Here is a 286,931-nt window from a genome sequence, read left to right on the forward strand (position 1 = left end):
AGAGTGGGAGAGATAGAGAGTGGGAGAAACAGGCAGAGAGCCCGATGCAGGGCTTGATTCCAGGACCCTGGGATCATGACCCGAGCCTAAGGCACACGCTTTAACAACTGAGACACCCAGGCGCCCCAAGAGCTGGTTCTTTAAAAAAAAAAAAAAAATTAATATACCTTTAGTCAGACTCATCAAGAAAAAAGAGAGGGCCCAAATAAATAAAATCAGAAATGAAAGAGAAGTTCAACTGATACCACAGAAATATAAAGGATCATTAAGAGATTTCCACAAAAATTATATGTCAATGAATGAAGCAATCTAGAAGAAATGGATAAATTCCTAGACACACACAACTTTCCAAGACTGAATTACAAAGAAATAGAAAATCTGAACAGACTGATTACTAGCAGTAAAATTGAATCAGTAATCAAAAACTCCCAACAAACAGAAGTCTGGGACCAGACAGCTTTACAGGTGAATTTCACCAAACATTTAAAGAAGAATTAATAGCTATCCTTTTCTTTTTCTTTTTTTTTTAATATTTTATTTATTTGACAGAAAGAAATCACAACTAGGCAGAGAGGCAGGCAGAGAGGGAGGAGGAAGCAGGCTCCCCGCGGAGCAGAGAGCCCAATGCGGGGCTCGATCCCATGAACCCTGGGATCATGACCTGAGCCGAAGGCAGAGGCTTTAACCCACTGAGCCACTCAGGCTCCCCAATAACTATCCTTTTCAAACTATTTCAAAAAATAAAGAACAAGGAACACTTTCAAACTTATTCTATAGGTCCAGCATCACTCTGACACCAAAACCAAAGATCCCACAAAAAAAGAAAATTAGAGGCCAATACATCTGATGAACACCAATGCAAATATCAATAGCAAACAATCTTAAAACTTGTATGGGACTTCAAAAGGATCTGGATAACCAAAGCGATCTAAAGAAAAAAAGAACAAAGATGGCATTATCACAATCTCAGATTTCTAACTATACTACAAAGCTCTAGTAATCAAAACAGTATGTTACTCTCACAAAAACAGACATTTAGATCAATTAAACAGAACAGAGAGTCTTGGAATAAACCCATGCTTACATAGTCATTAATCTGTGACTACAGAGGGAAGAATATACAATGGGGGAAAACACAGTCTCTTCAGTATATGATGCTGGAAAACTGGACAGCAATATGCAAAAGAATGAACTCAGACTACTTTCTTATACCATGTACAAAAGTAACTCTAAATGGATTAAAGACCTAAATGTCAAGACTGGAAAACATAAAGCTCCTAGGAGGACACATATACAGCACTCTTGAACATCAGTCTTAGCCATATCTGTTTTAGATTTATTTCCTCTGGCAAGGGCAACAAAAGCAAATAAATGGGACTACATATAACCAAAAAATTTGCACAGCAAAGAAAACCATCAGCATGGTGAAAAAAAAAACTTATTGTATAAGTGAAGATATTAAAAAACGATATAATTGTTAATGGGTTAATATTCAAAATATATAAAGAACTCACACAACTCACTATAACAAAAAACCAAAATAATCAATTTAAAAAATGGTCAAAGGACCTGAACAGACATTTCTACAAAAAACACCAAATACAGATGGCCAACAGATACGTGGTGAGATATGCAACGTTACTAAATCATTAGGGAAATGCAAATCAAAACCACAATAAGATATCAGTTTATACCTGTCAGAATGGCTAGTATAAACAAAAAAAGGCAAGAAATAACAAGTGTTGAGGAGGAAATGGAGAAAAAAGAAACCTTGGACACTTGGTGGAATGCAAAATGGTATAGCCACCATGGAAAACTGTATGGAGGTTCCTGAAAAAATTCATCATTATGTGATCACCATGTGATCCAGCATATCCACTTCTGGGTATTTATCTGAAGAAAGCAAAAACACTAATTTGAAAAGATATTTTGCCTCTATGTACATTGTAGCAGTATTTATAATAGTCAAGATACAAATATAACCTGTGTCTATCATAAATGAAAGGATAAAGAATATGTATATATAATATATATACACATATATACATATATACATATATATAGACATATATACACATATATACATAAAGATGTGGCATACAAATCTTCTTTATATATATATGTATTTTTATGTGAGTGTATATATATGTATATACACGTTTATATATATGTATATATATGTGTATATACACACAGGTATACAACCTGTGTCTATCATAAGTGAATGGATAAAGAATATGTGGGGTGTATATATATACACACAAATATAAAAATATATATAAATAACATGTGGTATACACACACACACACACACACACTGGAATATTATTCAGCCATAAAAAGAATAAAATTTTACCATTTGTGACAACATGAATGGACCTGAAGGGTATTATGCTAAGTGAAATAAGCCAGATAGAGAAAGACAAATATTGTATGATTTTACTTGTATGTAGAATCCAAAAAACAAACAAAACAAAACAGATTAACAGATACAGAGAAGAATCTGGTAGTTGTCAGAGGGAAGAGGGTGGGAGGGTAGGAAAAGTACAGGCAGGGGAATAAAATGTACAAGCTTCCAGTTATGAAATAAATGAGACATGGGGATGCATTTTACAACATAGAGAATATAGTTAATAATTTTGTAACAATTTTGTATGGTGAATCAGAGTAGTTTATCTTGGTGTTGACTTTGATAAAGGACAGGCGAGGCTAGGTAGGGAGAGATAGGTAGGGGGCTAATGACCAGGCTCACAAAAATTCCAGATGAGGATAAATGTTATAGATGAGATATTTTCGTGAAAGTTACAAACAAAACCAGAGCTAAGGGAACAGAAAGAGACCACCTTGTTTGTTTTAAATGTTATAAACAAGAAACTTTCATGAAAGTTACAAACTGGCCACTGAAATTTATCAAACTTGAAGGGGAAGTAAACTTTGTGCTACCAGTGGTGAGGTCAAGTTCTCTGGTCAGTTTTCTATAGAAGACCCACCATAAAAGCCCTCAGTGGCAACCCTTAGGGACCCCCTCTCATCCTAGAGAGTTTTTTACTTTCCTTTCTGTTCTCACCTTCACTTAATAAACTTTCACTTCACTTCACCCTTTTGTGCCCAAGAGATTCATTCTTCGACTCTTGTGAGACAAGTATCCTGCAACCCTGCAACAACTTAATAATGTATATATGTTGAATCACCATATTGTACGCCTCAAATTCCTACAATATTTCGCACTGTACTAAAAAATATTGGTTGACTGAAAAAGGGCACATGTGCTGTAGTTCTAATACAATACCACCAACATGTACACCTTATTTACATATGTATGTTAAAATGTTTTTCTTTTGTCCTTTTCAGCTCGGATTATGATCGACAATTGTTGTTATAAAGGTACTGTATGCAACCTTTTTGTAAGAAAAAATATTAAAAGATGGCAAAAGCAGTTCTGTAACAAATAGTGGGAATAAATATTTATAAGATTGCGACTATGTGACAGACAGTATGATTTACAGTAAAGATTTCTTTGAACAGATTCAAGAAACTGAAGTTCAGCCAGGTTTAGTTAATCTACCCAAGATCGAACAAAAAAGCAAATGGTTGTGCAGTTTCAGAAACCCAGTTCTGCTTGAACCCAAACAGTAAGACAGGTTTAGTTTTTAGATTCATAATTCTTCCAATTCATAGTTTTGAGAATTAAATGACATAATTTCTTTAAAAAGCATTAGGCACAGTAGTTGGCAGTCAACAAATGTTGCTCTTACACATCTGTCTGGAATTGGGTCTATTTAAACAGCAGGGGGAAGAAGCTGGCTGAATTATACTTGTTTCCAACTTTTCTAAGAAATGCTCGTTTGATTACAGTAATCCCATGTCCTTCCTCATATTGAGGCTCGAAAAAATGCCTGGCAGTATTTCAAATCATGATTATTTCTCCCCCCTGCTCAAGTAAAGGGATTTAGATGTTGTAGTCAGCTGACAGAGGCTAAATGAACCAAGTTTATTTCTGTAAAGTATAATTTTTGTGTGCGTGTGCCTAGGGTTTTGCTTTGTTTTTCCCACGAACAAATGCTTGTGATTTGTTAAGAACTCTGCAAGGTAAACTACGGGGTCCCAGGAAAGCTGGGCCTCTGAGGGTTGAAAGCAAGAGGTCTCTGTCTCTCTGTTTTTCGCCATCTGTTTTGTTAGATTCCCCAGAAACTGCCGTTCTGCACAGAGCAACACTGCATAGGCCCCGCGGAAAGTGGAGCAACACAGCTCACTTTGCTTATGAGCAAAAACTTTGTATCCATCTGGGGCGACTGACTAACCAAACAAAACGGCCGTCCCAGCTGCGCCAAACTTCATGGCGAAGGAGTCGCCACAGTTCTTCCGGATTCCTTCCTCTTCAGCTTGCTGCACCTGGACGCGGGTGGCGTGCGACTCCTCGGCCCTGACGTCACCGCACCTGGCACCAGCTGGGGCGCGGGGTAGTGAGCCGGGACGCGTAGGGGGCGGGGCAGGGAGAACGAGGGGTTCTCGCGAGACTTCCCTCCTCCCGTGTCCAGCTCCCGGCACCTTCCCGGCCTCTGTGGGGTCTCCACCTCAGTTTTCCGTGTCGCGTTCTAGAACGGCGGTTGTCGAAGGGAGCGCAGGGAGGCGGGCTCCGGAGCTCGGCCGACGCTCCTTGCGGGAGCCTGCGGTCGGGACGCAGCGGCAGGTTCCCCCCACTGCTTGCTGCGGTAGCGACCGGGGTTTGGGAAAACCGCCAGGAGAGGGCTCTCCCGCCGCCGCGGCTTCGGCGGAGGCCAGGCGCGAGGAGCCGCGGCTGTCGTTTCTTGCTCGCGGGCCGCGCTGACGGGACTGTCCGGGGAACGCCGCGGGCGGATGGAGGCGCCTCTTCGCCCCGCCTGAGCTCAGAAGGCGCAGGAGCGGAGCGCGGGGCCCGCCTCCCGCTGCAAGTGCGGCCGCGCGATCAACCGGAGGAGGAGCAGGGGGCGCTGGGCTTCTCCCCGCGGGAGCCCCCAGCATGGGTAAGAGACTCGCGGGCGTTTCCCGCCGCCCCGCTGGACCTTCCCGATTCGGGCAGGCGGTTCCCCTTCTAGGTCTCCGCAGGGAGGGACCGGGATCAGCCCCTTCGCGGCAACACCGCACCCTCCCATCGCCCCTCCTCGCCCTGCCTTCCACCTTGCTCTTCTCGCGGAGAAATTGGTCGGAGGGCTTGCGGGTGCTTTCTCCTGCCCTCCTCTCCCCACCTCTTCCTGCTGTCGGGAAAGGTGAGGGAATGGGGGAGGGGGCACCTGGTCTCCTTTCCTCGCCTACTGCCCAGCTAACCTTAGCCCGAACTTCCCTCCCTTCCCCAGCCTCCACCTTCCCTCCCCGCGTTCTGGTCGGTTGGGGGAGGTGACGGAAAAACTTGACAAAGTAGCACTTTTAACTTCTTTATCTTCTGTTAGGCATTGTATAGATTGGCCATTTAATAAGTTTTCGTTTGTTCGGAAAGGTGATTTTTTTTTTCCTCCGGGGAAACTTCCAAGGGAAGGATGTCCCAAGGATAGGGAAGCTTGAGTATTTACTTTGTTTTTACCTAGGCAAGTGTGTTGGCACTTAAATATTAAATCTCTTCCTGAGGACTTTGTTAGGGTTTGATAGGATTTCAGTGTTGAACCCTTTGAGAAGCTGTTTCCTGTTTGGAGTTAGACTTCCTTGCGAGAGGAGAGAAAAGTACAAGGCCTTATATGTTATTTACTATGTGCTTTAAAGGTTTGTTTGGAGCTAGAAAAAGCAGAATGTGTTGCAGCCTGGTTTGAAAGGGAGTTTTGTTGAGTAGTGTAACAGTTCTTTTGATAACACATTTCAGTGTGGGCTAGGCTAGGCACTCTCTTAATCCTTTAAAAATTAAAAACAATCTAAAAGAAGTGTGTGTGCCATTAAAAAACATAAATTGGTGCCACCGATGAGCATAAGCATATTCCGTAAGAATAATCCCAACTCTGATTTTGTAGAGTAAATCAGGAGGACTCTATCCTTTCTTGTAGTTGGGAGTTGGTGCTCTTCATATCAACACACTGTTAACCGAAATTAATAATTCATGCAACTAACAAATGATTTAGAAGTAGGACAAATACAGACTACTGCTGATGTGGCACCTTCTGCCCACACAATGTTTTGTGGGAAATGCTTTAAGCACAGTGTTTACAGATCCTCGCATAGGTGTTCTGTATTTTGCTAGACTTTCTACTTTTCTTTGCTAGACTTTTCTACTTTCAGGTAACTTCTGTACACAAAGTGCTCTTAAACCTCCAGATAGTAAAACCTTTGCTGTTTGGAACTTTCATATGAATTCCTTTCTAATTAATGAGTTTACTGAGTATTTGAGGGTTTATTCCTTTAAGTCTTAAATTATAAAACCACTTTAACCGATTTGGCTGAAAATCATACTAAAATATGTAATTCTTCTTTGTCTTGAATAGGATGCAGGATGTAATTAAGCATCTTGATGGCCTAGGGTCATCATTTGTGACCATCAGTTACTGTGATGCCTTGAGGGATATGTTGGATTGTATATAAGACTATTGATTAGATTCCTTTGCATTTTGAAGTTACTTAAATATTTTTCTCCTTTCGAATTTGATGTTTGTCACTGTGATTAGTGTCCCCTTCACCCTCCCTTCTGTAATTTTTCTGCAAGTGTGGGAATCATATTCAAATTTGTAATTCTGTATAAGGGGAAAATAAGTGTACCCTTACTTAGTGTGTAAATGTTAGCATCATTATTTGGATATCGGAGTATCTGTTTTAATTGTTAAGAGGCCTTTTTTTAGTGACTTCTCTGCTGTGTACTGGTTACGCAAGTTGCCACATTAGGTAAAGTGTGATGTTTGTATGCTCTCAACTTGACTATGTAGTATGTGTTTTGAAGGTTGATTACTTGGGGGCATTTGTAGTTAATTTTTGAAAGGTATTTGTCAGACATTTCCATATGAATGTATACTTAAATTTATTGGTCATGTAATATTTTATGTTAAAGTTATCAAAATCATTTAAAAGGAGTTTCCTCTTTAGTATAAATCTCGTTTGCTTGGTTTTGTTACTAAGAGTCTTTATTTCTTATGATTTAAGATGGCAGCTTAAAATATTTATATGTTATTTTATCTGGTGTGTCACAGAATGAAAAAAAAAACTTTAATTTCTTTGTTTTGAAATAACTTGGTTACCTATTAAGTGATGGTTCCTACCATGTGTACTATTTAGATAATATAGTGAGAGAGTGAAGAGCAGGGTTCTGGACTGGGAGAGCTCAAGGTCAGATCCTGGCTCTTCCACCTGTTAGCTATTGTGACTGAGGAAGTTACTTAAATCTGTCTCTGCTTCAGTTTCTTATTCTGTTAATGGGGTAAAAATAACCTCATAGATTGTTGTGGGGATTGGATGAGCATTTAATACTTGTAAAGTGTTTGGAAAATGGCCAGTGTTGATTGCTTTTATTTTCCTTTTCAAATGATTTCTCTAATTCTTGCACCAGCTTATAAAAACAATTCTCAATTTTTGACCTTTGTTAATAGCTCATATTGCATTTATAGGATTGGTGGGATAGGTGTTTTGTAGTAATGCAGAAATTCATTTTTCCCCAGAAATTTTAATTTTGTGTATCCTTATAAAAATTATGTAGGAAGATTTTTTCCCCCCAGTATTGGTTATATTTTGAAAGTCCATTATTGATAGTAAATTTAGTAGTTTTGGGAAAAGTAAATAAGATGAGTACTAGGAGAGTCTAGTTTCTTTGAATTTTATGTTAAATTAAAGCACTGCTTTTAGTTTCTTTGTTAAATATAGAAGAATGCTTAACATAGAAATTTGAGATATTCTGTGTGAAGGAATTTGAGGAGAATTTAGAGATACAGAAGGGCAAAAATTAACTTTTCTTATTTCAGAAATACAGATCTGCATTTTGGAGGGGAAAAAGACATCAAATGACAAAGTGTTACAATGGGTGAATTTTTATTTTTGATAAAGTAAGTGGATTTTAAGGACTTAATTTCTGTTAATTTTAGGTAAGGTTATAAACGTCTTAGTTTAAGTTTTTTTTTTTTAAGCTCATATATGACCAGTCAATATGTTTAAATTATGAGGCAGTTTTAATGGACAGAAAAGTGCAGTTGGTTAAGAGATGATCTATGCACTATTATAATAGCGTGATTTATTTCCTTATTTTATTTTATTGCACTATCTGGAAAAAATCTTGATTCATGCAGGTAAGTAGTGGCAAATGGAAATTGCCCGCTAAGGGCTCACCTTTCAGTCTCAGGATTTATTTCAGTTAAACTAATCCAGAGCATGAAGTAGTAGTACTAGCAAATTTTTGTTTCAAATTTGGATCACTAACAAAACTAATAATAAGCTGTGTTCCTTAATTAGTAAGTACTCGTGATCAGGTTTTCTGTGTTTCAAACTTCGAATAGTTATAGTTCCATAAAATCCCATTAAGGGTGGAAATTTCAGTGATAATATTTTATATTTTCCTATGGAAACTAGCCTGACGTATGCCATATACTTCTCTAAATGATGAGTGCAGAGTAAAATGATGTCACATTAACTTAATAAGATCTAGTAGTTTCAAGGCATTTGAGATAAAATCAAAGTTATAAAATATGAAGTGCTTTTGGTTCATTCCATTTGCTAATCAAAAATACCTCCAAATTTTTATTTGTACCTAATCCAGATCTGTGGTTTTTTTTTTTTTTTTTTTTTGTTTGTTTGTTTTTTTTTTGGCTTCTCTTCTGTGATGGAATATCCTTCTCTATGAAATGTATTTTAATTGCAAATTAATCAGTGTGCTATATCGCAGCAATAAAAGAAAGGATAAGAACTGTATCATACCATTTCAGTAGATGGAGAAAAAGCATTTGACAAAATACAACATCTATTCATGATAAAAACCTTCCACAAAGTAGGTTTAACAGGAACATACCTGAATGTAATAAAACCCATCTATGAAAAAACCACAGCTAACATCATCCTGAATAGGGGAAAACTGAGAGCTCCTACCTTAAGATGAGGAACAAGCAAAGGAAGGGTGTTTACTCTCACCACTTTTATTTAACATGGTACTGGAAGTCATAGCCACAGCAGTCCCACAACCAAAAGAAATAAAAGGCATCCAAATTTGTAATGAATAAGTAAAACGTTCCCTATTTGCAGGTGACATGATACTATATATAGAAAACCTGGCTCTTCCAAAAAACTGCTGGAACTGATAAGTGAATTCAGTAAAGTCGCAGGATACAAAATCAATGTACAGAAATCTGTTGCATTTTTATACACCAATAAGGAAGTAGCAGAAAGTGAAATTTAGAAAATAATGCTATTTACAGTTGCACCAGAAATAATAAAATACCTAGGAATGAACCTACCCAAAGAGGTGAAAGACCTATACTTTGAAAACTATAAAACACTGATGAGAGAAATTGAAGACAACACAAAGAAATGGAAAGGCGTTCTATGATCGTGGACTAGAAGAATAAACATTCAAAAATGTCTGTATTACCTAAAGCAGTCTACACATGTAATGGCAATCCCTATCCAAACAAGCCGTTCAAAAATTTGTGTGGAACACAAAAGACCCTGAATAGCCAAAACAGTCTTGAAAAAGAAAAGCGAAGCTGGAGCCATCACAATTCTGGACTTCAGATTACATTAAAAAGCTTTAGTAATCAAAACAGTATGGTACCGGTACAAAAATGACACAAAAGTCAGTGAAACAATAGAAAATCCAGAAATAAACCTACGATTACAAACCTACAATCATACGGTCAGTTAATCTTTGACAGAGCCGAAAAGAATATCCAGTGTAAGAAAGCCAGTCTCTTCAAGAAATGGTGTTGGGAAAAGTGGGATAATTTGCAAAAGAATGAAACTGGACCACTTTTTTTACACCACACACAAAAATAAATTCAAAACGGATTAAAGACCTAAATGTGAGACCTGAAACCATAAAAATCCTAGGAGAAATCACAGGTAGTAACTTCTTTGACATCAGCCATAGCATCTTCTTTCTAGATATATCTCCTGAGGCAGGGGAAAACAAAAGCCAAAATGAACTGTTGGGACTACATCGAAATAAAAAGTTTCTGCATAAAAAAAAAAGTTTCTGCATAGCAGAAGAATCAATAAAATTTGTATGCAACCTGCAGAATGGAGAAGATATTTGCAAATGATATGTCTGATAAAGGGTTAGTATCCAAAATATATAAAGAACTTCTAAAACTCACCACCCAAAGCCCAAATAATCCAATTAACCAATGGGCAGAATACATGAGTAGGCACTTTTCCACGGAAGACACACAGATAGCCAACAGTGACATGAAAACATGCTTAACATCACTATCAGGCAAAGGCAAATCAGAACTATAATGAACTATCACCTCACATCTGTCAGAATGGCTAAAATCATTAACACAAGAAACAACAGGTGTTAGTGAGGATGTGGAAAAAAAGGAACATTCATGCATTGTTGGCGGGAATACAGACTTGGTGCAAGTGCCCTGGAAAACAGTATGGAGGTTTCTCAAAAGGTTGAAAATAGAACCACCTTATGGTCTAGCATTTGCACTACTAGGTATTTACCCAAAGAATACAAAAATACTAATTCAGAGGGCCGCATGTACTTCTATACTTACTGATTGATTGATTGATTGATTGAGAGAGTGGAGTGGGGGGACAGAGGGAGAGAGAAATCCCAAGCAGGCTCCTTACCCAGTGCAGAGCTCTAAGTGAGATAGGCATTTTCCTTTTGGGGTCCTTATGAAAAACCCACCGCAAATATCATTCTCAATGGAGAAAAACTGAAAGCTTTTCCGTTAAGGTCAGGAACACGGCAGGGATGTCCATTATCACCACTGCTATTCAACATAGTATTAGAAGTCCTAGCCTCAGCAATCAGACAACAAAAAGAAATTAAAGGCATCCAAATTGGTAAAGAAGAAGTCAAACTATCACTCTTCGCAGATGATATGATACTATATGTGGAAAACCCAAAAGACTCCACTCCAAAACTGCTAGAACTTGTACAGGAATTCAGTAAATTGTCCTTTTGGGGTCCTAAAAGTTTCCTCATTTGGACTAAATTTGACTTTTGTTTGTTTTATTTTGGTTTTTGTTTGTTTCTGGTACCTGGACATTACACTCTCTCAGTGACCTTTTTCATTCAACTGAAAATGTATTTACTAATTGTTCGCATTTAAAGGAGCTTTTACTCTAAGAAGAAACTCTGCTTTTAAAAAATTCATGTTCCGATTTGATATGTAGCCTAAGATGCTGATTTGTTGCCAGATACGGCAGTGTTATAGACTCTTTCTTTCCTAGAACCTATTTATACCCTGTCAGTCCTTTCCAGTGCCTCTAGGAGACTTGCATTTTGTAATCTTTTAAATTCTGTATCTGTTATTAAACTTCCCATCATGATCTCATTTTCTTTCCCAACTAATTTACAAAACAGGGATGACTAATATGGGATCCTAAAATTCAGGATCTGTTTTAGTGTCTTGTAGCTCAGGTGGTTTTTGATGATTTGGTGTTCAGGTAGTTCCAAGAGAGTGACTGTGTGGCACCTAATCCCTGGGAGTTTATAGTAGAAGAATACTTTAAGTATGAGTACTTAAAGAATACTTTAAGTCCTTAGGTACCACCTAAGAGAAAGATTCTATTGCAAGGTCTTACAGTCCTGGAAAGGAGCTTTATGTGAAAGTTTAATCAGGACGTATTTGCCTTAATGTGAGGAATTAATTAAGAGGTATTTGCCTTAATGTGAGGAATGTGATTAATGCCATGCTAGGCACTAGGGGGATTAGGACAAATATGTTTTGGTACCTTAAGTAGTTTATAGCAGAGTTATGGGTTGGGCCCATGAGAATTATTTGAGTCACCTGGATTAAAAAGAAAAAATTCCTCAATCCCTAGAGATTCTAACATAAATTTTCCTCTCTCTTCCTGCCTCCAGGGATTGATGAGTGTCATGAATGTTTTGGCATGGCTTGTAGTGCTACGATGTGAATATGATATGAACATGATAGGAATAAAGCTTAACATTTGAATCATCAGAAATCCAAATGAGAGGGAATGTAGCACATTTAGAGGACGTATTCCATTTTCAGAAATGTTAAAATGTTACAGGAGAAGCACAAGGAAGGTCAGGATATAGATTCCTGCATTGGAAGGCAAATGGGATTTGTTCATCTCTCGTTAGTTTGACCAGTGACATTGCAGTAGTCAAGGTGGTAAGGACATGGCAGTAGTAAAGATATAGATAGATAAATAGATAGATAGACTCCCCCCCTTTTTCCTGGCACTGAGTCTTTGGAGTAAGGTATTCCTTCATTTGCGTTGATATTTTTAAGATCCTCATACCTGAAATATTAAAACTGTCTTAACAGGGGCGCCTGGGTAGCTCAGTGGGTTAAAGCCTCTGCCTTCGGCTCAGGTCCTGGAGCCCCGCATGGGGCTCTCTGCTCAGCAGGCAGCCTGCTTCCTCCTCTCTCTCTGCCTGCCTCTCTGCCTACTTGAGATCTCTGTCTGTCAAATAAATAAAAAAAATCTTAAAAAAAAAAACTGTCTTAACATTGTTAGTATTTATTAGTGCCCTTGTACTGAGGCCAGAAATTTATCTAACCTCTAGACTGATTTTGATAACTAGAAGAGTGAAATTTCTAGAGCATTTATTTGTTGTGATTATTATAATTGCCAAGTTGTTTTGGGTTTTTAGTATAGAAGTTAATATATTTGTTTGTTTTTTAAGATTGTATTACTTAATTTTATTTTACACCAGGTGGTGGGCACAAAGCAAGCCTTCTAATAAAGCTGACAGCTTCGCTCAGAACACTTTTTTTTTTTTTTTAAAGATTTTATTTATTTATTTGACAGAGAGAGATCACAAGTAGACAGAGAGGCAGGCAGAGAGAGAGAGAGGGAAGCAGGCTCCCTGCTGAGCAGAGAGCCCGATGCAGGACTCGATCCCAGGACCCTGAGATCATGACCTGAGCCGAAGGCAGCGGCTTAACCCACTGAGCCACCCAGGCGCCCAGAACACTTTTTTTTTTAAAAAAAGATTTTATTTATTTATTTGACAGAGATCACAAGTAGGCAGAGAGACAGGCAGAGAAAGGGGGGGAAGCAGGCTCCCTGTGAGCAGAGAGTCCTATGCTGGGCTTGATCCCAGGACCTTGGGATCATGACCTGAGCCTAAGGCAGAGGCTTTAACCCACTGAGCCACCCAGGTGCCCCTCAGAACACTTAATAAGGCTATAAAAACTGTTCATCTTACAAAATGTTCTGAAGTCCAAATACACTACAGCTTGGAAAACAATGTTTAGAAAACAAAAGCCAATGTAAAAAGGCAAATTAAAACAACTAGAACCGTTAGAGGTTTTATATGGCTCTGATTTTATAGTTCTCTTGCTTCATCGTTAATGTCAGAAATCTGTTCTTCAGCTGGCTCCATTGCTCGGAAATTAAAGGAATACCTTTTCTTTCAGATTTCAATTCACCTTCTGATCATCCAGTGTTCTTTAATATCAATTAGAACTTTCCCTTTAAAGTTCTTAAAACGGATTTACCTCACTTTCTGGATCTGAAACCTGTTATATTGTTTCTGTTGCTGCTCTGCTCAGGGGATGACAGGGTTCTTGAAATTTCACCAGTCTTGCTTCTTCACAGGTTTTTCTGGAGCAACTTGCTTTTTACTCTAACTTTTCGTCAACCTCACTGTCAGAATTGCTGCCAGAAGAGTTTGAAGAAACAGGTTCCTTTGATTTAGACATTGCTCTGCTCTTGCAGCCCAACTGCCTTCTGCTCGCTCACTTGCAACATAGAAGTTGATATATTTGCAAAAAATAAATAAATTTAAATACTGAAAAAAATACACACTGCACAAAAAATAAATAAATTTAAATACTGAAAAAAATACACACTGCACAAAAAATAAATAAATTTAAATACTGAAAAAAATACACACTGCACAAAAAATAAATAAATTTAAATACTGAAAAAAATACACACTGCACAAAAAATAAATAAATTTAAATACTGAAAAAAATACACACTGCACAAAAAATAAATAAATTTAAATACTGAAAAAAATACACACTGCACAGAAGTTGATATATTTGTAAAATTGAGACCATCAGTCCTGGCTAAAGCGGAGTATAATGTTTTTAGGAAATACTAAAGTTGATCTTAAAAATGTATACTCTCCTACATGATTTTTATTTATTCTTTAGAGTAAGAAACAACTAACTTTAAGTTATTTAGAAATGTGTTCTCCTAATATCAAAGTTTTGTGTTAGACTTTAAATTCCTACTCTGTTGCAATTCTTAACTCTTCCTCTGAGAGGTGTCATTGGGGTTACAGATAATAGCATTCTTGATCCTCCTTATCCTGTCCTACTTTTTTTTTAATCCATTCTTTCCACATTGTAACTTAATTTGTATTTTCCTTATTTACATTTTTATTTCTTATTTGTCTTACCCTTGTATAATATAACTGTAGACGGGCGCCTGGGTGGCTCAGTTGGTTAAGTGACTGCTTTTGGCTCAGGTCATGATCCTGGAGTTACAGGATCAAGTCCCACATCAGGCTCCCTGCTTGATAGGGAGTCTGCTTCTCCCGCTGACCTCTCTCCTCTCATACTCTCTCTCACTCTCATTCTTTCTCTCTCTCTCTCAAATAATAGATAAATTAAAAAAAACTTAAAAAAAATAAAACTGTAGAGTATAACCTTCAGGAGTGCAGAGGTTTTTTTTTTTTTTCTTCTCTTTTTTCTTTAGAGATACCTGGAACAAGTGGCTACCTTCCAGTAGCCACCACTCAAAAATTTGGTGACTGAGTATTAAGTATGTGTTTCATTTCAGTGCTACATACAGCTGTTGAGTACATTTGGCATGTTAGGCACTGTGATGGGGGTTGGGAATACAAAGAGAAATAAAACAAGAGTCCCCTGCTCTCAGCCCTGGCCAGATAATGTTTTTTGGTAATTTGAATTAACATCTCTTTGAGTGTAAGGATTTAGGTTTATATTTTATTTTAATTAAATTTTTATTTTATTTTTTTTAATTTGACAGAGATCACAAGTAGGCAGAGAGGCAGGCAGAGAGAGAGGAGGAATCAGGCTCACTGCTGGGCAGAGAGCTCTATGCAGGGCTTGATCCCAGGACGCTGGGATCATGACCTGAGCCGAAGGCAGAGGCTTAACCCACTGAGCCACCCAGGTGCTCCTAGGTTTATTTTTTAATGCACATATTTACTTTTGGTGTTTGCTCAGAAACATGGAGGAAATAAAATGATTTCATGATTCTGATTTTCTTATAGGTTCTTGCAGTTATATAACTTCATTACACTTTTTAAAAACACATTTAAGGTCAACTTAGAGTGAAATTGTCTTTTTGAAGCAACTTTCCATTTTTTGATAACTTTAAAATTTTTAATTGATATTTTGCTAATTATTAGTATTTAGGGAATGCACAATGCTAGGTATTTTGTTCAGAATTTAATTTCACTGGAGCATTCTGGGGTAAAACATCATTGTTTCCATTTTCAAAATTAGAAATTGAAGTTACAGACATTGTTGCTCACCCAAGGTCAGAGAAAGGATGTGGGGAAGGCTGGATTAAATTTATATTGCTCTGATCTTAAAGCATGTTCTCTTAATTATTTGTGTTTTTAAGATTTATTTGAGAGAGAGTGCATGCACGCTTGGCGGGGAGTGTAGAGGGAGAGAAGCAGAGTGCAGAGCCTGATGTGGGCCTTAATCCTATGACCCTGAGATCTTGTCTTGAGCTGAAATCTAGAGTTGACATTTAATTGACTGAGTCACCCAGGTGTCCCCTCTTAATTATTTCCTAAGACATTGGGGGGAAAAAGGTGAGCTAAACAGAGCAAGGAATACAGATTGAAATGACCATCCTAATGTGGTTTAAGAATAAAGAAATTTAAATCCTTATCACCCTAAAGTTGTGGATTGGTATTACACATTATATCTGTATTTGGGTAATTATTTTCTCTTAAAAGATTTTTAACTAATTTTAACTGTGTGTTACACTTTGGTCTTTTACTTATGTGCCCAGTGGACTATCATAAGACTTTTTGCTGAATTCTATAAAATTTTATGACAAATACATGGTATTTTATATGGTTTGAAATGTGCTTAAAACTGTTATCTATAGTGTTTTCTCAAGGTTAATAGTGGGAATAAAAATCCGAATGAGGAATTTTTAGTTCAGTTTTCCAACTTGTTTGCTCTTCAGGTGGATTTTGTATATTTGTTTTTAGGATTTGTTATTTTGGAAGGAGCCATTAGTCACCTGCGCATGGTAGTTTATTTGTTTTCAACTAATTATTAAGTAATTGGTCTTTCTGAGATTAGAATACTTTTTTTTAAAAAAAGGTTTTATTTATTTATTTGATAGAGATCACAAGTAGGCAGAGAGGCAGGCAGAGAGAGAGAGGTGGGGGAAGCAGGCTCCCTGTTGAGCAGAGTGCCCAATGTGGGGCTCCATCCCAGGACCCTGGGATTATGACCCAAACTAAAGGCAGAGGCTTTAACTTAGTGAGCCACCCAGGCACTGAGTACTTTTGTTTTTTAAATTTAGACTATTTTTGTAGACATCTGTCACTTAACAGATCTGATTTAATAATATTAAAAGGAATGTAATACTGTATAAAAATTTTCTTGCACCACAAATTCTCTTCTCTTTGAATACCCTTTGAATAAGTACCTGGTATGCAAACTTTTGTGCACTATTTGAAATACAAAAAGGAGGGGTGGGTTTTGTGTATGATATCTTTAGAGTGCTTTACTTACCTCTCTTGAAAAAAATGTAAGAAATGCTGTTTATCAGTTCTGTTTTTAACGGATTTGAGGAAATTTTTTTTATTAGTATTTTGACATTCTGGATGACTTTCGGGAACCTAATAATTAAGTGTCACTGGTTAATGACATTAAGCAATGCTCATCAATTTTGCATTTCTGCGTTTATGTAAAGATAGTCCTGGAAAGAAGTTTCTGGTAAAGACTTTTGGTTCTGGTGAAAAATAAGTATTTAATCCTGGGAATAAAAACTAAAAATATTTTTCATCTTTTATTTTTTTAATAGGAAATAACAGGTGGAACCATTAAAGTGTTTGTATTATATTACTGCTTCTTTGGAATAAAGCTTATACTTGTTTTTGAATTTACAGTGGATTATATTTTTATAGAGAGAGAGAGTAGAGAACAGGGGTAGGGGGAGAAAAAGTCCTAAGCAGACTTTGTGCTGGGCACAGAGTCCTGAGTGGGGCTGGATCCTGTGACCCAGATCTTGACCCGAGTCAAAAGCAGTAACTGACTATACCACCCACATGCCCCAATGGAGTATAGTTTTGTTAATTTTTTTAATTAACTTCTTGGGGGCGCCTGGGTGGCTCAGTGGGTTAAAGCCTCTGCCTTCAGCTCGGGTCATGATCTCAGGGTCCTGGGATCGAGCCCCGCGTCGGGCTCCCTGCTCAGCAGGGAGCCTGTTTCCTCCTCTCTCTCTGCCTGCCTCTCTGCCTACTTGTGATCTCTGTCTGTCAAATAAATAAATAAAATCTTTAAAAAAAAAAAAAAATTAACTTCTTGTATTTTGCCCTTTGCTATAATAAAGGTTAATGCTTAGTAATATAACCAGTGGTGTAATATAGAATACATTTAATTTGACAGACCTAATTAGATAATGTGATATTTATCTATATTGTATTGATTAGGACCAAAGTAAATACTCTCTAGTGAATGTCCATACAACTCAAACTTGTTCGAAATTTGTGTAAATTGCTCATATTATTCTTTTTATGAAGTGACTTTTCATTACCAGAATGATACATGTTTATTAGGGCAGAAGAGTTGGTGAACATAACATTGATATTTTGTGCATAATTTAAAAAACATTCTGGATTTTAAGAATTTTAACCTTGGTTTTCAGGCTTTCCTTTGTTTTTTAAAAATCAATTTTTTATTAATTCTTTTTTAAATCACTAAAAAATAAAATGTAGACTCCTTAAAAAATACTACCAGCAATTCCCCTGCATGCTGCTCCCCCCTGCCATGCAGCAAGGTTGTTAAGAAAGTATGTTTCTTTCTTTCTTTCTTTTTTTTTTTAAAGCAAGGATTAAATTCTTAGGCTATTGAGGTACTTCATCTTAAGTACTATATTTTCTTTTGCTTGTTTTTCACACTTGGTTGTATTTTCTTTCTCCTTTTTTATTTTTCTTTTTGGTTCTTAGAAATGCTTTTAATTCTTTGGTTTGCTGCAAGTATTTATTCCTAGTTTCCAATTTGTTTGCTTTTAAATTTTGATTGTTTTGTTTGCTTTAAGTTTAGAAGCTTCTCACCACAATTTTGGTATTTACTTCCATTTCCTCCTCTTCCTTCTTTGCGTTTCCCCTACCCTCTTCTTTTCCTGTGTGTGTGTGTGTGTGTGTGTGTGTGTGAGAGAGAGAGAGAGAGAGAGTGAAGAGGGTTTTTTAAAAAATTTTTTTCATCTGAATTTTATAGTAATCTCTATACCCAGTGAGGGGCTCGAACCTACAACCCTGATATCAAGAGTTGCACTCTCTTCTGATTGAGCTAGCCAGGTGCCCTGAGAAAAGTTCTTTACACTCAACTAGATTTATGGGATATGGTTTGAGATGAAAATTGGTATGTGGCATATTTCCCCTTACATAAAACTTTTCAACCTTAGCAGTTTTGGGCCAGAAATTAATTTGTTGTGCAGGACTGTCCTGTGCATTGATGGATGCTTAGCAGCATCCTGGTTCCTTCCCACTAGATGCCAATAGCATTCCCTGAGCTATAGCAACCAAAAATTTCTCCAGACGTTGCCAAGTGTCCCCTGTGGGGACAAAATTATCCTGGTTGAGAACTGCTGCCTTAATGTAAATTAGGTATGAATGTACATGTTATAAATCTGGTTATCCTGAGAAGAACTGAATTGCTGATTTGACCCCAAAGCTTATGTTTTCTGGGGCAAAGCTTGAGGTTAAGACCGCATGTTAGGAGCTTTTTACTGGGACAAGAGGGATTGAGTTCACACAAAATACACTAATGCTCACGTTTATTGAATGCTACTTAGAATCTTTGGATCATGTGGTTTTCTTATTTTATCAGTTTATATGATAAATTAGATTTTCCAAGATTTATTTATTATTTTTTCAAAGTAAGCTTTACATCCAGTGTGGAGCTTGAACTCATGACCCCAAGATCAAGACTTGCATGCTTTGGGGCGCCTGGGTGGCTCAGTAGGTTAAAGCCTCTGCCTTCTGCTCAGGTCATGATCCCAGGGTCCTGGGATCGAGCACCGCATTGGGCTCTCTGCTCCGAAGGGAGCCTGCTTCCTCCTCTCTCTCTGCCTGGTTGTGATTTCTCTCTGTCAAATAAATAAAATATTAAAAAAAAAAAAAAAAAGAATTGCATGCTCTACTGACTGAGCCAGCCAGTTTCCCCAGATTTTCCAATGTTAAACCCCTATCCCCTGCTTATTCTGTGGGTTATTTTCTATGCATTTGCATTCCCTTTATTGGCATTTTATTTAGAACCTTATGTGTTTTATACAGTATATTTGTGGGAGCAGTTTTGGTCTTAATATCTCTTAAATTGTTTTTAAATAATGATTTTAAGATCATGAAGCTTTGTATGCTTATTTTATGTTTGATGGTAGTTTTGAAAGAATTAACCTTTAAAACAAATCATCTGTTTTTTGGGAACTGTTTTTGAGGCTATTTTTAGGCCATTTTCTGATTTTATTCCTGGTTATGGCTGTTGATTTTATTTTTAGTCTCTTGAGTAATTTGTGTGTGTGTGTGGGGGGGGGGATTTAAATAGAAATGTATCCATTTAATTGAGATTTTTAGGGTTGGAAATTTATAGCCTAACCAAGAACCAGCCCAGTTTCATAGGTTGTCACATGCCTCTGAGCCTGTGAATCTGACCCCAACTCTGCAGTATCCCATTCTAGAGTGTTGAATTGACAAATCTCTTTGTGTATTCTGTAATCTCTTGTAGCTCTAGTTTATTTTTCATTGCTCATCCTGATAGGCTTCTTTGAAGTATTTAATCTTTTGAGATGTTTTAGATGTGGATTGTAGGGTGAGCTAACTATATGAGTGCTACAGTTGTTTATTGGTTAGTTAAATAATCCCAACTTAAGTCTTTGGTGTTAGAATGGCTATTTTTATATTGTCAAAAATATCCCCCAAAATCTAGGATGAATTTATTTTGAAGTTTACTGACTTTAGGAAGATCTGGTTCATTTAACTCTACTAAATGAGAAGTTAGTGGTTTTGGTTGTAGTTTATCTGAAAAAAATTAAAAACAGAATGCTACTTGAGCTATGTATAAAATAGCTTTTACAACAAACTAATTTTTAAGGAATAAGTAAATTTTACTGAGACATGAACTGTTGAAATGAAAGTTGAACTTTTGAGTAGAGATTTTGTTAAAGTGGATAAAATATTTGAAAGTCAATTCAGTATAATTCTCCTGCAGGATGGCACAAATAATTTAGAGTAATTCAGCATAATTTACAGAGCAGTTCATTGTTTTGCTGACATTTTTTTGCCACACTTCATGACTCACTATTATAATATTTTGGAAAAACCTTGTGTATGTGTGTGTATATATATATATATATAGTGTATATGTATATACATTTTGTATGTAAGAATATCATTAAAGAAATTTAACAATTCTCATATCCAAATATAGGCGTTATAATTAAGTAGATGGCTAAGATCAGATTGCACTATCAAATTGAGTAAATAGACAAGAACTTGAAAAACAGTGCATTTGTAAATCAGGAACATTTCTTGTTCTATATAACGTTTACTGTAGAACTTGTGGTTTCTAAGACAGTGATGTTAGAATATTGGGATTAACCTTTTTGTATTGAGTTTAGTCTTGGTAACTAAATTGTAGGAGAATTATATCAGAGTAGGGTGGTTGGGATTTACGGCTTTTTAATGCTTCCTTCAGGTTTGAAACATATCCCAGTTTGGCTCTAACTAGCTCTACTTCTGGGTGAAAGGTTTTGATGTATACTGTGGGGCATAATATCAGATACCCTCTTGTATCGCCTTGGAATGACCCCTAGCTGGAAAAGAGTGACATTACCATAAGGAGCACTTGCATAATTGGGGTTCTGCCACACTAACTTTCTGTAAATACAGGATATTATGAATTGCCAACATTAGTATCATCTTTGATTGTTAAACTGATCATTTTAGGCAGTTTAGAAAACACAGAATAAAGGAGGAGGAAAAGACCTGTAAATTTCTACAGAGTAAAGTTATTTTGGTATATTTCAGGTCCTAAAAAATAGATGTATTTTACAGATTTGGTTTGTACTTTACATTTAGTTTGGTCTCTGACTATAAATACATACACACACACACACACACACACACAACGTTATATATAATATAAACTCATTAATCATTTGAAATTTCATTGTGTTTTTCTAAACTATATCATTTTTTGATGGTTTCCTTTGCTGTGCAAAAGCTTTTTATTTTAGTATAGTCCGCATAGTTTATTTTTGTTTTTATTTCCCTTACCTGAGTAGACATATCCATAAATATGTTGTTAAGGCCTGTGTCAAAGACTACAGCCTTTTTTAAAAAAAGGAATATTATGGTTTCAGGTCTCACATTTAGGTGTTTAATCCATTTTGAGTTATTTTTCTATTTGGTGTAATAAAGTGGTCCAACAGTTTTATTCTTTTGCATGTAGCAATCCAGTTTTCCCAACACTATTTATTGAAGAAACTTGTCTTTTCCACATTGTACATTCTTCCTTTGTTTTAGATTAATTCATCATATAAGTGTGGTTTATTTCTAGGTTCTCAATCCTGTTTCATTGATTGAATGTCTGTTTTTGCGTGAATAGCACTGTTTTGATTATTATGATTTTGTCGTATATCTTGAAATCTGGGATTGTCATACCTCCAGCTTTGCTTTTCTTTGTCAAGATTGTTTTGGCTATTCAGTGTCTTTTGTGGTTTCATACAGGTGCTGGGATTATTCTAGTTATGTGAAAAATACTTTTGGTATTTTGATAGGGATTGCATTGAATTTATAGGTTGCTTTGAGTAATATGGACATTTTAACAATATTAATTATTTTATTCTGTGAGCGTGGTATAACTTTCCATTTGTGTCTTCATTTTCTTCGGTGTCTTATAATTGTCACAGTATAGGTTTTTTACATCCTTGTTTAAGTTTATTCCTAGCTATTTTATTCTGTTATTTTGTAATTAGTATACAGAAATACAACCAATTTGTGGGTGTTCATTTTGTATTTTGTATCTGTATTCATTTTGTATTCTGCAACTTTACTGACTTCATTTATTCTCACATCTTCTGGTGGAGTCTTTAGACTTTTCTAAATACAGGGCCATGTCATTTGGAAGTGTGACATTTCTACTTCTTTCTTACCAATTTAGATACATTTTATTACTTTTTCTTGTCTCTTTGCTGTGGCTAGGATTTCTAGTACTGTTTTGAATGAAAATGGCAAGAGTAGCCATCCTTGTCTTGTTCCTGATCCTTTTTTTGGAGGGGGGGGGGTTTCCTAATATTAAAGGAAAATCTTCAGTTTTTCACCAGTGAGTATGACATTAGCTATAGGTTCATTTATATGACCCTGATTATGTTGAGGTGTGTTCCCTCTAAGTCCACTTTGATGAGAGTTTTTATCATGTATGGATGTTGAATTTTATCAGATGCTTTTTCTGCATCTATTAAGTTGATCATATGGGTGTTATCCTTTATTTTGTTAATGTGATATATCATGTTGATTGATTTGTGTATATGAATCATGCTTGCGTCTCTGGAATAAGGTTCTATTTGATAACAGTGAATGATTCTTTTAATGTATTTTTGAATGCAGTTTGCTAATATTTTGTTGAAGATATCTGCATCTCTGTCCATCAGAGATAATTGGTCTGTAGTTTTCTTTTTTTGTATGTTACTGTTCCAAGTATTAGGGTAATGGTGGCCTTGTAGAATAAAATTTGGACTCTGTCCTTCCTCTATTTTTTGGAGTAGTTTGCGAAGAAAAGGTACTAACTCTTTTTTAAGTGTTTGGTAGAATTCAACTGGGAAGGCATCTGGTCCTGGCCTTTTGTTTGTTTAATTTCATTACTGGTCATCGGTCCATTCAGATTTTCTATTTCCTCCTGATTCAGTTTTGGAAGATTGTATGTTTCTAGGAATTTATCCATATCTTTTAGTTTGGCCAATTTGTTGGCATATAATTTTCCGTAGTAGTATTGTAATAATTCTTTGTTTTTCTGTGGTCTTAGTTGTTACTTCTTTTATTTCTGATTTTATTTACTTAAGTTCTATCTTTTTTCCTTGATGAACCTGACTAAAGGTTTATCAATTTAATTTATCTTTTCAAAAAGCAGCTCTTGGTTTTATTCATCATTTCTATTTTTAAAAAATCTCTATACTATTTATTTCTGCTGTGATTTTTGTTATCTTCTTTCTCCTTTTAACTTTGAGCTTTGTATGTGTTTTTTCTAGTTCCTTTAGATATAAGGTTAGATTATTTATTTGAGATTTTCTTATTTCTTAAGGTTGACCTGTTATCTTTGTAAACTTCCCTCTCTTAGAATTCTAAGTTGGTAGTTTTTTTTCTTTCAGTACTTTGAATAGTTTACTCTCCTCTCTTAAGTGTTCTGAAGAGAGGTCTGCTGTAATTTTTATGCTTGTTCTATATGTAAGGTGGTTTTTTTCCCTTATGGCTTCTTTCAAGAATTTCTGTGTTTGGTTTTCTGCAGTGTGAGTAGGGTATGCTTAGGTGTAGACTTTTCTCACATTTCCCTGCTTTGTATTATCTGAGCTTCCCAGGTGTGGTGTTTGATGTATGATATTAATTTTAGAAATTCTTTGTTATCTTCCTTTTTTTATAAACTGCCAAATGTAATTGTTTTTATTGATTTTATTAATATTCTCCTCAAATAAGGATATATTCATTATTCCCGAAGTGTACAGTACTCTTTCTCCAAGCTAAAATTGAGAACTGGATACACACCTGGATTTCTCCTTAAAAAGTTCTTTGGAATTGTGTGGTTCAGTAACATCTAAATCAAACAGTATATGCAACATATGCAACTTCTGATAGAAAAGCTCTTGTTTATTTGAATGTCATCTTTGAGCAGGTGTAAGGATTGCTCCTTTGCTTATTGCCCCTGCTGTGGAACTCTCAGGAGCCCTGGGAGCATTTCTGCCAGTGTACTGTGCATATTGATTCCCGGGTAAAGCTGGGCTCTAAGGCCCAGATGGTGGTGCTAGCTACTTCCACTAGTAATTACCAGGACACCTTCAAGGCCCTGGTTCTTAGGAGAGCTGCTTCCACAGAATAGGCCATGGCAGAGAGAGGAGGTGGGGATAGGTGCAGAGAGCTCACACCCCTTTGCCCAATCCCTTCCCCCTTTTCCTGCCACAGTTCCTTCCTCCTGGTCACCAGGGACCTTGTTGTTCAACCCCTGAGGGCCATATCATTGCTGAAAGTTTCTGTTCATTGCCCCACATGGAGCTCCAGGGTATGGGGGAGGAGAGGGTTGAAAAAGTTGTTGATTCTGGGCATAAGAGTCTGGTGAAAGGGAGCCCGAAGTTTAGAAAACTGAGGCAGGGCCTTAGGGCTGCGCATGCCGAGCATGCCACTTGTCCTTCAGTTTAGGTCACCAGCCAACTGGCCAACATCTCAGTGGCTGCTGCCAATGCATCCTACCATGCCTGGAACTTCCTTCTGAGGTGCTGCCATTGAGGATCCCCTCTGAGATACCACCTTTGCTATGGTGCCCACTTTCAGCATCGACCCATCATTTCCTGGGGCAGTGACCTGCCACCCAGGCATCCTTTATTTCATTATATATAACTTTATTTAGTTAGTATTTCTTATTTCTTTCACTTCCTTTTGATTTTAGAGCTTCCGTCTGTCTGCTTACCTTACCCATCTGCTCTTGTTGTTGTCTTTTTTCCCCATTACCGCCCTTAACATATTAATCATAATTATTTTAAATTCCCTGTCTGATTCCAAATATGTATTATATTTGAGTCTGGGTCTGATGCTTGCTTTGTCTTTGTGTTTTTCCTTGCCTTTTAAAAGCATGAGGTATAACTTTTTGTTGAAAGTTGGGCATTATGTATTAGGGAATAGGAGCTCAGATAACAGATACTGAGTGTGAGATTTTATATTCGTCTGTCCAAGAGTTGTATTGTGTTTAATATTTGCTGTAAGTATAGGTGCCAGAGGCTTCACATTTCTTGAGTCCTTTTTTGTCTTCCTGGCTGCCTTTGGGTTTTCCTAAGAACTCTTCCTCAGATGGAATCTATACCATGCAAAACTTTTTCAGCAGTGATTAGCTTTTATTATACTCTAACCTCACTTGTGTGGTGGAAAGGTGTAGGAGAGCGGAAGCCTCCTATAATCTTATAATTAAATCTCAAACTTTTAGTGGGTTTGTGTTGTGGGACTGTAACCTTGACTAGTCTGAGAGAAGGGGAAGTGGGGACTGGAATCAGAGAATCCCATACCTTACCACATATGGGTTATGGCCTGGTAAAGTCTTTTCTGTGGAGATTAAGTCTTTGTTATGGTGAATGCTCTGGTTTCTTGTTATTTTAGGGTGACCTTTTTTACCTTCTCCTTGTGAGAAGCACAAGGAGATTTTTATGGGTTCTTAACTCTGAGAATCTGATAGGGTTCCTGGAAATAAAACCATAACAGTGGGTGACTCTCCTGAGACTGTGGTTCCCAGAAGTTTCCTACTGTGATGCTATTCCACGTTCAGCCTCTAGTAGTTCATCAAAAGTACCATTTAGGTGTTAGCAGTGGATTAACTTTCTGCCACTGAAGTGATATGTTCAAGTTCTAAGCCTTCGTATAGATGAATTTGGTGCTATTTGGAAATGAAGTCTTTGCATATGTAACCAAGCATCTTAAGAGATAATACCGTCCTGGATTTAGGACTGACCACAAATCCAGTGAGTGGTGTTCTTACTGAGAGTAAGGGGAGGGAGGGATTCCTGGGTGGCTCCTCTGCCTTCTGCTCAGGTCATAATCTGGGAGCCCTGGGATCCAGTCCCACACTGGGCTCCTTGCTCAGCAGGGAGCCTGCTTCTCCCTCTGCCTGTTCTGCCTCCGCTCTCTCTGACAAATAAATAAAATCTTAAAAAAAAAAAAAAAAGTAAGAGGGGGGAGATTTGAGACACACAGAAGGGCAAGGTCATGTGCAGATGGAGGCAGAGGTTGGAATTATGCAAACTAAGGAATGCCAGAGATTTCTGGCAGCCTCCAGAAGCCAAGGCAGAATGTGAAGCAATTCTTCTCTGAGCCTTCAGGAGGACCCAATCCTGCTGATACTTTGATTTTTTACTCTGGCATTCAGAATTATAGAGTGAAAGAATAAAGTCACCTAGTTTGTGATTGTTACGACAGCCCTGGGAATGGTTCCACTTGTTTGTATTTGAGGTGATTTAGTAGTTCTTGGCTTTGACATGCTGGATATGTCTATCTCTGTATCTTGAGCTGGCAGTTTGCCTTGTATCTTCATTTTTCTGATGGGTCCAGGGAAAGTCAGTGATTTTCAGTTTAGCTTTTTTCTTGTTGTAGGGATGGGAGTGACAGCTTCTAATTTTTTCCCATATTGGAGCTGAAACTGCAAGTCCAGTATTTTTTGTTTGGCATTTTATACTCTTATTATGTTAGTGATTACCACATGCATTATTAGCTTTTAAAAATCCAAAGTTAGTTAAAGAACAGTCTATTCCTCATTCCTCCTTGCCCCCAAATACCTTCTAGAACTTTTTGTCTCCTGCTTACTCTAGAGTGTTCCTTAGATTTGTTGCACAGTTGCCATTTTAGCACTTTACTTACTCTCTTGAGATTGGCTCCACTATTTCTTGCATTTCATGTCTCCTCTTTTGCTTCAGATTTTTTATTTTACTGGGTAACATGTAAGGTCATATGTAGGAGTTAATTTCCTTTTCTTGCCTGTGTGAAAATGTTACACCCTATACTAGCCTGCTGATTTGGCTGAGTGTGGAATCATTTTCCTTTAATACTTAAGTGGCCCTGCCTTTTTATTTCTCCAGTAGAATCTGGTGTCCTAGATGAGAAGTCTTCTGATGATTCTCTCTATTGTAGATGAACTCTGTTTCTTTTCAGAGAGCTTTTAGGGAAGTATTTATCTTTGTTAAATTTCATCTAGATGTGAGTACTTACTTTTTTTGTTATTATACTGGATTTTCATAGACCTCTTTGCATTTGAAGATTGTTTCATTTAGCTTTGGAGTATTTTCTTGTGTTATTTAATTGTCAATTCTCTATTTTCTTTATCTCTTTTTTCTAGAACTTTTAATTGGATGTTGAGTTGTCTGGATTGATCATCTCTCTTTTATATTTCCTTTATGTCTTTTTGCTTTACTTTTTCTGGGAAAATTTCTTGGATTTGTTTCCACCTCTCCAAAAGAAAAAAAAAAAGTTAATGAGACATGTCGGAAGAGACAGATTTTTAAAAAAGATTTTATTTATTTATTTACTTGATGGGGTGGGGAGAGAGAGAGAGTATAAGCAGGGGGAGCAGCAGAGGGAGGGGAGAAGGCGGCCCCTGCTGAGCAGGGAGAGCCTGATGCAGGGCTGCATCCCAGGACCCTGGGATCGTAAGGGGAAGGCAGATGCTCAACTTACTGAGCCACCTAGGCACCCTGGAAAATACAGGTTTCTCAACCCTTTTTATTTTCTCTCTCTCTTTTTTTTTTTCCCATAGCATTCTGTTCTGATTTTATGAACTTTATTGTATCTCTTGAGAATATAAATTTGTACATATTTACAATTTTTATTTTGAAGTAGTAAATTGTAGAAATAAGTACAGAAGTACAATATAAAGACATTTTTCCTGACTGATAATCTTTGTCTTGAATATTTTATTTATTTATTTATGCATTCATTCATTTATTTTTAAAGATTTTAAAAATTTATTTGACAGAGAGAGAGAGAGAAATCACAAGTAGGCAGAGAGGCAGGCGGAGAGAGAGGGGGAAGCAGGCTCTCTGCTGAGCAGAGAGCCCAATGCGGTGCTCGATCCAGGACCTTGAGATCACGACCTGAGCCAAAGGCAGAGGCTTAACCTACTGAGCCACCCAGGTGGCACTTCACTCCTGAATATTTAAGTGTGTATTTTCTACAAGCCAGGATCTTCTGCTTAATCACAATCCAACCATAGAATTAAAAAATTAACATTTATTTATATATGCATGGAATCATGATTTCTTACATTATTCAGTGAGATATATATTCTGTTACTCTCATTGTTCATTTTTTTGATGCTCAAATTGTCCTGATTTGGACAGTAGGAGCCTTTTTGTATCACTGCTTTCTGTCCTTTGGCATCACCTTATCTTTTTTTAACTTCCTTGCTTTGTGGCACAGTATTGTGTCCCAGGCTTATCTTGTACCTTTCCTGCCTTAGTGGTGGAATTGCCTGTCTTCCAAGGGAATCCTAGTTCTTTTTAGTAGAAAGTGGTGTTTTTAAGATCTCAGCATTAGGTTTGCTCATTGCCATTAGACTGTTGCTAGTTTCAGACCCTTTCAGTGGACAGAGCTGGTGCGTGTGTGTATATCTGTGTATTGAAAACTGTTAGTTCATGGTGATACTTCTCATTTAGTATCACATATTGAATCTAGCCTTTTCTCCTTTATGTGTGCAACTCCCTTCTCTGACACAGTGAAATTTGGCTTCTATTATCCTTAGTATTTTTACTTATTTGATCAATCCCCTGGATGTAGCTAGTCTTCCATCTCTGCTGTTATTCTTCACCCTCTCCTGGAGCTATTTGTCCTCATTTTAGGTTGCCTTTACCCTTCCATAACTTCATGGAAATCTGCCACCCACCCCCAATACATTTGGCCTTTGATATTCCTTAGCAAGCTACCCTTCAGCTTGGATGCCCTCTCCACTGTGCTTGGGGTCTGATACACCATGTCAGGTTGCCCCTACGTGGATGTCCTTCTCACCTTGCGTTAGAGTGCTGGTACGATGTACTAGGGAAACCCCCATATGTGGATGTGCTCTGACTCTGATAGCTGGACTCCTGCCTTTACCCCCATCCCAATTTTGAATACTCTTTTACTCTTCTTGGTCTTTAACTTCTCACATCAGACTCTTCCTTACCACCCCCCCCCCTCCAACTTCTTCCCCCTTTCTCCCACTGTGCTCTTCTATACCTAAAATGGCTTTAGGACTCATTTGTTTTGGAGGGTAAAAGGGGGGGGAGGTGGATGTATGTTTCATCCAGGAGTAATTTTTCATTTTATTACGGTTTTTTCATGATAGTCTATTCATATTTATGAATGAATAATAAGCTGGGGACAATATGTAGGTAGGACTTTGTGTTTTATTTTACACTTATCAGGCGGGGAGCTGCACATTGGTGTGGAAACCTCTAAATTCTGGAAATCAGTAGTCATTCTCTGAGAAACCAACACTCATCCATAGGAGCTGTACTAGTTTCCAAAAACTGTGTGTGTGTGGGGAGGGGGTTTGAGGGTGGGGTAGAGATTAAGCCTTTAGTTTTTGGCGGTCAGAGAAAACTGCCTGTCTATTTAGCTTTATTGTTTTGGAACTATTGTGGTTGATAGTGTTAGCTCTTCCATGTAGAGATATTTCCCCTCTTTTCAGTTTTGCATTTCCTGTAAGCCCTCCTTTTTTGAATTTCTAGCTTCTGTGGAATTCTGCAGAGCAATTTGGTATCTGTTACAGTTTCCTGAAATTCTCTGGGCTTTCTATTCCTGGCTTTATTAGTTATGGATCCATTTTCATAAACTGGAAAATTTTGTTTTGGCTTTCTTCTTAGGTTGGGATTTTCAGCCATAAGTAGAAATTCTGTCTAAAATTTACTTAAAAGTTAAGAAAAAACTGGGGCCCTTGGGTGGTGTAGTCAGTTAGGTGTCTGACTCTTGGTTTCAGTTCAGGTCCTGATGTTAGGGTTGTGAGATCGAGATCCAAATTGGGCTCTGTGCTCAGTGTGGAGTCTGCTTCACATTCTCTCTCCCTCTCTCTCTGATCCTCCTACTCATGTGTGTGCTTTCTCTCTCTCTCTAAAATAAATAAATCTTAAAAAAAAAAAGTAAGAAAAAACTACTTCTGTAACAAGAAAACTAATAGTATTGTAACTCAGGGATTGTTTACTATAGCAGTTGATGAATCTAGCAAAGATCTAGGTCATTTTCATCTTTCTTCTCTTCCATTGTAATCTTTTTCTTGTCTTAAGGGATTGAGACAGTCTCTTCATCTTTTTCTTGTCTTAAATAGTTATGGCAGTTTGGGGCATTACATTCTCACAGAGGAATATCTAAGGTCTACAGGAAGACTTTTTTTCCTTCTGTTTGGTTTTTGAGATTGGATAAAACTTTCCCTGAAACCTTGCTCGTATCTTCTTGGTAGAATCCATCCATCACATGTGTATTTGAAAACCAGTCTGTGCATGCATGTATGTGTGCATGTGTGTTTGTGTGTGTGAAATTATTATAAATAAATTGTGTTTAGTAAATAAACTAACTGTCTTTGGATCATTTCCTCTTTGACCAGCAGCATTAGATATCCAGGGCCTTTTCAGAGTACACTTTTTTTTTTTTTTTTTACATTATCCAGTTAGTTTATTGAATATTATCTACAGAATATGTATGTACCTATATTTTATGTAAGAAAAAAAAGGTTTCTCGGTCTTCACCATAACAACTGCTCCATGTAGAAATAACAGTTGTAAACATTAAATACAACTCTATTTTCCTAACAGCCATGCATCTTTATATCAGACCATTCACAGGACATTGCTTCCTAATCAACCTAAATTTGTAGTTAAATAGGTTTTCAGAAATAGGTATGACACTGACAAGCTAAAATAAGTTCGTAAGGCAAATAGCTATAAAACCTGGACAGAAGCTTCCTGTTTCTCATCTTATAGAAGCAGCTTCTCAAATCATTTGGAAAATCAGCGTAGAGGTAAGCACAATAAACCGCAGTTCCCATCCCTTCTTGAAGCTGATCTTTCTCGAGAATTGATCAAATAGCACCTGTTGATAGAAGATAGTAATAAGGCCTGAACCTGATACTTAAGCTTTAATTCTGGATCAGTTTTCTGACTTGGGCTGGGCTGGAGTTACTTCCTTCAGAATCTTCATCAGTGAATATAAGTGAGTATGTGCTAACATTATCTTCTCTTTCAGCTCTGCAACTTTTTCTGGTAGAGACAAGTTGTGAATGTCCATCTCAGATGCATTTACTATGGCTTTTGTTTTTAACTGATAGCATACCATTTTGTCACTGGAAAGGCGAAAGTGACCTCCCAAGGCAGCCAGAGCAGCATGGGTAGAATACAAATGGAAACCAATGGGAATTCCACAGGAAGTACAGAATAAAAGGTTTTAAGTGCTGCCTTTGAGCGAACCATCAATTCCAACTAGGAAGGGAGCTTCCAAAACCACGTTGTTTGTGACTCTGGAGAAGACCACGGTTCCTAGGGACCGCGACAGGTCCCAGGCGAGGTGCACAGAGTCAGTGAGCACGGCGTAGCACTGCGCGCACTGGAACACCGCGCACCTCTCGGGTGTGTAGCTACTACGGCAGCCGCAGGCCAGATGGCAGCTCCTCTGCCCCCAGGCTTGCGGGGCCAAGCGGCGAGGACCCGTTCACTACCTGCGTGTCCCACTCCACTTAATAGAAGTCGTACAAGAGTGTTTGTCAGTTGTTTTCTTTGTGGCATCACAAAAATCACCCCCCGGAAGCTGTGAACATCGCGAACGATGCCGCCGCGGCCGAGCCGCCATCTTCCCGCAGCCCGCGCCCCCTTCAGAGTACACTTTTAAGCAAGATTGAATAAGATGACTTCTGCAAGTCAGCAAGATGACGTGATATACATCATTATTTGAAAAGCCCAGGTCTGGACTAGAAAAGATTCAGCCGTCTCTCAGAATGAGGGAAGTCACATTTGTAAAAGTACACGATCTCAAAATACCTGAACAAAATCAGGGTTTAATAAGAAAGGAAGAAGGAGGTGGGGAGTCTGTGTAGGAATGGCTGTTGGTTTGGCAATCAACAATGTCTGCCCATAATCCTTTTCCCTTTATTTTGGTTGTAGCTCTGTGTATGTGTGTGTGTGTGCGTGTTCTTCTTTAAAAATCATAGGAGAGGGGCGCCTGGGTGGCTCAGTGGTTTAAGCCGCTGCCTTCGGCTCAGGTCATGATCTCAGGGTCCTGGGATCGAGTCCCGCATCGGGCTCTCTGCTCGACAGGGAGCCTGCTTCCCTCTCACTCTCTCTGCCTGCCTCTCTGCCTACTTGTGATCTCTCTCTGTCAAATAAATAAATAAAAATCTAAAAAAAAAAAAAAAAATCATAGGAGAAAGAGAAGATGAATTGGAGGTATGGCTAGTCTGCCATCTTGAATAGGATCTGTTACTGCTTTTCTTGTATTGAGCCCTGTAAAATATTAATAGCATGCATATATGATGTCCTATAATCTAAAATTCTGTACTTAAAGGTGATAAAATAGATCCTTACTAATCTTTACTTCAGAGTGTATTCATTTTCTCTTGTGTAGTAATAATATTGCCATAAACTTAGCAGCTTAAAACAACACACATTTTATTATTTTTCAGTTATTTTGATATATTAAGTCTGCATGTGACTAACTAGGTACTGTGCAAGGCTGCAGTGAAGGTGTTGGCTAGATCTGCGCTATCAGCTAGGGAAGGATCGTCTTCCAAGGTTATATGGTGGTTGGCATCATTTAGTTCTCTGTGGGCTCTCAGTTTTTTGCTGGCTGTCTTTCATAGACCTTCATCAGTTTCTTGATAGGCCAGCTTACAGCAAAGCCGCTTGCATCTTCAAAGACAGCAAGTGTGAGAGTTTCCGAGCAAGATGGACATTATAATGTTATATAGTCATATACAGTGTATCTTCTTTGTCATAGTCTGTTGAAAGTCAGTCATAAGTCATGTCCCCTGTGAAGGAGAGAGAATTGGACGAAGTCGTGAATATCAAGAGATGGGGATCATAGGGACCAATATAGAGATTATCTGTCACTAACAATACATACATTCGACCTTAAGAACAACTGATGACATGAATTATATATTGTATTGAGGCTTCTACTGAAAATTTGTACTGTGTTTTATACTAAGGCAGTCAAGAAATTTGTAAATGTAGCCAAATATTTAAAATTATTGAAGTAAACCTTGATAATGTCTTTGTAATATTGTTGTTAAACAGGCTGCTTAATTTTAAGTTTATTAATATGGTTCATTTTATTTCATGAATTAAGTTTTAGACATTTATTTTTCTTTTTTTAGTTGACTATATTGTGGAGTATGACTATGATGCTGTGCATGATGATGAATTAACCATTCGAGTTGGTGAAATCATCAGGAATGTGAAAAAACTGCAGGAGGAAGGATGGCTAGAAGGAGAATTAAATGGGAGAAGAGGAATGTTTCCTGATAATTTTGTTAAGGTAAGTACTCTCACTTAGATTTCTAGGTTTTACTTCATAGGATTTAATCATTAAGAAATACATATATTTTACACACGTATTTGTATACCTAAAAAAGGTAAATTCTTTACTCCACATCTGTGTGGTATCTTGGATAATAACAGTACACTGTATGTATGTGTGTTTATATGTGTATGTATATATCTACCTGTCTATCTTTAAAAAAATAAATTGTACTTTGCATTTGGGTAGGACTCTTTTATTTACAAAGTAGTTTTGCTGTGTACATTCTCATTTGAACCTACAAGTCTTATAAGTAGGGCAGATGATAACTCCATTTTAAATATGGCAACATATAGATGAAAAGTTACATGGTTTACCCGACGTTGACAGCTAAGAAGATCTAGAATTTGAACTGAAATCCAGGGTAGTTGACTCAAGTCTAATTGTATATTGTTACTTTTGCAGACTCTTTACAAATATCTTAGATTCCTCTGTTAAGTTTCAGCATTGCAGTATGTATTTATCAAAGTAACAGTTTACTACCACCAAACATTCCTTTTTCAGTAAATATTCTGGCCCCATCTCTCAGAAAACAGTCAAGATTCTTAAGTCATTTGCGAACAAAGTTCTCAGTAGTTTAGAGAAGGAAGAAAATAAAGAATACCTATAAATTTCTACTTCACTTAATAATTGTCTTGTTTCCTATATTAGTTTTCTTATTCCTAGCTGTATCACTGGCCTCGTTAGGTTATAATTATGAGTTCTTCTGGGAAGGCTAGAATGTGTCTCATTTGTTTGTTCATCTTACATAGTAATATCCACCTGCATAATGTGGATATTTAGTAAATATTTGTTCTCTGAATAATTTGTGTTTATTTTAATTATGGTTTTACCTTTAAATATGAACTCATACTGTAATACTAATAGATTTCAGAAGTAAACTAACTGCACTTTACCTAATTATATTTTATCTCTTGAAACAACTAAGAAAAGCTGTAATAGGGACTTGAACTTATAGGAGAAGGTCACTTTCATTTTTTTACTTCTTGTTTTATAAACCTACTTATTTCTTATAACCTAAAATGGAGTGTAATGCAGATTCCTTGGAAATTGGAGTAGAATAAATGGATTAAAACACAGTCTAGTTCCAGCTCTGTCCTTTCCTGGTGGTATGCTATAGGTCAAGCCACATAATTTCTCTGTTTTTTTATTCTTAAAATGATATATTGATAGTATATAGGAAGCCATCGCATTGACCTCTTATTTCATTTCTCTCTCTTTTTTTAAAAGGAAGGTGCCTTTTTAGAGATAACATATTGAAATAATAGGACGTTAGTTTAAAAAAAATAAGTTAAAAGTTAAGTATTTATATAGTTCTCTTAATTGTGTTCTCATTACAGTCTCACTCAGTCCTAGTGAAGATGTCCTATCACAGGACTTCATTTTGAAATACATGTTACTTTCCTGTTTCAGTACAACTAATATTAGAACTTGACTTTAATGAATTGCCTGAGAACAGAGGATGCAGTTTGAGAATGCTAGATAATAGAGGGAAGCATAATCTGGGAATAAAAAGTAACTACCAGGTACCAAATTAGAATTGGAGACAGCAATGAACTCATGTTTAGTTCAAAATATGTACCAATACATAACGATATATTTATAAATGTGTGTATTAATACTTGCATTAATACACATACATGTATTTCTCAGCTGTCCACTGAGATAGCTTAGAAACAGTGACACACCAGTAGCAATGACTATACCTGGTGTCTGGATTTTGGTTTCTAAATATTATTCTCCAATAAAAGGAAGCAAGGCTCCTTAGACAAATAACTGATTCTAGGGTTGTGCTAAGGAAAATACATGATGGACCCTGGAACATCTCATAGTACCAGAAAGTAAGGAAGTGCTCAAAAAACCCCATAGAATGATGGCTCATGGCAAAACAGCACAGGGGCCAATCTAAAAGAGCTTCCAGTGTCCAGAGCTGGAACAGTTTTAGCAATAAAATAGCCTAGTATTTGATTATTACCCAAACTGAAGCATAAATATATATAAGTTCATGCTGATAAAGATAAATGGTTGAATTGATAAATAAATGGGGAGAAGGGAGAAATCTCACAGAATTACTTCAAATATTTGTAGATACTTCCTTTCCCTCCATCCCTTCTCCTCTCCTTCCCTCAAAAGCATCCCTCAGGAATGGGCTGGACTAAAAAATAGATGGAAGAGGAAAATAGTAACTTTACAGTGGAGAAAGCTGGCAAGTACTACCATAATCAAGTTATCAAAGCTAACATAATCAGTGATATATTAGGTTGATATCCTGTATCTCCTTCATCTCTGTGGTATTTATTCTTCCCCCCAAGCCCATAATCCCAGTCTAAGCGTGAGAAAAACAGTAAGACAAACCCAAATCTGAGACACCCTACAAAATACTTGACCAGGGCTGAAAAAAAATTTCAAGGTCATGAAAACCAAGGGAAGATTGAGATACTGACGTTGGCTAGAGGAGCCTAAGGAGACATGATGATCAAATGCATTGTGGTATCCTGGATTGGATTCTGGAACAAAAAAATAGATATTAATGAAAAAACTGATGAGATCTTTATAAAGTCAATGGTTTAGTTAGTAGTAGTGATGTATTAGTGTTAATTTCTTAGTTTTGGCAACTGTAATATGGTTATGCAAGCCTAAAATTATTCTAAAGTAAAATTTTTATTGAAAAAATTAACCACAGGCAATCAATAGTGATACATAAAAAGTTGGTTTTATTCCTTTCAGTTGTGTATATGAAGATTTAAGGGAAAGTTAGAATATATAATTCACTGTCCCCTTGAAAATAAGCCTTTTATGCTTAATTTACTGTTATATTAAGGTATTTAGGTTATTTTGTATATGGAAGACTATGGAGTGGATTATAGAACTAACTTGGTTTCCTCTAAACCACTCACAACCCTGTTGTTATTTCAGATAGCTGTACTGAAGAGCATTCCAGTTGAGCTGGAAGATGGATAGAAAAGTCAAATAATTTTTGCAGCTTATTGAAAAAAACCTTCATGGAAACTAAATTTGTTTTCTGACAGACTGTTCATTTCATTGTTCCTTTGCAGTGTTATTTCATCTTTATATGACTTAAAAAATAGTTTCAATGAATATATAGAGCAGGGATCCATGAACTTATGTATAGAATATTATCATTTTCGCATTTTTTCTTTAGAGTGTTGATTTCATAATAGAACATTACAGATAAAATTGAGTTTTATCATTATCATTTCCCTCTCCTCCCAAACTTCATATTCTGAAATTATATGTATTCCTGTAATACATAGTTTTACACATATTTACCTATGCATAAACAAATAGTATTTTGTGTGATTTAGACATTGGCATAATAGTCAGGTTGCAACTTTTTAAAAACTTAGTATGTGTTTCATTGTGATACATAACATAGTCACTTTGACTACAACATATTTTTATGACACCGTGTAGTTAACTCATAAATGATTGGTAAATGGGAGCATCTGGGTGGCTCAGTTGGTTGAGTGTTCGACTGTTGGTTTTTCTGGTTATGATCTCATGGGTTGTGGGATCCAGTCCCAGGTGAGGCTCTGCACTCAGCAAGGAGTCGGTTTGAAGAGTTTTACCTCTGCCCCTTCCCCCACTTGCACACATGCTTGTATGCATGCTCTCCCTCTCAAATAAATAAATCTTAAAAAATGGTAAATAGAGGAACGATGTTGGGACAATGGGAAAGTTGTGTTAGTTTATTTTCTAGATAAAAGGAGCTATGATAAAAAAGAGTGTAGAATCATAATTTCAGTAAGAATGGGAGAGGCTCTCATCTTGGCTGGTTGGCTAAACAGGAGTTCTTTTAGGTTTTTAAGTGAAACCTTTTTTTTTTCCTTGAGATTTTGTTTATTCCAGAGGGAGAAGGAGAGAGAGAGGCAGAGACCTTGCCTGTGCAAGCATGCTAAGGGAGAAGTAGAGAGGGACCAGCAGACTCAAGGCTGAGCATCAAGCTGATACGGGGCTTGATCTCAGGACCCTGAGATTATGACATGAGTGAAACCAAGAGTCAGATGCTTAACCAACTGAGCCACCCAGGCACCCCAAGTGAAACTTTTTTTTTTCCCCTTTGTTAAGGTGATCATCTTTACCAGGGTATTTTCCTCAAAGTTGACAGTCTTAGTGTAAGAAGTTCCATCTTTTAGCTCCTGGTGCTTACCTCCTCTTTTCTCTGTATTATCTTAATATCCATAAACCAGCCTTTCTACATTATTGTTTTTAGACATTTTTAATAGCTGTAGAGGAATCCATCTGTCATCTTCTTGCGAAGTCTTAAGTTTTACCCACTTATTATCCATTTTCTAAGGTTTCAGTTATTGTTACTTATTTTTATTTTCATTTTTAGTGCTCAGGTTCCAAAGTTGCATAGGTCTAAATTGGTTATGTTCTGAACCCTACACTTTTTTTTTTCTTTGCATAATGACTGGTATTTTTAGTATTTGATTTAGTTTTCACACAATCAGTAGTATTTTGGTGTGTATGATTTTTTAAAATAATTTTTTATTTTATTATTAACATATAATGTATTATTAGCCCCAGGGGTACAGGTCTGTGAATTGGCAAGTTTATACACTTCACATACCTTTCCCAATGTCCATAACCCCACCACCCTCTCCCTACCCCCCTCCTCCCGACAACCCTCAGTTTGTTTGTGAGATTAAGAGTCTCTTATGGTTTGTCTCCCTCCCGATCCCATTTGTTTCATTTATTCTTTTCCTACCCCCCAAACCCCTCACGCTGCCTCTCAACTTCTCATATCAGGGAGATCATATGATAATTGTCTTTCTCTGATTGACTTATGTCGCTAAGCATAATACCCTCTAGTTCCATCCATGTCCTTGCAAGTGGCAAGATTTCATTTCTTTGGATGACAGCGTATTCCATTGTATGTATATACCACATCTTCTTTATCCTTTCATCGGTTGATGGACATCAAGGTTCTTTCCATGGTTGGACTATTGTGGGCATTCTGCTATAAACATTTGGGTGCACGTGCCCCTATCGATCACTATATTTGCATCTTTAGAGTAAATACCAGTAGTGCAATTGTTGGGTCATAGGGTAGCTCTTTTTTCAACTTTTGAGGAACCTCCATGCTGTTTTCCAGAGTGGTTGCACCAGCTTGCATTCCCAACAACATTGTAGGAGGGTTTCCCTTTCTCCGCATCCTCGCCAGCATCTGTCATTTCCTGACTGGTTAATTTTAGCCATTCTGACTGGTGTGAGGTGATATCTCATTGTGGTTTTGATTTGTATTTCCCTGATGCCGAGTGATGTGGAGCACTTTTTCATGTGTTTGTTGGCCATCTGACTGTCTTCTTCGCAGAAATGTCTGTTCATGTCCTCTGCCCATTTCTTGATTGGATTATTTGTTCTTTGGGTGTTGAGTTTGATAAGTTAAGGCCTTTATCTGATATGTCCTTTGCAAATATCTTCTTCCATTTTGTCAGTTGTCTTTTGGTTTTGTTGACTGTTTCCTTTGCTGTGCAAAAGCTTTTGATCTTGATGAAATCCCAGTAGTTCATTTTGGCCCTTGCTTCCCTTGCCTTTGGCGATGTTCCTAGGAAGATGTTGCTGTGGGTGAGGTGGAAGAGGTAGCTGCCTGTGTTCTCCTCAAGGATTTTGATGGATTCCTTTCTCACATTGAGATCCTTCATCCATTTTGAGTCTATTTTTGTGTGCGGTATAAGGAAATGGTCCAGTTTCATTTTTCTGTGTGTGGCTGTCCAATTTCCCCAACACCATTTATTGAACAGGTGTCTTTTTTCCATTGGGCATTCTTTCCTGCTTTGTCAAAGATTAGTTGACCATAGAGTTGAGGGTCTATTTCTGGGCTCTCTATTCTGTTCCATTGATCTGTGTGTCTGTTTTTGTGCCCATATCATACTGTCTTGATGATGACAGCTTTGTAATAGAGCTTGAAGTCCGGAATTGTGATGCCACCAACTTTGGCTTTCTTTTTCAACATTGCTTTGGTTATTTGGGGTCTTTCCTTGTTCCATATAAATTTTAGGATTGTTTCATTTCTTTGAAAAAAAATGGATGGTATTTTGATAGGGATTGCATTAAATGTGTAGATTGCTTAAGGTAGCATAGACATTTTCACAATATTTATTCTTCCCATCCAAGAGCATGGAACATTTTTCCATTTCTTTGTGTCTTCCTCAATTTCTTTCATGAGTACTTTATAGTTTTCTGAGTATAGATTCTTTGCCCCTTTGGTTAGGTTTATTCCTAGGTATCTTATGGTTTTGGATGCAATTATAAATGGGATGGACTCCATACTTTCTCATTCTTCTGTCTTGCTGTTGGTGTAGAGAAATGCAACTGATTTCTGCACATTGATTTTATATCCTGACACTTTACTGAATTCCTGTACAAGTTCTAGCAGTTTTGGAGTGGAGTCCTTTGGGTTTTCCACATAACGTATCATATCATCTGCGAAGAGTGATGGTTTGACTTCTTCTTTGCCGATTTGGATGCCTTTAATTTCTTTTTGTTGTCTGATTGCTGACGCTAAGACTTCTAGTATTATGTTGAATAGCATTAGTGATAATGGACATCCCTGCCGTGTTCCTGACCTTAGCGGAAGAGCTCTCAGTTTTCCCCCACTGAGAATGATATTCGCGGTGGGTTTTTCATAGATGGCTTTGATGATATTGAGGTATGTGCCCTCTATCCCTACACTTTGAAGAGTTTTGATCAGGAAGGGATGCTGTACTTTGTCAAATGCTTTTTCAGCATCTACTGAGAGTATCATGTGGTTCTTGTTCTTTATTTTATTAATGTACTGCATCACATTGATTGATGTGCAGATGTTGAACCAACCTTGCAGCCCTGGAATAAATCCCACGTGGTCATGGTGAATAATCCTTTTAATGTACTATTGGATCTTATTGGCTAGTATTTTGGTGAGAATTTTTGCATCTGTGTTCATCAAGGATATTGGTCTGTAGTTCTCTTTTTTGATGGGATCCTTGTCTGGTTTTGGGATCAAGGTAATGCTGGCCTCATAGAATGAGTTTGGAAGTTTTCCTTCCATTTCTATCTTTTGGAACAGTTTCAGGAGAATGGGATTTAATTCTTCTTTAAATTTTTGGTAGAATTCCCCTGGGAAGCCGTCTGGCCCTGGGCTCTTGTTTATTGGGAGATTTTTGATGACTGCTTCAATCTCCTTACTGGTTATGGGTCTGTTCAGGTTTTCTGTTTCCTTCTGGTTCAGTTGTGGTAGTTTATATGTCTCTAGGAATGCATCCGTTTCTTCCAGATTGTCAAATTTGCTGGCGTATAGTTGCTCATAATATGTTCTTATAATGGTTTGTATTTCTTGGTGTTGGTTGTGATCTCTCCTCTTTATTCATGACTTTATTTATTTGGGTCCTTTTTCTTTTTGATCAGCCTGGCTAGGGGTTTATGAGTCTTACTAATTCTTTCAAAGAATCAGCTCCTAGTTTCTAGTTGATCCTAGTTGATTTTTTCATTTCTATTTCATTGATTTCTGCTCTGATCTTCCAATTTCTCTTCTCCTGCTGGGTTTAGGGTTTCTTTCTTGTTCTTTCTCCAGCTCCTTTATGTGTAGGGTTAGGTTGTGTACTTGAGACCTTTCCTGTTTCTTTTTTTTTTCTTTTTAATATTTTATTAATTTGCCAGAAATCACAACTAAGCAGAGAGGCAGGCAGAGAGAGAGGAGGAAGCAGGCTCCCCGTGGAGCAGAGAGCCCGATGTGGGACCATAACCTGAGCTGAAGGCATAGGCTTTAACCCACTGAGCCACCCAGGCGCCCCAAAACCTTTCCTGTTTCTTGAGAAAAGCTTGTATTGCTATATATTTTCCTCTCAGGACTGCCTTTGCTGTGTCCCACAGATTTTGAACCGTTGTATTTGCATTATCATTTTTTTTTCAATTCTTCTTTAATTTCCTGGTCAACCCATTCATTCTTTAGAAGGGTGCTCTTTAGTCTCCATGTATGTGGGTTCTTTCCAAATTTCCTCTTGTGATTGAGTTCTAGCTTCAGAGCATTGTGGTCTGAAAATATGCAGGGAATGATCCCAGTCTTTTGATACCAGTTGAGACCTGATTTGTGACCCAGGATGTGATCTATTCTGGAGAATGTTCCATGTGCAATACAAAAGAATGTCTATCTGTTGCTTTGGGATGGAATGTTCTGAATATATTTGTGATGTCCATCTGGTCCAGTGCATCCTTTATGGCCTTTATTTCCTTGTTGATCTTTTGCTTGGATGGTCTGTCCATTTCAGTGAGGGGGGTGTTAACGTCCCTTACTATTATTGTATTATTGTTGATGTGTTTCTTTGATTTTGTTATTAATTGGTGTATGTATTTGGCTGCTTCCACGTTAGGGGCATAGATATTTAAAATTGTTAGATCTTCTTGTTGGACAGGCCCTTTGAGTATGATCTAGTGTCCTTCCTCGTCTCTTGTTACAGTCTTTGGCTTACAGTCTAATTGATCTGATATAAGGATTGCCCCCCAGCTTTCTTCCGAAGTCCATTCGCATGGTAAATTGTTTTCCACCCCCTCACTTTAAATCTGGAGGTGTCTTTGGGTCTGAAATGAGTTTCTTGTAGACCACATGTAGATGGGTTTTGTTTTTTTATCCATTCTGATAATTCTTTTGATTGGGGCATTTTGCCCATTAACATTCAGGGTAACTATTGAGAGTCATGAATTTAGTGCCATTGTATTGCCTGTAAGGTGACTATTACTGTATATTGTCTCTGTTCCTTTCTGTTCTACTACTTTTAGGATCTCTCTTTGCTAGAGGACTCCTTTCAATATTTCCTGTAGAGCTGGTTTGGTGTTTACAAATTCTTTTTGTTTTTGTTTGCTTGGAAGCTTTTTATCTCTCCTTCTATTTTTAATGATAGCCTAGCTGGATATAGTATTCTTGGCTGCATGTTTTTCTCATTTAGTGCTCTGAATTTATCATGCCAGTTCTTTCTGGCCTGCCATGTCTCTGTGGATAAGTCTGCTGCCAGTCTAATATTTTTACCATTGTATGTTACAGGTTTCTTGTCCCAGGCTGCTTTTAGGATTTTCTCTTTGTCACTAAGACTTGTAAATTTTACTATTAGATGATGGGGTGTGGACTTGTTCTTACTGAGTTTGAGGGGAGTTCTCTGTGCCTCCTGGATTTTGATGTTTGTTCCCTTTGCCATATTAGGGAAATTCTCTACAGTAATTCTCTCGAATAAACCTTCTGCTCCCTTCTCTCTTCTTCTGGAATCCCAATTATTCTAATGTTGTTTTGTCTTACAGTATTGCTTATATCTCAAATTCTCCCGTCATGGTCCAGTACTTGTTTGTTCCTCTTTTGTTCAGCTTCTTTATTCTCTGTCATTTGGTCTTCCATATCACTAATTCTCTCTTCTGCCTCATTTATCCTAGCAGTAAGAGCCTCCATTTTTGATTGCACCTAATTAATAGCTTTTTTGATTTCAGCTTGGTTAGATTTTATTTCTTTTATTTCTACAGAAAGGGCTTTTATTTCTTCAGACAGGGTTTCTCCAATATCTTCCATGCCTTTTTTGCGTCCTCCTAACACCTTGAGAATCATCATTCTGAACTCTAGATCTGACATATTACCAATGTCTGTATTGATTAGGTCCTGAGCCTTTGGTACTGCCTCTTGTTCTTTTTTTTGTGGTGAGTTTTTCCACCTTGTCATTTTATCCAGATAAGAATATATGAAGGAGAGGATAAAATACTAAAAGGGTGGCAAAGACCCCAGGAAAATGCACTTTAACCAAATCAGAAGCTACCCCAAATTGTGGGGGTAAGAAAGGTCGTAAAAAGAAGTTCAGAAAAAAAAGAATAAAGAAAGAAAAAATATAAAAAAGGAAATATATATGTTAGACTGGTGAATAGAACAGAGTCACCCACTTAATTTTGGGAGTATTTTGGTCTCTTACAAGATACTACCTTCCAAAATTTTAAAGAATGAAAAACATATATATACACACAATAAGGGTAAACACGATGAATGGTTGGAATATGACTATAAAGATGCAAATTAAAAAAAATTCTACAAAAGGGTTTGATAAGTTGGTTGAGAGAATAAAGAAAAAGAAAGTGGAGAGTATTTGCTCAGGCTGGAGACTAGAACAAAGCCCTGTGCTAGATTTAGGGTATATTTTCATCTATTAGAAGAAGTTGTAACCCAGATTTCTTCAGAAGTAAAAATGCTATGTGTTACAAAAAATAATGTTAGATACAGTGAAGGATTAAAATATTATAATAATGAAAGTTCAAAAATTTTTTTATGAAAGTTATTGTTAAGATAAACTAGTTAAAAAAACTTTCAAAAGAGGAAAGAGCAAACGTTAAAAAATTTTAGCATAAGAAAAAAATAACATTAAAAATTAATTAACTTTGCAAGACTAAAGAATCATGAGGAGGAAGCTATGAATTCCATGCTTTGCTTTCTCCTCCTCTGGAATTATGCTGTTCTCCTTGGTAAGTCACCTTGGTCTTGGCTGGATTTCTTGATCTTCTGGGGGAGTGGCCTGTTGTAGTGATTCTCAAGTATCTTTGCCCAAGGCGGAATTGCACTGCTCTTACCAGGGGCCGGGCTATGTAATCCACTCGGGTTCGCTTTTGGGGGCTTTTTTTCCCTGAATGCTTTTGGTAGAGTTCTGGAGGATGGGAGTGAAAATGTCGGCCTCCCAATATCTGGCTCGGAGGAGCCAAGAGCTCGGGGCTCCACTCCTCAGTGCATCCTCGGAGAAAAGCAGTCAGTCACTCCTCTCTCCCTAGCCTCTGGGTGCACTCCGAGCTCACCCAACCTGTGACCAAGCATCTCTGTTTCTGGCACACAGCCCCGTCTGGAGTCTCCAAATCCCACAGATCCCTACATTCTTCCAGGGGGCTCTCCCCAGATCTTGTGGGGTCCCTGGTCAAAGAGCAGTGGCCTGTGTGCCATGGATCATCATTTAAGGTAACAGCATGTTGAGAGCTCACTCCTTGGCTCTGTCTCTGTAGCCAGCTTCCCCGCTCTAATACCTATGAACTCTGTGACACTCAGAAATCCCGATCCTTCTGTGACCCCACGGGACCTGACACCACTCTTTCCCCACGTAGGCTTCATCCCGGCTTAGCCTCAGGAGCAATGTCCCTCAGTGGAGCAGACTTTTAAAAGTTCTGATTTTGTGCTCCGTTGCTCCACCACTTGCTGGGAGCCGGCCCCTCCCCCTGCGGTCTATCTTCCCATCACTTGGGATTCACTTCTCCCTGGGTCCTACCTTTCAGAAAGTGGTTGATTTTCTGTTTCTAGAATTGCTGCTCTTCTTTTCTTTGGTCTCCTTTTGGATTTGTAGGTGTTTGGAATGGTTTAAACTATCTAGCTGATCTCCTGATGCCTGATATCATCTCAGCCTGTTACTCCTCCGCCATCTTGATTCTTCTGGTTTGTATGAGGTTCTTTTTCTTACAGAAGGTCAGATGTTTAGGAATGTACATGTAATTTCATAGTAGAGATTGCACAGTCCTATAGTATTCCATTCTGGGTCTTTATCACATTTTATGAGGTAAAATAGGGCCATTTTTTACTTTTTAGCTATTGAAAACAATGCTGAATATCCTTTTGTAAGTTATATACATAGTTGAGAATTTGCTGCATCCTAGGTTATGCATATATTCAGCTGTATTAGAATATTAGACATTGGCTGATTTCTCAATAATTACACCAATTTATAAATTCCTACCAGTAGTATAAAAGAACTTCTTTCTTCCATTTCTTATAAACATTTGATACTATCAGATTTTCTTTTTTTTTCTTTCCAATACAGATCTATAATAATATCCACATTTCTGTTTCATTTTTGTCATTACGAGAGAAATTAGGCATCTTTTCACATTTACTGGCCATTGAAATTTCTTTTCCTGCATCTAGCTTGTGTTCTTATATTTCTGTCCATTTTTATTGAGTTCTTGCTTATTCTTATTGTAGTACTTCTTATTGCGAATACTGTGAATTCTGTATTTTGACTGCTAGTCCTCTGTGTTCCTTCTGCTTATGTGTCTTTTCTCTTTAATAAGTGCTTTTTGTGGCTTGTCTAAGTATAACTTGGGAGCAGGGAGATAGTAAAGATAACCTGTTCATTAGTTTTAAGTTTGATTTTTCAGTGTAAGTCTTTTATCAGTCTCAATTTACTTTTGGTACAGATGTGATTTAGGCAGTAATTAAATTTTTTCCACCAAAAAAACAAAAAAACAAAACCTGAATAGTCTATTCTTTCCTCACAGGTTTGTAATGTTTGAGAATTGAGCCAAAATTGGGAAGAAACTTGCTACTTTATCGGATCTTCCCTCATTCTCAACTTCAGTATTTTGGACTAAAGTAGAGAGTGTAAAGTGTCGGATTTAATTTGTTTGTGTAAACTTTGAGATTCAGTATCAGAGTTGTGACTTGTTGATATTTGGCACTTTGGGTCTTTGTAATTGAGATGAAGGAAAGTAAACACTCTTCCATGAAACAAATGCTTAGTGGTTGAAGTATTTTGGGGTGTGGTGAGAAGAGGTCCCACAACTTAATTTATTGGGTGGGGGTTAACAGCATGAAAACAAAGATAAATTGTAGTGCCTTTTTGGCTGAATGTCAGGTATGTGGTAAAGATGATGGGTGCTAAAGGATCTTGGGAAAATTTTTCAGAAAAGATGTTGAAAGTCACATTTGACTCGGCCTTTAAAGATAGGAAGTTAGATGCATAATTGGTGTGTTCTGTGTCTGGCAAAGGTGCAAAGTGTTTTGTGGTAAAAATAATGGACTACTTTGGTTGAATGAAAGTTTTTTATGGGGGTGTGTATAATGGGATTTAAGGCCCAAAGTATGGATTAATGCCAGTGGTACGATGCATTTTGAGTATCCTGTAAAAGTATTAAGTCTATTTAAAAGATACTAGGGAAATCAGAGTTATTAGAGACAGGAGAGGGAAGATGGAATGTTTTAATGGATTAATCTTAGTGCTTAGGAAGGTTTTTATAAAAGAGGAGAGAGTTGAGGCTATAAAGTATAGTAATGGAAATCAGAGTTGTACAATGAGAATGGAAGTAAAGGGATAGTTAATAGGCACAATATCTTTTATTTGTGTTAAGATTTTGCAAGTTTCTATACATTTTCTCACTTTATTCTGATATCTTTGAAAGTTAGGATAAATATGTCTTTTATGGCCAGAGTCATGGTGGTAGTAGTTGGTGTACTAAGGACTTGGTAGTTGATAGCTCTGTGATAGGCAAATGTCAGCCTGTTTTTACATGAGAAATATATTTTATATAGTATATGCTGGTTATTGGAGAAATGTGATCATTTTTTAACATTCTGTGGTTTTAAGAATCTAAAGACAAAGTTGAATGAATCTTAGCTATTGAAATTCTCCAGTAGCATCAGCATAATTGAATGATGTTAGAATTACAATATTAAATGCCTTTTGTAACCTTTAGAATTGACTGTTGAAGAAGAAAATTCAAACTGCTTCCTCAAAATGCAATTTTATGAAAACAACCCCGCCCCCCAAGACTAAACTTGAGATTTGATGTGAGGGTGTTGCAGGGACTCGAGACGGAACAGGAACATGTAGGAGACATATAAATAGTGAGATATTTGGAAAATGAAGCAGGACTTCCAGTGCTCATGTAAAATTGTTTATAGGTAACTTTGTAAAATGGAATCAGTTTTATTCATGTTTTTTATTGCCTCTATCCCTAGAAATGATGCTGAAAACCTAGGTTTAATAAGGAACGTAGAAGGCCTAATGTATCAGTAAGAATAGGATAGCTTACACCGTAGTAACAACATTAAAATCTCAGGGGTGGCATAACACAATACTTGCTTTTGCACAAAGTTTCATGTAGTCTAGGTAGTGAGTTATGTTAAACATAAGTAAAATAAGAGCTTTCTTTATTGCAAGTAAGATTAACAACTTTAGGCCCAAGTAAGGGATACTTCTCTGTAAGCTGTCTTCGAAGCCTGTAGTTTCATCAACCACGTGTCTCTTCTTGCAGCAGTCAAAGCAGGGTTTTCAGTTCTTTTTAATAATGATACTCTTTAGTATCCCTGATGAGAAACCAGATTTTCAGGTCTCCTGGCTGGCTCAGTCGGTTAAGAGACTGACTCTTGGTTTTGGCGCAGGTCATGATCCTGAGATTGAGTCCCACTTTGGGCTCCCTGCTCTGTGGGGAGTCAGCTTGAGATTCCTCCCTCTACCTGCTCCTTCTTCCACTTTTGGGCTTGTGCCTGCTCTCATTCTCTCTCTTTCTCTGAAATAAATAAATCTTAAAAAAAAAAAAAAAAGGGAAAGAGAAACCAGATTTCCCAGGCACTCTTTATTGAGCTATGTTTTAGTAAAATCCGTAGCAATACTGTGTCAGATCCTCCCCTACCGTGCCTCTCTGTTGTTTTATTCTTTACTGTTCGCCATTTATTCATTTGTTCAAATACTTACTGAGGTTCTTTATGTGCGTTAGGACTTTCTATAGATGCTAGGGACATCTATAATGGTGGGTAAAACAGGTAAGGTCCCTTCTCTTTGATGAGTTTATTTTCTAATGGTGGGAGGAGACAAACATGAAAAACTGAATGAATAAGATAATTTTGGTAGTCATGAGTGCTTTGAAAAAAAAAAAAGTGAGTTGTAGGAGATGGAAAATGGCATTTAATACTTTAATTCGGGTGTTCTAGGATAGTATCTCTGAGGTGGTTTGGCCAGAAAACCCCAGAAGGGTGCAGAGTAGATAAGGAATGCATTCCCTTTGAGAAGGATCTTGAAATTAGAGGAAAGTAGGCTTAATGTGATAGTTGTGGTTGCCAACTGCTCTACTAGAGCTATGTTAAGAAGATAGCATAGCATTATGAAAGAAACATGGCCTTTGGAGTCAGGATGTTAAGACCTCTCTTTGACTTCTCATCCCCTATTCCCCCGTACCCACACACATGCTTACCGGGTGTTCTTCCTTGAAGATCTTTTACTCTAGCATATGAATTTCTTCAGTGTGAATGTGGGAATCACACTTGTAGGTAGATACATTATGGATTTGTTATTTTATCCTGTTACTCTTTGGCTCAGGAACTGCCCATCCATTTCATAAAAGGAAAATCAGAGAAGAAATCACCTAAATTGTTAATTTAGTCAGCAGTTTTTTGTTTTTTTTGTTTATCTGGTGCCTATTCTGTACCAGATACTGTTAAATCAAATGTTAATAAATAAAATAGGTAAGTAAGTTAGAACTTTTCTAGTTTCTCTTTTAGAAAAAAGCTTGTAGTTTTTTTTTTTTTTTAAAGATTTTATTTATTTGAGAGAGTGAGAGCACTAGAGAAAGAGAAACTTACTAGTGTGGGGGAGAGGAGGAGGAGAAGCAATCTCCTTGCTGAGCAGAGAGCCTGACATGGGGCTTAACCAACTGAGCCACCTAGGCGCCCCAAAGCTAGTAGTGTTTAAGGAAGAACAAAAATAAAGAGGAAAGTAATTAAAATGAAAAAGGGGACAAGCAGTTAGCTTGATTAGCCTATTTCTCTAAACCAAATCTATGGTATTCATGGTGGTTGTGGTGGAGCAGATCAGGTCTTTTAAAAGTGGGCCAGCTGGGGGCGCCTGGGTGGCTCAGTGGGTTAAGCCGCTGCCTTCGGCTCAGGTCATGATCTCGGGGTCCTGGGATCGAGTCCCACGTCGGGCTCTCTGCTCGGCAGGGAGCCTGCTTCCCTTCCTCTCTCTCTGCCTGCCTCTCTATCTACTTGTGATCTCTCTCTGTCAAATAAATAAATAAAATCTTAAAAAAAAAAAAGTGGGCCAGCTGTGTGTCAGAGGCTAGACAATAAAAAGGCTTTTAATGTGTTAGGATTTGTGTAAGGTCTAGCTCCTTATGGTAAAACTAATTTTGATAAGTCAAGGACATGGCCTTTGGAGTCAGGATGTGTTTAGAAAAGTGATCTGGTGGAAATTAATTTTTTTTTTTGTTAAGTCTTTTGGAATGGAAAAGGTAGTTTTAAGAAGATAAAGGGGCTCAACTAAAATGCCTATGGAAAGTTGTTTTAGTTACTGAGAAAGGAGAGAATGCCGACATTCATCAGAACAGGTTACTGAAAGCTGAGGATTTGTGTTCATGTCCTAATAGAAGTATTGGCAGTAAAAATATTTTTTAAAAATCATAACGTTGATTGAGGACCCTGGATCTACATTTAAACTGTATTTTACTAAAGAGAGAACCTGTGCTGAAAAAAGAATGAGTTACCTCCAAGTCCAGTTCCCCATTCTTCTCTGTTTCACACTCAGAGAAGGAGAAGCTCCTTATTACTGCTGAGTGGGGTAGGAGTTGAGGCTCACTAGTCCTCCATTGAATTCCCCCTTGATGAAAGCGCTAGTGTGCCTTCTTAGTGCTGCCTTGTGGCCTCTGCTGACAGAGAAGAGGAGACTCATTCCCACCTGGTTGGTGGGAGAGTTTGGCTCTCCAGTTGGCCTTCTCTGACACCACTCTGGCTGGAAAATGGGATAGTGGTAGTGAGTGGATGGTCTGGTTACAGCCTGGTGAGGGTGAAAGTCCAGGCTCCCTGCTAGTTGATTTTTTTTTTCTCTCTGTATTATTTGACTACAGCAGGTTGATTTTGGTCTTGCTAGGCAACTTTTTTCTTGGTCCTTCTGGAGAGAGCAGGCTTTTCTTGGAGGTCCCCCCCCCCCCCCCTCCAGTTGCTGGTTTGGCAGTAACAGTTGCTGGTTTCTCCAGTACATAGTCTAGAATACTTGAGGCAAAAAAAAAAAAAACCTAATAGACTCACTAACCAGTTTCTAAGGAACCTGGGCTCTCTTGGCTGGTCCATCTTCTTTTTTCTACTTTTCAGAATATTTTTATGTTTGTTTTTAGTGTGTAATGTCCATAATGCCCAGAGTTTTTAACTGTACTTAGTGGGAAGAATTAAGAAACAGTTTATCTATTCCATTTTTCCATGAGGGAGATCTAGATGGTGACACATTTTTTTATAGTTTTTATTTTAATTTCAGTTAATTAACATGCAGTGTTACATTAGTTTTGGATATACAGTATGTAATATAGTAGTTCCATACATGACCCTGTGCTCATCACCAGGCAAGTGCACTTCTTAATCTCCATCGCCTATTTCACCCATCCCCCCAAACCTTCTCACCTCTGGTAACCATCAGATAGATGGGTATGCGTTTTAATAGATTGAAATGCTTATCTTTAAAAGCTCATTACGTAGAAAGAATATCTCCTTTTAGAAATGGTGTAGTCATAGCTAGTTTTTCTTAAGAAAAGCAGAGAAGTATCAGTGAAATAAGATATTAAAAGAAATTAACAAATACTTTTATTAGTTGTACTTATAGAGTGTTAGCAGAACAGTGTGGATAAGGGATGATAATTTGTGAGCTTTGATATAGGTTTCTTGTGCGCTGTATACTGATTGTTTTATAGGTTATTACATGATGTTATGATATTTTTACTTTAAAAGTAAGTGGGTATATTCATAGAAGATATCTCAGATGTTGGTAAATAAATTGCTTTTCCCCATCTTTTTAAATTTAAAATGAAATTTTGATCCCCTTTGATGAGTTCTCAGAGCTTGATAAAGTTTCAGACTTTTGTTTCCTTGTTCCTTAATTATATCAAAAAGTTATTAACATTTAAGTATTTTTGAGAGCTGGCAAGTGAATAAAAGCCATTTGAATATTTCTTTATTTTGACTTAAATTTCTAGCATTTTTTTCTCATTTAGAAAAAGATTTAAATCACTGAATCTTTTCTTTTTTTAAAGATTTTTTGTTTTTAATTCAGAGAGAGAGAGGGAGAGAGTGTGAGCAAGCAGCAGCAGCAGAGAGAGGGAGAAGCAGATTCTCTGCTGAGCAGGGAGCCCCCTGTAAGACTTGATCCCAGACCCCTGAGATCATGACCTGAGCATAAGGCAGAGACTTAACTGACTGAGCCATCCAGGCACCCCTCATTGAATTTTTTTTTTTTTTTAATTGGGTAGTTTGACAACTTACCTTGCATTTAAGAATGTTTGTCATTTTATGTCTGTATTCCATGGGTTAAATGGTTAAGCAGAATTAAGCTTAAGTCTTTAAGTGTGTTTAAAAACTTTAAAAGAAAAATGGCAATATTGGGAATAAGATGATGATCTGATGATGTATGTGGCTAGTTTGGAAGTATCTTAGTGATTTCTTGTTTTTTAAATATCACATTATTTTTCTAGAAGAATCCTGATTTTGTGTTTTGTTATTTTTTAAGATTTTATTTATTTGTCACATGTAGAGCGAGCGAGAGAGCGCACAAGCATGGGGAGCTGCAGGCAGAGGGAGAAGCAGGCTCCCTGCTGAGCAAGAAGCCTGGGACTGCATCCCAGAACCCTGGGATCATGACCTGAGCTAAGGCAGATGCTTAGCAGACTTCTTTTTAAAGAGAAAGGCAGGGGGAACCAAGGGAGGGGGAGAGAGAATTTTTTTTTTTTTTTAATGTTTACTTACCTGCTTATTTATTTATTTATTTTAGAGGGAGCGGATGTGTGAGTGAGGGAAGAAGGGGGTGGGAGAAGGCAAGAGATTCTGAAGCAGATTCCCTGCTGAGTGAGGAGACCTGTGGGGCTAGATCCCACAGTGCTGAGATCATGATCTTAACTGAAATTAAGAATTTTATTTTTAATGAAGGAAATGGCAACATGATTTTATGTTACCTTTATATTTTTGAATCCTTTATTTTATGAAACCTGTTTTTAGGTAAACCTCAGTGATGTTTTCAAGTTTTAGGAGATGTATTGGTGACTTTAATAGAACAGTTCAGGAAGCTGGCTTTGTATCAGGGGAGAATTTTGTGTGTGATTTACTTTCATTATTTGAAACACATTCTGTGAGAAAACAAGATAAGAGATATAGATATAGATGTAGATAAGAGAATACTAACTAGAAGACAACTTGGAGTTATAGTAAAAACAGTAGATAAAATGTCAAAGTTGTATATAGCTATGCTACATTGTAGTACATATTTTGTTACATACTGTAAAATATTAAGTATACATACACACTGGTTAAGAGCAATTTTTTCTGTGACTTGGGATATTTTTGATAATATTCTGAATCCTGTGCAGACTGTATTCACTGTGTTAAAGAAATAGTTCAGTACAGGCAATGCTAGAAAAAGATGTGAATCTTTTTTGATTCTTTTGTGAATCTCTGAAATAATACATGTTGAAACAAAATTCAAGGAATGTAGAAGTGGCTATTGTGAAAAGTACATTTCTTTCATTATAACCCTCCTCCAACCTCCTTCCACATTTAGGAATGTGGTAGATTTAGACTGTTATCTATAGGCAGTCTTTTTAACTGAATTATTCGTATCCCCTTCTCATTTATATCCTATATTTAAATCATAAATTTAAATTTAAGACTTTATTGTATAAATCATGTTAATGTTTACCTGGGACTTAACTGGAAAGTTAAATTCTGATTTTTTCCTCTTAAGGAGTTAATAAATTTTGTTTCTGCTAAGGTATTTCATATTGTAGAAATAAATAAAGCCTGGAATGTTTGAGAGCCAGAACCTGGGCTTCTGGGATATTTCCTGATCTTGCTTTTTGGATTGACACTCATTGCCTGCTTGTTAATGTCATCTGTGGCCTCAACGAGTCTAGCAGGTTTGGGAGAAGGATCTCCATGTAGGTCTGATGTCTTTTGAGTCATACATATATTAGCCCTCATTACTTGCTGTTTTCTCCTAAAATCCCTTCATCAGATAACTGCAAGCAAAAATAACATTTTTAAATCCGTGTAACAAGTGTGAAAAATATGACCACTATAAATTATTGGGGGTGTTTTCAATCTGTAGTATGTCTGAGTTCTTTATTTAGTGTTTTTCCAACTCTACTTCACTTGGCTCTCAGTAACATTCTTGTGATGGAAAAAGAGAAAGGAGTAGGATTCCACTGACAATGAATGTACATAACTTTTTCTCTCTCTCTCCTTACTTTTGCCTTTTCCAGTGGGGGAGGGGCAATTGCAATAGGAAGGCCCTTTGTCCAAGTTGGAGAGACAGCAGTTCTGTGGAGAGTAGCATATTTGGGGGAGAGAATAAATTTAGAGGCTTTCAAAATAGTCCTGTTATATCTGTTATTCATGATTTTGATATGTTGGCACTGAGAAGGTATATACTGATTTCATATTAAGGAGATTTTCTTTTGTTGGCCCTTTCACTTTGGACTTTAAAGTTTTTTTGCTACTATCTGATTTAATTTAGACATAAAAATGAAAATCTGATGACTTAAGATAGATGATTCCTTATGTACTATTACTTACATTCTAAAAAACAAAGTAAACTTTAGGCATAGGGTAAACCATTTTTGTTAGGTTGAAAACCTCATTTTTCAAACATGGATCTAATGGATGTGGCCAAAGCTAGAGCAGTGGACATATTAAATAAACATTTAATTCTGCTTATATTCATACATCTTTAGTAATAGCACTTTTCCATTTTTCTGATTTATGTTTCTGTGAAGTTGGAGGTACTAGTTTTACATAACACTTTTGGAAGTCCCTAATATTATATTCAAAATATTAAGTGTATTCCTTAAATTTTAATTAGCATAAGAACTGTGACTCAGCTTAGAATGACCTCTTTCATTTGAGAAACAAAGACTCATTTGCCCTTTAATCTGGTTTTATTATTCTTTGTGATGTTTATTTAATTCTGTGATAAATAGAAATTTAATTGCTTTCTTTTTTCAGATTATGGTCATGCACTGGCTAAGATTAGATAACCAAATTATTATGAAGATATAGTAAAACATGAAGAAGTGGTTTGTGAATTTTATTGATCATCTTTTAAGTTGGTTTTTGTTAGTGCAATCAGAGTTAACTTAAGTATCTCTGGTTACCTTAATAGATGAAGAACAACTATATCCTTTCCAAACTTTAGCTTCCCCTCTCATTTGCTTATATTTCTTATCTTTCTCTAAATTGCCTCTTCTATGAAACAAATTAGTGTAGTTGCATTCTTATTTATATGGAGATTATCCACATTGTCTTTTTCTTGGCCAATTTTGCATTATTACCTATTTTGTAGGAGGTTTTTCTCATTTGTAGGACGAAATTCAAAGTTTTTCTCAGTTAGTTTGTCAGTACATGATACTTTCCAAATGAGGATTCTTTTTTTAACTGCATTTCCTGGCGGGAAGGAAGTGAAGTTGGTAGAAAGTAGATACTACTATGTTAATAGTGTATTTACTGGCTGTTTAGGTAAAAGGAAGTAAAGGGCAGAAGAAGGAAGAAACTCTGGACACCTGAGTAACACTTCATAGGAGTCAATCAGATTTGCTGTTGACGGTGATAGCCAAAGAGTAATTTTTAAAAAAAAATTTTTATTAACATATAATGTATTATTAGCCCCAGGGGTACAGGTCTGTGAATTGTCAGGCTTACACATGCCAAGGAGTAATTTGGAGGCACTATGTGGCCAGGAATTAGGGAAAAATTAGGTTCGTGAGTGAATGTGTGTATCTGGTAGCGGAAGATTGTGGGAGGAAGAGGTTCCAAGAAGAAGAGGAGGTGGAGCTCAAAGCAAACTTAATTTGTAGTTTTACTTAGAGCTTTGGTCCTAGTGGTTAAACATCTTACTTGACACTGTGTATTTGGGAGGTTTTGTAAACCCGAGTCTACTCTGTTCAGTGTAGACCGTATAATTCTAATTTGCATTCTCCCTTTCCTTTTATGTTTTGTGCCCTCAGAAGATTTATTGTATTATCTCTGAGAATACTCAAGTATTAAAGTGTTTTTAGGTCTTGAGCAATATGTTACAAGTTTTTTGTCTTGTTTTCTTTTATTTTTAGAAACAAGAAGCATTATGTCAATATATCATAGTTATTCATGTGGTAAATTTTTATTAAAAGATAACACAAATATCTTAAGTTATATAGTCAGTTAACAGGATAGAATCAAGATTTATACCCAGGTCTTCTGTCTCCTGAGCCTATACTTTTAATCATATTTGGTCAAATTGGAATTATTTTCCTAGAGGAACAAAATTTAAATGTCAGGCCAAGTCCTTGGTTCCTGTATTAGAAGACAATAGCTCTCAGAGATAGGACTTTCAGTTTTTTTAAATGTAGACAGCTCATGAGACAGAAGAATTCAAAATGAATGCTTTTTAGCATGTTGAAGTTGTAAGTACTGTTCTTTATGAAGATTTTATGCTTCTGTTAGTTTGAAAAATACTTGGTGCAATTCGAAAACTGAGATTTTCGTGTGTTGATATCCCATGTATTGATAGCAAATTGGTGTATTTTTCCTTAAGTGCATTACCAGTAAAACTGAAGCAGCCCATTTTGTGAAATAGTTTGTATTTTCCATGATTTATACTTTAATGACTTTTCACAATTCTTGGCCAATGTAATAATTTTCCCAATATGAAAAACCCTTTTTCTCATTGTAAGATGATATGCATTGTTAAAAACAAACATGAAACAATTCTGAACAGTATAGAGAAGTTAAAGTTGTCTGAAATCCTACCAGCTAGAGAGTAACAACTGGTTAACCTTGTGGTAGATGTAAACACCTAGAGTTACAAATTCTTTGTTAACTTTGTATGTGAAAAATATCTTCTGGTTAGTGATTTGCTTTTCTAATGGTTACTTTTAATGAACAGAAAATTTTAAATTGTCAAATGCGTGAGGTAGGAAACCCATTTTCTGCCAACTCCTTAAATATGGAACATTAGTTTTATGAGCATCATGTTTGTCTTTGCTTTTCGTTAAGTCACGCTTTTCTATTTATGGACTGTTTTGTTTCATTTATTGGCATGTCTGTTTTTATGCCAGTACTGCAGTAATTTATAGTATCATATAGTTTTTCTTTATATCTTATTAAAAAGAAAAGCCCCCTCACTTTGTTTTCCCTGAAGTATTCTGGCTGTTCTTGGCATTTTGTTCTATACAAATTTAAAACCAGTTTATTGCTCTCCCAAATCTGTGGTAAAGTTATTAGAATTGTATTGCATCATTATGTCAATTTTAGGGAGAATAACTTCCCATTTGTCGTCTATTAATTTCATACTTTTTTTTTTTTTTTTTTTTTTTAAAGATTTTGTTATTAGGGTGCCTGGGTGGCTCAGTGGGTTAAGCCTCTGCTTCCGGCTCAGGTCATGATCTCAGGGTCCTGGGATTGAGTCCTGAATAGGGCTCTCTGCTCAGCGGGGAGTCTGCCGCCCCCCCACCCCTCCGCCCCCGCCTCCCTCTCTGCCTACTTGTGATCTCTCTCTGTCAAATAAACAAATAAAATCTTAAAAAAAAAAAGATTTTATTAATTTAAAGAGAGAGAGCACGAGCAAGTAGGGAGAGGGGCAGAAGGGGAGGGAGGGAGAATCTCAAGCAGATTACCTGCTGAACAGGGAGCTTGGCTTGGGCTCCATGACCTTAAGATCACAACCTGAGCCAAAATCAGGAGTTGAACGCTCAACCCACTGAGCCACTCAGGCGCTCCTTCTTTTCATGAAGGTTTGCTTATCTTCTGTAATCTGAACATCATCTGTTTTTGTAACATCCATGAGCTGAGAATTCTAGTTAAGAATTTTATAAATAGTTGGAAGAAATCAGAAGAAAACATTTAATGTCATGTAAAAATTATATGAAGTTGAAATTTTAGTTTCCATAAATAAAATTTTTTGGAGCATAGCTATGTTCATTCATTTAAGTATATAACTGCTTTTGCAGTACAAATGGTAGGGTTCATTTTTCCATTAGAGTTTTGTTTTTTAAGATTTTATTTATTTATTTGGCAGAGATCACAAGTAGGCAGAGAGGTAGGCAGTGAGAGAGAGGGTGAAGCAGGCTCCCTGCTAAGCAGAGAGCCCGACATGGGGCTCAATCCCAGGACCCTGGGGTCATGATCTGAGCTGAAGGCAGAGGCTTTAACCCACTGGGCCACCCAGATGCCCCTCTGTTAGAGATTTTATGGCCAACAAATTCTAAAATATTTTGCTATTTGGCCCTTTATAGAAAAAGTTTGCCCACCCTGATTTAGAATTAGTGTTTGTTTCATTGTTTATATATCTCAGAGTTTCTTTGTATCTTGGGGTGGAGGTGGTGTTTCAGCCTGTCTTTCTTTAACTCTGTCTCCAGTTCTGGTAAGCCTAAATTCATGAGTCACTGTTACCAAAGTGTGTTGCATTCTTTAGGTATGTGTGGGCAGAGAAAAATTTGATGTCATGTTTTATATAATAATCACTATACCTGTTTTTTGGTATTTTACATTTGAAGATTTAATTTAATAAAATACAGCTTAATTTGCTTATTTGCCCATTTCCTTTTTTATAGGAAATTAAGAGAGAGACAGAATCCAAGGACGACAGTTTGCCCATTAAACGGGAAAGACATGGGAATGTGGCAAGTCTTGTACAACGAATTAGCACCTATGGACTTCCAGCTGGAGGAATTCAACCACATCCACAAACCAAAAACATGAAGAAGAGTATGTACATAATTTCTTTCCTGTTTAAATCAAAATAAAGGATGTTTTATAACTATTCATAAGTTATGTTAAGGAAAGTTAGCTTAACCTTTTGTGGCGGACTGTAGAAACTTCCTACATATTCATGTGTTACTAGTTACTGGCCCTTGTAGTCATTCTTCATACAATAATTAAGCATGATCTGCTGACAATTATTTATAGGAATTAGAAATTAAAATATGAGGCTTTGTTTTCCTATTAGCCGTATAAGTTCTGTTGAATAGTTGATTCTTTGCCTTAAATTTATTTTAAAACCATTTATATCATAAATAAAATTTATTTTATGCCAAGATGACTACTCATCTTTAAGTAGTATAGATGTGTGCATTTTGATAGTATGTTTTCTTCATTGGTTAGACCTCTGAACATAAATGATCAGTTTCCCAAGGTGATTGGTGCAGCAGAGTCCTTTCAGGTATTTAGTACTTTATAAACATGTTAGAACATTTTAGCATAGAGGGAGAGCACCACATTTGAAATAAGACATGAGTTTGAGTTCATCTTATGACCTTAGATCATTTAATCTCTTGAGTTTTATTTTACTGGTGGTGAGAAGTGCTAAAAAAGACACATGGTATTGCTGTTTTCAAAAAGCTTAAACATTAAACATGTACAAAATACAGCATTTATGGAAGCAGATAGTATTTTAACATAGTAAGACTTGAGGCCCATTGAGACATTGAATACTGATAACTGGGATTAATTTGATTTAATAAGTAGCAAATGAATATTTAACCACATTTATCTTAGATCAGTCTCTTTGATATTGTGGTCTGTAAATCCCTTGTGGTACCAAGTAGTCTGTAGTAAAGAAATTATGTTTATACACATTTTACAAATATAAGACTATGATTTTTTAGAGTCTCCTTATATCTTGCTACTTCTGTGCTACTGTCTGTCAAGTTTGGGGAAACCTTCACTTTCTGGGTTTTGTCATCCTTTATTTTCTTAAGATAAAAACAGATTTTCATAAAAATGAAAAAAAAATTCATGACAGTAAGGCAGACCAATTAAAGGATTCTGTTGTTTCCCAGTAAATGCATTGTACAGACAATATTTAGATATTACCCATACTGCTTTCAGACTGCTGCCTGAAGGTGAACAGTTTCAGTAGTTTTAATTGTTCTGGACGCTCAGACTCTGTTTTAGAGACTGGGGGACAGATTACTGAGAGTATTCCATATCCTACAGGTGAACCTGTATATGGAAATTTGTGCATAGGAGAATTTTTAGGCCCACGGGAGAGTTATCTATGACCTCTGTCTATTATAAAATCCATTTATCACTTTCTTTAGTTTTACTGAGCTATAAAGGGACAATTTTCTTAAGTAGAGACCAGACAAAGGACTTCAGTGTTATGATTATTTTATTCATTTTGTCTCCTAATAGGAAACAACACTCTTAAATTTTACCTTCATAATTCTTTTTCTTGTAAAAGGAAAAACCGTTATGTAGTGGTGCCAGGAGGCTTAGACTTTTTCCTGAGGATCCTCCATTACTTGTTTTTAAGTGCATGTGCTGCAAAGACTAAATTGGTCATTTGGAGCTTGCTAACATGTAAAACTGGATGCAGGTTGTTTTTGCTTTCAGACTGATTTTCCAGGAAAAGCAAGCTAATGTTTTTTTTTTTAATCTGACTTTTTTTGTTATTGTTTGTACCATATCCTTAATTCACAAAATAGACCAACTATTCAAAAGGTGGTGTATTGTAATATTAAATAATAGTGGATACTACTATCCAGTATTACTAATACTTAAGAAAAACTGTTTTAAAAGTTGATAATACAGTCACTGCAGTGTGAATGTTCGCTAATCTCTGTATGCCAAGACAAGTGAATCTGCATGTGTATTGAATTTTGTTTAAGCAACTTAAGAGTTTCAGCTACATACTATGGTTAAATATCTGGAAACCAGGCATGTTAGCTATTTTCTCTAGTCTCCCAGGCCAAAAAAGTGTTGGCTTTTTCATGAAATCTAGTCATAAAGCCATTGAAACTTTGCTTTTGTATGTAAGTTAACCATAATACCTATATTAAAACAAACAGGTATTTTTTAAGAGTGAGCACAGAATAATGTTTTCCAGGACTATTACTACAAGTTGCTAAAGTTATAGAAGAGAAAAATTTGCACATCTCATAGCAAAAACTGGTGCTATTACATTGCTGCTGAGACCCTTATAAAATCAGGAACAGAGATAATGTTGTAGAGTAAAATTACTTAGAGAGTAAATAATTGACATCTTCCAGCAGCCCGATTCCATTCAGTGTGGAATATTAGTTGATACTTCAACTTTGCATTTGGAAAAAATTGATGCCAGATGTGAATCTACTTTTATTATGCTGGAGGGAAGACATCAGTTCTTGTAACTTTGTATTTCTTATTAGTGGAAACTCTCACAGAAGTGGTTTTTATCTAGTTAATAATTATGTTGAATATAAAAAATATACTGAAATTGATACTGATAGATCATTAGTAGTACTTGCTACAGAATTGATGTTACTGCATGAAAAATTAGTTGACCAGAATGCCCAGTCTTCAGTGTTTCATTTCTAGAAAATAGTTGTTAGCAAATAGTATGCCTGCTGATTTTGAGTCAGTGGTAAAGAAAATAGTGAAAATTCAGAATACTGTCAAAATATGGTCACTGACTATACATTTTTACAGCATACTTTTAAAAAAAATAGGGGCCTATTCGCTCAGGCTCTGCTCTCTGATAATAAAATATTTTGACTCAAAAGGGGAAAAAGACTGAACTGACTCCTCTCCAGCTGCAGCTTCTCAAATGAATGGGGTAGGCTATTCTAACTTTCTGTTTTCTATAAATCTTACAGAAAAGTTGAAGGAATAATTGTGCAATGAATATTTTAAACGCTTTCAGTTTGTTGTTAACATTTTTTATGTTATCTTTGTATCTGTGTATATACACACACACACACACACATATACATACATTTTTTAACTGAATGTTGAAAGTATATTGTAGACATGAAACCTCATTCCTAGTCACCTAGGTTCTTTCTTATGATGGTGATGATAATATCTTCTAAGATTTTGATTGTTTTAATCAAACAGTGTATCAGCAGTATAGCTAGAATCTTTGAAAGCATGAATCTTTCAGTTAATGGTCTAAGCAGTATGAGATTTTTTATTGCTGAGTATAAGAGAAAAAATTTAAGGATGATTCAAGCTTATAGCAGTGACTCTGTTTTTAGCATTTGATTATTTTCTTTGCTTACTGGAGAAAGAAATTGACCAAAAAATCTTGACATTAGAAAAATTTAAATGCTGCAGTAAAACATGAAGATGTAATTTCTGGAACTAAATGGAACCAAAATGGATCATGAATCCTTTTGCTGCTGTTTGTGAAATTTTAGCATTCATCTTCCCAACTTCTGAATGTGGTATGCTCTTGGGGAAACTGAAAATCGTAATCTTAAATGAGAAATGGTTCTGTAATTTAAGAGTTTTTTTTTTTTTTAATCTGAATATTTAGGTCTGGTTTTCAGAACCATGAAAATATTTGCTATTCTTGATGGACCTCCATTTTAAAACTTGGGATTTTCTGTTTTAGTAGGAAAAATAGGAGGTAACTTTACTGCGTGTACAATTTTACAGAATTTGGGTTTTTTCCCCCAAAAAATACAAAATAGTTTCTAAAAGTTTTTTTAAATTTTCAACATTGATATGCTGAATGCTTTAATATCTGTGAATTTGAAGACCATGAGAACAGTGTTAATGTGGGCAATCATCTGCCAAATAAAACTGGTATGGATTATGATTAAAAACTTGTCAGTCTAAAGGGAAAACATCAAGATACTGTAAAACAGGGTTGATAGTAATACATCATAGGTTTTTAGAGGTATCAGCACATCAAGTAAATATTAGAAGAAGTGCTCAATAAATGTAATTATTATTAGTGTTTGTGCTATTACGAACCATATTAGCAATGTATAAAGTATGTAGCTATGATGAAAATAAAGGGGCGGTTCTGTAGTGGGTTGTCAAGCGAGGTATATCTTAAACCTTTCTTAGGTAAGACATCTCATTCACATGAAGATTGGGGATTATGACATTATGGGTAGAATTGCTGCCTTTGTAATAAGACCCATGGAGATTAGCAGGTACATGGTATTTACAGGTAGTAAAGGATTTGGCAGAACCTTAACCATCTGAGCCACCCAGGTGCCCCCCAAAACAGTATATTTAAATCTTAGAAAGAAAGACTTAGAAAGAATAGGGTTTGTCATTTTCAAGCAATTAGAAATCAGTGTAATTACATCATTGAGTATAAGATTGAGAATCTTCTAGGGAATCTTAAACTATAGATTATAATGCAGCCTGCTACTGTAACAAAATACTCCAGACTAGATGGGTTAAAATGTATTTTCTCATAGTTCTGGAGGTTAGAATGCTATAATCAAGGTGCTATCAGAGTTGGATTCTGGTGAGGCCTCTTTTCCAGACTTGGAGGTAGCTGCCTTTCCCCCGTATCCTCACATGGCCTTTGTATGTGTATGCCCACATGCACATGTGCACAATTAAGTGTGTGTGGGGATTAGGGCTCCACTTTTATGATGTTATTTAACCGTGAATATGTCCCCAAAGGCCCTACCTTGCCATAGTCAAGGACACAGTTCAGTCCAAAGCAGGTAGGTCCAAGGTGGAGGCTGAGATACTGCATTTCTCTGAAGCTTTGACATGATACTGTTGCTGCTGGTCTGAGGAATGTACTTTGAATAGCAAGAAGTTCTTCTTGAATCAGTTATGCCTAATCATCTACCCATAGGTACTGTAATGATTTCGTTTTAAAGGTGGGAGTGAATCTGAGTTCTCAACTCAGAGTTTGAAAGAAGTTATAACCACAAGCCTGTGTGGTTATAAATGATTGTCACTTACCTGAATAAGTGAAACTTGTTTGAAAACTTAAAATTGTTGTCTTTAACTAGGTAAGTTTGGTTTTTATCTGTCAGCAAATAGAACTCTTAAAGAATATAAGACATATTTTGGATTTGTTCATTTTGTGTCCTTTTAACACAGACACTCTTACATTAGTGCATTTTGAGTATGTCCAGACTTTGATCAGGAAGTAGTCTGAAAATTACTGGCTTGGAAGACAGATTGTCTGTGAAAAAATTTTTTGTGCCAACAGTATCTTTTATTGTTGTCATTTTTAATCTCAAAATTGGCATTTGATGTTTTACTTTGGTCTAATTGGTGGGATTAGATGTATAAATAGATTCCATGGCTGGGAACCTTGTACCTTACTTGTATTTGGTATGAACATATTTTGGCACGTATAATATGGGGCAAGGTGAAAAGCCAACCAGAACTGATTGTGGTTAGCTGCCTAGAATGCTTACATGTTCTGTTTTTATTCGTATATATGAATTCAGTGGCAATAAATATGGTGTGTAAATAAAGGTGCTATTGTTTGTTTTAATGGTCTTTGTTAATCTCATTTTTTACTGTTATTTCTTTCAGAGACCAAGAAGCGTCAGTGTAAAGTTCTCTTTGAGTACATTCCACAAAATGAGGATGAATTGGAGCTGAAAGTGGGGGATATTATTGATATTAGTGAAGAGGTAAGGAAAACATGTTCTAGAGATAAAGTAGCAATTGGAATTGATGCTCTGGGTATTAGAAAACTGCTTTGTAAGAATATTAATTTTTCATTAGACTTTTTTTTGCCAGTTTCATTGTATTTTATAAAAATTTTAAGATACAGGTTTTAAAACATCTTTAATGTCTTAATATAAGGTTGTCTTATCTGTTGGAATAAAACTTTATTCAGCTTACTACACCTGGTATTTGTGTACTATATATGTGTTGACTTTAGGAATAAAAATTTTTAAGCTAAAGATTAATGTAATCTAAGTAGCTAAGAATAAAAATAAACATTTTCAATTCTGAATTCAGTTTAGGCCCAAAACAGTAAAAGAGAAGCAATTGTACCTTCTGCATAGCAAAGGGATACAAAAACAGAATCTTTTTGAAAGCTTTGCCTTATTTGAATTGTCAGATTCAAATGTGAACCAAAATACACTTTTCCTACATTTTAATATCTTAGAATGAGATTATAAAATATGGTATATATAATTTTTCATATCTCTTCTTTTACCATTAAAAGAATATTAAAAGTTTTATTTGGCAGCCAAAGATCCCATTTTCAAAGTATATGTTTTGATATCAGATATAATTATAGGGATTGATTTTATGTCATAACATCCTGTAATATAATTTATAACTTAATGCTCATATTAAATTCCAATGTATATATATGAGACAGTTCTGTTTTATTTCCACCAAGGGGCAATAATAATAGTTAATGTTTATTGAGGCTGTGTGTCTGAAGCATTATGCTAAGTGTTTCACATTTATTATTTTCTTTAAATTTTTAACAACTTAAGGAGACAGGAATTTTTATATCCATTTTATATATGAAGAGATGGAGTCATGGAAGATAAGTGATTGGCTTTTCTAGTTACTGTTGCTGCATAACATTATGACCCAAACTTTTTAGCCAAAAACAACAATTTTACTAGGTTCATGGGTTGTGTGAGTCAAGAATTCAGATAGGGCACTGTTGGATGGCTTGTGCCTCTGTTCCATGATGTCTAGAGGTCTCAACTGGAAAGATGCAAAGTTTGGGTGCTGCTGGAATCATGGGGAAGCTCCTTTACCGACATGATTGTGTACCTAGAAGGCTCAAAGACTGCCTATGGATACCTACTAGGTAGCCTCTCCATTTGACTTCACTTTCTCACTGTGTGGAGCACCAAGATAACTGACTTACTGCATGGCATTTCAGGGCTCTTAGTGTAAACATTTCAGCAAATATGGTAATAGCCTTTTATAATCTGCCCTTGGAAGTAATAGTGTCATTTTCACCACATTCTGTTGGATACAAGCATGTTAAAAGGCAGTGATATTGAAGGCAGTGGGGGCAAAGACCACCTGTTGGTGGAATGTCAAGTTACCTTGTAGATAATCATGTGGGATAGGAGATCTTGTTTCAGCCATTTTTGCCTAAGTCCATATACAGGGGATGCAGAAGAGCTGCAATCTGAATCCACATAGTTTGAATCTTTGTTCTTTACTGCTATACTATCCTGCCTCTTAAGAGTTCCTTAATTTATAGGAATTATAACATTATTTACCCTAACTACTCTATTGCTGCCAATTTGGGATTGCAGGTAAAGATAATTAAGTTTCCTGATGTTTTTCTTAGTTGTATCTGTTACAGTTTGGTCTGTGTATCTCCATCACCGTAGTTTGAAGAACTCTGAAACCTTTGGTGTCTCCTTAAGTCTACTAAAAAATTTCTAAACTCTTCAGTCTTACTGCCTTCCGTTTCTCCCTCAAACAGCTTGTATTCTAGCCATCTTGTATTTCAGCTGTATATATTCCAGGAATAAGTCCTTTGTTTTTATGTCACTATATTTTTAAATTGGTTTGTACCTAGTAAACTCTAGTTTACTAGTAAATTCAGCCTTTAATTTCCAGCTTTTTTGTCATTTATTTAGGGGAGCCTTTTTTTTTTTTTTAATTTTAAACCCTTTTGTGCTCTTACAGCATTTTGTTCATAGTTTGGTTGTAGCACCTCTTACATTATAGTGTAATATCTGTGAAGTGTTCACCCTTGAGTGAAACAGTTTAAAGAAAATAGATTTCTCATATGCAAATCCATCTTTCACAGCAGTTAACACCGTGGCTTATATATAGTGAGTGCCTCTTGGATGAATAACTTATTAAAATTTGCCTTGTAATTCTGAGGTGAAAAACATTTAAAACATATTTTAAACTAAGTAAAGAGCTTTCTCTAGCAGCAAATTTCATGTTTTGCTGTTAACAGTGAATAGTTTACTCTTACCTATTAAGACCTTTTAGTGTCCTTAGCAAAAATTACACATTCTAAAACAGTTATTAAATAGTATTAAATAACCATGATAATTAGTAACCTTGTTATTAGTGAATGTAAATATTTTTCTAGAGAGTTTGGTTCCCAAGGATATTTCTGGTTGAGGTGGGGGAAGTGTTTAGGAGAGCCTAGCTTCTGGATTTTAAAAATAAGGGATTCTTTTTCTTACTTGTGTTAAGATTCACTGTTTAAGTAAAAGGCTTATAATTATATGGGCATTTGGGAAGTTATATTCTTACATTCATCGAACTTTTTCCAACTCTTAATTTTCATATACTTAATAATATATGAAATATATTACAAATATTGAAGTAATTACAAATTGAGGTTCAGTGGTGTTTAAAAGAATAACATTCCAGAAGAGAGCTATCTGCTTCCAGCTATTAATATCTTATTCTTGGTTATCTGATATTTTTAGAAAAATTACTTACATCCTGGATTGCCGTTGATACAAATTCTCATTGTAAATGTTAAGTGCTACTGATATGACTAATCCTATATATGATAAATCTAATCAATTTAGATTTAATCTACTTAAAATAATTTTTCACCATTATTTTCTTACAGGTTTAGAAGGATAATTTTACATCACTAACTTCATGCTCATTTATTTATGTAGCTTAATTTTCCAATAGCAGGAAGATTTTACTTAAGAGAACTTTTTATTATTTTTGAGTTGTGAACTCTTTCAGGTAGAAGAAGGCTGGTGGAGTGGAACCCTGAACAACAAGTTGGGACTGTTTCCCTCAAATTTTGTGAAAGAATTAGAGGTAACAGATGATGGTGAAACTCATGAAGCCCAGGAGGATTCAGGTAGATAATTTTAAAAATTTGAATAAACTTAAATAAAATTATGTATTATCTAGTTTTTACTTGTTTTTTTTTTTTTCAAACTTTTCTTGTTGAACTGTGAGCTTCCATTTTTCTACTTTGAAAAAGCAGCTTATGACAGGGACTTAAAATGAACTAAACATCTAGGCAAATAATTTAATATGTTTCCTTCTCTGATGTCTGTTTCAACCCTAAGTAAATGTTTAGTACGCTGATTATGAATTAATACTACTTACATTATCTGATTTCTTTCCACTTAAGATATACTAATATAATGTTTTGATTTGACTTTGCAAATGTCCCAAATACTTCAGAGATTTTAGAAATTTAAAAAAACTTGCTTTTATTTTTGTTCATATTCAGATGATAAATTACATTTTTTTGTGCAGCCAGAATTTCATTTAATATATTGTGGTTGCCCTCATTTGTAGGCTCACCCACAAATTCATCTTGAATTTGTTCACCATTTAAAAGTATGATTGAGAACAGGGGTGCCTGGGTGGCTCAGTGGGTTAAGCCTCTGCCTTCGCCTCAGGTCATGATCTCAAGGTCCTGGGATCGAGTGCCGCGTCAGGCTCTCTGCTCAGCAGGGAACCTGCTTCCTCCCAATCTCTCTGCCTGTCTACTTGTGATCTCTTTCTCTCTTTCTGTCAAAGAAATAAAATCTTTTAAAAAAAAAAAACTGCTTTAAAAAAAAAAGTATGATTGAGAACACTTTATCCCAATGTTAAATTTATTTTAATTTTTAAGAATTGCTGTGGAATTTATTTATTTATTTTTTAAAGGTCTATTTAATTATTTTAGAGCGAGAGAAAGAGAGAGCATGTATGAATGAGCAGTGGGGGAGGGAGAGAGAATTTCAAGCAGTCTCTTCACTAAATGCAGAGCCTGATGTGGGGCTCGATGTCACAACCCTGAGATCATGACCTGAGCTGAAACCAGGAGTCTAACACTGAATTTATGAGTCACCCAGGCACCCTTTTTTTTTTTTTTTTTTAAGAGAAATTAAATTCACAAGTGGTAATGCAGGTTAAAGTAGATCTTTTACTATATGGAAAAATGTGTGTAGTGAGGTTCAGTGTATTTTCAAAATGAAAACATTAAATATTGTCAGTAATTAATATTGACAATATTATTTAATTCATAGTTGACATATGGATTTAAATGTTTTAGTATATGCTTTGTATAGCTGTTTGTTTCCTCCTAGTTCTGGAAAAGACCATGCAGGGAATTTATTTCCCAAGTTTCTTTAGGATAGTTTCCCAGTCTTTGTTTTTCTTGACAGTTTTGAAGGGTTTATACTGATATTTTATATAGTGGATCCCAGTTTGGGCTTTCTTTAGGTTCTTCATGAGTAGTTTCAGGTTGTATTTTATTAACAGGGTTACACATTGCATTGTACCAGGAGGCACATGATGTCTGTGTGCTCTCTTTTTGGTGATGTTCAGTTTGATTACTTGGTTAAAGCTGTGCTGCAGTGTAAGTGTACCATTGTTTCCTTTATAGTTGTCTTGTGGGAAGATACTTTGAGACTACATAATTGACATTTTTCTCTAAAGAACTTTTCTTTCTGTTCAGTTTTTTCTTTATCAGTGTGGACTTACCAGTGGGTTCTAATTTATTCACTAGGTGTTAATCTGGTACTGTTGTTTATTTTGATACCATCAGATTTGGCCCGTGAAAGCTCCTTCAAATTAAGTTTCTGTGATTTTTTTTAAAAAACCAGCTTTATTGGACATTTATATATAATCTGCCTATTTAAAATACACAGTATGAGTTTGACAGATGAATACATCTATGAAAACCACTGCCACAATAAATGTACAAAACATTTGCATCATCCCCCAAATATTCCTCATTCCCTGAGCTGTCCATCTCTTTTTCTACCTTTGGTTTCAGGTGATCGTAGGTCTGCTTTTTTCTCGTTATGGATCAGTTTGCATTGCTGTGTCCTCTGGACAGGGGTCGTCTTCATTATTTGATCACTTTATTTCGTTGAACAAGATGTTCCAGGCTCATGTTCTACTTTCCCTACTTCCTCTTCAAATCAACTACTTATTCAGGCAAAATGGGTTTCTTTTACAGAAATATAGTAGTTAGGCAGTGAGATCTGAGTAGAAGTGTGCTCCTTGATCCTGGGGTGATATTGCTTCTAGGTACTCTTAGTAGATAAAATGGAATGCTTACACGTGTACACAGATGCCCGCATACACATGCACTCCTATATCTCTTTACCTATCATCCATTTCTCTACCTACCTGCCTATTTCTACTGGTATCTCTATTCTAGTTTAATACCACAGAGTACATTCTAGTCTGCAGTGATTTCATCTGTAAACCCATTAGCCATAGAGATGAATGAAATAAATAATAGAGTTTACTTTTATTTTTTATTTATTTTTTTTATTTTATTTAAAAAAAATTTTTTTTTTTTAAAGATTTTATTTATTTATTTGACACAGAGAGAGATCACAAGTAGGCAGAGAGGCAGGCAGAGAGAGAGGAGGAAGCAGGCTCCCTGCGGAGCAGAGAGCCCGATGCGGGGCTCGATCCCAGGACCCTGAGATCATGACCTGAGCCGAAGGCAGCGGCTTAATCCACTGAGCCACCCAGGCACCCCGAGTTTACTTTACTTTTAAGGGAATTTTCAGGAAAGGGTTTTAGAATAAATTTTAGTAATAATAGACAATAGAGTGAAGGTATAAATCAGTCTGGTGAGTAGTTTTAACTCTAATCTTATTTTTAGCATTAAAATAAATGACATTAGGAAGCAGTAGATGACAGTTTAATCAGTGAATATTTCTTAAGCCTTCTATGTGCTAAGTGCTAGGTTGGTTTTGTGAAGGCACAGAATCCCCTCTGTAGTCCAGAAGCTTAAGTTCCAGGCCTCTGAGGGGTAAAACAAGTATGAGCTCAAATTAGTACATTTCAGTATGGATTAAAATGGTCTGAGTATAAGAGGTGCTGGTGGAGAACAGTTCAAAACAGAATACGTTGTTTGTCACTTAAAAAAATTATTTGTACGTTTTCATCTTTTTCAGAAATATCCCAGGAAACAGAAATATAATCTGCAGCTCTGACTACAACTATTTTAGAAGGTGTTATTTTCTAAACCTCTGGTCTTTTTCTTCTAATTGTTCTTCCCCTTGTTTTCCTCTATACAAGCTTTTTTTTTTTTTTTTTTTAAGATTTTATTTATTTATTTGACATACAGAGATCACAAGTAGGCAGAGAGGCAGGAGGGGGAGAAACAGGCTCCCCGCTGAGCAGAGAGCCCGATGCCAGGCTCCATCCCAGGACCCGAGGATCATGACGTGAGCCGAAGGCAGAGAGGCTTTAACCCACTGAGCCACCCAGGTGACCCGATACAAGCTTTTTTTTTTGAAAAATGGTCAATTTTTATAAAAAACATTATATAGAATTTATCATTTTGACCATTTTCTTTGCATAGTTCAGTCGTGTTATGTATATTCAGATTGCCATGCAGATCTCCAGAACTTTTTCATTTCACAAAATCAGAACTCCATATCCATTAAATAACTCCTCATTCCTTGCCCCTTGAACCATCATTCCACTTTCTGTTTCTATGAATTTGACTACTTTAGATACCTCATATAAATGAAATCATACAATATTTTCTTTTTGAGAAAGGCTTATTTCGATTAACATAATGTTTTCAAAGTTTGTTTATGTTACAGCATGTGACAGATTCTCTCAGATTGAATAAAACTCTGTTATATGTATGCACTGCATTTTGTGTAGCCATTCATCCATTCATGGGTGTTTGAGTTGTTTCCCCCTCTTGGCAGTTGTGAGTAAAACACGGGCTGTTAAAACACAGGCATACATATATTTGAGACCTTGTTTTCCATTTGGATATATACTCAGAAGTGGGATTGCTAGATTATATGCTAGTTCCATTTTTAATTTTTTGAGGAAATGCCATATCATTTTCCATAGTGTTTGCCCTATTTTACACTTCCACCAACAGTGTAAAGGGTTCTAATTTCTCCATGTCTTCAGCAAACACACTTGTTTTCTTTCTTTCTTTCTTTTTTTTTTTTTAAATATTAGCTGTCCTGATGGCTATAAATATCTCATTGTGATTTGGATTTTGATTTCTCTTGATTTCACTTTGATGAGTGATCTTGAGCATCTTTTCATATGCCTTTAAAAAAAAAAAGAGATTTGGTTTATTTATTTGACACAGAGGCAGTGAGAGAGTTGAAACAGAAGCAGTAGGGGAGAGGGAGAGGAAGAAGCAGGTTACCTGCTGAGTAGGGAGCCCACTGGGTCCATCCCAGGACTCTGGGATGATGACCTGAGCTGAAGGCAGTGGCTTAAGGACTGAGCTAGCCAGGCTCCCCTTTTCATATGCTTATTGGCCATTTGTGTATCATCTTGGGAGGAGTATCTGTTCAAGTCCTTTGTCTACTTTTCAGACAGGTTGTGTGTGTGTGTGTTTTTTTTCCTTTTGTAGTTGTAGTAATTCTTTATCTTTTGTGGATATTAATCCCTTATCTGATATATGATGTGCAGGTATTTTCTCCCATTCTGTTGTTTCCTTTGATGTAAAAAAATTTTTCATCTAGGTAGCCTCTTTTGTCTTATTTTTTCTTTTGTTGCTTGTGCTTTTAGTATCATATTTAAGAAATCATTGCCAAATCCAATGCTAATGAAACTCTCCCTGTGTTTTCTTCTAAGAATTGTATAATTTCTGGTTTTTGTCTAGGTTGTTAATTCATTTTGAGTAAATTTTTGTGTATGATTTAGTACAAGGGTCCAATGCATTGTTTTGTGTGTGGATATACAATTTTCCTAGCAGAGTTTGTTAAGGATGTTATCAGAGAACTGGTTCCAAGCTCGGGTTTGGTTGCTTGCTGCTGGAAAAATCAATACTCAAAGGACAAGTGATGATGGGAAAGGAAAGGTTGCTTTATTCTGGAAGCTGGCAACCTGGGAAGATAGTGGACTCATGTCTCAAGGACCATCTTCACTGTCCAGGTGAAGCTGGAGAGTTTTAAATGGGCTCCCAGGCAGTGTAACCGATTGTTGACATGTCCCGGAATAGACTTGTATCAGTGGCAGCTGTTTTCAAATGTACGCCTTCTCTTCTGGGAAAGTCTGGTCCTTTAGTCCTCATGGTCAGTTATCTCCAGATTTCAAAGAAAGTAAGTTAGTTCTACTGTAGATCAAGGGATTTAAATCAGCAAGCAAGGAATGCATAAACTTGAAGTAAGGTTAATACTTATCTTAAGACCCCTGGTAATGCTGTTATAGAGAGTCCGTTCCCCATTGAGTGGTCGGCCATAACACCCTTGCTGAAGTTCATTTGACCAGTCTGTGCAGACTTTCATCATGGCACCTGTGGCTGTTTATGTGTTTCTGTTTTTCCTCTCCAATAGACTGTCAGCTGTTACAGAAACTTTGTTCACTTACTGCTTACTATAGGTATGATCCAAAAAATGAATAGCTTATGATCTGTTTAATTTTTATTTTAGTGTATTACATTTTCTTTCATGTCATTTATGTGCCTCGTTTTTTGGACCAACACTTTGGGGAGGGATAGTGTAAAAAAAATTTCATAATTTATATATGGAACAGGTAGTCTTCATACAGTTGATTATGTTATCTGTTTTCTGGAGCACAAGGGAGTGGTATGGGTTATTCCTAGGGAGAGTAAATGAATCAATCTCTGTTATGGTTGGTTAACCTACTTGCATGCAGCACTGTGCTTTTCAGATTAGGGGCTTGAACATTTAGCATTTGTGGGTAACTATTGTATTCCTAATCTGATGTGCCATCTTGATTATAGGGAGGGCTAGAGTATTGCTTTTTTCATGTTTCTTGGTTCATATACATCTTTGAGAAGCAGATGAAAGCTGTATACTCTGAAAAGTGCACATAATAATATGAATAAAATTTTATGTATTCATGTGGTACATAGTTCATATATATGACTAGATAATACATTGGTTCAAAAGTTGTCAGTATGTAAAAAGATATACATTATACCTGGAGGAGTCAGGATGGCGGAGAAGTAGCAGGCTGAGACGACATCAGGTAGCAGGAGATCAGCTAGGTAGCTTATCTAAACATTGCAAACACCTACAAATCCAACGGGAGATCGAAGAGAAGAAGAACAGCAATTCTAGAAACGGAAAATCAACCACTTTCTGGAAGGTAGGACTGGCGGAGAAGTGAATACAAAATGACGGGAAGATAGACCACGGGGAGAGGGACCAGCTCCTGCCAAGCGGCGGAGCAACGGAGCACAAAATCAGGACTTTTAAAAGTCTGTTCCACTGAGGGACATCGCTCCAGAAGCTAAACTGGGGTGAAGCCCACGCAGGGTCAGCATGGCCTCAGGTCCCGCAGGGTCACAGAATGATCAGGGGTGTCGAAGTGTCGCAGAGTTGCAGGTGTTAGAACGGGGAAGCCGGCTATAGAGACAGAGCCGGGGAGTGGGCTCTCAGCTCGGGGTTACCTTGAACCCGTCGCAGGCTGGGTGAGCTTGGACCGTGGCCGGAGGCCGGGGATGCGGGAGTGATTGGGTGCTGTTCTCTGGGGGTGCGCTGAGGAGTGGGGCCCCGGACCGTCAGCTCCTCTGGGCTGGAGACTAGGAGGCCGCCATTTTCATTCCCGTCCTCCGGAACTCTACGGAAAGCGTTCAGGGAACAAAAGCTACCAAAAGCGAACCCGAGCGGATTACTTGGTCTGGCCCCTGGTAAGGGCGGTGCAATTCCGCCTCGGACAAAGACACTTGAGAGTCACTACAACAGGCCCCTCCCCCAGAAGATCAACAAAAAATCCAGCCAGGACGAAGTTCACCTACCAAGAAAAGCAGGCTTAATACCAAGGACAGCAGCGGAATTCTAGAGGAGGAGAAAGCAAAGCATGGAACTCATGGCTTTCTCCCCATGATTCTTTAGTCTTGCGGTTAATTTAATTTTTTTTCTCTTCTAATTTTTTTTAACTTTTGCCCTTTTCTTTTTTAATGTTTTTAAACTAATTTATCTAATATATATTTTTTCTTTCCTTTTTATATTTTTCCTTTATTTGTTTTCTTTTTATAATTTTTTCTTTTTTTTCCTGAACCTCTTTTTATCCCCTTTCTCTCCCCCCACGATTTGGGGTCCCTTCTGATTTGGTTAAAGCACATTTTTCTGAGGTCCTTGCCATCCTTTTAGTATTTTACTTGCTCCTTCATAATCTCTTATCTGGACAAAATGACAAGGCGGAAAAAATCACCACAAAAAAAAGAACAAGAGGCAGTACTGAGGGGTAGGGACCTAATCAATGCAGAGATTGGTAATATGTCAGATCTAGAGTTCAGAATGACGATTCTGAAGGTTCTAGCCGGGCTCGAAAAAGGCATGGAAGATATTAGAGAAACCCTCTCTGGAGATATAAAAGCCCTTTCTGGAGAAATAAACTAAAATCTAACAAAGTTGAAATCAAAAAAGCTATTAATGAAATGCAATAAAAAATGGAGGCTCTAACTGCTAGGATAAATGAGGCAGAAGAAAGAATTAGTGACAAATGACAGGGAATAAAGAAGTTGAGCAAAAGAGGGACAAACAGCTACTGGACCACGAGGGGAGAATTTGAGAGATAAGTGACACCATAAGACGAAACAACATTAGAATAATTGGGATTCCAGAAGAAGAAGAAAGAGAGAGGGGAGCAGAAGGTATATTGGAGAGAATTACTGGAGAGAATTCCCCAATATGGCAAAGGGAACAAGCATCAAAATCCAGGAGGTGCAGAGAACCCCCCTCAAAATCAACAAGAATAGGTACACACCCCATCACTTAATAGTAAAATTTACAAGTCTTAGTGACAAAATCCTGAAAGCAGCCCAGGAAAAGAAGTCTGTAACATACAATGGTAAAAATATTAGATTGGCAGCAGACTTATCCACAGAGACCTGGCAGGCCAGAAAGAGCTGCCATGATATATTCAGAGCACTAAACGAGAAAAACATGCAGCCAAGAATACTCTATCCAGCTAGGCTATCATTGAAAATAGAAGGAGAGATAAAAGGCTTCCAGGACAAACAAAAACTGAAAGAATTTGCAAACACCAAACCAGCTCTACAGGAAATATTGAAAGGGGTCCTCTAAGCAAAGCAAGAGCCTAAAAGTAGTAGATTAGAAAGGTACAGAGACAATATACAGTAACAGTCACCTTACAGGCAATACAGTGGCACTAAATTCATATCTCTCAATAGTTACCCTGAATGTTAATGGGCTAAATGCCCCAATCAAAAGACACAGGGTATCAGAATGGATAAAAAAACAAACCCCATCTATATGTTGCCTACAAGAATCTCATTTTAGACGCGAAGACACCTCCAGATTTAAAGTGAGGGGGTGGAAAACAATTTCCTAATCTAATGGGCATCAGAAGAAAGCTGGAGTGGCAATCCTTATATCAGATCAATTAGATTTTAAGCCAAAGACTATAATAAGAGATGAGGAAGGACACTGTATCATACTCAAAGGGTCTGTCCACAGCAAGAAGATCTAACAATTTTAAATATCTATGCCTCTAACGTGGGAGCAGCCAACTATATAAACCAATTAATAACAAAATCAAAGAAACACATCAACAATAATACAATAATAGTAGGTGAGTTTAACACAACGCTCCCCTCACTGAAATGGACAGATCATCCAAGCAAAAGATCAACAAGGAAATAAAGGCCTTAAATGACACACTGGACTAGATGGACATCACAGATATATTCAGAACATTTCATCCCAAAGCAACAGAATACACATTATTCTATAGTGCTCATGGAACTTTCTCCAGAATAGATCACATCCTGGGTCCGAAATCAGGGCTCAACTGCTGTCAAAAGATTGGGATCATTCCCTGCATATTTTCAGTCCACGATGTTCTGAAGCTAGAACTCAATCACAAGAGGAAAGCTGGAAAGAACCCAAATACATGGAGACTAAACAGCATCCTTCTAACGAATGAATGGGTCAACCAGGAAATTAAAGAAGAATTGAAAAAATTCATGGAAAGAAATGATAATGAAAACACAGCTGTTCAAAATCTGTGGGACACAGCAAAGGCAGTCCTGAGAGGAAAATACATAGCGGTAATAGCCTTTCTCAAGAAACAAGAAAGGTCTCAAGTACACGACCTAACCCTACACCTAAAGGAGCTGGAGAAAGAACAAGAAAGAAAGCCTAAACCCAGTAGGAGAAGAGAAATCAATGAAAATGAAATAGAATCCAAAAAAAAAAAAAAAAAAAAAAAGAACAGATCAACAAAACTAGGAGCTGGTTCTTTGAAAGAATCAATAAGATTGATAACCCCCTGGCCAGACTTATCAAAAAGAAAAGAGAAAGGACCCAAATAAAATCATGAATGAAAGAGGAGAGATCACAACTAACACCAAAGAAATACAGACAGTTTAAGAACATACTATGAGGAACTCTACGCCAACTAATTTGACAATCTGGAAGAAATGGATGCATTCCTAGAGACATATAAACTACCACAACTGAACCCGGAAGAAATAGAAAACCTGAACAGACCCATAACCAGTAAGGAGATTGAAACAGTCATCAAAAATCTCCAAACAAACAAAAGCCCAGGGCCAGACAGCTTCCCAGGGGAAATTCTACCAAAAATTTAAAGAAGAATTAAATCCCATTCTCCTGGAAGTGTTCCAAAAAATAGAAATGGAAGGAAAACTTCCAAACTCATTTTATCAGGCCAGCATCACCTTGATCCCAACCAGACAAGGATCCCATCAAAAAAGAGAACTACAGACCAATATCCTTGATGAACACAGATGCGAAAATTCTCGCCAAAATACTAGCCAATAAGATTCAACAGTACATTAGAAGGATTATTCCATGACCACGTGGGATTTATTCCAGGGCTGCAAAGTTGGTTCAGCATCAGCAAATCAATCAGTGTGATGCAGTACATTAATAAAAGAAAGAACAAGAACCATATGATACTCTCAGTAGATGCTGAAAAAGCATTTGACAAAGTACAGCATCCCTTCCTGATCAAAACTCTTCAAAGTGTAGGGATAGAGGGCATATACCTCAATATTATCAATGCCATCTTTGAAAAACCCATCGCAAATATAATTCTCAATAGGGGAAAACTGAGAGCTCTTCCGCTAAGGGTCAGGAACACGGCACGGATGTCCATTATCACTAATGCTATTCAACATAGTACTAGAAGTCCTGGCCTCAGCAATCAGAGAACAAAAGGAAATTAAAACCATCCAAATTGGCAAAGAAGAAGTCAAACTATCACTTTTCGCAGATGATATGATACGTTATGTGGAAAACCCAAAAGACTGCACTCCAAAACTGCTAGAACTTGTACAGGAATTCAGTAAAGTGTCAGGATATAAAATCAATGTGCAGAAACAGTTGCATTTCTCTACACCCACAGCAAGACAGAAGAAAGAGAAATTAAGGAGTCAATCCCATTTACAATTGCACCAAAAACTATAAGATACCTAGAAATAAACCTAACCAAAGAGGCTAAGAATCTATGTGCAGAAAACTATAAAGTACTCATGAAAGAAATTGAGGAAGACACAAAGAAATGGAAAAATGTTCCATGCTCTTGGATGGGAAGAATAAATGTTATGAAAATGTCTATGCTACCTAAAGCAATCTACACATTTAATGCAATCCCTATCAAAATACCATCCATTTTTTTTCAAAGAAATGGAACAAATAATCCTAAAATTTATATGGAACCAGAAAAGACCTCGAATAGCAAAGGAATATTGAAAAAGAAAGCCATAGTTGGTGGCATCACAATTCCGGACTTCAAGCTTTATTACAAAGATGTCATCATCAAGACAGCATGGTACTGGCACAAAAACAGACACATAGATCAATGGAACAGAATAGAGAGCCCAGAAATAGACCCTCAACTTTATGGTCAACTAATCTTTGACAAAGCAGGAAAGAATGTCCAATGGAAAAAAGACACCTGTTCAATAAATGGTGTTGGGGAAATTGGACAGCCATACACAGAAAAATGAAACTGGACCATTTCCTTATACCACACAGAAAAATAGACTCAAAATGGATGAAGGATCTCAATGTGAGTAAGGAATCCATCAAAATCCTTGAGGTGAACACAGGTAGCTACCTCTTTGATCTCACCCACAGCAACATCTTCCTAGGAACATTGCCAAAGGCAAGGGAAGCAAGGGCCAAAATGAACTACTGGGATTTCATCAGATCAAAAGCTTTTGCACAGCAAAGGAAACAGTCAACAAAACGAAAAGACAACTGACAAAATGGAAGAAGATATTTGCAAAGGACATATCAGATAAAGGCCTTAACTTATCACAGTCAACACCCAAAGAACAAATAATCCAGTCAAGAAATGGGCAGAGGACATGAACAGACATTTCTGCGAAGAAGACAGTCAGATGGCCAACAAACACATGAAAAAGTGCTCCACATCACTTGGCATCAGGGAAATACAAATCAAAACCACAATGAGATATCACCTCACACCAGTCAGAATGGCTAAAATTAACAAGTCAGGAAATGACAGATGCTGGCGAGGATGCAGAGAAAGGGGAACCCTCCTACACTGTTGGTGGGACTGAAGCTGGTGCAACCACTCTGGAAAACAGTATGGAGGTTCCTCAATATGTTGAAAATAGATCTACCCAGTGTCTTACTCTATGACCCAGCAATTGCACTACTTCGTATTTACCCTAAAGATACAAACGTAGTGATCCGAAGGGGCTCGTGCTCCTGAATGTTTACAGTAGCAATGTCTACAATAGCCAAACTATGGAAAGAACCTAGATGTCCATCAACAGATGACTGGATAAAGAAGAAGTGGTATATATACACAATGGAATACTATGCAGCCATGAAAAGAAATGAAATCTTGCCATTTGCGATGACATGGATCAACTAGAGCGTATCTTGCTTAGCGAAATAAGTCAATCAGAGAAAGACAACTATCGTATGATCTCCCTGATATGAGGAAGTAGAGATGCAACATGGGGGGTGGTTAAGGGTGTAGGAGAAGAATAAATGAAACAATTTGGGATTGGGAGGGAGACAAACCATAAGTGACTCTTGATCTCACAAAACAAACTGAGGGTTGCTTGGGGGGAGGGGGGTTGGGAGAGGGGAGTGGGGTTATGGACATTGGGGAGGGTATGTGCTATGGTGAGTTCTGTGAAGTGTGTAAATGGTGATTCACAGACCTGTACCCCTGGGGATAATACATTATATGTTTGTTAAAAGAAAAAAAAAAAAGTACGCTGCGATTTTACGATGAAATTTACTCCAATTAAAATTCTTGTGGCTTAATGCAGGTATAAATGATATTCAATAAACTGCACATTTGGAAAAAAAAAAAAAAGGTATACATTATACTACTTGTCTCCATCCATGCAAATGACCAAGCATTTGTACTTTCTTGCTCTCTTCCCAGCAAGGTACCCACAAAAACATGCAGGTACCCACAAAAACATGTATTTGAATATTTCCTCCTTTCTTAAATAAAATGTAACATGTTGTTCAGGATAGGCTCCAGTGAAAACAACCTGAAAATCATGGTGGGTTAAAACAAAGATGGAGTCAAGTTAGGGACTTAGACCGATAGTTTCCTTTTTTTTTCTTGAAGATTTTATTTATTTATTTATTTGACAGAGACACAGTGAGAGAGGGAACAGAAGCAAGGGGAGTGAGAGAGGGAGAAGCAGGCTTCCCATTGAGCAGGGAGCTGGATTTGGGCTTGATCCCAGGACCCTGACCTGAGCCAAAGGCAGATACTTAACGCCAGAGCCATCCAGTAGCCCCTAGAGTCTCCTTTTTGACACATGGCTTAGACAGAGAGGCAGGGAAACAGGAACATGGCTTTTAAAGCTTCTGCTCCAAATTTGCACATATTCCTTCCACTAATACTGTATTGGACTGTCATGGCTATGCCTGAGTGAAACAGAGTGGGGATATATAACTTCCCTACAAGGTAGGGCACTAAGTGTGAATATTAATGCAGTCTACCACATAAAGTACCATGGATCCTCTTTTAAGAATCCTGTGTTTAAAGCTCATTGGCCTTTCAGAGGAGCTTAGTGTCTTCTTCGCTCTGTACATGTGCTAAAAACTAATGAAAAGTACACTAACTGCATGGATATTTAGTATGAATGATGATGGCGTTCTGGAACATGCAAATTTATGTTTTTAATTTGCCTCCCATTTCTAATGCTCTTCTGCTGTATGTGTTTTTTCTCCTTAACTTTGCAGTGAACATTTTAAGGTTCTAAATTTCTCTAAGGCTCTACCTTAAACTATGTGAATTAAAGAAACAGGTAATTGAATCCTTTAAAGCTTGTCTTTAGTCAGCTTCTGTCTAGTGTCCTTTTAAAAAATTTTTTATTTTATTTTATTTTTTATAAATTTACGTATTTGACAGAGACAGCGAGAGAAGGAATACAAGCAGGGGAAGTGGGAGAGGGAGAAGCAGACTTCCCCACTGAGCAGGGAGCCTGACTCGGGGTTCCATCCCAGGACCCTGGGATCATGACCTGAGTCCAAGGCAGATGCTTAATGACTGAGCCACCCAGGCACCCCTAGTGTCCTTTTTTTAATCAGTACCTCATAAAGCAGGCCCTCATTTTTCAGATTATATATATAGAGAAAGAACTTGGCATAGAGCCTGGCAAATTTTGAAGCATAGTTGATACTAGTTCTTTCTTACCAGCTGTTTTATTTTTACTTCTTTACCCATTCTTTCCTTTATCCTCTTTAAAAAAATGTGGAGTTAATCATTTTGAATAGTGACATGGTAAAGTGTTAATAAGCAGACCAGTTTTTCATACTGGGAGTAATAGTGGGGTGGGGTTAGGACATTGAAATCATTCTTTCAATGCAGATGCTAATTACATTGAAATATAGAAAATCATTTAGGAAGATTTATGAGTCATAAAAACATACTATTTTGTGTTATAGTTATTTGAGAATACTTGATATTCTGAATCAGAACTCTTATCTAAAGATGTGTAAAAAGCATTAAGAACAAATAAATATTGAAAATATCTGGCTTAAATTTAGTCATACAGTTATTACTTAGCAGACTGTCTCCTGAATTACTTCTGATGCATGTTGTTGTTCATAATGTTTCATAGGTATTGGATCTTCTCATATTTATTTTTAACATTTGGGGCACTTGGGTGTCTTACTTTGTTAAGCGTCCAACTTGATTTTGGCTCAGGTCATGATTTCAGGGGTGTGAGACTGTGCCCTGTGTGGGGCTCTGAAGTCAGCTTAAGATTCCCTCTCCCTTTGGATCCCCCGCCCAAATTGTTATGAATTGAAGCTTATGGTGAAATGATGTTTATGATGCCAATCATAAACTTTTTAAATATGTACTTTTAAATATGTACAAATTTTTAAATTTGTACAGCTTTAAAAAATATGTACAAAATATGTACAGCTTTTAAAATATGTACAAAATTTTTTTTAGGATTTTATTTATTTGACAGAGAGAGGGAGAACACTAGCAGGGGGAGTGGCAGGCAGAGGGAGAAGCGGGCTTCCTGGCAGTTTTCCTGCTGAGCAGGCAGCGGGATGCAGGACTCTATCCCAGGACCCGAGGGTTATCACCTGTGCCGAAGCAGACACTTAACCAACTGAACCACCCAGGTGCTCCCAAATTTTAAGGCTATATGAGACTACTAGTAAAAGATGTACAACTTAAATTTTATTATATTTTATTTTTCTACATTTTATATTTATAAATTTTTATAGTTAAAAATACTTTGGTACTTTCTTGCACTATTAAGCCTTATTTGAATTTTAGTAACTTTGTAGAAGTATATCTGTTAAAAATGTACTTCCTTGCTTGCTTAACCCCTTTAAAATAACATTACATTCTAAATGTGGAGCTTTGTGATTATGGGGTAGGAAGTCAGTGGTTGAAATATACTATAATTCCTCCCCTTTTCTAAAACTCTTTTAGGCAGAAAGTTTTTGCATATTGATTTGTTGCCAGGAAGTGAACACTTTATGAGAACTTTAGAATTCTTGTGATAAAAGAATATAGATCTTTAAGCTTTAAGAGTTCTTAATGCATCTTATGTATTATTATGCATTATTATTTACAGAATTGATGTCCACTATTCCTTGCCCTAACGAAGTGTAATATACTCAGTCTATAATTGGCATTCTTACAGTCTTTTTAATTTATTTTACTTATTTAGATAAATATCTTCTAATATTCAATTTCAGGAGAAGCTTTGCTTCTGTAAAGAAGTGTTATGTTTCCATTTTTACAATGAAATGACTCCTTTTTTGTTTTGTCAAATATATGTAACCAATTTTATTAGAGTGTCCTTTATCATCTTTTACGTTTCACTTTATTTGCTAAGTAGGACCTGCTTTCAGTTTCTCCCCATATTCTATAAAGCCAGTAACTATAGCTTCTGGTATTTTCCTCCCTTGTATAAGTCTTTTCCCTGCCATAAGCCTATAAAAATCTCTGTTTAGATGTTAACTAGGCATCTCAAACTTAAGATAGTCAAAATTGATCATCTGTCCTATTCTGTTCATCGAGATTTGCTCTGTACAGTCTTCCTTGTCTGAGTTAATGGCAACTCCATTCTTTTTTTACTGAATCCAAAAAATTGGATTCATCTTTAACTCTTCTTTTTAATCTCACATTCTATACTTGATTCATTAGCGGTTTTTCTTACCTACTAAATAAATGCATAGAACTATTTTCAGTGTGCTTGGATGGCTCAGTCGGTTAATCATTTGCCTTCTGCTCAGGTCATGATCCCAGGGTCCCTGTTGTGCAGTGAGTCTGCTTCTTCCTCTGCCCCTCACCCTGCTCGTGCTCTCTCTCTCTCACTCTCTCAAATAAATAAATAAAATCTTAAATCTACTATTTTCTTTAACTGTCTCTGTTGCTCCTACCCTGGTGTAAGTTACGTTTTGCTGTACAAATGCAGTGGGCTGTTAATTTGGCATTACCTCCCTCCTGAATGTTAATGTGCTCACACTCTAGTAGGTACATATTTTACTTAAAGTCAAAGTCAAAGTCTTTTTAAATGGACTACAAAACCCTCTGACCTGGCATCCCCAATGACTTCCCCCACCTCTCTGACTTTATCTCCTACTTAACTCTCCCCTTTGTTCATGTTGGTCTCCTTATAGTTTTCTAAAGATGTCAGGAACATTCCTGTTTACAGCCTTTGCAGAAACTTTGGTTTCTGCAGGGTGAGGGGCAGAGGAAGAGATCATCCATGGAGATTGTCTAGAGTGAAGAGAAACACTCCGGACAAAATCCTATTTAGCACCATTTATGGTATGGACTTAGAATTACTAAAAAAGAATACCAAGAGGGCACAGAGAGAGCCAGGAGAAAACCTGTGAGTGTGTGGTAGTCAAAGGAAGAGAGTTTTCAGAGAGGACACAGGCAGTAATGTCTGATGCTCCTTGTGAAGTTAAGATAAGTAATATAAGAGAGAAAATGTAATCCTGGATTTAGGAATGGAGAGATCATTAATGATCTGGAGAAGAGCAGTAAAGAAAGGTGATTGGGACAGAAGCTGAGTTGATTGTGGGGGAAGGCAGTGGAGAAAAGAAATGTAAAGCACGGCAGCAGTTAAGAACAACATATATTCAAGAATGGTTTTGTTCTTAAGAAGGAAAAGTCTTGATCATTTTTAAATGCCAATGGCAAAGAACAGATAGAGATGGAGAAGTTGAAGATGCAAACTTGGAAGAATGGGGTTTATCACCAGACCAGGATTTACCCAGAAGGTAGAGGGAATGAAATTAGTCTCAATTGATAAGCGATACATCAGAATTAGTGCCAGGAAGCTGAGAGAGAGATGTTTGACTTCTGATTTTTTTTCTATAAAAGAGGAAAGATGCTAAGAATGAGGCGTCAGAATTTTGAGGAGATTAAAATGAAAAAAAATTTTTTTGAGGAGATTAAAAGGGTCCCACTAGTTAAATGTTTAGAGCCATGCATCCCTCTGGGCTTTACTGGGCTACTAGAGGGAGGCATGGCATAAAACGTTTAAGAAATCCTGATGGATGTTTTTCAGAAGTTTTGGTTTCTTATGGGTAAAAGTGATCATTCTCTTAGGAGAAGTCATCAGTGTTTTACTTTGATTATTCAAGCTCTAAAAAGGAAGATACTGCTTATTGCTAGTGCGGCACAGGATCTTGGGAGTGGTGGTGTACACAGGTGGTGTACACAGGTGTACACCACCAGTGGTGGTGCCAAAGGTGGTAGATTGAAATTTCGTGGTCTACAGCTTGGTCTGCAGACTATAAGGTGGTGCATCCTTACTTTGGTGTCTGTAGTCCCACATTAGCATTTACCTCGAACAACCTGAAGTAAACAGCTTTGTAAGGAAAATTGTTGTGGGGCTTCGATGCTTTTACTGGTAATACATTATGAGTCTTTATAAATTAAATTATAGCCAGGTGCTGTTTCTGAAGATTCTGCTTAGGAACTAAGGAATACAGATTTTAACAACTTAAAACACATGTAACTTTTTCTTAGGAAATGTAAGATTATTTTTAAAATCTCTGAATGATGGTGGAAGATATTCTTTGGCGTAAAAAGGGGGAAGTTGTGCCAGCAACTTTAGATACTAAGTTCTTCTCCTTGGTTTACATGTTTTACTTTAACATATTCTCTCTGTCTCTCTCTCTTTTTTTTTTTAGATTTTATTTATTTGACAGAGACTACGAGAGAGGGAAAACAAACAGGGGGTGGCAGAGGGAGAAGCAGGCTTTCTGCTGAGCAGGGAGCCCAACTCAGGGCTCCATTGCAGAACTCTGGAATCATGACCTAAGCTGAAGGCAGAGGCTTAACCACTGAGCCTCTACTCAGGACCACTACTTAAATATATTCTACATTAGTTCCCCATTTAGTTTAATAATGAACTTTGATTGCTTCCATTAAATGCTTTGTATTTTCATCAAATTTCTACTTTGTATTACTATATTAAATTAATATTTTATATTTATATATAATTAATAATTAATATTAAATTAATACTTTGTATTACTTTAGCACTCAGTGTAGCTCACATAAAGATTATTGGTTTTTTGTTTTTGTTTTTGTTTTCCCTAACAGTTGTACTTTGGGACTCTTGGTTCTCTTAAGTCATTTTGTATGGAGATATAAGACATTAAGTGGCTTTTGCTATAGGGATATAATGAAAAACGGAGAAAGAATTTTAGGCCTAATAGGAAGACTTGCTTGTTATGTTTTTTGACTGACAGTGGCACACCTGAAATGTAGATATAATTTTTCTACAAACTTAGAAATTCAAGGACAATCTGACAGATAAAGTATATAGGCATAAAAATATTGGGAGTACCATATAGATTTCTGTTTTGTCTGATTATAAAACCTGTTTGGCTGCTTTCCCCATATATCTTTCTTCCTTTCTCTTCTCCCCCTTCTCTGCCCATTCTTCCTTGTAGTAGTTAAGATAAATCCCTTTTTTTGGTTCTTCTATGTGATCATGCTCTCTCTTTCTTGAATGGTGCTCAACAATACATCTTTAAACTCTTCAAAAATAATAGGCACTGAACTGTTAAGCACTTTATAGGAATCAGTTTAATCCTTGTAGCAATCCTATAAAGAATCCTGTTTTATAGGTAAGTAAATTAGGCACATACAGTGGAGGAGGTGATATGAATCAAGAAGATTCATATCTTCTTGATTAACTCTAGACAATCTTGACAAACTCTAGAGTTTGTGTGCGTTATTACCACACTCTGCTGCCTTCGAGTCATTGTAGGGGTGCCTGGGTGGCTCAGTCAGTTGAGCATCTGCCTTCAGCTTAGGTCATGATCCTGAGGTCCTGGGATGGAGCCCTGCATCCGATTCCCTGCTCCTCTTACCCTTTCCTTTTCCCTCTGCCACTCCCCCTGCTTGTGCTCTCTCATGTGCTCTCTCTTTCTCTTTGAAATAAATAAATCAAAATCTTTAAAAAAATAGTCATAGTAGTTTCGACAGTTTGCAGTGAGCTGAAAGTAATCAGCCTATCCATTAGTGTTTAGGTGTTTTTAATATTTAGGCATTTATTTTAATGATATGTCTTAGTGTCTCTGGCAAATCTAAATCTCTATGTCTCTGGTAAATCTTAGTGTCTCTGGTAAATCTAAATCTAAATCTAAAAGAATTTTCATTTTATGGGCATAATTCTAAAAACTGAAAATTGTACCTTAAAAATAATTTGATGAAATTGCCTTTATTAGTGTGAGGCTTATTAATATCCTGGATTATTTCAAAAAAGCCTTTCAGGTAGATACATCATATACTGTTCTGTGTTTGAAATTTGTTTTGTCTGAGAAGCTGGTTATCGAAGACGTATATTACAATATTTAGAATACATTTCAGCAGAGAGGAAGTAAGACAGTGGAATTACCTTCCTACCATACAAACTGGGAAATGGAACAAATTACAGAAAACAAATGTTTTCAGACAACAGGCAGCACAAGAATGAGATTCTTGAGAAAAGGGGAAACAAGGAAAATCCTATCATTGTCCTAGATTTCTACCAGGTGGTAAATTTTAGACTGCAGTACAGAAAGGGTGAACCTCAGCAGAATATTGTCAGTTTTGTCGAGGAGTTAAAGGTTTGAGTTCAAGGAAGCCTAGGTAGTTAGAGTTGTGGCACGGGTTACTTTGGCGGGGGAGAGAGAGAGAGAAAGAAAGAAAGAAAGGTAGGTAGGGGGTAAAGGGAAGCGCTTCAACAATGTGGTTAGGGGGTTTCTTTAAGTGTTTGTGTAGTATCAGTCTGTGAATACATAGAGTGAAACCCCATGAGCTAAGACACGAACAGTTGGTGAAGAAAAATAGATCACTGGGATTAACATGATTATTCCCAGTGCTTACTCAAGATCAAGAATTGTTTGAATTCTCCCCATCTGGTTTTGAGAGACTTCATTGAATACATGGGCAGTTCAGTGGAAGGGTGAAGTGAGGGTAGATTGGTGTTTGAATGGAAGCTGTTCTAGTTCTACCCTGAGAAAGCTTCACACTAATATGCAGGGATTTACCTGTTTGCCAGAAAAAGATCAGCACCCTTTTTTTTTTTTTTTAAGATTTTATTTATTTACTTGAGAGAGAGAGAAAGAGAAAGAGCAGGGGGAGGGGAGGGGCAGAAGCAGAATCCCCACTGAGTAGGGAGCCTGATGTGGGGCTCAATCCAGGGACTCCAGGATCATGACCTGAACCGAAGGCAGACGCTTAACTGACTGAGCCACCCAGGTGCCCCCCAAATCAGTACTCTTTAATGCAGGGTTTCTCATCTTTGTCCTTAGTGATTTTTGGGCAGGATAACTCTTTGCTTTGGGGGTCTGTCCAGTGCATATAGAATATTTATAAACATCTCTGATCTAAACCTGCTAGGTACCAGTTGTGCTCTTCAGTTGTAATAACCAAAATCGTTTTCAGATGTTCCCACATATCCCTTGGCGGGGGGATAAAAGCAACCCAGGTTGAGAATCACTGTTTTGTTTTTTGTTATTTAAAAAATTTAAAAAATTTTCTTGAGGTTTAGGGCCAAAGGGAGAGGGAAAGGGAGAGAGAGAATCTGAAGCAGGCTCCATGCTCAGCACGGAGCCTGACGCAGGCTCAACCCCATGATCCTGAGATCATGACCTGTGCTAAAATCAAGAGTCAGACGTTTAACTGACTGGACTACCCAGGCACCCCAAGAATCACTGGGTTTTAGAGGATTATAAGATTTAGCCCTCAACAACACTAAATAAAATGGAATTACTAGCTGTATATCAAGTAGTAGCAAAATGTGACCCAGAAAATTTGGAAGAAAAATTAATTGATAGAAAATGAACCAGAAACGATGCAGTCAGCAACAAGGTTGTTAAACATAACTGTAATAAGAATGCTCAGTAGGCTCAAAGATATAATGGAAAATATGAATGTAATGAGGAGTGAAACAGAAGATACAAAAAAAGAAGCAAGTGGAACTGACTGCTAGAGATGAAAAACACAATATCTGAAGTGAATTGCTTCTTGTGGAAGTTCAACAGTAGACTAGAGAATGAAGAAAAGATAATTGAAACTTAAATACGTAGCAGTAGACTTAATCCAAAATGAAGCACTAACAGAATAGACTGCAGAAATCTTGGGATAATTTTAAAGTCTAACATGTGTAGCTTGAGTTACAAAAAAAGAGTAGAGAAAAGGTGGTCAGGAAAAATATCTGAAGAAAGAATATTAAAATATATCCAGATTTGATGTAAACTATAAATCCACAAATTCAAAAAGCACAGCCCCCCCCCCCCCCATACTTTACTCCCTCCGACACACCACACAGGGCTTGCAACGGCACATCATAATTAAGGGCTGAAAATAAACAGTAAAGTGGAAAATCTTAGGAGATAGAGGAAAAAGGTACAGTAAAGTGGAAAATCTTAGGAGTTAGAGGGAAATGGTACTTCTGGTAGAGAAGAATGAAGGAAAAAAACGCAGGTAATCATCAGAAACTAAGTATGGTAGAAGATAATGGAATGATATCTTTGAAATGCTAAAAGAAGAGAAATAAATCCAGAATTCTATTCTCCAAAATAAAGATGAGGTTAAAAAAAAGTTTTCAGACAAACAGTAATAGAGAATTAATTGCTAGCAGACCTGCTGCACCCTAAAGAATAAAAGTTCTCTAGGAAAACAATGATACTAGGGGGAAACTTAAATTTATATAAGTGGAATGAAGAGGGACAGAAATAAAGGTAAATAGGATAAGTATAAAGCACTCTTTTCCATTTTTAAATTTCTTTAAAAAATAATTGACTTTAAAATAATGTATTATGGGAAACATAGCTCCTGTATAAGTAAAATGAATGACAACAGTAGCTGTAAACACAGAAGAGATGAAGTGAAATGTACCTATTATAAGGCTGTTATATATGAAGAGGTATAATCTTATTTGAATGTAGATTTTGGCAAGTTAAAGATGCATATTATAAGCCTAGAGCAACTCCTAAGAAAATAAAACAGAGGAATTGCTAATAATAATAAAATGAAATGCTAAAAATATACTTTAAAAAAGACATCAAACACAAAAATCAACTCAAAATGCATTAAAGTCTTAAACAAATACCTGAAATCATAAAACTCCTAGAAGAAAACCCAGTGGTAAGCTCCTTGACATTGGTCTTGGAGATGACTTTTTGGACCTGACTCCAGAAGCAAAGAACAATAAAAATTTGTGGAATGCAAGTAAAACAGCACCTATAGAGAAATTTAATTGCTTTAAGTGCTAATACTAGAAAAGAAGAAAAGTCAATAATCAGACGTTTTTATTTGAAATGAGTGAAAGAAGAAATTAAACCTGAAATAATTAGAAGTCAGGAAATGAGAGCAGAAAACTGTGAAATAAAGAACAAACAAACTTTAAAGAAAATCAACAAGTTCAACAGTTGACTTTTTAAAAAAGTATAAAGTTGTTAAAGCTCTAATGGTTGCTCAAAGAAAAAAGGAAAAAAATATTACTGATAATCAGACATGATATCTATTTTGTAGTTCTGGTATTAGGTTATACAATTTATAACTTACATAATTTTTATGAATTGACTCCATCATTATGAAATTTTTCTTTTTATCCCTATTTTTTTCCTTCATATATTAATGTGTTATTCTTAATGTAAGCATTCTAGATTGCTTATGCTTTGCACAGTGACAATGAATATTATTACAGATCAGACATTATCAGGGATAATGAAAAAATACACTTACAAATTTTATAACTTATATGCACACATTCCTTGAACTTACAACTTACCGAAATAGAACTGATAGTCTTGAGTAGACATATGAAGAAATTTGAGTTCATTGTCAAAAATCTTTACATAAAATACTGCTGAATTCTATTAAGGATTTAATTTTACACAAAGTTTTTCAGATTTCTTAGGTTTGTATGACTTTGATATAAAAATCTGATTAAACCATGAAAAAATGAATTATAAACCATATGTCATGAGCATGAGCACCAAAATCAAAACAAAGCATTAAGACATCAAGCCCAGCAAAATATGCAAAGATTATACATTATGATTAATGGGATTTATCCCCTTCATTCAAAAGTAAAATATGTAAAGGTTATGTATTATAATTAATGGTATTATCCCATACATTCAAAAGTTAATATACTATATTAAACCATTTAAAAGATGGCCATCTCAGTAGGTGTTTTATGTATTTTATGTATTCAACTCTCAATTTCAGTAAAAAAGCTCCATAATAGCAAAAGTAGGAAACTTTATAAATTGGACAAAGCTCGTCTATGAAAAACCTGCAGCTTACATTCTTAATGCTAGATAAATAGTGATATATCTGTACAGTGGAATACCAGTCAGCAATAAAAAGGAATAAAGTAGGAATGCATGGAACAACATGGATATGTTTTATACATTCTGCCTAGCAAAAGAAGCAGACACGAGATGTATGTTCTGTATGATTAAATTTACTTGAAACTCTAAAAAGATACCTGTAGTGACAGAAGGAAATTCAAGGTTTCTTGAAGCTTGAATTTAGGAAGGATTGATGAGGGAGGTGTATGAATGTCCATTTGGGGTGACAGAAGTGTTCTGGTTCTTGATGTAGTTTCCTGGTGCATACATTTGTCAAAAATTATTGGAATATCCATTTAAAATTGGTTCGTTTTATTGTATGTAAACATTCTAATAAACTGATTTAAAATATAGTACAAAAATATGTGGCTTAGGCTAATAATGAAAGTGGTTAGAATAGATCACTCGTTAGTATTACATTTAAGTTAATAAAAGTTACTTTAATTCTTAAATGTTTCAGATGTGTGAGTGGAGGCTTTTAAAAATTCGAACCATTAATAATTTAATGATTATTATCATTAGTAATCTTATGAAAATGTTTGATTCTGTGATCATCTAGGATTCAGTTCAACTGTTGGCTTTGTTACTTACTACATACATGACTTTGTAAAAGTTTTTTTTTCTTAATATCTCTTTACCCAGTTATTTTCAAAATGAGGAATGATAGTTCTTAATGTTAAGCCTATGAGTGATTATGTAAATTAGTGTAATTCATGTACAGTGCTTAGCAAGTGCCTGGCATAGATTAAGCCCTGAGTAAATGTAAATACTATTTTTATTAATTACCTTGTTATTATTACTGTTAAACTTCAACAGACTCCTTTAGTTCAGTGAACTGATAATCATGTGTTTTTCCCACCCCTCAACCCCATTCTGAAATGTTTCTGAAATTTTCTTGGATGATATACTCTAGAGCTTTTTAGATTATAAGGCCTTTTGAGAATCTAATAAGAGATATGCTTCTTATACCCAGAAAAATAAGCTGAAAAAATACCCATACAGTTTTCCATGGTAGTTCATAAACTCCTTAAAGCCTATAAATAAGATCCTTTGCTGCTGAGCAAGATTGTAGAAACAACTTTCTTACTTATTATATAATGTTAAACTTGCTTAAAATTTTTTTATTGTAATTTAAATTTTTATTGGTTCAAATTTGACTTATTCATCTGTGAGTTGAAGTGATCTTAAACTTTTAAGAATAAAAATGGACTTTTTAAAATAAAAATTTGCTAGTATTACTAGTTACTATATTTGGAAACTCCCATACTTTGATCAAATTGAATCTTCTATAACTTTTAGAAAATAATTAGTTTTTGTAATGTTTTGTTCTTATATTCTGCATGTTTGACCAAGAGCTGTGAATTTTGACATGCTTTTGTTAAGGACCTTGTATAATATGACTTCTTGGATTTCTTAATTAGCATTTTACTAATTAAATATTCCTAAAATTGTTATCATTTTAAACAATATCCAGAAAAATCAGGTTAAATGAATTTTACATTTTTGGATATTTTAGTGCTCCGTCATTTAATTTTTTATTTTTATTTTACTGTTTTTAATTAGGAGGTATAGAATGTAAGCAGTATGAAAGGGGAATGCCAAGATCTTTGTAACTCTTCATTCTTCAAAAACAAATTATTCTTTCAGAAACTGTTTTGACTGGGACTACCTCACCTTTACCGTCTCCTGGGAATGGGAATGAAACTGCTCTTGGATCAGTTACACAGCCAAAGAAAATTCGAGGAATTGGATTTGGAGATATTTTTAAAGAAGGCTCTGTGAAACTTAGGACAAGAACATCTGGTAGTGAACTAGAAGAGAAGAAAACAGAAAAGGTAGTAATGATGAACTTCACTTAGCTTAACTGCACTCATTCACTCATTAAGTATTTTTTAAAATGTAAAAGTCAGTTTGCAACTCTGTTATATTTCCTTTTTTGAGATCACTAATAATTGGTTATGAATAAGAAGACTGAGAAACTGCAGCTTTATAGTGATTGATGTTTAGGTTTTTATAAAATGAGAATGTTTACTGATAAATTTAACACAGCTTTTCTTAGTGGAAACTTCAGAGTTTTTGGTTATCATAGGTAGAAATAGAGAAGACAGGGTTTTTTTGTTCTGTTTCACCTTTTATTTATTTATTTATTTAGATTAAAAAACAAAAAATAGAGAGAGATCACAAGCAGGCAGAGAGGCAGGCAAGAGAGAGAAGGAGAAGCAGGCTCCCCGTTGAGCAGAGAGCCCCATTCGGGGCTCGATTCCAGGACCCTGAGACCATGACCTGAGCCAAAGGCAGAGACTTAACCCACTGAGCTGCCCAGGTGCCCCTTGTTTCGCCTTTGAAAAACTAAAATTACATATTGTCTTTTAATTTGAAATAAGCCTGACATGGGTCATTTTAAAATGGGTTCACAATAAGATACTAAGTTAATTAGGCTTTACTTAACTTCCTCTGGATTGTCAGTGATGGTGAAATCTGCTAATCTCCCTCTCTAAATGTATGGAGAACTTCATTTTTCATTCGCATTTCACTGGCATTGGGAAATAAATCAAAATGAAGGTACCATAAATTATAACACCTTATAACAGATTTTATTTATTTTACTTTATTTTTTGCCACTTGGTGAGATATTTATTTTTTCCTTCCAAATTAATAACAGATTTCAAAATAAACCCATAAGTCTTTATTTTGGGGGGAAAAAAGCTACAATATCTGGAAGACTAATTGCAAGGCTGTTGTTTCTTAAGTTCACACCTTAGAGATAGAGACTACTTATTTCAGATAGGAGGTTTTTCCATTGAGTTTTAGGGTGTTGTTTCATTTTAGTTCTCAGTTCTATGCCTGTATATAACTCTTAAAGAGTTTAAAGTATTTCAGTATTTGCTTGCCTAGTTCAGCTATATTTCACTTATAAAACTGTTTTGGTCGATGAAGTATATTCTCAAGTTTTCTTCTAAAATGGTTAGTTTCAACATATTTTTTCTTTCCCAGCTTGCTATATAGTTTTTCATGTAATAATGATTTGGGTTCAGGAAAGAGAACTTGTCCTTTTTCCCTATCCTCCTAGCTTTGAGACTGTCTGGCAGTAAGATTATGGGGCCTGATTCATTCTTGGTTTTAAAGGTAAAGATTGGAATTCTTGTGGTTTTTTGGAATGGTGCTGTATAGCCATATAACAGCCAGGAATGTTGGAGAAGCAATGTTTGTGTTATAAGGGACATTAGATAATTTGGGGCTCCTTTCTAACCTAAAGCTTATGATTTATATCAAATAACTTTATTTAATTAATGATTACACTAGTACTCTTTCAAATGCCACTTAAAATGTTCACTACTCAAGAGTTATTAGTGAGAGTAGTCTTAGGGTCACCCTGTATGATGGCCTTTTGAGCCTTGCTTTGATCACTGACCCAGAAATCAATAGCACATTTGCTATGTTTGTAGGTGACATCAGATTAGAAGAAATGATGATTAGAATTGGGAGAAGTTAAAGTGAATATCTTTTTTTTTTTTTTTTTTAATTTATTTGACAGAGAGATCACAAGTAGGCAGAGAGGCAGGCAGAGAGAGGTGGGGAGGGGGGGAAGCAGGCTTCCTACTGAGCAGAGAGCCCGATGCGGGCCTCCATCCCAGGACCCTGAGATCATGACCTGAGCTGAAGGCAGAGGTTTTAACCTACTGAGCCACCCAGGCGCCCTAAAGTGAGTATCTTAAAAGATAAACAGAACACACAGTGATAGGTAGTTGGTATATTTAGACTTTTAATTAATGACAGCTAAGGTCAAATGTCATGTTATTTCTGGGGAGAGAAGTCAAGGAAAGCATTAGTATGAAGGACTTACTTTAGTCAATTATAAGGTAAAATTTTCTACAAAACTATAGTTATAGATGTTGTAACATTAGCTAGGTAATTTCATTCAGATAGCAGCAATGAAGTATAAAGACTTACTTTTCTTCCCTATGTCATCATAAGGAAGTTTAGTGTTGTTGTTTAAGAGCCACTTTCTGGAGTCAGACTTTCTATGTTCAAATCGGGGCTCCACTACTAAATTACTGTTATTGTGGGCAGGTTACTTAACTGCTTCCTAATCTATAAAAGGAGCACATAATAGTGTGTACTTTATGCAGACTGTTTTGAGGATTAAGTTATAATGTATGCAGAGGATTTAGCTCAGGGATTGGTATTCAGTACATTCTCAGATACTATTTTTTTTTTTTTTAAGATTTTATTCATTTATTTGTCAGAGAGAGAGTGAGAGAGCGCACAAGCAGGGGTAGCAGCAGGCCGAGCAGGCAGAGGGAGAAGCAGGTTCCCTGCTAAGCAGGGAGCCCAACACAGGGGTCTGTCGATCCCAGGACCCTGGGATCAACTGTGGGATCGTGACCTGAGCTAAAGGCAGACGCTTAACCGACTGAACCACCCAGGCATCCCAGTGCTATTATTTTTATTGATTTAAGAGGTTTAAAAGTAAATTACAACACTGTATTCTGGGTAGCCAAGAATGTGTATTAACCTTAAGACAGGGAATTTTAAAATGTGACATTCTGCGCCATCATTTAGGTAGCTTTTATCATCTTTATCTTTTCATTGCAGAGTTTTCATTCACATTACTAACTTGGCTATAGGTATCAGTAGGGAAAGCTGGCTAATGCAAATGGAAATTTTGTTTAAGAATATTATCTTAATTCTCACCTAAAATAGTTGATACCATCCTTTTCTGTTGCAGCCCTTGGTTATACAGTCAGTAGGATCCAAAGCACAGAGTGTGGACATAACAAAAACAGACACAGAAAGTAAAACTAAAGGTAAGTTTTTGAATAAAATTTTGCATATTGGGGATGAAGCATGCTCATATACATTATTAGAGTTTTTGAAGATGTTTGTTAACACTGTACTACTTGATCAGAGTATTAAATTCTATGAGATGGAAGTACTACAGGGTCAGAGGTTTTACTATGTGTGCTTTGTCCACCCATGTATCCCCCTGCAGTTAGAACTGTGCCTAGAAACATAGTAGGCATGTAGTAACTATTTGAATGCATGGATTAATGAAATTGTTACTTAATCCAGTGTATAGTATTGGCCAAAATTATTCATCTATCTTTAATAGCTTCTAGTGTACATGTTTTTACACAAAGTAGAGGATTAATAAGTATTGTTGAATCAATTTATTCAAACTACATTATTCACATTCTTTATTTTAGCAAAGGAATATTGTAGAACATTATTTGCTTATGAAGGTACTAATGAAGATGAGCTCTCTTTTAAAGAGGGAGAGATAATCTACTTAATAAGTAAGGTAAGATAGTTCTCAGTTTTTCAATGCATTAATTTATTCATTCTTACATTCCTTCTCCTTACATTCCTCCTCCTCTAGAGGAGCTGGAACTTTGTCTTATTTTGGTGTCCTGATATGGCACATAGTATTGCCTAATAATTGATTTATTGGGGATTATTTTTACCATCATGTATGTTTTTTCCTCTAACCTCAACTCCTCTGGGTTTCTGTTCTCACTTCCTAGTTCACCTCATTAAATTTTTTTCCCCACTCTAATGTTTATTGTTTATAATGTAAAAAGAAAAAGAAGAAAAATAAGTAAACAGTTGAAATTGCATCAATATGAAAATGTTTATAAAACCATACAGTGGAAAGTGATGCAACTATTTCAAAGTATGAAGTAGTTTTATAACTTGGAATAAATTTTAGCAAAAGAAAAAAAAAAACCAGGAGTTTTGGGTCTGGGCAAAATCCCGTAACTATTTGTAATAGAAGAAAACTATAAAGATTTTGGTTTTGTTATAACCGTATAGAATAATTTCTGAAAAATATCCCCTTGTTTTAAATTGACTTTGTTAGATGCCTTGTTAGCGCAGTAGGTAGCGCGTCAGTCTCATAAATTGACTTTGTTATCAGATAGTTTAGTGAATGTAATTTTTAATATCCATACAGTTTTGGATTGATAACCACCCAGTTTCTCATGGGGGTAGGTATTTGGAAAGAATTACAGAATATCTTATTAATTTCTAAGGCAAATGAATAATGTCTTTGTTTTTGATATAGAAAGTGTTAAGTAAATTAAGTAAGACACGTTTAGAAAATCATATTCTCCCTCCACCCTCTTTTCCCACTTTCCTTTTTCCTTTCTCCTTATAAACTGAATTTTAAAATTATTTGACTTATTTAAAAAAAATGAAACCCAATTTTATAACTACTGTTGGAAGTAATATGTGGGTAGTATTTGCTTTTAGGAGGACTTTATGATCTGTTTAGCCCTTTTCTTTCGTTGTAAAAATAATGGAATTGAATATTTTCATGTTTTGTTATAAACTTTTTTCTTATTTTAAGATAGCCCCAGTTATTTTAATTATTCCTCACTTTGCATTATAGGAGACTGGAGAAGCTGGCTGGTGGAAGGGTGAACTTAATGGTAAAGAAGGAGTATTTCCAGATAATTTTGCTATTCAGATAAACGAACTGGATAAAGACTTTCCAGTAAGCTTTTTTTTTTTTTTTTTTAACAATGATGATAATAGTTTAATGAATCTTTTGCCAGTATTTCTTTAAAAACAGGTGTTTTATATTGTTACTGAATAACTTTATGAGGGGGCTTCCAGTTTATATATTGAGGTAAAATTGATTTGAACTGTAGTAAAATAAAATAATATTTTGGTTCTGTGTTTTACTTCTGGTGTTCCCCACTGACTATATTGAAAAGTAACCTTAGACTTTGTTACTTTATTATAATTAAAAGAAAAAGTCTCTCATTATAGTTAGACAAATTAACACTTGTCCTGGAAGAAGTTATACTTTAATTTTTTGGAAAATCTTATTTTTAGCTACTCTTAATTTTACAGGAATACTCTTGTTAATGCATTTTTGGGAGGGTAAGAAGCAGTCTTTGCTTTCTTACAGGATTTAAAGTGATGCTGAGTTATTCATTCGTGATCTTTTGCTTTTCTGCAACTTGATCTCTTTTTTCCCCATAGAACAATGGACCTCACTGAAGATCGATTGATTGATTGACTGAAGTATAATTGACATACAATATCCTATTGGTTTTAAGTGTTATAGATCATAGTGATTAGATATTTTTATATATGACAAAATGGTCCCTATGAGAAGTCTAATTATCACATCTCCAAAGTTATTACAATATTATTGACTATGTTCTCTATGCTGTACATTACAGCCCCATGACTGACTTACTATAAGTTTGTATCTCTTACTCCCTTCCATCTTATTTCATGGTACATGAAATATACCATCTTTATGGTAACCAACACTCTGTTTCCTATGTCTGTGAATCTGTTTCTGTTTTGTTTGTTCATTTGTTTTTTAGATGTCACAATAAATGAAATCATATGGTATTGTCTTTATCTGTTGACTTATATCACTTAGCATATTATCCTCTGGGTCCATCTATGGATTTCATTCTTTTTCTAGCTGAGTAATAATCCACTGTGTATGTATATATCACATGTATATGTATGTTGTCCTCTAGTAGTGAATGGTTTTACTTCTTCCTTTCCAATTTGGATGCCTTTTATTTCTTTTTCTTGCCTAACTGCTGTGGCCAAGACTTCAATACTGTGTTGAAGAAAAGTGGTGAGAGTGGGCATCCTTATCTTGTTCCTGACCCTAGAGGAAGAGCTTTTAGCTTTTTACCATTGAGTGTTAATTTTGGATTTGTCATTTGTGGACTTTATTATGTTGATGTTCATTCCTTCTGTACCCACTTTGTTGAGAGGTTTTATAAATGGATGTTGGATTTTTTAAATGGTCTTTCTGTGTATATTGAGATGACCATAGGATTTTTATCCTTCATTTTGTTAAAATGGTGTATATTATGTTGGTCCATTTGAAGATGTTGAATCATTCTGAAATAAATCCTAAATGATTATGATGTATGATCCTTTTGATGTATCGTTCAGTTCAGTTTGCTAATACTTTGTTAAGGATTTTTGCATTTGTGTTCATCAGGGATATTGCCTGTAATTTTTTTTCCTGTGATGTCTGACAGGTTTTGATATCAGAGTAATGCTGGCCTCATAAAATGAATTTGGAAGCATTTCTTCCTCTTTAATGTTTTTAAATAATTTGAGGATAGTTACCAACTCTTCTTTAAATGTTTGGTAGAATTCACCTATGAAGCTGTCTGACCCTGGACTTTTAAATTACTGATTGAATTTTATTATTTGTAATTGGTCTGTTAACATTTTCTGTTTCTTTGTAATCAAGTCTTAGAACCCAGAAGAAACAGATGAATTCTTAGAAAAGTGGAATTTATCCATAAATGGAATTTATCCATGTCTGGGTTTTCCAATTTGTTGGCATGTAATTGTTTATAGTAATCTCTTGTGATCCTTAATATTTCTGTAACGTCACCTGTAACTTCTCCTGTTTCATTTCTTCTATATTTATTTGGGTCCTCTCTTTTTTTCTTGATGATTTTTGACTAGAGGTTTATTGATTTTGCTTATCTTTTCAATAGTCAGCTTTTAGTTTCATTGATCTTGCCTTTTTTAATCTCTGTTTTGTTTATTTCTGCTCTGGTCTTTGTTTTTCTATAAACTTTGGTCCCCCCCCCCCCACCCCCCCAGTTCCTCTTGGTGTAAATTTAGATTGTTTCTTTGGGAATTTTGTTATTTCTTGAGGTAGGCTTCCTTGTATTGCTCTGAACTTGCCTGTTAGAATTTTGCAGTGTTCCATAGGTTTGGAAAGTTGTTTCTATTGTTTTTATTTTCATTTGTCTCAGCATATTTTTAGATGTTCTCTTTGATTTCTTCGTTGACCTATTGATTGTTTAGTAGCATTTTTTAGTCTTCCTGTGTTTGTTTGTTTTTCCAGGTATCGTCTTGTAGTTAATTTTCTAATTTTATACCATTGGGGTTAGAATAGATAATGTTATGATTTCAGTCTTCTGGAATTTTCGGAGATTTGTGGCCTAACACTGTTCCATGTGCACTTGAAAAAAATGTATTCTCTAGTTTTTTGGACAAAATGGTGCATATGTATTTATTAAGTCTAGTTGCCCTTTAAATTGCTGTTTTGTTTCTGTGCCCTAGGGCAGGTAAGTCTGCTTGGGACCCTCAGGGATATCTCTCCCTACTGCAGATTTTTGTATCTGGGATGTGGTTTATGTTGTTACCTTGTCTGCCACTGTTCTCTGTGTGGTCCCTCTGTTGTTTGCTATATAGAGGCTATTCAGTCCACCCTCATTTTTTCTGGAGGAATGGCTCTATATGTAGGTGTAGATTTATTGTGTCCATGGGAGGAGGTCAGTTCAGAGTCTTCCTATGCCACCATCTTGGACTGCCTCCTCCTTGCTACTTCTCTAATTGAGTCAGAGAGCAGAGACCCAGGACAAGACAGTCTGCTGTATTTTATTTAAGCCAATCTAGAAATTCCTACCTTTGCAGTCTTTATATAGTTAAGTAAATTATTAGAGGTTGCTCTATGGGTGAATGCTGTCTGAGGCCCTTCTTTTGTTAGATTTCATTCAGTATTAAGCCTTTCAGGGTGCTTTATTCTTTTTTTTTTTTTTTTTTTTCATTTTTAAAGATTTTATTTTTATTTATTTATTTGACAGAGAGAGATCACAGGTAGGCAGAGAGGCAGGCAGAGAGAGATGGAGAAGCAGGCTCCCTGCTGAGCAGAGAGCCCAATGCATAGCTGGATGCCAAGATCCAGAGATCATGACCTGAGCAGAAGGCAGAGGCTTTAACCCACTGAGCTACCCAGGTGCCCCTAGGGTGCTTTATTCTTATGCCTAATGAACAAATTATTTGGGGGGGGGTGGTTATTCGTTGTTTATATAGCATTGACTCTCAGTTAGTTTTAATTTGGTAAAACCAAATTCACGTACTTAGGAATATTTGAAGTTTAAGTCTTAAAAATAAATGAATGGTGGGATGCCTGAGTGGCTTAGTCAGTTAAGTGTCTGACTCTTGATTTTAGCTCAGGCGATTATCTCAGGGTTGTGGGATCCAGCCCCGTGTGTGGCTCCACATTCTGCTTAACATTCTCTCCCTCCTTCCCTGCTTTTCCCCTGACCTGAGTGGGAATCAGGAGTTGGACACTTGACTGACTGAGCCACCCAGGTGCCCCACAGACCTTTGATTTAAATCTTCTCTTTGAGAGTTCTGAAGGGTCAAGGGTATAAGCTAGATACATTTATTAGCTATTCTAATTTTTTTTTTTTTTTAACCAGTTTCTCTCTCTTCCTTTCCCTGCTACCTCTCCTTTCCTGTAGTACTCAGTTGTTAAAGAGAGGTAAAATTGTGCCTAGGAATCTTCAAGTAAAGGAGGCAGTCATGAATATTTTTGATTACCATTAAGATATTTTGGGGTTTACCAAATTCACTGGTGAGTTTTGACATACTGGAATTTTGATCAAGAAGACATTTGCTCTAACAGATTAATTTTTTATCAGTGACCTGTTGATTATTAAGATCTTTTTGCTTTATAATTTTTGGCAGGGATGGAATGAGGACAAATAATATTAATGATCAGAATTTATTTTAAGTATAAATATGTAAGATGTAAGTGTTCATGTATCTTCACTGTTGTTATTTTAATAGAAACCAAAGAAACCACCACCACCTGCTAAAGGTCCAGGTATGTAAGAAACATATTATTCAGTTTGGTATTTTTTATATTTTCAAGTTACAAAATGGTGAAATTGGGTTTTAAGTATAAACCACTTACATTAGCAAAAATCATATATCCTGATACATACAAACTAGAAATATATACAAAGTGTTCGTATGTATTAATATCAATATTTTTAAAGTATAAACTGTATAAAATAGGATCTTAAGTATAATTTAGATACTTTAGTTATAACATCATTTCTAATTAAGAAAATTGACAAAGTTTAGATAGAATACTTAATATATTGATCTGGCCAATTAGTTATTCTGCCTTTTCATATTAAATCCATTTGTTAATGTCTTATTTAAATATTAATTTGTATTTCTTCAGACAGTGTGCTAAGGGTTAAGCAAACTAGAAGAGTTTATTTTCATTTTTTTAAGCAGAAGTATATTACAGTATTCTTAGAAGACTTTTCCACAGTTGCAGTTTTATAATCTAGCTCTTTGTCTATATCTGTAAATTTTAGCCCCTAATTTCTGATTTTTTACGACTAAAGTACAATTATTTCTTGGAAGATTTGCTTTATTTTAAAATAATACAAGTCCTTCTCTACTCCCAAGTTTTCGGCTTTGAATTTGCTGACCCAATCCCAGAGCAAGTAAAGCACAACTTAAAAATAATTTTTATAGAAGTTGGTGTTAGAGGATTTTTAGTCACCAGTCATACTTGGGCTTTTTAAAATTTAAAGTTAAATAAAATTAAAAAATTGAATTCACAGTCACAGTACTAACATTTCAAGTTTCCATACTCCATATTGGATAGTACAAAAATAGAATATTTCCATCATCATAGAGAGTTCTACTAGAGAGTGGTGTTGCAGATAATATGAACATCTTCATTTGACAAAGAGGGATCTGAGACCACAAGGTAACAGCTGCAGGATTGGATATTTAGCCTAGTTTTTCTCTGATGTTATTTTTAAACTAACCTGTACTATTTAATAGTATAATTGTCTTTGTGCTTTGAAACTATTTTTTTTTTAAGTATTAACTTTGTTTTTTTCCTTAGCTCCAAAGCCTGAGTTAATAACTACAGACAAGAAGTATTTTCCTGTAAAGCCAGAAGAAAAAGGTGAGACTAATTATCCCACTTTCAGAAAAGTAATTCTTTCTTTTGTGGTCATCGTAAATAATAATCTCTCTCCACACTGAATGATTTACATTGATTTTTAACAGCCATTCACTATTTAACAATGTTTGGAGTCTGGGAGGAAGTATTTTGTCAAAATTGATAGGAAATAAAGATTTCACTCAAATTGATACCAGTTTACATTCATTAAAAAGTTAAACCATTACTTCAGTAAGAATGTAGTGTTTCATTACAGTTCGTTATATAAGAAAACTAGGTATTAAGTAGTTATATTTTAATTTTTTTTGGAGTCCCAATTAAAATAAATTAAAATTTCTTAGGTGAGTTCTAACTTTTAAAACATGGATGTGTTTTGTTATGTATTATCTAATTTTTCTAATTTTCACTGTCTGTATTTGTCATATAAACCTGGAAAGTTATCCAAGGTACACATGTATTTTGATAAAAACATTATTTTGTTTGTTAATTTGGAGAAAATAATTATTTCTTTTTGTGCAGACGGTTCTGCAATGGTTATATATAGTATATAGGTTATATATACAGTTGACCCTTGAGCAGCGCGACCCAGTTTGAACTGGAGAGGTCCACTTGTACATGAAGTTTTTCCCATTAAATATGATACAGCACTGTAAATGTATTTTTCTTATGATTTATTAACCTTTTCTTTAGCTTACTGTATTATAAGAATAAAGTATATAATACACATAACAGAAATGTGTTAATTGAATGTTTATGTTATTGGTAAGGCCTTCTGGCCAACAGTAGGCTTTCAGTTAAGTTTTCGGGGAGTCAGAAGTTATACTTAGATTTTCAGCTATGTGGGGAGGTTGGTGCACCTAACTCCCTGTGTTGTTCATGGGTCAACTGTACAAGAAACAACTTGAACACTGTTTTAGAGTGCTTCTGTTTCTACTGTCAGTATTTTTTCTGCTTATCCTTGGGTGTTGCCTGCAGTGTTCCTTTATATTCTTAACTGATTCCTCTCACTTTAGTCCCTTGTCTGACTTATATTTCATATTGTTGCCAGATTTTTTTCAGTAGACTTTTTTTAGAATAGTTTTAGATTGACTAAGAAAATTGAGCAGGAAGTATAGAGAATTCCCATATACTCCTTGCCCCACACATGTACAGCCTTCCCCACTATCATGAACCAGAATGGATCTCACAGAAACATTATATCCCAAAGTCCACAATTTATCTTGGGGTTTACTCCTGGTGTTGTACATTTTATGAGTTTGGACAAATGTATAACTTGACAAATGTGTAATATGAATTACAGAATATATCTTATTACCCTAAGAATCTTTTTTGCTCCGTCATTTCATCCTTCCCTTCCCTCTGCTCCTGGCAGCCATCGAACTTTTTATTGTCTTCATAGTTTTGCCTTTTTCAGAATGTCATTTGGTTATATTTATTTATTTATTTTTCATTTGGTTATATTTAAATCTCCATGTCTTCATGACTTAATACCCGATTTCTTTTTAGTGCTTATTAATAGTCTGTTCACTGTCTGTAGCACAGTTTATCCAAATTCACCTATTGAAGACATCTTCGTTGTTTCCATACTCTGTCAGGTATGAATAAATAACATCCTTCTCTAGGTATCTTGGTGTACATAAGTGTTTAATTCCCCTAGGTAAACAACCAAGGAGTGTGATTGCTGGGACATGTGTTAAGAGAATTTTGTGTAAGAAAATGTCAAATTATCTTCCAAATTATACCATTTTGCATTCCCATCAACAATGAAGGAGAATTCCTGTTACTCCTTATCCTGGCCAGCTTTTGGTGTTGTTGGGAACTGACCCCCAAATTACAATTTTGTATCATCTTCTCTTTCATTCACTAAATGCAGTAACCACACTCTGGTTCCTGAATATGTTACGTACTTTTATAGCTTTATCTCTTTCTCATTATCTGTGCTCAGCATGGAAGTTGTTAATATTGTTTTTTCTTTACATTTGAGAATTTTTTTTATGCTAAAACAATGTATACTTTGAAGTATTTCTTAATCTGGGTGTAATATGGCTATTGTTAGGTCTGAGTCTTGGATCAGTTTATTTTGGTACCTGGTTATAATACCAGTCCTACATGAAAGACTCATTCTATAAAGATATGTAGAACCAAATATAAGAACTATATTGGCTTCATTACCGACATTATGATACTCCTTTTATAGTTTCCTCAGTCAAGTAGATCGAGGTCTTATTAAAATTGAGTAGTGACTTCCTGTATTCTCTGAAATCAGTCAGATGATCTTACAAGCAAAACAGAAGGTGCTGCATTTTTAATATCATTTATCTGGTCAAAATCCTGGGCATAATGAGGTAACAGGGACTGAATTTGCCCTCCTGAGTTAAACGACTAGAAAATTCGACAAAGTACATGAAATAGTGGTTTCAGATATTAGACAACAGCATAGGACTGTTATCACTGAAGGAAGTTATCACTGAACCAGTAAGATAAGCCCTAAAATTACGCTAACCTATTGAAGCAGTTTACAGTCAGCCGAAAGGAAGAAGTACAGTAGAGCCCAGTTTTCCTGTGGAATTGCAGAAACAGGAGATAGGAGTTTAGGGAGGCCATGGCAGCTACAGTTTGTGGGGCAGAATTCCATAATGGAGGGAACTGCACAGAGAGCACTCTAAGATCTTTGTAGGGCTTACCATGAAGCTTTGGCTGAGTACTGTGAATTAAACACATAAGAAAGGAAACTTCCATAGCTGGAGAAATAACTGCTGGAAAGCATTTGGTGAAACAGTTTCTGGAACTCACTAATAGTTCATGTTCCTACAAGCCACAGTGGAAAGACTTGATAAGGCATAGGATAGAGTCTGTAAAAGATTATATCACCTTAGACTTAGGGCTTTGCATGTACCTTGGAAGCAGATCGAACTAATCCCAGAACAGAATTCAATACAATTTGAAAGAGTATAATAAAATCTAGCAGCCAAATGGGTAAAATACAGAATGTCCATTAGCTGATAAAAAAATTACCAGGCATGTAGAGAAAGCTGGAAAATAGCAACTTGTAACTAAAAGAAAAGTTAGTCAATTTAAAAGATCCAGAAATGATAAGAGATGATGGAAATAGCAATAAGGACATTAAAACAGCTATTAAAATTATATTCCTTGTGTTCAAGAAAGTAAAAGACAATGCAAGACTGATGGTGAAAGAAATGGAAAATATTAAAAGACCCACATTGAACTTAGGCAGATGAGTTAATACAGTATCAGAAATGAAAAACATTGCATGGAATTATTAGTTTACTGGAGACTATAGAATGAAATATTAGTGAACTGGAAGGCACAGCAATAGAAGCTATCTAAAATGAACTAGAGGGGCAGCTGGCTGGTTCAGTCAGTAGAGCACACATCTCTTGATCTCAGCATTGTGAGTTCAAGCCTCATGTTGGGTGTGGAGCCTACTTAAGGGAAAAAAAAAAAGCCCTAGAAAAAAATGAATAGGGCATCAGTAACTTGATGACAATATCAAATAGTTTTGTTTTTGTTTTTTTTTTTTTTAAGTAAGTTCCATACTCAACATGGAGCCCATCGTGGGGCTTCAGCTCATAATCCTGAGACCAAGACCTGAGCTGAGGTCAAGAGTTGGCCACTTAATCAACTGAGCCACCCGCGTGCCCTGTTAGGTAGTTGTACTTATGTGTAATTGGAGTCCCTGAACAAATGGAGAGAGAATGGGGCAGAAAAAAATACTTGAAGAAATAATAGTTGAAAAATCTCAAGACTTGCTGAAACCGTAAACCCAAAGATCCAAGAAGCTCAGTGAACTAAAAGCAGGAGAAACAAAAGAAACCACCTAAAGGAACATCATAGTCTGTTCAGTGAAAAGCTGTGATAAAAAGAAAAGCATAAAGTCTGAATGAAAATAATTCTCAACCTTGAATTTTCTGCCTAGCAAAATACCTTTCAGTAAATGCAGGCAAAATAAAAGCTTTCAGACAAAATCTGAGAGAACTCGTTGTCAGCACACCTGTATATAGTACACAGGAAATGTTAAAGGAAATACTTTTTGGCTGAAGGAAAATGATGTTATATGGGTGTTTGGATAAGTAGAAACTGATAAAGAATGTCAGAAATGGTAAATATGTAAGTAAATATAAAAGACATTTTTTTTTCTTTTTTTTTTAAATCTTGTCAACACCAAAACTCTTCATTGGGAAGATTTTAAAACTTTTTTAAAAAAACTATACTATGTGTTGGTGTTAAAGTTTGTATGCAAATATAAGAATTTCTAAATTAGTGAGATAGGACAAATGTAAAATGAGGGAAACAATTCTTAATGTTTTCAAAATGTTCTTATTAACCTGACATGCCTAAATCTGGTTCAAGGAATAGAAAAAATGTCAGTGCTTTGCCTAGTAAGCTTTTTGGAGATGTGCATTGGGAGAGAGAACTAGTATCAGTCTGAGCGTTAAAAATTGGTATGCATTAAAGTCTGTCTTTTTCAATAAAATTAACCACAAAGTTCTACCCTTTTTCCACCTCAACAGATGCATAGTGTGCTTCATAAGAAGAAAAACACCAACACTTTGGAGCCCAAGTTTTTCTCTTGCTTTTTGTTAAAAGTTTCTTGGACATAGCTTTCAGTAGCCCACTTCACTCTCAGGGACTTGTATTCTTGCTATGGAGTATGTATGAAAGGAAGGGAGCAACTGATAATTACTTTGGAGTGCCACACAGACATGTAAATGTGTAGGAGAGAATGTAAGTGAAGCTCTTAGTCTTATAAAATCATTTAAATGGTTACCTTAATGTACATGTTCTCCCTGGTGGTCCCAGTATCCATAGGAATGGCTGCTAAAGCCCAGGCTGGTTTAACACTTCTACTAGTAGAGGCAATGAAACTGTATTCATTTGCTTGAGGAACTTTTTTTTTTCAGTTTCTATATCTGCAGGTGTAAAGGACAGAATTTGTCTTAATTTTCAGTTAATTCATAAGCAGAACCACATGGTACACAACTCCAGGCAGGAACTAAGCACCAGTATGTTAATAATGGCATTATTGTTTTGTAATTAGCAGAATGGGAAGGGAGAGTTGTGCTGGTGGATGTTCCTCTTAAGGTTTTCCTGTCTCTGTGTCTGGCATTAAAGGGGGACAAGTTACTGTTGGTAGGAGAATGTATTCACATACTAGGAATTCACTGCTAATATAGGAGACTACAGATTTTGAGGGTCTAGTTGGCTGATCACTGGGACTTTCAACCCCAGCAAAATGAATTGTGAATTGTACCCTATGTCCTTGAAAAAGTTACACTTTATTGACTATGTAAGATTTTGTCTCTCTGGGGCGCCTGGGTGGCTCAGTGGGTTAAGCCTCTGCCTTCGGCTCGGGTCATGATCTCAGGGTCCTGGGATCGAGTCCCGCATGGGGCTCTCTGCTCAGCAGGGAGCCTGCTTCCCTCTCTCTCTCTCTGCCTGCCTCTCTAGCTACTTGTGATCTCTCTCTGTCAAATAAATAAATAAAATCTTTAAAAAAAATAAAAAAAAAAAAAGATTTTGTCTCTCGCAGAAGGTTGTGTGACTGCTGTTGATTACCACACAAAGGTCCAATAGCATCATTAATTCATTCATTCAGTTACTGAACTAAGAATTAATAAGGACTATCAGAGTTGGATCTTTTGTTGTCTTATTCTCGATTGCTTAGACAGCCATATATATAAAGGCTCATGGCTTAACCGCCATCTGCATGCTGCTGATTCCCTTTCAGTGTTTGGATTTGTTCATATTCATTGCTGCTTTGTTTGTACTTACTTTGTTTGCATTTCATACTTTCTACCCATGTATGTATGTGTGTGTGTATATATATATATGTACATATATATAATATATATAAAAACTATAACCATATGAACTATTGTATAAAATTATATACTTATATATATAAGCTATATATAATTTTTAAAAAAATTTCCTTTAATGGAGGATCTAGTTTTGTTTATTTGAAATATATTGTTTTCTCATTTTTTTTTTTTTAAGATCTTATTTATTTGACAGACAGAGATCACAAGTAGGCAGAGAGGCAGGCAGAGAAAGAGAAAGCGGAAGCAGGCTTCCCATTGAGCAGAGAGCCCGATGTGGGGCTAGAGCCCGATGCGGGGCTCGATCCTGGAACCCTGGGATCATGACCTGAACCGAAGGTAGAGGCTTTAACCCACTGAGCCACCCAGGCGCACCCTTTTCTCCTCTCTCTTGAGAGATAATTTTACCTTACATTGAATTCTAAGCTGGCAAAATAGGTTTTGTTATGTAATTCAACTGTTACCTGAAATGGAAGTCTTGAGGTGTTGTCTTCTTCATGTCTTTGCTTAGGAGCGTTCTCTTCTTCCTATGAGCCAATAAAAGGAATGCTGAGTAATAATTTAATGAAATTGAAATGTAATAAAAAGTTGTAGACTTTCCAATTCATATGTTGGCTATGGATAGTCAGGGCTTCATATTATAGAGTGATTTGGAAATCAGTATTCAAAATATCCTTTTAAATTATATGCTGTGGAATTTTGGTATAGTACAGTTTAGTGTGGAATTAAAATCAAGATCTTTGTGTTTAAGACTCCTTTCATGGCAGTTATTGAGGTACTGAACTCAAATGCCTTTTCATCTGTGATATAATCTGTAGTACATAAACTCTTGAGTTGAGAGCTATGGCAGGACTCTATTGTATTATATATTTAGTATGCTTACCAAAAAGGAAATAGTACTTATCTCTAATCTTCTACAAAGAATCCTTCCAGTTTGAACCCAAAAATAATCTTGACCTCTTAAGGAGTAGCAAATTTTCTTTATTATACTTAACCCACACATAAAACAGATTTTTAATCAGATGTTAAACAGGTATTAACAGTATGCAAAATCATTCAGTCTCAAAGTTTGGAGGAAAGAAAAATAAAACAGTATGCAAAATCAGTATGTATATGTTAGGCAGCTGGCTTCTGCCAGTCACTAGGAAGATTAAATTTTTTTTCTGCTTGTTTTCTTTCCTGTTTCAAGTGATATTCTGACAGTTGCTAGTTGACTAGTTAACGTGCATGGTAATGAGGAGATTGTAACTATTCAGAGACTTAGAAAATAAGCATAATGTGTTGACTAGAAAAGAGAAAGTGATTCCAGGCCACAGAAAGAGAATGTGAAAAGAATGAGAGAAAGCATAACGTATTCAGGAAATAACTATAGGTAACTAGAGGAATTGTGAGAAATCAAGCTAGAAGGGTAGCTTGGTACAGTTGTTTCCAGTCTTAGTGGCATATCAGGATTACCTGGGTTTCTTTTAAAAATATGCTGATGCCAAGGATCCACTTCCAGTGTTTTTATAGGGTAGAATTCAGGTTGTGTTTTTTAAGCTCTCCTTGGGAGTCTAATCTGGAGACAAAAACAAGAATCACTTGTGTGATTCATAAAAGGTCTTCCAGTGCTATGGCAAGGACTTGCATTTAACTATTTGTTTATATCTTGCCCTGCTCCAAAAAAAGATTTAAAATAGTGATAAGGGTTTCAGAATTCATATTATGTAAATAAAATGTGTATGTGCATGTTTCATATAAATGTCTCAGTCGTATTATGACTCATGGGACATGAACTTATTACTGGGTTTGAATACTTCCTGTTGCATTTGGGGAAAAAAAACCAAACTCCAGCTTATAGTATAGTAGAGTCTCAAAAGAAGACTTTCCTGACCACATTAACTTTAGCTTAGCCTACCAGGTTTTGAGGGATCTAGCCCTCTGTTGAGTTCTCTAATATATTCCATACTTCTCTTTACTTGTTGATTTTGTGTAGTAGGGTCACCCACTCTGTAATGTTCATAGAATGAGTTTTTTTCCCTCCCAGTTACATGGTATAATATCCTTTCCTTGGAATTCCACCTTCGTCTTACACTCCTCTCAGAATTTTTTTTACTTAAATATTTTATTTATTTATTTGACAGAGAGAGAGAGAGAGCATGCACACAAGTAGGCAGAGTGGCAGGCAGAGGGAGAGGGAGAAGCACGCTCTCCACTGAGCAAGGAGCCCAGTGCAGGGCTCGATCCTAGGACCCTGGGATCATGACCTGAGTCAAAGGCAGCCGCTTAACTGACTGAGCCACCCAGGCACCCCTCTCAGAATCTTTTTATATGAGATTCCTTCTCATTTTTCAGATTCTAGGTTAAAAAGTCCAGCTAATGTCACCTCCTTGACATTAGCCTTTTATTACTCTAAAAGTAGATAATTCTCAGTATTGTCCCAGATTAGTTTAGATATTTTGTGTATGATTACTTTCTCCTACATTTGACTAAACCTCATGGGGTGAAAGGTCTGTGTGTGTGTGTGTGTGTATGTGTGTGTGTGTGTGTGTGTGTGTGAATTTTATTCAACATTGGTGCTATAGTTTCTTGCAAAGTAAGTATATAATGCATAAGGTATACCCAATAGCATAATTATTATGTAATTGGAAAGCTTTAAAAATCTGGTGTGACATGTTCAGGTATGTTTTTCTGAAACTGTTCTCTTGCTGTTTGAATAGATGTGGTAGTGGTGGTATGGATAAAAAGGACTGGAATGTTTTCAAGAGCAAAGAACAGAAAATAGAAAATCTTTACTCAAACTGAAACAATAGGGGAACAGTGTCATATAATTGGAAATCTAGAGGTAGGAGTCATGTGACACTCCACCAAATAATTTCATTTTGGATCTGGATTATATCTCTCTCCATTAGTGTCTACCTTGTCTTCAGTTTGGTTTTTCTTCAGGTCACAAGAATGCTGACTGTGACAATCAGTAGGAAAGAGAGGAATACCTCTCCACAGCCATGGAATTTAAGTCCTTTTCAGTTTCTTGGACCAATTTTGGGTACATGTTCAGTTCAAGACCTGTAAGTCTTATAAAAAGAATGTTGAACACTTACTAACTTGTTATAATCATATGAAGGTAGCATAGATTTGAGTTATCAACTACATTAACAGCTAGAGATGTTGACATATAATTAGGCCCTACTATAAGGAAAGTGGCTTAGGTTTTATATTAGTACCTCTTGTTGACTAATTAAATCCCAAGGGTTGTGAAGATGGGGAAAAGAGGTATGAATTATAAAATAAAGACAGTTTCTGGGGGAAAATATGTATGAGTTCAGCTTTTGACATAGAATTTGATAGGAATATTGGAAATATGGGATGAATCTTGGCTGAGAGTTTGTGTTAAGCATTTATTTATAAGATGCTCTCTTGGAACTTAGCTGTAAAACGTATGGATATGTGTAATGTTGTTCAAAAAGGTTGCTTAAAATGAGAATAGGAAGAGAGGTTAGCTTGAAGTCTTAGAATCCATGCACATTTAAGAAGTTGTTAGATGAACTGGAACTCCTGACGAAGATTGATGAGTGACTATATAGGCAGGCAGAGAATGATCTGAGTGAGAACAACTGGAAAGGTTGTATGAAATATACACATATATAAACATCGAAGACCTGTGAAGGGTACGAGAAATTACAGGGTCAAGATCTAGTAGAAGAGGGGAGCCCCATAAAGTAAGCCTGTCATTTGGGCCTGTGTTTCCTTTTGAGGCATTTGCCAATTCTGAAAGTGGTAGCTTAGCCTAGGAAAAGAACTTTCAGTATAATTTTGGGTTTGAGAGACAAAATTTAGAGCCCAGAAAAAAAGGAGATACTGTAGTAAACTCCTGGACTTTGAGTTGCATTCCAAAGAGACTTCCTTTGATAGGAAGTGTGAAATGGCTGTAGAACTAGCTTTCAGAAGCACCAAAGCCCAACTGGTAATTGTCTCAGTCTGATTAAGAAGGTGATATGGGATTTTACTGCACCTTAGCCTGACTGCCTGAAGCAAAGTAAACCTTTATTCCCTGGAGAAGAGGACATAATTTAGAGTTTTAAATTATCTCTGTATGTTTTCATATAAATGTCTTATGTCTCATACTTATAGAACAATAACCAGACGTACTTGGGCATATAACACATGACTAGAAACCACCAACAACAGAAAATAGAACCTGGTCCACAGGTGTTTTAGATATTTGAAATACCATACACAAGCTATAAAGTATCTATGCTTAATATACGTTTAGACTATTAAAAGATGTGATTGATAATTTTGGCATAACTAGAAACATGTAAATGCAATGTGAATGTAAGTGTAAATGAATTTGTATAACTATAAAGTATACGGTTGACCTTCAACAATGTAGGGATTGGGATGTTGACCCACCTCACAGTCAAATATTGCCTCATAAATTTTCTTAAAGATTTTATTTATTTATTGAGTAGAGAAAGAGAACATGCAAGCAGAAAGAGGAGCAGAGGGAGATGGACAGACCAACTCTGTGCTGAGTGCCTGAGGTAGGACTTGATCCCACAACCCTGAGATCATGATCTGAGCAGAAATCAAGAGTCTGATGCTTAACCAACTGAACCATCCATGTGCCCCTCCCATGTAACTTCTGACTCACCAAAAACTTAACCAATAGACTACTGTTCACCAGAAGTCTTACTGATAACATAAACAGTTGACTACACATCTTTTGCATTATATACTGTATTTTTACAATAAAGTAAGGTACAGAGAAAATGTTATTAAGAAAGTGAGAATGTTAAGAAAGAAGAGGTACATTTCTGTATTAAATAAATATATAGGTAGGCTTGGACGGGTCAAACATGTTCGAGGTCACTTATATATGATATATATTTGTGGGTATATGTGGTGGTATTTTCAAAAGAAAATTCCTGAATTAAAGCTTAACAGTGGGAAAAAAAGATCTTAAGAGACACTGAATACAATGAAAAGGTTTAACATATATGTAATTGAAGATCCAGATGGGGAGGAGAGAATAGGGACTGGAAACCATATTTGAAGATACAATGGTTTCTAGTCTTCCAAAAATGATGCAAAGCAAAAAGCCACAGAATCAAGAAATAATATGGAGCCCAGCCTGGATATATACAAAGAAAACTACTCCATGGACTCAATATAGTCATGTTGCTATAAAAAAAATAAGATAATACTGAAAACAGCCAAAGAATAAGACACATGAACTTTAGAGTAACAAAAATAAGACTGACAGTTGCTTCTCAGTGGGAAAAATTGAAGCCAGAAGACGATGGAATAATGTCACCAAAGTGTTGAAGGAAATAACTGCTGACCTAGAAGTATAATGCCAGTGAAAATATCTTCAGAAAAAAAGGTGAAATAAAGACATTTTTAGGCCAGTCACATCTGAGAGAATTTATCACTGGCATGCTAGTACTAAAGGCAGTTTTAAAGGGTGTTACTTAGGCAAAATGGAAATGATTCCAAATGTCAACCTGGACATACAGAAAGCAAGAGCAACAGAAAGCTGAAATAGATATGTAAATCCAAATATTGACTGTATGAAATATTAATAATGTCTCCTGGGCTTTTATAGAAATAAAAGTGCAACAAGACAGCAGGGTGTAAGTGGAGTGAAAAGTGTTAGGGCGGGAGAAAAATTACATATGATTTAAAGGATATGTGCTGTGATCTCTAGGCAGTCACAAAAAGTGGAGATTGTGTAAATAAGATAATAGTAACAAGATTATGGAATAACAAGAATACAAAAGGCAAGAATGGAGAAAAAAATGAAATGAACCAAGCAAGAAAAAAAAAATACTTAGTAATTACAGAAAATGTAAATGGACTAAAGATTCCATTTAAAAGAAAAATCAGCCATTGTCTGCTAATAAGAGACATACCTGAATGAAAAGAATTCAGTAATATTTAAATTAAAAAGGTGGACAAAAATATGCCAGGCAGATGCCGGACAAAAATATGCCAGGCAGATGCCAGTCAAAAAAAAGCTGGTCTAACTGTAGTAATAGCTGACAGAGTAGACCGAATAGCAAGAAGCATTAAGAGAGACATTTAATTAAGACCATGTGACTTATGAAAAGAAGTTGCCTTTGCAGTAAAGGCAAAGTAAATGATACTGATACTCAAAAAAAGAAAAAAAAATGATACTGATATATAAGAACTAAGTCTTAATCTTTTCCTCACATAGTATATAAACTTGAATCCAGAAATAAATTGATAGATACTTGCCTTATGACCAAAGTTGCACTGTAGAGAAGGATAAAGAGCAGTCTTCAATAAATAAAACTTAAACCTTACTTACACCTTCTTTATAATACCTATTCCTGCCTACCCATCTTAACAGTATACATAGAAGTTCCGTGTGAATGGTACCTCCATAGATTTTCTGCAAATACTATAAACCAGTATTTCTATGTCCTTGAAGTAGGAAACTGTTTCTTTAACAGGATATATAAGACATTACTATAAGATGAAAGATTGACTTTTTGGACTACATTAAAATTAGGAATGTCTTTTACAGAGACACCAGGTGGGGGATAAGTATGTCACAGAGTAGGAAATGATTTTTTACAACACATATAAATGACAAAGTACTTATATTCAGAACATATAAAGAATTTCTACACAGTAAGAAAAAGCTTGATAAAATGCAGCTAAGAGTGTGGAATAGATATTTCATCAAAGTATGAAGTTACTCAATTTCATTACTCATCAAGGAAATACAATTTAAAGCAAAGTAAGATTCTCACCAAAATGGGTGAAATTTTGAAAAGGAGACTAACAATACCAAATGTTGGTGAGGATTCATATTAGGAGAACTCCTATACACTGTTGGTGGGAATGCAGATTGTTACATCTAATCTGGAGAATTTAAGTTGAATATGATTTATACTGTATTAACCCAGCGCTGGCACTCCTAGTTAAATATCCAGCAGAAATATGCTCTGTGTATGTGCCGAAGATTCAAATAAAGTTTATCATAGCATTATTTTTATTGGCTCTTACTTGGAAACAACACAAATGTCCATTCACAGTTGAATGGATAAATAAATTGAAGTATATTCACATACCAAGTAAGATAGTATGCAACAACATGAATCTTAGGATTTTACTGATGTAAACTTTAAATGTGCAAAAGTGATCTATAGTGTTAAAAGACACCTTTGGGTAGGAGCAGTTGTGTAGTAATTGGGAAGGGGTATGATGATAACTTATTGTGGCTAATGTTCAGTTCTTGGCCTGAGGGTGGTTATTCATGTGTATCCATGTGATAGTTTCTTAAGCTTTGTACTTAATGGTTCTGAAAGTGTGTTATACTTAGGTTACTTCAGTGAGATTAATATGGGTAGATTTCTTTTGTCCTTAAGTTTTCTAAAAATGTTAGGAAAATAGATTCAATTAAGAAACATTGGTGGGGCACCTGGGTAGATGGGTTGTGAAGCATCCAGCTCTTGATTTCTGCTCAGGTCATGATCTCAGGGTCATGAGGTCGAGCCCCATGTCAGACTCCATGCTGGATGTGGAGCCTGCTTGAGATTGTCTCTCTCCTACTCTTTGTCGTTCCTTATACCACACCTGCTCGAGTGTGTGCTCACTCTCTCTCTACCAAAAAAAATAAAAATAAAAAAAAAATGCTACTGTTTGGATAGTACTGTGTTTCTCTCTAACACATCTTTGAGTAACCATTAATAAAGAATGGATTTGATTTTTCAGTCTGAATTTATGCACTCAGAACCCATTCATGCTTTGGTGCCAGTATAATTGTTTTATTTTTCTATTTTTTTTAAATAATTGGAGTATAGTTGACACACTTGATGTTACATAGTGATTCAGCAAGTTTATATATTATGCTGTAATCACATGTGTAGCTATCATCTTTTTCTATACTTCACTGTAGCAATATCATTCACTATATTCCTAATGCTCTCTTTTTCATTTCTGTAAACTTATCCACTCTATAACTGTGTCTCCCAATCATCTTCTCACATTTTGCTCAACCCCCCATACCCCTCCTCTCTTTGCAGCCATCATTTTGTTCTCTATTTCTAGGTTTGATTCTGCTTTTTGTTTATTCAATTGTTATTTTAAATTCCACTTAGGAGTAAAATCATAAGGTATTTGTCTTCCTCAGTCTGACTTACTTCACTTAACATAATACTCTCTAGGTTCATGCATGTTATCTCAAATGGCTTGATCTTATCCTATTTTATAGTTGTATGATGTTGGGGTGTGTGTGTGTGTGTGTGTGTGTGTGTGTGTGTGTTTGTCTGTATACAACCCCCCTCCAATCTTCCATATTCATTTGTCTTTTGATGGACACTTAGGTTGTTATTTCTGTATCTTGGCTATTATAAATAATGCAGCGATAAATATAGGACGCATATATCTTTTAAAATTAGTGTTTTTGTTTTCTTTGGGTAAATGCCTAGTAGTGGAATTATTAGATCACACAGTATTTCCATTTTTGATTTTTTGAAAATTGTTTTTCTACTTTTATTCATGCAGTGGGGAACTGATCCTCATCTGAATTAACACATGGATGAATTTATTACGTTTAGTTTAGTGTAATATATTTTTATATTCTGTAGTAAATAAGATAGGGCATATTTCAGTTATTTTGCTGTATTTTGTCAGCTGCCATGTATTTTAGCTGCTTTGAGTAAAAAATTTTCTTCATACCCTTACCATAATTCTTTTCTCTATCTTAAATTATAACTTATGTACCTTACGTATTTCTTCCTTTGGGCATTTCAAAAACTAACAAGGAGTTTTTTCTTTAAATTTCCTCTTGGTTTTGTTGAATTTCTAGCTAAACTAAAATTCTGTGCACAGTTGGATATCCAAATAGAAAAGAATGAAGTTGAACCCTTACCTCATGCCATGTATAAAACTTGACTGAAAGTAGATCATTCACCTAAATATAAAAGGCATAAAACTCAAACTTTTAGAAGAAAACATAGGGTTAAATCTCCATGGCCTTTGGCAGTGGATTCTTAGATCTATGACACCAAAAGCTCAGATAACAAAAGAAAAAAATGGTTAAATTTAATTCATTAAAATTAAAAAATTATGTGCACCAAAGGACATTATGAAGAAAGTAAAAAGATGTACTACAGAATGGAAGGAAATATTTGCAAATCCTATATCCAGTATCAGGAATATATAATGGGTTATATATTATGATATATAAAGAGTAATTACTACTCAGCAGCAAAAGAACAGTCCAGAAATGGGCAAAGGATTGAGGTAGACATTTTTCTAAAGGAGATAGGCAAAGGGCTAATGAGCACATGACAGGATGTTCAGTATCATTCATTAATAGGGAAATACAAACCAAAGCCACACTGAGCTGCTTCATACTCTCTAGGATGGCTATAATAATAATAAAAATGAAAAATATCAAGCATTGACAAGGATGTAGAGCAAACGGACCCTTCATATTCTACTGATGAGAACGTAAAATATTACAGCTGCTACGAAAAACTGTGGTAGTTCCTCAGGAAGTTAAACATAGAATTACTATGTGATCCTAAATATATACCCCAAAGAATGGGAAACATATTCAAACAAATATTTGTATGCAAATGTTTATAACAGCATTCTTCCTAATAGCAAGAAGCTGAAAAAACCCAGATGCCCATCAATAGATGAATGAGTTGTGCTATATACATATGGTGGATGTTACTTGATCACAAAAAAGAATGAAGTAATGATACTTGCTGCATTGAGAATGAACCTTGAAAACATTATGCTATAGTGAATTGAGCCAGACACAGAATGTTACGCAGTATGAGTCCATGTATATGACATGCCCAGAATACCTAAATCTTTAGAGACAGAAGGCAGGTTGGTGGTTGCCAGGAGATGGGTAGAGGAGAACATGGGGAGTAACTGAGTAATGAGATTCAGACTCTTCTTTTGGGGTAATGAAAGAGTTTTGAAACTTGATAGAGGTGGTGGTTGCAGAACATTGTGAATTTACTAAGTGGCAGTGAATTGTTCACTTTAAATTATTAGGTAAATATCACCTCAGTAAAGGTAAATAAAACCTAGTAACCAAATACATTTTTATCATATATAATAAATCAGCATACTATTGTTGATTTAGTCATGGCCGTACCAGAAATGATGAATCTTAGTTTGATCACCTTTGATTTCCATGAATATTTAAATGTGTTGTTTTATTTTAAAATAAACTGCAGAGTTGAATTGATTTTAAGCTTTTAGTTATATCTCTGTTAAAAGAAGTATGTTCAGTTAATCAGTGAACTTCTGTTTAACCTTCAGTATTTTCCCTGATATTTTATAAAACATCTTTCTTAACACTTTTTAGAGATTTACGTTTGGTTGGCTATTATAAATGATACAGATGGCTCTCTTGGCTTATAGTTAGAATTGGATGGTATAATTACGATGTAATTATATGATGCATTGTTTACTTTGAGGCCATATGAAAGTGGATTTTTGTACAACATGATGACTATGGTTTTAGTAGACTAAGCTATATTTTCAAATGATTCAAGGAAGCTATACATAAACGATAAAACGGAAACAGTGGTAATTTGTATTTTCATTGTTGTTAGAGTAAATCTAACTATTTTGAACTAGGGGTTTACCTAGGGCTTGCAATGTTTGTTCAAGATTCACAGCCACCAGTTTCTGATAGATACGAAATCTCATGAAATTATTTGTGGTCCTGTACTAGACATTCTTTACAAAGACCGAGTAAATTTTGAAAATTACTCAGTATTGCATTTAAGAGTATTTTTGCATATATAAGTGTTAGATACATTTTTGCTGACTGCTATTATGAATATCTAGTATGTGTGCACCTGTGTCAATTAAAAAAAAACCCATTTCGCCCATTCCCCTATCCACTTCCCCTCTGGCAACCACCAGTTTGCTCGCTTGTGTTTGAGTCACATGTGTGTGTTAGTTTTAATATTTCATCTTAGTCCTTGAAAAATCAGGAGCCAAGTATGTCATTGTATATAGTACCATGCCTTTTTGGTGATAAAATTGTTTTTATTAACATGGCTTAAAATTGTACCAATGTTGTTTATTTCCAGCATATTTTCTTATCTAGTTCATAGAATTATTGATGGTGTTAATAAACTGGGAAAAATGAAATTGTGTTAATATATTCCTCATAAAATTGTGAGGATTATAAATACAGGCCTGTAGTTTTCTCATCTGTGACTAATCAGATTAGCCTCTTTTTCTTTTTTTTCTTTTTTTTTTTTTTTTTAGCCTCTTTTTCTTAATATTTGATATTTTTCTTTGTCATTATGATCATTTTTAAATAAATATGTTAAATGTCACAAGTTTACTATACTTCAGTCTCAGAAAGTGGTCTGGATTTAGGTATAGATAATATTTATACTGTCCTATGCTTAGAGTAAAATCATATGTGATTATATTTGAGTAGCATACCGCCCCTAAAAACAAAGAATGCTGGGAAGACAATAAGAACTGGGCATTATTTGTTGCTCAGAAGCTTATTGTGATCCTCCTTCCCACCAAAGTAAGCTTTATTTTAATACTTAAGCATATTAAATTATAACTTTAAAGTGAACACAAACAATAATGGGTCTCTCTGTTTTACACATTTTCAGCCTCATGTTAGCTGTAAGAAATAGAAAAACCTAAATAATTTTGATTGCTGATAACTTATTAAATATTTTTAAATAACCAGATGAAAAATCAGTACTGGAACAGAAACCATCTAAACCAGCTGCTCCACAAGTCCCACCAAAGAAGCCTACTCCACCCACCAAAGCCAATAATTTATTGAGATCTCCTGGAATAATATACCCAAAGCGGCCTGAAAAACCAGTCCCTCCACCACCTCCTATAGCCAAGTAAGTTTTACCTAATTTTAAATTAGGTCATTTTAATTTAGGTAACTTAGCTAATTTAGTTTATTGGTTACCTGCCTTTGACATAAGTGGCTATACTGCTTTTCTAAATGTCAAAATAATTTTTAAAGTATTTGTTTTTCATATTTTTTCTGTAGACTGAATGACTGTTAAATGATTTATATTCATACTAGGTATGAATATACACCTAATAAGCTATTTTTACATTTCTGATTTCATTGTGATTAGTCTTATTGTGGAGGTTTATGTTTATGGAAATAATTTTGTGGAACAGAAAGAAAACTTAACTGTGCTGTAACATCTTCAGTGTCATTAATTCACAGTGTTAAAAAATGGTTATGATTCACATACAAGTGATGTCTACATATGTTTGATTTTCTCATTTCAGGATTAATGGGGAAGTTTCTACCAGTTCATCAAAATTTGAAACTGAGCCGGTATTAAAACCAAAGCTAGATTCTGAACAGTTACCACTTAGACCGAAATCAGTAGACCTCGATTCATTTACAGTTAGGAGCTCTAAAGAAACAGGTAAGTTAACATGTAGAAAGGTGATGCATTAAAAAAAAAAGCTGCCAATCTAGTTTTCAGAAACTATTTAAGAAATTTGCGTGTGTATTTTATGTGTGGATAGATAGAGTGGAAGTTAATTAGAATTTGTTTAAAATCTATGAAGCCAAAATAGAAAAATAGAACTAAAAGATGATAAATGAGCAAAATACTTGATTCATATGAGGACTGAGAAATGGATTAAAAGATCATCCATTTATCATATATTTTGTCCCCTCATAATGGAAAGTCCATACTACTCAGGCAGATAGGAATACATTTTAGTCTTAAAAGTTTAAGGATAAAGAGAGAGATGATCATAGATTATCAGTAGATCAATAGATTATCAATACCAGCACTAAATTATATTGAAGATTATTTTTACTTTTCTACTTTACCTCAAGATACTTTTGTTTTTAATTCAGGAAAATATGCTTTTTAATCACTCTCTCTCTCTCTTTCTTTCTCTGTGTATGTATATTAGGAGGCTTTACTTCTTTAGTTAAATATTGTTAAGTTTTAGGACTGATTTTTCAACCCATCAATCATCTTTGTCTCCTGGTCTTTTATACCTCTTAGTTGTAAAATGGAAAACCTGAAACAGGGAAGTTTTGATAAAGGTTTCAATATTAAAAGCATAGCACAATCATTACAATTGTAGTAATGATTATTATATACTACCTTGCATTTGGTTTTAGTTTTTTTTTTTTTTTAATTTGCAGAGTACTTTCTCATATATATCCTTATTTTATCTTAATAGTAACTCTAAAAGGCAGATGCTGTTTTGCTTTTAAAGAAATTAAGCTATAGACACATCAAGTGTCCAGGATGACATAAAGCAGAAGAGAACTTTTTAAATCCCCCTTATATAAAGTGCTCATGATATTCTTTTAAAAGTTTTAGTGTCTTGATATGTTTAGTCTTCATGTTAACATTTCATATTTATATTCAAACTTAAAGGGCAATTATACTTGGGTTTTTTTGGTCACTGTATTGTAAGATATGCTACTTCCTACCTTTTGAAAACCGTTAGGTGATTTTATTATTTTTCCGAATTGTCATTTTGCTAATACAAAAGCTCTGATCTACACGTGGATTCTTTCAGATTTTTTTTTTAAATATTTTATTTATTTGATAGAAATCACAACTAGGCAGAGAGGCAGGCAGAGAGAGAGGAGGAAGCAGGCTCCCCGCGGAGCAGAGAGCTGGACGCGGGGCTCATCCCAGGACCCTGGGATCATGTCCTGAGCCGAAGGCAGAGGCTTTAACCCACTGAGCCATCCAGGCGCCCCTTCCTTCAGATTTTTAATTTGAATGTTTTATAGATTCTTTCATCATATGTTTGGATCCTGCCTGCTCTGGATGAAGCCATATTCATTAATAATTTCTGAAAATTATTTAATTGTATTTCAGAAATACTCAAATATATTTAGTGTGTTTTATCTGGTGAAAATTGTTATTTACTGTTAGTGAAATAAAAACAAAAAAATGTTCTTTATAGAAGGTTTTTTAAAAATATCCTTTAGGGGCATCTGGGTGGCCCAGTCAGTTAACTGGCTGCTTTTGGCTCAAGTCATGATCTCAGGGTCCTGAGATTTAGCCCCAGATGAGACTCCCTGATCTTTGGGAATCCTGTTTCTCCCTCTTCCTTTGCTATTCCCCCTGCTTGTGCTCTGTCTCTCAAATAAATTAAATAAAACAAAATAACATATGTAATAATGTCAAACTATTGGTGGTTTGTAAAATTTGATTTTTTACTTTTTGGTCCCAAGTTTTACTTTTATCTATAGCTATTATTTATTCTTCCTTAAAAAACAGAGAGGCCTTGTGAAGCAGGGTTTGCAAATTTCTTATTTGTTTGTTTTTTTCCCTTCAAATAAATACGGAAATAATTTAGAGAACCTGAGGCATATATAAGGACAGAAAACTAACAGCTAATTTCCAAACTACTGTCCTTTATTTCTTTCACTACCAGGCTGCCTTTGGTGTACTACACTTAACACCCAGTTAAGTTCAGGAAATACACAAAGCCTACCACAGAGATACCTACAATTCCATTCCAGACCATTGCAATAAAGTGAATATTGCAACAAAGTGATTCCAATGAATTTTTTGGTTTCCCGTGCATATAAAAGTTACTTTTACAACAGTTTATTTGTAGCACATGATACTGCTTGATAACATTTTACTTACAGTAGCATTTTTTTCTAATTGAAGTCAGTCCTCTCAAACCCTGCTTCTGCTTTATCAACTAAGTTTATCTACTATTCTATATGTTTTATTGTCATTTCAACATTTTTTCATAGCATCTTCACCAGGAGTAGTTTTCATCTGAAGAAACCACTTTCTTTGCTCATCTATAAAGTTTTATCATGAGATTATAACAATTCAGTGACCTCTTTATAAGGCTCTGCTTCTAATTCTCGTCCTCTTAGTACTTCTACCACATCTGCAGTCGTTTCTTCCTCTGAGGTCTCGATCACCTCAAAGTAATCCTTGAAAGTAATCATCTCCTTCCAAACTCCTGTTTGACCTCTCCCATGAACCCCCAGTGTTCTTAATAGCATCTAGAATCGTGAATGCTTTCCAGAAAGTGGTTTTTTTGGTTTGTTTTTTTTAAGATTTTATTTATTTGGGAGAGAGTGAGAGAGCATGAGAGGAGAGAGATCAGCGGGAGAAGCAGACTCCCTGCCAAGCGGGGATCCTGATATGGGACTCAGATCCCAGGACTCTAGGATGGTGACCTGAGCCAAACGCAGTTGCTTAAGCAACTGAGCCACCCAGGTGCAACACCTCCCCACCCCCTGTGAAGGTTTTTAATTTACTTTGTCAAAATCCATCAGAGGAATCGTTATCCATGGAAGTTACAGTATTATGAAATGTATTTCTTAAATAATAAGACTTGAAAGTTAGAAGAAAGTCACAATTACTCCTTAATCCTTGGACTACAGAATGGTTATTAGATTAGCTGGAAGGAAAACAACATTAATACTGTACATCTGCATCAGAGTTCTGGGGTAACAAGATACATTTTCAGTGAGCAGTAATGCTTTGAAAAGAATCTTCTGAGCAGTAGGTCTCAACAGTGGGATTAAAATATTGAGTAAACCATGTTGTAAACAGATGTGCTGCTGTCCTTTTTTGTTCCATTTATAGAGCACAGATCTAACATCATTCTTAAGGGTCCTAGGAATTTCAGAATGGTAAATGAGCATTGACTTCAGCTTTAAGTCACTAGCGGCATTAGTCTCTAATGGGAGAGTCAGCCTGTCCTTTAAAGCTTTGAGGCCAGGCATTGATTTCTCCCCTCTGGCTATGAAAGTCCCAGATAGCATCTTATTCTACTGTAAGGCTGTTTCATCTGTTGAAAATCTGTTGTTCAGTGAAGCAGCCTTCATTAATTAGATAGATCTTCTGTATAACAACTTGCTGTACCTTCTTCATCAACACTTGCTGCTTTTGCTTGCACTTTTATGTTATGGAGATGACTTCTTTCCTCAAACTCCATGAACCAACTTCAGCTAGCTTCAGAGTTTTGTTTTTGTTTTTGTTTTTATTTGTTTGTTTGTTTGTTTTTGTTTTTGTTTGGCAGCTTTCCCACCTCTCTCAGCCTTCACAGAATTGAAGAGAGTCGTGGCCTTCCTCTATCAGGCTTTGGCTTAAGGGAATGAATGTTGTGCTTGGTTTGATCTTTCATCCAGACTACTGAAACTTTCAGCAATAAGTTTGTTTGCTTTCTATAATTTGTGTGTTCATTGGAGTAACACTTAATTTTCTTCACGAACTTTTCCTTTGCATTCACAATTTGGCTAATTCGCCCAAGAGATGTAGCTTTTGGCCTATTTCGGTTTTCTGTATGCTTTCCTAACTAAACTTAATCGTTTTCTAGCTTTTGACTGAAAGTTATTTTTCATTTTATTATCATGTTATTCATGTTAGAGGGTTATGAATTGCTCCAATTTCAGTGTTACTGTGTCTGAGAGAATAGGGAGGCTCAAAGAGAGGGTGAGAAGTGGGAAGCAGCTTCATTATGGAGCAGTCAGAATATACACAATGCTTACAGATTAAATTAAACATCTTACATGGCACAGTTAATTATGGTTACAATAGTAACATCAAAGTAATCACAGATCACAGTAACAAATATAATAGTACTGAAAAAGTTGGAAATATTGCAAGAATTACCAAAATATGATACAGGGATATGCAATACTGTTGAAAAAATGGCGTCAATAGACTTGCTTATCACAGGGTTGCCAGCAACCTTCAATTTGTAAAAAATGGACTTACCTTGCAAAGTTCAGTAAAATGAGATATACCTGTAAGTTTTGGAAATTGTGTTCATATTAGATTGGAAATACTGAGAAAATGTTAGATTGCATTACTATTTTAGGCACATAAATAATATGCTAAGACAAAAGGCCTGACTACTGGTAGCATACAGCTCATGTTCTGAACTTCAATTCAGGTTATTCCTCATTTCCATTTTTTATTAGAATATTATGTTTTTAGTATTTGTAGTATAAAAGTGTTTCAGTTCTTCTTTTTGAGATATTGACACCTTTTAAAAAATTTTTTTTAAATTTTTTTAAAATTCAGATCTGTTTTTATTTCTTATTTTTTATAAACATATAATGTATTTTTATCCCCAGGGGTACAGGTCTGTGAATCGCCAGCTTTACACACTTCATAGCACTCACCATAGCCCCAATGTCCATAACCCCCCTCCCTCTCTCACAACCCCACGTCCCCCCAGCAACCCCCAGTTTGTTTTGTGCGATTAAGAGTCACTTATGGTTTATCTCCCTCCCAATCCCATCTTGTTTCATTTGTTCTTCTCCTATTCCTCTAACCCCCCATGTTGCATCTCCACATCCTCATATCAGGGAGATCATACGATAGTTGTCTTTCTCCGATTGACTTATTTCACTAAGCACGATACCCTCTAGTTCCATCCACGTTGTCGCAAATGGCAAGATTTCATTTCTTTTGATGGCTGCATAGTATTCCATTGTGTATATATATATATATATATATATATATATATATATATACCACCTCTTCTTTATCCATTCATCTGTTGATGGACATCTAGGTTCTTTCCATAGTTTGGCTATTGTAGACATTGCTGCTATAAACATTCGGGTGCACGTGCCCCTTCGGATCACTGCGTTTGTATCTTTAGGGTAAATACCCACTAGAGCAATTGCTGGGTCATAGGGTAGTTCTATTTTCAACATTTTGAGGAACCTCCATGCTGTTTTCCAGAGTGGTTGCACCAACTTGCATTCCCACCAACAGTGGAGGAGGGTTCCCCTTTCTCCACATCCTCGCCAGCATCTGTCATTTCCTGACTTGTTCATTTTAGCTATTCTGACTGGTGTGAGGTGATATCTCATTGTGGTTTTGATTTGTATTTCCCTGATGCCGAGTGACGTGGAGCACTTTTTCATGTGTCTGTGGCCATCTGGATGTCTTCTTTGCAGAAATGTCTGTTCATGTCATCTGCCCATTTCTTGATTGGACTGTTTGTTCTTTGGGTGTTGAGTTTGCTAAGTTCCTTATAGATTTTGGATACTAGCCCTTTATCTGATATGTCGTTTGCAAATATCTTCTCCCATTCTGTCAGTTGTCTTTTGGTTTTGTTAACTGTTTCCTTTGCTGTGCAAAAGCTTTTGATCTTGATGAAATCCCAATAGTTCATTTTGCCCTTGCTTCCTTTGCCTTTGCCGTTGTTCCTAGGAAGATGTTGCTGCGGCTGAGGTCAAAGAGGTTGCTCCCTGTGTTCTCCTCAAGGATTTTGATGGATTCCTTTCTCACATTGAGGTTCTTCATCCATTTTGAGTCTATTTTCGTGTGTGGTATAAGGAAATGGTCCAGTTTCATTTTTCTGCATATGACTGTCCAATTTTCGCAGCACCATTTATTGAAGAGGCTGTCTTTTTTCCATTGGACATTCTTTCCTGCTTTGTCGAAGATTAGTTGACCATAGAGTTGAGGGTCTATTTCTGGGCTCTCTATTCTGTTCCATTGATCTATGTGTCTGTTTTTGTGCCAGTAGCATGCTGTCTTGATGATGACAGCTTTGTAATAGAGCTTGAAGTCCAGAATTGTGATGCCACCAACCATGGCTTTCTTTTTCAATATTCCTTTGGCTATTCGAGGTCTTTTCTGGTTCCATGTAAATTTTAGGATTATTTGTTCCATTTCTTTGAAAAAAATGGATGGTATTTTGATAGGGATTGCATTAAATGTATAGATTGCTTTAGGTAGCATGGACATTTTCACAATATTTATTCTTCCCATCCAGGAGCATGGAACATTTTTCCATTTCTTTGTGTCTTCCTCAGTTTCTTTCATGAGTACTTTATAGTTTTCTGCATATAGATTCTTAACCTCTTTGGTTAGGTTTATTCCTAGGTATCTTACAGTTTGGGGCGCAATTGTAAATGGGATTGACTCCTTAATTTCTCTTCCTTCAGTCTTGTTGTTGGTGTACAGAAATGCAACTGATTTCTGCACATTAATTTTATATCCTGACACTTTACTGAATTCCTGTACAAGTTCTAGTAGTTTTGGAGTGGAGTCTTTTGGGTTTTCCACATAACATAACATATCATCTGCGAAGAGTGATAATTTGACTTCTTCTTTGCCAATTTGGATGCCTTTAATTTCCTTTTGTTGTCTTATTGCTGAGGCTATTACTTCTAGTACTATGTTGAATAGCAGTGGTGATAATGGACATCCCTGCCGTGTTCCTGACCTTAACGGAAAAGCTTTCAGTTTTTCTCCATTGAGAATGATATTTGTGGTGGGTTTTTCATAGATGGCTTTGATGATATTGAGGTATGTGCCCTCTATCCCTACACTTTGAAGAGTTTTGATCAGGAAGGGTTGCTGTATTTTGTCAAATGCTTTTTCAGCATCTACTGGGAGTATCATATGGTTCTTGTTCTTTCTTTTTTTAAAGTGTTCTATCACATTGATTGATTTGCAGATGTTGAACCAACCTTGCAGCCCTGGAATAAATCCCACGTGGTCGTGGTGAATAATCCTTTTAATGTACTGTTGAATCCTATTGGCTAGTATTTTGGTGAGAATTTTTGCATCTGTGTTCATCAAGGATATTGGTCTGTAGTTCTCTTTTTTGGTGGGATCCTTGTCTGGTTTTGGGATCAAGGTGATGCTGGCCTGATAAAATGAGTTTGGAAGTTTTCCTTCCATTTCTGTTTTTTGGAACAGTTTCAGGAAAATAGGAATTAGTTCTTCTTTAAATGTTTGGTAGAATTCCCCTGGGAAGCGGTCTGGCCCTGGGCTTTTGTTTGTTTGGAGATTTTTGATGACTGTTTCAATCTCCTTACTTGTTATGGGCCTGTTCAGGTTTTCTATTTCTTCCTCGTTCAGTTGTGGTAGTTTATATGTCTCTAGGAATGCATCCATTTCTTCCAGATTGTCCAATTTGTTGGCGTAGAGTTGCTCATAGTATGTTCTTATAATTGTCTGTATTTCTTTGGTGTTAGTTGTGATCTCTCCTCTTCCATTCCTGATTTTATTTATTTGGGTCCTTTCTCTTTTCTTTTTGATAAGTCTGGCCAGGGGTTTATCAATCTTATTGATTCTTTCAAAGAACCAGCTCCTAGTTTCATTGATTTTTTCTATTGTTTTTTTTTTGTTGTTGTTGTTTCTATTTCATTGATTTCTGCTCTGATCTTTATGATATCTCTTCTCCTGCTGGGTTTAGGGTTTCTTTCTTGTTCTTTCTCCAGCTCCTTTAGGTGTAGGGTTAGGTTGTGTACTTGAGACCTTTCTTGTTTCTTGAGAAAGGCTCGTACCGCTATATATTTTCCTCTCAGGACTGCCTTTGCTGTGTCCCACAGATTTTGAACCGTTGTGTTTTCGTTATCATTTGTTTCCATGAATTTTTTCAGTTCTTTTTTAATTTCCTGGTTGACCCATTCATTCTTTAGAAGGATGCTGTTTAGTCTCCATGTATCTGTGTTCTTTCCAGCTTTCCTCTTGTGATTGAGTTCTAGGTTCAGAGCATTGTGGTCTGAAAATATGCAGGGAATGATCCTAATCTTTTGATTCCGGTTGAGAGCTGATTTGTGACCCAGGATGTGATCTATTCTGGAGAATGTTCCATGTGAACTAGAGAAGAATGTGTATTCTGTTGCTTTGGGATGAAATGTTCTGAATATATCAGGTCCAGTGTATCATTTAAGGCCTTTATTTCCTTGTTGATCTTTTGCTTGGATGATCTTTCCATTTCCGTGTTAAAAGTCCCCTACAATTATTGTATTATTGTTGATGTGTTTCTTTGATTTTGTTATTAATTGGTTTATATAGTTGGCTGCTCCCACGTTAGAGGCATAGATATTTAAAATTGTTAGATCTTCTTGCTGTGGACAGACCCTTTGAGTATGATACAGTGTCCTTCCTCATCTCTTATTATAGTCTTTGGCTTAAAATCTAATTGATCTGATATAAGGATTGCCACTCCAGCTTTCTTCTGATGCCCATTAGATTAGGAAATTGTTTTCCACCCCCTCACTTTAAGTCTGGAGGTGTCTTCGCGTCTAAAATGAGATTCTTGTAGGCAACATATAGATGGGGTTTGTTTTTTTATCCATTCTGATACCCTGTGTCTTTTGATTGGGGCATTTAGCCCATTAACATTCAGGGTAACTATTGAGAGATATGAATTTAGTGCCACTGTATTGCCTGTAAGGTGACTGTTACTGTATATTGTCTCTGTACCTTTCTAATCTACTACTTTTAGGCTCTTGCTTTGCTTAGAGGACCCCTTTCAATATTTCCTGTAGAGCTGGTTTGGTGTTTGCAAATTCTTTCAGTTTTTGTTTGTCCTGGAAGCCTTTTATCTCTCCTTCTATTTTCAATGATAGCCTAGCTGGATAGAGTATTCTTGGCTGCATGTTTTTCTCGTTTAGTGCTCTGAATATATCATGCCAGCTCTTTCTGGCCTGCCAGGTCTCTGTGGATAAGTCTGCTGCCAATCTAATATTTTTACCATTGTATGTTACAGACCTCTTTTCCCGGGCTGCTTTCAGGATTTTCTCTTTGTCACTAAGAATTGTAAATTTTACTATTAGGTGACAGGGTGTGGGCTTATTATTGATTTTGAGGGGGGTTCTCTGCACCTCCTGGATTTTGATGCTTGTTCCCTTTGCCATATTAGGGAAATTCTCTCCAATAATTCTCTCCAATAGACCTTCTGCTCCCCTCTCTCTTTCTTCTTCTGGAATCCCAATTATTCTAATGTTTCTTCTTATGGTGTCACTTATCTCTCGAATTCTTCCCTCGTGGTCCAGTTGCTGTTTGTCCCTCTTTTGCTTAGCTTCTTTATTCTCTGTCATTTGGTCTTCTATATCACTAATTCTTTCTTCTGCCTCATTGATCCTAGTAGTGAGAGCCTCCATTTTTGACTGACCTCATTAATAGCTTTTTTGATTTCAACTTGGTTAGATTTTAGTTCTTTAATTTCTCCAGAAAGGGCTTTTATATCTCCAGAGAGGGTTTCTCTAATATCTTCCATGCCTTTTTCGAGCCGGCTAGAACCTTCAGAATCGTCATTCTGAACTCTAGATCTGACATATTACCAATGTCTGTGATGATTAGGTCCCCAGCCTTCGGTACTGCCTGTTGTTCTTTTGTTTGTGGTGATTTTTTCCGCCTTGTCATTTTGTCCAGAGAAGAGGATATGAAGGATCAAATAAAATACTAAAAGAGTGGCAAAGACCCCAGAAAAATGCGCTGTAACCAAATCAGAAGAGACTCCAAATTGTGGGGGCGAGAAAGGGGATAAAAAGAGGTTCAGGAAAAAAAAAAAAGAAAGAAAAAAAAATTTTTTTAAATAAAACAAAGAAAAAATATAAAAAAAGAAAAAATACGTATTTTAGATAAACTAGTCAAAAAACGTTAAAAATGGTAAATTTAGTAGAAGAAAAAAAAAGAAAGAAAAAAAATTGAATTAACTGTGAGACTAAAGAATCATGGGGAGAAAGCCATGAGTTCCGTGCTTTGCTTTCTCCTCCTCTGGAATTCTGCGGCTGTCCTAGGTATTGAACCTGCTTTCCTTGATGGATGAACTTCGTCCTGGCTGGATATTTTGTTGATCTTCTGGGGAAGGTGCCCGTTGTAGTGACTCTCAAGTGTCTTTTCCCTAGGCGGAATTGCATCGCCCTTACCGGGTTGGACTAAGTAATCTGCTCGGGTTCACTTTTGGTAGCTTTTGTTCCCTGAACACTTTCCATAGAGTTCTGAAGGACAGGAATGAAAATGGCAGCCTCCCAGTCTCCAGCCCAGAGGAGCCGAGAGCCCGGGGCCCCACTCCTCAGTGCGCCCTCAGAGAACATCACCCAATCACTCCCATATCCTCAGCTTCCGGCCGCAGTCCGAGCTCACTGAGCCTGTGACCGGTTCAAGGTAACCCCGAGCTGAGACTTCAGTCCACGGCTCTGTCTCTGTAGCCGGCTTCTCCTTTCTAATACCTGCGAGCTCTGCGACATTCAGACACCCCCGATCCTTCTGTGACCCTGTGGGACCTGGGGCCACGCTGACCCCGCGTGGGCTTCACCCCGGTTTAGCCTCTGGAGCAATGCCCCTCAGTGGAACAGACTTTTAAAAGTCCTGATTTTGTGCTCCATTGCTCCGCTGCTTGCCGGGAGCCGGCCCCTCCCCCTGCGGTCTATCTTCCCGTCGCTTTGGATTCACTTCTCCGCCAGTCCTACCTTTCAGAAAGTGGTTGATTTTCTGTTTCTAGAATTGCTGTTTTTCTTCTCTTCGATCTCCCGTTGGATTTGTAGGTGTTTGCAATGTTTAGATAAGCTATCGAGCTGATCTCCTGCTACCAGATGTAGTCTCAGCCTGCTACTTCGCCATCTTGACTCCTCCCCGAGATATTGACATCTTAAGAGAACACTATGTTCTGCATCAAAAACGGCCTCAAATTTGGCATATAATTAGGCATATATTAATTTATATTTTTGGCACCGTTTGAGGTTTCAAATTTTTAAAATAGCATATGAACCTAGCCCTTTAACAGGTTCAGAAAGTTTAAAACATACATGAAAGTCATCTTAGAGTCTCATTATTACATAAAATAATAATTTCAGGTGATATAGTAGCTAGCAAGTATACTTTGTTATTAAAAATATGAGTTTTAAATTATTATCAGATTTGTCATTGTCTTGTTTCCTAATCTGTTTTTGCATTTAAATGATAATTGAATGATCCAATATGTCTGTGATACCTGCTAGAATACCTGACAAGGAAGATGTTATAAATGTTACTTCCCTTCTTTTCCTTTCCCCTGTTGATAATCTCATCTCATTCCGTTTTTGCTCTTCGCTATTAAGGATGTAAATTCCTGACACTACTCTCAGATATGACTATATTGTATATAAAGCCATTTATAAACTATTTTTAAAATAAATGTCCTTCAGTATATATTCTTCTATATAAGATAGTACTATAAATTGCACCTATGTTTTAATTTTTTCCTCTTTTTCAAACATTTCCTTAAAAATTGGTTTGGGAGGGGGGCGCCTGGGTGGCTCAGTAAGTGAATTAATCTGCCTTTGGCTCAGGTCGTGATTCTGGGGTTCTGGGATAGAGCCCCACATCGGGCTCCCTTCTCAGTGTGGAGCCTGCTTCTCCCTCTCTCTGCAGCTCCCTCTGCTTACTTTCTCTCTTTCTGGCAAATAAATAAAATCTTAAAAAAAAAAAAAAAAAGGGTTTAGGATAATCTCACTGCTACTACTGGTTAATTATAAAGTTCACATAGTCTAAATATTTCTAAAATAGTAAGTTCTCTGGAACATAAAATGGTTTGCACATTAGTCTTAGAATACAAGATAGAAGATTTAGTGGTAACATACTTATTACATTGAGAAAGCAGTGTTGATGAAATATTCTTATAGTGTTACAGTATTTTACCCTTTCTGATTGTTTTCTATGATAAATGGTTCTTGAGTTAAAAGGAAATTAGAGATACATAATATTATTTGAACCCAAGGCATTCATTGTTAAATAGTGAAACAGTCTTTGTTTGATAGTTAATCTGTTTTTAAAATTTTTTCTTTAATGATTTTATTTATTTAGTTAGTTAACACAGAGAGAGGGAGAGAGAGATATCACAAGTAGGTAGAGAGGGAGGAGGAAGCAGGCTCCCCGCTGAGCAGAGAGCCCGATGAGATGATGCTGTTGCTATTACAGGCCTCTATCCCAGGACCCTGAGGCTTTAACCTGAGGTTTAGGCAGAGGCTTAACCCACTGGGCCACCCAGGCACCTGGTTAATCCATTTTTGTTTGAATTATGTTCTCAGTATTTATTCATTTATTTCTTCCAGAAAGAATTTCAGGTGGAATTCTTCTAATAAGATGCTTACCTGTGGAGTGGTAGACACTAAAAAATGAGTCTATATCTAAACTAGGATACAAAAAAAAAAAACAAAACACCCTAAAATGTTGACTTTACCTGTAGAATAAGAGCAGAGATTAAAATTACTATTTTCTTATAGTAATTTTCTTGATAATTTCTTTATAGAGTGTCTTATAAGGCATTATTGAAGATTCATTTATGTATTACATGATGTTGAATGTTGTATAAGTTGTATTTTTATAGTGAGATACTTAAAAATGCTGTTTGTCATGCTTTTATTACATTACAGAATTAAAATTCTCTTTCATTGTAATTAACTGTCATTTCCTGAAGACTAAAACTTGACTAAAAGGTAGTTTAATTTTTGTTACAACGATATTAATGAGTTGTTATTATTGATTTATTACTCTGAGCTTTAATTTTTTACTAAAACATCCTTTTGAAGCGGTCTTGGTGTTCAATGAGTAATTTTAAAAAAGGCTTCTTTCTACTTATGGTATATTGAATTAATACTAATCATTTTTTTCTTTTGAAAGGCAAAATAATCTAAAATCTAATATACATCTTATGTGAGTTTAGATAAACTGCAATAGGTATATGCTAAACATTAAATGGTTCTATTCATTCTACAACTGTTCCTTTTTCCTGCTTTGTAAAATAATTTTTTGATTTAGTCTTTTTTCTAGACATTTCTATCCTTGACTTTTCTTTCCAGATTTTGTTTCCTAGCCTGTTTGCCATGTTTCCCTTCTTACGTGTCAGGAAATTATCCTACCTTTCTCCATTTTGGTAAGATGACAATTTATAAAAGAAATCAAAACAATATTTACATATAAATAGGTGGTGCACATTGATTTTTCTTTGTAATTGTACTAAAAGTGTACATGTTTGTCTGTCTATTCTAACCCTTTTGGTTTTCCATTTGAAAGTAAAATGAAATTCATGTTGGAAATTTCCTGATTAGCTTAAGATATTGTTTTGATAGAAGTTTTTTTTTTTAATTGAAAACCATGTAAGTCAGTTTATTTTCTCCCGGAATTTGATACTTCATTTTGACTTTTTAAAAATTCCATGTCTTCTTAAGCAATGTGTAGAAATACAAATGGCTGGCTAGAGTGGCAATATAATTGTAAGAGTTAAGTGATTGTCATGCCTTTCATGCCATGTGTACAGTGTAAATCCACTGTTACTACTCTTAGGTAAATTTTGAATGTGTTCACATGTATCACGAGTCCAAAATGTGCACTGTTTTTACTCACCTAATGGCTTAAATGGAGGACCTGAGAGAGTTTTAGAATAGTAAAATTATTTGTTTTGGTGTTGTAGCCCAAAACTTGACATACAGAAGGCTTTTTTACATGAGCATGCTCTATAATTTTTTAAATCTACCTTTTATTTATCCTTTCAGTTTCATTTATCTTCATCCTTTCCTGTGTTTTTCTGTTTGTTTGGGTTTTTTTTTTTCTTTCTGCAAGTTGCTTAAATATGCATTTGAAAATAATCTTCACAGGCCAAAATTATTGGATTGTACTTTTCAAGGATTTTTTAAATAGGTTGTCAATACACATTTATCAGTGTTAAAAGCAATTTTTAACTCTTCAAACTACAGTATATTTTTAACATTTTTTAAAATACTGATTTTCTTTATGACGTTTACAAATAAAATGAAATATTTAAAAATGTATTTAAACTCAAGATCTTTCACACTATACAATACATTTTCCATGAAGGCCACTGTGTCTCTTATTATGGTTTGTTATATTTTATAATTATAAACAAATGTCAAGAGACTTAAGACCAAAATTAAACTGAGCATATTTGATTGCCTGTTGAGATGTATTAGGCTGGTGAGTAGATGACTAGATATAAACTAGAATACACAAAGTAATCCCAGAATGGGAGGATGGAAAAGAATTAACAGAGGTCAACAAATACTTAAATTTGTTATAAAACGTGTATTGCCAAACAGTGATACCTTTTCTTATGCCTTACCTTTGTGCCCTTTTACCCTTAACATTTTTTCTTAAATTGATAACTTTGAATATGAAAATTGATGAATAAGCTTTGAGGGCAGAAATAATTATCTTTAGATGTCTTTTAAGAAAAAACAAATCACTGAGTTTGGTTATCTAAATATTTGACAGAAAGCATTATATACATCTAGGCAATGGGAATGTGCAAAATTAATTCTGTATCTGGAAGATTAAACCAAAGATATCTGCTGCCATATCAAGTACCTCAACTGTGATTAATATCACTAGTTTGGAATCTGGGCTGAGGGAAGATTATATTGACAATGGAAGTGTCTGGAGTTATCTTCAGGATTCTCGTATCACTTACAGATTTCTAGGTTTCAAAATTAAAAATCACCTCTTACCAGGGTTTTCTGGATCATCTAGGAAAAGGGAATGTATTATATGCCATTGTTTCAGAGGTACATAGGTTTTTCTTTAAAACCAAGTTATTGGATCAGAGGTCAACCAGCCTTTGATGGTGGGAAAACAAGTGAATGATCTTTGTAGCATTTTTCTTTGATACCCTGTTTGCCTTTGATTTATGATGGTCTTATAGTTTCTAAATATGCTGATGTTGAAGCAAAAGTGCAATGAACTATGAACAGTTTGAGTCCCAGCTACAATATATATGCACATACACACACACACACACACACACACATACACACACAAAGATCCATTAAATTATACTCGTACTTTACAGTTGGAAAGCATTAGGGTCCAACATACAGTTGAGTTCTTAAAATTTTAATAGTAGGATACTACTCGAAATTTAAAACATTTTCTGTGTTAATTTTCTGATACATTGTAATTAATTATGAGTTGAAGTAGATCATCTGTTTTTATAAGCAAGAACTTAAGATGATAGTTTTTTTATGGTACTGTAATTTTTGGTTCATATATGTATTTTTCAGTAAGAACTTTTGTTGAGGTCTATTAGAAACATGAACTTTCTATTGTTAGTTGTCTTACGCTGTAAAATGTGTCAGGTGAAGAGAATGTTTGTTTTTAAGGGTGAGTGTTGTTTTCCAAATGCATATGAAAAGCACAGGTTAGCTTGTGAGTCCTAGTGGGACTTTTTAATGTATAGTTTGTTAGAAATCCAGAAACATTCTTTTTTACCTTTTAAAGTGTACAGTTATCGCTTAGTAGATACATTTAATTTTATTCTCCAGATCTTGTAAATTTTGATGACATAGCTTCCTCAGAAAACTTGCTACATCTCACTGCAAATAGACCGAAGATGCCTGGAAGAAGATTACCTGGCCGCTTCAACGGTGGACATTCTGTGAGTTACGCTTACTGTTCTAAAACATAGAGAATTTAGCAGAGCCAGAGTCCTTTTAAAGATAGGAATGAGGGATGATTTAAAACTCCACCAAAGTTTAAAAATCAGGAAGATAAGTGTTATACTCAAGTGGTAAATGGTTGGTTATATTTAGGGAAATATGGGGTCATGTTCATTTCAGAGAGGGTTGCAATGGAAGGTTACAGAATCAGGAATAAAGAGCTGTCCCGAGACCATAACCACAGAACTTAGGGTCAAAAGGGGTCAGAGTATCCTTTTAATCTACCCATCTCACAACAATAATTAGAATTGAGTGGTACATATTCACCTTAGTGAAGAATGAAACATTCTTTTCCTCTGACATAGTGAGGTTTTTTTGTAGTACTAATGCTCTTATCTAAATGTGTAACTTATTTTTATGCTTTCTATACATTACTTGGAATGCTGGTAGTACTTTATTATTAATATATTAGCTCTTGAGCACTACAGCACTTTTAAATTACCAAAGTAGAGAAAATTTTTGTTGCTAAGAAGCAGGCTATTTTTAACCTTCCAGATATGCAAGTGTGGTTATTCAGCATGAAATTATGTAATATCCTGTTAATAATAATGGAATATCTGGAACAGTAGCTACGGAAAACAGTGATAAAAGTTACTTAGTTTATTATCCAAATGTTTATTGCCTTTTCTTTCTTTGGTATTTTCTGCTTCTTGGTTTTAAAAAATCATTTAGCCAACTCAAAGCCCAGAAAAAATCTTGAAGTTACCAAAAGAAGAAGATGGTGCCAACTTAAAGCCGTCTGAATTTAAAAAGGATTCATGCTACTCTCCAAAGGTGAGGGGCATTGTGGCCTAAGATTTGTATAATTTGTAGGATTCTTTGTGAACGCCAAAATAGTGGAATTTTAAATGTCTTCTAAAAATTGTGTTTTGCCAAGAAATTTAAAAAAAAATTCCTGCCAAAAAATTGAGTTTTTTAATTAAAAATTAAATTAAATTAAAAATTAAAGTTTTTAATTAAAAATTAAAATGTTTAATTTTAAATGAGTAGTATAAATGTTACACATTTCATATTTTTTAAGGCATAGATCTGTTTCATTTTCCCGTTATATATACACTCTTTAGGCCAGAAGCCATCATTACATTATTACATATGCCAAAATTTACTCCTAACCTAGCTTGGTGTTCAGCACAGTAATAAGCACTGAATATATACTGGAATGAATGGCAGTGTACATGGATTTTTCCATTTATTACATGGTATTAAGACTCTTCTATTACATAAGATAGTAGTATCCCAACTTACACACATCTTATATTTAAGAAATTCATGTTTCCTCCTCAGATTCATTCCAAGGGCTTTTGGCTCTTCTTCCAGTTCATCAGATACACTTAATCTGATTCTTCTCTCAGTATGTCAGCAGCAATTGAAATTTGATTTCCTGTTACTTTAGTGAAATAATAAAAAGGGCATCATGGGCCATGGATTCATGCCTCTTCAGTGGACTTACTCAATTCCTCATAATTAGTTTTAAGTGAAACTCTTTGGAAATTTTAAGTAATGACTACTGTGGAGGATCAAAGCAGTACCTTAATAGTGCTGATATGTTCTTGCCTCTAGATGCTCCACTCGGCAGACCATTCATAAGATAGCTCTAACAGGTTTTTCTTCTCTTTTCCACTTTTTAAAAATTATTATTATTAGTCCTTTGACATTTCTCACATAAACTCCTAGTGATTGCAAATTTATTATCTGGTTGTTTGCTCATTTTACCAGTTGTGAATATCAAACTGGTTTTTGAATTTCCAAAGTTACCATTTATCTTGAAGTATTATTTTAGTTATTTATCTCCTTGCTATAAATTTTTTCTGAACTCAGACATAATATAAATAAAATAAGAAAATTTTCTGTTATGTTTTTCAGCCATCTCTGTACCTTTCAACACCCTCAAGTGCTAAACCAAATATGGCTGCTTTTTTAACTCCATTAGACGTCAAAGCTAAAGTAGAATCAGATGATGGGAAAAAAAATCCCTTGGATGAACTTAGAGCTCAGATTATTGAATTGCTCTGCATTGTAGAAGCGCTGAAGAAGGATCATGGGTAAGTAGCCCTTGCTTTATTCTCTGAAAATTACTTAACACGTATGTAAAGAATTCTTTCAAATTCTATCAAGTAGAATTGAGTAGAATTCTATCAAATAATCTGCCAGATTTCTTGTATAAGCAGATATGTTTCCAAAGAAATTTTCCTTAATAGTGCTTCTGTCCTCTCTGCAAAAAACTCGAGTTAGAAAACTTGTTGTCATAGGCTTATTATGGGAAAGGGATATATGTACCCATAATTCAAGGGTAGAAATCTTCTCTGGTCAAACACATGGGTTAATCAGTCTTAAAAATATTAGGAAAAGTTACATTGTATTTTGGGTCTGGAGTGTATCTATATGTATATTTCGTTTTCAGAGGGACTGGATCACTGTCTCTGTTAGGGTTGAGTTTGGTGTGTAAATAAAACCAAGGAGTTGGGAATAGGTGAATCTCTAAGGCCATTCTTTTAATTCTGAAACTTTCTGATAATACTGTATGGTGAGGTCCTAAGTGAAAGTTAGGGACTTTTTAGTGAAAACAAATGTAAAAGGTCACCTACTATAGCTCCTCTCTCTTTTAACTGAAAAAGTAAAGGTTCAGAGAGGTAAAGCTATTTACCTAAGATCATACAGTTCTTAAAAAGCAGAGCTAGAACTGAAAACATATTTTCTGTTGGTTTAGAGATATTTTTCTAAAACTGTTATCATTTGAGCTTTAAAAGCTGTTAACATTAAAAAATAAATAAATATAAAAATAAAACTTAACATTTTAAACATAGTCCTACAAAGACCTAATAGGTAAAACAGGTCAAAGATCAGCTAATCTAACTGAAGAAAGGGTGAGGGTTCAGGTGCTCTTCCCCTGTAGCCTCTAAGATCTCATAGGTTATAAGATCAAGCTCCATGTCTGGCTCCGCACTCATTGGGGCATCTGTTTGAGATTTTCTCCCTCTAACCTTCCCTACCATGAGCATTTCTTTCTCTGTCTCTTAAAAAAAAAAAAAAAAAAAAAGATACTGTGATTAACAATTGATATATTTGTAGTTGCAGACCACTTTTACAGACGTGTCCCTTAGGTAGAACCAAAAAATTTATCTTGAGTGACTACTTAAAATATATATTTGCATATATACATATATATATAGAGAGAGTGTGTTTTTGATACATGATGGATCTTTTCTTTATCCTTCATGTGGATATTTTTAATAGATTCTGCAGTGTACACATTATAAACTGTAAGTTCATTCATCTAGTAAGTATTTATTGAGCACCATCCATGCATGAATTAGAGAATGCTCCTGATTTGTTGATTTTGACATTTTACATTTTTGATACCAAGTCTGCTATTATTAATGAACTGATAATTACATTTACAAATTGCCTATAAGTGCTCTTAACGTAGCTGTAGGTTGAATAAAATATTTATGATTTATGTATACATATCAGATATTTTAGAAGTCTTTGAAAAGGTGTTTTCAAAGTCTTATTTCCTTTGGGAAATGAAATGGATGGCAGATTTTTTAATCTGAAAAATAAGTGCATCACAGGAGAATGAATAAACATATACTGGTGTGTTGATACAATGAAATGCCATACAGTGTACAGCAATAAAAAATGAATGGATTGTGGCTACATGTGTCAACATGAATCAATCCGAAAAAGTGTTGAGGGCGGGAAAAACAAGTTAGAGACATGCATACAGTATTATTTCATTTACATGAAGTTTGAAAGGCATATAAAATCAAACAGTGTGTCGTTTCAAGATACATTTGTCTATGTGGTAAGTAAAGCAAAGGAAGACTGAAGAACTTTTCCTGTAAAGGAGAGGAGGAAAGTAGGATTGTGGGTCATTCTGGGTATCAGAAGTACTGGAAATAATATTTTATTTCTTGAGCTGACTTGGAATTCTTAGGTTTTTTAATAATTTTATCGCTATAGCTTACAAATACATAGTCTTTATGCATTATTAGAATCTAAAACGTTTGGAACAAATCATTAAAAAATTAAAGGGTTAAAAAAATTGAAGGATATTGACGTGGAATGATTGACAGAGAAATATATTAGTCTCTTTAGTTGAGAAGTTACAGAACAAGATAATATAGTTTGATCTGTTTTTGTAGAAAGAAAACAATGACATAAAAATTTTATATTCACAAATGTGTTTTTGAAAATAATGAAAATTTGATAATAGGATAAATGTTTTAGGAATAGATCCTTATTTAGATATAATTTAAATGTATAATAAACTCAAAATAATACAATAATTAGAAAAAGAAAGCATTCATTTAGTAGTAACATTTTAGAAATACAAAGTTAATATTTTAGCACATTTTCTGTTATATACCAAAATAAGCTCTAGATAAATTTGAGTTAAAAATTTAAATTATAATTTAAATTGAAACAGTAGAACATTTATTCTTAATATAAATAGTTTTATAATCATTAAAACCATAGAAGAAACTAGTTTTGAAACTACAGAATTTAAAAGTTCCTTTCTTTCTCATATAGTCTTTCTTCCTGAGCATTTTCATGCATTTTTCAATCTAATACTTCTATAATACTCTTGAAGAGACTTTTCCTAGCATTTGTCCAAAAGCTGTGAAAATGTCCCTACTCTTTGAGAAATTTTTATCAATCAGTATGGCTGTTTTCTTTAAAAAGTTTTTCCTGTATTTTGGTATGTCAGGTAACAGAGATCCTGTTAACATTAGTCAGATATATTGTTTAAATGAAAGACTTAACAGTAATAAATTGTTTGTTTGTAGGAAAGAACTGGAAAAACTACGAAAGGATTTGGAAGAGGAGAAGGCAATGAGAAGTAATCTAGAGGTAAATCATTTCTTCTAACATTGAGATTGTAGTCAGCATAAACTAGATGTGTTTTTCCATCTCTTCTAGGTGATTGGGTTCACTACAGTTATGCTGTCCTACTTAAGTTGGACACTCCCTGCTGCTTGATAGCCATTTAATTAATCTCTAGTTGACTCCCTATCACATTCCGTTCATTCGTGAAGCAAATATTTTTGAGCGCTAGCTCTCTAAGGCAGTGTACAAGAGGCATAAGGTATACATTCATAAATAAAATGAACATGGTTCTGGCCTCATAAGAGCGTATAGTTCTAAATCTTTTACACTTTTGCTTTTTTGAACTATTTCTCTTTTTTTTCCACAGTTAAACTTTTTTCTTTTTAATACTTTTTTTTTGTTTGTTTGTTTGTTTTTGGCCTGGAGGCAAGGGTGGTGGTGGTGAAGGTGGTAATGGTGGTGAAGGTGGTGGTAAAGGAAGGTGAAGATGTAGATTTGTTGACTTGATGTCTCACTGAGCATTTACTTCTTAACTATAATATCATCATCATCATCACTCTTTTCTGACGTCTGACAGTTTCACTTATTTTCTCTTGCATTTTTCCATTTGCACATACTTTGGTCTTCATTTGTATTCTTATTTTCTGCATATTTCAGGGAAAGTGTCTTCTGCCTTTTTTCAGAGGCTCTTCCCATTTCTGTACTTAAGTATTTCATACGCCTCCCTATTTTTACCTTGCCTTATCTCTTACCCTATTTCTCTTGTTAGCATTGTGAAACAAAGAACGTGGGACTTCAAAAAAAAACTTGAGCCCCTCTTCTGACTTATACTATGTGTCAGTTAGGCTTGGCACCTCCTGTACATGATCTCAGGAGACACACGTAATAACTGGTAAGGATTATTGTTCCTATTTTAAGGATGAGGAAACTAGGGTTTAGAGTGATTAAATCAGCAGTTAGACTGAAATTTTTAACAGAAACAGCCAGACTTCAGAACTTTGCTCTCAGGGATTAGGTGACACTGTTTGAACTTGAGGAAGTCACTTAATCGCCTTTTAGCTTTAGTTATTGAGATAATGTATATGAAGGTCTTTGGTAAATTATCAGAACCCCATTCTTACTCTTACATCTGATGTATCCCTTTTATTGGCACTTTCCATTTTTTCATGAAAATATTCAGTATTTCCACTTTTTAAAAAAACCAAACCTCCCTTGCAGATCCTGCTGCCTTGAGTTTCATTTACTACAAAATAAACAACTAAAAAAAAAGAAAGAGTACATCTGTGGTCTCTAATTCTTCACCTTTAATTCAGTTAACAACTCTTACATTTTAGGTTTACTGAATGCAACTCCAGTGTCTCTCTAGTTTCTACAGCTTTTCACATTTTTAAAACTATTGCCGCTTTTTCTGTCCTGATTTATGTGATATGGCTTTCTTTTGTTTCAGTCCACTTCTCAGTCTCCTCTTTCTCTAAGTAAAATGTTCCTTCAGAACTGCCTTGGCCCTCCTCTCTTTTCCTACTTGTGCCCTCAAGCATCATGATTAGCTCTTGTGCCTCTCCCATCTGAATCTGATTCCTTTTTCCAGCTTCTGTCCTATTTCCAGCTGCTTGTCTTTCTGGATGTTCCACTGTGATCTTAGAATTAGCATGTCCTCTTTAATGTTTATCATTTTCCTTTCCTGCTTTTCTGACTCTCTGTTTCTGTTGATCATTCCATTGCCTTTCAAGTCTTACAGACATGGTACTTCCATTCTAGTTCTATTCACATTCAGACCTGTTAGCTTTACTCCATCACTTGTATCTATTTGTTCGTAGTATTTTTGTCCTCTTCCCATGCTCTTTATCTTCTGTTTAGCTGTTTAAGTTTCTCTCATTCTTATCTCAAATTAATCTTTCTTTACTTAGTTCTTTTAGGAACTTTCTGTTACTTGCTGAGTAAAGTTCAGACTTCTCAACTTAGCATGTGAGGTCTTTGATGTCTTGGTCCTAGTTTATCTTTCTTGCTTGCTGATCCTCAATTGTCCCTCACAGTTAATTCATCTGAAATTTGCTCTTACTGTATTTTCTTGGATTTTCCTTTTATCTCATCTTCTCATGCATAAGTTCTACAGATTCTCAGAGCTTACCTCCAGCAGTCACCCTCATTAAGTTAGTACCCATCTTTCTATGACTTAAAAGTAATTTTGTCTTCTTCCAAATTCATGTCCTTAATTTTGAAAAGCATAAATAAGTAATTTTCTGTCTTATCACTGTGACATTATGGACTTATTTTTCCCATCCTCTAGACTGTAAGACCATTTGAGGGTGTCTGTTCTATCTTTGTCCATAGCTCTGAGCAAAGTGCCATATGCATATTAGATAGCTAATAAATTTTTATCAAATCAAAGAATACATATTAAAAATGTCTTAAATTCCCAATATGTAACACAGTAGAAATTCAGAAATTAAAAATAAGTTTCTTGATTTTTATTCTTTATATTGTATATGTACACATATTCATATAGGAAAATAAGGTGATATAAGCATAAGGAACTAATACAGTGTTAAATTTCTATATATGATTTAATTTGTCATAAAAATCATGGCGAGGCAAAGGAATTATTTCATTTTTGAGGAATTTCATTTGATTCAGTTTTTTTAGCAAAATCAGCTGTTTCTTAGCCTTGTGCTGATTTGTATTAGTTTTTTTTTGGTTTTTTTTTGCCTAATGAGGAACGTTTGACCCTTTTATTTATAAAAGCACACTTAATAAGACAGAGTTTTAAGATCATACATTGAAAGGAGAAATTATATTTCCCCAAAGATTAAAAGTAGTACTTTGAACATACAGTATTAAATTATATTGAGGAATGATAAAAGGACTAAAGATGAATAATGAACATAAAAGTGCTAGAAGAGAAACTCTAGCAGTAAATATATTGGCTTGATATCTATATCTATGTGACCGCAGTGTGTAAGGAGTATTACTGATTGAATGCAGGGTTATTCTCCCTATTCCTTGTTTCACCAGTGTCTCCCCCCCCCCCCCCCCCCCCCGCTTTTTCTTTACATCCTTGCTCATTAAAATTGGTGTAGTTGGTTCATGTATCTTTGGAATGGAGATGATAATAGCACATGATTCTGAAGATTGAAGTTACTTTGTCTCAATCCAGGCTGATGACCAAGACTTGTCCCAAGCCAATGCTGTTAGATCCTAGAATTAACAAACCATACTTGAATGGTTAGAATCCCTTAGGAGATGGTGAACATACTGAAATTAGACCTTTTGACTGGCAAAGTGCTTATTATTTAAAAATGAATTATTTGTCAGAGGTTAGCTATAGCATGTATTATTTGTATGCAGCATTGGTGATAGGCATGATGCTTTCAAGAGGTGAGGCCCAAATATTTCCACACGCAGTGAAAGGTCAAAGATCATCAAAACCTTATATAATTGGCAAGAGTAGAAAACTGGACTTCAGAGCCTTTGACCCAATCAATGCAAGTTCTGTACCACTTGCTAGTGTGGAACACTTGGTATGGTATTGAATCTTGTGTTTCAGCTTCGTGATTTGTAGTATATCGGAATTAAATAACCGTAGATATTGTGAACAGGTTTTGAGTTTTCCTAATTCTCTTAAGTTTCTTACATTGTGAATTTCTGTTAAGTGAAGGATGTCTTCTGCCTAAAGGTAGAAATATTTCCAACAAATTGGCTGAATCTTAGATATATTCCTGAGTTTTAAGAAGAATTTAATCTAGAACATACTGTTTACAGATGAAAATGAGATCAAGTGAGGTTAAGGGATTTGCCAATTTCACGTACATAGTAAGTGAAAAACATAGGACTAAACTGGTCCTTTATTATTATTATTTTTCAGTTCTTTACTGCCCCCATCTTTGTTTAAATACAGGTACTTGTAAATCTCTTAGTTTGGTTTTAAGGATTCTCTTGTTCTTTGGAGGGCAGATTTTCAGTATTTTTTCACATACTCCCATTTATTAATATTGTTCCAGCTGAAACAACTGTAGTTGCTGTTTTGTGGTTGTCTTCTGCTATTTAGGAACTTGTACTGTGATGTGGTCTTCTGTTAAACTACTATATTGATCACAGCATTGGAAATTGGATTTTAAAATGGAAATCAAAATCTGGAGTCTTCAAAGTATGATTGGATCTTAATCACATAGGGTAAAATAAACAAACTTGACTAAAGATATTTTGTTTATTGTCAACTTATGTTTTATATCTTAGGTGGAAATAGAGAAGCTGAAAAAAGCAGTCCTGTCTTCTTGAAATGGCATGGCCCTGTGTTCTTAAGGTTCCAGGGATTCAGAAGCAACACTATGAACTTCAACTGACTTGTTACTTAAAAATAACAAATGCTGTTGTCCTGATAAAGAAATATGAGTATTTGAACTATAATCTATAGAAAAGTAGGGAGAGGGTAGTTTTTTTTTATATATATTTTGTTTTGCCAATATGAAAAAAAAGAGGCCTTATTTCTTATGTGCTGGAATTGCAAACTTTTTTTTTTTAGTTTGCTTGAACATACTACTGAATCTGTATAAAAAGGAAAGAAAGTTCACAATAGTTTTTTTTTTTACTGAAACTTGTATTATTTTTAAAGAGATCTATACTATAAATATGGTGATATCTTTACAAATAATCTGTAAAATATACTATTTGAGAGGGACAAATTAGCTTTATAGTAACTATAGCCACTACTTTTCCCATAATACATAAGGGAGATAAACTTTGTATATAAATATATTTTTTACTTTTAGCTTCTTACCCAGGATTACACTGTTGTGCCTGTTTGTTTGCAGTGCTGTTTATACTGTGGGTGATGAAATAGGAGTTTCCTAGCTATAAACCAGATTATTCACCCAAGCATATAGTAATAACTAATGAAACAATCAAAATAACTTAGAATATTTTATATTGCTTGCACTGTAGGATTCATAAAAGGAATTTAGTTAAAATGTATTGGATTGTTAACTGTATTTGGGAAAATATGAGCTATATTTTAAATCCGTTAGGTTGAGGAACTAAAAATGTCAGTTTAACCCTTAACTTGTGCCTAGAAACTACAGCATATATAATATGCAAACACCAGCCTTATTGCTCTACTTTTCTGCTTATTTTACAGGCTCAGATATTATTCATTTTGTGATCTTGTGATTGAGTTCTTCATGCTCCTCCCTCTGATTTTTAATAATGGTAATATGAGGAGAAATTCAGTGTGAGGTTTCATACTTTGACAGATTATCATTATGTAAATACTCAGGTTTTACAATGTGTAATTGACCTAAAAGACCAAACTAACTGATGGAGATGTTTTAAGCTATAATTTAGGTACCAGAGTGTTAGTATATCATAAAACATTAACAGTACAGCTTACTTAAAACCAAACATAGTTGACCATATTCAAAATGCATTTTCACAGGATAGATGAACTAGTTTGTTCAGAGTCACTTATGAACAGTTGAACGTTTTAAAATGTATCTATAGATAACATGTCTTAAAATATGTGGGTTTGTGTTAAAAATAGAAAAACTGACTTTCATTTATAAAAAAAAATAGATTTTAAGCTTTATTAGAGCAGACTTTCAGATTTTGAGTACCACCTATCATGCTTCCGTTTTGTGTTATTTCAAACAACCAAACCAATATTTTCCCTTTAAGTTTTAATATGATATACTGAAATCTCATGTTAATGAAATTTTGCCATGTCGTCTCACATATAAGAGAACTGAAGTAGAAAATAATAGGAATTCCAGGAATTACTCAATGTTAAATTCACAATTTACATTAATGCTTTGGGGGAAACTTGATTGTGCATTGAGTATGTACATTTTAACTCTTTAAAGTCCTTGGGCTTTTCTGATGAGGTCACTACTGAACGAAGTTGTTTACTCCTAATGTTTTTAAATGACTTGTCCAATGAGTTCCTTCTTGCTAAAAAAAAAAATTAGATTTTATTTTCTTTTAATGTAAGTCCTTAGGTAAAAATGAAAACATTGTATCCTAGAAATCATTCTCCAGCTTTCTGACTGGAACAACTATTAAGTGACCCCTCTTCACCCTGATAATGGGGTGAGGGAAGTTTCCAGCAGACTTCGGACTGTTCTTTAAGTTTTTCTTGGTCATTTTCTCACTAGTGCATAAAATGAAGGTGGTCATGAATGCTGACACACATTTAAAGTATCTGCTTTGTATACACCTCAGCCAGAATAGAAATTAAAGTACTGTGTTTCTATTAGAAAATTAAAGTATTGTGGCTCTATTTTTTTGCCCTTGATCAAAAGGTAGAGTTCCGAAAGCCAAACGCAAAGGGAAAGAAATGATTACTTCACTCTAGCAGTTTACCAGTATTTGCTCTTGATATGGGAATTTTATTATTTTTTATTCATGAAATTCATATCCCAAAATGGTATATAATGATAATAGCCTTTATTTGGGGATAAATCATTGTTTTTTTCTATGCGTGAGTATAAATGGCAGACTAGAGAGGAACAGCATGGAATATGTCATTGCCAAATTATTAGTGAATGTATTTTTCAAGTTTGCTGTTCTTTGAAACACATATTACTAGTTTTCCTACTTGTATTTCAGTATTGGAAGTATTGTGTGTGTGTGTGTGTGCTTGTGTGTGACCACTAAGCTTTAGTGGTTGGTCTTACTATAAAGCTGTTACCTCTTTACAAAATCTAAGTCTGAAGATAGGAAGAGAATAGGGATTCTCTTTTTTATGCTTTACTGTGATCACAGGGGAAAAAAAAAAACAAAAACCCAAGTGCTCTCTTGAGTTGTTGGTAAACATTTTATGCTTGCATTTAAACTTGAAATGTATGAACAGAATAAGACAATCAGTTAAATCAGAAATGAGAAGCGTGAAAAATTTAATGGCCTTGTTTTGCTGTAGCAATAAAATGACCAAGTGCAATGACTTGATTTAATAAAATCATCTTTTAAAAGTTGCTGCTATGAATATTTGTAGCCATAAAATTCTACCCTTGTTTTCGCCTGACTTGCCTTCAGTAACAATTATGTAATGCAGTTGGTGTTGTGGTATTCTAACATTCCAAAAAAAGGAAAATAAATAATAATATATATGTGGGGAAACTCAAAATAGTATACTTCACTGACTTGTTTACAGGTGCTGTAAAAAAGCATGCTTCTCCCTCAAAAAGAAAAACAATAAAGAATAGTATTGCCAGTTTTGTTGGTCTTTATTATTTTTCATTAACATCAGCATATATTTATTGCAAAGTATGATGAAAATTCTATTACTCTGAGTTTTCCAAACAAGGGAAACAATGTAAATAGTAAAATGAAAGCCATTAAAAGTTCTAGATCCATGTGACTTTTACTGAACCTTTGTGAGTCTGTTTTTCCCCTGGAACTATGACATGATCATTTCTGCCTCACAGGTTTATTGGGATAATTTGAAATGATTTATACAAAGTACCTTACAGAGGCACAGAGTGGATTTTTTTTTAATTGGAAGCTTCTGTTCTACTCCGCTATGATGTAAATTAGATGGATAAGATTAAAAGAAGGGCACAGTACTTCTCCCTCTGTTTTTGAATATGCCATCTCTTTCTTTTGGGGAAGATAACTCCTTACATTTGCATTATATTCAAATAGAACTGCTACCATCTTAAAGATTCTGCCTCCCTGACTACCAGAGAGTACTTTGCCCAAATTGAGTTCCTGACTTAGAGACTGAGATTTTAAAAATTTGAAAGAAAAAAAAATTTTTTTTGAAATAGAATGCACTGGTCTTAGCATGGGAGCGCTTTTAGTTAATAGTCTGTCATCTGGAAAAAGCTGTGATTTGGAAGAACAGATCTTTAAATAGAGCATTAAGAGATGGAAACAGTCCAGAAGGGTTTAAAACAGATTATAGTCATTCCTAAATCACAGCTATCCATCCAATGCTTGGTTTCTTAAGCATAAACTTGCTCTTAAAGTTTTTGGGTTTCTGATGTCACAACTGGAAGTTCTGGTAAAATAAAAAAACGAGAGTCCAGAAGACATCAAGTCCCATGTACTCTAGATGAAAATACGCCACATACACAACTGTAGGCTTTTTAGAAATCCACCGGAAGATTTGAATTATGGAAAAGGAATAAGACATCAGTATGAAGTAATATAGAAAAAAAAAAATGTGGCAAGTCATTTAAGTTACAAATGTAGTTTGAAAATTTCTACATGCTTCTTACTGGCCTTGATAAACACCAGGCATAAATTAAGCCTTCCAGGTACAGGATGGTAAAATTTTAGATTACAGAATTTTATTTTTTATTATTATTGATGTGGGAAACAAAGGCAGAAGGAAATGTAGATAAAATTAAATGTCCTTACAACCTGCAGCCCACTGACAAGTCCTTGAGGCAGGCAGAGTAGAAGTTCCTCCAGGAAGCTCCTGACTGTCCTAATGTTAATGCTTTGCTAGAGGGAAAAACAGCCTTGGTTTGAAGGCTTGACAAACTGCAAGGCCCTTGGTATCCTGTGAGTCTTCTTTAGCATGTGAAAATCTTCCCGAAATCTCCCTTATCTTTACTTCCCCCCCATCCAAAAGCATAGAAAATCAGCTGCTCCTCAGTCCCAGGGCAGCAGCTCCTTCCTGTCCCTGTGCCTTAGTAAAACCCTTTTTGTACCAAACACAGCTCTAACAAAGATACTTTCTTGGCGGTTGACTACAGAACCTCACCAACATTCCAAAACTACGTCATTGGTTTTTGGATTATAGAATTTTGGCATTTGAAGGGACATTGAAGAGGTTGAACAATCCAGTCTCTGTGCAGATGGTTTTATATGAAAATAGAATTTGCAGGTTTAGTCTTATTCTAGGAAATAAAAGCAGATAGCACTTTAACTCAAATGAATCTATTTGGCTTTATTACTTGCCAGTTAAGATTTAGAGAGTAGACTGGGTCTTGGTGTTAAAATTTGTTTCTGACTACTAAACATTATTGCTTTCATTTTGCCACTAAGACTTTTGTTGTGAATATGCTTGTATATAAGGAAAATAAATTTAGAAATAGGTATCAGTATTTTTTGTATAGAGCCAATAATCTTTTCTATCACAGAAGGTGTTGTGGTTTTCATTTTGCAGCTATTGGGTGGTATTTTTCTCCTGTCGGGTTGCAAGTGTTTTTTATTAGCTGCATTTCAGTTCCTAAAAAATTGTGTGAATAAAGTTATTAAAAGTAACTCATTTTTAAAAAGTGTACTGAGTAACTTAATCCTTCAGTGAAGAAAATTACTTCCTTTAACATTTCATTATTTCTTAAACAGTAATTGAACGGAATGCAAATACAATCCAATATGACAGAGCAATGACATTTTACTTCTCATCTCCCTTGAAACTGACTAAAAACAAATAGGATGAAAAATAGATTTAATAGATTAAGGAAGAGATGTAAAATGAAAGCATCACTCTGCAATAAGGAAAACAACCACAATTTATAATAAAAAAAATAACCTCCCAAATGCTTTGAGGTTTGGAACAAAATGAGGGACAGCCTGAAGACTGACCTGAGCCTCCTGAGAGACCCTTGTCAGATGTAAATTCCTCTGAAATGCTTATCTGATCATCTTGGGCCCAAATCCTGTACAGCAGAATGGCAGGGGACGTGGAACTGAAAGAGAAGCCACACTAACTGTAACTATTCATTTGAAGGTTAAAAACCAAGGGGAGGGAGACCTGCTCTTAGGACAGAAAACAGCTCTGATGAGAGGGTGTTTAGGTAACAGATGGAATTAAAGGGGCAGTTCCCTCCCTTGTGCTCCTCCCCAGCTAGTCAGCAAGTAACTGACGGCGTTCAAAGGTGAGTAACCAGACACCGTACACACAAGGACCTTTTAAGATGCTTGTGCTATATTCAGATGCTTAAAACATCCTAAAACAAAGGCTTGATCCTGCAAATAGAAGCCTGTGCCACCCAGGCGCCCCAAAGTGGTCAGTTTAATTACCCTAAGGTTAACAGGAAATGTATCTTTACTCAAAATAGGCATCATGTCAAATACTGAGCTAATGTTTGCATTGTGCTTACCATGTTCTAAGCACTGTTGCAAGTAACATTTGTCTGTCTGTCTCATCTATCCTGTATCTCAGAAATTGTATTTAATAGGCACTATTGTTACCCTGCACAGATGAAGAAACAGGCTTGAGAGGTTAAGCAACTTGACCAAAGCTGCTGGACTAGAAGAGATGGAGCTCAACCCAGACAGGTTTTGAAGTCTGTGTTCTTGACGGTATGCTCGCCCTACATAGATAATGTATGGGAAAGAAGGAGCCTGAATTGGGAAAGTCTTCTGTTAGTTCGTCCAGTCTTTGTAATCCTTTATATTATCTATTAAATTTTTTCATCAGTGCAGGAGTTAGACTAGATAATTTACAAAGTCCATTTTCATAGTCTGTTTAGTCTGTTTAGATTTATTTGTGTGATGTGGTCACACGTTAGATTTTAAGGAACATTCTCTGTTTCTTGGTGTACATCTTTGCAAATATAAGTGGATTTCATGGCTTTTTCAGGCCAGGAGGGAAAAGCCTTGCTTGGCTCCCATAAAGAAATGACCACTAGATGGCAGTCAAAGCTCAGTTGCTTCTGTGTGTCTTGCGTAAACCACAAAGACTTGTAGAAGGGGCAAATAAAATCTTTGGGCCCCCGCCCTTTGAATTCACGCAGAAGTGGGATACAAGCCCCACACTTTCCTAGCCCAGCCATTTCCGCTGAATTCCACATGATAGAATGAAAAGAACTGAGGCCTTGGAATCCAAGAGCTCCATCTTTGAAAACTGGCTCTAAAAAATGAGTAGCTGTGTGAGCATGCACATCACTCAAATCTTGTCTCTTCCCTGATATCTGAGGAGATTTTAAAAAAAATTACTCCTACAGCTTAAAGCCTTTCCCTCTTCTTGTACTCGGAGAGAAAGGAGGGCCCTGAGCACTTTGTATTTATTTTTTCCCTGAGCAAACGTTCACATCACAACCAAAACCATCTTTCGCAGCAGCAACCAAACCATCTTTCTCCTGCTTATAGAGACCATGAAGAAGGCTCCTCTGAACCCCAGGTTGCTGTAAGTGTTCTTCAGCTCTTCTAACACGTTATCTGCGGTTGTCTGTCTGACACGTATCTTGCTTCTGTGGGAGCTGCTTGTCTCTCCATTTTGTCCTGCGGTGTGTTCTATATCAACCAGGCCAAACAGAACAAATCTCCATGGGCACTGAAGAAAAACTCACAAAATCGTGAGCTTGTGCTGTGGGCTGCTTATGGAGCTTTTGATAAAGCATCTCTTTTGCCACTTCTCCCTTCTCCCCAAGGGCCTAGTATACTTGCCCCAGAGTTGGAGTCTGGCATGACAGCCCGGAGCAGGCAGTCACTGGAGAGTCCATGGTGCTATGACTATACCTGAAAAAGCAAATCTAGTTTCAGCTCAAACTCTAAGCCTAAAATGACTTTCTCCCCAAAAGGAAAAAGGAATTAAAGCATCTGTATCATGGTGATGACAGGACTACAGGGTCACAGAAGCAGGGAAGAGTAGTATTGCAGAGAGGGCAGGGTCATCAGAAAGACTTGGAGAGGTAGTACCCACGGTGTGGGAGGACGGAGTGAGGTAACATCAGACAGACAGATCTTTCCATAACCGGTAGACCGCAGTCAGCCATCTGCAGGGCACTTCCGGGAGGAGAACGATTGCCTGAGTATCAGTAGATAAGCGCTCAAGGCTTAGACAGTTGTTTTGAGCAAGTGACAGAACTAGAGGTTATCTATGATTCTTCACAGTGATAGAGGTCCTGGAGTGTGAAAGAACAAACAATGTGGCACATGAAAGTATTCAGATGTAGAAGGAACCATTTCCTTAATCTTATGAAGTATATCACCTATCCCACGGTGGCAGTGAAGGAAATGAAGAATGAAAGAAAATAATGTATATATTAGGGACGCCTGGGTGGCTCAGTGGGTTAAAGCCTCTGCCTTCGGCTCAGGTCATGATCCCAGAGTCCTGGAATCAACCCCCGCATCGGGCTCTCTGCTCAGCAGGGAGCCTGCTTCCTCCTCTCTCTCTGCTTGCTTCTCTGTGATCTCCGTCTGTGAAATAAATAAATAAAATCTTTTTAAAAATGTATATTTTAGTCCGTTGCATATATCAATACATGTATAATGTAAAAACGCTTTGTGCTTACTTGATTCTATCTTGATCTAAAACCCTTATTCCCACTGACGGCAGGAAAAAAAAGACAAAATTTATCATTCAAAGCCAACAGTCTTATATGGCTTACATTATATGTATATAAAGTAGCAATTAAAGTTCTTCTCAAGCTGTTTCCCCCACTCACAGGTCTTTGTTCTTAGTGTGGTGTCTGTGTGCAGGGAAATTAGATGCATCTTGGTAGTAGGAGGAGGTGAGACCTCAGGTCTGTGCACTGTCCTTTGAGTCTTCATTGGTCCCACGGCAATATCTTCATTGATCCCATGTCCACTGAGGTGCTGCTCATCCTGACGAGTTTCTCATGGCATCGCATTGATAGCACACTTGGTTCCTCCCCAAATGTCCAAGAACAAGTCTGATTGCAGCACTGCCTCATCTCATGCTGATTTTTCCAGCAGGTCTTGAAGCTTCCCCCAACTAAGGCATCCACAGATTTCTGGGTAAAGTTATGCCCAGGCAGGGAAGGAGAGATGGTTCTCTGACGCTGAGCTCACTACACGCTTATTTCCTTTGCTTTTACTGTTTATTGTCTTGGTTCAACATTAAGCAACATGCCGGGCACCCCATGAGACCCCTCAGGTTAGTATGAAACTCCCCATGACCTGTGTGGGGGGGAAACAGGGCTTTCATCCTTCGTTCTTGGGTCTCAAGTGTAGCCGTGTGCTCCTGAGCCCCTTGCTTCCCTTTGCCCTTTGCTTCCCAGGCAAGTATAGATTTAAGAAGGTACTTCTATCTCATGTCTTGCCCTGCTCTCGCCCTCTCTCGGGCCCCTCCTGTCACAGAAGGAGAAGGGCTCTGTATTCCTTTCCCATTGCTTCTGTGATCACCACAAACTAGCGGCATAAAACAAAGTAGTATCTTACACGCTGGAGATCAGAAGTCTCACTGTGCTAAATCAAGGCATTGGCAGGGCCAAGTTCATTTCTGGAGCCTCTGGGGGAGCAATTTTTCCTTGCCCTCTCCAGTTTCTACAGCCTGCCTGTGCTTCTTGACTCCCTTTCTCTGTCTGCAAAGCCAGCAATGTTGGGGTCAGTCCTCACATTACCTTCCCCCACCCTTTTGTGCAGTCGCATCTGTCTGCGACCCCGATGTCTTCATCTCCTCCTTCCACTTTGAAGAGCCATTGTGATGCCACTGGGCTCACCCTGAGAATCCAGGCTAACCTCCCCGTCTCAAGGTTCTAACTTACCACATCAGCAAAATCCTGTTTGCCACCTCTGGGAACATATCCACAGACTCCGGGGGTTAGGACATCTACATGGACATCTATGGTGTGGGGAAGAGAGGTAATTGTTCGTCGTCCTACAGGTTCTCTGCTTCCTGTCAGACGGACTGAAATGTTCCTATACCCCAGCCCCTTCCCTTCTGTTTGGTGTAGTGTCGGCAAGGCCTCGGGAAAATTCAGTTCACAAGTGAGAGAAAGTACGGTTTTAGGGGGTGTATTTTAAAAAGTCATCACCAGTTTGAGGAGTGACTTATTCATGGAATTCTGTCAGAGTTGAGACTTCAGGGTGCTCTACAATTCCTTTTTCACCTGCATAATCCTCTGAGGTTTAAAAAAAAAGGGGGCGCCTGGGTGGCTCAGTGGATAAAGCCGCTGCCTTCGGCTCGGGTCATGATCTCAGGGTCCTGGGATTGAGCCCCGCATCGGGCTCTCTGCTCCGCAGGGAGCCTGCTTCCTCCTCTCTCTCTGCCTGCCTCTCTGCCTACCTGTGATCTCTCTCTCTCTCTCTGTCAAATAAATAAAATAAAATCTTAAAAAAAAAAAAGGACAGAACAAAGAATGCTTTGCATATTATTTCATGTATAATAAATAGCTGGCCTGGCCAACTGGACACTACCTTTCTAGAGACTCCCAGGGGTCCCCCCAGTAGAACCCCAAGACTGGGGTGCCCCAAACGGGAAGTTCGACATAAGTGAAAATTTTCAGAGTTATCACTTTTAAAACTGTTTTGTTGTTTTTGCATTTTCTTTCAATTTATTTCTTTTTTTAATTTTATCGTATGGCGTTTCCGCCGCTGGGGAATAATGGGTATAATAATGGAGGTAAATGGGGGCGGCCTGCAGACGGAGAGGCAGAGGACCCGGGGCTGGCAGGGGCGCCTTTGCACTCCTGCACTGCAGGCTGCCTGGGAGTCACGTGCTCAGCGTGGGCCTTGGATTGCTTCCTGCAGAGCTACCTCTTTCTAGGCTCTTCTCCCTCCTGCCCCTTCCATCCCTAGAGCACAGTCAGAGGCGGCAGGGCTTCGTGTAGACTCTGTGATCTCTGGTGCCACCGGCTTTGCCGGTGCGGGCTGAGCCTTTCAGAGATAACTTCCTAGTGTTGCTCCCCTGGCCCTTTCAACGGTTGTGGAAATCTCTCATTTCCTAGATTAAAACCCTCCGTACTTGGTATACAAAGAGTTGCTTCTGTTTTCTGAACTAAATCCTGACTGAACGTTGTTTTGCACTCTTTTTTATTTAGAAAATGTTGCATTGTAAAAACTTGGAAAACAGGAGTCTAAAAAATTTCCCACAAACACAGTAACCAGAAAAGAGATAACAATTACAAATATTAAAAAAAATTAAGTATATATCCATGTGGCATAGATATATATGGGATATTTTATTACTTGATATTTTATTAATTTTTTTCACATCATTAAACATTCCTCAAAACATGAATCTACATCTACAATATTATATTACATTATATTATATGTTATATAGAATCTATATAATCTATATATAGATTCATATCTATATAGATTCTATATCTATAGATATATATCTATATATAGATAGATTATATAGATTCTAAGATTAGATAGATATAGATAGATCTAGATATAGATAGATTATATATAGATTCTAAGATCTATAGATCTATAGATTCTAGATTATCTATAGATTCTTAAATATATATTCTATAGATTCTATATTTATAGATTCTATCTATTATAGATTATATAGATAGATAGATTATATTATATTATATTACAATATATTATATTCCATTATATAATCTATATATATAGATTCTATATATATATATCTATATATAGATTCTATATCGATTCTATATATACAGATTCTATATATAATCTATATATAATCTATATATAATATCTATATATATTATATATTATATATATATAATCTATATATAATTCTATATATAATCTATATAGAATCTATATATATAGAATATATATATATATAGAATCGATATAGAATCTATATATATATATAATCTAGATATAGAATCTATATAATTATATATATAATTAAACATAGATTATATATATCTATATATTATATAGATTCTATATCTATATATAGATTCTATATCGATTCTATATATTATATATATTATATATATTTATATATATTCTATATACTCTATATATACATATATAGATTCTATATATTATAGATTATATGTAGATAGATTATATATATTATATTATATTACAATATATTATATTCCATCATATAAACCCTAACATATGTTTAACTAATTTAATTGTTGGATTGTTAGGCATTTACATAAATTTCTGTTTTTCATTTATTACAAGGCTGTGATAAATCGTCTTTTACATGAATATTTAGATACATCTCTTATCCTTAAGATAAAGACCTAAAGGTGGCATTATCAGCTGAGTTAATGGTATGAAAATATTTAATGCTTTAAATACATGCAGCCAGAGTCTTTTAAATAAATTGTACCAATTTATACTCCCTACTTCTCTCTTCACAAGGCTTACATCAGTCTGCATGGGCTCCAAGTAAGCTGAGCCTCCGTTCCTGGTTTACCCTGGGTGATAAATCTATGGTAGCCATAGCAATAGATGACACTAATACAAATCCATTAATACACACCCACGGTGAGGCAGGAAGAAGAAAGTGAGACTAGGGAAGATCTAATGGGAGGGATGCTTGGGTGGCTCAGTCAGTTAAGTGTCTGCCTTTGGCTCAGGTCATTATCTGGGGGTCCTGGGATTGAGCCCTGGGTGGAGCCCTTCACGGGGTCCTTGCATGCAGAGTTCCCTGCTCAGCAGAGAGTCTGCTTCTCCCTCTCCTTTTGCTCTTTCCCACTGATCATGCTCTCTCTCTCACTCAAATAAATAAATAAAATCTTAAAAAAATAAAAAAGACTAATGAGAGAATAATAGAGAGTAGTAAGCTATTAGCTCTGCTCTGCTCTGCTCACCCCTCCTGACCCTCGTGCGTTGTTCCACATGAGGCTTTTCCATCTCAGGAGAGCTTTTGTCTTATGAGGATGAATTCTTTATTGTGAGACAGTGAGTTCCTAAGGCTAACAGTCTGCTAGAAAACTTTCTGTTCTTCTAGACCCTTGTGAAGACAGATGAGATTCACAAGCTTTGATGCCTGATATTTAGAGCACATCCCAGTGTGATCTGTATTTGCTTTTCTAGTTTTTCCTTCTGTTTTACTCATGCCCCACAAGGCACATATGCTCTGAGCTGTACAACACCAGTACAGTGATGGGAGAAATAGTGATAGTAATGGTAGTGGGAGTGGTAGTAAAGATAGCTAATGCTCATAAGGCCTTAGGATGTGCCAGGTACCCTTGGAAGAGATTTTAAACGGATTAACTCTGACAATCCTTTGAGGAGGGTAATATTATCAAATCCTGTATCTGGCTGCATGTAAACACACACACACACACACACACACACACACACACACACACACACCCCCAAAGCCACAGTACAGTGTAATTTTTTCTCATAATGTCATAAAACAGGAGGCAGTCAGCCCAGCACTTGTGTGAACTGCTCAAAGGAGGTATTGAGAACCACAACTTCCTCCATTTCTGTTTTGCCATCCTTAGCATATGGTTTTCATTCTTGATTTTACAGAAAAGGTATTGCATCTGAATCCCAGGTAGAAGGTGAGAATGCCTTCTTTCACATGCCTGCGGAATCTGCTCCCTGATTTTCCTTTCTTTTAATGGGAAAAAATAGGACCTTTCCAAAAGCCTCCTGCCATGACTTCAGTTAACATCTCATTGACCAGAGCTTGGTCACATCCCCAGCCCTAGTTGCAAGGGTCTGTTGGAATGCACGCATTTTAACAGAGCCCATCGCAACTCTGAATAAGATCAGACAGAACTTTTTAAAAAAGGAAAACAGTATAAATATTGGATGGACAAACAGCTGTCGGCCACATCCCACCTACAGATGAGCAAGCTGAGGAAAGGAGAGATTATAACTGGCCGGGTTTTCATAGCTGGTGTGTGATGGAGTAAGCATAAATGTGCCTTTTAGAGAACCAAACTCTGGTGCAGTGGTTTGAGGATCCCTCCACAGTTATTTTGGTTCAGAAGGATGTGTTCATGCACAAACTTGATTTCCTGCGGGTTTAAGGGTTTGTTGTGTCTTTACAGCCTGTTTTAATAGTCACTGTTTGAGGACCCCCTAGACACCTCTATGACACTAAATTGAATTAATAAGAACTAAAACTTTCTCTTACAGAAAGTTTTGCAAGACAGGACCTACAGACAATGCAAGGAGCAAAGGCTAGGTTACATGTCAGTATTTTTACTCACTACTGAGGAATTTGTTTCTACTCTTGGACTAGGAGATAGGAATCAAGATCTGGCTTCTAACCTGGCCTGGTTTTCCCCATCTCGGGGAGCTTAAGTAGATTTTATCACATCTTTGGATCTGTTTCTTCAAATGAAAAATTAGAAAACTTGAATTTGAAGGGCTGTTCAAACTCTCACATTATATGCAATTAAAAAGTAGTTTGTTTAGTGTTACCCCTTCTTGCCCTTATGGCCACCTGTACGAACTGTTGGTTGTGACCCTTCTTTAGAGTCGTTCTTGTTTAATCTGAGGGAGGACTTCCATAGTCAACAAGTCAGCAATGTTTTCCCACAAGTCCAGCAGCTCCTGAGAAGTTAAGGAAGTGGGTGCTTCTGGAAGACTTCCCCTGAGACCCGAACCCGCAGGATCCCAGGCAAGGACAGCAGCATCCACACTGAATGAAGGCATTGAGAGGTGCGTCTGGAAGTGAACCAGGATTGGAGCTGCCAGTAAATATTAACACAGGAAATCAGCCGAAAGGACTGGTCCTTTAAAAAGGAAAACAAGGAAGTGGCTCGAGGTGAATTGATGAATACAATGAAAACAAAACATGGCCCCGCTGGGACTCATTTGCCATCCCAGTTCCTTCCAGCAACCAGACTCTTCAAGTTACAGGCAGCGACGGCCAATTTTCTGGTAGATAAGACTGGAAGAGAAGGATAATAGGATCTCCTGGTGATCCAATTTGAGCCTACAAACCTCTTTAGTGATTAAAATGAGGAACGAGGTTCTCAACCACATAAACAGAGTTGAAGAAACGTGAGGGGGTGGGCAGAGAAGGGGGAATGAAATTAAAATTGAGGGCGAGTTGTAGAACTTGACATAAGCTTTCTTGATGGCTGAGAATTCAAACCAACGTTCTTTCCTGTGTTAAACAATATTGGAACTGAACATTCTTTCCTGTCCCAGTGTGAAGTAACACACACACAAATAAGCAAAAATAGCTTAGGTGCTTGCTCTTCAGGAAATATTTACCCCTGGAAGATAAGCTCTGTTCCACATAGAACAGCTTATTATCGACCACAGCAGCTTGTTCATCAAGACGTGCTGGAGACCTGTGCTGGGTTGTTCCCATCCAGCCGAGTCTTGGTGCTGTAGACCGGCCAATCCTAACCAATTCTCCGATTTTCAAGGCCTGAAAACTCTACGAATATCCTCCCCTAACTTCTCTCTTCAGAAACCAGCTAAGTCTGCCAAGGTGGTGTTCTCTTACTGCATACAACACGTCTAACAGATTCAACTTTGTTTGGTCAGTAAATTGTTTGGGTTGTCCTTTGGGCCATTGACCTGTCAAGAGTGAACTGTTGTTCTTAGGTATGAAACACAAGTTGTATTGTGTCAGAAATGAGGCCATTATGTCATACCAGATGGCCTTTAAATGTTACATATTGGGTTAAATGTTAAGATTTCTTTGGCTTTTTCCAAGAAGGTCTTAGTAATCCTTGACTTTTGTTTACCCTTGGAAATCTGAAGAGCTCACAGAAACTGTATTTCCCGTGTCAGTCCTGTGGCAACTCTTACCCTCCTCCCTTCTTCTTTCTGCTCCCCCCCAGAAGGCAGAAGAAGGTGACCAGAGATGATAGAATTTGAACCAGTGTTCTTTCGAGGATGAGTAATTGTGGATATTAAAGGCATTAACAACCAAACATTTACTGTGTGTGTACAGCTCTGATTTTGCTATGGAAGTGGGAGATAAGCAGACAACATCCAAATAAATATGTAGATAATTATATCTTGGAATAAATGAACTGAGTGGAAACAAATGGTACTGCAATTCAGGTTGATGGGGTAGGTGGGCAGATGGATGGGGGTCCCTATTTAGAGAGAACAGTCAAAGAAGATTTTCCTGAGAGAGATCCTGGAGCTAAGACCCAAGAGAGGAGTAAGGCGGGACTGAGGTAAAGCAGGAGAGGGTCCTAAGGACACAAGGTTTAAGAAGGCTGTCACTCTCAGTCAAATGCAGGTTTGTTACTTCCCTGAGTGAGAGCCTCCTTAAGGTTTGCTCCCAGGTGCTTCTCTTTCTTCATCCTAGTCTACTTGGCATGCTAGAGAGGAGAAATAGCCAGTCCCATGAAGAATGGTGTGTGTGTGTGTGTGTGTGTGTGTGTGTGTGTGGAAGAAGACAGTGGGGCAAGTGAGTGCAGCAAAGAGACATGGAACATTGGTCCTAGGCAGAAGAAACAGGATATGCAATGGCTGGACGTGAAAGCAGGAACTTTTCTATCTCTGGGTCCTCATGTCTAGATCCGAGTGGACTAGAGGAAGAGAGGTCCACACTAGGGCTGGAGAAGCAGACATATCCCAGGCCAGCCAGGCCTTGCAGGGTGCATGAGGAGCACGAACCTTATTCTAAGTGCAATGAAAGTCAGTTTAAATCAGTGGTTTGAAGAGAGCAAATGATATGATCAAATATATGTTTGAGGAGACTTTTGAAAGAGAGATTTGAAGGGGCAAGAGTAATATCAGGGAGATGACGTGAAATTGTTTGTATTAGTGTAGCCAAGGGGAAAAGATGTCCTGGACTGGCTGAGACAGAAAGAAATGGACAGATTTGAGATGTATTTTGAGGAAAAAATGATAGGACTTGCAGACACATGAATGTGGAGCTGAGGAGAAACATGGCCACAGATCAAGGCTGTGGAAGTGGATGAGCTACTCCAGGAAGGACAGAGGTGGGGTGGGTGGAGAAGAGGAAAGTGAGTCAAGGGATGAGGAGAGAGGACTTGGGAAACTTAGAAGTCAATAGAGAAGAGACCAGAGAGGAAATAACAAGGTGAGGAACACATAGATTTAAGTAGGGGGTATTTCAGCAACCCAAATGTCCATTGGTAGATGAACAGATAAACATGTGGTATATATACACAATGGAATATTATTCAGACCTAAAAAGGAACAATATTCTAACAGAAGCTACAACATGGATAAACCATGAGGATATTATGCTGAGTGAAGTAAGCCAGTCACAAAAAGACAAATAATGTATGATTCCACAATATGTGAGGTATCCAGAGAACCAAACTCATAGAAACAGAGAGTAGAAGGGTGGTTACCAGCAGCTGGGAAGAGGGAGAAATTGAGTGTTAAGTTTTAGTTTTGTAAGATGAAAAATTTCTAGAGATCTATTGCACAAAAATGTGAATATACTTAACACTATTGAATGTTTAAAATGGTTACGATCGTAAATTTTATTTATTAAGATTTTGTTTATCTGTCAGAGAGAGAGAGAGAGACAGAGAGAGCACAAGCAGGGGGAGTGGCAGGCAGAGGGAGAAGGAGGCTCCTCACTGAGCAAGGAGCTAGATACAGGGCTTGATCCTAGGACCCCGGGATCATGGCCTGAGCCAAAGGCAGACACTTAACCAACTGAGCCACTAATGCATCCCTGAATTTTATATATGTTTATATTTACCAAAATAATAAGTTTTAAAAGGTGTTTCAAAAAAGTGAGAAGTGGTCAACTGAGTTGAGTGCTGCCAGGAGATCAAGTGCGAAGAGAACAGAGTTGATAGGTTGATTTATTAAGTTGGAGAACATTGGTGACCTTTCTACATTGGCTGCAGTGGCATGAGGAGAAAACTGAACCGGGGGAGACCCAAAGGTTGGGAAACGGCAACCTTCTCAGAAGAGGGTTAGCTGGGAAGGAAGACCTGGGTCAGAGTCAGTGGGAAAACAGGAACAAAGCAAGATTGTTGTTTTGTTTTAGGATGATACTTGAACATATTTGAGCGTTAATGGGATTACCCATTATGGAAGAAAAGATTGATGAGGCAGGAAATAGGAAATCTAAAGGAATGCCATCCTTGAAAAAGCCTGAGAAGGGATAGAACTCCTGGGAAAGGACATGTTTTGACAGGAGGACAGACATTTCCTCTAACATAGCAAGAGGGAAGGAGGAGAAGGTGGGAGTGCGTGTGGAGTGGAGGTGAGAAATGGGTAGAGTTCTCATCTGATGGCTTCTATTTTCTCTGTAAAATGTGAAGTAAGGATGGTAACGAGGGGTGGGGAGAAGTTACAACAGTGCTTTGAAGAGAGCAAATGTCATTAGTCATCCAGGATTGTGGATAAAAGGACCTTGCAGTGAATCACAGCAGGATTAACCACACTGCATGGAGGGGATGTGGAATTCTATATTTATTATTTTAAAGTAAAACTACCATATTTTATATTTTATCTATTATAAGATGCACCTCTGGAATTGAGATATATTGTCTTATTGTTCTGTGGGATTGTATAAGGTTTTGGGACATGAGAGACTCCATTTTGAAGCTCCATTTTCCTTTCACACCAATGGGCTCTTAAGCTGGGCAACAACAGAAATCGTTTCAAAAGCAGTTGCTCATGAATTTTCAACAAAGCAACTGGCATTCTGATCAAATGACGACAGTGAAGTTAATTAATACATTCCAAGGACAGTTTTGTTTGATACCACCAATAAATTAATCAATGAGGTGGTAATCAAAAGTAGCTCAACTGATCAGCACCAAACTAGCAGCGTTTTTTCCTCTTTTCTTCTTTGTCTAACTTGTGTAACTATCCTATCCCTCTTTTTCAGAGAAACCTAAGGGTTTTCCCTATATAAAAGTGGGACACTTTTCTGGTAACTCTGGAATCTGTGTTCTCCCAAATGTAATTCTGAGACTCCAAATAAATATTTTATTCTTTGTCAGTTTTGCCTCCTTTTCTCAGCTGACAGTCTCATAGTCTTATATCATTGTTTAGAGATTAATTGTCTGCTTTCTTTTTTCTTAGTGGGCCATAAAACAAGGGGAATCTTACAATCAATGGGGTCTTCGAGTCAGTGACATATGGCACATTTATCCCTGCCAGGTCCATCGGTTTGTGTGCAGACATGGAGAAGGCATTTCTTTCTGGGTTGGGTTACAAAGACAAGATGAGTAGGTAACAGCTCAACCATAGCTGTCAATCCCAAAGAAGCCTATATGAGCCCACTCAGGGAATAATGTCACTGCAACGGGATTGTGAGCCCTGCTTCCTGAGGGGCTCTGCTCTTCATTACTGGAAGTATTTAATCTGAAGTTTGGTCTACAAGTCTAATTTCTAAGATCTTTTTCCAGGTTAAGACTTTATTGTAAAATTCTCTTGTAAGCTGAACTACCCTAAAACAACTGTCCAGGGCTGCCCGGGTGGCTTGGTAGGTTGAGCGTCTAACTCTTGATTTAGGCTCAGTTCAGGATCTCAGGGTTGTGGAATCGAGCCCTGCGTCTGGCTCCCTGCTCAGAGTGGAGTCTGCTTCTCTCCTTCTCCCTCTCCCTCTGCTTCTACCCCCTGCTCTCTCTCTCTAAAATAAATAAATAAATAAATAAAATTTTAAAACACATGCACACACACATGCACACACACAAAACAACAGTCTAGACTTCTTTTGCCAAGGTGTCCAATATTGGATGTTTGGCAATTGTATTCTAAGTGGAGGGCGGTTATTCAAGAGAGGGTCCAGAAAACATGTCACTATTCATTCAATGTTTATTAATTATCTGCTGTATCTCAAACAGTCTGTTTTAGGGGAAATAAAAATAAATAAAATCTGGGTTTCTGATCTAAAGCAGCTCACAGTCTGCTGTAAGAGACAGAAAAGAGACAGAGTTGTTACTGGAGATATTCATTTATGCAATCACGTGGGTAACAGATTTTTGATCTCCTACCAAGTGGCAGGCACCATTTTAGCTTCTAGAAATATAGCAGTGATAAAACTGACAAGGTTCTTGCCCCCAAGGTCCTTAGCTTCTAGCGGGGGAAGACAATAAACCAATAGTGTTCTAATAAGCATGATAATTTTGAGTAGTGGTATATATTAGAAAAATAAATGGTACTTAAGATAGGGGGTTAGGAGTATCAACTAAATTACTTTGGTTGTGAGTAATAGAAAACTTAACAATGGCATAAGGAGACTTAATTATTTTAAAAAGCCAGATGTTATTGATTTCAGTAATTTAGTGGCATCATTAAGGACAAAGGCTTTTTCTATCCATTTTCTTCTCCTAAACATATTGGAATTTTCCTCAGCCTCATGGTTGCAAGATGGCTGCCATAGCTGCAGACATTACATCTTCTTATAGTTCCAAAAGGCAGAAGGAGAAAGAGGTGGGGAAAAGGAGGGAAGATAACTTCCTCTCCCTCCCTAGACTATCACCTTCATTGTGTCAGGAGAAAATTCTTCCTGGAACTCTGTCATCTCCCAGTGGACTTTCCCTTAAAACTCACTGAACACAGTCACCTGCCCACATTTAATTCAGTGACCAGAAAAGAAGACCTGTATTGCCACAACCTGTTCAAAATAGTTGTGAATCATCAAATGTAGATTTGGGACAAGAAAGAAGACAGAATGACCTTGGGCAGGGAAATAATGACTGCCAGATCAGGGAATGTTTCTCTGAGGAGATGACGTGTGAACTGAAACCTACATGGTGTGGTGGCACTGCTCTTGTGCATCATGGACCATGGTGGGCGAAGCAGGGAACTGGGCAGGGGTGGTTCCTCACGGAAGGTCCAGCAGTGCAGGAAACCCCTGAGGACTAGAGTGAGTCAGCCAGGCGAAGCTGTGGGTGGGGATGGGTGGAGGCCTCTCAGACTGTAGAAGAGGCCAGTGGGATGGAAAAGGGATGTAAACCAATTTGTAAACTAGAGCAAGATGAACAAGACGGGCTAGGTTGCAACCCTGGTGAAGATGACTTCAGAGGGGAAGAATCAGATTCCAACATGGCAAAATTAGTGATAAGTATGTGTGTGCAAAAGGAAGGGTACTCAGTTTCACCTCAGTCTTTGGAGGAGATTCTGTGAAGAAAGAGCCCATGGGGTTGAATCCTGGCTGAGGACAAGGAGTTAGCCAGCAGGCAGAGGTGGGAAAAGTTGATCTAGGCATGGAGCACAGCTTACACGGAGGCTTGGACACTTGAAATAACATGACGAAAACACTCAGTAAGGCATTACCAGCGTATAACGTTGAGGGGTGTGAGTCAGGGCGTGATGGGTGAGGAGGATGAAGGCATGCTTGTGAGCTCTGCTTTATTTAGTGTAGGCCAGTACTTACTTACCTTTTAAAAAGTTGAGAGTCTCAGGTAAGAATAGTCAAGTTGGTTTTCTCATGGTGCAGTGGGAGGTTAGCCTTGGATGATCTTTAAGAACATTACCAACTTTTACATTCCCGGTCTCTAGTAGATGCTCAATAAAAGTTTACTGAACAAATGAACTATGAACAAGCTTCATTTTTTCCTGCTGCCTAAACTTTGATCATCCCTATAAATGGCTGTGTCCTGGCCCAGCCCTGCAGGCTCCATGAGGTGGCCCTGACCACCAGCCTCCATCCACTTACACTTGCATCGGACTAACTGCTTCAGTTCTTCACAAAGGAGGCCTTGTCCATTTTCACATGTATGTTTCTTCTCTTTCCAACTAGAGTGTGAGCCCTGAGACATCAGAGTCATATTTCACGTAAGTCAATATATCTACCACTATATGGTGCATTGGACACATTGTATATATACAACAAAAATATTGAATTTCCCCATTTGATGGATGGACTTGATGAATTTCAGCCTCAAAGGCAATTCTCAAATTTCTTGCCACTCTTTAGAAGATCAAGAACTATCTAAGCAAAAGAGGCTGAAAGAGTGTTGGGATTAAAAATAAGGGGTGTCTTTCACAAGGTTGTAAGAACTTTCTAGTGAGGGTTTTGAAGAATGCCACTCTATAAATAATCATAAGTGTGGTGTTTGAAGCATGAGCTTTTGGGGAGAACTAGAAAGTCCATGAATGCTTTTAAAAAAATTAAAAAAGAGTTTTGAGTGTTTCAAAGTTAGAAAAATACATCACTGCCCATGTTGTCTTCCAAGAGCCTTGGTCCTTGTGTTAGTCAGTAGAGGCTGGGTTATGCTGAGGTAACAAATAGCTCCCAAATTCCAGGGACTAAGAACAATAAGGAGTAGGTTTTGGCTCATGCCCATCACAGGTCAGCAAGGCCCTCTGCTTCTTACAGTCATTTGGAGACCCAGGCTACCATTTTGAATTGCTGGTCACCATGGCAGAACAGCTTGCATGACCCCATCCACCCACAGAGAGGTTAGGAATTGCAATGGTACCTCGTGCCTGGATGTAGGGACTACCGGGAACAACAAGAGATCCAGACTATCATAATCCCAGTGACCCGCAAGCCAGCCAAAGACAGAGCTGCAGGCACAGATACTTGTCTTTTCCATAATACCCCGTTTTCAGATGTAGGCAGATTCATAAGTATGTTTATAGGCACGGCGGCTACCACAGATCCCGCGCCACCGCTGTAGTCTTGGTTCCCTTGCTAAAAAGGGAAGCCTTTGCTTTTTGTGAGAGTCTGTGTGTGGATCACCTAGTACATGACTCACCCATTCTCCGGCACCGGGCCCCTCCCACTGCAGGAGCTACTCCCACGCAGGGCTTGTCTGTCGGGCTGCAGGGCTCCTGTATGTGGGGCTGGCTGCTGGCACCAGGGCCAGGCCCAGCCTGGATGCCTCAGTTTAAGAATCCGCCATTTGGGGCTACGTTGTCTGCTCAGAGCTGCAGGAGCCCAGACTGCTGATTTGTTGCAAGATACCATAAAGGAAAGCCACTGACACCCGTTTCTTTAGCTGCCAGAGAGTGGGACGTGTGTGCCAGTGACTTTGCTGTCGGGTAGCCACAGTGAGTACTCCCACATCCTCCTTCTCCTTCCAGTGACTTCCTTTGGAGAGGAATTTCAGAGATGAGCAACCTATTATGATTCTCCAGTTGGGAGGCTTTGTTAATTTGGGGTTTCATTAATAATATACACAGTGAATAAGTAATAAAAAAGAATTTGGTTCTTTGGAGGCGCTTTATGTAATTCAATAAGCTCTTTAGCCTGGTATGAAAATATTTTTTTTAAAGATTTTATTTATTTATTTGACAGAGAGAGATCACAAGTAGGCAGAGAGGCAGGCAGAGAGAGAGGAAGGGAAGCAGGCTCCCTGCTGAGCAGAGAGCCCGATGTGGGACTCTATCCCAGGACCCTGAGATCATGACCTGAGCTGAAGACAGCAGCTTAACCCACTGAGCCACCCAGGCGCCTGGGTATGAAAATATTTTGTTTTTATTACCCTCTGCTCCTCTGGTCCCATCCAGATATCAGAGTCCAGGAAATAGGAATCTTTAAAGAAATTACTATTTTTTCTGATAAACTAAAAACGATTAAGTTCTGATGACCTAAAAATGATTTTTTCTGATGACCTAAAAATAATTAAGCAAATACAGAACGGAATTAACTGTTTTTTAATCATTATTTCCCCTCGTCAGCCTTTGTAATGTTTATCTATAATTTAGACTTTTAATAAGTAGGCATCATCACTTTAAAGTCTCCCTGAAAACAGAGGAATATGTTTATACCTTCACAAAAAAAAAGTCCTGCAGTTCCAACAACTAACCTATGACATTAAGAATTTGATCCTGAACTTTATTTTCTTCAGATCAGACTTTCTCAGGAGAAAGGTAGCCTTTGGGGAGATTTCGCTCAGTTCATAAGCTTGTCTGCATTGTGCCTATTTTTGCAAAGGGGAGAGGGTGCCCAAAAGCCTGTGTTGGCATTGACTTTCACAGCATTCCTTGAAACACTGCTGTGGTGGATGCTTGGCTCTTTGCAAAAAGAAGAATCGCTATTTCTTGAGTGTAAATTTTGAGAGTTTAGTTTTGCTTAAAAACTTTTATTCTGGGGCACCCAAGTGGCTCATTTGGTGAAGAGGCTGCCTTTGGCTCAGGTCATGGTTCCCAGGATCCTGGGATCAAGCCCCTTGGGCTCTCTGCTCAGCAGGGAGCCTGCTTCTCCCTCTTTTTCCCTGCTCATGCTCTCTGTCACATAATAAATAAATAATAAGTAAAATAAATAAATACATCTTTAAAAAAATTTTATTGTTTGAATTTTGAATTCTTGAATTTGAATTTTGACAAAGTGTGTTTTTCCCCTTCTACAGGAAACTCACGGACAAAAGAGTGAGGCTTGAGTTTATCTCACGTTATCTTTGGTTTACTGATTTCAATTTCCTTTTTCCAAGTTCATTTCTATTCTTTGAGTTTGGAAACATCAACTTATTTGTAGCTCAGAGAAATGATTTCAAGTACTTTGCTGGGCAAATAATTAGACTTAGAAGACGGCAAAACATTGAGTGGGGCGCCTGGGTGGCTCAGTACTTAAGTGTCTGCCTCCAGCTCAGGTCATAATCCTAGAGTCCTGGGATTGAGTCCTGCATTGAGCCCCGCATTGAGCCCGGCATCAGGCTCCCTGCTCTGCGGGAAGCCTGCTTCTCCCTCTCCCACTCCCCCTGCTTGTATTCCTTCTTTCTTTCTGTCTTTCTCTCTGTCAAATAAATAAATAAATAAATATCTAAAAAAAAATTAGAAAGTTAAAAAGAAAAAAAGAAAGACTGCAAAATGCATACTTTATGCCTGTAGGGTTTGTATCCTAAAAGGGCACTAGCCCAAGTCCTGTTCTGACTGTATTTGCATGATATAGAGTTACAGATCATTGTCTTTTTGCAAAATGAATGAAAATTTGTAAATAGAATCCTAGATTCTTATTCAAAGATACTGAGATCAGGGGACAGTGTGGAGCCGGGTGACTGCTTGGTCTTTCTAAAATTAGACCTGGGAGTGGGGGCACGAGGTCTGGGGTGGACCTGGTTTGTCCTGGGTCTGGGCCATAATGGGTTGCAGTGTCTATGGAGAACAATATTTCCAAACATGTCTAAAAAAATAACAAAACCGACTAAAAGTCAGTCTCCCTTTTATTATCAGCATGTTACAGTGATTCTAAACTGCCTCACTGATAAAATACTTAGTTCTCACCCCGGGGGCAGAGCACTCCCACTGCCACCAGCCCTTCCCGACTTGGTACTGCACCTGCATTATGCAAGACTGGACTTAATTCACTAGTGGAAAAACAGTCTGCTTTAGAACACACTGGCTACTGCCACAAAACCATAGTTTAGCATGTGGTCTAATTATCTTCAATCCCATTATCTTGGGTACTCATGGCTTCTGTGTATGTTTTTTTAAAAATGTGTTTCTCTTAACATATTCTTGATCTCTCAAGCCTTCTGTGTGTCTTTTATTTATTTATTTGTTTGTTTGTTTGACAGAGATCACAAGTAGGCAGAGAGGCAGGCAGAGAGAGAGGAGGAAGTAGGCTCCCCACTGAGCAGAGAGTCTGATGTGGGGCTCGATCCCAGGACCCTGGGATCATGACCTGGGCCAAAGGCAGAAGCTCTAACCCTCTGAGCCACCCAGGTGCCCCCTTCTGTGTGTTTTTTAAAACATGTATTTCTCTTAATGTAATCATGATCTCACAAGCCAATAGACTCTGGTTTTATTTCTAGTTAGGGGGGGTCTGTAGAATCATGCCGTCTTTGAGTATCATTCTTGAATCACTTGATTACAATGAACAGGATTCCAAATCACACTACTTTAAGTCCCAATGGTGACTTTATTAGAAAGATTCTAGGGCATGAAATAGAGGGTTCGGAGCATCCCCAGGACTTTTTTAAAAAAAGTCGTTTTCCTTCTTGGTCTATCTGTTCCATTGTGCACTGTCCTTCTTTTTGTAGTTGAGTTCTTCTCAGTTACATATCACTGGGGATTGGTCTCAATTCTGTGTATTAGTATTACCTGGAGAGTTTTTAAAAACTCATTCATCCCTGAATGTTAACAATTAATGTGATCTAGGTGAAAAGGTGTGTAGGCGTTCACTGTACCATTCTTTCAACTTTTCAGTAGTTCTGAAATTATTCCAAATAAAATAAAAAGCTTTTGGAGAAATATTAGTGTCTGACCCTTACTGCCAGAGATTCCGCTTCAGTGGTTCTACACTGGCATCCAGACATTGGCAAGTTTTTTCAAACTCCTTTGGGAACAAAGTCAGAAATGATTGCTATGGGCTGCTCTTTGTCCGCTTCTCAAGAAGAGAGTGAGCCCCCCTTCTTTTCTTCTATGGAAGTTTGACAATCCCTGGGGTGAGGACTGGTTGGGACTATCTTTAAAACGGCTTCATGCACAGTAAACATGAGAGATGTAAGCAGTTTCCAGACCCACATGGGTGCTGTGGGGGCTGGTTAGGTAAAAGTTTTAAAATAATAATCATAATAGGTGTCCAGTGTATTCTTCCAAAAGAAATGCAAATTGAGTTCTGAATGGCTAAATTCGAGAACATCTGGCTGTTGAGAAGTTAAAGTCTTTATTTCCCATTATAGCTTTTTTTCTTTTTTAAAAAGTTTTTTTTTTTTTTTTTAATTTACTTGGGAGGGGAATGCAGGGGTAGAGAGAGGGAAAGACAGAGTCTCAAGCAGACTCTGTGCTAAGTGTGGAGCCTGACGTGGGGCTTGATCTCAAAACAAAAACCAGGATTCAGATGCTTAACCAGATGAGCCACCAGGTGCCCCCCATTAGAGCTATTTTTCAAATTACATCTTTGTTTTTAAAGAATGGAATGATGGGGAATTTTTCTGTTCTTTTGAAAGTTCTGTATAGCAAAATACAAATTAAATCTATTTAACAACAAAACAAAAATTCTGTCCGTATCAAAGCAGGCCTTGTAAGTTGTTAGGCGTTAAATAATGTATTTGAATAAATACCATGAATGAAGGTCCCTTCTAGAAATAATGTTCTAGTTGCAGCAAGTATACATTTTCACGTTTCCATGAAGAAATTCTCTAAATTGGTTAGCAGACTGAGTCACACCTCCCGCCACAACTGGCTTGCAGGAAATTCTATCTCAGTCTTGTCTTCGAAGGGGCTTTCTCCTGAAGGGTCCGGGGAGAATTCTGAGAGTCTGAAGCAGTCTCAAATTGTCTTGCAGCTGAAAGAGCATGGTGCTATCACTCCTGTGTGAGGTGAGCTTCAGGGTACAGACCTTTTGTGATGGTCCCTGGTGCTGTGGCTCTCAAATTTGAGTCCTCCATGCCCCTGAGTTACCCATGGGAGGTCCTCTTGTCTCCAGGGGCATTGGGTTGCTGATGACCAGGGAGTCTGTATTCTGGGGATGGTAGGGCGGGTGATCAGTGAAGAAAAGCAGGAGATGCACAGAGCTAGTGCAAAATGGCTGAATTGTGCCATGTTTCCAGCTTGTCCCCAAAAGAAGACTGGGCTTCCTGTAGCAAGAACTGGACTTTAGGGGAGAGCAAGGCTCTGTGATTCCTTCAGAATCAGAGCAGGAAGAGAGAGGAAGAAGAGCAGATGAAGACAGAGGAGAAGTTCTCCATGCCCCTGGGAGGGTGCAGAGACTAGATCTAATCCAGGTAGTTTTTGACCATTGAGAAAATATATCATCCCTAGGGAGAAACGAAGAGGAAAAGAAGGATCAAATCTTGAACTGACCAAAAGAGACCTAGTTTCCATCATCGGCTCAAATAGGGTTCCAGTGCTGATTAGATTCAGTTCTAGTGCAAAACACAGTTACATCTGTGCCAACCTAGTTTCACAACTGCTCAGTGTGTACTGCTACCCGTGAGTGTCTCGGTCTTTGTGTACTCATCCTAAATACTTTCAGTACCGACTTTTCCTAGTGGATTTATCCAGAAGCTCTTGATTTCCTTCAAAATGCTAGCTGTGCCTGAGCTGCTCTGCCTTATTCACCTGAGCCCACCATATCTTGGTTCTCTTTGCCTGCTGTCCTTTTCCTGGGATCTCATCCGTCAAAGCCATTTTGAAACTTATTCTAGGGACGCCTGGGTGGCTCAGTGGATTAAGCCGCTGCCTTCGGCTCAGGTCATGATCTCAGGGTCCTGGGATCGAGCCCCGCATCGGGTTCTCTGCTCCGCAGGGAGCCTGCTTCCTCCTGCCTCTCTGCCTACTTGTGATCTCTCTCTGTCAAATAAATAAATAAAATCTTTAAAAAAAAAAAAAAAAAAAGAAACTTATTCTAATTTGGTCTCATTGGGATGATTCAATGAGTGAGTAAAGAGTCAAGACATCGGTGTTTCTATTCAAAGCGGGATTTGTTTATAATCTGGTCCTTGGGCAGAAGAGACTTGAGGCTTTAACCCACTGAGCCACCGAGGTGCCCCGAAATCCCCATTTTTGATCCCTCCGCTGCAATGCTGATGAGTAAGGGTAAGGGCACTCTTTAAAAAATTTCTCACTTTAGGGGTGTCTGGGTGGCTCAGTGGATTAAGCCGCTGCCTTCGGCTCAGGTCATGATCTCAGGGTCCTGGGATCAAGCCCTTCATTGGGCTCTCTGCTCCGCGGGGAGCCTGCTTCCTCCTCTCTCTGCCCGCCTCTCTGCCTACTTGTGATCTCTCTCTGTCAAATAAATAAATAAAATCTTAAAAAAAAAAAAATTTCTCACTTTAATATTCTCCTTCGGGGCACCTGGGTGGCTCAGTGCGTTAAGGCCTCTGCCTTCGGCTCCGGTCGTGGTCCCGGGGTCCTGGGATCGAGCCGCACATCGGACTCTCTGCTCGGCAGGGAGCCTGCTTCCTCCTCTCTCTCTGCCTGCCTCTCTGCCTAGTTGTGATTTCTCTCTGTCAAATAAATAAAATATTAAAAAAAATAATATTCTCCTTCTGTGACTAGAAAGTGGAATTATTTCTCATCCATGAACATAATCATGAGGATTTATACTATATAAAATTCAAATTTAATACTTTTATAGACACCCACAGTTCAGAAATCATTCTTAGGTGATGAGACTGTTATGCATTTTAATCTTCTAACAGTTACTTTATGATAATTAATTATTATGCATTTTTATGGAGGGCTTGTTCACTTCTGCGTCTTCACTCATGTAGGTGTGAGAGTTCGGGGAGGCTTTTGCAGAAGCATAGAGCATTATGGCTCCATGTGTTCCACGACCATGAGACTAGCAGGACTTTTATTGAAAAAAAGAAGTGCTGAAGTCTAGGGAAAGCTGATAGATGATAAAGTAGCAGAAAATTTGCATTGATGGAAATACATCAATCCTGAGACAAATTTTTCCCTATAAGTACTACCTAAATGTTTAGCCCAGTTAGCTCACTTATTTTGCTTCTCTTATACTTCCTTTCGATTGATGTCATCAAAACTCCCTCAGGTGCTTGCTCAGTCTAGAAACATCATGTTTTTCTCTGCTACATTTTTCACATATGCTTTCTTCCCTAAATTTTGCTTATTCTTCTAAACTTAATTTTTTTTTTAAAGATTTTATTTATTTATTTGACAGACAGAGATCACAAGTAGGCAGAGAGGCAGGCAGAGAGAGAGGAGGAAGCAGGCTCCCCGTGGAGCAGAGAGCCCAATGAAGGGCTTGATCCCAGGACCCTGAGATCATGACCCGAGCCGAAGGCAGCGGCCTAATCCACTGAGCCACCCAGGCGCCCCTAATTTTGATAGTATTCACCTCTTCACTGCTTCTTCTTGCTCTTTTAGTCATCAGGTCTTTTGAATCCACCCAAATGCCATTGCCATGGTTCTGGTCTTTACAACTGTTCACTTGGATTAAAGTGTGGCCTCTCCACTGGCTTCTTTGCCCTCATCTCTGCTTTCTCTCCTATCTCTATGCTGTTGGTAGAATAATATTCCTTAAATGAAATCGGATCCTGTCACTAGAGGATCTGATGGCTCCTGGTTGTCCATGGAAGAATATTCCATTGCTTTCCTGGGGCGCATAACCCATCTCACTTGGGCATCAACACGGTTTTAGCGGATGATCTTCCCAGCGCACACCTGATATTCCGACACTGTGATCTTCCCAGTCATCCCAAACCCTTGACATAATTCCTCCTTTAGACCTGCAGTTTCCCTGCCTGGAATACTGTTCTTCCTTGCCTCCTGCAAGTTCCACGCCAAAAGTCAGCTTGTTTGGGATGGTCCCCCAAATTCCCACAGGGAGCGTTTATGATATCTTGACATAGTTTATGACTTTTGCCATAAAGCATATTATGTATACCTCAAGGGGAATACTTATGACATTAAATGCTACCATTTATATTTTCTGTCTTCTTTAATTATACCTTAGATTCCTGAAGACCTTGTCTCCTTTGTCTTCATAACTGTCTCTGGAACATAAGTTGTACTTCCATGATACTGGCCCAAGATAAATGTTTTCTGAATGAAGGAATAAAGAAATGAGACTCAGAGAAATTAATATCTTGTCAAATTTCATAAAACGAATCATGACAAAATTGGAGGAAGAAAATAGATCTTTTGACTTTTAACTTATTTTGTACTCTTTCTGCCACAATGCTAAAAAGTTAATTTTTTCCAATTATAAATCTAATTATCGGTAGAAAATATATCCTAGATGTATCTCTATACATACTCTGTATATAGAGAAAGGGGAGTATGTGGAAAATTAGTCTGTCTTTTTTTTTTTTTTTTGTAGTTGCTAATACTTTGGTATCCTTCCAGTGTTTTTATTTATGTTTCTTTTAAAAAAATAAGATTTAGAAATTAGAAAAACCTTGGTAAAGATGAAAGTAACAAATCATGCACATGCCGGTCTCCAGAAATACGTGCTATTAATATGCTGCTATATTTGATTCCAATCTAGTGACTCCCTCCTTTTTATACCGCTCCTTTGTTTTGGTAGACATAATATATGCTTACGGTAAAACAATTCAAAGAGAGCAGAAAATTTAAAGGATAAAAGTTTAAGAAACAATGCCCAATTCTGATACCAGAAAAAGCCATTGTTAATGATTAAATAGCATTCCAGATACTTTCTGTGCACATATGTTGATTTATAAGGACAGATAGGTTGATGCATAAAGAAAGGCAGAAAGCAATTTAAGTACGAAGAGGTGGTTATACTATATTTGCTACTTTTAAGTGAAAGTTACTAAATTTAGTTTTACTTAAATTAAATACACAAAAAAAGAAACATGTGAAACCTAAGAGATTTTTGAACTTCTTTCTCCCCTTACAATAATATCTGGAGATATTATTTTCTAGAAGATGTTTCTAATGTTTAAAAGAAGAATTATGAAATTTATTGAGATTAGAGGTAGTAATTAAAAAAAATTCCTGTAATTTTAGGCAGTGTGGATTTATTCCTTTCTAGAAGGATAAGGTTTTTGCACCCTCATATTTCCTTTTAGTTTTCTTTCACTTTTTAATTTTTGACAGCTACATTGTACTTTTATTTTGATCTTTTCTCCCTCTAAATTTCAAGGAAATGCTCTTGTATCTCAACACATTTTTTTTTCTTCTAATCTTTAGTTACATTTTAAGTATGTTCATTTTCAGGTCTTTGGATATGTTCTTGTGGGTTATCTTTGTCTTCCATTTCCAGTACTTCTTTCTATTTGCAGCTCTCTTTTTCTTGTCTTTTCTTTTCAGCATTCTGTTATATTTTCTCAGGTATTATATTAATACTTTACTTTTTATCGTTCCTCTTTTGCTTAAGTTTCAAGAATTTTCTTCTGAAAGAGAGAGAGTGTGCAAGCGGGAGGAGGGGTTGTTGCAGAGGGAGGGGCAGAGGGAGAAGGAGAGAGTCCCAAGCAGACTCCGTGCCCAGCCCCTAGACCGACACAAGGCTCCATCTCAGGACCCTGAGATCATGACCTGAGGTAAAATCAAGAGTCAGACCCCAACGGACTGAGCCAGGTACCCCCATGAATTTCTCAGTATTTTGATTTGGGGGGTTTTTATTTTAATCAGTTATTTTATCATTTCTTTCTGAAACTGATGTGTAATAAAAAAAATTCACAGCTTGAACTGATTGTGCATGTGTGTGTGTGTGTGTGTGTGAGAGAGAGAGAGAGAGAAGGGGAGAGAGAGAAGAGAGAGCTCATCAGTCAGTCACAATTACTCTTCTCCACATACAATCTTTTGCAACCATCCAATTTGAAAATGTCTCTAATTAAAACAGGAGAAATAGGGTGCCTGGGTAGCTCAGTCATTAAGCATCTGCCTTCAGCTTGGGTCATGGTCCTAGGGTCCTGGGATTGAGTCCCTCGTCTGGCTCCCTGCTCTGTAGGGATTCTGCTTCCCCTCTCCTGCTGCTTGTGTTCCCTCTCTTGCTGTCTTTCTCTCTGACAAATAAATAAAATAAAATCTTGGGGAAAAAAAAGCCAAAAACCAAAAAACAGGAGAAATAAAAGGATTCTCACATTTTGCCTCTCTCTCAATGTTTCTGGGTACTAATGAGATTTCTGAAGTGTTTTTTTCCCCCCTACTCTAGTTTGGCTAAAAGGGGAAGAGAAAAGAAAGATCTACTCCTTTTCAAAATTTTCCACTTCTCTAAGAGTTTTTGAAGTTGTTCCCTTAAATTCCGCCCCTTTTCTCATTTTCTTGCAATTAGTGAAGTTTTGCTTTTTTTCAATATTTTGTTAGTGTTGGGAGAAACAGCCTATGATTCATTTCCAATCAAGTATCTTAACTGAGAAATCCCACCAGTGTTTTCCTGTAGATGTGCGTATTATTAAGGGAGCATCTTATTGACTAATTTTCCCATTAGTATTACATAATGTTGTAATTATAATATTTATTACACTAAATATATATAAATATATAATAATTAGTATACTAAATATTTATAAATATATAACATTTAGTATACTAAATATGTATGAATATATAACATTTAGTATACTACATATATAAATATATATTTATATAATTCTATATCCTAATATATTATCAAACCTCTTCATGAATGTTTTTAATGTCTCTATAGATTTATCATAATTTTATATAGATTTATCATAATTTCCTCTTCCCTTTATTATTGTTTGACATTTCTACTGTTTCCATGCTCTTTTTCTGCTGCTGTATATACAAATGTGCTGTCAACAAATTTGCATATCATGCTGTTTTCCTATATAAGTTATTTCTATACGATAGAGTCTCGGAAGTGTTGCAGTGCTGTAATAATTTGGATTTGCCAGGTTTTTCAGCATTCCTTTCCAAATTTTGTACACTTTTTATAATCTCTTTAACTTGTCCTGGCAGCTTCTGACAGTCAGATAAATTCTCTCCTACGTTTTGTGGTGACTCATGAGGAAGCTGATTCTCGGGGCACACCTACACCGAAGGCCTGACACAGATGCCCTCTGCACACGTCCATCCCTGTTTACTATTTACCTTTCAGGTGTGAGTAATCGCCCATCACTTAGCAGGGCTTGAAACTGGCAAGCATTTGGAGGAAAGCAGCCAGTTCCAAAAGAGGTTTCGAGAACTCGGCCAAGGTTCAGGGAAACCAATGAAAGTGATTTAAAGTTTAAAAAACTGGGCTTTTGGAGAAAACTGAGGGCTCATCTACCCTTGTAGGTAGGTAGCTCTGTGAGTGTGGCTTGGGACAAGGAGAGCATCCTTGTTTCCGAGAATCTGGCCCACTGACCTGGGTCAGTGACTTTATTTCCTACAGTGGGAGAAGTTACTCCTAGAAAATCCCTTTTAAAATGGATACTTACCTGGGATGACTAAATCACAAAACCGTTTGTATCCATTTTCACGTCGCTGTGAGGCAGCTTATCTTTTTTATTTTTTATTTTTATTTGACAGAGAGAGATCACAAGTAGGCAGAGAAGCAGTCAGAGAGAGAGAGAGAGAGAGAGAGAGAGGAGGAAGCAGGCTCCCTGCTGAGCAGAGAGCCCGATGCGGGCCTCCATCCCAGGACCCTGAGATCATGACCTGAGCTGAAGGCAGAGGCTTAACCCGCTGAGCCACCCAGGCACCCTTTTTCAAAAATGTTATTTGTTTATTTATTTATTTTATGAGGCAGCTTATCTTATTAGTTAACTGTACTGTCTTGTCAAATGAATTCTGAAGGACCAAGACCTAGGAAAGGAGGCCCTTGATGTGGGAAAGGTTCTTCACAGTGAGGATTCTGGAGCTAAAAGTGAGACCTGAGCATCTGGGTGCAGCAGGGGACATGACCTAGGGGAAAGGACAGAGGAATTCTGAAGGCAATTCTACTCAGTTTGTAAATTTCTTTAAGGTTATTTAAACTTAGATCTCTCTTATCTATCTACCTATTCTCCCCCCAGCCCCCACCCCCCCAGAGATGGTGATCAGCCTTTCATTCAGCCTTTTTACATCTTCAGGCCAAGAAGGAGGATGGGACAGAATGATGTATTTAAAAGAACCTGTCTAGCTCATAAAATTTTATGATGTCAAGATGAAAGTTACATGTGAAACTCTTCTGAAAGAATTAACCCCATACAAAAATCAGCTCTTTCTCCTATCAGAAAAGCAACAAGACCAAAAAAAAAAAAAATTCATAGACCTGGGCTCAAATCCTAAATATGCCTCTTAGCATACCTGGAGGTTCGGCAGGGTCAAGTTTTAGCCCCTTACATCCTGGAAGTCACTTCGGTCTCACAGAACTACTTGATGGCATTAAAAGAGTTAATGCGGATAGTGCCAGACACAGAGTAAACAGACAGTAACTATTTGTTTTATTCTCTTCCTCCCTTCCACCATGTCTGCATTTAGGCAGGAGGGATGGGGTTGGTGATTGACTAGAAGCAAAACAGCAGGATGGGTAAATGACAGACTCAAAGGGACCATCCACCCCTGAGATCATCCAAAGTGTATTCCCACAGTATGGGAACCAGAGTTGGGAACTCTGATACTATTTTGCAGATCTCACAAGGAGCCTCAGTAATTTGCTACAAAACCCAGTTATGTGAGTACTAGCTGCAGACTGTCTGCTGACAGAGCTGGGGATTGAAATACTCCTGAGTGGCTGATAAAGTTCTGTCTGGAGTTTTGTTTATTTTTGTTTGTGATTGCCATGAATTGTGTTCCAATACTTTTGTGTTTCCCTAATCAAGATTTAAGGGTTCCAGTTGTAGAGTTTTTCTCCAAAATCACCCTATAAAATTGCTCTGGTCTCTCTGGCTTACGTGTGTGAGTGTGTGTTTAAATTAAGCAAATGTCTGTTTCTAATGGGGCCAGGCACAGAACACGCCCCAGCATGGAGCTCACGTGCTTGCTTCCTGCCAGCTTTGTCTTTCCTTAGCGAGCTGTGCCTGTTGCCAGTCAGCCACGTGGCTTTGGGGTGGAGGAATCTGACCGAGAGAGAGAGTAAAAGATATGTCGAAATTAAATTGTTAACGAAGGCGAGAATCGTTTGGTGAAATCTGGAACTTTGGAATTCTTGCTGTCATGCTGTTTTGACTAGCTTTGACGTGTAGAGCCTGCAGGTCTCCGGGGAGTAAAGCCTGTCCAAGTTCCCATACCCTTGGAGCTGGTTCAGAAGCCTCATTAGCCTGTGGCTTCCCTGAGGTGGTGAGCAGGCCTGGAAAGAAGTTATCCTTGTGGTTGTTTAATTTTGAGCTGTTAGGACATCGCTTGGAAATGAGGAGCTCATTTTCTGTTTGTTGAATAAACACATACATGAACACCTTTTTCAGATTTGGAAAGCAGACAGCAGAGAATGGGAAAACATTCTAGTTTGGATGTTTGGAAAAAGGATCCTGTACACTCTACTGTTCTCCTCCTCCTTCTTTATAAAGGAAAGGGACATGGCTTCTTCACTGAAAAAAGTTGTAACATTTTGTATTTGGCACATTTTACTTTGTGAAATGTCAGCGCTGATGTAATTGTTTCTTTTTTTTTTTTTTTTGATGTGAATTGCATGAGGTAACTTTTTTCAGGTTGTATGTTCTTGAGAGATAAGCCTTTTCTGAAATGAATGAATGAATGTCTGTAATGCATTTTTTTGGCTTGGGATTCTCAACACCAACATTTTCAAACATTTGTTTAAGAGAGAAGAGTTACACTTCTGCTACCCTTGCATTGCAGAAAGTTGTGGGGTGAGTCGGGCAAAGGCGGTCTGAACCATTAGAGACCCGAGGTTTTCAAAAGAAAAATGGGACGGAGGTGGGTAGTATGTGGGTTGGGGCTGGGGGAATCAAAAGATTGGATTCCTGCTGCTGTCTTGCCACCATACTTTTGACTTCTTCCAGACTTTGTGCTTTCAAGGGACTAGAAAAAAGAGCTAATGACTATGGCTTAATGTCAACAAGTCTGGAAGAAAATTGATTTTATTAAGTCCACTTTACTTAAAGAGCAGTTTTATAAGCAAGACACCAAAAAATCCAACTTTAGAAAATGTTTCTTCCAGTTAAAAGAATTCAGAAAGAGTTCAAAATGCACCCAGAGTCCCACTGTTGTTGAAACTTGCACAAAGACAGTGTTCCAGAGTTGTGGTCCTCAGTCCTTCTGTGAGAAGCTAGTCCCAGATAGCAAAGAAGTTGCTAGAAGATCTGGGCTCCAAGATTTTAACAGTAGCATAACTATCATAAAAGTCCCTACTGTAAAGTCTGTGAAGGTCGTTACCATATAAAGCACAGAGTGCTCACTTTGCCATACATAAAAACAATTTTAGTGATAATCAAAATGCATTTCGATAAAATTAAAACAAAACTATGTTTAAAATTTAAAACAAGACAATAAAGATTTTTTTCAAAACAACACCTTAAAAAAATGGATCATACTGATCCATCCACCTGATCTAATCATTCAACTTCTTCCCAGCCCCTTTTAAAAAAATCTGTTTGAGTGTCTGAATGGAGCAGTGCTAACCCTTCAAAAATTGTTGTCTTCTGCTATTTCTTAAATCTTCTTTTTAAAAGTAGTTTTAGTTAAAGAGAAAATATTCTGGATCATGAGAATTTTAATGTAAAATTAATGTAATTCCAAAAGACATGGACTCATGCTCAGATTTTATGAAAATTATGTCCACAAATTCATCAGTCGCTTTAATTTTTTTCTGATTTTGATGATTTTACCCGAAACAATAACTGTATTGGTGATGATTGTGTTAAGTCACTTTGATGATTTTCATAATGGATTTATATCCATTTGAAAGACATAAATTTGGAAAAAAGAAGTCAATGGGACTGAAATCTACTTGAAATTGTCGGTTCACCTGGGTTGCTACTAAATACATTTGGAAGTGATGAGCAACAAAGTAATCCTTGTGCTTAAAGAACTTCCGACCTTTAGAAAACCCTGTTAAAACAACAGGCTGAAACTGGCAATGTGAAATATTTTAGTCATTGGATTTCAGTAAGATAAGTATTTCACTGCAGGAAATATGGTTAAAAAGACATTTTGCCTAGTCTTTAAAATAATGGTATTGTTTGCTGTAGCATTATGTGTGATTGGGAGAAAGGCCATTCCTTTTTGGCTAAAAATGGTCAAATAGCCAATATCGACCATTGCAAAAGTTCCTGGCCTTTGTTGAGGACACCAAGTCCTCTGAAACCTTCCATCTAAAAGCAAAAAAACATCAAATACCTTTCAAAGAGGATTTCACTCAAAATGAAAAATATTAAAATTATTAAAATTTAATTCTAAAAAAAATTCAACTTATATTGAGTCATCTACAGAGCATGGATCTGATATGAATCATCAGCTTTTCCTGACCACCTACCCTACCCCCACCCACTTTCCTCTCTCTCTAATGAGTGTATCATGGGCCCACCATGTGTCCAGCACTGTTCTGGGTGCCAAGGAACCATTTTAGTTTTGACATCAATTTGGGCTGAAATAACAATGGCAGGACTTGGCTAAAATCGGTTTTGAACTTTGCCGCCTCCTATGAAAATACAGCTCCAGAGTTAGGTGGGAGTGAGGCTCATAGGCGAAGCCTGGAGCTTACTCTCCTTCCAAAGATATTTCTGGCCCGAGTCTGCACACAGGAACCCTAGCTCACCTTCTACTGCGGCCACCCACACGTTTCTCAGACCTGCCTAACCCAGGGAGTGAACCATCATTCTGGTTCCCTGAACATGGGCTATTATTCATTGCAACCCAGCAGGAAGCTTCCTTTGGAGGGATTCCCACAGGAGGTATCCCATCGCCTGCCCTTCCCAGTGCCAGCTGCTGCTCACACCTGCAGCCTCTTCTGGATCAATGGGAGGCTGCAGGGATGCCTCCTCTGGGGCACAGACATTTGAGATGACGGCAAGAAGGACAGAACCTGGACTTACAGGTTGACTGAATCTTCAGGGAGAAGCTTCGAAAGCTTCGGATTGGAGACACTTTGCTTTTTCATTGATTTTTCTAGAAGCAAGAGACAGCAGTGTGGAAGACGATGACTCACATGCTTTTGCTGTACTGCTTCATGTTTCTTTTGCCCACAGAGTCCTGCAGGACATTATGCCAGGTAAGAAAAGGGAAGTGGGAGGAGGAATGAGTGGGAAAGCAAATGGAAATGCATAACTATCAGCTAAGGGGCCCTAGTTACCTGTGCTCAAGTGGAGGGGGAAGGCAGTGGTCTAGCCAGAAGAAGTTGCAATGACAGGTATCCAAAATCCATTTGAGTTAATAGCCTCAAACTATTTCCTTTTGATTTTTTTTTTTTTTTTTTTTTTTTTTTTTTAGAGAGAGAGAGCAAGCAAGTGGTGGGGGGGGCAGAGAGGGAGAGAGAATCTTTTTTTTTTTAAAGATTTATTTATTCATTTATTTGACAGACTGACATCACAAGTAGGCAGAGAGGCAGGCAGAGAGAGAGAGAGGGGAAGCAGGCTCCCTGCTGAGCAGAGAGCCTGTTGCAGGGCTCGATCCCAGGACCCTGGGATCATGACCTGAGCTGAAGGCAGAGGCTTTAACCCACTGAACCACCCAGGTACCCCTCCTTTTGATTTTTTTTAATGAGTTCTTGAGATAAGGCTTAAATGATTTGAGGTTGATAATTTTTTTTTTTTCGTATTCTTTGATGGTGAAGATTTTCATTGTTCATAACCAGGGGGTGCTACTTCTGTGGAGGCACCTGAAAATGTGGGGGTGGTAAGCGGTGTCATGTGACTGGGAGATATTTAATGGCAGTTAGTGGGCAGGACCTAGGAATGGTCTGGCTCAATGAAGCTTGTCCCACCCAAAATGAGATCTCTTTGAGAATCCTGATAATGAGCCCAATGGATGGGCTGGAAGGAGCAATGAGCCCCTCAGATAGTCAAGGCTTAAGCAAGGTTTAACTGGGATGAAGTTTGTAGCAATGTACTGGTTGTAAGTTTTGTGGGGCAGTGAACCCTATAATGCTCTCTAGAATAATTTCCCTCATACCATAAGTCATTTTAATGTCCTTAACAGTTACTTAGTTAAAATAAGGTGTGGAGGATCATTGAGATAGATAGATGGATAGAGAGACATAAAACTACTTTGACATTCTTGGGAACAGTGTATTATTTTTGGACTACAAGATCTGGAAGGGAGATTTGAGATCAACTGGTAAAGCTCCATCTCTTACATGAGAGAGAAAACTGAGGCCCATGTGGTGGAATGTAATTTTCTTGAGGTTTCATACCTATCCAGCCAGAGGACTTAGGAAGGAACCCTGTTTCTTCAGATTCTGTTTCTTGTACTTTCCATTGTATTATGTCCCTTCTTAGCAAAAGTCTCCTTAGGAAAGAATGATTTTGGAAATTCTTTGGAGGAGTTTCCAAATTATAATCATTTAAGGAGTTTTCTCCATGACTCCCCTTCTCCCCAGCACTGAGGTGGTGCCTTGCTTCTGGGACAGTTAAGCTCCTTCAGAAAGACTTCTCCCAGAAAGTATCCTGACCCCACAGCTTTGTTCTCCTTCCCCCTTCCTTTGTTCATTCCTATTTTCCCATAAGACAGAACTTAGAGAGTAGACAGAGCCTGGGATGTTTGTTTTGTTTTCTTGGTTATTGAGGACCACCTTATGAACATTCTGTCCTTTTCTTCTCAACCTACCAGTTATTGGATGCTGAGCTTCTTCTGATGCTTCTGAAGATGCTCAGCATCTTCTCAGGCTTGGCAGATTACAGGTTTCCAAAGGGTTCTTTTCATAGTATTCTGCTGAAGATTGCAGATGTCTAAAGTTGAAGGGGCTCATATCAGAGGCCACCCTAGAAGTGAAATGACCAGGAGGAGTTGGATGTGGATGTGTTTCAGCAAGTTAATTGGGAATAAGTGAATCAAGTCCTTCACTTAAGAAGGCAGAGTTTCCAGAATTCCTTGTAAATAGCACACTGTGGTCCTCTTCCCACATATCTGATTAATAAAATGTGACTTCATAGGATTCTGTTTAATGGGCCACGGGTTATCCAGAATTATCCACTTTGAAATGCTTTATTGTGGTGTATTAGTGGCCATGGACCTCTCAAGATGGGCTGAGGACATCACTTCCCCACAACCTACAACCTTCTCTGCCATCTCCACTTGCATCTGGGCTGATTTGGTGGAAAGGACAATGTCATAGGATTGAGAAGAGTTGAGTTCTAGACTTAGCTCTAAGAGGAATCCCCTGTGTGACCTCAGGAAAGTTGTCTTGTCTATCGAAGACACACCTTCCTTACCTATGTAATAAGAATGTCTTTCAAAATGCAAAAAACTGCCATTTTAATATTCTTGCTGGGTCAAAATCTTTTAAGTCTTCCAGGTATATAATAAGGCTTGGATCTCTAGACTGAAATGAGACGTCATTTTACATCAGTGCTTTGAAGGAGATTGTATTTCGTGAATCCTCGGTGATACCTTCTTCACCTTGGACAGAGCCTAAAATGCTCAATTCAGATCCTCCATAAATTCTTATTGGTAGGGAAAATGGAAGATTTGGGCTTGTTTCTTGATAACATGGAGAGAAACAATATTGTGAAGAAGAAAGGGACATGAACTCCACAGGTTACTCACATAGCTAAGTCACTGAGTTTCTAGGTCCTTCCCTAGTGGTTTAGATCTTGGAATGCAAGTTGGAGAATTGGACCATGGCTCTTCCCAGCTACTAGAGAGCAAGCTTCTGGCACAAAACCAGGAGATTTCAGTCTCTCTATGCACACACACAAACACACATATGTACACATGGTGGTATATCCATACATGTTATCATGTACATGTACACATACATGTGAGACACAGAACTAGCTACTTAGGGAGATATAAGAGACATGATACACAACCCACGTTCTTAAGGAACATACAGTTTAACCGAGAAGATAATATGTGCGTATAAAAATGGTTAGATAGTAAATAGCAGGGAGGTGAGTATATGCATATATGTGAAGCACTGAATATGTGTTATGGAGATATAAATAATAAATCCTACGGAAGCCAGAGAGAGAAGGATGCATCATTTAGAACTGGATCAGGAAAGATTTCTTGGAAGGGACAAACTTGAGCTTTGTATGTGTTAGATACTCGGTAGGCCTTTATTCAGAGAGTAGTAACGGGAGCTGAATCTTAAATACCACTTACTATATTCCAGGCCCCATTCTAAGTGTTTTCTGTAGGATGATATCATTCATTCTTCATGAAAGTGCTCTGCGGTATCACACAATTATACTACTATCATTCTTACCCACTGTAAGGATGAGGGAACTGAGGCTCAGAGAGATCAACTTTTCCAAGGTCTCAAGTGGTAGTATTGGGGTTTGAACCCAGGTGGTCTGTTCCCAGAGTACAGCCCTTGACCACAATGTGACACTGCTTCTCAGTGAAGGGTCCAGTCAGATATGAATGGGTAGAATGGAGAAGGGTTTTTAATCAGGAGAGGTGGGAAGTGATCATGATAGGGAGAAGCCAGATTTGAAGGGAGATCCCTTGAGGAACAGGAATACAAAATTACAAATATAAAATTAAGGGAAAAGGGAATGGCTACTTAAATTGAGGAAAGCAATTACAATAAATTTCATATTTTACAACAAATTGAGAAATGCTAAAAAGTTTTACATTCAGCAATTATTCACCATTATTCAGTAATAACCCCAGTAAAGTCACAATATTTTTATTAATAATAAAAGATGCCCACATCTTTTCCTCTACATTTTTGGCTACATATTTGATTGCCAATAATTTTATAATTTTTTTTTCTATAGAAAAGATAGAAAACTTATTCAGTTTTTCCTCTAGTGTTGCTGATCAAATTTGTCTTTTATTATGGCTAGTTTAGAAACATATCTTTCAGCTTCTCCTTTCCTTATTATTAATGCCATTTAAATATGTTAAGACTGTTGTCAACTGTGGGGAAAATCATCCAACAAGTTTCTTTCAAATATGAGCTGCAAGGTATCCAGAACACTTAGAATTGTCTCACTCTGTGATTTCATTGTAAATACTGTTTTTAAAAAATTGTATTTAGTCTAAAATGAGTGTCACTTATGTGTTGATGTCCTCATTGTAATATGGAAATGACTGCAAATTTCATAAATATATCCTATTAAATTCAAAGTAGATGGATCCCCAATTCAACTTACACTTGTCCAGATTCCATAAATAGCTACAGCCTCTCTAACACTATCTATCCAAAATGAGAGAGAGTGTGAAAGAAGGAAAGGCAGAGTGGCCAAAAATAGTGGTTTGAACAGAAGATGGTTAAATTGTTTTGCCTTTGAAAACTCAAAAAAATATATGATTGTGTGAATGCATTGTTAGACCTTCTCTCAGGGCTTTGAAGGGGCCCGTACAAGCAAGGGACTCCAAAGCTTCGGCTCCGTTAACTTCCATTTAAGTCCATCTCTGCTCATGGTGTATTTCTTGGATAGAATGCTGGTGCTTCTTGTTGGAGAGGAAGGAGGGCTCCTGCCGAGTCTCCGCGGGAGAGAAAGCCATCCAGACTGATGACAAAATGGGGCCGTGGGGACGTACTTCGTGGTCTCCGCTTTTGGTGGCGTCCTGGCATCAGAGATATTTCAGATGTGGCCATTGGTCTGTTACTAAAGTGGATCATTGGGCTGGCATCACAACAATTAGTTTTCATGTGGATTTTGATTTTCCCTTTCTAGGTTGCCAACAAAAGCAAAGAGAAGATGTCTGCCAGGCCACATGGTACGTTGGCAGCGATTAGTGATCAAATGGAAATTTTTGTTTATTATAACAGAGAACCATGCTCAGCCCTCTCTTGATGGCATGACAGATGGGACTGCTTAATGGCTCGCATTTGGACTCTTTAGTTATCTCATATTAAATCTTACCTTTGACCTCTGCTCCCCTCTCCTCCCAGCACCCTCTGCTCCATCCTGGCCAGAGAGTTCTTTGCCATAAACTCTTTCGCTGACCCAGTCCAGCCTGGAGCAGTGGCCGGAGCAGGTTTGGGAAAACTCTTGGGTGACATGACTTGTTACGAAGTTCTAGAGCTGGGAGCTTTCTCACAGAACATGGGGTGCTGTGTTCTCCCCTTACTGTTCTGGGGAGCTGGAGGAGTTTGAGGGAACTGTGGGGTGTGAGAGACCTCGTGGACTGAACATGGGATCTTCCTTGTCACTTCAAAAGGGGAAGTTACCCTTTTATCTGTTTTGCATGTCTGAGTTCTGGATAAGATTTTGTTGGAGGGCGCCTGGGTGGCTCAGTGGGTTAAAGCCTCTGCCTTCAGCTCAGGACATGATCTCAGGGTCCTAGGATTGAGTCCTGCATCCGGCTCTCTGCTCAGCAGGGAGCCTGCTTCCTCTTCTCTCTCTGCCTGCCTCTCTTCTTACTTGTGATCTCTGTCAAATAAATAAATTAAAAAAAAAAAACCTTAAAAAAAAGAAGGGAATCCTAGATTAAAAAAAAAAAAGATTTTGTTGGAGACAACAGGTGTTTGTCACTGAAATAGATGACGATCACTGATCTATTTCAATCGTCCTCCAGTGTGAGAAGAAAATACATCTGATGTACATGGGGTTGATGTGCCCTCACTGTGCTGACCCCTTGGCGATTGGCTCACGCGGTACAGAGCCCCAACATCTCCACCCGATGTCAATACCTTTTATTTCTCCAGGTGTATGTGATGGTGTCTGTGTGGACAATTCTCACTGCAGCCAACCTTGCCCTCCAGACACTCAGGGAAATATGGGGTTTTTATGCAGGCAAAAGAAATGGCACAAGATCACTGAAACCTGCCGGACTCTTAATGCCTTCAACATCTTTGAGGTAATATCCTTTCTCTCACACGCAGAGGGGAGACCCAATGAACAATGCATAGTGCAGTCAATAAGAGAGGGGGGAAGCACAAGGCAGGGCTGGTAGGTGAGTGCATTTGTACATGAATACATAAACTCCTACTCATTTTCTCTCTCTGCACAAGAATGGAGGTTCTAACTTTGGGCATCTGAAAGTTTGTGCTCTGGGTTCCCACACACTTCATGATACAAAGGAGCCTGATCCTCCGGTCAAAGCTAGAAGAACTGTGGAGAATGATCACAGCTTATTTCTCCATCTTTGCTCTTAGCTCTTTACTACAAAGCCTCAGGCCTCAAGGTACCCTTCTCTGACCAGCAGCATTGGCCAGCCTGAGAATTTTTATTTATTTATTTTTTAAAAGATTTTATTTATTTATTTGACAGAGATAGAGTGAGAGAGCGCACAAGCAGGGGGAGGAGGAGGCAAAGGGAGATGGAGAAGCAGAGCAGGGAGCCCGATACAGGGAGGTGACCCCAGGACCCTGGGATCATGACCCAAGCCGAAGGCAGATGCGTAAGGATTGAGCCATCCAGGCGCTCCTACCCTGAGAACTTTAGATATGCCGGCCTCACTCCGGACCTGTTGACTCTGAAGCTGCAGGTTATCAAGGCCCCCAGGTGATTTCTGTGGTCAGTAAAGCATGAGGCACAAGCTGGCCGCAAGGGAAGGCCTTCGTCATCAAACAGATGAGCCTATTTCCATACACACTTAAGTAATGACACACTTTTAAAGATCAAATTTTGATAAATAAAATCAGGAGAAATATTATTTCTTCTCTTTTTGTTTCTTCACTCTTCTTCTCGTAGGGGCGTCACCTTTCTGACATTCAGCTCCTGATTCCTTCAGATGAGTCAATACCCTCACATCTCTTTGGTCCTAGGGAACACCCCTGTTGGGTGATTTTAGGGGGGCTCAGGGAGCGCACCAGTGGATGCTATACTTGAAGTCTCCAAACAGTCTTCAAAAGGCCGCCTGCCTCAGGGTGTCCATCACTGGAGGCATCCCTAATTTGAGGCATCTGGGCAATGATAAAACAGAGAACCATGTACCATATGTTCTACTATCTAAATGCTGTGAGTCAAGCTTCCAGACTGCTAAGTAAAATATGTTCTGCTGGTGTCCCATAAGATTTTGTCCTGCCCCTCAAGGGTGGTGGAAAGCCAAGGTCACATGCTCATAACCCTGAAAACCGGTATCCTGTTGCCACCTCGCAGGCCTAGTGGTGGCGTGGTCCATCATGTAGCACAGACGTCGAGAAGAGGCCAGGTGGGCCCTGGAAGTGGATTTGGGGTTGCTGGGCAGGGAATTTGAGTGTCTAGATGCAGGGACATGAGTTCTGAGTAGGCATATCCTCTAGGCCCACAGTCTCTTTGTCTTATGAAGGGGCAGGCGAGAAGATGCCAGAAAGGGGTCCTCTGAAGTAAGGGTTGGCATTTTTTTTTTTCCTGTAAAGGGCCAGATAATACTTAATCCCTGTGGGTCAAAGGGTCTCTATTGTGAGAATTCAACTCTGCCATTGTGGCAGGAAAGCAGCCTTAGACAATACTTCAATAATGAGTAGACTGGCTCCCAATAAAACTTTATTTACAAAAAACAGGCTGCCAGTCAGGGGCCACGTTTGCTTCCCTTGTTCTGAAGGCTGGGACCCAGAACCTGAATCTGTGGGAGATACTATTTATCACTATTTTCAGTCATTCTTTTGTGTTGGTGTCAGCTGATTTATCCAAATCTAGTCCAGAATTTCTATGTTTAAAATATGTTTAGTAAATATAGGCTTAAATGACACTAGAAATTTATCAGTTGCACAAGACATATATATGCACAGAAGGGGTCTGAAGTGGTATGCTAAAGATAACATTTGTTCCCTGGACGGGGAGAGTTTAGCAACAGGCAGCTGGCGAGCTGGAACTTGGGTTTTTCTGTTCATATACCTTGGTAATGGGCAAGTTACTCCATAGCAATGTGATTATGAAAATATAAAATTGACAAACATTTTGCAACGTACAATTGCGTGATAAGGGTGTCCTAAAGTTAATTAAAGGTACTTTCATATTCAAAGCAAAAGTAACCCAATACAACCTTTCTTTTTGACCTTTCTTAGACAAATTCATATTCAATTCGACCGTTCGGAGGAAATACTGTAATAAAAGAATATGCCAGAAAGTCTGAGACCATCACAGATATGCTGATGCAAAAGTGTCCAGAGGATTTGTCCTGTGTACTCAGGAACATTCGGCAGTCTCCCCGGCTCCCAGGAAACATTGCTGTCATTGTGCAGCTCCTACACAACATATCCATGGTGCTATCGACAAGTGTTGACGAAGTGAAGATGCAGGTGAGCGGCCTTGACTTGGTAGAATGACATTTTGGTGGAAAGAAATGCAGTTTCGCTGGAGTATTCTGTGGGCTTTTTGGGGTCTTTCCTGTCAGTGTCTGTAATGTCTGGCATAGCAAGTGCTCAATAAATGTTCACCACAGAATAAACAAAGGAAAACAGAAAAGGTGAACACAACCAGTACACGTTTAGAAACAGAACTTCTTGGGTGCTGGGTTCGACCCAGGGATAAGCTCGCCCAATGTATATTTTGGCTACTGAAAACCTCTAAGAACTATTCGGGTTCCTGCCGAGGAAGACTTTTCCTACTTTCACTTGTGAGTCAGAACAGGATGCTAAAATGGAAATTAAGCGAATACAAAGAATACAGCCATATGTGTCTGCTGCAGAAGTGTGAAGTGGACCTGGATTCACTTCTTTTACTTTCAATCTTTGAGGCAGAGGGGAAGAAGGAGGTTCAGCCTCTGGTGTCAAATTTCAATTTGCTATGCTCCTGTCCAGGGTCCTGCACACAGTTGGGACTTAATAGATATTTGTTGCAGGATTGGGTATTCTGACCAGGGTGGGCAAGTGGCTGGCTTCCCCATGGTGTGAAGGGGAAGTGCTGATGTCAGTGAGATTGGGGAAGGCTGCCCACTTGCCTGCCTCCCAGGGAGACTCTTCATACATGACATGAGGGCAATTCCTTCCTTGCGTTATTCTCCAGCTCAAACTTTGTTGGCCTGCCAGTACCCTGGGGATCTCATTACGAGGCTGATTCTGATTCACTAGGTCTGGGGTGGACCCTGAGAGTCCATCCTTCTAAGAAGTTCCCAGGGGATGCCTATGCAACAGGCTGGAGGACCACACTTTATAAAAGTGAATTCTGACTGTCCTGGCAGATTCAGGAAGTGGCTCAGTACTAATTCTGATTCTTCATTGGCAGAGTTACAGTATCATGGCCAACCACATTCTCAACAGCAAAAGCATCTCAAACTGGACCTTCATCCCTGAAAGAAACAGCAGCTGTGTCCTGCTACACTCAGTCAATTCCTTTGCAAGAAAGCTATTTATAAATAAGTATCCCATTGACATATCAGATGTCTTCATTCATACTATGGGCACCACCATATCCCAAGACAATGCTGGGAAGAATTTCACTTTTTCAATGAGAATTAACGACACGGGCAGTGAGATCACTGGACGGGTGCTGATTGGTAGAGATGAACTTCAGAAGGTGCCTGCTCCTTCCCGGGCCATCAGCATTGCATTTCCGACTCTTGGGGCCATCCTCGAAGCCAGTCTTTTGGAGAGTGTTACTGTCAATGGGCTCGTCTTGTCTGTCATTTTGCCCAAGGAACTTAAAAGAATCTCATTGATTTTTGAAAAGATCAGCAAGTCGGAGGAGAGGAGGACACAGTGTGTTGGCTGGCACTCCCTGGAGAGCAGATGGGACCAGCAGGCCTGTCAAATAATTCAAGAAAACTCCCAGCAAGCTGTTTGCAAATGCAAGCCAAGCAAGTTATTTACCTCCTTCTCCATTCTCATGGCACCCCACATCTTGGAGAGCCCGATCCTGACTCATATCACGTACATAGGGCTGGGCATTTCGATCTGCAGTTTGGTCCTTTGCTTGATCATTGAGGTCTTGGTCTGGGGCCAAGTGACAAAGACGGAGATCTCATACTTACGACACCTGTGCATCGCCAACATCGCGGCCACCTTGCTGCTGGCTGATGTGTGGTTCGTCGTGGCTTCCTTTCTTAGTGGTCCCATGACACACCACAACGGATGTGTGGCAGCAACATTTTTTGTTCATTTCTTTTACCTTTCTGTGTTTTTCTGGATGCTGGCCAAGGCACTCCTTATCCTCTATGGAATCCTGGTTGTTTTCCATACACTGCCCAAATCGGTTTTGGTGGCTGCTCTCTTTTCAGTCGGCTACGGGTGCCCTTTGCTCATTGCTGCTGTCACAGTTGCTGCCACTGAGCCCAGCAAAGGCTACCTACGGCCTGAGGCCTGCTGGCTCAACTGGGACATGACCAAGGCCCTCCTGGCCTTTGCGGTCCCAGCCCTGGCCATCGTGGTTGTAAACCTGATCACAGTCACACTGGTGATTGTCAAGACCCAGCGAGCCGCCATTGGCAGTTCCATGTTCCAGGAAGTGAGAGCCATTGTGAGAATCAGTAAGAATATCGCTGTCCTCACACCACTGCTGGGCCTGACGTGGGGATTCGGGATAGCCACTGTCATCGATGATAGCAACCTGGCCTTCCACATCATCTTCTCCTTGCTCAATGCGTTCCAGGTAAGTCTAGGTTCTACTGAGCCAGTACTAAGGGAGAGAATTCAGGAAGAAGATTTGTCATCAGGAGCTTATGCAATTGTATTTCTTTGTGAAAGACAATGGACTTGGAGTAGCATAGTGAGTCAGGAAATAAGCTTTTTCCCCAGAAAGGCCTGGGTTCAAATCTTGATTCTCTCACTTACTAATGTGTAATGTTCTCTTGGGATATCTGTTTAACTTTCCTGAGCCACATTTTTCTCACTTATAAGATGGGTATAATACTGCCCATGTTATAGGGATGTTAGGAAAATGAAATAGAACATTGGGAAAGCACCAAGTACCAAAATGACCTAAAGATTATAAATAGTACATCAGTAAGGCTGAACCACTACTGTTTAGAAATTAAACACCACCACTTCCCCCAAACCTAGGTACCTAACTGGAGATATTAATAGGTGCACCTTTATTATATTTCTTTCCATTTAGAATTTTTAGTTCCCATTGGAAATCATCTTATTTTAATGAGGCAAGTCATACAGAACAGTATTAAAGATAAATAGTTTCCCTTCTCTCACCTCTGTGAATTAAACAATGTTCACAGTTTCATGTTTCTCCTTGTCAAATTTTTAGGCTTATATACAATATATTTTGACATAATATAGGGGTGAAGATATATATTATTATGTACCTTATTTTTTCACTTAAAAACACATGATAGCCTCTTAGTAGATAACTATGTATAAATATGTCTCTTTAATGGCTGCATAGTAGTTATTCCATATTCAGTAATCCCTTACTTGACTGAAATTTGTTTTTTTAATTTTTTTCCTGTCACTATGTACCAATGAGCCAAAGTTTATCATATTGAATGTTAAATACGTAGATAAGAATTAACTGATAAGAAAGATTTTATTTTTCTAATGACCTTTAAAATAATCCTTTTTTCTGAATGTAGACTTATTTGAAAATAAATGTTTTACCTGGTGGATAATAGAGATTTGAAGTCAAATATTTTCTCTTTCAAAATTTAAATATAATGATTTCATTTTACAATAAGCATTTTGATGCCTTGGCAAACAAGGTTAATAATAATAGAGGTGCCTCATAATTTGACTCTGTATTTATGCATTTCTACAAAAAAACATTTTTTTATATAGCTTTTACCCAAGTTTATGCAGCTAGTCATGGACAGGGCTGGTATAACCACCTAGCGTTCTCAAATTTCTGATCAACATATCCCATGGCTGTTTGTCAGGAGCCCTTAAAGAGTTCATGTATCTACTCCTCTGCATTTCCCTTTCCTTGTCTCCCCGGGTGTCCTCTTGCCTGCAAGTTTTGGTCTGGACTAGGCTGTGAGCATTTGCATTTTGGTACCATGAGCTCCTTTACCTATCATGATAAGATCAATTTGTAATTTCAACTCAGTTTCTGCCTTGACTCCTGCCAAGAAGGGTGGAGCTCATCTAAATGCCGGTACTGATGGACGTGAGAAGCTGAGCCTGGGGTGTGGATGAAGGGTAGACACTGGCACAGGCTCTAGGCACTGGTGTGCTGCAAAAGGTAGTTTGTCCTGTCTCCAGAGAAATGACTTCTATTTTCAGGAGTTTTGCAAGCTGACCTCATTAAAAATTAAATATGCAAACTTGTGATTAAATAAAACAAACGTTTCGTGTAAGGTCCTACATCCTCAAAATATATTAATCCCCATTTGTCTACATTTTCCTAGGCTCGTGAGGTTATTTTAATCTATGATATCTGTATGGTGGGCACGCTGTATAATGATGTGACCATCCCTTCCTAATTCCACATTAGGTGACATTGCATTGCTAGATTTAAATCAGCCAGTGTGGGAGTATTTAGCCACAGAGACAGGAAAGTGCTACAAATTAGTAGAGCTGGTTATGGCTATTTACCAGCAAATCAGTGGGCCAAGGCATCCTTGGGATGCCCGGTGTGGGAGGAGAGAAAGGGGAGCCATCCATCAGCTGAGGTGGGTGAACACAAGCAAAAGGAAGGAAGCAGAACTAGCAGAGTCTTAGGATGAGGGGCAGGTCGTACTGATGGAGTGGACAGAGAAGAGATACCCCTGAATACACTGTGAGGTCCAGAAGATGTAGGAGAAAGACTCTCCTGGAGGTTTCCTGCTCCTAGCCCTGTGGGAGCACCTCCACTGGTTTTAAAGTTCAACTGCCCCCTTTGCTGGGGAGCTATTAGTTGCTGACTTGACCTCACACTTTATAGCCTGCAACTCCTCGTTGGTATCCTGTCTTGTATTTACTGAGAGTAACTATGGGCTGGGTAAGGTTTGGAGACCCCCTTAAAGTTGTTTTAGTAGGAGAAAAGTAAATGTCTTATTCCGTTTGGGCTGCTGTAACAAAAACACCATAGATTGTGTGGCTTATACATAACAGAGATTTATTTTTCACAGTTTGGAGGCTGGCAAGTCCAAGGTCAAGGCACACACAAATGCGGTGTTTGGAGAGAGCCTGATTCCTGCCTCATAGATGGATAGCCATCTTCTTGCTATAACATCACATAGCAGGGCAGGCAAGGGATCTTTCTGGGGTCTCTTTTGTAATGGCACTAATCCCTTTCATGAGTGCCCCACCCTCATGACCTAATTACCTCCCAAAAGCATGCCTTTAAATACCTTCACATTGGGCATTAGGATTTAGCACATAAATTTTGGCAGGAGGGATAGGAACATTCCCTCCATAGCAGTAAGCCATGTATTTTAAAATTTGGGAGAACACCTTGAGATTTAGCTACTCTAATTGTGGTTTATCTACCAAAGAAATGCAAAGAAGCTGCTACCAGTGAATTTTTATCAATCAGATACTAAACCCTTGATTAATAATTTATCCAGATTTTCTGAATGATATATTGTGTAACTTTTCCCAAGGCGGGACCAATGAAAAGTGATCCTAGTGGAATATTTCCCAGTTACACTGTATTTATGAGTAAGATAAATGACTGTACAAATGCAGGTTGCATAATAAAGCTGTTAAACACACACACACAGATGTAGACACAGACATACACACAAATAAATATACAGAGACACCACATTTATTCAATATTTTGTGTCGGGCGTTATGCTAAGCATTACAGATGTGAATATACTTAGTTTAGCCACGAGAAATTGAAAACCTTATATGGAGAGAAATTCCTCTTTGTCCTTTAGCTATAAAAATGTATTTTTTTAGAGGAAACAGGCTAAAATCATGGTTTCTAGATATTTAAAAAATTTAAATCCTAAGCAAAATTCATAGAGATTCCGATTTTAAATGTATCCATTTTACCAAAACCAGGCCTGGGTGTACGTTTATACAAATGACACTTTGTAACCTAATGGCCTGTGCCATCCATGACATTTTCTTGGTAGACACAGTGACAGATTTCAACAGTTATCTCGTAGGCTAAGCATGTCACACAGAAAAGTAATCTCACAGAAGGTCTCTAAGCTTTGAAATGTTTGCTGGCCTGGCTGAATGGATAGGTATATTTGGTATGTTTAGGGGAATGGATGGGCTATATGGGCAGCACTAATGCCGGTGAAATCTTCCACCTCTCAGGTAAGCTTTTTTACAAACAGGTAGCAGTGGGTTTGGTATCATTCCCGTTGAGGACCACCAGGTTGAAACATCTTTATGGTGCCATTTATATTAAAACTTTATGTCTTAATAGACCTCTGCCTATTATAAGGCTAACATAAGGCTTCATATTCAATTATGAAATTGAAGGTGATGCCTTGTTAATCAAAGGTCATGAGCTCATTTCTCTTCTCAGGTGAGCCAGGACCTGCATAACCACACCTTCAGGAGAAAGCATCTAATGAATGCTGCAATCTATCACATTTTCAAAGTTGAATCTCTGAGTTTCTCTCTCTTTGTCTGGAAATGGGACAAATACTTTTCCTTCCTTCTTCAGGGGATTGTTTTGGGACAACTCAAATGGACTATACCTATAGAGGAACAGCTTCCTTTTGACTTTCATGGGGTCTGACTTTGTATGGATGGTAAGGGATCTGCGAGCTAAGTGAGTCCCTCCATGTTATCCTATTTGGAGCACCTGTTTCTGAGCACACGTTATGTGCTTAAAAGCTCAATCTGTTTTGGGTCTTAGTCTTCTGAGGGTCCATGCGCTTGACTTCCTTTGTGAGTTTTATAACAATCTTTGGTTGTGGATGAGGGAAGGAGGTTGAGAGTGTTAACAGAAGCTGAGCATAGTCGTTTTTGATATTTTTTCTATGGAAGTTTCTTTCATTATAGTTGGTCCAAGGACTGCAAGGCTGCTGTCTATGACCTAACATATTTTCTGACACTTGCTCAGACTATTATAGTCTGGTGAGCTCCTGATAAATGCAAAACACTTTTATTTTAACCAGTTGAAAAATAAAGTCCCATCATCTGGTATGGATCATGGACCTTGGTCTGTTTGATTTACTGAGGTTTCCCCAGTGTTTGGCGTGAGTCTGGCACATGGAAGATGCTTAATCAATATTCGTTGAATGGATGAATCTAGGTGCTGTGACCGTAAGAGAGTCAAAATTTTATGAAATTGTTTTTGATTTATTTATTTATTTGTTTTAACTGGAATAGAAACTGATGAGTACTGGTATTTTAAATGGCTAAATGGCTCTTCTTCCCTCTTCTGTCTTTCTCAGGGCTTCTTCATCTTGGTGTTTGGAACAATCCTGGACCCAAAGGTATCACAAATCCTTCTTCCTTTTGTTTTCCCCCATGATCCGTACTTGGCTCTGAAATCCTCACTTGTAAAGACCACTTACTGAGCGTCTCCAACCTCCATCATTTGTGCGGACACTTGCACATGGCATCACTCTTTATGATGCAAGTAAAATCTACCATCTGGCAAACTCCTGCGGAGCTAAGCATTGTATGTACATTAGCTCTAGTCCTTAAAACAATCTTGGGTATTCTTATTTTTAGTTTTAAGGACGTGGACCGTGAGACTCAGAGTGATTAAACTTGCCCATGAGCTCTACAGAAACCCACTCTAACAAGCTGAAACAGAAAGAGGATTGATTAAATCTCACAAGATGAACTTCGGGAAGATCTCTCTGGCTTGGAGACTCGAGGCTACACCCAAGGAACAATTCCCAATCCAGAGCACAGAACTAGACACCAGTGCTCCTCCCCACTTCCCTGGTGCAGATAGCACAGCTCACCAGGCCAATGTCAGGCAGCAGATGCTGAGCTAGACTTGCTGCTCCTGTTGTCCTGTAGGTCACCTCTGCCCTGCCTGTTGGGATCCACCGACACCTGCTTCTTTGTCCTGTCATGTCTGATTGGCTGAGTCCAGGTCACGTGACTGGATCTCTGCTGCAAGGGAGGTTGGGACAGTGAGTTCCACTTTAAAGAGCAGTAGACTCTGGGAAGGGAATTTTCCAAATACAGGTGTGTGTGTGTAGGTGGTGAGTGGTGAAAACAGAGGAAAACTAAACAAATGAATAGAATACCAAATGTTCACTCAGCCTTCTAAGATCATTCTCTTTCCTTTATTCTATGCTGCCTCCTGAGTGACCAAATAATCAACTCTCTCAAATGTAGAAGCAAACACCTCCGCTGCAGGGTTGATTTTTTAATTAATTATTATTAATTAGTTAATTCCATTATTAAGTTAATAGCTGAGATTTATGAAAGAGGCATTCCACACTGGTCCCTTCATTTTGTTATGATACCATATCAACCGAATAAAAATTATTTAGGAGTGGTAGAGTATTGGTGTTTCAGTCTCTCTATTTCTGGTACGAACTTTGCACCACTGGGAGAGTTCCTTAAGTCTCAGGAACCCAGATCCTCCAAAAGGAATGCAAAGATGATGATTTTCCTGCCTATTCTGTTCGATCCTGGTAAAGAACAAATGTGATTTTGTTAAGTGAAAATACACAGAAAGCATTTAAGGTAGTACACAGTTGTATACCAAGTGATTTTTTAAATTAATCATAATACTACAACTAGTGTTTATTGTCAAAACAGCAGCAGCATTATTATTTATTAATTTACCAGGTGTTATGAGATGTGCAAAGAACTCCAAGACATAGAACTTTCTATGAAGATCAAAACCTCTTACATTTAACATTCTAACATAAAAGGTCAAAGATGTCACAGAACCGTACATGATTAATTGACATAAAGTTGTTTATGCCAGGAATCGTCACAAATTATTTTTAGGATCAGTAAAACGTAATGAGCATATGTCCCCAGATGAGTTTATTGTCAATTTACAAAGTATGTATTTAGTGTGTTATGAAACACAAATTTTAAAAAAGATTAGAAAAAAGGAAATGTAAATAGAAGCTCTAGGTTGTCTCCCCATATCCCTGTGCACAGCCCCCAAGCCCTGGGGAGTGCTTCTCCTGTGTGTGACAAAGCATATTGTATTTTCTGGGAAGCACGAAGTCACTTTGAGCTGGAGAAGTTTGGTACCCATTAACTGCGAAGACAGAACCAACTATAAGTCCTCAGAATGTGAATAACATTTTATGAAGTGGAAGGGAAGAGGGAATAGAAATAAGACAGTGCCTGCATTCAGCAGGAGAGATGTAGGGAAATTGACAAGTTGGTTTGGAGTCTGGGGACTTAAAGCCAAGTCTCAGTTCTTCTCAGTAGTCAACTGACTTTGGGTGTCACCTCGACTACTAATCTTAATGTCCTCTGTTGTAAAATGGGCATAATAGTATCTATTTTATAGGATTATTTCTTGAAGAAAATGAGATGACAGGCATGAAAAGTGTTTTTTAAAAATATATGAATATAAAACAAAATATAATGTAAGAAACAAAGTATATTTGATACATTAATAAATTACTTAATATAGGGGCTTCTGGGTGGCTCAGTTGGTTAAGTACCTGTCTTGGGCTCAGGCCATGATCCCAGGGTCCTGGGATAGACCACTGCATTGGGCTCCCTGCTCCACAGGAAGCCTGCTTCTCCCTCTCCCTCTTCCTCTGCCTGCCACTCCCCCTGCTTGTGTTCTTTCTCTCTGTCTGTCAAGCAAATAAATAAAATCTTAAAAAAAAATTACTTAATGTATAAATATGCCATATTAGCATATACTGTGTTAATTTATATTATTATATATCATGTTATTATATATTATTTATAGCATTAATACATAAACATGCTTTATTAGTATATTAAATGTATTTCTATTATATATTATATTAGCATTAATATACTGTATATAATCATATATATTATTTAATATGTATTAAATATATTTATATTTTATATGTATATTTATGTTAAATCTATTTAATATATATTTAACATACAAAATATAATTGTTATTTGTTATTCTTATTTTCTTTATTCCATAGACTTTTGCTATGTTGCATAGGATTCTGTTTTTTAACTATGGATTGGCCTCTAGAAAAGGTTGTTTTCTTTTTTAAAGATTTTATTTATTTATGAGAGAGAGCATGAGCAGGGGCAGAGGGGCTGAGGGGCTGACCGGCAGAGGGAGAGGAAGAAACAGGCTCCCCACTGAGCAGGGAGCCCTATGCGGGCCTCCATCCCAAGACCCTGGGATCATGACCTGAGCCGAAGGCAGACACTTAACCAACTGAGCCACCCCGGTGCCCTTGGAAAGGGGGGTTCAAATAACAGACAAGCCATAGAAAATGTCTAACTATTCAAGTGCTCCAAAAATCTGCTACCAAAGCGAAATCAAAGATTCCTCAAACTTGTGGCAAACTGTATTTCTTAGGCACAGGGTTCATGCTTCAGGCCTCTGAATAGGCGTCTCCTGTGCTAGCCACACCTTCCTGTGTCTCTCCCTCTCCCCACCTTTTTCTGAAGCATTCCTCCAAGTTACGGACCCCTCCACATCCCAGCGACAGGGCCTGGCTGATAACCTGCTCTCTCCCCAGAGAGTTCGCCTGGCCTGTGCATCTGTGTTGACTTTCATAATCTTTTAATTCTTGACTCTTTTTGTTCTCCATCCAGATAAGAGAAGCTTTAAAGAGTCGAGTAACCGCTGCAAAATGGAGCTCCAGACTATCTGAGGTAAAGCCTGCATACTCATTATTGCATGTGGCGTGTTGCTGAAACAGTCCCCCTAACTCTGTGTATTCCGAAGTGCCCAGTGAGGACCTCTTTGACCTGTTCAGATTCCTTCGGGGGTCGTGGCATCCATAGAGAGGAAAGCAGACTACGTGCATTTAGAGGAGAGTGGCCAGGCAGGGAGTGGGGGTGGGGGGTTGTTTCGGGGGGCAAACTTCAACCCAGGCAGCAGGAGAGCAAGACCATGCGGAAGCAGAGAAATGAGAGAAGAAAATCTCATCTTCCTGGGACCGCCTGCTCTTTCCCTCTGACTCCAGTTGGCAGAACTGCAAACAAAGTGAGGAAGTCCAGGGAAACAAATTCTGACGCTACACAAAGAACTTCCTAGTAGCTTGATTTTCAAGAGGGGCTGGCCGCCCTTGTTACCGGAGTTGTAAAGGAAGGCTGGGGCCGGCTCAGTGGTGTTGTAGAGAAGGCTCTACAGTCTGGGAGTACACACGCCCTTGACCTTCACTTGCACAGTGCAGAAACCATGTATTGTTATGCCAGGGTCCCACCCCTCAGCTGTTCTGAAGGAGGGAAATACAGAAAGTGTTTGAATGGCAGCAAAAAGGGACTTCGAGGCTGGCGCAGGGGACATTTCCCAATCACAAGAGAAGAGGCAATCTACAGTCTTCCAGGCCGACATGGGGTAGGATCCATACCCATGGTTGGGCTGACAGCCTGTGGCCTGAGTAGCAGCACTGTCCCTCCTTATATCCCTTGCCTTGCTGGTCTCTCTCTTTTGATTTCCGTCACCCTCCTTTTGCCTCCCCTCCTTTCTTTTCCCTTTATTTCCCCATCTCTATTGCTGTCACTCCTATCTGAACTTGGTCCTTGGTTTGCAAACTCTGGGGATTGTTGGACTCTCCATAGCCTTTCCAGCTGATATGTTAAAAAGCTACATTTTATTGAGACTAAACATCAACCATGATTTAAAGTAGTGGATCTCAACCTTAGCCAAAGATTGGAGTCAAGTGGGAAGCTTCATAACATGTTGCCTGAGTCCCATCCCTGCAGTCTCATTGGATTGGTCTGTGGTGTGTCTGGGATGGTTCTCATGTCTTCGAGGCTGGGACCTTCTCATCCTGAAGTCCCTAGCATTGTCCATATTTGCCTCTAACCAGCCTGCTTGGCGAAAGTACCCCCACCACTTCACTGGTCTGCCTGGTGCCCTCAGGAGAGGTCGGGCTCTTGCAACCCCTTCCAGTCTGGCTCCGCTCCTTTCTGATGTGATTTCAGTGCCCATTGGTCCAGCCACACAGGGCTAGTCTGCCTTTCAGTACTATCCAGAAGTAGTCATTGGGCCCATTTATCTTTATGTTTTTACCTAAAAGATAAGTCAGGATTATACCCAGAACTTTATATTCAGTTTGTTGGTTGTTGGAGTCTATGGTTTTTAATGCTGGCAGCACCTTAGAAACACCTAGAGAGCTTTTTAAAAAGACAAACACTGCGTACACCCAAGAAAATTTAAACCAGGCACTCTTGGGGTTAGGGCTTGTCACTTTAAAAAAATTTTTAATTAAATTTAATTTTTTTAATTAAAAAATTTTTTTAAAAAATGTTTTATTTACTTGAGAGAGAGAGCATGAGCATGGAGGAGAGGGAGAAGAAGCAGGCTCCCTGCAAGCAGGGAACCCGATGTGGGGCTTGATCCCAGGACCCTGAGATCATGAACTGGGCTGAAGGCAGATGCTTAACAGACTGAGCCACCCAGGTGCCCCACTTTTTTTAAATTTTAATTTTTTAAACTCCCCAGTAATTCTGATGAGCTGCCAGGGCTAAGAACCGTGGGTCTGGGAACCGGGTAAATTTATCCTAACTTCTTGCAATCCTTCCTCTGCCCACAAGAACTTTAGGCTGTTTCTAGTCAGTATTATGTCCTCCTCAGAGGAAGTAGGCTTATTATCTGTCCTCTCTCCTGGTGAGTAGACCTAAGTAGACCTGAGTAGATCTCTCTGTGCAGCAACCTCTCCTTGTACTACCTGCTTGTGGGGTGTCAGTCCCCGCTCCCCAGACCCAGGATACAGAAATGTGCTTGTGTGTGTTCGTTTTACATCCAGTGTGGCATGGTCTATGCTCATGTGGAGATCATTCTACCTTCAAGTTAATGCATTATCTGTCCTAAGCAACATTTCCGTAAAACACGAGGCTATTTTAGACTCAGGTACATTATAAAAGGATGACTGTAACATGGAAGGTTCCAGTAGGCCAGCTGAGGAGCGCTATTTGAGGGCTAGGAGGCATTCTAGTGTTGCTCTGTCTCTCCAGGCCACTCGCTTGCTTCGTCCCGCCTTCCTCCCCCCACGAGCACCCCTACCCAGGCCCCCAGGAGAGGGATCCAGGCCAGGTGAATGGAGGAAGTCTCACAGGGGCCTGTTCCTATGTTATCCGCAGTGCTAATATAAAGAAGGAGGGGTTGGAGAGAAAGGATACAATCAGTAGCTGTACGTCACCATTCTATGTGCTTTGAATATTTGTGATAATCGCAAGTGGACTGCTAATGATTAAGTGTAATTACGCTTTTGTTGTCGACAGAACCTTTCTACTGATTTCTCCCGTCACCCCACCAAAGCAACAAGCTAACAAACCCGGCCATACCTCTAACTTGGGAGGTGAGTGTGAAGGAAGGGTGTTCTCAAAGACATGCCATCTGGATGACATTTCTTTTAAAAACATCAGTGTGAGTTGTTGTAATTAAGAATGATTTATTTCTTTTTTTAATTTCTTTTCAGCGTAACAGTATTCATTGTTTTTGCACCACACCCAGTGCTCCATGCAATACTTGCCCTCCCTATTACCCACCACCTGGTTCCCCCAACCTCCCACCCCCCCGCCCCTTCAAAACCCTCTGGTTGTTTTTCAGAGTCCATAGTCTCTCATGGTTCACCTCCCTTCCAATTTCCCTCAACTCCCTTCTCTCCATCTCCCCATGTCCTCCATGTTATTTGTTATGCTCCACAAGAATGATTTCTTTCTTAATTGAAAGGATTCTTACACAACCCATTCTCATCTGGTATGGTTAGAGTTATGTTCACACTTCTTCTAATGATTGCACTACTGAAATTTTTGTTGTTGCTGTTAAACAGTGAGGTGTATCTGAGAATGGTTATAAGTTAGCCTGACTGAACTTCAGAGGGGAGGGAACAGAGATGCCAGTTCTACGTGGCTGCAGTCCCCCTCTCCCATTCCCCATCCCCAGGGCGTGAGACCAACAATATCTCCACATATCCCACTGTGGCCCCTCTCTTTCCCTAGTGTGAAAAGACCAAGGAATGATCATAACACTGTCTGGGAGAGGTTTCAGGGGTATGTCGAAGTTAATTCACTTTTGAGGTAATGTCTGAGAGACAGAGACATCGAAACAGAGGAAAGGGGGAAACAAGTATGGAGACACTGAGGGGTGTGGTGACTCTGGATTATAAGAGAGCCACTCAGATATGTGGACATGAGCAGACAAGTCTGCTAATCCTCCCTGCCCGTTTCTCTATAGATCTATAGAGAGAAGATCAGACAGGGAGATGGAGACACCCACCACAGGATACCCCATTCACAGGGAGTCAGAGAGAAGCAGAGAGGGGCCAAGGGTTCCCGAGAGAGACCCAGAAAATACAGAAACAGAGATTCATACAGAAACACATAGACAGTGACAGAGACAGAGCACAGAGAGATGCAGAGAGAGAGGCGCTTGGATATCTAGACCAAGCCTCCCTCCTCCAGCCCAATATATCAGGGCTCCAGTAAGCTGCTGTGGCTGAGACCTTCTGCGGCAGCCCAGGGCCTTGTACAAAGAAAGGGGGCTTTTCCAAGAGGAAAAGAAGTGGTCCAGCTTACAGAAGGACAAGGTTTGTAACTCAGCATTTGTAGGCAACAGAAAACCACCAGCCTGTCCCCTGGCTTCTAGAATGACTTAAAAGACTCCCACTTACCAAGGGGATGATACCCAAAGGAGCTTATTGTTCCAGAAAGAGTGAGCCCGTAATGCAGCTGTTGTGAGGCTTTGGGGTCTCACTGCTTGTACATTAAAGTTGTGATTTTTCTGTTCTTGACAAGGTCATACGTTCCAGGAATGGCAGAGCCCCAGTAAAAATGTGCTTCTTTCTGTCTTCTTGCCTCTGGGAAGTATGAAGGAAGCCTCCCATGGCGCGGTGCTGATGAAGCGTGCATGAAGTATAGGAAGGATGGAAGGCCGCTCTGTCTAAGCTGTTCTGCACTGCTCAACATTTCTCTCCGACAACTGTCAACATGCATATATATATACCATACGCATATGTATATATACCAACATGCATATATATATATATATATATATATATATATACATACACACACACACACCATGCCAGGCATTCCCAAGGGAAGAAGAAGATAAAATGGGCCGAAGCAGGACCTTGGTCCTTTGGGAGCCTCCAGCTCCATGCTGTTGGGCCGTGTTTATCCTCAGGAAGAGAGTCTGCTTTATCTTGGCAAAGATGGCCGGGGATGTCACCTGGCTGGTTTCTGTGGATTGTTAAGGGAGGCGTCCTCATAAATAGTCACCAACAGTCGGGCTGACTCTAAGTAGGTCATTGCTGGTTCTTTGTACAAAAGGAATCCAACTGCTAGCATCGTCCACCTGTCCATATTTAAATGGATTACACAGTTAGCTCAGCTTGGGCTTGAATGCAACTTGACCATGAGCCAAGGAAAACTATAGAGCTTTTGAACCAGAAATATGCTCATTGTAAGTGAAGGAGCTTGGAGCCTGGTGTGATGGACCACAGCTAATCCAGGCTTGAGCCAGAGCTGGACACCTGAGTCTGCAGACCTCCAGCTCTGAACTTTCTCCGCAAGACCCAGAACCACTGAGGGACTCTGTCTACTCTGATGATGTAAGATTAACCCTCACCAACAATATGTTTTTTTGAAACCAGTGATGAGGAAGGGAGACTATCATATTTCAAGTACAGAGCTGCTCATTTTCTTAACCTTGTAGGTAAACAAATTCAACGTTCAAACCAGGGGCCATCCCATAGGAGAGCAGTACAATAGATAGAAGCCCCTTTGCGGAGGGGGGTGGGGGTGGGGAAACTCCTTTGCAAAGCAAGCACTCAGGCTGCTGCAGAAGAAAATGAGGGGCTAAAGAAAAAAGGGGCAGTGAATAGCCTCTAATTATCCTACCAAGAAGCCAGTGTTAAATGATGTTACATTACAAAAGGGAAAGTGAGACACACTTTGAATGAGTGGGGTCTCTATCTTTTTTACTGTAAAAAACTTTCTCTAAGTAAGGAAGCCTGAAAAAGCAAAAAATACAATAAAAAAAAGTCAATAAGAAAGTAGAAGGATACACCAACTTGCAGAATAAGTCATCTTTCAAGTGGCATTGCTTAGCTTGCGACAACAGTCCCATTTTTCTCAAATGAAGTCAGAAAGGGATTTTAATTTGACATCTCCCTAGTTATTTCTGCCGAGTCTCTTCCAGGGAAGGGAGTGGTGCAGGCACAGTCCTGGTTTTCAGAACGCAGAGATCTCAGTGCAGAGAAATGGGACTTACCCAGAGTCAATATGTTGAAGTGAGGACGGAAACTCATGAAGTCAAATAGTTACAGGATTAGAAATCGAGAAAAACTTCAGAAAAGACTGCGTCCAATGGCCTCATTTTATAGATGGGAACTCTGGGCACGAGTAAGAGAGAGAGATTGGTATTTCATCTGTATTGTGCAGTAAGCACGAAACAGTCCCATCTTGGTTGAAAGCATGCTCCACTCAGATGTAGAGCACTTCCTGGGATGGGATGGCAGTAAAGACTTTCTTTATTACGATTATTATGAAGAAAGAAAGGGCCCATGGATGCTAAGAGAAACTCCAGAAGTTTTTGGAAATCCCTCGAAGAAGCTCTGCCCTCTCTGCGGCAGCCCACAATCCCGTCTGTCCCCTCCTGAAAGATGATACTGAACGACACATTTTGGTTGCCTGTGGAAGACCCTGAGTGGAGACATACTCCGTGTCCTACTCACACCTCACAGAGGAAATGACCCGGTCAGGTGGCTCAGGGAGAAATTGGTGCTACCTGTGTCTAAGGCAGGTTCGTGGTTAGACGCGTAAGACATGATGATTCTTGGGAAAGTTATTTAAATTCCTTAGATTTTTATTTTTTCACCCATACAATGAAAAAAATGGAGTCTACCTCATAGGATTGTTGTAAAGATTAAATGACTACATGTAGGTAAAAATACCTAGAAGAGTATTTGGCCATTGAAATGTTTGCTGTTTTTATTAAAGTACCTGTGAATTCACTTGCAAACACACGGCCATGGCCTTGTGTGTGAGTTTAGAGATTGACACACTCATGGAAGTTAGTTCATTGAGTTCTAAACAAAAGAAATTAAGCATTTGATTCAGTCCATCCAGCATCGGGGGGATCAGCCAGCAAAATCCGCTGAGTTAACCATCGGACAGTTCTTTGTTCCAGTGTTACCATGTTGGAATACAGACTCTCCTGCCTGGGAAAGACTCCATAGTTCTATTTAGGGCACATTGTGTCTGAGCTTTGCGTCACCTTTTGCGTTCTCTCTGAAGTCTTCCCTGATGAGTCCATCCAGAAGTGCTGATGGTCCCCACCTGATTCCTGTAATATTTATAATCTGGGCCCCTCACTTTATATTTAGTATTTATTGTGCTTTATTGTTTGTTTGCTTTCTGTCTTTTGGTGTGCATATGTTTTCTTTCTCAAATAAGACTGTAAACCTTTGGGGATTGTGTTACTCACTTGATTTACTCACTCTCCTACTCCCTTTTGTATGCCCAAAGTGCAGAGCAGGTGTGTTGCTCATAGAACATGTTCAATAAAGACCTCTGATTACACAACCGTGGGTTTGATGATACTGGCTTTCCCAATTCCCAAATGACCCGGTACTTAACGAGCAACCTCAGTAGAAATGACCTAGTTCCACAAATGTGGCCTCCTTAGTCGTTATTACTGTGAAGATGTAACAAAAGTGCCTTTCTCTTATTTCTCCTTCATGTCAGCATTTCCCCTGGTGATATTGAAACGGAGGTTTGCATTAGGTTTTGTGGCTCAGAGGAACTATGGAAATAGGAGGCAGTAGAATTGGGATGTGTGGGCTTTGGTGGTGAGAGAGGAAATCCAGCCTTGGCTACTCTGTCAGAAATCAGACCACATGAAGTTTCTAGTAAGTGGAGACTGTGCCTTCTGTGTCTGAATTCCCATGGTCATGGCCCGCGGCTCACTAAGAACTCTTGGGCCAATTATTAAAACATAAAACAAAAATCTCTGTGAAGGAAGGGATTAGATCATGATTTACCGATCCATTTCCTAGCCAGTTTTCCCCCAAGCTCAACACCGACACAGGCAAACTGTGATCGCTCTTAAAAGTCTTCATTCAGGGGTGCCTGGGTGGCTCAGTGGGTTAAAGCCTCTGCCTTCTGCTCAGGTCATGATCCCAGGGTCCTGGGATCAAGCCCCACATCGGGCTCTCTGCTCAGCAGGGAGCCTGCTTCCTCCTCTCTCTCCCTGCCTGCCTCTCTGACTAGTTGCAATCTCTGTCTATCAAATAAATAAATAAAATTTTAAAAAAAAGTCTTCATTCACAGGGGCCCAACTTTGCATTTTATCCCCCGTATTCTAATTACATTGGTGCCGTAGATGCAACCTGGTCTCATGTGATCGTCTGAGATAAAGGTGAGGAATTAAAACACAAACAAGTGACTCATTTTAATGGATTTACTCCAGACAGGAGAAACCTGTAATTTCTCTTAGGTGTGCTTGATGGACCCATCGTGGAGTGAATCACAGACTTACACAAGCCTTGAAACCCCGGGTGGTTTTACAGTTCTCAGATAGGCTTCTCACAATTGGTGGCTGGTTTGCACCGGGCCCGCTTGGATTTCTCTTGGAAAAATGGAGAAGAGGCATCACAGGTGCTGAAGGGGGACCATGGGAGCTGCAAGGGGAGGCACCCGGGATGGTGGGGCACAGTGGCTGGAAGCTCCGTGCCAACTCTCCTGCCTGGCTGCTAGCTTTCCTGGATGCGGTGAGTACCCATGCCAGGAGCAAACCTTCCTCTGACTGGAGACTGGATTGGTTTTGCGTGTATTCTGGAATGGGGAAAATGTGCAATTTCTGGTGGTATTCTCTGGAGTGCTTGATTCTGCAGGAAGTCTTCCTGACATTGTTTAGAAATTGGCTAGCTCAAGGTTGAAGTCGGTCCTCGATCTCTTTTACATTTGTTTTTCTTTAAGAAGTTATTTGTCAGGATCTAATTGCTGACTCCCAGGAGTTAAAATGCAAAGCACTTTGTCAGGCAATTTGACTCTGTTTTCTGACTGTCCCTTTGTTTGATAAAGTGGATAAGCAAACCAGCTTTCAATTCCCTTCCTTTGGGCTGAACGTAAAGATGTATATAAATTATTATAAAGCATTTCATTAGTAGTTTTCTTTTTTTAAAAATTTATTTATTTATTTATTTGACAGATAGAAATCACAAGTAGGCAGAGAGGCAGGCAGAGAGAGAGGAGGAATCAGGCTCCCTGCTGAGCAGAGAGCCTGAGGCTGGGCTTGATCCCAGGACCCCGGGAAGGTGACCCAAGCTGAAGGCAGAGGCTTTAACCCACTGAGCCACCCAGGCACCCCAGTAGTTTTCTCCTTATAGTGAGGCTGACAAAGCTGTCTTTATATCAACTTAAAAGGAAACATTTCCTCTAGTGATGGTTAAACCTTTTTGCAAAGGGCATCTACCCTTGTTTTGAGTGGTCTACTGTACACCATTTAATCACCTATATTCCTTGTCCTCTAAGGACAATTGTGACCTTTCAAATGTGTGTTGTAAGGTGCTTGTGTGTGTGTGTGTGTGTGTGTGTGTGTGTGAGCACTTCAGTGACCTTTCTTCCTGGAGCCAAGCAATCGCCCAGTTGACCAATTACTTTAAAATCCTGTAAGTCTTGAGAGAGTTGGTGAGAGGCTAGATACCTTCCAGCTCTGAAATCGTGTGATTCTTCAAACATAACAGTGTTTGAACCAGACTGCCGTTCTCAGAAAAGATACTGAGCCGCAAAGAGATTGGCTGGAAGTCATCTCAAATAGCCCAGGATAAGACGCTTCTGATTCTAATAGATCTTTTCTATCTTTCTCTCCCCCAAGGCTCTTTATAAAACTCCCCCCCCCCCGGGGGCACCTGGGTGGCTCAGTGGGTTAAGCCACTGCCTTCGGCTCGGGTCATGATCTCAGGGTCCTGGGATCGAGCCCCACATCAGGCTCTCTGCTCAGCGGGGAGCCTGCCTCCCCCTGCCCCTCTGCCTACTTGTGATCTCTCTCTCTGTCAAATAAATAAATAAAATCTAAAAAAAAAAAAAAAAAAAAAACAACTCTCCCCCAAGGCTCTTTATGAAACTGCTGCTCCGCCATGGCAAGGGACAACTGGTAAGAGTGACTGAATCCGTTCTGTTATGGAGGCCAAGCAACACGCCAACAACTTGTTTAGCCATCTGACTCTATAATCAGCTCTAATTACCCCAGCGGAGTAGATGGGACATACAGTTATGAAATCCGGCTAAGGGGAACACAACACACACACCCAGCATGTAGGTCAGCAGTCTCTGAGTTCCTCACCCTTAGTTCACCTCTCTGAACCGGGCCTTCCCATCAAAGGGATTGGCCAATGAGTGTGAGGTGAGCTGCTGCCCAGAAGGTGAGCCAACAAGTGGAAGGGGGCCCCCCCCCCGCCTCACGTTGGAGTGAAGGTCATGGAGGGGAACACTTTGAGACAGTGTCCCCTCCGTGGGCAAACATCCTCACCCAGCTTACCTTGGGGTGGTCTGTGTGGAGGAGTTTGACAGATCATGGCTTCCAATGCATTCTTTCCTTCCTGACTGCAGTTACTGTTCCCAGGCTTACCTTTCTTAATTTGCTTTGAGAGTCCTGATGCTAGCTCTCGCACAGCATGTCCGGGCAGGTGGGGAGCGCCTGGGTTCCATGACTCATATCCTACAATCCCATTCTAGGGAAGATAAGAAACAAGCTCCGGGACCCAGGCAGACTAGTTGTATTTCTTGATTCCAGCTCATTCAGAAACCCAGCTCTTAGTACAAGGGATGGTGTGTCAGAACCGCTGGGGTCTTCTAGGTCTGTCCAAGAAAGGGCTTTGTGAGTTCTGACCGTGGAGACAGGGCAGAAAGGGTGCTCGAGCTGCCATGCCGGGAGCAGACATCACTCATCTGGTGTGGCATTGTCTCTTGCCGAGCCTAGACAGGACCTCACAATCCTTTTGCACAGAGGCTCCAAGCAGTATAACAAAGAGGTAGGTTGGGAGCATGTCTACGTAAATCACTAGGTTCCAAAAGGATCTAGAATAGCACATATGCTCACCGCACCCCCCCAAGATCGAGAACTTGCCTTGCGATTTTAAAACAAAGACTTCCAAAGTTGGTATCGTTCTCTGTGGGGCCATTCACTTACTCATCCATTTATTGAACACATGCTGACCGGGTAACTATTACCACTTTTACATTGTGCTGGTTGCTGGGGACCAAGAAATATCCCTTCCTGTTCACCTCCTAATGACAACATGATTTTTTTTGGAGGGGGTGGTCTATTCTGTTAGGTGTGGGCTAATTTCTCTCAGGCTCTGGGACTGGGAACACTAGCTCTTGTGCTCTTTTGGCCCTTTTGTCATCAGGGCTTGGAGCACAGGCAGTGATGCGGGAGGCATCCCTTGCTGGGAGTTCTCTGGGGAGGGATATCCTGAGTCACATGACCTCTGGGACCCTTCAGTCTAGCTACATTGTCCTCCTAGCCTCGGGGGCCAGCAAAGGTGATTTTCTCTCTCTCTCTCTCTCTGAAGTAATCACTCTGTTAGAGCAGAGTCTGTCTTCTATTTAGTGGCCTAGAATTGCCTCTCTATGACCAAGTGAAAGACAAAAGCGGCTGGTAGTGGGCAATTCACACTTTTATGAGGATGCACAGAGGGAGAGAGGCAGGTTAGGGAAGCAGGGAGGAGGAATTTGGGATGCTACTTTTCCAGTACCTGAGAAGCTGCCAATTCCAGGTGGCTTGTTGCTTGGCCAACTTTCAGGCACTTTGGGAACAAGATAGAGGGCGTATTTCTTTGTAAATGTCAGGTAACTATTCACCTAATCACCACAGAAGCCTCAGGCATGAGTTCTGCATCTTGTTTTCTCTTCTTCTTTTTAATTATTCATTTCTGAGTCTGCCTTCCCCTTCCTGGGATCATCCCAGACACCTGGTTGTCATCCTATCCTTGCCTGCCTTTCCTCACCTTTCCACCCAGAGAATCATGTGTCAGGATGATTCTGACTCTTCTCACCATTAAAGATGACCTGTCCGTTGCCTCCTTCTTTCAGGATTCCCTAAGTTCAGGTCTGTTACTCTCTGAGGCGCTACTTTGGGTCCCGGGGAGTGGCCTCCCGGGCAGGTGTTAGCATCGGGGATGGCACATGGTAGGTGTCCAACAACTGCACATGTAGTCTGAGTCTGGATACACTAATGTGTTCCAGGATGACACACGGTCCTTGAACAGCAGCATTAAATTCCCCCAGAGCACTTTGGATGAGAAGGTAAATTTGGTACAACCAGAGTGGAACAGTCTTTTCACCACAAGGATTCCCAGAAACTCTACTATGTGTCCATATATATATATATGAGGGGCGGGCGGGGTGGGGCGGTTGGTGCGGGGACACGTGGTTTCTCCAACTGATCTGACCATGGAACCCCTTAGTCTGTTAGGAGACCAGTGTTCCACAGAAACCCACTTCAGGACACAATATCTTGGGCAACCTCAACTGAGGTTGAGGTTTTATTTTACTAAATAAAACAGGCAGTTTTCCTGAAATCACAGAACATTTACATCAGTGTAGGGTCACGTTTTTCTTCCATTCTTCTAAAATTCAACTTTGGTGCCTGCTACAAACTTGGTAAACAAGTGGTGGGTAGCAAGTGTCCACCCTAGGCCTACAGCACTATTCTGTCAAGATTACTGCCTATTCTTTTTATGTCCCCCCACCATGTACTAGGATCTTGATTTAAATAGCCAGGGACAGTTTTTCCCAACAAACCGTTTTTTCCTGCCACCATACCCAAAAGGTTTAGAGAAGTAGCGATCTTATGAAAATGCAGTTTTGTTGTTAAACTGAACACACTATAAAGCCAGAGGTCAGTGAATGGCATGAAGGTCATCTTAGCATACTGGACACAGAATAACTCTGGGTTCTCCATGGAGGAGAGGACCAGGCCTTGACTCCAGCACTCTTTACTAGGAACTAGTAGACCCCTGGGCCAGGCAAGTTGTCCTTAGAACGTTCACATCTGAAAGTGGCTTCTTTTAGTATTGTCTGTGTTTTTGCCAATGTTCTTCTGGACAATCCACTCTTGTCACATGTATTTAGATTTTATGTCCTTGTTCTTCTCTTCATTCTTTCAAGGGGTCACTTGCTACCTGCAGACACTGTGCTGGGTATTGGAGAAATACCAAATATATATATTTTAAGTGTGTATTTGTATTCAGTATTTTTTTTAAAGATTTTATGTATTTATTTGACAGGCAGAGATCACAAGTAGGCAGAGAGGCAGGCAGAGGGAGAGAGAGAGGAGGAAGCAGGCTCCCTGCTGAGCAGAGAGCCCGATGTGGGGCTTAATCCCAGGACCCTGGGATCATGACCTGAGCCAAAGGCAGAGGCTTTATCCCACTGAGCCACCCAGGCACTCCTGTATTCAGTAATTTTTTTAAGAGAGGGGGTGCAAAGGGAGAGGGAGAGAGAGAATCTTGAGCTGGCTCCACGCCTAGTGTAAAGCCCAACATGGGGCTCAATCTCACAATCCTGAGATCTTGACCTGAGCCAAAATCAAGAGTTGGACGCTTAACCAACTGAGCCACCTAGGTGCCCAGAAGTACTTTACATTCACAGAAAATTTTCAGTTCAGTATTATGCAAAATGCAAAGTCAACTTTAATTATTAAATCTTTATCAATGGTGAATCTAAGTATGTTTCTTCCATTCTGTTCTATAAAATATCAGACTCTGATTATGAATTATGCCAGATATACTTCTTTTTATTTTTCAATTCCTCATTTCAGAGCTCCAAAGCTCTGGTTCATTGTGCTCTGCAGAACGCTCTGGCTTTTGGCTTCAGCTGTCTATATCGTGGTGGGACAGATTCCATTCTACTATTTTTGGTGAGAGGAAAAAAAACCCATTTGGAGCTACCTTGAAAACATTTCTCCATCTGACCCACCCCTACCAATCAAACTAGGCAAAAATAAGAAGGCTGTGCCTCCTCTTGGGTAACATTATTAAACATCTCCTCCTTCCCACTTGTAATAATTGAAGGAACTTTACTATATAATTATCATATAAAGTAGTAGATGGGTTACATACATCAGACTATAAGAACATGAATGATGAAATAGCAAGTTAATTAACCAAAACTCTCCAAACAGCTAATTGTGCTCAGTTCAATGTTTGTGTTTCATGTGGTCATGCTTATGATTTCACACTACATATAAGCCATCTGTTAGTAAGTTTTTTCTTAGGAAAAAAAGAATGTGTCATTATTTCATCATGTTCCACAAAGAGCATAATGATCTACATAAAATGCCATGCCTGGTGGATCCTTTCGTCCCCAAACACTTTCAGGAGCTGTGGACTTACAGAGGCCCTAACACTGCTCACGAAAACAGTTTTGAACTTCCTAAACTGCATCACATCACATCACATCATTGTGCTAAATGCCTGACTTTTTTCCAGCAAGATTAACTTTAAGTTCTTATATTGAAAAGTGTGGACAGTAAAATGCTTCCTTCTGAAGCCTTAGATAGCAGGCATCATTCCTTATAAGTTGGTTTATCTGTTGGTTCATCTTCACCCATTTCATTGTGCATTTTAAACCATTGCTCTCTAGGTGGAAGAGAATTGCATTTAATTTCAGCATCCATCCTATTATTTGGCTCTGAATGTAGGTGTCATTTTTCCCCAATTGTGTGTACCTTGGGAAGAACATTTCGATAGATTGTGAAAAAGTAAAGAGGAAGGACCAAAGAGACCACTTCAGTGGGAGAAGTGAACGATTTTCAACTTGATAATGAAAATGAATCGTCCATTCTGTATTTCTATTTCTCAAATTGCAGGTTACAATCCATTAGAGGGTTGTGGATTCAATTTAGTGGGTGGCAACCAGCTTCCAAAAGAATGTCAGATAGAGTGGAATGCAAGATAAAAATCATGGACAGAGCAGAGAGTGTCTTGTTCATAGGTGGGAAGGATAAGAAATATATAAAAACTTTTAAAATATAAAAATTATGTATTTTTCCAGTTTTATGTATGGATACCTATATACATACATATATATGCCTGTACACAGTGAGTCATGATATAAGATCTGTTTTATTACGGTGTCAGGATAAAAATTTTGGAAAGCCACCAGTGTATATGTGAAATATACAGATAGATCTAAGACAACTTATATTGGTTCTTCTGGTATTTCCTTTTATGATGATGGTTAATAATCTATCCTATAAGGAGGATGTGGTCCATATACACTATGGAGTATTATGCCTCCATCAGAAAGGATGAATACCCAACTTTTGTAGCAACATGGATGGGACTGGAAGAGATTATGCTGAGTGAAATAAGTCAAGCAGAGAGAGTCAATTATCATATGGTTTCACTTATTTGTGGAGCATAACAAATAACATGGAGGACATGGGGAGATGGAGAGGAGAAGGGAGTTGAGGGAAATTGGAAGGGGAGGTGAACCATGAGAGACTATGGACTCTGAAAGACAACCTGAGGGTTTTGAAGGGGCGGGGGGGGAGGTTGGGGGAGCCTGGTGGTGGGTATTATGGAGGGCACGTATTGCATGGAGCACTGGGTATGGTGCATAAACAATGAATTCTGTTACGCTGAAAATAAATAAATAAATAAATTTTAAAAGTCTATTCTAAATAATATTAATATCGCAAATTGCTTAGTGTGCCCATCCACCAATTTGCCGCATACATGAGAACTTCTTTCCACCCACTCATGTAAGATCTTGAATTCCACACACATATCCCAGCAACTATGCAAATCCATTACCACACTTTGCCTGTCATTCTGCCATGTTTCCTTTCCCCTGCTCAGACTTGCTCTACAAGATGTATAAGACCAAATACGTCTCCCCATTCATTGGTTAGGAACTCAAAGAATTTTAAGCTCAAAGACAATTTGGAAGCCTTCCTGTAAGTGCCTGTGGCTCATCCTCTCATGTGAAGGCTCACTACAGTCATGAAAGACCATTTTAGTCTTGACTCCACCCAGGAAAGGTCTGACGATCCCTGATCAGTGAGTTTTCTTTGCTCCCTGGCCACAGATTGCCTGGTGAGCATAGATGGATCAGAGTTAGTTCACCTCCATTACAACATAAAGGAATTTGCGTTTGCTGAGGCTCAGTTTCTGCTTGGCCTTATTCACTAGCTAGAGTATGTAGCTGATCGCTCTTCCCACTCTTGGTTTGACTTGTCTGAATTCCCCACTGGACATCCTTTATGGAAATGACAGCACCCTTTACTTCCCTATCCCCAACATCTGGCACAGTTTCTGACAAATAGGAGCCACCTGATAAAGGGTGGTTGAGAGAATGAATAATCATCCCACATTTTATGAAATGGATGAGAAAGAAAATAGGCTCAGCAAATGTCAAATAGCTCATTAATAGCATAAATGTGATTGACAACTTAGCTCATGCGGAACCTAAAGTCCATGACATTTTTACTTTGCTGCATCTGTACTACGAGAGAATTGTTCTAAGGAACTTTGCTTCCAATAAATGATCTAAGTTTCCACTATCCTGTAAGAGAAGTATGGTGGTGATGATCAAATCATGATGATGTTGATGAATTTCAACTGTGACGGAGATGCTTTTTGGAGGTTTGTCTTCGAAAGGTAGAACTAGCAAGAAAGAGGCATTATCAAAAGAAAAATAATTAAAAAAAAAAAAAGAAAAATAATTGTAACTGTGTGGTGACAGATCTTAACTAGACTTACTCATCATTTTACAAAAATACAAATATCAAGTCACTATGTTGTATGTTTGCAATTAACACAAAGTTACATGTCAATTATATATTAAAAAGAAGAAAAAGGCAAGAAACAGAGATATAGCCAAAGAAGAATTATCTTTTCATGCTTCTAGTTTCTCTGTATAATAGTTGATCCATCTATAAAAGAGAATCTCAGTGCTTGCTCCAATAACAGATGATAGTGTGTATTCGTTTCATTTTAAGTTCCTTGACCCCCTTTGGCCAGAGAGACAGTACATTGTAGAACAGTAGTTCTCAGCTGGGAGCAATTTTCTCTCCCAGGGTACATTTGCCCATGATAGACATACTTGGCTGTCACAGCTAGGGAGGAAGCTGTTCCTGGCATCTAGTGGGTTGAGGTCAGAGATGCTACTGCACATCCTACAATTTACAGGACAGCCCCCAACAACAAAGAACCATCCATCCCCAAAATGTCAATAGCACCATTGCTGAGAGATCCCATCCTAGAACTTGGCTTTCCAGCTGTACCATCTGGGTCAAACCCTTGGCTCCGCCACTTTTTATGAGTGACCTTGACTCATAGTCACTTTGTACTTTAGTTTCTCCACTAATAAAATGAAAAATACTGTCTTACATCATCTGATTAAATGAATTAATGCAAAGAAGGAGCTCAGAAAAGTGATTGGTAAATAATGATTCTTGATAAATGTTATGATTAAAGAAAATCGTGGATCAAATAATCAGAAATGATTCCTTGATGAACATACATCCTTCTTAGTGCTTCCATCACTCCTGTCTATTGTTTGTAGACAAGTTGCCAGTTGAAGGAAAATCTTTTCCATTTTTTACATGTTAGTTGGCTTGAAAGTAGATATTGGTGTCCTTTCTGGAAGCAGGATGTTTTGGTATGGACATCTCAGAGTACCCAATAGAGTCACCAAGGGGTTGGTTAGTTGGCTAAGTTTTGTGTTGTCTGGCCTTATCAACTCCACCTGAATCCACTTTCATTCTGTATTGCAGGTGAAGATCCTAATGTGTGAAAATGAAGTCCCAGGCAACCATGATTGGCTGTTTAATGTTCTTTCTGGGCATAGAATGTTCTCACTATAAATCCAAGGTCCACATAAAAGTAAGTTTGATCCATTCTCAAGTGGTCCCATGAGAAATCTGCCAGTTCTCCTATATGAGTTAAATTTATGACAAATAACATGATCTTAAATAAAATACGAAATGACTATAATTTTACTCTTATAGATAGATATAGATAGATAGATATGTATTTTTTTTTTTTTTTTTTAGGGAACAAAGAAAAGTTGAGAGGTGGCTGGGCCCTGCAACAGTATATTTGCATGGTGCAACAGAGCACAACTGTATAATAGAAAAATCATTTTGCAAGCCACAGAGAACATAGACAGGCAGCTGTTGGGAGGAGGAATACTAGCCTCACAGGTAGCATTTCAGCTCCAGACTTTACCTTTTCTTCTCGTTAGCTGCATAAGTTATTTTGTGTCTTTGAGTCTTAATTTCCTTATCTATAACATAAAGGGAATTTTTTTCTTTTAGATAATTTTTATAGCCCTTTATAGCTGCAGAAGAGTTTGTGATTCTATTATTGTCACCTAATGATTATTCCTAGCATCTGCTTGTTTCTTCCTCTCTGGGGATCTATGGTATCTGGTGGATCATATTAGCTTCATTTCATAGTTACAGTTAGTACAGATAGAGACCAGATAAGCATTATAATTACTATATCTCTTTTCTCCCTGAGTACTTGAGCTTCCCGAAATAGGTACCCAATCCACTAACCTGACCCTCAGGGCCCAAATGACCACTGGCAAGATTCTAGCTCTCCTCAGAGGAGGGTTTATTCTCTGTCTGTGCTCACCTCCATGCTTCTGTCTACAAATTTCTGTGACATCACATGCAGACCTGGTGCAGTTTTCTTCTGAGTCATGAACACATTTTCTCTTCATCTCCACTTGGAGCCTCTAAGATAAGCAAGGAGAGTTCTACAGTAAAGAGGACCTTTGGGAATTTGTGTTTTACAGGATGGAGATAAACTTCAACATCCTGAAGGGAAACTCAAGACTGGAAGGATACAAGGTAGGTGTCTACAGAAGAGGGTTCTTCCATAGGGAGACTGGGCAGAGGGAAGGAAGGGCATGGATTTGGCAGAGCATGTCCCCAGACCACAAGCTTTCAAATGGAGTAACAGTCTCTAACAAGTTCTCATTGTTTACCAGTATTGACAGACTTTCTTACAATTATACCATTATCCATGGCATAGTCAATGACCCAAGTTGGCAAATTATTCACATGCGTTCTAGAGTAGAAGACAAGTGTTTACTTTAAAACTCCAAAGGGAAATCTGTTCGAACTAATCAGCTAATAAGAGGCAGAAGAGAGAACAGGGCATTCCTTCATGCGAAGGTATTTTTAGATTGTTTAAATGTATGTTACACTCTGGTGCTGAGAAGTCTACTGAAGTGATGTAAGACAGGTATTATGTTGGTGAGATGGGTTACTCTCAAAAACTCGGAAATAAACTATGGAGATAGTCATTACTAGCGAGATAATGAAATCACATGGTTCTTACCCAAATAGCAGAGATCACTGGATTCTGCACAGATATGGCCAAGTATATTTTTTAACAACAAATACATCTATACATTGATGTGGACTTGAGAAAAGAGGGATAGAGATGGCTAAACTTTATTGAGCATTTTTGGCAAAACTGATTGAAGGGTTGAACACTATGCTCACTCATTCAAGTTTGTAACAAGACTGTGGCATCACCTCCAAACTGTATGGATGAAGAAATTGAGATGCACCGAGCTTAAATGACTTTGCAAAACCAGGGACAGTGGGTAGGTGGTAATGAAAAATGCAAACTTTCTTGTTTCCTTTTTCTATGAATGGAGTCATCCACAGAGCCTCTCTTGACTCAGAGACAGTCACCACATCTTATTGATTTCAACACCTTACTAGCTTCCATTAGGATCTACTTCTTTTCAGCAGTAGATCAGAAGGAGCTACTTCTTCCTGGGAATACTTGAACAGCCTCATTCTTGGGCTTCTTGCTTCAAGTCAATCCACTCTACTCATGGGCCTAATTAGGCCTGCCACCAGGTTTTAGAAATGAAGTTTTACTGGAACACAGCCATGCTCATTTATCTACATGTTATCTTTGATGGCCTTCATGCCACAAAGGCAGAGTTAAGTAGCTTTGAGAAAGACCACCTGGTTTACAATGCTGAAAATATTTACATTCTGGCTAGAGTTCTCATATTTAGCAAATAAAAATATGGAATTCCTCATTGAACTTAAAAATCAGATAAACAATGAATGATATTGCATGTGTCATATGAACATTAGAAACTTATTCATTGTTTAACTGAATATTTTCAGTTGATCCCTGTTATTCATGGACTCTGCATTTGTAAATTCTCCTATTCATTGAAACTTATTTGTGACCCCCAAATCACTACTCACAGTGCTTTCTGGATCGTTCATAGACAGAAAAAAAAATTGACTTAGCTAAGGTGCAAGTTTCCAGCCAAACAAGATGGCACTCTGCCTTCTTGTTCTAGCTATCCTACTATAAACAAGTGTTGTTTTTGTGGCATTACTAATGCCATATTTTTGCATTTTGTGCTTTTTGTTTGTGATTTTGCCATTTAAAATATAGCCCTGACTATAGTGCTGAAGAGCTGTCTGGTGTTCCTAAGGAGGCTGTGATGTGTCTTAAAGAGAAAATTCACGTGTTAGATGAGCTTTGTTCATGTGCTCTTGTGAGTTATGGTACTATTGGCCATGAGTTCAATGGTAATGAATCAACAATATACATAAAGTGTCTTTAAATAGAAACACACATAAAATGAGCTCATATATTAATCAGTTGATAAAAATGTGTGGAAAATCTTGTAAGAGCCTGCATTGATTTCTCCTTATTCGGTGTTTGTGGAATCAACTCCATGACCATAACTGTTGCGAATAATGAGAATCAATTGTGTCTGAACATAAATTTACTCTTTACCTGGACTTTCTGTATTTTATCTGGCAACTCTATCATGGCCTTTATGGAAAATTTTACTGCCTTCTGCTCTATGCTATTGTTAATCATCTTTCAAAAACAAATCTAATCACGTTTTATGGTAACCCCCATATTAGCACAGAATTCAAAGTCCTTCATGTCTTGACTCCGCTTCTCTCCCATCCTCATCTCTTGCCCCACTTCCCTCAGCTGCTCTAAACTAGCCTTTCTGTCTGACCTGCGACCCCTCCTCTCCGTGTGCTGTTCACCCTGCCTGGCACACCTTGCTTGGTGCTGAGGACTCTGTTCAATGTCACCTCCTCTGGAAAGCAGGCAATCCCCAAATCCCTAGAATGAGTTAGCTGCCTCCGTCAGAGCTCAGTAATGCTAATTAGGCCCCCTCCTCTCTCTCTTGCTTTTCAGAGAAATGCCAGGGACCTTGCCTCATGGCGTCCAACTGCAGCCAGCCCTGTGCTCAGCACTTTCGTGGAGAAATAGGATTTACATGTCATCAAAACAAGTGGCAAAAATCAACTGAAACATGTACAAGTCTCTCCGTGGAAACACTCTTTAAGGTGAAGCAGTTGCATATTATTGGCTTCCAGGGCTAATTTCCCAGGAGAGCGTACAGGCATTTTCCTGTGTTCTGTTCCGCACAACAATAAATCTCAGACTTAGACTTGGGAAAATGGCAGAGTGCGGGAAATTTGTCTCTTCTCCTTCCTTCCTTGCCCAAATTCTCAGATATTCTCCCCCCCACCCCTCACTCTCTCTCCCTCTCAGCATCTTTTCTTAAAAAACTCATTCACACAATGAGTTTTAGTTTAGAGGTTAAAGTTAAAGTTTAAAGTTTGAGTTTTGACCTCAAATTTTAGAGCTTAAAGTTTGAGATGGATTTGTGTGTACCTTCGCCTAATTACTGAATTCTAAACTTCTTGAAATTACAATTTAGCATCCTTTGACCTGCCAACCTCCAAATCCATCCCCCCACACACAAATTTCATGAGACTCCCCTTTCAAAAAGTTAAAATAAGTAGACAGATTTTGTTTTTAGAATTTCTCCACATCTCTGGAGAAAATGTCTTGTTATCACCCTTGGGTTAAAACCACTATCCTGGGGCACCTGGGTGGATCAGTGGGTTAGTTAAGCCTCTGTCTTCAGCTAGGGTCATGATCTCAGGTCCTGGGACTGAGCCCTGCATAGGGCTCTCTACTCAGTGGGGAGCCTGCTTCCCCCTCCACCCCTGCCCGCCTGCCTCTCTGCCTACTTGTGATCTCCGTCAAATAAATAAATAAAATCTTAAAACAAACAAACAAACCACTATCCTGAAAGTGATAGTTCAGTATCCTGATCTCAGTGGGAATTTTGATGGAACTGCCTGTCTGGGTGTGACTCCATCCTACTCTTTCCGTCTTTCTTGGCATCTAAACCCCTTTTTAGTACCACTTGCTTCTCCGTTTTCCCCACGTGGTGTATTTGTGCCTTAGCTCCTTTATTCTGAAATATGTTAGGTATTTCATCATTTTGGACATTTTTTTTTTTTTAAACAGGACTTCAGTAGTGCATCACGCCTCTCCCTAGCAGCATCATCTGTGCCTGTTCACGTTCTTGATTTTCGAGCTCCAGAACCCGTGGAGAGTGTAGCCCAAGGAATCCTCAGGAACTGTCCAATCGATTATGCCTGCATACTCGATGTCGTGAAGTCATCAGAAGCTACGTCTGGAAACATCGCGTTCATAGTGGAGTTACTAAGAAATATTTCTACAGACTTGTCTGATAATGTCACCCAAGAGAAAATGAAGGTATTCTTTGAGAATTTCATTTAAAAAACTGGCAGGCTTCTTTTCTGTTTTTTTTTTTTTTTTAAACCAAATCTTTCATTGTAACAGTTTTAAATATGCTTTTCAGGGTCCAAAGTATGTCAGCCACAGCAATCATAACAATGATAGGCCTTTTATTTCAATTTTGAAGGTCGAGTCACTCTATCTTGTGTAAATTTTCAAGAAGTTAGCACATTTTTAATACACATGTTTCTGTACAGACTTACTAGTTTCAAGAAAATGTCCCAGGGGCGCCTGGGTGGCTCAGTGGGTTAAAGCCTCTGCCTTCGGCTCGGGTCATGATCTCAGGGTCCTGGGATGGAGCCCCGCATTGGGCTCTGCTCCGCAGGGAGCCTGCTTCCTCCTCTCTCTCTGCCTGCCTCTCTGCCTAGTTGTGATTTCTCTCTGTCAAATGAATAGAATATACATATAAAAAAAAGGAAAATGTCCCAAAAGGATGGCTGTGAGCAAGAGTGTGTCTACTCCACCGTTGCCCAAATTTCACGCTGTAGAACATAATTATTTTGAGAAATGTTAATGGAGGTTTCGTTGCTACAAGGGAGATCTGTGCATAGCAGATGTAGAAATTCTGGGTTAAACAAAGTTAAGCAGGTTTCCTCTGGCAGGACTTTTTAGAACTTTTCATGTGTTAATGAAGCTTAGCTCTCTTTATAAAGGGGGGAGTCTAGAGATACAGTATGCACTGTTTCTCAAATTTAGGTTTTTATAGAATTTACCCCCAGGTCCCTCCATTAAACAATCAATAACTCACTAGAATCTTGGGTTATATAGACTGCAGTTTGGAAATGTTGTCCCTGGGCACATAGTAAAGCAGTAAACTTTATCTATACTTTTATTTTATTTTAATGATTGTATTACTGTACTTCCCTCTCTGAAGGGCTCTTAGCATGAGATTCCAATAAACAGTGAATTTGAAGAGCAATATGTCAAATAAGATCCCATCACTTGAACTCGAGAAATTTCAGGGTTTAGAGATTGACGTTCTACACTAATGTGTAAATCCTTAGCATAACTTCCATTTTTTTCCTCCACTGCAGAGTTATAGTGAAGTGGCCAACCACATCCTTGACACAGCAGCCATTTCAAATTGGTCTTTCATTCCAGACAAAAATACCAGCTCGGATTTGTTGCAGTCAGTGAATCTGTTCGCGAGGCAACTCCGCGTGCACAATGAATCTGAGAACCTTGCGGATGAACTCTTCATTCAGGCAAAAGGGCTTCGCATCAACCACAATACCTCAGAGAAAAAGTTCAATTTCTCCGCGAGCATGAACAGTACAACAGCGGGTATCTTAGGAATGATAGAAATTCCCAGGCAAGAGCTGTGGAAGCTGTCACCAAATGCATCCCAAGCCATCAGCATAGCCTTTCCCACCTTGGGGGCCATACTGAAGGAAGTCCGCTCGCAAAATGTGAGTCTTCCTAGACCTGTAAATGGTCTCGTCCTTTCAGTGATTTTACCAGAAGGACTGAAGCAAGTCTTCTTTACCTTTGAGAAGATCAACAAATCCCGGAATGCCAGGGCCCAGTGTGTTGGCTGGCACTCGAGGAAAAGGAGGTGGGATGAGAATGCTTGTGAAACCACGCTGGAGATCACGAACAGAGTGAAATGCTTGTGTAACTACACCAACACGGTGATGTCCTTTTCCATTCTAATGTCCCCCAAATCTATAGACAACAAAGTCCTGTACTACATCACCTGCATTGGGCTCAGCATCTCCATCTTTAGCTTGATTCTTTGCCTGATCATTGAAGCCGTGGTGTGGTCCCGGGTGGTTGTGACGGAGATATCATACATGCGTCATGTGTGCATCGTGAACATAGCTGTGTCACTCCTGATTGCTAATGTGTGGTTCATCATAAACTCTAACTTTCACAAAAAGGCCCAGGACTCCAACTGGTGTGTTGCGCTGACATTTTTCAGCCACTTTTTCTACCTCTCTCTGTTTTTCTGGATGTTCTTCAAAGCACTGCTCATCATCTATGGAATATTGGTTGTTTTCCGTAGGATGATGAAGTCCCGCCTGATGGCCATTGGCTTTGCCGTTGGCTATGGGTGTCCACTGGTCATCGCTGGCACCACAGTTGCTGTCACAGTGCCAGAGAAAGGCTACATGAGACCGGATGCCTGTTGGCTTAACTGGGACAATACCAAAGCCCTTTTAGCATTTGCCATCCCAGCCTTAGTCATTGTGGCCGTGAATCTTGTGGTGGTTTTGGTTGTTGCTGTCAACACTCAGAGGCCCTCTATTGGCAGTTCCAAGTCTCAGGATCTGGCCATAATTATGAGGATCAGCAAAAATGTGGCCATCCTCACCCCACTGCTGGGACTGACCTGGGGTTTTGGAGTAGCTACGCTTATAGAAGGCACTTCTTTGATATTCCATATAATCTTTGCCCTGCTTAATGCTTTCCAGGTAAGTACCAAGAAAGAGACTTATTTTATTAGTTAATATTATTAATATTTTATTTATAAGATATTATTTTTATTTCATAACTTGTTATTCTGGCTATATGACATATTCTGGCTATATGATTGAAAAATACAAATACAAAATGTTCATTCCATTTCTTTCCATGTCTTGAAGACATTCAGCTGTGGCTCCTCTCACCCCATTGATTGTCAAGTTGGATTTAGCTGATCAGGCTGACTGGGTGGGAATCTCCTTCCTTCTGTCCTCAACTGGTCCACTGTACCCCTCCTAAAGTTTCAGTGTTAGGAGAAATTGACCGTCACTTCTAGAGGACCAGTCTTTGGTCAAAGATGTATGAATCTACACTCACATGGTATGCTTCAAAACAAAGCAGTTTTTATCCTTTCTCAAGCAGTTTGGGAACTCAGTGGGACAGTCATTTCCCATAGGAGGACTACAAAGGACTTGCCATTCTCTTTGAGTGTTAACCAGTTAGGAGTCCGTATGGCTCATCCCTGTGAAATAAATGAACGTTGTTCTTCATTGAAATAGATCTGGCTGTGTGTTGCTTGACCCTAGAAGTGTAACTTTTCTCTGGGTCTCACCCTTCTCCTTAGTAAGAAAAAGATTCAAATCTAAAGTCATCTCTCTTTTCTTTTCTCACTCTCCCATACTTGGTTTGGCAAAATTAACCCTCCAAAAGTTGCTTTACTTTATGTTGGCTACTGAGCTTGTACTTTTGGGAAGCTGTCACTAGCCAGACTGCTTTCCATACCTACGAGGAATAGTAAATTTGGCAAGTTCATATCCTTAATTATGCTTTTCATCAGGGGTCGGCAAACTCCAGCCTACTTTCTGTTTTTGTAAATAGTTTTACTGGAATAAAGCCATAATCATTCGTTTGCATTTTGCCTATGGCTGCCTTTGAGCTATGACGGTAAAGCTGAATAGTAGTAATAGAAACTGTGTAGCCCGCAAAGCCAAAAATATTTATTATCTGGTTCTTCACAGAAAAAAATTTTCCAGCCACTGCTTTAAATATATAAATATAACTGCTTAGTAAAGCAGCATGGATTCCTATCAATGTGCCACTATTACTCTATTTAAAAATGTGGTACAAAATATAAAGCAGACTTATAAGAAATGCCAGCTCAGATCAATCATATATCTTACTCATCTGTCTTTAATAACTATGGAGAACATTCATTTCACTCTTTGCCTTGCGTGGCTTTACAGAGAAATATTTGACTCAGGGTTGTTGTTGTTGTTTTCCTGAAATCAAAAGCTCTTAGACTGACATAAATCTCCCCAAATCTTGAAGTTATTTTGGAGACTAATGATCTCATTCTATTTTTTTTTTACTTTATAACTTAATTAAACCCCAGAAAGTTTTATTGTTTCTTTTCTGAATCACTTCTTTTTCTTTTTTCTTGATAGAAAAATACTGAAACACTTTTAGTTAAATACACTCCAACTTTTCTCGGCAAGCTTTCTCTGTAACTCACACTTAAAAGTTTCCATCTTCTGATTAGCGTTTCTTTGCCATGAAACTCTCCTTGGAAACCCAGCCTTCCTTCCAGTCTTATGGCAGGATCCAGAATTTTCTTAAACTTCAACTTCCATCATTTAAAAAGATTGGCTATCAATTATTGTGACTTTACAGGTAACCAAATAATTTAAACTTCAAGAGATCCTGTCTTTTAGAGCTCTGTAGTTTTCTCTTTTATGCATAAACTTATTCCATCAACTCAGAAACCCTGCTATTTTGTGACTTTTAACCCCAACAGAAAGTAAACTATAATACAGGTTTCATTTCTCAAGAAACCTTCCATGATTTTCACTTTGAGCTACAGGATTCCATGTCATGTTGTGTCATGTTACTGTTATGATAAGTAAGAACAGCTACTTAATATTTGGAAAGAAGGTAAACAGATGTAATAAGGAGGAAAACACCATTCTATATATGCAGTCATTCAATAAATATCAGTAACTGTATTGCACAGACATGAAGGTGACCCTCTTTCTTTGAAGTACAATCACAGAAAAATTTGCCAGTGTATTTTCTCTGAATCAGTAAAAGCTGAAGTTTCTAATGTCCAATAACCGTCCTTGAAGATATCTAGAAGGGTGGTATTAGAATAACAGTTGGGATGTTGTCTGCCATACCATCCCTCATACTTCTGCTGAATTTTGCAATAGGGGTTCTTCATCTTGCTGTTTGGAACCATTATGGACCATAAGGTAATTTGAATTTGTTTCTCTTATTGTAAAAATTTCCATGTGGCTCAGGGTAGCAGGGGGATGGAGCAGTTTTGATCAGAAAGCCTGGTCCATGGGGGTGAATTTATGGGGGTGCTTCAGGCATCAGCTGAGAGGAGGAAAGGAGAGAACTCTACTCTTTCATTTCCTGCCCTTAAGTCAACAGGAGGCTGTGTGTGAGTGTATCTACAAGAATGAAAACCATTTCCTGAATTTTAATTTTAACTCTAGATCTAATTATAACCCAAATTTTAATTTTAATCATAAACGTAATTATAACTATACCTCAACTTTTATCCAAGTCTTGTTTTTGGCTAAGCACTATGCTAAGCCATCTGATTCTGCTTCTGCCAGGGTTAGTGGTCTTGAAGTTTCAGCACATGGGTCTGGATTTGGGGGATGTTGTCATTTGTTCACTGTTATTGTTTCTTTAGATAAGAGATGCCTTGAGGATGAGGATATCTTCACTGAAGGGCAGAACAAGGGCCACAGAGGTAAGCCCTCCCATTCAGTCTCAACATTGAAGGGTCAGTGTCCTCAGGAGAGTCACACGAGACAAATATAGCTTAGTATTCTGGATTTGTTAGCAAAGAGAATTGTTAGGGCACACATTCATTCATTCATTTCTTTACTAGACAAATGTGGAGTAGCCAGCTAAAGCTTAAGGTCAGTAGAATATACCTCTCAAGAGAATTTTCCAGCTTGGATGTATTTCATCCTTCTGGACCTTTGGATGTATTTTGAGGTCTGGACCGTTGAGATATGACAACATGGAACAAGGATCATAGACTCATAAAACACCAGAGCTGGGAAATGAGAGATGAGTTAGAAATGAGATTCTAGTCCACCCTAGTTGTTTTATAGGTAAGGAAACCAAGGTGCAGAGTACTTACGAGATTTGCCTGAAGCCCAGCTAATCATGAGAATTCACATTGTCCTTGCTCAGGACTCTTTTCAGTAAACCCTATTCTTGGATTGAAGTTTATGTATACTTAATGATCCTGACCTTGACCAAGCTACCCATCTTTTAAGGTACCAACTGATATTGCTATCATTGCCGTATTAATTAGAAAGTAGTCATTTACTCAACCAATAGTTTCTCAGTAGGAGCTACTTTCTTAAAAATAAACAAACAAAACATTTTCTGAACACATTGAAAGTCAGCATTTACGGTTCGCTACTATTGGGTGTGACTTTTGTTAGCCTGCTTCATCAGTGCTAAGACAGGCATTTTCTTTACCTTTTAACATTTCTGCAGTTGGAATGTATTTTACAATCAGTGGCATGTCATGATTTAATTGGCAAGTTTTTTCTTTCTTTTTCTCAGTGGAACATAAAAAGAATGATGCAGCTAACAATGTTAGTTTCAATGAAATGTTATTTTGTTCTGTGTAGCTGTGTCATTTCGAATGCTTCTTTTCATGTTTCCATTTTTACATGTTTATCTCTAGGCAGTCATATACATAAATATAAATAAACTTTTTTCAATGCCATTACTTACTCAGATCACTGTTACTTTTTTTTTTTCCATTTAGAATGCATCTTTAAGCCCAACCAATGGATCTAAATTAATGAATCGTTGAAGACGAGATGTGAGTATTAAAAACTCAAGGAGAATCTTCGTTTTCAAGTTGTGACAAACTCCTTAATGCCCTTGTGAGCACGCGATTGCCTATGGTGTGATGCAGGAGTGAGATGGGGAGGGAACAGGTGGACAGATCTTTCAGAGCTTAGTAACTGCTTTATTGCCCAGTGCATAAACGAAAATATGCACATCTTTAAAACCTATGTCATCTCAGTGCATATGTCTAAATCTTTTAAAAAAGTTTTTATTTAAATTCCAGTTAGTTAATATACGATGTAATATTAGTTTCAGGTGTACGATATAGTGATTCTACACTTCCATACAATACCCGGTGCCCTCCTCCTCCCCGTCACCTATTTCACTCACCCCCCTGCCCACCTCTCTCTGGTCACCATCAGTTTGTTCTCTATAGTTGAAATTCTTTCTTGGTTTGCCTCCCCTTCTCCTTTATCCCACTCTATTCTTTTGTTTCGTTTCTTAAATTCCACATATGAGTGAAATCATTGTCTTTCTCTGATGGACTTACTCACTTAGCATAATACTCCCCAGCTCCATCCATGTCATTGCAAATGGCAAGATTTCATTCTTTTTTATGGCTAATATATACACACACATATATATGTAAAATATATAATGTAATATATACAATAATTATTTTTTTATCCATTCATCAGTCTATGGACACTTGAGCTCTTTCCATAATTTGGCTACTGTACATAATGCTGCTATAAGCATTGAGTTGCATGTATCCCTCTGAGTTAGTATTTTTTATTCTTATATGACCAACTCTTAAATGTACTTTCCTTTCCTCAGTGAGAAAAATGATATCATCACATCTACACTGACAGAGGATACACCCTTGCTGTCTCTAGTAGTCACACACCCTAGTTCCATCTTGTCAGTGAGTGGTGACACTTCTAATAACCTCATTGTTGAGAAGGAAGACTTAATTGATTGAAATCACAAAGCAACAAGCCAGTCCTTCCATAGTGAAGTAGAGCCCAGAATCATCCCTAAGGGGGTGTGGGTTAGAATTGCAGAGAGCTAGTTGCCCCACAGCCAAACTCTGAGACATATTTCTCCACAGATGAAATTAGGAGAAAACAAATATTAGGCATCTGTGAAGGGGAGATCAGTAACACACTGGCAGCCAGGATCCTGAGAGGTAGTAGGGAGATGTAGGTGGGAGGGGGGGGCTCAAGCTGGGTACAGTTTTGTCTTGGAGAGGTTTCATGGCCTTTGAACATGGATACAGATGAGTCTCCAATTTGTTTAAACACCATCTGGCAGAGGTACATCCTCTTTTACATTCCTTCTCTTTCTGAGTCAGGGCCGAATAGCAAACAATGGGGCAAAGCGGAGAGTTGAAAGAATCTCATGGAGTCAAAGACATTCTGAGTTGGTAGAACTCTTAAGGGACCCGCTGTGTTACAGAGCCTACAAACCTCACGTTGTGCTGCTGTGGGACCTTGGTTCATGGTCCCAGGGTGAGGAAGGGAAAGAAAGTCATATCCACTGACTGCCATTTGTGGGGTGCTGGGAAAACACTGGCATATAATACTTACTTAATCATCCTCACATTGGGTTTTATATTATTTTATATGTATAAATTGTATGTATAAATTATTTATATTATTTATTATTAATACTATTACTATTATTTATATTATTTATATGTATAAATATATTACATTTATATATTATATTATATTTTATTTTATATTTTTATATTAGAACTGTAAAAGAAGCAAGGAGGGATATCAGAGTCCTTTAAAAGGGTTCTCTCTCCCACCTCTGCCCATTTTCTAGTCTGTAGAGCTCCTCCATAGTGGAACATCACTATATTTCTTGATCAGTCACTTACCAGGAGGTAATTCAGATGATCTGTGCAAGCTGACCTTTCCAGTAAAGTCCCAGTTTGACCTGCTTTAGGAAGTTTGTTAGACTGGAGGAGATTCTGGCTCTTGGGGATCCGAAATCTAGCCATTCTAGAGAAGAGAGGTATGGTTGAAGTCTAATCTCCAGCTAGTTGGGCATACCTGGGTGGCTATAGTAAAAATTGGAGAAGACCCATAGAATGCAGGATCTGGACTGCACTCCTGTGATGGGGCAGGTGCACAAAGCTTCCACAGGCACTTGGGAGAAAGAGGAAGAAGGAGGTGGGAGTGTATTAACAACTCTCCAAAGAAATCCTTGCCTCCTGATTCTTCAACTTCTACTTTTGAACCTGTGAGGTGGGGGATGAACTGAGGGTTGCATTTTTCCCCTCATATCCTTCATAGATGGCTCTCTCCTATTGAATTTTCTCAGTAATTGGAGCTGTGATTTTTATATCTGGACACACATGGAACCAGAAGGATCAGGACCAGTGGCTGACATGAGGTTTAGACCACGTTAGGGGCCAACAAGTTAGACATCAGGAGTAGGAAATGTACTCTAAGTAAATGGAGACCTAGCAGCACTGGGGTGTGGGTCTTTCAGCAGAAAAAGAGAGGAGCTCCAGCCAGTCAAGGTCAGAATTACAGCTCAGCTGCACCGGGTGTTTCGTAAATGCAGTGCAGGTGCAGCCCAAGGCAGTATTCCTAACTATTCCTAAGACACAAGGAAAAGGCAGTATTTCAGGCCTTAAATCAGTGCACAAAATTGAAGGCTGATGGGATCTGAGGAGATAGGCAGAAGTCCGTTGGTGAGACGGGGGGGGGGGGGGGGGGGGGGGAAGGGGGGAGGCGGGGGGGTGGGGAGGAGTTCCGAATTGGACTTGCAGAGACTTGAAACCCTGAGCATGGGTGGAAGCTCCACCTACCCAGTGAGTTTGATTGCTCTTAGAAACAAGGTTGGGGGCGGGGGGAGCGCCTGAGTGGCTCAGAGTGGCTCAGTGGGTTAAAGCCTCTGCCTTCGGCTCAGGTCATGGGATCAAGCCCCCCCCCCCCACCCCCGTCGGGCTGTCTGCTCTGCAGGGAGTCGGCTTCCTCCGCTCTCTCTGTCTGCTTCTCTACCTACTCGTGATCTCTCTCTGTCAAATAAATAAATAAAATCTTAAAAAAAAAAAAAGAAACGAGGTTAGGAAAGGTTTGTTAGATCTTGAGATCATGGAAGAACTGCAGAGGTGTGCAAACTCGGCAATTTGCTTTAGTTATAGATTCTAATTGAAGGAATCCCCTTCTGGAGGCAGACGAGAGGGGGAGCTAGAGGACAGGCTTATTATGAAGGCACAGCCGCACAGCGCCCTCTGCTGTTCATATGGACGGCGGGCCTTTACTCGGACGCAAACAGAGCCTGTTTCTCCAGTGATACTCCAGTGTGACCGGGAAGTCTCTTCAGTTCCTGGAAAATCCCTTCCACGTATTTGCTTATGCCTGAACTCACCTCAAAGGATGCAGAACTCTTCATCGCACAGTAAGACATGAGACTGACTGAGCCAATGCCTCAGAGAAGCAACAACACGGTTTTGTATGTAAAGTTGTAAGTTCAGAGGAGCAAGTCATTCTAGAGACCAAGCTTAGGTAGCCAAAGAAGGTGAGAGGGCTCTGGGGACGGAGTTTAGGGCTGAAGGAGCAGCATGGAGAAGGCAGAGGGCACAGAAAAAGGAAGCTTTGGAGAATAGCCTTCCAACTGTGTGACTTTGAGGAGATTGCTTGATGCCTCTGTGCCTCTGTTTCCTCATCCGTGAAATGGGTCTAATAATCGTACATACCTCCCAAGATGGTCTCAAGATTCAGTGAGCTAACATATTCAAAACTTGTAGAATGAGGCCTGGCTCAAATTAAGTTATCAGTAAATGACAACTATTCTTCCTGTTAACGTGTGTTCCAACCATTTTGCCTAGGCCACTCCATTCCTCATGGATGTTCCGTGTCCTAGACTGAGAGTGAAGCTCTGGGAGAGGGAGGCTGGCATGAGGGACAACGAAGTTTCCTTGGAAGACGTTCTCTTCTGGCCAGGAGTGACACCTAAGCTGTCAGGGCGAAAATGTTTGCTGAGGGGAAAATGAGAATGACGTGTGGTGACTGGGCTTGAAGGAGCTAGAACCACTGACTCTTTGACGGACCCATGACTCACAGGCACCTGGCTTCTTGGTCAACCTTGGCAAAATTAAGACAGCAAGCCATTTTCTGAGCTTCTGGACAAGGCTGGAGCTGTTGGGTCTCCACCGGATGAGGTGTGTTTTCACGCCCAAGGCCTGCTCTGTGGCCCCATAAACCCGCCATTGTCATTGTGCATGGATCATGCTTGCTCTGGGGGACAGAAGTTAGATCCAGTGTCAGGGGAGGGGCGGGGGTGGGAGTGGAGTCGGGGGGTGGCAGCAGAAATACCAACTCTACTTTGGAGACAGTTAAATTATGGTAGGTTTCCTAAAAATAGGGAACAGAATTAAAATAAGAGGACTTTTAAATGTGTTTCTGATTTTAGTCTATTTGAGACCTTGAGTAAAATAATTTTGCTCCTAGGACTTTAGGTTCCTTATTTGTGATACTTAAAAATATTCTTGTAGGTATTATTATTATTATCATTATCATTATTATTATTATTATGTGTATATGTGTTTAAACCCCTATACATAAAAAAATTTAGAAATAAAAATAAAAACATTTACTTTTCACAACTTGCTCATGTGTGAGTTCATTCAAGGTGGATGGCCCCACTGGTATGGTACATTCTTGGGTACAATTCTTTTATCAATCTACCTGGACCCACTGGACAGACACACAGGAGGCCCAGGAATGTAATCCTACCATGTACTTACAAGGTGAGGACCTAGAAATATTTGGCAAACAGCACTACCGTCTTTCAGACATGCTCAGTGAAATTTCTATTGCCATTGGGCAATAGAAGGGTAGCCATTGGGTAGGGCTGAAAATGACTGTGTGTGTGTGGAGGGGTGCAAATTGATCAAAGCAGAAGTTGTAAAGGCCAGTCACCCCCTTTTCACGACACACACACACAAGTACTTCTTTGCAGGCCTGCTTTCAGAAACTTTAGTGTTGATAGTTTAGAAATAAGATAAGAATTGGTTTCAAATCAAGCAGTAATATTTTAGTGCTGAAAAATTTCAGTCATTCGGACATTGTTCCCCTTTTATAAAATTAGAATAAATCATTCGTAATGAGGGACATGAATCTAACTTCACTATTTGTAAAATTTCCTGAGCATTAATGTATTGACCCACATTTCCTTTTTGACTCTAGCTATTATGAAAACAAGTTTTACTTCTCTCAACCCCCTGAGATTTAGAAATTCCAGAGCATCACGTAATTCCAAACCAAATAATTGCCTTTAGTTAGGTAGATTTACTTGGTGTTGTATCAAGGTCAAGTTAATAATTTCCTATGATAATAGCATTTAGTTTCTTTTCTTTTCCACATTTTCCCAAGCTCTCCATCTTTTTAGTGCATATTTGGGGAACATTCTGCATTTTTAAAAACCATCACACAATGCAAACTGGTCAATGGCATTAGGGATATAATATGCCAGCAGCCAGGAGTGAATCTAAGGCAGAAATATCTTAGCCCTGAGCAGTTCAGCTTAAAGACAAAATTTCTCTTAGGAATTTTTCCTTTTTGCTAATTCTCATTTCTGAACACATCTCAGTGATTCAATGGTTGTACTCCCATTGAGAAATCCATTTTTCTACTCTTTGTTTGTTTTAGAGAGGGAGAGAAGGGTGGGTACCAGGCAGAGGGAGAGCAGAGCCTGACGTTGGGCTCAATCTCACAACTGTTGAGATCATGATCTGAGCCAAAATCAAGAGTCAGATACTTAACCAACTGGGTCACCCAGGCGCCCAGAGAAACCACTTTTCAACTGCATTATGGGGCCAGGTGATATTTTATCATTTTTTCTAACCTTCCCAAATCCCATTCATTCCATTGAGAGGTGTGGCTGGAAGTCTGCATGACAAACAGAAGAGGTGGCTTTTACTTGGTGTCTGCTTTCCCATCCCAGCTCTTCAAGAGGTAACAATCTGCTCAGGGAGTGGGGACTTGGTTTCCAGAGAAATACAGGACCCCCGGGACACAGTCAAGGAGTGGAACCACTGAAAGAGGCAAGCAGAGAATGGAACTCATATCCTGCCCCTTTCCCTCAGCTTCCTCTAAGATCAAAGAGGCCTCAGTGCAGGATCTGAGGACCAGCAGAGGAAAGATTTCAGCTGATAAAACGCATGAGGAACGTTGAAACTTAGTAAGCAGGAAACAATCAAGGTACAGAAGACATTTTAAGACAGTGGATAGAACTTTGGTTCTGACATAGGAATGGGCTCTGACATTCAGGGAGTAGGGACTGTCCACACCTCAGCCTTTGGGCCTGGGGATCTGGGGGGGCTTGGCTCTGTGAGACCCTTCATGAATACGCGGTGTGGGCCAGTGGAAAGAAGACAGATTTTTTTGTATTTTTTTTAACCAATTTTATTTACTTCAGGAGTCTTTTTGTATGTTGGTTTCTTTCTTTCTTTCTTTCTTTCTTTCTTTCTTTCTTTCCTTTTTTTTTTTTTTAAAGATTTTATTTATTTGACAGACAGAGATCACAAGTAGGCAGAGAGGCAGGCAGAGAGGGAGGAGGAAGCAGGCCCCCTGCTGAGCAGAGAGCCAGATGCCTGCTTGATCCCAGGACCCTGAGATCAAGACCTGAGCCGAAGGCAGAGGCTTAACCCACTGAGCCACCCAGGTGCTCCAAGAAGACAGGTTTTGAACATCAAATGTGTGTTTCAATTCTGTCCTTTCTACATTCTATGGGGTGATTTGGGCAGGCTATTAGCCTCTAGGGTTCTCCAAAAATGCTCATCCATAAAATCGTGGCAATCTAAACCACACTTTATGGCATGGTGGAGAGTGAAGAAGGCGATGTCTATAAAAGCACCTTCTCGGTGTCTAGCAGATGGCAGACACTTGAGGAATGGTAGTTCCCGTGTCATATCCCTCTCTTTGTCTGGGGATGGGAGTGTGAATGCACTGCCTTTCCTTTGAAGGTGTCTTTGGGTCTGTATAGCAGACGGGGCAGCGTGTGAACTGGAGAAGTGGAATCGAGGACTTACCTACTAGGACTTTCATTGGGCTCATGAGCAAGGACTGGAGGAGAACGTCAAATGTCCTTCTAGTGGGTTGACCTGGTCACAGGATAGGGATGGGGACAGGGTTTGAGAGCGAGGGATCTTCCTCAGGAACGACAATCAAAACTGAATCTGGAGCCTGGCGCAAGAAAGTAAAGGACTTGGTATAGGATAACAATAATTTGCAGAGTAATGGAGAAGATAAATTCTGTTCTTGAATGACTTAGTCACTTAATTCCGCAATTTAAAGCAAGCTTCGTGGAATATTAGTGGTAAGGGCTCTCCCGTGGTAAAGCTAATGAGTACAGAGGGTTCCTTGGGGAAAGACGGCTGGACACTCCTATTACAGTTGAGAAGACAAACCATGGAGATGGGTAACATGAGCTGTGCAGCATAGCCATGGATATCCTGGGCTCAGTTTCTCTGTCTACAAAATGGTCGTGAAAGCATGAGCCCTTCCCACATGCTGTTATAGGCCAGTTGTGTCCCCTAAAAGTCCTATGTTGAAGTCCTAACCCCCAGTTCCTCAATATGTGACTGTACTTGGAAACAAGGCCTTTTTAGAAGTGATTATGTTTAAATGAGGACATAAAGGTGGGCCCAAACCAACATGACTGGTGTCCCTATAAGAAGAAAATGTCAGGACACTGATACGTAAAGAGGGAAGACCATGTGGGGATGCAAAGAGAAGGGCCATTGCAAGGCAGGGAGAGAGGCCACAGAAGGAACTAGCCCAGCAACACCTTGATCTCAGACTTCTTGTCCCCCAGAGTTGCAAGAAAATAAAATTCTGTTGTTGAAGCTACCTAATCTGTGGTATTTTGTTATGACAACTCCTAGTAGGTTAATACACATGGCCAGAGATTTAAAAAAAAAAAAAAGAATTCTTTTAGAGCAGTGTTAAGTTCACAGTAAAATTGAGAGAAAGGTAAAGAGATTTCTCATATTCATCCTGGTCCCCAAAGATGCACAGCCTCTCCCATCATCAACATCCCCAGCCAGAGTGGTACATTTGTGACAAATGATGAGCCTACATGGACACCTCATAATCAACCCCAATTCTAGTTGACATTAAAGCTCCCTCTTGGCTTTGTACATTCGATGGTCAACAAATGATCAACAAGATGTATCCGTCATTATAGTGCCATATTTCATTTCAGACAAACCTAATCCTAATATTTACTGAAGCCTACCATTTGCAAAGAGCATCGGAGCAACTGCTAGAGTAGATGAAGACAAAGATGTGATGCCATTCTGCAAAACGTTGGCTGTGAAATGGGTCACCCGTCTATATTCTTGAAGGAAGCATTTGTCGCTGGTGCCACGACGCATTGTGGAGTCTCCCTTCAGGCCCGAGACACTTGTTCCTCCAGCTGCCAGGAGTGTTGCTGGCTGATGGCTCACAGCCCAGTTCCTCTCTCACGTTGCTCCGCAAGGACTGAAGGAAGCTGCCTCTGCTAAGGTCCTACTGGAGTCAACTTGCATCTAAGGACTTAGTGATGTTGCATGTAAAGGGTCAGCACCCTTCCCTAGATTTGGAACATTTCTGAGGGGCCACCCAACTCTAGGCTTCCTTTGGGATCAGTGGTGGAGGCCTCTGTTGCCAATGCACCACGGATTATTCTCCCTCTGCCCTCTCCGGCTTGCCTCCTTCCATCATGGCTATTCCCTCGATCACTCCCCGCAAAACTTCATGAAAGCAAACCTCTGTCTCAGAGTCTGTTCTCCAGGGCATGTGACCAATGACACCACGCGTCCTATACTGTTGTTACTGATGCACTATGGCCGTTCTTTGTGCAGAGTGAGTTGAAGCAATTGACAGCCTGAATGTTCTGCAAGGTAGACTGAGAGTGTTGGTGAAGATTTTCTAACATTTAATGATACATCGTGTCCTATAGAAGTAGGTTTTTTTTTTTTTTACTAAGTCACATTGCAGCAAAGTAATCTGAGATCCAAATGTGTCAGGTTCCTCAGCTATTATTAGAGACGTGCCAATCAGTGACCTTGCAGGCTGCTTAGAACCCTGAAAAGAGGGAGCACACCTCCTGACCTTGAGCATGGCCACCCAGAAAGAATAGACTTTGAGATGTGATTGTTTACTTGAGGAGTGAGACCCCTTTAAAATCAGTCTAGTGCTCTTCTTCATTTTTAGAATGATTATATAGTAAAGACAAACAGGGAAAATCTCAGGCTCTAGCGCCTGCTATAAACTCTGGGAATGCCTGAGGACTACCAGGCATGGGATCTAAGAAAAGTCAACCTTTCTGTCATCCCGTGTCCTCACCTGTGACAGCAGACAAAGAGGAAGGAAGGTTGGCTGTGATCCTGAATCTCCAATTCTTTGACCTCAGAAGCTCCCGGAGAAGAAATACAAGGGGAATTCTCAGTCATTTCTCTCTCACGAGCACTTCTGTGTGCAGTAGTAATCACACAGCGAAGCTAGGACTAGCGAATGGGGTGGGACCATGTCACTGGGTGCCTCAAGGACATCTTTTGTCTTTCTGGCCCCAGACCACATGTCCTTAGTTCCCTTCCTCTCCAATCTTGACTCTCAATGTCTAAAATGAACTCAAAGACAAGTGCTTCAAATATAAGCAAATATCTTTCTTTAAACCTTGGAGCGGTGGTCTAAGCTGCAGGCTCTGGGTTTCCTATTTCTGCTAGTACCGTGGTCAGTGGGGCCACCTCTGAGGTCAGTGGGGTCACCTCTGCCCCAAGCTCTCTGTAGATCATCTATGCTTCAGCCCTGGCCTCCCAGCTTCAGTCACTATGGTACTGAAGCCTTTTACTTATCAGCTCAACTCTGCCCACTTCTGAGCTAAGTCCAGCCATTTGGAAAGCACACTCAGAGCATCATATACCCAGCCGCTTAGGGCATGTGATGTGCAGCTATCAATCCGGGTTAGGGGTGCCAAGGATGAATCCTGGGTCCTGAGTCCTGAGTGTCTTTAGCGCATTCTATGCCCTTTATCTCCTATATTGGCCGGGTCAGGTTTACTGAACCCTTGTCACACTGTGATGTTCCCTGTTCTGTAGTCCACCTTACAGGACCAGAGCCTCGACTTCGCCTCTGGACAGGTTCATCCTTGGAGACTGTCCCATGGCCTGGATGGAGCCCTGCTTCGTTGGTTAGCTGCTTGGGATCGATTGTCATTGTCAAGTGTTGGGCTGCTACACCCTGTAGTATCCTAGACTCCTTAGACTGTGCTCATGGCCCAGGTCAAGTGCCAGTTCCCCAGCCCCTGTGAACTCTGGGACCCCAGCGGCTGCTCAGGCCCTGTGGATCCAGCCCAGCTTTGCTTCCTCTCCTTCCCCATTAGCTTTATCTATTGAGGTCTCAGACTGCTTTAAGGAAGAGCTGCTTCTTCCTTCTATCCACTGTCCGTCCCACCTCAAAATCCACTACTGCTGTCTAGCTCTGCCCGAATGGAACTCAATAGAAAAGCTCTTAAAAATAACAAGTTCTCCCCAATAGGATTTTTTTAAACAGAAAAAAACCCTATTATTTTATGTTTTAATCAGTGTGTATAGCAAGGGTCTCCAATATGCGATGAACTTACTTGAACTCTAGCGTTTTCTTCTAGGTGAGGTTGCCTGATCTTAAAAATTTAGGATCAGACTTGCCTTAGTCTTTAGGACTGATTTTGTCCTTAATCAAGAGGAAAGAAGCCTTGTTTGGGAGGAACTAGCTGATTCAACAGTAATTAAACATGACTTTTTTTTTTTTTTTTTTGACCATGTTCCCCAGTTATAGAACCTGGAAGCTTCTGCCTTTCTCATGGGACCTGTAAGGACCTATTTAGCCAGAGCGACTCCATCTTGGTTAAAAGCCATTTTGTTGTTTGTGCAGTAAAACTTAAACTGACCCTGCCCCCTCCCCCCAGAGAAACTTACTTAGAAGCAGTAAAATATGGTCAGCTAGTTCCTAATAACAGAGCCCAGAATACAAGGACGAGTCGGGCCAGGTGGAGACATCCAATCAGTAAGAAACACACATACTTTTTCCCTAACCACCAAAGAATGTAAACCCCACCGTTTGGGCGCCAACCTTGAGCACCAGTTCTGACCAGAATAATAGGTTAGGTCGAACAGCTACTATAGGGTAGACTGTAATTCAATTGGCCACCTGCGTGTGACCTAACATGACTACAATCTCATTGGCCACCTATGTGTGGCCAGACTTTTGCTCTATAAAAGGTAGTCTGTAAGATGGGGAGGGGTTGCTCTCTTCGGAGACCACCCTGGCGGGTCAGTCTAACTTCTAATGCTTAGCATAGAATAGAGCCTTGCATAACTTTAACTTTGTTTCAGTCTCGTTCCCCTGGCCGACCAGTCTAACTTCTAATACTTATCATAAAATAAAGCTTTAAATAGCTTTCACTTTGTCTCAGTCTCGTTTCATTTAATAATGGACCTAACAGGACCCACTTTCCATAGTATACCAGCCGTGTGCCTTGTGTTGATAGACTTGTCTGATTTTAGGTCCACCTAAGCCTGGGTCTTCGCCTCGTCCCACACCGTATCTTTTCCTCTAGATCCTCCCTGACCATAGTCAATGTCTGTTTCCAGATGTTCTCTACCGCACTCTGCCCACTCACTTAGAAAACCCTCTTGCCTTTCACAGGAATGCCTTCTTGCCCAATATTTGCTCAAACTGCCATCTATTTCCTATTTCAATATTTCCAAATATGTTTATTACTGTAACATGTATTGACCATCTACACTGTGCTTATAATTGTGAACAAAACCCAGTCCCCGTCTCCAAAGAGCTTATCGTGTACTGAAGGAAAGGGACAATTAAAAGGAAATATTAGTAGCAGATAATTCTGCAAAAGATATTATCTAAATTAGTCTATTTTATTCTCAGAATCCTATAAGGGGATATTATTATCTTCTTTCTACAGACGTGGAAAGTGAGGCTTAGCTGGGTTAAGAAGCTTGACCTGGATCATGTAAGCAGGAAAGGACAAAGTTAGGTTTAGAACCCAGGTCAGTTTGACTTTACTGTTATTAGTTAGTAATTTTCATCATGTGTGATGAAAAGTCTAAGTACAGCTTGTCAGTTCACAGGGAAACAACCTACTGACTTTGGCTGGAGTTACATTAACCTGGCAGAGAATTAATAGTTTGGCAAGATTGTGTCTTCTAATTCATTAACATAGTTTATTCTTCCATGTTAGTCTTTTGGCCCATGGGTCTTCTTTAAATTCTCTAAATGTTTTATAGTATTCTGTATAGGTATCTTGCATTTCTTTTGTTTTATTTATTTTTAGGTACTTGGTGTTTTTTGCATATTTTTGGTATTTTTAAATTTTTAAATTTATTTTTTAAGAGTTTTTTTTTTATTTATCTGACAGAGAGAGATCACAAGTAGGCAGAGAGGTGGGCAGAGAGAGAGGGGGAAGCAGGATCCCCACTGAGCAGAGAGCCTGATGTGGGGCTTGATCCCAGGACCCCGAGATCATAACCTGAGCTGAAGTCAGAGGCATAACCCATTGAGCCACCCAGGCACCCCAATTTTTAAAATTTATTTTAATTTTTTTCTTTCTTTAAAATTTAAATTCAGTTAATTAACATACAGTGTATTATTAGTTTCAGAGGTAGAGTTCAATGATTCATCAGTCTTATATAATACCCAGTGCAGGTATTTAAAAAAATATTAATTTCTAATTATTTATTGTAGTTATACAGGAAGAAAAGAATTGATGTTTGTATGTTGCTTTTATATCCGGAGATCTTACTGAATTTCTTTGTATATTCTAATAGTTTATCTTTAGATTTTTTTTTCCTGTGTATACAAACTAGTTATATGCAAATAAAGAAGCCCCCTCGTCTTTAATACTTGCATCTTTTATTTCTCTTTCTTGTCTTATTGTTTTTATATCATTTCATTATCTGAATAAATGAAGCATAATTAGGGTGTCAGAGGATACACTATTCTCTGGCTGATTTCATACGTTTCTATTGTTTTCACCATAGTCATACTGAGTCTTGCTGGGTAGTGGCCCTAGGTAGCCTACACTAGGCTGTTAGCAAGAGCTTAGAGTGGGTGGCCCCTGTTTTTGCTAAGAGTTAGGTCTGTGTAGCTGTATGAGTGCTTCTCTCTATGACTCATTTGTTAGCAAGGGTTTCATCCTATTCTGCGTATGTCACAGAAGACTTGTTAGCACGACTTTGTGTTTATGTTTTATTTATTTAGACACAGACAACACCTCAGATGTATGGGAGGGAAGAAGAGAGGGAGGGAGAAAAACAGACTGCATTCGTTAAAAAGCTTTCCCAAGCATTATTCTGTTTTGCCAACACCACCATTATACCTGGAGAACCTCTTTAGTGTTCCTCCTCTATGCTGGTATAAGGCCTGTATGTTTCTGGGGCTTGAGAATCAAGTGATGGTTAACTTTGGGTAAATCCAATGCTCACTTTATTCCTAGGCTGGAGAGGTCAGAATTACTGGGGTTCCACAAAGTAGCACCCAGCCCCCATTTCAGAGAGCTATGCTCTCCTTGATCTTAGTAAATACCCTCTTTGAGATTGTCTTTACCTGGGTATCAGTGCTGATGCCTTATTCCATATGACAACCCTGATTGGACCATTTAGTTTTTTTCTTCTTATACTCAGATAAGTATTAGTGTGGGCAATTGTGGAACCATATGAGACTAAGACTCATATAAGACTGAATACTGTCCACCTGACTGGCTTAGTCGGTTAAGCATACAACTCTTGATTTTGGCTCAGATCATGATCTCAGGGTTGTGAGATTGAGTCCCTTGTTGGACTCTGTGCTGGACAGGGAGCCTGCATGATAGTCTCTCTTCCTATGCCCCCTATGCCTCTTTTCCCCTATGCCCCCCACTTCTGGCTTCCACACTCTCACACTCTCTTTCTGTTAAAAAAAAGAAGCTGAATATTTCAATTTTTTAGGTTCATGGGCATTAGACATGTACTCTCTAAAATAACTTCTTGGCTTCATGGCTGATATTTATTGACCAGTAGAAATATGGAAAAAGTGTTCTTAAACATTAACATTTCTTTCTGTGAAGAAGAGGGTAAAGGCTAGAAAGAAAACTGGCGCTAGTGACTAAGGATCAAAATTCAACTTTCCTAATGAGTACAAATTTCCTCCAGTATCATTTTTCACCTAGCATGCTAATGTGATTGCATAATTTTGAAAAATTATGATATCAAAAAATTAAGATATAGATAATTCTATTTACCTGTTTGTCTAGTATATATTTACATCTAGTAGACATGTAGTTTCAACCTATGTGCTCAAGTGTACAGAAATAATATTTTTTAAAAACTCACAATTTAATTTTAATTTTGAGACTTGCCTCATCTTAAAAAAATGTTATTTATGTTATATATAATTTGTATTTCTTTTATATCTCATATAAATCATATACATATATATCCATTTAAGGTAAACTATTCCCTCTAGGTCAATTTCAGTCAGTTCAGGATATATTTCTCCTTATCCCATCCCCACTCCTATCTTCCTGAGATTGCACTTACATTCTAGAAACTTCCATTAGCTTCATACATTAATGAAAGGAAGACCTTGAATTCTTGGGCATGCTCTATCATACATTGGCTTCTACTGGGTACCATCTGGTCCTTGGGCAGAAATCCTCCTCCACGTTGGCATCTGCTGAGACTTCTGTGAATATATCTGGTCCTTGGCCATATGGCTTGTCCCACTTTCCTTTTCCTTTTCTCTCTCTTCTAACTTCCATGCCCTTTTCTCAGTTGTGTGCAGAGGATTTAGTTATTACCCCATGACTCTCTGAAGTCATGAGGCTGCCTTACTGCTCCCTTCTGACTTCCTCAAAGCTGTGTCCCCGCCACAGTCTCTGCCAGTAGGGAGAATGTTTGTGAGTCTTCAACTTCCAAAATTTCAGGTAGGAGTGTGGACAAAGTATTTTTTCTCTTGGACCCCCAAACTTATCATTTGATTGATTCTACACTCTCTGCCAAGCTAGTATTTAACCTCAGGGCCTATGAGAGCAGACGATCTTCCTGCTTCTCCATCTCTTCTCTCCCTCACAGCTGGAAGAATCCCATTTATTCTGTGGATAGAGTAAACCCATTTTGAAATTGGAAATTAAGTTCTTCAGGCACCATTTTGAATCTTTCTATTTTATCCACAGACTAGGTTTTTAAAACTGAAAGCTAAGGGACACCTGGTTGGCTCAGAGGGTTAAGCCTCTGCCTTCGGTTCATGTCATGATCTCAGGGTCCTGGGATCAAGCCCTGCATCAAGCGCTGCTATCGGGCTATCCATTTGGCCAGGAGCCTGCTTCCTACCCCACCTCCTACTTATGATCTCTTTCTCTTTGTCAAATGAATAAATAAAATCTTAAAAAACAAAACAAAACAAAACAAACTGAAAGCTAAGAATTTGATGCTTGATTCCATGGCAGTGATTCATGTCTATAAGACCAAATGGGATGAGGAAAAGTTCACGAAGTTAAAATTGTGTGTGTAAAAAACATTGATTCATGTCTTATCCAAGCATCCATCCATTTGTCCATCCATCCATCGATCTTCTGAATACTCCAGAAAAAATGTTGAGCATGCCATATGACTTGAGCATGACAGGGTAAAATATTAAAAATCAAGACCTATTAGAAATTCCATAGCATACAGTAGATGTGATAAGCAGAATAATGGCTGCAAAGATATTTATGTTCTGTTCCTGAGATCATGTTAGGTTACCCGGCAGGGGGAATTAAGGTTGCAGATGGCATTGAATTTGCTAATCAGGTGAGCTGAGATAAGAAGATGATCTTGGATTATCCGGGGGGCCAATGGAATCACCACAGTTCCTACAAGTGGAAGGGGAAATCAGAGTCGGAGATTTGAAGATACTCGACTGCTAGCTTTGAAGGCGGAGAAAGGGGCTGTAAGCCAAGGAATGTAGGCAGCCGATAAAAGCTGGAAAAGTCAAAGAAATGAATTCTCCTTTAGAGCCTCCGAAAGGAATGTAGCCCCGCTGATACCTTGATTTTAACCGAGTGAGAGCCATTTTTGACTTCTCACCTGCAGATAAGGCATTGTATTGTTTTAAGCCAATAAACTAGTAGTAAGTTGGTTCAGCGATAATAGGAAACTAATATAGTAGTTGTAACTCTCCAGTCATAACAATGCCTATATAATACTCTATATGGCTAGCAAATGAATTTAAAACTTGGCAAACCGGGGCGCCTGGGTGGCTCAGTGGGTTAAAGCCTCTGCCTTCGGCTCGGGTCATGATCCCAGGGTCCTGGGGTCGAGCCCCACATCGGGCTCTCTGCTCAGCAGGGAGCCTGCTTCCTCCTCTCTCTTCCTGCCTGCCTCTCTGACTAGTTGCAATCTCTGTCTATCAAGTAACAAAAAAAAACCAACAAAAACAAAACAAAACAAAACAAAAAACTTGGCAAACCAACAGGGCAAACATTTTAATAAATTAAACACTTAGGTGCCACCTGGTGGCTGAAATCTTGCAGGTAATGACTTGAAATGATAACAGCTTACAGCTATTCCCTTTAAAGAGTAGAAGTGCCGTGTCCCAAGCAGGGTATTAGGCTTATGGTTTGTGGTCAAATGATTTTAAAAAGGTTAAAATGATTCATTTGGATTGCCAAACAATACAGTGGAAAAAAGGAGCTCAACTGGTAAACAATGACAAATATAGCATTTTATTGGCAGGACACGTGACAGAAAACAGGTGGCCTGTGAGACCAGCCTAGGAAGAATTAGCCAGCGATGGAATCAACAGGTGGCACTTGAGGGGGAATTTTTCTTCACCTAAAACCTACTCCACAAAATCTATCAGACCTCAAGACTCTCCCCATATTACTTAGAGACAACTAACACTTTCTTAATCTCACATGTAATGAAAATACAGCCTTGTTTCAGCCAGAAAACACCCCTAAATCTTTCCTATAGGGAAAATCTGGACCCATCTTAGCACACATGACTTCGTTAAAAGTGCAAGGTATCTCATACCTGTTAGGATGGACACAATTTAGAAACAAACAAACAACAACAAAACAAACAAACAAAAAACAAAACCACACACACAGAAAAATTAGTGCTAAGGGGAATGAGGAGACGTTGGAGCCTTGTGGACTGGTGGTAGGATTGTAAAATCATGCAATTGCTATGAAACAGTGTGGAGTTTTCTCAAAAAATTAAAAATAGAATTACCATATGATCTAGTGATCCTACTTCTCGGTATATAGCCCACAGAATTGAAAGCCCCTATTAGGGGCAATGGCGAAAGGAAAAAGGTAATTGTTGTACTAAACTGTACATAGAGGTTGACAAATCCATCCTTCCCACAGGCCATCTAGGTCTTCGGCTGAGGAACATGGAGGTCCCTGGATGCTGGAGAGGCATGTTGGCTGCTGTGGCATTTGAACAGGCTCTATATCTCAGAGCAGAGAGTGGGCCCTATTCAGAGGGTCCCAAGAGCTGCCTTGCTTTTGCCATTTTTACATGAATTTAACTGCAAACACGTAGCTTTAACCCTCTTATCTTCTAACCTGATTTTGAAAAAGTCCCATTTTCCCATCAACCATGGGTCACTTCCTGCTGGTATAAATACATGGTCACATTATGCTCACATGTTTCCATCATAATTTTTCAAATTATTTATAACTTTTATAATACCTATGAGTCTAGAGGCTGAACTGCATGACATAACCTATAATAAGGAAACCTTTCAGGATTTGAGCTAACTTAATTCTCTTGGGCTTTTCATCAGCCTATAACTTTCCTTCTGTTAACTTTCCAGAAACCGGTAGCAAGGGGAGGTAGAGAACATAAGCATGAAGTAAGACAACACACCTAGTTCCACCACTGAGTCCTCTTGCCGCCATGTGCCTGCTGTGTGAGCTTGGATACCTTAGTTAGTTTAAGAACTGCCTACAGCGGTCCTGCTCATTCTGCATACTCCTTACAGTCTAATCGTCAACAAAGTAACCTGAGGGAGGTTGTGATATTGATCAACGTTTTGCTTTATGTTTGTGTTTTTGAAGTTTTGTTTAAAAAAAAAATTTTTTTATATTCCCTAGGTCACAATAATGTTCTTTTCCATTCAGGTATTTATTTCATCTGCACAAGAGACTTTTTTTTTTTTAATTTTATCTATTTATTTGACAGACAGAGATCACAAGTAGGCAGAGAGGCAGGCAGAGAAAGAGGAGGAAGCAGGCTCCCTGTCAAACCGAGAACCTGATGCGGGACTCAATCCCAGGACTCTGGGATCATGACCTGAGCTGAAGGCAGGGGCTTAACCCACTGAGCCACCCAAGTACCCCTGCAGAAGTGACTCTTAAATGGGGGTGGTTTTGCCTCTTGGGAGACATTTGGCAAAGTCTTGGAGACATTTTGCTTGCCATGATTTGGGTGAATGGGGTGCTGCTGGCATCTAGAGGCATAGGATAGCCCCTAAAACAGAGAGTTATCTGGCCCCAAGTGTCAATAGCGGCAAGGTTGAGAAGCTCTGATCTATTGGGAACCTTTTTTTGTTTTTTACATAGACTTTATTTATTTAAGAGACAGAACAAGCAGGAGGAAGAGGCAGAGGGAGAGGAAGAAGCAGACTCAATCCCAGGACCCTGAGATCATGATCTGAGCCAAAGGTAGATACTTAACCCCCTGTAGCCTACTCTTGAACAATATGTTAGGAGGAAATCCAGTTTTATTTGTTTTTGCCCATAGCAATCCAGTTTTCCCAATACTTATTCTTCAGATTTCCATGTACCCTTTTTTAAAAACACAATTAATTATAACTGCTAATACTTATTTAGAGCTTAATACATATACACATAGATATATACATACCAAGATCTTGTTAGTGCTGGTGTAAATATGAATATTTTCACACATTCCCCCCACCCCTGCCAAATCATACAGATCGAGAGGGAGGCCAAATGAAATCGCCCATATCCCACATTTATAACATAATTAGAGATAGTAGTACAAACCTTCAGTTCATGAACCGCTAGGGAAATATTCATTCAAGACTAGCAAAGCTGCTTTGAGAGCCTGCATTAGAAGGGATGGTTAGGAGGGATTTGCACAGAAGAGATCAGAGAACAGAGGGTCTCAGGGGCAGAAGAGCACAGATCATGTCAACTAGGATTTGACCCCGAAGGGAGGGGGACCTAGCTGAAGCCCAGGGAGCAGAGAACTGGATAGTGGGGAGTGAGTAAAAAGGAAGAGTCTGGAAGGTGAGCAGGAGCAGCAATCTCAGAAAGACCTCATTGGGCAAAAACAGAGAAACATAGCAGAGAGATGAGTTTCTTGAGGCCTCGAGGTGAAGGGGAAAAAGGAATCGATAGAAAAAAAGTCTCTAATGAAACAAGAGAGCGTCAAAGATTCAGATGAAGATAGATTAAAAAAACACATGATTTATTAAAGAAATTGCACTTCACTGAAGCAATAGAAGACAACTCTGTTCAAGGCTAACTTCCCCTACATGTAAAGAATTTTTTTTTTAATTGAAGAGGAAAAAAATAAAGATGTGAGATAGAGATCTAAAAAGACAATTTACAGATAAATAATCTTGGGGTCCCTAAACACATATATATTTGTTTATTTAAAAATATATCCACAGGAACGATAAAAATGAAAATAAGAAATATGGTTACTGGTAAGTGGGGTGGGAGCAAGAAATGGGTTTGACTTAACAGGCCTGTGTATTAATTTTCTATAACTGCTATTACAAATTGCCACACATTTAATCATCTAAAACAACATACATTTATTATATTACAGTGCAGGAGTTCAGGGTCCTTAAATGGGCTTCCTTGAGCCAAAATCAAGCTGTCATCAGGGCTATGTTCCTTTCTGGAGGCTGCAGGGCAGAACACGCTCCCTTGCTTCTTCCAGCTTCTTAAAACTGCCCACATGCTAGACACCCTTTTGTCTTCAGAGCCAGCAAGCATGGCTTGAGTTCTTGTCCCATGGAGTCACTTTGACCTCCCCTTTTGTAGTCAGATCTCCCTCTGCTTCACTCTTCTGACTCCCTTTATTTTACTTGTAAGAATCCTTGTGTTTACATTGGGTCTACCCAGACACTGCAGGATAATCTCCCCATCTTAAAATCCTTAATCATGTCTGTAAAGTCCCCTTTTCTATGTATGGGTCATCTTCACAATTTCTAGGGATTAAGACGTGGACCTCTTTTGGTGTGTGTGAAGGACATGGGGGTGAGCATTCTTTTGCCTCCTGCAGCATGGAAGTGATATTATAATTTTTTAAACATTTAAACCACATACATGTTTTAGTTATTAAAAAAATTAACAGATCAAAATAGGAAAAAAAGGCAAACATGAAAAGAATACATAGCAGGTACATTTTATGGGATTCAAAGCATCTAACCTTCAATAAAATATATAAGGCAGTGCAATTGTGTATAGGAAACTGAAAACTTTTGCTATTTAACAATTTTCCCAAATCAGTGGCAATGATTCAAGCTCAAGTTGTTAGGACTCTGGAATAGTTCCCAAGGTCATTCAACTTTAGCATTGAAGCCCCAAACGAAGATTCTTTCCATCACTTCACAGCTGCCCATGGTCATCTGCAATGCTTACATAAGTGTTTCTTCTCTTTGATCTTTTGTCTATATGAAGAATAATAGCAAATCGCCTGGACACCAAATTGTTATGTAATGTCTTCTTCAAGTTCTTTTAGAAGCTTCTTGCACTTGGAAAATATTAATATGAGTAGCAAAAATAACACTTTTCATAGGTGTGATCTAGTACCCAGGGATCGGGGCTGACTTTAGATAACAGCAGATCTGGTAGTCAATAGAAAGCTTTTTTTGACTTTCATTGACTATCAATGCTGATGGGTGGGCAGTGGTAATAATAGGATTTTATGGAAGTTCCTTTCTGGTTGTTTCAAAATTTTTAGAGAACTAGGAAGAAAGGTCTTTGGGTGAGAGGGAGGATAGGGAAGAAGTATGGGAGTTTGGAAGGGCAGAATGTGTGGCATGGTTATTTTGGAAAATGGGGTATCTTTTAATTTCTAGGCAGCATAAAAAAGCACTTGCTTTTTGTAGTAATATATTTAAAGAGGTTGAGGGCAGAGAAAGCAGCAAGTTGGGTTTCATCAAATTTGTGGCTTGCCAAGCATGTGGGAGCAAGTAAGAAGGAAAAGGGACCAGAGCATTTAGGCCAACTACTGACCACGGAAGGGAAGGAAGTGAAACCACAAGAAGATGAGGAACAGTAAAGAGACTTAAGAATCAATGAGTCATAGTACTCAGCGGGATGGAAGGGTAGTTGGCACAAAGCATTAGGGGACAGAGAAGGAGATGTACACACCTAAGGTTATGGTGGGTGTACAGCTCCATAAATGATGGTGATGCTGAAGTCTTAGGCTCTGCCATGGGAGTCGTCTAGGGCAAGGAAGTCTCTACTACACGTGGATTGAAATGACTAAGGATAGGACCAAAGTACAATCAGAGTGAGTGACAGTTGAACCAACAGGAAACGAGGAGGGATGATGTGGGGTCAGTAGATGACTTCGACAGTGAGATTCAGAATAGAAGCGAAGAGAACTGCCAGAAAGCAACTATGGAGGTTGGGGGGCAGTGGGCAAGGAGGACACTTACTCCCTTCCGGTCTGGGGGAAGCAGCCAATACTAGAGTTTTCTGTAGGGAGCATAGGGTCCCCCTGAGGACCCGGTTTCTGTTGGAACAGAAAGGTGAGGATACGTTGGAAGAAGAGGATTACAATAGAGGGGATCTGTTCTCTATATTTGTCATGAGTCTAGGCAGTGCAGTGGAAACTTCTTGGCAGGGAGAGAGTAAAAGATGGATAGAACTGCAGGTATGCAGAGCCTTATGGGACTACAATGTGGAAGGTGAGGGGTGACCTTGGGGTTTGGGGATTTTGAGGTAATTCTCATAAACAGAGATAAAATGATTAGTGTGGACCCAAGGGAGGGATTGGGGGTGAGATTTTGACTATAGAGGATTGGAGACGGTGGGTTTCTGGAGCTGCCTTTTTTTTTTTTTTTATTCTTGGTGATGGGGATAGGTAGATAGAAGGGAGGCATGTTTTTAGACCAAGTATGTCAGTTGTCCCTTACCTCACAGGTGTTGGGCATCACCCCAAGGGTGTCTGTTCCATCTGCCTCCTTACTGATAACCTGGAAGATTCCTGGAGAAGCAGGTGTGATGTCAAGGGCAACTCTCTCTACACATAGTAATAAGAGTTGAAGGCATCATCTTGTTTCCACAAAAACAAAGTATGAAGTTTGAATAGCAACAGGTCAGGAAACAGAGTAAAGTTTCCTCAAAGGGAAGGCCAACCTAACTGATGGTATCTGCCAAAGAGATGAGGTTTATGTTACTGTCATTGGAAGCATTCAGAGGCGCTGAGAACAAGAGAACCCTGAGTTCCTTCTCATCGACTGAGACTGAGTGTCCACTGCATGCCCAGCACTGTTCAGGGTGCCGCAGGACATGGAACAAAGGAGTGATACTGTCCACCCCTGAAGTCGACTCTGTTAGAAAACAGTGAAAAGTATTGTATATAAAGTCAGTGCTGTCCTGAGGGACACAGGCTACCACGGATATTGTTGAAAGGTCTCTTCTATTATTTATTTAGAGTTTGACTTTCATAAAACATCAGCAAATCAAAAGCCAAAACAAAACTAAAACACAGAGATTCATTTTTTTCTTCGTATTGTTTTCCTGCAAGTGTTTTTGATTTTGAGTTTATCATTATTACATAGGTTCTATATAGACTGCAGCCAAGAATGGTCATGTGCCATAATGGAAGTTCCCCCACCCCCCATTCTTACGATTAATATATTGAGAACTGAATATCTGTATTTTATTTTAAATTTCCATTTTTAGAGACAATCACAAATAGCTAAAAAAGGGATAGATCAGGGATTTAAAGTCATTGATTTTAAAGGCCATATGGTCTATTTTGTGTCTCCTGTGATTTTTTTTTTTCTTCCAATCTAGGTCTTGCCTTGTACCATCTCTCTTGATCCCAATTATACGGCTTAATCACTGTCAAAGATAGGGACTCATAGGAATGGGTCATCTGGAAATGTGTGTCCTATTTTAGAACAAATTAAAGGTTGCCTCAGTCAGTGGTGTCTAACCCCTTAACTTAGAAGAGAGAAAATATTAATAGGAATCAACTCTGCTTATTTAGCAGGTCGAGTTGGTCTGTGGTGTCCATGGGGATGCTTGAGGACAAGCCGATTAACATTGAGATTTGTGGAAACAGGATCAATAGTTTTCAGTAACTGAGGAAGATTACCAGAAGTCAAGGGAACCTTTAACAGGGGCTGGGCAGCGTGGAGCCCAGGCTTGTCAAGCACCTGGCAGGCGATTGAGATAGTCTAATTGTGGCTGATGATGACTCATTTTACACGATTGTCACACCTCCTTTCTCCAGGTTCCATTTTAGGCACAGGATAACTTGCCCAGCCAGAAATTGCCTAATTTAAACCCTGACTCTTACCTGTGTGAATCAAAATGACTCAGAAAGTGCAAATAAAATATTCCCAAGGAGTCTGTGATTGTTTCATGTTTCTCATAGTTTCTCTTCTTAGAACTGAGTCTATATAGAAAAACACACAAGTACTGGGGAGTTGAATTTGGGTGGGAAAGAGAAGAAAAGAAGTCTCACAGGACCTAAATCAGAGCCTATATTTTTCTCTGACACGAGACTACAAGGTGGCTATTTTAAATTTGCGACCAAAGTTTTAATTATATGAAAAGTAGAGCACTTGTTCTTTAAAAGGAGAAAGAATTGCTCCCTTTTAAAGATAATTAGGAATATTGAGAATAAATAAAAATAAAGAGTGTATGTGTACACGCACACACAAGCGTAGATACATATACACATACACTTTAACCCTCTATGCTCAGCTCCCACCTGCTGCTCGTCTCCTATCCTCTCAGCCGGAACCATTCCCCACTGTCCAATGGCTGTTAGTAATTCCCGATGAAATGAGTAAATCTGACCTGCTATTTTTTGCTGAAACTAATTTTGATCCTTTTTAATCTAATAACCACTACTTAGATTCTAAAAAGCAGTCTCCAGAACTCACAAAACCATGGCATCTTGGCCTATGAAGTGACAAACAAGTAGTGCTCGTAGTTAGACAATTCATAAGACATCGTTCATTCTAGTGTCCACAAGATATTGATACGTACAACAGCCCCAATACACCTAGAATGTAATAGTTAACATTCCTCTTTCTACATAGTACTTTCCAGTTTTGAGGATGCTTTATTTATTTTTATATATGTATATACATTTATTTATTTATTTATTTTTAAAGATCTTATTTATTTATTTGACAGAGAGAGCTCAAGAAGGGGGAACAGCAGAGGGAAAGGGAGAAGCAGACTCTCCACCAAGTAGGGAGCCCGATATGGGACTTGATCCCAGGATCCTGGGAGCTGAAGGCAGATGCTTAACCGACTGAGCCATCCAGGCTTCCCTGAAGATGCTTTAAAATATATCAACTTATTTGACCCTCATAAAAATCTTGCATGGTAGCCATAAAATTTTATTTACAGTTTATAGGAAAGGAATCAGAAATACAAAAACTCAAATGATGTGACCAATACCAAATGATCCTACAAATCATGTATATTTACTCACAATCTAGTGATGGGTAGAAATATATAATACATAATCCAAATATTTCCACCATAAAAGTATTAAGATTTCTGAAATAGGAAGAATATAAACTGAATGGTTTCAATTATCCAGAAAAGTTATGTCTGTGAAAGATATCATTTCCCCTAATTAGGTGTCACTATATTGTAAACATATTTTGATTAAAAATAATTTTAAAAATAATTAAATAATTTTTAAATTTTGATTAAAAAGCATTCTGTAATTCTTAATGTTTAGATTTGTTTCTTGAATCCTTTTATTTCATTTTATTTTATCTGTAAAGTTACATTGTTTATTTGAGATCTTTCTTGTTTCTTTCTGTAAGTGTTTATAACTATAAACTTCCCTCTTAGAACTGCTTTTGCTGCATCCCATAACTTTTGATATGTTCTGTTTCTATTTTCATTTGCCTCAAGGTATTTTTTGGTTTCCCTTTTGATTTCTTCTTTGACCACATGGTTGTTCAGGAGCACGGGGTTTAAGCTCCACATATTTGTGAAAATTCCAGTTTTCGTCTTGTAATTGATTTCTTATTTCATACCATTGTGGTTGGAAAAGATACTTCATATGATTTCAGTCTTTTTAAATTCATCAAGACTTGTTTTGTGGCCTAACGTATGGTGTATCCTGGACAGTGTTCCACATGCACTTGAGAAGAACGTGTGTTTCTGCTGCTGGTGAACAGAATGTTCTATGTATGTCTGTTAGGTTCACGTGGTCTAGTGCGTGGTTTAAATCCAATATTTTCCTGTTGGTTTTCTATCTGGATGATCCATTCATTGTTGAAAGTGGGGCACCAAAGTCCCCTATGATTATTTTATTGCTATTTCTCCTGTCAGATCTGTTAATGAATGTTTGCTTTATATAGTTAGGTGCTCCAATGTTGGGTGCATGAATGTTTACATTTAGTATATCCTCTTGAGGAATTGACCACTGATCATTATATAATGAACTCCTTTGTCTCCTGCTACAGTTTTTGGCTTAAAGTCTATTTTGTCTGGTAGAAGTATAGCTACCCCTGGTTTGTTTTGGTTTCCATTTGCAATAAATATCTTTTCCCATCCATTCTCTTCAAGCCTATGCGTATCTTTAAAACTGAAGCAAATTTTTTATGGCACAGACTTGGGTCTTTTTTTTTTTTTAATCATTTCAGTCACTTTAAGTTTTTTTTTTTTAAGATTTTTGTTTATTTATTTGGCAGAGAGAGACACACAGAGAAGGAGTACAAGTAGGGGGGCGCAGGAGAGGGAGAAGCAGACTTCCCGCCGAGCAAGGAGCCCGATGGAGGCCTTGATCCCAGGACCCTGGGATCATGACCTGAGCCGAAGGCAGCCCTTTAATGACTGAGCCACCCAAGCACCCACTTTAAGTGTTTTGATTGGAGAATTTAATCCATTGACATCTAAAGTAATTATTGATATGTATCAGCTCCCAACTGCCATTTTATTAGTTGTTTCATAATTCTTTTGTTCCTCTCTTGTTTTCTTTTGTGATTTGATGATCTTCTGTAGTCCTAGGTTTAGATTTCTTTCTCTCTATCTTTTGGGAATTTATTTATTCATTTATTATTTATTTGTATATTATCTTCTGTGTGTTTTTAATAGGTTTTTGTTTTGTGCTTACCATGAAGACTACATAAAACACTTGAGATTTAAAACAGTCTATTTTAAGCTGGTAACAACAACTTCACATACAAAAGCTTTATATTTTTATACTCTCAACTCCCATGTTTTATATATATTTTCCACAGTTATATATATGATATTTATGATACATATATGTATGTATATACATATATGTGTCTGTGTGTGTGTGTATATATATATATATATATATATATATATATATATATATATATTAGTGGGGGAGAGGGAAGAGGAAAGAGGGGCAGAGGGAGAGGAAGAGAGAGAAAATGCTAAACAGGCTCCATGCCCAGCACAGAGTCTGATGTGGGGCTTGATCTCATGACCTGAGCTCATGACCAGAGCTGAAATCAAGAGTTGGATGCTTAACCTGGCTGAGTCACCCAGTGCCTCTCATATTTTATATAAATATATAAATATATATATGTATATATAAATATATATATGTATATATATACATATATATATTTATATATACATATATATATTTATATATTTATATAAAATATGAGAGGCACTGGGTGACTCAGCCAGGTTAAGTTATAAATTAAATATATATTTAAATATATATTAAATATATATATTACATTTAAATATATATATAGGTTAAATATAAATATATATTTATATATACACATATAAATATATATTCATATATACATATATAAATATATATTTATATATACACATATAAATATATATTCATATATACATATATAAATATATATTTATATATACACATATAAATATATATTCATATATACATATATAAATATATATTTATATATACACATATAAATATTTATATTCATATATACACATATAAATATTTATATTCATATACACATATATATTTATATTCGTATATAAATATATAAATATTTAAATATATACATATATAAATATTTAAATATATATACATATATAAATATTTAAATATATATACATATATAAATATTTAAATATATATATATATGAGATTTTATTTATTTATTTTAGAGAGAGAGAGTGGTGGGGGGAGGAGTAGACAGAGAGGGTCAAGCAGACTCCACACTGAGCACAGAACTTGAAGCAGGGCTCAATTTCATGACCCTGAGATCATGACTTGAGCTGAAATCAGGAGTTGGACACTTAACTGACTGAGACACTCAGGCACCCTGCCACTTACATTTTATATTTTTGATGTCACAGTCTACATCTTTTTATATTGTATTGCCATTAACAATTTATTATAGTTATAGTTAATTTTAGTACTTTTGTATTTAACTTTAATGCTAAAGTAGATGTATATCCTACCACCTTTACAACATTGAAGAATTCTGAATATAACTATATAGTTACCTCTACCAGTAAGTTTTATACTTTCCTATGTTTTCATATCATTAATAAGCATTCTTTTGTTTAAGCTTAAAGAAGTCCCTTTTCATATCTTGGAAGGCTGGTATAGTGGTGATGAACTCCTTCAGTTTTTGTTTTTCTGGAAAAGTCTTTCTCTCTCCTTTAATTCTGAATGACAACTTTGCCAGATAGACTATTCTTGATAGGCACATTTTTTTTTCTTTTAGTACTTTGAATATATCACGTCACTTTCTTCTGACCTGCCAAGTTTCTGCTGAAAAGTCTGCTAATAGTCTCATGGGGTTCCCCAGTGCATAACAAGTTGTTTTCCTCTTGCTGTTTTTAAAACTCACTCTTTGCCTTTAACGTTGACAATTTAATTATAATTCAATTTAATTATAATCAAGTATAATCAATATATAATTATTAATATATAATAATTAAATATAATAATTATTATTAAATTTAATTATAATGTGTCCTGTTATGAGTATCTTTAGATTCATCTTATTGGGAACTCTTTGTGCTTCCTGGATCTGGATGTCTGTTTATTTCATCAGGTGAAGTAAGTTTCAGGTGTTATGTGTTTGAATCAGCTTTCTGCCCCCTTTTCTCTCTTCTCTTTCTGTGACATCTGCATATATTGGTCCTCTTGATGGTATACTGTAAGTCCATTCTTTTTCATTTTTTTTCTTCTCCTCCCATGAGTGGATGAATTCCAATGCACTGTTTTCAAGTTTACTGGAACTTTCTTCCACTTCATCTAGTTTGCTATTGAGCCCTTCTACTGGATTTTTTCAGTTCAGTTATTGTATTCTTCAGCTCTATGATTTCTGTTTGGCACTTTTTAATATTTTCTCTTTGTTGTAATTATCACTTTGTTCATGTATGCTTCTCCGGATCTCAGTGAGCATCTTTATGGCCATTAGTTTCAATTCTCTACTGGGAAAATAATTTGTCTCTATTTCATTGAGATTAGTTTCTGGAGATTTATCTTGGTCTTTTGTTTGGAACATATTCTCCTGTGTCTTTGTTTTCTTCACTCACTGTGTTGGTTTCTGTACATTGGACTGAACAGCTACCTCTCTCAGTACGACATACTGGTCTCATGTAGGAGATGAACGTTGTCAATCATCCCTGACTGAGCTCTTGGTTGTCTCTCAAACTTGTGACTGCCTAAGTCACATTCTTTGTTCATAGTGGCTCCCCATATTTAGGAGTATGTCAAGACCTGTCAGTGTCCCAAAGGGAAGGATCACAATCAGCACCTAGGTGCAGGCTGATTAGATGACAGACCCTCAGGCAGCAGCTGGGAAAGTATGTAGTTAAGGTCCTTCCAGAAAGTAACTAGGAGATGCATGCTTATGCTTGCTCCTTCTGTGCTGGGGCCAGGTGTGAATAGCTATGGGGGTTCTCCTTCTCCTATTTAAAAACTGCTTCTTTGTTTGCAACAGTCCTATGGGAATCAAATGGAAACCCCATTAAGTATTACAGCTATGTAATTTGGGGGTCTGTATCTTGGGCAGCAGTTGTAAAAGGTGGGGTGCTAGATGTGTAAAGAAGTTCCTTCTAGGGAGATACAAACAACTTAGTTTTATTGTTGGAGTGAGCAGGAGGGAGCAGGTGGTGGAAGTGCCCATTGGCTCTTGTGGGCTCAGAGGGGATCGAAGCCAAACCCTCAATGTGTGCTAATTAGAAGTTGGACCCTCGGGCAACAGCTTGTAAAGTGTGCAATCAAACCCCATTCAGGGAAAGAGGCAGAGACTGGTGTTTCTGCCTGCTGCTTCTATGCTGAGTCCTAGGGGCATGGCTTCTGCAAGTGCTTGCACGTGCATGGAGTAAGAACTGCTTCTTTGTTTACTACAGTCCTATGGGACTCATGAATGCAAGCCCTATTGGCTATCAGAAGCTCGGCAATCCAGAAGCACATTCATCAGATGGCAGCTGCTAGGGCTGGGGTGTCAGGCATGTGTGCAGCCCTCTTCCAGATGGATGTTGGTGACCAGTTTTTATCACTGGGGTGAACCCCTTTGATTTTTTTCAGATTGGCTGTTTTTGTTATATGTCAGGGGGTCCCTTTCTCATTAGTCATCTGTTTCTATACTGAATTATGGCAAGGGTTAACAACATAGTGTTACCTTTTTACTAATAGTTTATTTTGACTAATTATAAAGGTAATTATTGTTATTGTTATTATTTTTCTTAGTATTCCATAATTATTTTTCTGTCACTAACATTTCTTTAACTATGTTTTATTTATTTATTTATTTATTCATATTTTTAGAAGATTTTATTTATTTATTTGAGAGAGAGAAAGAGAGCAGGGGTGGGGCAGTGGGAGAGGGAATCTCAGGCCAACCTCTGGCTGAGCAGAATTAGTGTTGAAAGATGTATTGCTATTGTAACAAATTACCTCAAATTTAGTGGCTGAGAGTAAAACAATGTGTTATTTATAGTTTGCATGTCAGAAGTTCTAAACTCAAGGTGTTAGCATGGCTTCATTCCTTCTGGATGTTCTAGGGAATAATTGTTTACTTCCTCTTTCCACCACCTACAGCTGCCTGAAGTCCTTGGTTGGCATCCCCTTCCTCCATCTGCAAGGCTTGGAATGCAGCATCTTCAAATCTTTCCTTTTGATTCGCTTCTACCAGCTTCTACTCTCTCTCAGATCCTCCTGCCTCCCTCTTCTAAGAAAACTTGTAATTACATTGGTTCTACCTGAATAATCCAGGACACTCTTCCCATCTCAAGATCCTTAATTTCATGATGACATCTGCATGCAAAGTCTCTTTTGCCATGTAAGGTAACATATTCACGGGTTCTTGGGATTAGGACACGGGCATCTTTGGGAAGCAATAACTCAGTCTACCACAAAAGGTAAAACATAATTTGTCTTTCTATTCTAACACGTAGTTTACAGAACTGCTAGCCAATATACCGTTCTTCATGTCCTGCTAGCTCAGAAAAGTTTTCATCAGGATTTTTGCATGGTTGAAGAAATAAAGTGGAAGGGAATGTATTTATTGAGTCTCTAATAAGGTAGCTGAGATTTAGTGAGGTCACGAAATATCTCCTAAGTCAAATGGTTGGAAGGTAGTCTGACTTCTTCATTCATTACCATTTTTGGTTATTTATTTGTTTTTGCTTATTATCTTCAATTAAGAAACTAATGATGTGTGCACCAAGCCATCATGTTGTGTGCCTTAAACTCACACAATGTTATATATAAATTTATATCTCTATAAAGGCAAAAAGAAAAAACCCTAATGATATCAACGCCCAAAGGCACAGCAAGTTAGTGCTAATTCTACAGTAACATTACTGCTATAAAAGTAGCCTATTTTCATGTCAGTAATACTGGTCCAGCCAAGAAACAATTTTGAGAGCATGTCCAGGCACAGCACTTCTCTGTAGCAGGGGTTCAGTAACCCTGTGGGTGGCTGACAGATTCAGTATATCTTTTGGCCTATGATCATTGGAAATCCTGTATCTTTCAAGGTTTGTATACATTTACATTTCCAGTAAGAATATGTTAATTATAGGAAAGCAGATTTCAGTGGGATTCCTGTGTTAGGAAAAAGAGTATGTTTTAGAAATACTTTTCATTCCATTAGCTACTTCTGTGAAGTTTAAGTCCCTGTAAGTATGTAAGCTATACCATTTTTAAAAACTGTACTGGGTCTCGTAAGGACAACTGGCCCATTCTTATTACTTTAAAGTATTAAAGACAAAAACTAATAGTTGACCATGACTTTAGTAAGCACGTTTCAGGGAAATCACATGAAAAATAATCTTTAAGATTCTGGATCAGATGAAGTTATTAAGTTTTATATATACTCTGTGGGTCTGTGATTTGTCATAATTATGTATTTTTGCATTAAGTTGTCATTGCTAATATGAATCTTGTGATTATAAATGATATGAAGATAATCACTTTGGAAAAAATCTAGTGAGTATTCAAGAAGCAACTTCTGCTCTCCTTCCAAAGGACAGTTTTTTAGCCAGGTTACTAACCATCAGGATGATCACCAAAGGTTTAAGAGAAGGGTTTGTGCCTTTCAATGAATGAGCATGGGTTGGGGAATCTTGTAGTTGTCAATACTTTTAAACCTGCTTGGCTTTCTTCAGATAACAGTCCATATTGACTTCTTTATATTTGTAGCTATTTTTATGGAAATCCAAGAAGATAGGGATGAGATTACTGACCCTATGATAAAGTAGCCCAGGTATGGGCTGATTGAGGGGTGCAGGATTACTGTACTAACTGTAGACTCACAAAGGCTGTTGAAGAGAGGTCACAATAAAGGTTTTTTTAGTCAGTTTTGAGGGCATAAAGAAAGGCATAACACACTGTAAAAAGATGTTCTTCCTTCTATACTCTGCCTGGAATCACTGAGAAAGGAAGTCTACAAGGTCTTGGCTGAGGAGCAGAGAGCAATGAACAGACCTGGGTGCATGACACTAACAGAGAGGTATTCTGAGTTGCTGCTGTAGATCTTTCTGTCATGCCAGGCAGCAACTGATCAGGTGGTTTCAGAAATAACAACTGTATTACTATTTATCACCTTCTTAATGATACCATGCAAATTAAAAATATACAAAAAGTGTTCAGGACAGGCACAGGACATTCCTGCAATCTTTACTGGAATACCGATCTCCAGGAATTATCTTCTGAGTCAAAGTCAACAGCAATGGTTCCTGCCTCTGCTTTGATTTTTTTTTTCTTCACTATTTCACTGGACATCTGGTTCTGTTAATCTTGTGATGTGCTGAGGAGCTTACCTTCATTGCATTCTTTGCCACCTCTTCTACATAAGTCTTCCAATTCAGTAAGTCTACCTCTGATGACTGTCTATTCAATGAACCCCAGTCTGACTCTTGCTCCTTCATCTAATGCTTAGACCCCAAGAGGAGTGAAGATGAAGGGACACATAGGGCCAGTATGTCATAGTGCTGTGCACCTTCCCCATACAAAAGACCAGTAGCCAGGACAGCACTCTCCATAGCATCCTACCTTTAAACTAGCAGCTTAACTTCGTGAATAAAAATGGAATGAATGAACCCAAGAGGAGGCACCAGCCATTGTGGTGAAGATTACTATATTTATAAACTTGTAATATAAGTTATAAGTTAAGAAAAGAGAAAATGAAGAATTTTTTTTTACTTTTTAAAAATTTAATTTAATTTAATTTTTTTCAGTGTTCCAAAATTCATTGTTTATGCACCACACCCAGTGCTCCATGCAATACATGCCTTCCATAATACCCACCACCAGGCTCACCCCCCCAAAATCCTCATTTTGTTTCTCAGAGTCCACAGTCTCTCATGGTTTGTCTCCCCCTCCGATGTCCCCCAACTCATTTCTCTTCTCCATCTCCCAATGTGAAGATTGCTTTATTGAGAAGCAGAGCTAAGAGGTTATGTTACAGGATCTTGACAATAGAGAAAATAGGCAAATTTAATATTTCTGTAACTTATTTATTGTGAATTTTTTTCTTCATTAATTGACCATACTATTCCATAAAGGATTTGAGGTAGTCTAAAGATGGTAATAAAATAAACATATAAATTTAAAAAATAAGTCTAGAAAAATATTGATATTATAGCAGGGACAGATGGAGGGAAAATTAGAAAATAGAGCAATCTGTGTTCTTCACCATCCTGAAGTCACAGGGAGAGAAGAAAAGTGTTCTTTGGTTCTTGCTACAAAGACTCCTCCCATGCGTTAATGGGAGCCTGGTCTCTGGGGAAGTTTGCTGCAATTCACTTTTACTCTCCCTAGTAAGCCAATTTAATCTTTTCCCTTTAAATAAATATAGCTTTTTAATGGCTCCTTGCTTATTATCCTTTTTACTTATAATATTGAACTTTCTGATTACTGCAAGTGATATTTTTTTAGCGTCCAATTAAAAGTTTTGGCTACTAGTGACTTTGTAGAGCACAGCTCTTCTAAATCAGCCAACTGGTGGACAATATTCACACATTCTTGGTCTTTGCGAAACAAGTACTGAACGTGCAAATATAAAGGAAAGTGTCAGTTTCTATAATGGCTTGTTTCCTATCCTATTTCTGCATGTATTGAACCCAAATGAACCTGAATGGTTCATTTTTTTTCTAAAAGTAGTTTCTATTTTATTTTCTAAAAAAGAAATAAAAAAGAAAAAAAAAAAGAAAATCCCTTTCAACTATCCACCAATTGGCCCAGAAATTAAAGAAAATATATTTTATCTATTTATGAACCATGATAGCTAACTTTGTTAATGCATTTATTACCAAGCAAAGCCCATTATTATATTCTGGTGGTAAGTAGATTCTGGTTTTAGTAGATTAATACTGCATGATCACTTCAGAAGTCCTACCAGTGTGGACTAGAAATTAAGTTGTATTTAAAAAATGCCTAATTGGAAGATTCAAATTAGAGCTGCTCATGATGCTTTAGTGTCTTTCAGTTTTTGTGATTCAAGACTACCATTAGACAGGATCTCATTTTTCCAAGCTAATAAAGTGTATGTTTTAAAAAATGTTTAAAACATAGTCTTTAACAATTTCACTAAAAATAATATCTAAAATATCTCTAAGGTTCTTTTGTATAGTATTTAAAAAATACATACTCTTTACATATGTTTGGATATATTTATTGTTTTGAGTTCTGTTATTATGCAACATTTATTTCTTACATGTAACTTTGTATTATGTTCTTCATATTTTCCATTTTAATGATCACATAATACATGTCCACTGGGCATATTTTTGTTTCCTTGAATGTTATATTGGCATTGGGCATTTCTTCTTTCTTGCTTGCTTGCTTTTTTTTCTTTCTTTTTGGCATTGGGTATTTTTGTTGTTGTTTTGGTTTTTTCCTCCACTACTATAAATGTACAGCAAATATACCATAAGCTTTATAACTTAATTTTGGCAATTAAATTCTTTAAAAAGTACTGAGACTAGCTTTAGAGCTCACTGTATAATCAATTTCAGCAAATGCGCCACATGCACATGAAAATCTGTGCATTCTGCAGGTGAATGCAGTGTTCTATATGTGTTAATTAGGTGAAGTTGATCATTCTTGCTGTACAAATAGTTTATGTCAGCACAGTCCAATAAAAATATAATGTTGTCCACATATATAACTCTTATTTTAAACTTTCTAGAGGCATATTACAAAGTAAAAGAATGGATGAAATTAATTTCCATTAGATGTTTTGCAATATATATTTCAATTATATATTTTAATAATAGTGCAATATACCCAAAACATCATGTTTGGGTTTCCATGTATAATTAGTATAAAATTAATGAGACTATTTTTATCTTTAACCTATCCTTCAGTATTTGATATCTAGTTGATATTTACAGCATATTTCAATGCAAGTGCCAAATTTTGACCCTTATTTAGATTTCACAAAATTTACTGCTTGAAAAATGGATACAGACCCACATATTCAAGTTGTGCCATCCAAACTTAAAGGTTTTCAGTACTTCAATTAAGTGCCAAAAATAATTCTCCTTTAATATTTACATTAATGTCAACAAAACTGGTTTATCTGTTTTAGAATATTCTATTTAACTTTTGAAGCAAAAGCATATAATTTTCAAAACTATAACTGTTCAAGTTTAGTAAACTGCCTTTTGTGCCAACTCAATATTAATATCAATTCAAATGCATATTGCTGAAGTTGAAAAGCATTTAAATTTATCAGCATCAAGAAAGCATCATTCAAATCTTGTGGTGTTTGAGCCAATTTATATAATAGAGTGTTGATTATAGTTAAAACTTTTATATGTGGATTCATGTTAGAAAAATGTGTAAAACTAAGTATTTCTGACTCGTATTATGTAAAGTTGTGATGTTTACGTAGGTTATTGTACCTATTTAGCTAGATTTAATAAACTGTTTCTTTCCTTGAAACCTGAAAATTTAGCTCATTCATATGCAGTGTGATATCAATGAGGAAACATAAATCACATTCCTAAATTTTTGTCTTTGATTATTAGGTATTTGAAAGGCATCCTTTGTTTCAAGGAAATTTTGAATTGGAGTTAACAATACAATACTTATTTGTAAAATTTTCCACAATGAACACTGGCAAAGAACACAAGATAATTAAATTTATTATCTTCTATTTCTTTCAGTAGGTCCACAAATTGGTGATGAATCCTATGACTTATATATACTGAACAATTTCAATAACTTCTATGCATGAGATCTTTCATAGAGACCTTTTCAGAAAGGTGAGCACAAATATTTTCAATATGTATGACATATTGAAATGAATTAATGAGGAAAGCATGAATTTCTTGTTTAAAATTCTAATAAATATGAATTTTTGATCTAAAATTACTGGAGTAGTATCTGCTGTGTCAGAAACTAACTTTTAAATATGTAGTTGAAAATTTTCTTTGACAGCTGTAAAAGACTTAAGAATAACTATGCCATCAGTACAAAATTTTAGGCTGTGGATTGCCAACTTTTTTATAAGTTGGGAAGCCCTTGAGACAGTACATGCCCAAAATATTAACTGGGCAGAGTCTGTTATATAACTCCTCTAAAGCTAAAAAAAAGTATTTGCACTTAATGCTCTTGGATTTTATGGGCAATGGTTAAGTGGCTTAATCAAAGATCTTTTACTTTGTGTAAAATATCTAATTTTGGGCTTTTCTTATGACTTTCTGACTAAATTTCCATATTTAAAATGATATTTTTCTCATATCTTTACATAAAAATGATTTCTATTTTGTGCACAAATTAAGCTGTTGTATAGCTGGACAAAGATACAAGTCTAGCTCCTCTTAAAAACTGTTGAACACTTTTTATTGGACATTGAATTCTGATGTCAAGTGCCTAGTTTTGCCAATTCTTTTTTGACTGTTGGAAGTGAACTTCCTATATAATGCTGAAAATATCTCTTAATATTTTCACTTTATCTTTAAACTTCTTTTAACCCAACAGTTTTTTTTCTTTGTTCTGTCATAAAAAGTTAACATTTTCATTTATTGTGAAATTCGTAACATCTGTTTTCCCAGTTTTTTTTACAGTCACTGTGTCCATTAGAATATTGGTTTCTGCAACTATACTCATGTCTGCTTCTGTAAGGTGCCTTAATTTTAAGTTAAAAAATTGTTCCTACTAATTTTAAAAATTAAAATATGATTTAATTATCCTGTAATTAATTAATTGCTAATGCAATCTACATAGTCTTTAATTCTTGCTGTCTCCACAAAATATTCAAATAAGCACATTAACATGTTACATTGGTATATAGAAACAAAGTCATTCCAAATTAATCAATTTGTTGACACCAACTAGATTGATATCTTCACATATATATATATATATTTATTTATTTTTTTAAAGATTTTATTTATTTATTTGACAGAGAGAGAGATCACAAGTAGGCAGAGAGGCAGGCAGAGAGAGAGGAGGAAGCAGGCCCCCTGCGGAGCAGAGAGCCCGATGTGGGGCTCGATCCCAGGACCCTGAGATCATGACCTGAGCCAAAGGCAGCGGCTTAATCCATTGAGCCACCCAGGCGCCCCCGATATCTTCATATATTTATTACACTGGAACAGGTATAAGCACCTGACACATGTGCTACATATGGCAACAATATCTTACAACAGCTGAGAGTGAAATGCAGACTTACCAAAACACAATTGTGTTTAACAAAAAAATGTTTTATAGTCCTTCAGTTATAAAAGTTGAATTGAATTATTTAAAATGATAAATAAAATTAAAAATTCAATTCTTTAGTTGTAGCCACAAGTGGCTCATGGCTTGTAAATTGGACAGCACAGTTCTAAGTTGTTATATGTATTTTTGCATTTGTTCAATCAGAAATAGAAAGTATGTTAAAATCGTTCACTATGATTGGGAGATATTTTTTCTTTTAATTCTGTGAGCCTTATATATTTGAAGCTATGTTAATATCTAATTTGCTTTTTAATTTATCTATTGTATTTCTAATTTCTGTTATTGTATTTTTCAGTTCTAGAACTTCCATTTTATATCTCTTCTTGTTAATTCTCATTCTAATTCTGGTTCTTTATCTTGTTATTAAATTTTGAACATGTAATCACAGTTTTTGAAAGAAGTGTTCTGTTCATTAATTACAACATCCATAGCAACTTTTTTTCTCTGTTCTATGTCTTGTCTTTTCTCTAGATATACATGCTTGGTGGTGTTTTATTGTATATGAAATGTTGTAGAGGTTCTGGATGATGATTTTCTTCCAGAGAAGTGGAGATTATCTTACTTCACTCAGGGCTTAAATTGATTCCAAGTTTTATTTCAGTCCTTTAAAAGACCTGATCAATTTCCACCTAACCTTAATTTCTAGGATGCAGCACTTCTGAAGGCTCGGATTGTTTATCCTTCCAAATAAGCATACAATAAGCTCCAGTTTTTATCTGCTCAACACAATGAGATTGCCAATAGTTGTGCTGAGATTTTCAGCCTTTTAGCAAATACTCTTCGTTGACCATAGGTGCCGAGTTCAATTCCCAAACTTCTCCTCTCTATGGGATTTTGGTCCTGATTGCATTGGTAGCCCTAAACTACAAATATGTCTTTACAGCCACTGGAAAGTCTACTCAAATTTTCTTCTATTATCCAAGTTTTGCTTGGCTTTTGTCTCTTTGCCTGTATTACTTATGAACCAGCAAATGCCTTGGAGGAAAAAACATTGAAGAACGTTAGACTCACCTCTTTGATCTCTGCCTATAAAATCCTGCTCCCTAGGTAGCATTTTGATACTTGCATTCAGATTTTTTTCTTTCTTTTTTTTTTTTTTTTTAACAAATTTCCCTTGTTATTCTCAGTGGGAAAATTGGTTTTCTCCAAGTGAAACTTTTATAGCTGGAAGCAAAAGTCTTTCTAAGCCATAGAACTAGCACTATCTATAGACCCCTCCCCCCTTGATTACATAAAGAACACGTATTTATTGTAGCAACTATAGAAGACTCAGAAAATATGAAATTAAGTCATTAATCTTCCAGATAATTACTTTTAACATTCATATATGCTATGGACTAAAAGTTTGTGTCCACCCAAAACATATATGGAGATTCCTTCTTTAACCCCTAATGTGATGGTATTTGTACAGAGGCCTTTGGGAGGTAATTAAGTGATGAGGGCAGGTTAGTCTGGGAGGGGGGATTAGTGTTCTTATAAGGGAGACACTAGAGAGCTTGTTGTCTCTCTCCCTGTCTTGTGACGAAACCACGAGAAGGCAGCTGTCTGTAAGCCAGGAAGTGAATTCTCCCCAGAACTTGACCATGCTGACACATCATGATGTCAGACATTCAGCCTCAAGGAACGATGGGAAATAAATATCCGTTGTTTAAGCTACCCACCCAGTCTGTAATATTTTGTTATGGTAGTCTGAGCTGACCATATATACGTATATGCAGCCATTACCTCTACTACATACATACCTTGGCTTTTGAGTAAATGGAATCCTATATATGCTTTTTATAATCTGATTTGTTTAACTGAACAATGTATCAAAGATCTTTTGTTTCATCCAATATTCTTCTACTATATATTTTACTAATTGCAGAGTATGAATATGTCCAATTCGATTTTTTCTGACTTTTTACTATTTAAAGTAATGCTATGATGAACATATGCATGCATAAAGTTTTTCTATTTCTCATATTTCATGATGATAGATTCTTTGATATATAATTTGCTTAAATAAATAAACAGTTATGTCTATATGTGTGTGTGTGTATATATATATATATAAACTTCTTATTCTAGAAAATTTAATATATAGAAAAAAGGTAGAGACAATGCTATAATGAAACCCCGAGTACCTAGAATGCAATGTCATCATTTCTGCCAGATTCAGTTTCGATAGTGAATAAACAATCCCACATGTTAGGGAACTTTAGGAAATGTTAAGATTTTGTTTTTCCACTCTAAATATTTGCCTTTTTAACTTCTTATATTGTCAATGCATAGGAACCTCAAACTTCTGGAAGTCCAATTAATATCTATATTCCTGATTGCCTTGAACATTTGTGGGGCTACATTTACATTACTACTTAAGGAACATTAGAAAGTCACAAGACCTTGGGCATTTTATTTTTCCTTGGGGACCCAAAGGGGTTGGGAAAAGAACAGGGAAACACAGAATGGGGACTTTGGCTTCAAGGTCATGTTCCTAGAAACTAGAGGAATTAAGAACAGTACTTGTGAGGACACCTGGGTGGCTCGGTTGGTTAAATGTCTGCCTTCGGTTCGGGTCATGATTCCGGGGTCTTGGGATCGGGTCCCACATTTGGCTCCCTCCTTGGCGGGTGTCTGCTTCTCCCTCTGCCCCTCCCCCTGCTTGTTCTATTTTGTTTGCTTTCTCTCTATCTCCCTCTCTTCATCAAATGAAAAAATAAAACCTGAAAAAAAAAAAAAGAAAAAAAAAAAGAAAAGTACTTGTGGTCTAATTCCAGTTCTTGGCTGGGTGCCTGGGTGAAGGGATATATTTTTCTTTGGGAGATCGGCCAGGATTCTTAGAAGAAGTCAGTTACGAAAAATGTCATTCTGAAACTTTCCAGACTCAGGTTCTTTGGGTCCTGAGAACTATTCCTCAGGGAGCAGATGTAAAGTTCAAAGCAAAGAGTTACCTTTTGAGGGCACAAACAACCTAGAGTCTAATGATTTAAAACTGGCTGAAAAAGCTGCATCACCTGAGGAAAATTTTGCCGTATCGAGACTGTCAGGGGCTAAGAAATGAGGCAGTCATCAGTGCTAGAGACTGAAAGTGCTGGAGAGGAATTGGAAATGGTCAGTAGAGCAGATCAGTGACAGAACAGACACTGGCAAGAGTCATCAGAGAACCAGAGGTGAAGAGCACCACTGGAGGGGGGAGCAGGAGGGGCAGGTCAGAATGACATGTGCTTGTGATTTGAAGCCCGAGAATCAGAAGGAGGTGGGGTGAGATAGGTGGCTCAGGCCAGCTTCCTCTTGCTTCACGGTCTGGGCTCTGGATTTTCACCCTGTGAACAATATAGTCCAAGAAAATCATATGGGTTTTTGGTGTTATTCATTTTGTTCCAAGTAACTTCAACCTATTTTCTTCCACCTGGAATAAGCCCATTGAATCATCAAATTGGGACCATCATGAAGGAGGTGGCTCTTGAAATGAAACTTGAACCTCATAAAGGATTATAAAAAGTAATGGTGGAAAGAATTCTAGGCCAAAGAACATGCACTAAAGTTTAGAGGCACAGAAGCAGGTCAGTAATTAGCAAGCAGTAAGATACCTGGTGATTGCTCCATAGGTTTTCAATAGGAGGGGAGAATTAGCTGGAAAGCACATTTGAGGCCATGGAGCAGAAGATGGCATTGGCAGCAGGAACTGGGGAATTAGCAGAATCATTTTGGGAAAAATTACTTTCTTCTGATTTCTCAGAGTAATAATCTAAAATGTCCATTCCTATTTTTTTCTTTAAATACTTTCTTTGATTTAAAACTCAATAGGAGAGTTTAGAACATTGGGGAAGATAGAACAAGAATAGAAAAAAAATCACCCATAATTTTACCACCTAGAATCAACATTTTACATTTTCTTCTACAAATTTTCATTTACATACTTGTGAGATATGAGCATTTATTAGGCTTTGAAAACTTAATTTATGTGTATAATATTACATCCTAACCACTTCTTCATGCTCTTTATTCGGTTTTCATAAATACCAATTAACAGCCTTCAATATTCCATAATGTTGGTATACCACAGTTTAATTATATATTTCCTGCTAGATTTATCGGTTACCCCTTTTACTGGGAGGGTAGTGAGCTTGCAACACAGTGATCAAAAAAATCTTTACAGTTTAGAATAATAACTGGAAAGAAAGAAAATTTAATAGGAATGTATAGGTCTTTTAATAAATTGATTTATATTTTAGTTGCAAAAGAATAACAAGTGCCAGTAAGATACCAGATGAACTGACATGAAAAGGACCCAGGTGTGTAATTTAATTGGGCTCTCATTGAAATGATAGTTGTGACCTGTGATTGTGATTAAAAATAAGTAATATATACGTGATCATCGTTCCCATTTCTGGCACAGAGTTCCTAAAAACCTTGGAATTTCCTAAGTGATGGGAGCAAGTTAGAATGTCTTTTGTTATGTTAATTAGGACTCTACCTAGGGTTTGAGGCATGTTGCCAGTGGAGCCAACCTTGAAATTAGAGGATTGGAACTTTCTGTCCTACCCGCCTCTCCAGCCCCTGTCCCGATCTCTCAAGAGAGGAGAGGGGCCGGCAAATGACTAATGTTTAATCAACTGTGCCTGTGTCATGAAGACTCCACAAACCCCCCAGAAAAGGACAGGATTTGGGGAGCTTCCAGCCATGAAGCTTGGTGAACATGTATAGATTTGGGGTGAGTAGCAGGCTCTGAGGGAGCTCCGGAACTCTGTGTCCTTTCGTCACAGGTGTCTCTCTTCCATCTGGCTGTTATCTCCCTTTACAATAAAATGGTGATCTAGTTAAATAAAATATTTCTCATAGGTTTTATGAGCCACACTAGCAAATTAATCTAACCTGAGGAGGAACTACCATTTGTTGGAGCTTCTAGTTTGTAGGGGGTTGGTCAGACACACAGATAACAGCCTGGCTTTCAACTGGTATCTGAAGTTGAGGGGGATGGTGGGGGAGGAGGAATTTTGTAGGAGTGACCTTTAACCTGTGAAATTTGATGCTGTTTCTGGATAGATGGTGGCAGAATTGAGTTTGAATTGTAGGTCACCTTGCTGGTGTCTGGAGAATTGCTGGGTGATATGGGGGATGTCTCCCTCCTGCACACACATTGGAATTTGTCTCAGAACCAAAAGAAACCAAATAGCTAATGTGATCTTAGGTTTTTAATGTAAACATAGTGCCACAATAAAAAATAAGTAAAGGTCCCTCTAAACTCTGAAACACTTATTAAGGAAAAAAGAATTACGATAATGAATGAGAACAGGGCAAAGTCAATACTTCCTAAGGCAATCACCTTGAGAAGGATATATGTAATGATGAGCTTGAGATTTCAACTTTTAAATGTAGATTGTTGATGAGAATGAGTAACATTACTTTCCAGGAATGCTTCCCCTATGACATCATGCTAACAGTTCTCTCAGGGTCCAAGGTATTAAATTAAGAAAGTTGTTAGACAACAAATGCTAATTTCTATTTTGTGCAGTAGATGAATCATCAAAAGGTAATTAGAGTCAGATTCTTTAATAAAACCTAACCCCTCAGGTCCTTAAACTCTGACCATGAGTTTATAGTATACATATAATATGTAGATGTCAGTGAAAAAGGTTCGGAGACAGGGCTGAATGGAAATGAGGACCTGGTGTATTGCATAGCATGAAGTTTTAAATTATAATTACTGTTCACTCAATATGGTTTTTTGGAATGTTTCCTAGGAGGTGGGCAAGGTGAAGGTGTGAAGCATACAAAGATGATGAGCAGAACACGGTCTCTGTTCAAGAATTGCATGGTAAAGTGGAGTCAGCAAGGGCATGGGGGATTAACTGAGGTACAATGGGATGTGTGCTGTAACAGGGGTTAGTACAAGAGCTGGAAGAACTGAAATAAGTGAGGAGTTAGTGACTCTCTATTGGAGTGTGATGACAAGTATGCAATTTTGATACATGGTGATATTGAGCGGGTTGTGGAGAACAGAGGACAAGTATTCCAGAAAGCAGTGGCAGCATTTGAGAAGGCAGAATGAGATCATCTCCGACGGAAGTCACGTTCTAGCTAGACAACAGGCTAGGAGGTTTCTGGGGTCTATCAAGTCTTGAATGTAGATAAATATGTATCAGACATCCTTAATGAAGTGGTTGTAATCAAAGTCATTTTCTTCCTTTAGTTAGCCAGAAATTTATTCATAATTTCATTGAGCAGTGTGCGTTATGGGCCAAATATCATTTATTCTTCACAACTCCGTAACATAGGCATGTCATTGTTATCTCCATTTTGCATCTGGGGCAATGAAGTCTAGAGAGTTCCAGTATCTTTTTAAGATCACTCAGCCAGGGGTGCCTGGGTGGCTCAGTAGGTTAAGCCTTTGCCTTCTGCTCAGGTCATGATCTCAGGGTCCTGGGATTGAGCTCTGCATCAAGCTCTCTGCTCAACAGGGAACCTGCTTCCCCCCACCCCCCTCTGCCTGCCTCTCTGCCTACTTGTGATCTCTGTCTGTCAAATAAATAAATAACAGCTTAAAAAAAAAAAAAGATCACTCAGCCAGACCTGATATTTGAACCCATGCATTTGTCTGTAAGAGCATTCTCTCAACTGCTTTTTGTTTGTGACCATTCAGTTTGTGAGCTTTTCTCTGTCGTATGAGACTAGTCTTTCTAGTCTACACACCTGTGTGGGCAGATGTACATATACAATGGTTGTTTTTCATTGCCTGACTACATGGATCATATTGTTCATTTTGTAGACATTCTTTGGAATCATTAACCCTCATTCCTCTCCTGTATAAGTGTTGACAGCAGACCTTTCTATGCACTGTTCCAAACACTGACTATATTAACTTATTCAATCCCAAGTAACCTGCTCACAAGCAAACAACTAGGAAGTAGTGAGTGGAGCTGGTGTGTGAACACAGGAATTAGGACTCCAGAAGCTATGCTTATAACCACTATAATATTTTCCTATTTAAATCTTAGTTACCCTTCAAATTCCCACAATTGAGCTCCTCTTGCCCATTAAACTGTCTCAGACTATGTAAGGCTGGGTTCCCAACCATCTAACTTATGCCATTGGAACTATGGCACTAGAACGTTCCTACATTGTGTGATTAGGTGCCCTGCTCTTCCTAATCCTTCTGCCCTTACTAGACTAAAAGCCCATAGAGGTTAGCATCTATGACTGACATCATCATTAGCCACACCGCTCCCTTTAATATTTGTCACCTGGAAAATGCTTAATAAATATTTGTGCAGTTGCTAAGATCATAATTATGGATATTAACATTTCATTATTGCATTGTGCTATAAAACATTGATGATTTCAAGTGTTATCACCATATGCACAGTTATTCATCAGAACCCTGTTCTATCTTTAAATCTTATAAATTCTTTATTTTGTTATATATGTATATATAATTACAAAAATAATGTGTGTGTATATATATATATTTATAAACATATATATATATATATCTTTCCCTTGCTGGCCAGTGACCTGTAATCATGTCTTCTTTTGATTAACAAACTCAATTTCTTCAGAGCAGTTTTATGTTCATACAAAAATTGAGCAGGAAGTACAGAGTACTCCTATATCTCCTGCCTCCAGACATGGACAGCCCCCCTTACTATCAACACCCCCACCAGAGAGGGACATTTGTTACAGCTGGTGATCTTACATCAATACCTGATTATCATCTAAACTCCATAGTTCACATTAGGGTTTCCTCTTGGTGTTGTACTGTAAGGACCATTTTATATTTTTATTTTAGCCAGAGACTTCCATTGAGGTTAAACAATAACTTTGTTGTTTAACCCTTAAACTGTCCCTGCTCCCCTTCCCCCAGGGGACTTAAAAACAAGTCCTGGAAACCAGCTCCAGGTGTGGAGGCCAAGAAAAACAAGGCTGTACCCACCTCGAGTCTAGCCCTGACATAAGTACAGCCATCTTGGCAAAGCAAAAGCTGGCATCTTGCACTGTAAGAGTGGGTTAGCATAAGAATGGCCATCATGAAGGCCGGGAAGCCAGGTTACTGCGCACCTGACTTGAGATAAGAGGAACTAGCTAAAACCTGGGAAAACAACTTAATCATATACCACCAGGGCGGTTAGGCGGTGGCACCACAGGGACCAGATGTTAATAAAAAACAAATAGTTAACTTGCAGAGATCCCAATCCTGCAAGACAGGAGTCTCCCTTGGTTTACAAATGTCCTAGTGATTTACAACAAAGAAGCCATCTTCTCAATAGTCCAATTTCCAGAGACAAATAGCTCAGTTCCTTGAGGCCTAAGGTTGCCCTCGCCACCATAAAACTGAAGGAGGCTGAGGTGGAGGGAAATGTAAATAAAGTTAAATTTCTTCTAAACCTAAATCTCACTTAACAGCCAGGGTGACGCCGGAGTGGCAAAAAGTTAAACAAAGTTAAACTGTCAAAGTGGGGCACAAGATATGTATGTAGCTATGAAAAAGTGCCTTGAAAATGCTATATAAACCCTTGGCTTTGAGTGCTCGGGGTCCTTGTTGAAACCCGCTGCGCCGGGCAGATACTTGGACCCCAGTAAGCTGGAAATAAACCTCGCTGTGTGACTTGCATTATCGAGAGTGTTCTCTGTCTCATTGACGGGTGATGGACTCCGTACCCTACAGTACATTCTATGGGTTTTGACAAATGTACAGTCTCACGTATCCGTGATTTTAGGATTCTATAGAATAGTCTTACTGCTCTAACGATCTGCAGTGCTCTGCCTATTCCTTCCTCTTCTTTATCCCCTGACAACTACCGATCTTTTTACTGTGTCTATAGCTGCCTTTTCCAGAATGTCATGTAGTTGGAATCATACTATATGTATCTATTTTTCACCTTTTGTTTTTAAATGTAAGCTCTATGATTTCTGTGGGGCTTGAACTCATGACCCTGAGATCAAGGGTTGCATGCTCAACCTACTGAACCAGCAGCCGCTCTTGTATTTTTTTTTTTTTTTTGATTGATTGGTTTCACTTTGTAGCATGCACTTAAATTTCCTCCATGTCTTTTCATGGCTTGATTTTTTTTTTTTTTTTTTTTTGATTGATTGGTTTCACTTTGTAGCATGCACTTAAATTTCCTCCATGTCTTTTCATGGCTTGATAGCCCATTTCCTTCTAGCGCTGTATAATAGTCCATTGTCTGGATGTACCACAATTGTTTTATTTACTTATTTTTTTTACCCATTTACCTAACGAGGCATATCTTGCATGCTGCCAAGTTCAGGCAATTGTGAATAAAGCTGCTATAAACATCTGTGTGCAGGTTTTTGTGTGGGCCTAAGTTTTAACTCACTTGAGTAAATATCAAGGGGTGTGATTGCTGGATCATAGAATAAGAGTATGTTCAGTGTTTTAACTTGTCTTTCAAAGGGGCTGTTGCGATCACTTCTGTTTTGGGGATCTCTATTTTTCCTCTGTACTTTTTTTTTATTGTGGTAAAAACACATAACATGAAGTTATCCTCTTAATTTTTTTTTAAAGATTTATTTTAGAGAGAGAGAGAGCAAGCACACAGACACAAGTGGGAGGGGCCAAGGGAGAGGGAGAGAGAATCCCAAGCAAACTCTGCACTGAGCATGGAGCCCCATGTGGGGCTCAATCTCACAACCCTGAGATCCTGACCTGAGCCGTAATCAAGAGTTGGGTGCTTAACCCACTGTGCCACCCAGGCAACCCTACCCTCTTACATTTTTAAGTATAGAAAAATACTATCATTAACTATATGCACATTATCCTACAGCAAATCTCCAGAAATTTTTTTTTTATCTTGCATGACTTAAAGTCTATACCCATGGAACAGCAACTCATTTTCACCTCCCAGCAGTCCCTGGCCACTACCATTGTACTTTCTGCTTTTATGAATGGACTACTTTATTTATTTTTTTTAGAGGTTTTGTTTATTTATTTGGCAGAGAGAGATCACAAGCAGGCAGAGAGAGAGGCAGAGAGAGAGGCAGAGAGAGAGGCAGAGAGAGAGGCAGAGAGAGAGGCAGAGAGAGAGGCAGAGAGAGAGGCAGAGAGAGAGGCAGAGAGAGAGGCAGAGAGAGAGGCAGAGAGAGAGGCAGAGAGAGAGGCTCTGCTGAGCAGAGAGCCCGATGCGGGCCTCGATCGCAGGACCCCGACATCATAACCTGAGCTGAAGGCAGAGGCTTTAACCCACTGAGCCACCCAGGCGCCCGGAATGGACTACTTTAGATCCTCATATAAGCTATTGGGCTGTACTTGTCCTTAACTACCACATGATCCAGCAATCTCGTTTCTGAGCATTTATCCAAAAGAATTAAAAGCAGGATCTCAAAAAGATATTGGCACTTCATCGTGTATAGCAGCATGATTCAGAAATACCAAGAGTTGGGAACAACCTAACTGTCCATCAACGGATGAATGAATGAGAGAATGTGGTATTTACATACAATGGGATATTACTCAGCCTTAAAAAAGGAAGGAAATTCTGTCATATGCTACAACATAGATGAGCTGTGAGGACACTATGCTACCTCTGTACTTTTAATCTCTTTCCAACACCCGGCTGTCAGGGAAGCCAGATAACTAAGCTTGTTAGAAGCGTGTCTAAAGTAAAAGTAAAACGCTCCATGGGTACACAGATTTGATCAGAGGTTCTGTGATGCACACATCCATATCGACATGTATAAATGTAGAGACTTTACTTGGTCATCCTTGTTTTATATTTTATTATTCATGATATACATTATTACACAATTATAGTCAATATACAGAATATAACTAGAAAACAGGAATAGGCAAAAAAATGTTTGCATTTCATTTTGTGTTGGCGATATGTAATGAACAGCAGTAATAGTTTATATAAAATTTGTAAATAAAATCTGTAGTTTAGAAACCATTGTTTCGAGGTCCACGATCCACACTGTTATTAGCAGACTAGCTGTCACATTTATGTCCCTGATTGACATGAGAAAGTTTAGGAGAATTTTGTTTGCTGCTAAAATAAATTTTGAGGGTTGATAGATTTAAAAAATTCTGCCATTATGTTATAGCATTTTTCACTGAGTGGAAGTGTCACCTGAAGGATTCTTCAATTATGCTGGAATGGAAATTTCAGTTTGTACAAAAATAACTGTGTCTTAAAATATCATTTACTTCACTTCACTCACTTTTTTTCCTCTTTGAAAGTCTCTGTGAAGGGAAGTCTTTCTGCACTTTGCTCCCTGTGAATCTCTAGAGAGCCAATTCCATGAGAACTTCTATAAATTCCCTTCAAAACACACACCCACACAACTCTTTACAAATTGTTGTTGTTGTTTTAAATCTGAGAGGCTCCATGTTTCATTTAACCACAATATTCAGCATTTACGCATATTCTGGGGACTTGTGCTAGAATTCATGAGTGTGCCCAGTAAAACTTAAGCTGCTTTGGACTCCATCTTCCTCGCTGCTTCATTTGGGCGGGAAGTTGTGCAGACTCAAGATTGGTGGCTGATGTGCTGGCAACTTACCTCATCTTCTCTGAGAGCTTTTAGAAGCTCCTCATTGGGAGTGTTGGATGGAACACATGGACGGCCTCACCCTAAGAAAGCTCATGGAAGTTTATGTGGTTCAAGCAAGGGATAATAACATTTCCCAACCTAAAATATGGTTGTGATGAGCATAATTGGCTTGTTGATCCAGGAGGAAAAATTCCTGTGCAGTTAGCTTTTGGGACTCATAAGACAAATACCACTATTAAGCAAATATAGTCTTTCTTCCTCCCACATACATGTGCACATACTTAGACAAGTGTAGGTTTGGCATAGAGTAGTGACTCTATAAACAGTAGGGATTACTGGGGCACCTGGCTGGCTCAGCTGCAAGAGCATGCAACTCTATCTCAGGGTTGTAAGTTCAAGCCCCATGCTAGAGCATGCAACTCTATCCCAGGGTTGTAAGTTCAAAATCTTAAAGAAAATCAGTAGGAATTATTATTAGTAAAATCATCACCATTATTTTTTTAACTATCATCTTAGTCATGGTCATCAGGTGAAAAAATTTTTTCTTTATGTAAAGTTGTGATAAATTTCACCATGAGATATTGTTTGATCTTTCTTTGTTTTTCTTGAGAAATTTGTTCTGTCCTCATTATTTTAGAACCTATGGACCCTGACAAATATTTCATGATGTATGTAGCTGATTTCATGCTTTGTTGTATTTTATATTCTATCATGTTTTGAGCAGTTACCTGGAAGACACTGGGTGCCCCTATTGGATGTTGTGGATGACATCTTACGTTCTGACTTTTGGCATGTTGTGATGTGAAGAGTCCAGTGCTCTTCCCATTTCTTGCTCTCCTGATGTTACTGCTTACATACATTCATTTCTGAGGAATTGTTTGCCTTAGAGGAACTTTATCTCATTACTTCATGAGATGTGTGTTCATAAGAATCATGAGGAGGGTTTTAATTACACATAATAAGACCTGAATTAGAATCCCCAAAGGGGGCCCAGGCACTTAAATGAGCTTGCTAAGGGATTCTAAGGCTTAGAATTCTTAGATTCTAAGTTTTAAATCACGGAGCTAAACCTGAATAATTATAAATGTCATCCTTTCACTGCTCAATCATTCACTGAGGCAAATGCCATTGGATATCCAATTCCACAGACTGTTCTTTCTTTCAAGAAACATTTTATTGGTCATTGCTGGTTTTGTTGATTTTTTTAAATTGTTTTTCTGTTTTCTATTTCATTGATTCTCATTTTTATCTTCATTACTTCCTTTCTTCTGATTCTTTTTTCATTATAGTTTCTTAAGTTGGAATCTTAACTCAGGGACATGTGAGAAACTGCTTTATAAATTATGTGTTTACATACTTTTGATGAATTCAACCCTTTATTATTGTGAAATGAACTTTATTCCTTGTAATCTTCTTTGCTCTGCAATTTACTTTTTCTGATATTAATATAACCACAACAGCTTTCTTTTGATCAGTGTTAGTGATGTATTTGAATAGTTAGTGATGTTTTTGAATGTAGGTGAGGTCCAGGGCCGATGGCCAAGAAGGAATTCTTGAGATGTCTTTGGGGCAAGATGATGGTTTTATTAAAGCAGAGGAACAGGACCCATGAGCAGAAAGAGCTGCTGCCCTGGAGTTATGAGAGAAGACTGATTATATACTTGGGAGTTGAGGGTAAGGAGAAAGGGAAGTTTTCAAAAGAACTTTCATATGCTCAAGATGACCTACAAGATACTGGAGGCCTTGCCATTGTCAAATTAAGGTTGTTTTTCCTTCTGAAAAAGCATTAACATTAGGACAGTTGGGAGCTTCCTGGAAGAACATTATATTCGGCCTGCCTCAAGTATTAAAGATTAATAAAATCTTTAAAAAAATAATAAAGATGTCCTACAGCTCACTGATTCACTTTTAATTTTTAAATTTTATTTATTTATTTTTAAAAAAAGATTTTATTTATTTATTTGACAGAGAGAGATCACAAGTAGGCAGAGAGGCGGCAGAGAGAGAGGAGGAAGCAGGCTCCCTGCCGAGCAGAGAGCCCGATGTGGGGCTCGATCCCAGGACCCTGAGATCATGATCCGAGGTGAAGGCAGAGACTTTAACCCACTGAGCCACCCAGGCGCCCCTTATTTATTTATTTTTAAAGAGTTTATTTATTTACGAGAGGGAGAGAACACAAGCAGTGGGGAGGGGTAGAAGGAGAGGGAGAAACAGACTCCCTGCTGAGTAGGGAGCCCAACATGCGGCTCCATCCCAGGACTCTGGGATCATGACCTGAGCCGAAGGCAGATGTTAAACTGACTGAGCTCCCCAGGTGCCCCTGATTCACTTCTGATTTTATTACATTTCTGTTTTTTTTCTATATGCTTCACTTTGGGTTTCTATTTTTCTTCAAATTCACCAGTCTTTTCTGATCTAGTTTGCTAATGTACTGTCATTCCCATCTAGAATTTATTTTTTTATCTTGGACATTATAGTTTTTATTTTAGAAGTTTGATTTGGGACATTTTTGTATTTTATATTTTCCATGCTTGTAGCTAACTTTCAAATATAAACATGGACTATAGTCATAACAACTGTTTTAATGTCCTACTCTGCTAAATTCTAACATCTGTCTCGAATCTGAGTCAGTTTTGATTGGTTGATTTATCCACTCATTAGAGATGATATTTTCCTGGTTGGTTGGTTTGTTTGTTTTTTTGTTTTTTGTTCTTTTTACCTCCCAACTCCATCTCTTCAACTTGAGAAGTCTGGATTCTTCCTCCTTGGGTCACACCTGGAAAATCTTTCAAGGCAGAAAGCAGTGCCAGGGAAGGACAGAGTGACAAAGGAGTCTCATAGTCTCATAGGAGGTGAGAGGGAAATCCTTGAAGATGTCTGCAGTGTGAATCTTCCAGCCAGAGAAAGGGACTAGGCCCTGAGAAGGAAATAAAGAGAACTGAAAAATAGCTAGCTATCATAAACTTCAATGTACTAATTTATTTATCAAGTAATTTGTTATAGATCATGGATAGCTAAAATAATTATTGCATCCAGTGAAATGATTTAGATAAACTCAAGTTGGTTTCCAGCTAAGATGAAAGCAATCCTTCATAACCATGGCCCCAGAAACTGAGTACAGGCTAATGTTCTGAAAATAAAATGTTGTTAGATAAATTATTTGTTGTAGCTCAAGTGACAAGTTGGATTACTTCAGTTTAGTTGATGCATAGTTTTTTGGTTTTTGTTTTTTCCTTTCTGTAGGGAAGGAACATTCACTGAGATGGAGTTTTACAATGATTGCTTTTCTTATCTAAATGGAGGAACAATTCTGCCTCTTTCTTGATGCCTAAGTTTATATGTTAAATTTCAAGGATGCAGCATTAACTTGAAACCATCTATTTGAGTGTTATTAGTGTATGACAAACAAAGGAGATTAAGGAAAAATGAGCAAACAAGAAAATCTTCCTTTATCAAAATCTGGAGCCTGAGACTTAGTAAAAAGCTTATAAGTAAAAAGCTGTATTGAAGGATCAGAAAAACAGTACCATGGCTAGTCATCTGAAGAATTTAGATGCAAGAGAGAGGAGATAAAAGTCAACTCAGACTCCTATATGCATTCTCCTTTTTCACAAGGGGATGAGTCAACACTATCAAGTCTTACTGGATAGGATCTCTACGACAACATCCTGGTTCCTTGCCTCTTGTTCTGCTTCTAACAGGGAACTCTTTTCCTTCCTCGTTTTCACTGATTGACTCATTCAACAAATATTTACCGAGTGGCTACTGAGTCTGTTTCTGATATTGTGCTTGGCCCTGAGAACACTGTCAGTGACCAAGAGACACAGTCTCTGTTCTCATGACTTTTTCTGTCAGGCACAAGAGACACAAGTTAAAAAGGTAGTTGTCAGTTTTACAAAGGACAAGTTCAAGATTATTTGGGACTATGTAGCAGGGGATCACAATTTAATGGACTAGATGCTGGAAACTCTTATCCTGGTGGTGGCATTGAGACACTTTCGGCTGAGCTCTTGAGGTGTGTGAGATGTGCACTTCACAGTTTCTTGTCTTGGGTGGGTACCAAGGGTTCCAACAGTGGTTGGGTGCTGGATCTGATAAAGGGGCCCTTGTCCTGGGTTCGATGCTTTTATCTACTTCAGTAACCTTATGAACCTTTTCCTCTCATTTCCATTGGCCTCTTTGTTTCTAAAATAGAGATTTGCTGCCACAAGATTTTGGAGACATTTTAAATTCCTCTTAATGCTTATTGGATAGGTATTTATTTCAATTGTAATAAAAAAAAGTTTGTATTGTAGGATACAAAAATACTTATTTGAAGGGATATATGCCCCCCAGGGTTTATAACATTATCAACAATAACACAGTTATGGAAAGGGCCCAAAAGTTCATTGACAGATGAATGGATAATGAAGATGCAGTGTGTGTATACACACACACACACACACATATATATGTGTACACACACACACATACACGCGCGCGCGTGCGCGCAATGGAATATTACTCAGTCATCAAAAAGAATGAAAGTTTGCAATTTGCAATGACATGGATGGAACTAGAGAGTATCATGCTAAGCAAAATAAATCAGTCAGAGAAAGACAAATGCCATATGATTTCACTCATTTGTGGAATTTAAGAAACAAAACAGATAAACATGGGGAATGAAAACAGAGAGGCAAACCAGGAAACAGACTCTTAACTATGGAGAAAAAAGGGTTACTGTAGGGGAGGTGGGCAGGGAATGGCTTAAATAGGAGATGGAGATTAAGGAGAGCACTTGTGATAATAAGCACTGGGTGTTGTATATAAGCGATGAATCACTACATTCTACACTTGAAACTAATATTATTCTGTATGCTAACTAACTGGAATTTAAATAAAAACTTGGAGAAAAAAATTCTTTTGTGTAGTGACCTTGAACCCCCATTAAAATGGAAACTCTATGAAGGCAGGAACAAACTTTGTCTTTTTATTGTTGTATCCTTAGCACCTAGTAGATTTCCTGACTTATAGTGGACAAATAGATATTCTTTCCTTTTAAATAGAGAATATTATCCCTTTTGTCATATGAACACAACTATATCTCACAGATAATGTCAACATCTCCCAAACCATTGGTGTCTTCCTCCTTGAAATTCCAGTGTTTGGGATTCTCCTTGGACACTTAACTCTGATTTTCTGTAACTGCTAGTTATCTTTTCATATAAACTGTAAGGGTAACTAACCCTGGAACTTGGGTCTGCTGAAGCTGCAGTCAGAGATTTCATCCTGTGGCAAGCCTGAATTTACACACAAGGCGAAGTTTGACCTTAGTAGAGAATCTGCAGCCAAATCAAGGCAGTGTTCTTTGTACTCTTCTGTACCATTTAAGCATCTTTTCATTATTCTCATTCCAGCATCATTCTTTGGAGAGACACATAATGACTTTTAAGTTAAAAAAAAATCATACACCTCCAAGAAAGACAAATTTGTCCTCTAAGTCCAGGCTTGTAAAAACTAGGTATCTTATCTCCAGATGAAGAGTAAGTGGTGAGTGGGAGATGAATTAAGGCATGAATTATGATGAGAATATTTTATTTATTTTCTTTAAAATATTTTATTGATTTATTTGTCAGAGATCACAAGTAAGCAGAGAGGCAGGCAGAGAGAGGTGGAAGCAGGCTCCCTACTGAGCAGAGATCCCAATGCGGGACTTGATCCCAGGACCCTGGGACCATGACCTGAGCTGTAGGCAGAGGCTTTAAACCACTGAGTCACCCAGGCGCCCCTGATGAGAATATTTTAAAAAATGGAATCACATAAGGGTGCCTGGGTGGCTCAGTTGGTTAAGCAACTGCCTTCAGCTCAGGTCATAATCCTGGAGTCCTGGGATCCAGTCCCATATCAGGCTCCCTGCTCAGTGGGGAGTCTGCTTCTCCCTCTGACTTCTCCCCTCTCATGCTCTCTCTCTCTCTCAAAACAAACAAACAAACAAATACCAAAAAAAAAAAAAAAAGGAATCATATGGATAGCCAAGATATGGAAACAACTTAAGAGTCCATCAAGGGGGACGCCTGGGTGGCTCAGTGGGTTAAAGCCTCTGCCTTTGGCTCAGCTCATGATCTCAGGGTCCTGGGATCGAGCCCCACATCAGGCTTTGCTCAGTGGGGAGCCTGCTTCTCTTCCTCTCTCTCTGCTTGCCTGTCTACTTGTGATCTGTCTGTCAAATAAATAAATAGAAAACTATTTCCTATCAAAATATGGAAAAAGTTAAAAAAAAAAAGAGTCCATCAAGGGATGAATAGATAAAGGTGTGTGTGTGTGTGTGTGTGTGTATGGAATGGAATATTATTCAGCCATGAGAAAGAAAGAAATCTTTTTGTGACAATGTGGTTGGGCCTTGAGGGCATTATGCTAAGTGAAAAAAGCCAGGCAAAGACAAATACTGATGGTATCACTTAATATGTGGAATCTTTAAAAAGAAAAAAAAAGTCAAACTCAGAGAAAGAGTGAAAAAGTGGTTGCTAGGGCTGAGTGTTGTGAGAACTAGGAAGAGGTTGGCAAAAGGCACAAACTTTCAGCTATAAGATGAATAAGGCCTGAGGACCTAACGTAAAACATGGTGACTAGCATTGGTAACACTGTACTAGACAATTGAAATTTGCTAAGAGAATAGAACTTCAGTGGTCTCATAAAAATAAATAAATAAATAAATAAATAAAATATGTGAGTTAATGGAAATATCAATGAACTCAGTGGAGGAAAATCTTTTCACTATGTGTATGAAATCACCATGATGTCCACTTTAAAGATCTTGGAATTTCTTATGTCAGCTATATCTCAATAAACTAAAATTTTTAAAAAAATGAAATCATATGATTGGAAAAGCACAATCACAGTGTTGATAGGATAGGATATTTAAAACAAATTACATTGGAAAATCCAGGAATATTTCTTTTTGGGGCCTGCTCTGAAATCATCTTATCTTTTAGAAGGCTTGCCTAAAATGACTGTGTTTATTGACATGTTATATACCTATTTTTTTCCCTCTAAAATAAATAGAATTTCCCAGTTTCATCCATGAAAACTTGTTTGAAGCTCTGTTAGGTGTGGGTTAAGGGCTTCACTGACCTTGTCAACAGCGTTGAACAAGATTCTCCCAGGAGGGGCGCCTGGGTGGCTCAGCGGGTTAAAGCCTCTGCCTTTCGCTCAGGTCATGATCCCAGGGTCCTGGGATCGAGCCCCGCGTCGGGCTCTCTGCTTGGCAGGGAGCCTGCTTCCTCCTCCTCTCTCTCTCTGCCTGCCTCTCTGCCTACTTGTGATCTCTATCTGTCAAATAAATAAATAAAATCTTTAAAAAAAAAAAAAAAAAAAAAAAAAAAAAAAGATTCTCCCAGGAGCTGAGCAGCGCAAACCTTCCACAGGTGCTGAATTTCTCTGCATCCCAGTATTCCCACTGACCGGAAAAGGGGATAAGCACCAAATCTTCCTCACAGCGCTGCTGTGGTCTTGCAGGGAACAACGTGTGGGTAAAGCTAAACACCGTTCGAGTTACGGGGAGCGAGCCCATTCAGCGCTGGACATTGGAGCCTACGGCTGGTTCATGGCATGGCACAAAACCTCATTTTCCATGCTGACACACATTTTGGGGCTGTAATCCAGGTCAGGACAAAGTGTTAAATTTTAGGATTTAAAAAATAATGTGTGAGCTTCTCTTTTTCTATTTTAGTGGTCTTTCTCAAGCAATTAGAGGAGGTAATTGAAGAGAGTATTTTGGGGGGAAATAAAAAGGCCTAAAAAGACAAACAGTGAATAATGGATTTAATTCTTAATTATTGAAAGATTGATCTGAGATGTTTAAAACTGCAGAGAAAAAAAGCGAGGATATGGTGTTTTAAAGCACAGTCAGCAAACGGTGTTATTCTAGTTTCTGATCAATATAGTGGCCAAGTAGCTGCTGCTGGTTTTTTAATCACCAAAAAGTTAAGCTTCCAAAAATTGCATCTCTCCTCATAATTCAATAAGATGAGATTATTTTTTCCAAAGATATGATTGGTCCTTCCAGCAGAGGGGTGGAGAGAGCAGGAAAGTCTAGAAAATGAATACCTTTCACTTGATAATGTTTAAAAGCAGCTCTAGGGTACGGTGATAGAGGTTGATTTGGGGAAGGACCAGTAAGAAGCCATCGCAGGATCCGAGCAAACCCAGCCTGAGAAGCCCAGGGAGAGAAACTTCTTTCTGGCAGTCCTTTAAATTGGTGAGTTTTAACCAGGGGATGAAATAACTAAGAAACAACAGATTCTAAGATTTACTGTTTGGAAAATAGGACTTGGCGTGGAAAGGTCAGTCAGAGGGAATTAAGAGGATGGGTGAGGCCTGATTCATGGGGCACACAGACAATGGTGTCCCCTCCCCTCCCCTTTGTCTTTGTGGCCCTGAGAACGGGGAGCAAGTTAGAGTCCTTCCGTCTGAATCTTGAGTCTGAATACCACTGTGTACATTGATGAAGTTAATTGGACTTTCTTTTTCCTGTTGAGTTTAGGCCGGAATCTATCAACTAAAGCTTATCAACTTTATGCTTTGAAGACATCTCAGAAACAGAATTTCAGAGCAGGAATAAAGCAAGGCAGGCGCCGAGCAGTAGAACAATGAGAAACTGTTAAACTGCAGTTTCTGATCGCCTGAAGTATCTGGGTTTCTTGCCAAAAACTGTGGGTCTTCTCCCCTGTTTGTCCCTCCCAGTTTTTTGTTTTGTTTTGTTTTAAACCTCGTGGGGTGTGGTTGGTTTC

General features: G+C 38.0%; 3 protein-coding genes and 2 pseudogenes across 9 annotated transcripts; 3 read left to right on the forward strand and 2 right to left on the reverse strand.

Annotated features, from left to right (window-relative positions):
• The first annotated feature begins 4,879 nt into the window (after positions 1-4,879).
• On the forward strand, positions 4,880-148,041 carry LOC123941788 (CD2 associated protein). The gene is made up of 18 exons (XM_046005507.1): positions 4,880-5,003; positions 33,387-33,547; positions 57,917-58,070; positions 63,591-63,691; positions 66,720-66,840; positions 91,886-92,073; positions 94,968-95,046; positions 95,446-95,540; positions 96,630-96,734; positions 100,823-100,859; positions 101,907-101,969; positions 119,514-119,679; positions 120,086-120,228; positions 135,837-135,949; positions 136,683-136,784; positions 137,874-138,052; positions 140,801-140,864; positions 145,074-148,041. The coding sequence occupies exons 1-18, from the start codon at positions 5,000-5,002 to the stop codon at positions 145,113-145,115; spliced, it is 1,917 nt and encodes a 638-aa protein (XP_045861463.1). The 5' UTR covers positions 4,880-4,999; the 3' UTR covers positions 145,116-148,041.
• LOC123941790 lies at positions 13,391-13,784 on the reverse strand (annotated as a pseudogene).
• On the reverse strand, positions 31,169-31,864 carry LOC123941789 (annotated as a pseudogene).
• A 2,461-nt stretch (positions 148,042-150,502) lies between the features above and the next one.
• On the forward strand, positions 150,503-207,981 carry ADGRF2 (adhesion G protein-coupled receptor F2). Of its 7 annotated transcripts, none has more exons than XM_046006833.1 (10): positions 150,503-151,088; positions 182,632-182,730; positions 187,310-187,352; positions 188,284-188,435; positions 190,567-190,800; positions 191,726-193,087; positions 197,733-197,774; positions 201,037-201,096; positions 203,674-203,750; positions 205,189-207,981. In XM_046006833.1, the coding sequence occupies exons 2-9, from the start codon at positions 182,659-182,661 to the stop codon at positions 203,719-203,721; spliced, it is 2,013 nt and encodes a 670-aa protein (XP_045862789.1). In that variant the 5' UTR covers positions 150,503-151,088; positions 182,632-182,658; the 3' UTR covers positions 203,722-203,750; positions 205,189-207,981. The 7 variants fall into 7 exon arrangements, with proteins under 7 accessions (XP_045862789.1, XP_045862788.1, XP_045862793.1 ...); XM_046006832.1 differs by lacking the exon at positions 150,503-151,088 and adding an exon at positions 167,121-167,312; XM_046006834.1 differs by lacking the exon at positions 150,503-151,088 and adding an exon at positions 176,183-176,213.
• ADGRF4 (adhesion G protein-coupled receptor F4) lies at positions 203,727-233,536 on the forward strand. The gene is made up of 10 exons (XM_046006831.1): positions 203,727-203,750; positions 218,186-218,294; positions 219,214-219,268; positions 221,622-221,773; positions 222,750-223,001; positions 224,078-225,457; positions 227,654-227,695; positions 228,148-228,207; positions 229,249-229,305; positions 233,125-233,536. Exons 2-9 carry the CDS (start codon positions 218,208-218,210, stop codon positions 229,294-229,296), a joined length of 2,076 nt encoding a protein of 691 aa, XP_045862787.1. The 5' UTR covers positions 203,727-203,750; positions 218,186-218,207; the 3' UTR covers positions 229,297-229,305; positions 233,125-233,536.
• The last annotated feature ends 53,395 nt before the right edge of the window (positions 233,537-286,931 follow it).

This window comes from Meles meles, chromosome 5, assembly GCF_922984935.1.
Source record: "Meles meles chromosome 5, mMelMel3.1 paternal haplotype, whole genome shotgun sequence".
NCBI lineage: Eukaryota > Metazoa > Chordata > Mammalia > Carnivora > Mustelidae > Meles > Meles meles.

Bases quoted from the DNA above. Each gene is read 5' to 3' on its own strand.
- ADGRF2 (XM_046006833.1), top strand. From the start codon at position 182,659: ATGACTCACATGCTTTTGCTGTACTGCTTCATGTTTCTTTTGCCCACA. The intron at 182,731-187,309 runs GTAAGAAAAGGG...TTCCCTTTCTAG, and splicing joins CCTGCAGGACATTATGCCAG to GTTGCCAACAAAAGCAAAGA. The intron at 188,436-190,566 runs GTAATATCCTTT...GACCTTTCTTAG, and splicing joins ATGCCTTCAACATCTTTGAG to ACAAATTCATATTCAATTCG.
- LOC123941788 (XM_046005507.1), top strand. The intron at 95,047-95,445 runs GTAAGTTTTTGA...TCTTTATTTTAG, and splicing joins CACAGAAAGTAAAACTAAAG to CAAAGGAATATTGTAGAACA. The intron at 95,541-96,629 runs GTAAGATAGTTC...TTTGCATTATAG, and splicing joins TAATCTACTTAATAAGTAAG to GAGACTGGAGAAGCTGGCTG.
- ADGRF4 (XM_046006831.1), top strand. From the start codon at position 218,208: ATGAAGTCCCAGGCAACCATGATTGGCTGTTTAATGTTCTTTCTGGGC. The intron at 219,269-221,621 runs GTAGGTGTCTAC...CTTGCTTTTCAG, and splicing joins CAAGACTGGAAGGATACAAG to AGAAATGCCAGGGACCTTGC. The intron at 221,774-222,749 runs GTGAAGCAGTTG...TTTTTTAAACAG, and splicing joins CCGTGGAAACACTCTTTAAG to GACTTCAGTAGTGCATCACG.